Raw genomic sequence first — 288,358 nt, forward strand, 5'->3', positions numbered from 1 at the left:
TAATGTGGGCAAATATGAGAATGGGGAACTGGACAATGAGACTTATTTGTGCCTATGGTCCCACAGAAGGGTCTACTAAGTTAGAAGTTTGAGGAATTTTTTGAGGCTTTAGAGAAAGCAACTGACACAATGAAAAAGGAAAAGTTGGTCCTTGTTGGGGATCTAAATAGCATAGTAGGAAATGATTGTGGGACATACAAAAATATTTTGGGAAAATTTGGAGAAAAGAGCAAAGCTAATAATAATGGCAAATATCTGTTGGATTTCTGCTCAGGACATGGACTGGTTATTACTAACACCATGTTCCAACATAAAAATGTGCACAAATTCACATGGAGAGAAGAGGCTAGGAATAAGAAAAGTCTCATTGACTATGTTATTGTTGATAGTGATTTTTCTCCCTGGTGCAGGACACAAGAGTATATAGAGGATTTGAAATTGGAAGCGATCACTATTTAGTCTTGAGCAGGATAAAATTGAATTTCATATTGAAAAGAATAACATGTAAGAAAGTTTTAAAGCGAATAAAACTTGAGCAGCTCTCAGATGTGAACTGTAGACTAAAATACAGAAATATTATTGAAAAGAAAATGAAAGAGTTTGAGAACAGGAATCAAACCTTGGAGATTCAGTGGCAAACTCTGAAGAAAACATTGATTGATTCTGCCAGAGAGACATGTGGTGAGGTTGTGTGCAAGGATAAAAAAAAATCAGAACTTCCTGTAACGACAGGAAGTTAAAGAGACAGTGAAGGAAAAGAAGAAAGCATATCAAACGTTCCTGGCAAATAAGTCAGCTTTTACTCTTACAGAATACAGAGACATATGTAAGAAAGCTAAACAGTGTGTAAAACTAGCTAAACAAAAGTCATGGGAGGACTTTGGCAAGAATATAGAAAATAAATATCAAGAAGGAGGCAAAATATTCTGGAGGTTCTTGAAGAAGCTTAGAAATGGAGGGAAGAGTGATGTAAAAGGAGTTAGAGATGATAAAGGTGATATGAAAACGGTAGAGAAAGATATCCTTGAAGTATGGAGTAATTACTTTGAAAAACTGCTAAATGAAACAAGCAGTGATGACAGGACAGTGGTAACAAACACTGGCCAGGCATGCAGTCAGGAATACATATCCATACTTGAAGTAGAAAAAGCCATCAAAGGCGTGAAATGTGGAAAGGCAGCAGGAGTAGATGGTATTCGACCAGAAACGCTGAAGTATGGTGGTATAAACGTTTTACAGTGGCTGCACTGCATAGTTCAGAAAGCCTGGACAGAGGGACGAATTCCCAATGATTGGAGTAGAGCTCTCATAGTACCCATATATAAAAAGGGAAATAAAACTGAATGTGAGAATTACAGAGGTATTTCCCTACTGAGTGTTCCTGGCAAGATCTATGCAAGTATACTTGAGAAACGGTTAAGAAGAATTGTGGAAGAAAAGCTTGGTGAAGAACAAGCTGGATTCAGGCCAAATAGAGGCTGTCAGGATCAGATCTTCACTTTACGACAAATAGTCGAGAAAGCATGGGAATATAACAAAGATCTCTATTTAAGTTTTGTCGATTTGGAAAAGGCATATGACAAGGTGCCAAGACAGAAGCTATTCAGTACGCTGCAGTTATATGGTGTCAATGGGGCATTATATCAAGAAATACTTAGTCTTTATTTGAGTTGTAAGTCAGCAGTTAGAATTGAAGGAAGTACAGGAAGATGGTTTAATGTTAAATCTGGTGTGAGACAAGGATGTACATTATCCCCTCTGTTATTCATTATCTATATGGATCACATTATGAAGGAAAGTGGTATTAAAAATGATATCAAAACTGGAGATGTTTATGTCAGCTCTTTGCTTTATGCAGATGATGTTATACTTCTAAATAAATCCGCTACAAGTCTGCAAGATTCTCTGATTAAATTGAATAGCTGTTGTAATAGGTATGGTATGAAGGTTAGCAATAAGAAGACAAAGACAATGAAAATAGGCAGAATCATTGAAAATGTCAACTGTGTTGTGAATGGAGAACCTGTGGAACAAGTAAAACATTTCAGCTACTTAGGCACGATTTTTACTGAAGATGGTAAACTAAATATAGAAATAGACAACAGAATCAGCAAAGCTGGTATGGTGGGAAGTCAATTGAATAAATTCATATGGAATAAGAGAGAAATTAGTCGGAACACTAAATTAGCTATATACAACACAGTGTACAAACCAGTTTTAACTTATGGATCTGAGAGCTGGGTCAGAAGTAAAACACTTGACCAAAGACTAGAGACTGCAGATATGAGAGTCCTGAGAAAGATTAGAGGCGTGAACAGATGGCATCAATGGCAATATCATATTAAAAATGAGGATATTAGGAAAGAACTTGATATTGTGTCAGCTTCCAGGAATGTGTTAGCAGAGCTAATCTAAGGTGGTATGGTCACTTAAATAGAATGGGAGAGGAAAGATTAGCAAAAACAAGTGTTTTCTGCCAGGTTGGCAGGAAAATGACCCAGAGGAAGACCAAGATCTAGGTGAATTGATACGGTACAAAGTGCCTTTGACGATAGAAATATAAGAGCTGATAATGTTGGAGTCTTGACAAGTAACAGACGGATTTGGAGGAAAATTGTAGATAGGAAGTTAGTAATGATGTAATTTTTTCATGTAGTACTGTCATATCCTGTACACCCTTTGAGGGTACATGGCAGGAATTTGATGATGATGACGATGATGAGGTACCAAGCCATTTTAAACCTGGTTTTAATCCATTTCCCAAATAAGTTAACAGACATGTTTGCTTACTTGGGAAAAGTGCAAGTCATAGCAACTCGTAGAAAAGGTGGAATAAGCTCTGATCACTATTCATAGTACTTACCCTTAATGCAAGCTACATCTCCTTGAGGAGATGTGCCTTGCATTAAAGGTAAGTTACGGGGCCTTAAGAGATGTGCCTTGCATTAAGGGGCCTTTAATGCATAGCATTAAAGGCAAGGGGCCACTACCCAGACCGGTTTCGACCTTTATTGAGGTCTCATATGTGGGATCCATGCTTAGAAATACCAAGGTTTAAGTAATACAGAGCTTATAAGTATTTTACCAAAACAAGTTACCATAAGGTGCTTTGACCTTATGAAATAATAATCTCAGGATGAGAGATAGATGTAGAAAGTTTTTACCTTGGGTATAATATATGTTAAAGATACCCAGCTATATTAAACCTGGTTTTACTACATTTTCCAAGTAAGCAAACAGACAAATAAGTCAAGTTTGCGCCTGTACATATTGCAAGTCAAGGCAACTCGTGGTAAAAGTGGAATAAGCTCTGCTCACTATTCTTAATATTCACCCTCAATGCAAAGCCCATCCCCTTCAGGAGATGTATGATGCTATGCATGAAAGGCAAGGGGCCACTACCCAGACCAGTTTCGGTGTTTATTAAATCTTAGTATTCTAAGTCTGGCTCTTACTGATGAGACCTAAAGAAAGGTCGAAACCGGTCTGGGTAGTGGCCCCTTGCCTTTAATGCATAGCATCATACACATCTCAAGGAGATGTGCTTTGCATTAAGGGTAAATATTAAGAATAGTGATCAGAGCTTATTCCACATTTACCACTAGTTGCCTTGACTTGCACTACTTTGCAGGTCACCTAGACTTGCAATACATGCAGGAGCAAACTTGACTTATTTGTCTGTTTGCTTACTTGGGAAATGGAGTAAAACTAGGTTTAAAATAGCTTTGCATCTTTAACATATATTATTCCCAAGGTAAAAAACTTTCTACATCTGTGTCTCATTTTGAGATTTCTATTTAATAAGGTCAAAGCACTTTATGGTAACTTGTTTTGGAAATGGTTATAAGCTCTGTATTACTTAAATCTTAGTATTTCTAAGCCTGGCTCCCACTGATGAGACCTCAATGAAGGTCGAAACCGGTCTGGGTAGTGGCCCCATGCCTTTAATGCATAGCATCATACATCTCTCAAGGAGATGTGCTTTGCATTAAGGGTAAATATTGAGAATAGTGATCAGAGCTTATTCCACTTTTACCACGAGTTGCCTTGACTTGCACAACTTTGCGGGTTACCTAGACTTGCGATACGTGCAGGCGCAAACTTGACTTATTTGTTTGTTTGCTTACTTGGAAAATGGAGTAAAACAGGTTTAAAAGTAGCTTGGCAACTTTAACATATATTATACCCAAGGTAAAAAAACTTTCTACGAAAACCTTCCACATACATACACATATATATATAAATGAAAGGCCTGTGTAGCTCAGTGGAAGTGGCGCTTGCATCCTCTGCGCTTGTCCACTCGAATTTGGACCTAGATTCTAGTCACTGATTGGAGGAACTTTTTCTAAGCCTATCTTCGACCGGTTTCCGAGTTAGTCGATCTCTGGCACGGTAAAGTGGGTTTTTCCTCCCGCAATCTCGTGAGGAAAAACCCACGTCACATAAACTCAAGAAAATCGACCGTAGTATCCACATTATTTCAGACAGTAACATTTCTTGTTAGGGTTAGGTACCAAGAGATGGCAGCACTTGTTTGCCAGCCTCTTCATTGGTGGCTGCTATAATTAGTGACAGACATGGGCCAGCTCTCTCTGATTGGCTACCAATGGAGATTGAACTGCCCACTCAGTCTCCAAAAGGCTAGATAGGGTATAAAAGCCTTGCCTACTCCCTATTAGGGAATAAAAGACGTGAACTGATTTATATATATATATATATATATATATATATATATATATATGACACTGCTATTCTAGCTGGATCGCTCAGCCCTCGCCTGCCAATCACTAGACTCCAAGGAAGTATCAATGAGCTAGCAAACTGGTTCACCAAATGGAGGATTCAAGTGAACCCCCTCAAAATCTCAGCATGTTGTTTTCAAGAAGAAAGGTCTGCAACAAAGAAGACATCTTGCTCTCTGGTCATAAGATCCCTTGGCAATCAGAGACCAAATATCTTGGGGTATTAATGGATAAGAAACTCCTTTATAACAAGCACATCAATCTCACTGGCTCCAAATCTCCCAAAGTAATAGCACAGCTCTAACCATTGATCAACCGCAAGAGCAAATTGAACCTACATAATAAATTGCTTCTTTACCGGACGGAAATACGTCCAGTCATTACGCCTCACCAGCATGCAATCACACTTCAAGATCTAACATTTCGAAATTACAGAGAATCCAAAACAAATGCCTTAGGATGATCCTGGATTCACCGTGGTTCATCAGAAATTCACAGATTCACCGAGAAACTGGCATTTCCTCCTTTCTTCGTAATCTTGCAGAAAAATTTTTCGTGAAGTCAAGTTCACATTCAAACCCACTAATCGTACAAGCTGTCAACTACAATGAGACTGATTACTACAAACACAAAAGACCGAAGGCTATTCTTCTCTCAACTGATCACAGCTAACACAACTGCCCTCAGAGGGCGAACTTAACTGCTCACAAACCTCCCATTCCCAAACAACTCTCATTACAGATAAAGGGGAATATGAAAAGCACTAGTGCTTCGCCTATCCGATCAGTAATGGTAATGGTAAAAGTTATATATATAACTTTTTTTTTCAAATAAATGTCATTGTGTTATAATTCTCGGGTTTAAGTCAGTTAATTTAAAAAATGAACATATCCCAACCCCGAGTTAATAGTACGTTTCATATATATATATATATATATATATATGTGGCGATTAGTTTTTACTCGGTTGTTATACATTTCAAAAAATAGATTTAATGACTCCAAGACCGAGATAACATATAAAGATTTTAATGATAAATACTACTAGTTTCGGCATATAGCAGCCTTCTTCAGGTATTTATAAAGGAAAGGAATACTAATAAACATTGAATTATTTAAATAAACATTTAAATTTGTACATAAACATTTGTACCTGTAATTTCCAGTTTGTTTATTTAAATAATTCAATGTTTATTAGTATTCCTTTCCTTTATAAATACCTGAAGAAGGCTGCTATATGCCGAAACTAGTAGTATTTATCATTAAAATCTTTATATGTTATCTCGGTCTTGGAGTCATTAAATCTATTTTTTGAAATATATATATATATATATATATATATATATATATATATATATATATATATATATTTATATATATACAGGGTGTTCGGGATAAATTTGACATATTTATAATTAATTATATTTTTCCGTAAGTTACATGTATTAACATACACTTCTCTTCATTTAAAAGTTTGGACCCTTCTTCATTCATATGCAAGATGTCAGAAAGGATGGATAGCTGGAACCCACCTGAATCATGGAAGAGAATAACTTGTATCATGATGATTCGTGCCCGCCATCAAAATAAGGATATTACGACTGCTGCCCAATGCTCCCTGAATACAGTAAAAACAATCAGGCATGAACTAGAGACTTGCAATGGTGACTACGAGGATGTAGCAAGAAGAAAGATCCCTAGCAGACGATCTGATTGCGTTCGTACAGCAGAATTCCTCGCAAATCTGCAGGAACAGGTGTTGAAGAACCCTGGCATTGGAATTCGGGCTTTGTTCGTGGAGTTGCTAACTGTAGTCAAGCCCTGGATAACAAGGGTAGCCAATGGTAGGCCGTATGTATGGCAGCAGGATTCGGCCCCTTGCCACACCTCTGGGAAAAGTCAAAAATGGTTGTCTGAAAATTTCTACGACTTCACCAGTCCAAATGTTTGGCCTCCAAACTCCCCAGACCTTAACCCCATGGATTATTTTGTATGGGGCGCAGTTGAAAAAGACACCAATCGCACTTCCAGTAATACAAAAGCCCAGTTAATGGATAAAATTAAAACAGTTTTTGCGGCCCTTCCCAGGGAGACTGTAGCATCAGCTTGTTCGAGGTTCCGAAGCAGAATTGAAGCTGTGATCGATGCTAATGGTGGTTATTTTGAGTAAATCTTGTTGATAGTATTGTAATTAACTCTGCCTGTAATGTTTTTTTGTCAATTCATTAAATTTAATAGATACAAAGAAGATTTTCTTTTTCCTTACGAAACTGTCAAATTTATCCCGAACACCCTGTATATATATATATATATATATATATATATTTATATATATATATATATATATATATATATATATATATTTATATATATATATATATATATTTTTTTTTTTTTTTTTTTTTTTGAAAATATACAAATAGTTGAAAGGAAGCTATCAGATAAGTAACAAGAACTCGCAAGAAAAATTATCAAGCAAATGAACAGCAACCAGGAACGAGTTAGGCTTCTAATATTGAGACAAGTACCTCAACAAAAACTGAAGGAACTCCTACAAGATGCCAATAAAGCTGCAAGGGATATTCCTACTGGAACTACTGGCCAAACGAATCAACTTATGTACTCAATAGCCTATGTTGTAACATCTGAATTAGGGTATAAGATTAATGAACCAAAAAGCAGTAAGGCTCAGGAACCAAAATGGAAGCACCAACTGGAGAATAAAATTCTTAAACTCAGAGCAGACGTGAGGAATTTGAAAAACCTTAAGGAAAAGAAGCTGAAAACCACAAAAATCCGAAATAACCTCGTAAAGAGATATAATACTGGAACACGACCTATTGATGAAGTATTAGAGGAAGTGAAGCAAAAAACAGTTGCAGCTGCAGCCAAAATAAGAAGTTACAGTGCACGCATTGAACAGTACAAGCAAAATTCGATGTTTCACGCAAATCAGCACCAGTTTTACAAGAAAATTGATTGCTGCAGGAATGATAATCTTAAAGAAAATATAAATATAAATACCAGAGATAAAGAAAATACACTAAAGTTTTGGAAAAATCTATGTGACAACCCTAAGAGGCACAATAACAAGGAGGCAAAATGGATTGAACAAATTACGAACGAATCTCAAGAAAGAAAAATGAACCAACTGAAAATAACAACTGAAATGGTTCAAAAGCAAGCTAAAAAAATAAAAAATTGGTCAACACCCGGGAAGGATGAATTACATGGCTACTGGTTGTAATATCTAACAGGCTTACATGAAATACTTGCTATCTAATTTTATGATGTTTTAGAAGCAAATTGCAAAGAAGAGTGGCTCACAGCAGGGAAAACGTTTTTGATCATAAAGGATATAGAAAAAGGTCCAAACCCAGAAAACTTCCGACCAATAACCTGCCTGCCAACAACTTTTAAGCAGGCATACTAACTGATAAAATATACAGCTATCTTAAAGCAAATTCTCTTCTCCCAATTGAACAAAAAGGTAACAGCAAAAATTCAAGAGGCACAAAAGACCAATTGCTGATTGATAAAATGATTCTTAAAAATTGCAAACGTAGAAAAACCAAACTTCATGTGGCTTGAATAGATTATAAAAAAGCGTTTGATTCGGTGCCTCATAGTTGGATTTTAAAATGCACAGAGTTATTCGGTATTAGCGAAAACGTGCAAAAATGTTTGCAATCCAGCACGAAAAACTGGAAAACAACGTTGGTTATAAATAGAGAAGAAATTGGAGAGGTAAACATAAAAAGGGGCATCTTTCAAGGAGTCTCATTATCTCCTCTATTGTTTATATTGTCATTGATCCCCTTAACTAGAATTTTAAATCAAACTTCTCATGGTTATCAAACTGCGCAAAAGAGTGCAAAGATATGTCACCTTTTATACATGGACGATCTGAAGTTGTATGCAAAATGCAATCTGAAGTTGTATGCAAAATCGGTGCACAGTGATTAGTAACTCTCGGATCGTTACTAAACACTCTGCACATATTCAGTCAAGATATATCAATGGATTTTGGCTTAGACAAATGTGCAATTGCTGGAATAACAAGAGGAAAGTTTGAAGATATGAACGAAATCGAGCTGATGAATGGTGAAATAATCAAGGCAATAAAATTCGAAAACAGCTACGGGGAATTTTAGAAGCATCACAAATTCTGCACAATAAGATCAAAGAAAGAACTAGAGCAGAATACATAAGACGATTAAGAAAACTCCTTAAGTCAATGCTTAATGCTGGGAATTTGATAAAAGCAATTAATACCTGAGCCATACCTGTTCTGAGATATTCAGCAGGCATTGTTGAATGGACCCAGCTAGAGATGGAAGATTTAGATCGAAAAATTCGAAAATTAATGCCAATGCACCGTGACCTCAATCCTCGCAGTGAGAACTGAAAGATGGAAAAATAAGGCATTGCATGGAAATTACCTTCACATAGAGGACAGCGCTGATAGCAACTTGACCTAGCAATGGTTGAGAAATGGAGCACTAAAGACAGAAACAGAATCGTTAATTTTTGCAGCACAAGAACAGGTCATTAAAACCAACATTATGAAGGCAAAAACACAAAAAATTCAAGAAGAATTTTTTGCATACCCAGAAAATGTGTAGGGCCGAATTTAAATCCTTGAAGTGTGGGATCGGTCACCCAGCGAACACATGCTCTAAGCCAAAATCTACCCCGGCCAAATGTGCCAATTGTGGCGGTCCTCAAAAACAGCAGTCTAGGACATATGCGGATGTAACCCGCCCTAAACAGACATCCCTAGAACAGTCAGCATCACGTCCAAATTTGACAGCTATCATTACCGCGTCCCTGGCAAATATACTATTAGATTTCAGCAGGTCTAATCCTTCACAAAGTTCTACTAACAGATTTCTAAAAGACACCGAAGTCATCATTTCAGCGCTCAATAATGAACGGTAAAAAATTAAAACCAGAATCCCTAGAGATAATAGCCTGGAATGCAAACAGCTTGAGAAATAAGATCCTAGAACTTCAAAATTTTGTCCACAGACATCAGCCAGATGTCATTTTACTAAGTGAAACGCATCTAAGACCCACAGACAATCCCAAAATTTATGGATATCAATCGCAGAACTGACAAATCAACCCACAGAGATGGAGGCAAGGCAATTTTCATCAAGAATTTTATCTCTCATCACTCCATAAACATCCATCCTACTTCCAATCTTGAGGTCACTGGCATTGAGATTCTCACGAGTTCAGTAGGCAAATTAAAAATTTTTGCAGCATACCATCCGCCACAAAAATCATTATTATGTTCAGATTTGAACGTTATTTTTGATACTGGAGAGCCTACCATTGTGGCAGGTGATTTAAATGCCAAGCATTCTACCTGGAATAGCCATTCCACCAACAAAAATGGACAGCTACTACAGAACTATGCTGATTTCAACAACCTTCATGTAATAGGCCCTGCTGATCCCACCCATCACAACACTTATGGTAGGGCTGATGTATTGGACATAGCCATACTGCAGCACATCAGACTCCAATACAATTTAATGACAATCAATGATTTATCATCAGATCATAACCCAATACAGTTAAAATTAGGAAATCTTGAAAAATTATCCCCACCACTTCATGCACTTATTCCTTGGGAAAGGCTCTCCAAGGTGCTTCCAAAATATATTGGTCCTGTTCCAATAATTAAATCAAAAGAGGAAATTGAAACAGCTGTCAGAAATTTAACAGAACAGATTACAGCAGCCTGTGCAGCAGTTACTACCCCTGCAACTACCCACAAATCCAACCACTTGCCTGAAGATATTATGAATCTGATTAGGGAAAAAAATAAGGCTAGAAAAAGATACCACAACACCAGGGTGCCGCAAGACAAGCGGATCTTAAACAGTTTCAATTCTGCAGTGAGAGATGCACTCGCAGCTCATGGAACTCAACTCTGGGAAGAAAACTGACCTCCATCTCCACTGACAATCACTCTGTATGGAATCTTATCCGAAAGATTAAAAACAAAAATAAACCTCTTCCCCCTCTGCAAACAGATTCAGGTCTCATCCACACTGATGCTGATAAAGCTGAGGCAATAGTGAATCATCTTGAAAAACAATGCAAACCCGCATACGGCCACCTTGATATTAGTCATATCTACAAGATCCACCGTAATGTCAGATATTCTCTCAATTCAGCCTCTCACACATTCTACTCAAATTGTACCCACCTCACCTGCTGAAATATATGCTATTATTCAGAAATTCAAAAATAGAAAGGCTCCTGGACCCGACGGTATCTCCAACAAAGTTATAAAACTGCTACCTCGTAAAGCTATTGTTCATTTAGCAAATATAATCAACTCCATCCTTCACTACAAGTATTTCCCTTCCTACTGGAAATTGGCGTACATAATACCAATTCATAAATCTGGAAAGGATCCCGCTTTGCCACAAAATTACAGACCAATCAGTCTCATCTCTAATCTCGGAAAAATTGCCGAGAAGGTAATTCTTACTAGGCTTCAAGATTCAGTACTCCGATTAAATATCCTGCCTGAGGAGCAGTTTGGCTTCAGACAGTTGCATAGCACCACACAACAAATACACAGATTGGTGGAGCATATCATCACAGGTTTTAACTAGCGTCAATGCACTGGGGCTGTTTTCCTAGACTTAGCCAGTGCATTTGACAAGGTTTGGCATTATGGTTTGTATACAAACTTATATCATCCGGTGTACCAATCGGAATCATTCAACTCATTAAGGCATACCTCTACAATAGGCGCATGCAAGTGAGATTAAGTGGAGTAGTCTCTTCACAGAAACACATCTTGGCTGGAGTTCCACAAGGTCCTTACTAGCACAAATCCTATTCTCCTTATACTTGCATGATATACCACACAACCCATTATCTTCAATTAAAGCTCTTTACGCTGATGACACAGCGATATTGGCCAGATCATTAAAGCCTCACTTAGCCATCAAGAAACTGCAAGATAACCTACTGCAAATAGAACAATATTTTGCCAAATGCGACTCCTGGTGAATCCTCTAATGAGCATAGCCGTCTTATTCTCTAGAAGATCAGTGCTTCCTAAAGAAGATATTTTCCTATTTAACACAAAAATTCAGTGGAAAACAGAGATCAAATATCTTGGTGTAGTACTGGACAGAAAACTGACTTTCAACTCACATATCAAGACGCTCTGTGCAAATACATCAAAAAAAGCCCAGCTCTATCCGCTAATTAACAGAAACAGTAAACTGAGCACGAGAATCAAACTTCTCATATACAAACTGATGGTTCGTCCAATACTCACCTATGCCTCACCGGCCTGGAGCCATACTTCAAACTCGAATATCATTAAATTACAACGCATTTAGAACAAGTGTCTTAGAATGATCCTGGGCGCTCCATGGTTCATCCGAACTGTCCAACTTCACCGGGACACCGAGGTCCCCTATATCTATACTTTCATGCAGACTATAGAAACCAAATTCTTCTCAAAAGCAACTGTGCATCCTAACAGACTGATCCAACTGGCTGCTGACTATGATGCAATGGACTATTCCAAGCACAAAAGACCTAAAGCCATCTTCAACCCCTACACTGAGGATTAATCTCCTAGCCCACTCAGGACGAGCAATTAGCTCATAAACTCTCTCAATTCATAGTCTCTATTAAGGTAGCCGGGAATATGAAAAGCTTTTGCTTCACCCGTTAAGCCAGTAATGTTACTAGTAAGAATGAGTTATCAGTAGTAAGCCGACTTTTATGGCCAATCCGATTAAAATTAGGTTACTGTCCTTACACGGAACTCAACAATTAATAATAAGTTGATTTATGATACATCAAAAAATTAAGAAGAACTATTTTAGGTATATTTTCGTAAATTTTAATCAAAAATTACAGTGATATAATGGGGTTTCAGGATATAATTTCAGAATTTATTTGTTCGTTTCTGGGAAGATCTGAAGGGGCCTGAACGGAGGACGACGTACATTCATAATTATATGTACCATACGTTGTTCATTTAAACTCTTATCTCATATTTTTTGCCATCATTTAGGCGCCTTTTCTTCTGCGGCGCCTGTGTATATTGCACACGCCACCAGCCGGGCCTGTATATATAGATGTTCTTATTAAAGGATTGTGTAGTTTAGTGGTAGTGACGTTTGTATCGTCAGCGCTAGATCTACCAAGGAACGATTAAGTTTGAACCTAGTCACCTATTAGAGGAACTTTTCTTCTACCGATTCTCAGGTTGTTTTGTCGCTGAAAGGTACACGCTGGTTTTTCTTCTTGGAAACTCGGGATTTTCCTTCCATTTTCTAAAGAAAATCAACTGTAAAACCGCACCATTTCACATAATAACATAATGTGATATTGTGCTATGGATGAAGAGATTGCGAAAGTGGTCACTTGTCTCTTCATCGGATGCCGCTTATAAGTTTTCTTGATCGCTTGTCCAAGACTATATGATAGTCTTGGACCAGCGATCTCCTATTGTTTACTTGTAGAGATGAATTACCCTACTGTTTTCAAAAATAAATTGGGCTAAAACGACCTTCCTTGCTCCCTATAAGGGAAGATATGACTTTTGTTGATTATTTATTTATTTTAATTTAAAATGTCTTACAGTTAAGTTTAATTATAATTGATCTGTGTAATTGATCTGTATAATTAAAATTTAATTATAATCACTGATCAATTTTTCACAAAGAACTGTGTATCCCTGTAAATAAATAAATTCCGTGTGATGATACAGCGTTCCCCCTTTATACCGGAGTTCACGGTACCATCTAGTCCCCCCAAATTTTATCCGGGCTCAGGAACCGGCATAGGCTGACGAATCAGAACTCTGGGTCAGTATTCCTGACCGTAATCCGTGTGTGTCCTCGGACCGGTTTGCCTGCTTGCAGGATGAAAAACACCAGATCAACTGGCAGAAAAAACTCTGCTGTCTACGCCCAAGACCGACTAACTTGGCTGTGGCTGAGGAAGATCATTGAGTTCCTCACGTCTTTGACGGGAATAGAATCTAGGACACTCCTTCCCCAGGCATATGGTTGCGAAGCGCAAAGCCACTAGGCTAACCGCGCGGACTGTAACCCTGAGGAAATGACATTTGCATTCACAGAATAGCTGATCCAAGCTATTGGTAATTGGCTAACTGAGGATACTAGTTTTCCTTTAGTCCTCAAATGTTAGATAGGGCTAAATGCTCTCGCTTACTCCCTTTGGAGAGTATAAAGGCATTAGCGGATAATTCGGAATTAAAAGATCTGGAATACAATATACAAATAATCAACATATTGATGTAACAAATGCATTCAAATGACAAAATATATAAGATGTATAAAAAAGGATGTAAAGAAAACCTTTAGAAAGTAGCTCTCATATCGATGATCGAGATTTAGATCTGATCATTCCAATAGAAAATATAATTGAAATAGCAGCATGGATATGTTAAAGCGAGATCATGTTTTACTAATTTGATTATCTACTAAGATGATGACAAATGTCTTGGAAAGGGAGATGCATGTAGTGGTATATTTAGATTTTCAAAAGCTTTTGATATACTGCCACACGACAAGCTGTTATGTAATTGAAACAGATGGGATTGGATAATGAACACTGAGTTGAATTGGTGACTGACTGTCAGATGGATATCAGAAAATTGCATATGGGGGTGCAGTATCCCAAAAGAGGAAAGTCACTAGTAGAGTGCTGAAGAGGTGAGCTTTGGGACCACTGTTGTTCAGTTTGTATATTAATATATTGGGATTGGTTTAACTGGTGATATGTAGAGGATGCAAAATTGGAGGGAGTAATGCAGAGTCAAGCAGATGTAATGGCCTTACAGGAGGACTTGAATAGATTGCAAGAATGGACAGGTATGTGGAACTGTCAGTTGAATGTTGCAAGGTGTAAGATTCTTGAAGTTAAGTAAGCAAAGATGGAATGCAAAGTATACACTTGGTGGGGAACTTTTTAAAGGAGATAGAGAAGATGAGAGATCTGGGAGTAGTGGTGGACAAGGACCTGAAATTCAGCGGCCGCATTGCACAAGTTGTGAAGGTCACATCAGATAATGGCAATGATGCAGAGACCCTGACATACAGAAATAAAGAGGTTATGACGCCATTGTATAAGGCCTTGATCAAGCCTTATATGAACTATTGTAAACAGATTTGGCCAAAGAGGTTTCATGGTGATCAGAATAAAAGGGCCCTGACAAGTTTCACAAAGATGGTCAGTGGTCTTTGGATTTGGGAATATGAAGACAGATTGGGAGAATGTACATTGAAAAGCCTCATGAATAGGGGAAGGGGGTATGATTGAGACATATAAGTTAGTCAGGGGTTGTTATCAGATTGACATGGAAGAGATTCTTCATGGAATGGGAGAGGGGATAGAACAAGAGGCTATTCCTGGATACTTTATTAGAAGGGTGTGATCAGAAGAGTGAGAAGCAGGTTCTTTGGATGGAAAGTTGTTGGTGAGTGGTATGCATTGCCTGAGTATGTTGTGAATGTAGACACACATTGAATCAATATAAGACACGGTTGGATGAGCTTTATGTGTGATAGTTTGTATCTCCGACAACGGGTCTCTGACTCCATGGAGGTGATAAGAATAATATATGGTTGAAAGTGATTCATCAAGAGCTTCTACATATAGTGATTCGACGATCGCTTGACTGTGGTAAGATTTTACAATAATTTCGGACATATCAGTGAATAAGAGGAAGAATATTTATTGACGAAAATAATAATTACTCATAATTTTACATATTTACAAGGCAATGAAGTCAATATTATATCTGCTATTATAACTGCCTGTATTCTCTGAACTAGTCTGTCTCGTTCTGAGGATCAAAATACTGATTTCATTTCCATATACTGACTAAGTCATCTGCAGTTGAAAAGCTGTTATAGAGGTTTTTCGCATCTGGGAGTTATAATGAGGTCAAAATATTAATGAAAACTTTTTATTTATTTTTTTTTAAAGAAATTTTTTTAATTTATAACGTATTAATAAATCTTATACTAGTTAGGGGAAAAAAACTTCCACATATTAGTCAGTCTAATGAGAAAATATTTCATTACTGAAATATTTTATTTCATAAACTGAAGTTGAGAGCACAAATTTTTGCATATGTTTAGGCAATTACAAAAATATAACAATTACACTGAATATAGCAATTAATTGAAAAGACAAATTTTTTTTATATAGTTTTACATTTTGTTTATGAAATAAAGTACGGTTGGTAACGCTAGTTGGCTAAACACATGTTATTGGAAGTTAATACCGGTGTGTTGCATTGCGGACAGTTGTAGTTGAGATTTCGTGATTCTGGTGTAGTACTTTTGTGGATAAGAATTTTTTTTACATATGTGTACATTGCTATGAGTACAGTTTTGGGCCATCATGTGAATTAAATGCAATTAACATCTTGAAAAATTTGAAGTTTTGGATTTGTGCAATTAAAAGTGTATTTTAAGTTTGAATCTCTCTCTTACCCAAAAACTGAATTAGTTGGAGCACATCTTAAATAAGCATTTAATCAAGAAATGGTAGGTATCTGCTGTAATGATTTGTTTTGTTACACTATCTTCTGATAATTTTAATTAGTAGCTCCAGGTTGCGAAGTATGGATTCATGCAATGGAGAAAAGTGTGAAAGCTATAGCGTTATGAAACATACCTGCTTTTTATTGCAAGAAACAAAAACACTTTAATCAGGGCTCTTGTATTTCGTATGTGCCGGCAGCATAACTTTAGCACAGCAAATCTCCTGTATTAAATAGTGCAGGCTATAAATCTATAAAACCTTAAGACTTTATGGCAGCTATGTATTGGAACATATGATTCCATAAATTTATTCTCTGAAGGTGCATGTGTGTATTATATACACCGAGGGGCCACTTTATTAGGAACAGCATTTAATAACGTGTAGGACCTCCTTTTGCTTTTAAAACAGCCAGTATTCTCTGTGGTATTGATTTAACTGTCTAAAACTTCCTCTTTGATGTTTGTCCATACTTTCACAGTGTCATTGCCCAATTGTTGCAGATTGGATAGTGGTACATTGCTGCTGCCAACTACTCATTCCACCTCATCCCAGTGATCTTGCTCTGTTTTCTTGAATTGAGCTAGCCACTGAAGTAAAGAAAACTCACTGTCATGTTACTCGAATCACTTCAACATGCTATGTGCTTTGTAGCATGGTACATTGTTTTGCTAGATGTACCCATTTGACAATGGGTAAGCTGCACTGATGAAAAGGAGAACATGATGAGCAATGTTGATATAGGCTGTGATAGTCAGGCAATGTTCAACTAGCATTAAAAGAACCTAACATGGTAGGTCAAGTAAACACCCCCTGCATCATTACACCCCCTGCCACCAGCCTGAGCTGTTGCTACTTGGCAGGAAGGGTTCATGGTGTCATGTTGTTGCATTATATTCTTGTTCTGCCATCAGCATAATGCAATACAATCTGAGACTCATGTGACCAGGCAACATTTTTCCAGTTGTCAGTTGGCCAGTGTTGGTGATCACATGTCCACTGAAGCTGCATCTTCCTGTTAGCTGACAGCATTAGGACCCCAGGATGGTTGCCCTGCTTCTGTAATCATCTGTGACAGTGTGCTGTGATTTTGACTGGTTATGGCCCTTCTATCATGTTTCAAAATCTTTGCCATTCTTCTCTGACTCTATGCATCAGTGAGCTGTTTCAGTCCACAGTGTCATTGGGTGGAATTTGTCTGGTTATTACACCTAGTACACCCTAAACACTTTTGTATGAAAAGCCCAGAATCACAGATGTTTGTGAGATACTGGCACCAATAATCATACTACTCAAGTTATGCCTTTTACCCATTCTGATGCATCAAACACAGACTGTTCTTGATGATGCAGCCATGTGACTCTGCATCATCAAGAACAGTCTATTTTCCTAAATGGAGAGTGGTCCTAACAGTGGCCACTCACTGTGTGTGTGTAGTAGTAGTAGTAGTAGATATCAGCAAGCATTATTCAGTTTGAACTAAAATGACTTGCACAATAGAGTTTAATACTGAATATGATAATAAGGATAATTAACTCTGGATGACTAGAATTCTGTGTTTTGGAGCACTGAATTTGCAGTATGCTTTAATCAGATGAGAGAAACTTGATTTGGCAGGAGCCCAAAGAACACTATTAATAAGAACTGCATTATTCCAACTGTACAGCATGATGGTCAAAGTGTGATAATGTTAGGATGTTTTATTTGGTATGAGCTACCTGGCTTGACCATTTATGCAAAATCTTACCCACCCACAACAAATTTACACCCAAAACCTCAATTTTTTTAATGATCCTGTCTCAATAGGAAACATTATCATTACTACTAACATTTAATGATAATGTCAGTAGGAGTTCTATAAACTGATGAATGGTGTTGTATCTGTGTTTCTTCAAGTTATCACTTCATTTAAAATTATTTTGTATTAAATAAAAAAAAAAAAAATATATATATATATATATATATATATATTTTGTTCAGTCTGCAGGTAGAGAGCAGATTTGCTAGCTGGCAAATCTGCTCTTTAGGTAATTAGGCAAGCATGTTTGTTGAGCGTCATTTAAATCCAAAACCTTGAACAATGTGTCTGAATAATTCCTGTAACAAGTATTTTGATTGTTTAGAAAGTACAGTATACTAGAACAAGAAGTTTATGTAAAGTATACTTGAACTTTTAGATGGTTATGACTAGACTACTTGTATGCAACACAGATATCTATCTTCTCATCAAATTGCCCTGGTTTCTCATGCACAGCATATTATCATGCATTATGGGATGGGTTACTTTTCAAGATCATTATTGCTCTTTCTTCTTCTTCTTCTTCTTTTGCATCTCTCATGACTGGTAGCTCAGCAGCATTTCCTTCGATTCTTCTCTTCTGTTTGCTTTCCTCTTTATTTTGTAGTATGTTTTTAGTCCAGTGCTTTGTTTTATTTGATCAAAGTATCTTTTCCTTGGTCTTTCTCTTTTTCTTTTGATTTTGCCTTCCATTATTCTTCTTGACAGACTTTCATGTTGTAAGATATGTCCAATTCATCTGTCTCTTCTTGTTATTAATGTCTTTATCAGTGTTCTGGGTTCATTTACTTCCTTAAGCAAGAGTGAAACTTAATCTTGGCTGCAAACTATTAGAATTCAATAGAACTCTCTCTCTCTCTGTAAACTCTAAAAGCTCAACATAACCTTTTACTCTGCAGGAATTCAAAAGAGATCTCCCCCCCCCCCCCAGTTCTAGTGCAGGCTTCATGCAAACCTGAGCTGTAATTAAGTGATATGTAGAACCTCACTACCATTGAAGACCTCTAGTGTACTAATGGCAGGCAAAAATCCACCATAATTAGACCTAAGCAGCAGAGAACCTCCCACTGTTCAAAACCGTATCAGCACTTAGCAGTAGGCACAAACTCCCCAATTCATAACCCACTGCTGTTCCACATCTCAGATATACTAAGTATCACATAAGGACCCACTGCTGTTCTAAACCTTGGCTTTACTTCATGGTGAGTTAGAGCCCATCACCATTCAATATCTCAACTGAACCAAGTGACAGGCAAGTCTACCACAGTTTGAAACTTAAATCGTACCTAGGCAGTAGATATGAACTCGCCACAACCATTCAAAACATCAGCTGTGTTAAGTTGCAAACAGGAACCTAGCATTCTTCAAAACTTTAGCTATATTGAACAACAACAAGCAGAAGTGCACCTCAATGTAACACTTCAGCTGTACTAAGTAGCAGACACAAACTACTGGTTGAAACTCTGACTCCATACAGTGATATAGACAGGGAACTGCTAAAGTGTTACCTCAAAATGAGCTGGACCTCTGGATATATAAAGTAGAAATACTTTATATATCCAGATTTTATATACTTTGTATATTCATCTGCCTCCATTCATATATGCATTAAGAAATATGTGAAGTCATCTGCCTCCACATAAAAGTAGCCTAGTTTTGAAATCATTTGTATGCATCTATTTGGGTAAAGAGTAAAATCATCATCAAATTCCTGATGTGTACATCATTACTAATTTCCTAATCAACAATTTCCTTCCAAATTAATCTGTTATCTGTCAAGCCGCCAATATTATTATTATTATTATTATTATGTGACACCTCCAAGGTGTCCAAAGACTCCTTGAGGGAGGGCACCTGCTCTACAGTTCTTCATCTCCACCACTCAATCCACCAACTACAGCAAACTACATCATTTACACCAATGCCATCTACTGCCCACCACCACTAGAATTTTCACAGACAATCACAAGCATCCATGCCCACAGCAGGATTTGAACCCACAGCTTTTTTGGCTGGAGAGCAGATACACTAACCACTCAGCCAACCAGGCCTTTATTTCTATCTTCTAAAGGCACATTTTAATATATCAATCTACCTAGATCTTTTTCCTGCAATCCTGGCAAAGAACACTTTAGCTAACCTTTCCTCTCCCATTCTGTTTAAATGGCCTACCTGAGATTAGCTCTGCTAACCTTTCACACAAATCCCTGAGATTACTTCACAAACTTTGCAATATGTCCTTGCAACTTCAAATCTCTATCCACAATTACCTTCCTAAATTATGTGTTGCTTCCTCCACTCTTTCCAGTACAACTCCACCAAGTGAGTATGAAGCATCACATCTGTGGATCGATCCCAAAATTTAAAACCTTGCATTTATTTGCATTAAACTGATATCCTCATTCGTTTATCCATAAGCTTATTCAAATTCCTTTTGAAGAGCCAAAACATCAGCACTTTTGCTAATAACCTTTCCAAACTTCACATCATCTGCAAACAACTGAACATATCCATGTAGTCCTGTGACAATATTATTGGCATAAAGATTGAAAAGTAATTGTTCCAATATTGAACCCTGTGGACCTCCACTTGTACTTTTCTAATTCCCATCTACAACTCTCAATATCTAGCAGAGAGCCAATTTTCATACCAAATTTATTACAGTACCTTGTTCAATTTAACAAGGAAATCCTGTAGTCTTGTACTGGATTTATTTAGAAGTGTAACGTCATCTGCATGAAATAAACAACTGGTATCAATATCTCCAATTTTGATATCAGGTTTAATACCACTTTCCTTCATAATGTGATCCATATAGATAATGTGCATCCTTGTTATATACCTAATTTAACATCAAACCATCTTTTTGTACCTCCTTCAATTCTAACTGCTGACTTACAACACAATTGAGGGTAAGGAGTGGTTTCTTTGCGTGGAGGGTGGTTGAACCGTGGAATGCATTGTCTGATGGAGTGGTGAGAGCAAGAACGGTCAATGAGTTTAAGGAGTGGTATTGATAGACTTTGTGTTTCTTAAGGGGGGGACCTCCCCTCGATGAATCTTGACAGACTTGACAGACTATATTAGGAGGAAGGACCTCCCACGATGAGTCTTTTGACTCCATGGAGGCCTGAATAATAATAGATATAGACAGCATATTGCTTAATATAATGTCCCATTTACATGATATAACTGTAATATTTGGAACAGTGTTTCTCTTGGCACCTTGTCATATGCCCTTTTCTGAACTATAAAACTGAAATACAGATCTGTTATATTCCTATGATTTCTCAACTGTTTGTCTTCAAGTGAAAATCTTTGAAATTTTTTTTTCACATCATTAGTTATACTATAAATTAAAGATGCCAAGAAATTATATTCTTGGTTTAATCCTTTATCCAAGTGCAAGCAAAAAAAAAAAAAAAAAAAAATTGCTCATGAAGTAACATCACAACTGGGATACTTTGTATATAAAGCTAATGACTTCACATTAATTGCCTTAGTATCAGATAATTCAGTGACATTTGCTTACACTGGGATAAATGATTAAACCAAGAATATAATTTCTAATCATCTTTAATTGTTTATTGCCTGAATATAATATCTTGTATTTGTTGTGTAAAAACATCTCGCCTGTTTTTCTCTTCCTTGTTTTGGTAATACTTTTATGTTGATCTGGTACTTATGCATTTCTTCTGCCATTTCTTTTCCATTGATGTTTTTTATGTTCATGTTCCAATCTTGACTTCTGCTTTTGCTAAGTTGGGATTTGTTCCAATTGCTGACTTTTCACTGTTTGCCATAGTTTCCTGACAAAATAACAGGGGACCTTGAGTAATCAGGTGATGCTCCAGCTGACATAAAATTCTTTCTTGTACCATCATTTTTCATTATGGTTTAAGGCAGTAAGAATACAATTTGGTTGAGTAAATCCCAAGTTAGTTTATCCTCGTTCATTCAGTGTCCTTTCATATCACTATCCTAATAGGGGAGCCACTAGAGGATGAGGATTGGACAGGTGGTCAGAACCCCTGATCAGGTTTCACATGCCTTAAAAGGCAATGTGGTCTCCTGCTATAAATTAAAGATGCCAAGAAATTATATTCTTGATTTAATCCTTTATCCAAGTGTAAGCAAACAAACATTTTAGACAAATTATGAACTCTACAATCATGTTAGAAATAATTATTTTAATTTCTCAATGTTTTGACCTTCATATTCTGGTAATCATCTGGAATATATATATATATATATATACACACAGAGACAAGCTATATTACATTTCCCACAGCATGCTAAAGAGAATGATTTGATCAATGGTTATTCTACTGACCTGACCTCTAGTGAAAGTAAAATAAAATTAAAATAAATAAATGAAATAAAATAACTAAATCAAAGCTATATTCTGTGTAAAACAGCATCAGAGAAACATTCTTTCATATAAATAGTTTTATTACAATAAAAATGATATCCTAATTTAACATGACAATTGTTATATTAGATTCAAGATCCTGGATCACCTATGGTCCAATTTATAATTAACTCTTAGGGAGAAAGGTTAAGTGGGTAGAATATTTGCCTTCCATATTCTTGGGATTTTTAGACCATTGTTATTGTTAAGATTAGGGTGGTTAATAAGAATTTCACAGGCCTCCTTAAATTTACATTCATACCATGTTTTGGTGTGATGTAAACAACAGGTGCTTTTCCAGTCAATTCTATGTAAAGTGTTCATGGCATGATCAGAAAGGCCAGCTTTACCATAGTTATTATATTTAGCGTGTCCTTAATGTTCTTTTTTCTGATAGGAATTGTGCGTCCTGTTTCCCCTATGTAGGACAAATTATGGGTGGGCCAGCAGAGGGAATGGATTCTTGGATGAGTTGAGTAAGTTCTTTAATTTTGCAGAAGGTTTAAAGGTGGCTTTAAGGTTGTATTTCTGTGCTATTCTGTTTATTTTGTAGTATTCTGTACAACTAAAGCCACTTTTAAACCTCTTGCAAAATTAAAGAACTTTCTCAACTCATCCAAGAATCCATTCCCTCTGCTGGCCCCAGGGCCTGCAATCTCGGGGGTGCGATGGGGGCAATGCACCTGGGCCCCACGATCGAGTGGGCACAGTCGGTACACATTTGCGGAAACGTATTTTTTATTTATTTTTATTTTTCTTCTAATTTTGCTTATAACTAAAGGGATTTCATCGACAGGATTTTAGGTCCCCCGATAATAATAATATCTCTGTTTCTCTATTATATTAGGGTTTTTGCTTAGCCCTTTCGATGCGTTTATGCAGTGTATAAAAATTAACAAACATGATTGCTATTTTACACTAAAATGCCTGATCCATCATTAGTTTTTTCTAATCTGTTACACATTTATATCATTTGGCTCTTTATCGAAACCGTTAAAAAAATATTTATTATATTCTTTATATATGGTTAGTCTAGAGCAGGGGTGGACAACCCTTAACATGCCTGTCAAACGTGGCATGCCAATGACTTGTTTCCGGCACGCAACCCAGGACTCATCTTAAAATATAATTAAATAAAAAAATACATTTCAAACATCTTCGCTGACACATATTTTAACTTAATATAATACAATTTTATTAAGTACAGCTATACTAAATAAAAATACAATAATCAATTAAACTCTACCAACTGTTTCATAATAATAAGTAATAAGAAAATTAGAAACAAACATTCTATTTCCAAGCCATCGATATATCTCCGCGATATACTGATGTACAAGTTTTGTCCAGTTCAGCTGTTGCATTATTCGTCAGGCATCCAGACGTGGTGTGACTCCTTCACCATCATTTGATATATCGTTTCATGTTTCATAAAGAACGTATCCGTTTTCTAAAGTGTATTTGGATTTGGGTTTTATTAAATCTTAAGTCATTAAAATATGGATTGGAAGTATTTATTGTCAATTAATATGTTTAACTTATTAGATATAAAAGCAAATTTCTTTTACATTGATTTTCGGAAATTAAAGTTTTCAGTTTTTTTCGTAAAATCCCCCATATATTGCAATTGCTATTTCCTGCCTAGAGAGCAGTTTTCTTGTGTGCATCCTACCCAAATTGCACCATCTGCTTTCCCATTATTTCAAGCAAAAATTAGCAGTAATTTATAAGACTTGACATACTTAATGAACAATCCTTCACGAATGACTAATGAACAGACAGCCATGGTACTAGGCCAGTAAAGATATGTGCATATGATTGGTGTGGTATTAACAAAAGATTGTGCGAGTCAAAGATAAAAGTCAGCAGACAGTTTTTGAATCGAAATGCTAATTCTCTTCAACCAAATTCAATATCTGAAAGTGCCATAACAATATTCACTATATATTTCCTAGCTTTAACACGTTTACGAATTTTAACACTTTCTGTTGATTTTTATTGTTGCTCAGCATTTTAGTTGGGGAGACAGACTCCCACACATCTAGTTTTTAGTGTTTGCAGTGCAGCATATGGTTTTGCTTGCAGCTAAATAGCATAGTTTTTTGGGAGAAGGGACATGCAATTCATTAGTTAGTGCCATTTTTATCCTGTCTCTAATTGCACTATTTGTTGAGAAATATATTACACAGGCTGCAAATGTTTGTACCTTATTCAGTGACACAATAAACGACCTGCTTTTACTTGCGTCTGCAGACATGTTGGCTGGTATGGAGAGCGTGTGGTTTGCCACGGGAAGCGAGTCACTATTGCCATGAGGTGAACGTGATTAAACTTTTTTTTTTCTGTGCAAGGTTACGCGAAACTTTTCAATTTCAGGTATTAATTATAATGAAGAGCCAAAGGCTTCAATTCAGACATGAACTTATTTAAGTTAAGGGATATTATATCCCATATTATTTCTTAACCGAATAAGAAACTCAAAGAGTTTCATGCCGAATATAGAAACTATATAAAGTTCAGCAATTCCAAGCATAAGCAAATACCTGGATAGTGCAGCAACTGACCCTTGAAGGTAGTGCAAGCTGAGGCAACTCATGTAAAAGGTGGAGCAAGCTCCGATCACTCTTCTTGATATTTACCCATAATGTGAACTTAACTCCTAGGAACTGTATTATTGTTCAGCATTATGAGAGAAGGTTACTACCCAGACCGGTTTCAACCTTTTTTGAGGTCTCATCAGTGAGTAGGTAACCATGTTAATACCAAGTTTGTAGCGAACAGAACTTGCATCTCTTTAATGAGAATTGCCAAGAGGTGTCCTATTAAAGTATTAATTATACACCTCTTGGCAATTCTCATTAAAGGGATGTAGGTTCTGTTCGCTACAAACTTGGTATTAACATGGTTTACCTACTCACTGATGAGACCTCAAAAAAGGTTGAAACCAGTCTGGGTAGTGACCTTCTCTCATAATGTTGAACAATAATACAGCTCCTAGGAGTTAAGTTCACATTATGGGTAAATATCAAGAATAGTGATCAGAGCTTGCTCCACCTTTTACATGAGTTGCCTCAGCTCGCACTACCTTCAAGGGTCAGTTGCTGCACTATCCAGGTATTTGCTTACGCTTGGAATTGCTGAACTTTATATAGTTTCTATGTTCGGCATGAAACTCTTTGAGTTTCTTATTCGGTTAAGAAACAATATGGGATATAATATCCCTTAACTTAAATAAATCTTTTCAATTTCTTTTTTTTGCAAAGTAAAATCAGGGGTGTGAGTTATACGCGAGGACCAGTTATATTCCAGTAAATACGGCAAGTTATTTTTAAAGCTATGTGAAATGTATTATCAATATTCAGGATTATAAAGTGTTGTCTACACGTGGTTAGATTTCAGCTACGTTAATTTCAACTCAGTTAATAGTCATAGATAAGGGTGAGACTGATGTACTGAAGTAAACAAATGAAAAAAATAAACACATTCCTTGAGTGTTTCTAAAATTTTGTAATATTGTAAAAAGTATGTACATATTTAACTTTTTGTTAATTCATGGGATAAAAATATTTAATATTATTTACTTATTTGACAGGCAAAGCATAACTCATAATGTCCATGCCACGAAAGTATTCCTCTGGGTGTCAAAAAAAGGAAATGAGCAGAAAAGAAAAAAGAAGAAAAGCAAAATTTCAAAAAGTCACGAGTAGATTTGTTTTCATGGCTACAAAATAAATCTGACAATGAAATTGCTATGACTTCAGCAGTTGTAATTCAAACTTCAACTGAAGAAGAAAACTCCAAACAAGCTACACAGCTTTTCAACGAAAATGTAGAAACTGTGGGATTCGTCGAAAAAGACACGTCTGATTATACAAACGTTTTGGATACAGGAAATAATGAAAACAATAATAACGATGGTGATCAAGTGAATATAAAGGATCCAAGTTTGTGGCCGAATATTATAACTGATAAATTTTGATTATTTTGTGTTAAAACCGGACCTAAACAACATCATCAAGACACATTTGTTAAGAATGTTGAAGGTAGATCATTTTCTACATCGTACTATTTAAAAAAAATGCCAAATGGTGAAAACTCAGCTTGGCAGCTGGTTAGTTTACTCAAAAGCTCAAGACTCAGTATTTTGCTTTTGTTATGTATTATTTTCCAAAAGAAGAGGAAAAGATCAATCAACACGATTTATATATGGTTTTAATAAATGGAGAAAACTGTCATCTGTGATTTGAGATCATGAGCTTTCTGTTGGCCACTTTAATTCTTTTATTGCTTGGCAAGAATTATTAAAAAGGCTTAATTTATGTTCGACTGTTGACAGAACAAATCAAATTAATATAAATAAAGAAACAGAACATCTAAAATTACTATTCACCAAAGAATTGTAGATGTAATTCTATTTTTAGCAAGTAATAATCTGTCATTTCGAGGATCCCATGAAACAATACGTATGCCGAATAATGGAAATTTTTTAAGTTTAATAGAGTTATTAAATAAATATGATCTTGTGCTAATGGATCATGTAAACAGAATTAAAAATACGAAAAAAAAGAATTGTGCATCATTTGGTGCACAGATATCAAGAGGAAATTATTGCTGCATTAGATAATGAAGTCCTTAATAAAATTAAAGACGATATAAAAGCAGCCATGTATTACAGTATCCAAATGGAGTGTACTCCTGATGTTTCTCACAAGGAGCAAACTTCAATAATTATTAGATACGTAAATTTCGTAGACAAAAAAATTAATTGTAAATGAGTCATTTATAGGATTTATTGAAGTAACTGATGTGACTGGTGAAGGACTAGCAAATTCACTTTTAAAAAGAATAGATGAGCTTGATTTAGATATTGTGGATTGTAGAGGGAAGCAGCGATAACAGTAGCAATATGAAGGGAACATATAAATGCATACAATCTAGAATAATTAGTTTAAATCCTCTTGCAATTTATGTATACCTTGCTTATCACATTCTTTTAATTTGATAATTTGTGATGCTGCTTCCAGTAGTATATATTGTAAAAAAATTTTGGAATATTGCAATGTTTATACTGCGTATTTTCTGCATCTACAAAAAAGTGGGAAATTATACAAAAGCATTTAAATCTTATGCTTAAACCATTATGCGATTCTCGATGGGAATTCAAAGTAGACACAGTCAAAGCAGTGTATATATACACAGTTTGAATAAACTTATAATGCCTTAGAAGAATTTATTGGTGCAATTAACGATAACACAGCAGTATCCAAAGTTAAAAGTCTACTAGATTCATTACAAGAAATGCCATTTATTTTAAACTTATTGGTGTGGTTTACAATATTGTCAAAAATTAATAGTATCAACAAACTATTTCAAGCAAAAACAATTGTTCTTGACTCTGCTTTTAATTTAGTGAATAAAATTAAAAATGAAATCCAAAATTTAACACATTTTTAGACGATGCAAAAATGATAGCACGAAACTTGAATATTTCTGAAGACTTTCCTGGAAAAAGAATTCGAAAAAGAAATAGATTATTTTTCGAACTAGCAGAAGATGAAGTTTTACTAAACCCGGTAGAGGAATTTAGATGTCACTTTTTCAACATTGTGATTGATACTGTTATTGTACAAATAGATAGATTTAAAAATATACCCAATGTTATTTCTTATTTTAAATTAATTACTGATATAAAAACATTAGAAAAAAAATGAACAAGGAAACTGCTCAAGGGATTTTGTAAAATACTATAGTAAAGATGTAAATGCCTTGCCTATTTTAATCCAGAAAATTGATTTGTTACGAGAATTGATCTTGGACCAAAAAAATGTAAATAACGCGCAAAGACATATTGCAATATATATTAAATAATAGTTATAATGAACTATTTCCAAATCTGCTAACTGTATTGAAAATTTTATTTACGTTACCAGTTACTATAGCAAGTGCAGAGTATTCTTTTAGCAAATTAAAATTGATAAAGAATTATCTTCGGTCAAGTATGTGCAAAGAATGCTTAAATGCACTTGCTATATTAAGCATCGAAAAGGAAATTGCCAAAAATTGTAATTTTTCGGAAATGATTAATGACATAGCAAAATAAAAAAAAAAAAAAAATGCATATTTAAATAAATACATATTAAGCAGTATACGTGTTAGTAAAACTAGGCCCCTAAATAGTAAACCTATTTATTTTTTTATGTGCTTAAATTAATTTTTTTTTATTACTTCAAACAATAATTAATTGTAAATAGTTTTTGTGTGCTAGTTGGTGAGCCAGGTTACTTTTGTTGGCGTTAAATATTTATTTATTTTAATTATTTAATACTTTTGTTTTGTGTTCAGTAAATGTTATGTTAACCTGTTATATTTCGAATATGTTTTTTTTGTTTTCATGTGCCAAAATAAATCATTTGCAGGTAAGAGGTTTTACAATGTATGGTGTGTATGGTGGGATGGTCCGAATATACTGAATAAGGACTCGTGGACCGACAGGGCCATAAGGGGCAATCATCTTGATTGTAAGGGAAGCGGCACTCCCATGGAACCCCTAGCTGGATCTATCCTCTCCTTCTACTACTTTGAAGAAGACCCACTTATTTTAATCTTTCCTATAAGGCCTTATCAGCCTGCTCTTCTTATTTTATGACCCCTATGCTATTATAGTACTCGAGGGCCATGAGGTCTTTTCATTTCTGGCCTTACAACTATGCCTTCTCTATAAATCTTACTATAATTCCTGTATAATCTACTCTTCCCCCCCCCTTCAATATACCCTATTCCTCCTATGGGTTCAAATTCAGAAGAAGGCTAGTTCAGAAGCCTTAAGGTAGCAGCCCTACCACTGAACTATTCCATCATCAGGCTAGTCCCCTGACATGGAGAGCATAACCATACTTGTAAGCTGACAGAAAAAGATAATCGGATTGAATCTATAGGAAACAACTCTGGAATGGAAAAGGTAAAACAAAAATGGATACAACAAAATATATTATACATAGCAAACTGGAATGTAAGAGGAATAGCATATAAAGAAATAGAATTAGACCAATTATTAAATGAAAGAATTTTAAAATAGCAGATCACTGAAACAAAAAAGAAATTGAAAGGAACTATGAGAACTGAAAATTTTTATGTGATATACAATGGAGTCAACAGAGACCAAAGAGCACAAGCAGGAGTCATGATTTGGATTCATAACTCCCTTTCATAACAGTTAAAACATTATAAATTATGGAATGAAAGAATAATAGAACTAGAATAAAAACAGATAGAGGCTATTTAACAATAATTGGTTTATATGCCCCAGAAGAAGGAAGAGAACAGGATAATAATGGTTTTTATAATCAGCTACAAAACATATGTAATAACATAAATAAAAATGATTACATAATTTCAGCAGGAGACTTAAATGCAAGAATTGGAAACACAAAAATTAATAATAATATAGGAATACATGGAGATCATACGCTAAACAGGAATGGTAAAAAATTGATTGACTTTGTAGTTTATAATAACCTAAAAATAATGAATTCCTTCTATAAACATAAAGACATACATAAATATACTTGGGCAGCAAGAGGATGGAAATCAATATTAGATTACTTTATACTAAATGAAAAGACATCAAAATTTTCACTAGATGTTAGAGTTCACAGAGGATATGAAATAACCAGTGACCACTTGTTAAAATAAAATTAAGATTACCACCTAAATGGCTACAAGTAACAAGAACAGAAAGAAAAATTGAAACATTTGTTTATAAAACTAGACTATTGAATGACACATATAAAAATAATACTAAATGCAGCAGCAAATGAAAGCTTAGGAAAGACCAAAAAATTCAATAGAAGGGAAAAACTGAAGATCTGTGATGATACAATCAAAGAAATAATCAAAAAGAAAAAAGCAGCCTATCACAAATGGTTAAGCAGATGTTAGAAGATGAAATAGAATATAAAAGAATAAGAGCCATAGCTAAAAGAGAAGTCAGAAAATGACATAGAGAATCATGGAACAAATTTGTTTCTAATTTAGAACATGATTTATATAAAATGAGACCCAATGTATATAAAATTTTGAAACACTTAAATGCAGATACCAAAGAAAATATAAAATTAAACACTGAATTGAAATTAGAAGAATTTCTAAATTACTACACAGAATTGTGGACAGACAAATATTTTAAAAAAGACAGTTGGCAAACAATTAAGGAAAATGAAAAGGAAATAACTAAAGAAGAATTAGAAATCAGCCTGAAAGAAACAAGAAATGGAAAATCACCTGGAGAAGATAAACTAGGTTCAGAACTATATAAATATGCAGGAACTAGATTCAAAGAAAGACTTATTATTTTTAAATAAAATTTATTCAACTGGTATCCCCCCAATAGAATGAAAAAAAGCAATTGTGATTCCTATCTTTAAAAAAGGTATTAGAGATGACCCTAAAAACTATAGAGGTATCAGTATACTAAATTCCTGTTACAAAATATATAGCAGAATCTTAAATAGCAAACTAATGAAATATTCTGAAAACTTTATTTTAGAAATACAGAATGGATTTAGAAAAGGACGATCATGTATTGACCTGGCATTTTGCCTAAAATTAATAATAGAGAAAAGAAGAGAATACAATTTAGAAACAAATATTGCATTTATTGACTTTGAAAAAGCATTTGACAAAGTTAAAAGAAACATATTATTTAACATATTAAAAGAAAGACAAATACCAAATAATATCCTAAAAGCTATCACAAGTATATATGAAAATAATCAAATACAAATCAGATTAAATCACGAGCTATCATATACGAATGAGATAAACTAAGGGGTCTGACAGGGATGTCCCCTCACAGCAACTCTTTTTAATATCTACTTAAATGAAATAACAATAAAATGGAATAAAAATTTACATCAAGGAATTAAACTTTCTTCTGCAGTAAACTTAAACACACTCCTCTTTGCCGACGACCAAATAATAATTACAAGTTTTGAAGATAAACTACAGAAAGCTATTTTAGATCTAAATGAGATAACCAAAGATTATAGTATGATAATATCAACAAAAAAATCAAAAACTATGGCCTTTAAAGGATAAGATCCAGCAAGAACAAAAATAGTAATAGATAACAAGATCTTAGAACAGGTGAATTCATTTAATTACCTAGGATGTATGATCACATATGAAAATGAAAAAATATAAACGTAAAAATTGCAAAATATTTAAAAATAACAGGTGTAATTAACTCTATATTTAAACCAAACCTAGTTCAAAAACAAACCAGACTAAAAGTATACAATACATTAGCCCTACCAGTCTTAATGTATGGAAGCGAAATCTGGACAATAAAACAAAAAAGACAAAGATTAACAACAGCAGAAATGAAGTTTATGAGAAAAACTGCAAAGTATACCCTATTTGATCACAAAAGAAACGAAGAAATTATGAAAGAATTAAACCAAGAACCAGTAATATAAAAAATTAAAAAATATAAACATAAATGGATACAACACTTTCAAAGAATGAAAACAGAAAGATTACTAAAACAAGCCTTAAAGTACAAGCCATTAGGAAAAAGAAAACCAGGACGTCCTCTTAAACGATTCAATGATGACTTCTAAAGCCGGAACAGGCCATGCTAGGCCTAAATCCTTGATATGCATGATGATGATGACCATAGGTAATCCAGAATCTTGAATCAGCTAACGCCTTTTTATTCCCATATACGGGGAATAGGCAAGGCCATTTAGCTTTATCTAACTTTAGGAGACTGAGTGGGCAGTTCAATCTCCACTGGTACCAATCAGAGATAGATGGCCCGAGGCTATCACTAATTAAGCAGTAGACAGTGAAGAGAGACGGCTCAAATGTGCCACCATCTCGTGGTCCCTAACCCTAACACAATATATTTAATGTCTGAAATAATGTGGGTTCTACGGTTGATTTTCTTGAATTTACGGGACGAAAAACCCAAGTTTCCAGGAGGAAAAACCCGCTTGCCTATGCCAGAGATCGACTAACTCGGGAACCAGTTGAAAAAAGGCTTAGAAAAATTTCCTCTAGTCGGCGACTAGACTCGAAACCAAGTCTTCCTTCATGCGGCCAAGCGCTGTGGTGTGCAAACGCCACATCTAATATAACAATTGTCATGTTAAATTAGGATATCATCTTTACTGTAATAAAACTGTCTATATGAAAGAATGGTTCTCTGATGTTTTCTTAAATAGAATATAGCTTTGATGTGGCTATTTTATTTTATTTTCACTGGATGTCAGGCTGACCGTTGATCAAATCATTATCTCCAGCATACTGTGTGAAATGTAATATAGCTTGTCTCTCTCTCTATATATATATATGTGTGCACACTCCAGATGATGATCTTAATATGAAGGACGTCAGGAAATTAAAATAATTATTTCTAACACAGTTGTAGAAACCATAATTTGTCTAAAATGAATGCTGATCACTATGTAACACTAAAGGAAAGGTAAGCGAACAAAGTTTGCGGCTGAAGTAACTCCAGGACTAGGCAACTCATATATAGAAGCTAATGACTTCACTTGCCTTAGTATCCCATAATGCAAAGCACACATCCTTACAGATATGTATAATGCTATGCATTATGGGAAGGGTCGCCTTTTGGCTACTTGTATATGGAAATATGACTTCTGCAGTGACTCTTCATGGAAAGAGTCACTGCAGAGGCAAGTGATGTGAAAGTCATTAGTTTCTATATATAAGTTGCCTAGTCTTGAAGTTACTTCAGGCACAAACTTTGTTTGCTTACATGTGGATAAAGGATTAAACCAAGAATATAATCTCTTAGCATCTTTAATTTATAGTATAAACAAGTGGAAAAACTTCCAACATGTGATCTCCTGCTAGCTATCCAGCTTAAGCACCTGAACTTAACATGAAGAATATAACTCATCAATTAAAATTTTACATACCTAATGGGCTAATGTCACTGGCAAAACTCCAGACAGTATTTCATGAAGAATTGAGGTTACTTGTTCATGAAACGTTTCAGAAGTATGTGGAAATTTATTATATTGACTGAATGCTCTGATATATAAGCAAAAAGTGGTGCATACAATGTTCAATCATTTTCTGTATTTCTTAGATGCTCTAGTGGAAAGTTTTCTTTGCTTTGTTACAAAGCAGATTATACTGAACAAAAATTATATTTTTGTTTTAATCTCCTACGGAAGCATGAGCAAACAAACTTTGCTGTCGAAGCATCTTTACAACTAGGCTAACTATATATGTGGAAACATATGTCATCAAATTTCTTTGCCTGAAATACTAAGACAAATAGATGTGAAGTCATCTACTTACATATACAAGTAGGTTACTTTTTAAGTGGCTTCCACCCACAAAAGGTTTTCTAAACTGATAGTACAACTGTACCATGATTTGGCTAAGAATATTTTTCTGGATTTCTTAATTTTATATATTTATAAAATATCTATTTTCTATAAAATTTATAAAATATTCTGTTTTGCTTAATTTTATATATTTATAAAACATGAAGTATCATCACAACTATATGTAGATATATATAGTTGTGATGATACTTCATGTGCAAACTTAGGTAAAAGATTGGATATCCTAGTAATTTGGCTATTTAGGGTATATCCATGTAATTACTGCTAAAAATTTTTATTAATAAAACTTAATTTTTAACAATTAACAGTTTTTAATTGATTTATTATTTTCATTTCAAGTACATATTAATAGCAGAGATGGTTATTAAATTTTTTTCCTCCCCCAGCTCATATTTTTGCCAGGTATTTTTCACATGTATCATAGCTGCACACGACATAAGACCTCTCCTTTGTTGTGCCCTATTCTTGAGATAATGGCAATCTGTCTAGGCGGCTGCTGCTTTTCTATACACTAACCTACTACCATACTTCTTCCCACTTTCCCCTTCCAAATTTTCTTTAAATATTGGTGCATTACCTTTTTTTTGGCTCCCCCCCCCCCATACACATACCTTCAGTCCCATTTATCTCCTTTCTTTAATCAAAGAACTATACTCAACATTCCTTCACAGGAATGTTGAGTATAGTTCTTTGGTATTTCATTAGGAAAAATTATGGTATTTATAAAATATTATAAAATATTCCATTTTATGAAATACATTATGGTATTTCATTAGGAAAAATAAAACTTACATGTGTGAATATCTGCATGCCACTTGGATAATTTACTAGTGAACAGACAGAAAACTTATAAGAGCAATTTTAAGTCTCATAACTATCATTAAATTATTTTGATATGATATAAAGAAAGCACTTACCAAACAGATATTGATTATATTATAGCAAAATAATTTAACGATAGTTATGAGCCTTAAAATTGCTCTTATCATAAGTTTTCTGTCTGTTCACTAGTAAACTATCCAAGTAGCATGCAGATATTCACACATATAAGTTTTATTTTTTCTAATGAAATACCATAATTTAGCTTCAGAATTTTTGCTGTTATGTCTCTGACCTCATAAAGTTTCCTAATTCCAGCCAAGAAGAAAGGTTGTCAGTCACCTGTATTGCTTCTGAAATATGCTGTGTTTTGTAGATTGGCCAGTACTTGGCTAGTCATTCTTCTAATAGTCCATGAGCTCTTAACCTCATGACTCAAAGTATGAACTACCAACGAGCGACTTAAAAGCACAATTGAGTCCCAATGCATAATCTCATTATTTTTGTATACCTCTGTGAGGCTCTAGACAGCTGTATGAACATAATTCATGATAAGAAAATATTTTGCTTAATAGAAGTTTATAATGTGTCATGGACAGTTCTGATAATTGAAGAGTCGATTAAATAAAGTACAATTACATTGTGTCCTACCATGAGGACACATGGTAGGACATTGACTTCAAAACGTGGATTGTTGTTTTGAAGGTCATATAAATGATATATTACTGTAATTTTAATAATCTAAATCTAAATATTCATTAAAAAAAATAACTTACTGTTCTCATTTCAGACAATGGATATTTCCAAAGAAGTACCACCACTAGCCATTGATGCTGTTCTTGTAAAAACTAGAGACCTTCCTAATGTACAAATTCCAGTTCAAGGCTATGATTTTAACAAGGGTGTTCACTACCATGCATTGTTAGAGTCTTTTAGAACATCAGGATTCCAGGCCACAAACTTTGGTCTTGCCATTGAAGAAATCAACAGAATGGTAATTAAATAGTAATTATACATACAATAAAATCTGCTTAAGACATTTTTCAAGAAATCACATCTTTTATCATTTACACATCTGTTATGTGATTAACTTCTTAGTTAAGTTCTCTTGAAAGATATTCCACTCCATTTTAACAAAAATAGTAGAGTGGCTGAAGTATCACAGTGATTTATTACATTAATGTAATTAATTTAATTACATTAAGAATGTGATGATACAATAATTAAGTAAATTTAATTATTGCATCATCACATTTCATGATTAATAGTGGCATCTAGAATGAACTTTTAATAAATGTTGGTGTAATTACTGTTCTCCTTAGTTTCTCTTGATGTATATCAAGAGAGATTACTTGAAATCATCAGGGGTCATGCAAATTTAAATGTCGCACTTTCATTGTTTATATTTCACTCTGGTGATAAATTTTCACAAACAATGAAAGTGTGACATCAGGACCTTAAACAAGTGTTGGTGTAATTACTGTTCTATCCTTAGTTTCTCTTGATGTGTATCAAGAGAAACCTTTTGAAATCATCAGGGTCATTCAAGTTTAGTGTTTATGTTTATATTTTATTCTGGTGATAAATTTTCACAAACAATGAAAGTGTGACATCAGGCCCAGATTTACATGCATAACCTAGAGAAGCTATAATAACATAGGGTGCCTCGCATTACAAGGGGGCTTCTACCTCACTGTAGATACTTACTTAATCCTCTTCACTCCACCTGGGAGCATAGGTCTTCCACCACTATTTTCCACTGGACTCTGTTTTTTGCTTCTGCTTTTATTTGGTTCCAGTTTTTATTAATATTTGTTATTTCTTTTAGTATTGTTCTTTTCCATGTTTCTCTTGGCCTTCCTCGTCTTCTTTTACCCTGTGGGTTTCAATCTAGAGCCTGTTTTACTATTATTTTATCTTCTTCCTCAACACATGCCCCAACCATCGCCATTTCCTTTCACGTATCCATTGCAACATGGGTTTCTGGTTTGTTCTCTGCCATAGTTCTTCATTTGATATTTGTTTTGGCCAATATATTCCCAGTATCATTCTTAAACACTTCTTTAGGAAGACCTGAGCACTGTTAACTATCTTTTTATTTAACATCCAAGTTTCTGATCCTTACATTAGTATTGCCTTTACATTTGAGTTAAATATTCTCATTTTAGTTTTTATAGACAAATTCTTGTTTTTCCAAATATTTCTAAGTTGGTTGAAAGTTGAATAAGTCAGCTGTTTCCTGTTTCCTTCTATTTATATCTTCAGTAGTTCCTCCTTTTATTGATTCTGTTGAACCAAGGTATATGAGATGTTCTACTTCTTTAAGCGGTATTTCTTCTATTGTTATTTGTTTATTTTGTTTTGCATTTATTTTCATCAACATTGTTTTATTTTTATTTATCCTAAGACCAACTCTTTTGGCTGTTTCTACAAGTGTTGTTGTTTTTTGTTTTATGCTTGTGTGAAAGTAAGCAGATATCATCTGCAAAATCTAGATCGTGGAGTTATTTTTGAAGTAACCATTGTAATCCTGTATTTCCATGAGATACTTTTCTCATCACCCAGTCTACGACAATTAAAAACATAGTAGGGGAGAGTATACAACCTTGCCTTACTTCTGTCTTTGTTTTAAATGGTTCTGAGAGGGTATTTCCATGTATTACTTTAATTTCAAAATCTTCATACATTTGTTTAATTATTCTTATTATTTTTTCTGGGAGTCCATAATTTCTAAGCAATTTCCATAGGGAAGATTTGTTTATACTGTTGAAAGCTTGTTCAAAATAAGTTTGCCTTCCATTCCAATGATTGTTCGACCAAGAATACCAACATTGCCTGCTGGGGGGCACCATCAGGACTTTTAGGAAAAAGAATAGCTTCCTGCTTCATCCTCATTTACTGTGTGTTGTGCTTGCGTGCACGTGTCTTGTTTTTTTAAGTTCCTGTGAAAATGGCAATGTGACGTTGCCGAAATATTGGAAGAGTATTAAAATTTATTTTAACGTATATTCTATTGTACGTTGTAATTTCCTTAAGCTATTTAGTAAGAATGTATAACCAACTTCTAAGCCTTTCCACAAGAATCATCATGCTTAGTCTCATCATCACCCACCCAACAAGCTTGGTCATTTCTACTTTGGGAATCCATGTGCATACTGTCATCAGCAATGAAGAAGAGATCACTAAAGAATTAAAGTTGCTTTTATCAAGTTTTTAGAATAGGCTATTGTAAATAAACTATTTCTGACTTCCTGTTTAATCCACCTGCATGCCATATTGAAGGTAATCATGATGCGAAAGGTTTTATTTCTCTTTCTTATATCAGCTTCATTTCAACCAAGTTGGCAAAAGTTCTCAAGAAATATAAGATCCATACTTCAATCATTCCCATAATTAAACTTTGATCTTGGTAAGACCAAAACACCACAACTTAAAGTATCCAAATGTATACTATGTTGGGGTGGCTGGAATTCCTCATATTACAGGCAAATAGAAATCAGTTGAGTTTCATATAGAAGTGCATGTTAGAGATATCATATGTGATAGAACCAGAACCCTTGCTTTATCCTGTCAAGTACTTAATTCTGCTGATATCAGTGACAACCAATTCACTACACACCTAGTGAACTGGGATAAATCAGAAATCATATATAGATGCAATGATGAGCTTGAAAGAAAAATTTTGGCTTCAACTGAAATTGTTCTCAACTCTGTCTGTGTCAAAGCTGCAAACTGTCTGATTGTTACCCCTCTACTATTCAGCTATGGCATATGTGAAACACATCGTTCGCATGCTTAACACTGCAATTAGATCAAAAATTCATATGCTAGGCAATCTGGTTTTAAGTTAATATTATGGCGAGTAATGTTTTTATGTATCATTGATTTTTTTCACTTCTATGTTGTGCATCACATGAAGTCTTCTAGAAAGATGAAACTATTGGTGCCTTTTTGGTAGTAAATAGTTTTTTCTATTTTTATTATCTTTTAGCTTTATAGTCATACGTTTTAAAAAAATTTATATATATACACACATATATATAAGGTGGTCTGAAAGAAATACCCTTTTATATTTTTGTTTAGTTTACAAATTCTTGATAATTTTTCTTATAAATTTTTAAGTTCCTTTATTAAAGAAACCAAAATATGTCGTTATCTAATGTTTAATATAACATTTGCTAATCTTTATTTATGTTGCTACCACCACAAAAGGTTATTTGCAAACTTATAGTAGATTTTTACTGTGGATGGGATAAGGATATATATGTGTGACACCTCCAGGGAATTCAATGACTCATCGAGGGAGGACACTCTACAACTCTCTGCCTTCACCACTCAATTTACCAACCAACCACAATCATCATCTACCTAATGCCATCTACTGCCCAGCACCACCACCACTAGTATTTTCACAGACAATTACAAACATCCATGCCCATGGCTGGATTCGAATCCACAGCCTTTTGACTGGAGAGCGGATACGCTAACCACTCGGCCAACCAGGCCGGCAAAAATATTATTATTACATGACACCTCCAGGGAATCCAAAGACTCATCGAGGGAGGGCACCTACTCTACAACTCTTTGTCTCCACTACTCAATCTACCAACTACAATGACCTCAACTGCATCGAAGCCACAGGTATTTTCACAGACAATCACAAACATCCATGCCCACGGCAGGATTTGAACTCGCAGTCTTTTGGCTGGAGAGCAGATATGCTAACCACTCGGCCAACCAGGCCAGCCTTTAAAATGTTTCAAGTATAAAAAGAAAAAAAAAAAAACATTATTTTTCCAACCACCCTGTATATATATTTTTTTTATTGAGTGCCTCCAACTCTGGATGGGCTAAGAATTTTATTCTATTTTTGCTAATTTTCTATTTTTTCTATATTTTATGTTATTTTTACATTTTATATTTAGTTCTTTTTGTTGCTTAGCAGCAGAGTTTTTGGATTATTTTTACATAATACAAAAACCCTGCTGTAAGTGCCAAACATGGAACTTTTTCAAGCTACTTCAGGATCTACCACTACAGAGTCATCCAAGCCACTTGACTTGGATGATGCTGTCACCTGTCACTACAATGCCTACAGAGTAACTTTCACCACCTCCACGAGAAACCAGCCATTAGATCAGCATTGAATTCTAGAATGAATATGACCCTGCCAGAAACCATCAGAAACAGTATATTTGTCCCACTTGCGATATGGCCCAGTACTACTCCAGCAGGCCTGGGTATGCATTGGTGAGCAAAACGTTTCATCACCCCTTTGAATGCTTCTGCAACTTTGAATCCTTCTATCACATCCACTTGTTCAGGTTAATCTGAACAAATATGGTTGCATTAATTTTCCAAAAATTTGGGAGACTTATCTTAAGATTGAGTCCCACATAGCTGTAATACTTCTTTTTTACAATGTTAGAGGGGGCTAAATTAGGACTTTAGATCTTTTGTCTGTTACAATTTGAACTATTTCACTTATTGTCGCATATACGTGCTGTGTTGTGCTCTGAAGATGCTGATTTGAAGTTCAGCAAAATATAAACAAGTTAATAAGCATCTTTTTTTATAAAATAGTTCATTTAGTGTTGTTAATACTGTTAAAAATAAGTTATGAGTATGTAGTACTGTTTCAGTGCGAAGTTAGAAAATAAATAACTCTCCAATAAGTGGGGCAATTGTTTCATGCTGGGTGATAAAATTCATTTTTCACCTGAAGACAATTACAGACATCCATGGCCATAGCTGAAATTGGACCTGCAGCATGTTCGTTCGAGACGAGATATGCTAACTTCTCTGTCAGCCAGAATAACGTGTGTTATCCTTGAAAGATTAGTTCACTTGTAATTGGTGGTTCACTATATACTACTGAAAATTTATATTACTAAAAATATGAAAATTATAAGGAAAATAGTATTTAATGCTTTGATTAGTATCAAACTAATTTTGGTTGATAACATAATAATTTTAATTCCCATATATTTAACATACATGAGATTAAAAATTTTGGGTTTTAAATTTTGATTAATCAGGCATCTTTCACTGCATTATTTATTTATTTGGCAGATCGAATGTCGAAGTCAAGAGATGCCTCTAGACAAAGAGGATGTAATTGAAACAGATCCATTCATTAAAAGAAAAACAAATTGTACTATTTTTCTTGGATACACATCTAATATGGCTTCATGTGGAGTTAGAGATAGCATCAGATTTCTTGTTGAGCATAAAATGGTAACATAATTCTCTAATTAAGAAAAAAAAAAAAAAAAATATATATATATATATATGTATATACACATGTAACTCTCATTGTACGTTTCATTAATTGCATTTTTGCATATACGTAGTTTCATTTAAGTACATTAGAACTACTGCTGTTTCTTATCCAAGCTCGTGGAAGTTTCTGCACATGCTACCCAGTTTCCTACTGTGCCCAACAGCTGATGTTTCTATTTCTTTGGTATTGGTCTGTATAGTATTGTCTTTATCTGTAAATAAGTTCTGTGCCTTGAGCAATGAACATCTTCTTACTATGGAAAAGCCCATCCATAAGGAATCTGAGTCAAGCTCTATGGCAGTTGAGCCTGTAAAAGCTCTTGCAGCAAAAGTCATATCTCAAGCTCGAATGTTGTTAAGGCAGTGCCATGGCTCTCTTCGAAGAACATGATCTGATACTTGAGGATTCTAAAGTGAAAACAGAGATTCAAAACATCTTTAAATGGTTCTAGGATGTCTGACATCATATGATGAAACTCTCAGTCAGGTTACCATTAAGAGATTCTTGAAAAAGCAGCCTTCAACTTCACCATGCCAGCTAAGGATGTGATTAAAATGTGGTTACAATATATTAATCTTGAAAATAAATAACTACTTTAATAGTTGCTTGTTTTATATGTATTGAATATTTTATTTACTACTCTTATGCCTTAATGTGTATGAAAAATTGGTTCATTTTCAATTAAATTAATTTTGAAAGATCAGAATCCTGGTCATTTGCAAACTCAAGTTCTATTATCCTATATTATAAGCCTCCCAATTTATGCATTTTCAATATATGTGGCAATTCTTGAGATGTGGTATGGTCAGTGATACCCCCCCCCCACTCGTATAACAATAATTACCTGCATGCTTGCATGCGCACACACACTATTTGGAAAGAAGTCAATGGACACCTCCATGGGCAAGGTGCATCATGCCTTGTAACAAGTTACGTGTTTGTAGTCAGTATAAATTGAAGGAATATAATGCTCCCAAGTCAGTACAATTGTGTCTGGATGAAATGGCTGTGAGAAAGGAACTGACAGAGTTTGAAAGAGGCATTTTGATAGGATTCCATGTTGTAGGCCTATCTGTTTGACATTATTATTGATATATTATTGATATATTGATATATTGAGCCATCCCAGGTGAACAGGAATGGAATGGAATGGAAATGCAGAAAGTCAACTGCAAGTGCTTCCCATAGCGGATGATCCAACACACTCACCAAACCTGACCATAGGGTGCTATGAAGGATAATATGTAAAAACTGCCATTCGTCAGTTGACATGATGTTGAATGTGGAGTTTTGGGCATTGACTAGAACATGAATTTGCACAGAAATATGTAGAACTGAGACTGCAATATGCAAGTCCCACATTACCTGAACAAACATGTAGCATCTTCGGTGGTACAGTGAGCATGTACAGTGGAATGTGGAAGCTCAGAAAGCTGTGTTATGTAGTGACGAATCACGCTATGCCCTCCACCGTGCAAATGAGATAGATGTGTATGGCAGATGTCTGGTGAACATTTCTTACCAGAGTACATAACCCCAACTATGAAATTCAGAGGTAGTGGTATGATGGTGTGATCCTGTTTTTTCTGGTTTAGCCTCAGACCTGAGTTTGTGGTGCCATGCACATTGAACTCCGAGAGGTATCTACTGGACATTGCACTGCTTCCTATTTTGTGGCATTTCTATGAACTGACCATTGTCTCTTTCAGCAAGACAATGCGCTATGTCATAAGGCTGCTGCTGTAATTATTTGAATTGTGAACAAGAACTTTCCACTCTTGATTGGCCTCCACGGAGCCCTGATCTTAACCCTATTGGACATCTTTGGATGAACTGGAGCATTAGGTGAGGTCAAGAGATGTCCATCCCACAGTAGTCCAGGACCTCATTACATACCTACAGGAAGAATGGTCCAAAATTCCCATTGATAGCTATTCTATGCTTGTGGAAAGTATGCCCAACAGGATTGCTGCAGTCATCACAGCAAGAGGGGTCCCATATCTTATTAAGATGGGTACCATGGCTGTTTTTTCCTCACACAGTGGTGTCTGTTGACTTCTTTCCAAGCAGTGTATATTAACCAAAGTTACTATTTTGTATCCAATAATATATCTTTATTTTGCTCATATATCATGTAACAATAACAATAACGTTTCAGTAAACTGAATACTTACACCTATTATAGATGCAACATATTCATTTTAAGGAGTCACATACCATTTGAAATAAAAACTTCAATAATAAAATTCAGGTATGTATACATCTGTATAAACACTACTACCTTATACCAACTACCCATAGTAAGTTACATCAGATAAAAAAAATGCATATAATTAAATTAAAATAAATAATAGCTATATGCTCTATAACTGAGAGGAGACCTCTACACCTTTAAAGGAATGCGGAGAACCAACCAGGGCTTCTGACCTAATGTCCAATCCTCACCTTCTCGTGGTGCACCCTGTTTGATATCTACCTGGATACTAAACGAACAAGGATGGGCTGGCAATTTGGGATTTAGCCAACCAAATTATATTCTTATTGGCTAAAACCAAAATACAAAATGATGGTACAACATGACAAAATTTCATGCCGCCTGGAGTGTCACCCGGTTAAACAAGACCCCGTTGTTTTCACTAGGGAACCAGGGTGAACAGCGAAAAGTTAGCTACTGGAACAAATCTGAAAACATACCCCCCAACTCAACATCACTAGAGTTAAAGATCGGTACTATCAACATAAGAAGCCTGAATGGCAAAGAAATGAAGCTAGCTGAGGAATTAGATAAGTACCAGATCGACATAATAGGGGTACTGAAACAAAACAGACAAAAACTGGTGAGATCTTTCTGAACAATAAATACAAAATGTTATATTCAGGCAATGACAAGCAAGGAAAAGGAGTAGCTATAGTATTCAACACAAAATACGAGGCTAATCTTCTTGAATGACAGGCAGTGTCAAGTAGACTGATGTGGGCAAATATTAGAATGGGGAATTGGACAATGAGACTTATTTGTGCCTATGGTCCCGCAGAAGGTTCTACTAAGGTAACAGTGGAGGAATTTTTTGAGGCTTTAGAAAAAGCAACTGACACAATGAAAAAGTTGGTCCTTGTCATCATCATCATCATCAAATTCCTGCCATATACCCTCAAGGGGTGTACAGGATATGACAGTACTACATGAAAAAATTACATCATTACTAACTTCCTATCTACAATTTTCCTCCAAATCAGTCTGTTACTTGTCAAGACTCCAACATTATCAGATCTTATATTTCTATCGTCTAAGGCACTTTGTACCTTATCAATCCACCTATATCTTGGTCTTCCTCTCAGTCGTTTTCCAGCCAACCTGGCAGAGAACACTTGTTTTGCTAATCTTTCCTCTCCCATTCTATTTAAGTGACCATACCACCTGAGATTAGCTCTGCTAATGCATTCCTGGATGCTGACAATGTCAAGTTCTTTCCTAATATCCTCATTTTTAATATGATATTGCCATTGATGCCATCTGTTCACGCCTCAAATCTTTCTCAGGACTCTCATATCTGCGGTCTCTAGTCTTTGGTCAAGTGTTTTACTTCTGACCCAGCTCTCAGATCCATAAGTTAAAACTGGTTTGAACACTGTCTTGTATACAGCTAATTTAATGTTCCGACTAATTTCTTTCTTATTCCATATGAATTTATTCAATTGACTTCCCACCATACCAGCTTTGCTGATTCTGTTGTCTATTTCTATATTTAGTTTACCATCTTCAGTAAAAATCGTGCCTAAGTAGCTGAAATGTTTTACTTGTTCCACAGGTTCTCCATTCACAACACAGTTGACATTTTCAATGATTCTGCCTATTTTCATTGTCTTTGTCTTTTTATTGCTGACCTTCGTACCATATCTATTACAACAGCTATTCAATTTAGTCAGAGAATCTCGCAGACTTGTAGCGGATTTATTTAGAAGTATAACATCATCCGCATAAAGCATAGAGCTGACATTAACATCTCCAATTCTGATATCATGTTTAATACCACTTTCCTTCATAATGTGATCCATATAGATAATGAATAACAGAATATAGATAATGAATAATCATTTCCTACTCTGCTATTTAGATCCCCAACAAGGACCAACTTTTCCTTTTTCATTGTGTCAGTTGCTTTTTCTAAAGCCTCAAAAAATTCCTCCACTTCTACCTTAGTAGACCCTTCTGTGGGACCATAGGCACAAATAAGTCTCATTGTCCAGTTCCCCATTCTCATATTTACCCACATTACTCTACTTGAGACTGACTACCATTCAAGAAGATTAGCCTCGTATTTTGTGTTGAATATTATGGCTACTCCTTCTTTTCCTTGATTGTCATTGCCTGGTTGGTCCTTGTGGGGGATCTAAATAGCAGAGTAGGAAATGATTGTGAGACATACAAAAATAATTTGGGAAAATTTGGAGAAAAGAGCAAAGCTAATAATAATGGCAAATATCTATTGAATTTCTGCCAGGACATGGATTGGTTATTACTAACACCATGTTCCAACATAAATTGTGCACAAATTCACATGGAGAGAAGAGACAAGGAATAAGAAAAGTCAATGAGACTATGTTATTGTTGATAGTGATGTTTTCTCCATGGTGGAGGACACCAGAGTGAACAGAGGATTGGAAATTGGAAGTGATCACTATTTAGTCTTGAACAGGATAAAATTGAATTTCATATTGAAAATAATAACATGTAAGAAAGTTTTAAAGTGAATAAAAGTTGAGCAGCTCTCAGATGTGAACTGTAGACTAAAATACACAAAGATTATTGAAGAAAAAATGAAAGAGTTTGAGAACAGGAATCAAACCTTGGAGATTCAGTGGCAAACTCTAAAGAAAACATTGATTGATTCTGCCAGAGAGGCATGTGGTGAGGTTGTCTGCAAGGATAAAAAAATCAGAACTCCTTGGTGGACACAGGAAGTTAAAGAGCAGGAAAAGAAGAAAGCATAACAAAAGTTCCTGTTAAATAAGTCAGCTTGTGCGCTTAGAGATTACAGAGACAAATGCAAGAATGCTAAACACTGTGTAAAACTAGCTAAACAAAAGTCATGGGAGGACTTTGGCATGAATATAGAAAATAAATATCAAGAAGGTGGCAAAATATTCTGGAGGTTGTTGAAGAAGCTTAGGAATGGAAGAAAGAGTGCTATAAAAGGAGTTAGAGATGATAAAGGTGACATGAAAACTGGAGAAAAAGATATCCTTGAAGTATGGAGTAATTACTTTGAAAAACTGCTAAATGAAACAAGCAGCGATGACAGCACAGTGGTAAAAAACACTGACCAGGCATGCAGTCAGGAATACATATCCATACTTGAAGTAGAAAAAGCCATCAAAGGCTTGAAATGGGGAAAGGCAGCAGGGGTAGATGGTATTCGACCAGTATGGTGGTATAAGAGTCTTAAGTATGGTGGTATAAGAGTCTTACAGTGGCTGCACTGCATAGTTCAGAAAGCCTGGACAGAGGGACGAATTGCCGATGATTGGAATAGAGCTCTCATAGTACCCATATACAGGAATACCTTGTATAGCGCGGTTAATTGGTTTCAAGAAGAGTCCGCGCTATGCAAAACCACTTTGTTCGAGGTCTATTTATAAAGATTTTCAATTTAATTTGTTTATTACAAAAATTTAGGATAATAAAAATGTTTAAAAATGAAAAAAAGTGTTATTTTTATTAACCAGTAAAATAACTAATAATAACTAAATAACACATAAAATCCTTTCAAACTGATATAAAAGTTGTAGAAAACAAAACAAATATTGCTTCAATTTTAGCATACAGTAATTTTACTTTTTACTGAAGTAGTCTTTTAGTGTTTGTTGAACCATCTTTGTCTCTTCAAGTACTAGATCTCTGTAGCATTTGATGGCATTATTGAGACTTTGTCTCACTTTGATGCTTCTTTCCAAATTCAGGTTGGCATTTATGAGAAAGTCGGAAGCTTCGTCGATTTTTCTCACAAAAGTTGAAAGGTCAGAAAAGGAAAATTCTTCAACCATGACATCAGTGGGGTCTTCTTCGTCTTCATCTGCTTCATAGGCTCATTGTTGTTTCAAATCCAAAAGGGTTTCATCATCCAGATCATTTGAATGAGAATCAATACATTCATTCACATTGTTACAATCTAAACTTGTAAAACCAAGATCTTTGCCCATCTGCACAACTTCTGTTGAGATTTCCTCTTTCTGTGTCACAAAGGCAACAAATTCATTTGAACAATGCGGAAAGATATTATGCCATACGGCTCTCATGTTGCTTTGAGTCACCTCTTGCCAAGATTCATAAATATTTTGAATGGCATCTTTTATGTTAAATTTCTTCCAAAATTCACTCAAAGTCCAAGAATCTTCTTCTGCTGCAGCTTTAATAGCTTGAGCAAAAGTTCATCTTAAATAGTAAGCCTTGAAAGTGGAGATAACGCCTTGATCCATCGGCTGCAGAATTGATGTGTTTGGAGGGAAAAAATGAATCTTGACATTTTCATCTAAGTCAATCAATAGAGTTGTATGGCCTGGCACATTGTCTAATAAAAGCAAAATTTTGAAAGGAATATTGTTTTTTTTAGAATTGCTTTTAACTTAAGGGCAAAAACAGGTTTTAAACGAGTCTTCGAAAATTGAATGAGTCACCCACGCTTTTTTATTCGAACGCCAATGAACAGGTAAATTGTTCTTTGTAAAGTCCTTAATAGCTCTTGGGTTTTCCGCTCTGTACACTAACAGTGGCTTCAATTTTAAATCACCTGATGCATTACCTTCTAGTAAAAGTGTCAATCGGTCTTTTGACACTTTATACCCAGCTTGTGTTTTTTCCTTCTCTGCTAGAAATGTGCACGATGGCATTCTTTTTCAGAACAAGCCAGTCTCATCAGCGTTAAAAATTTGATCATCTATGTAGCCTTCCTTCTCAATAGGCTCCTTCAATTCATTGGGAAATAATTCTGCAGTTTTAGTGTCAGCACTTTCGCTTTCACTTTGGATTCTTACGTTATGGAGTCCCATACGCTTTTTGAAATTATAGAACCACCCACGACTTGCTATAAAAGTTTCAGTGGTTGTACCTCCTTAATTTTCGCTTTCATTTTCTTTTATTTTGTCATATAGACTTGTTGCTTTTGCCTGGATTATCATTTGACTCAAAGGAATATTTTTCTGATTACAATCTTCAATCCAGATCATTAGAAGGCGTTCCATATTTTTCATTGTAGAAGATCGATTTCTCATGATCACTTTTGGCATATAAGAAGCTTTGTCATTCCATGTTGTTTACTCTTTTCTTTGCTCTGAATAATTGTTCGTACAGATGAATCATTCATTGAATTCTCACGTGCTATTTTAGCAAACGAAGTGCCATTCTCGTGACATTTTATAATTTCGAGTTTCTTCTCGAATGTGAACCACTTGCGTTTTTTTGTTACCTGAAAAAACAGTGTCTTGTTTGTTTTGTCTCTTTTCACTCATACTTAAATAATAAAAAATATTAAATACTAATTTAACGTAAATAATAAAATGCCGCGGGGAAAGAACGTGTCTACGTGAGAGCCAATCGAATAACTACTGCATAAACGTGGCTCTCGACTGTCACTTGCGGTGCCTGGGAGTCGCCGGTCAGTGTTGACAATGTTAGTGTAATAATGATAAGTGTAATAATAAAAACTGTGTTAAACCAAAACCTGTGTTGTTCAAAACCGCGCTGTACAAGGTATTCCTTTATAAAAAGGGAAATAAAACTGAATGTTAGAATTACAGAGGTATTTCCGTACTGAGTGTTCCTGGCAAGATCTATGCAAGTATACTTGAGAAACGGTTGAGAAGAATTGTGGAAGAAAAGCTTGGTGAAGAACAAGCTGGATTCAGGCCAAACAGAGGCTGTCAGGATCAGATCTTCACTTTACGACAAATAGTCGAGAAAGCATGGGAATATAACAAAGATCTGTATTTAAGCTTTGTCGATTTGGAAAAGGCATATGATAAGGTGCCAAGAGAGAAACTATTCAATACACTGCAGTTATATGGTGTCAATGGGGCATTATATCAAGCAATACTTAGTCTTTATTTGAGTTGTAAGTCAGCAGTTAGAATTGAAGGAAGTACAGGAAGATGGTTTAATGTTAAATCTGGTGTGAGACAAGGATGTACATTATCCCCTCTGTTATTCATTATCTATATGGATCACATTATGAAGGAAAGTGGTATTAAACATGATATCAGAATTGGAGATGTTAATGTCAGTTCTTTGCTTTATGTGGACGATGTTATACTTCTAAATAAATCAGATACAAATTTGCAAGATTTCCTGACTATTCATTATCTATATGGATCACATTATGAAGGAAAGTGGTATTAAACATGATATCAGAATTGGAGATGTTAATGTCAGCTCTATGCTTTATGCGGATGATGTTATACTTCTAAATAAAACCGCTTCAAGTTTGCAAGATTTCCTGACTAAATTGAATGACTGTTGTAATAGATATGGTATGAAGGTCAGCATTAAAAAGACAAAGACAATGAAAATAGATAGAATTGTTGAAAATGTCAACTATGTTGTGAATGGAGAACCTGTGGAACAAGTAAAACATTTCAGCTACTTAGGCATGATTTTTGGTGAAGATGGTAAATTCAATATATAGACAACAGAATCAGCAAAGCTGGTATGGTGGGAAGTCAATTGAATAAATTCATATGGAATAAGAGAGAAATTAGTCGGAACACTAAATTAGCTGTATACAAGACAGTGTTCAAACCGGTTTTAACTTATGGATCTGAAAGCTGGGTCAGAAGTAAAAAAAAAACACTTGACCAAAGACTAGAGACTGCAGATATGAGAGTCCTGAGAAAGTTTATAGGCGTGAACAGATGGCATCAATGGCAATATCATATTAAAAACGAGGATATTAGGAAAGAAGTTGACATTGTCAGTATCCAGGAATGCATTAGCAGAGCTAATTTCAGGTGGTATGGTCACTTAAACAGAACTGGCGAAGAAAGATTAGCAAAACAAGTGTTCTCTGCCAGGTAGCAGGAAAACAACCCAGAGGAAGACCAAAATATAGGTGGATTGATACGGTACAAAGTGCCTTAGACGATAGAAATATAAGATCTGATAATGTTGGAGTCTTGACAAGTAACAGACTGATTTGGAGGAAATTTGTAGATAGGAAGTTAATGATATAATTTTTTCATGTAGTACTATCATATCCTGTACACCCCTTGTGGGTACATGGCAGGAATTTGATGATTATTTAGATCTCTAACAAGGACCAACTTTTCCTTTTTCATTGTGTCAATTGCTTTCTCTAAAGCCTCAAAAAATTCCTCCACTTCTACCTTAGTAGAACCTTCTGTGGGACCATAGGGACAAAGTAAGTCTCATTGTCCAGTTTTCCATTCTGATATTTGCCGACATAACTCTACTTGAGACTGCCTGGCATTCAAGAAGATTAGCCTTGTATTTAGTGTTGAATACTATGACTACTCCTTCTTTTCCTTGATTGTCATTGCCTGAATATAACATTTTGTTTTTACTGATCAGAAAGATCTCACCAGTTTTTGTCTTTTTTGTTTCAGTCACCCCTATTTTATCAATCTGGTACTTTTCCAATTCCTCAGCTAGTTCCATTTCTTTGCCATTCAGGCTTCTTATGTTGATAGTACCGATCTTTAACTCTGGTGATGTTGAGTTGGGGCTGTATTTTCATATTTGTTTCAGTAGCTGACTTTTCGCTGTTCACCCTGGTTCTCTGGCAAAAACAACGGGGGCCTTGTTTAACCGGGCGACGCCCCAGCCTGCATGAAATTTTGTCATGTGCCATCATTTTGTATTTTGGTTTAAGCCAATAATAATACCATTTGGTCAGCTAAATCCCAAATTGCCAGCCCATCCTCATTCGTTCAGTATCCAGGTTGATACCTAACAGTGGGTACCAAGATAAGGTGAGGATTTTATATTAGGTCAGAAGTCCTGGTCGGTTCTCTGCATTCCTTTAAAGGATTTTATATTAGGTCAGAAGCCCTGGTCAGTTCTCTGCATTCCTTTAAAGACTATGTGGAGGTCTCTTAGTTATACAGCTTTGACCCTTAAGCACCCCCAGATAGAAACATAAGATCTGATAATGTTGGAGACTTGACAGGCAACAGACTGATTTGGAGGAAAATTGTACATAGGAAGATAGTACCAATGTAAATTTTTCATGTAGTATTATCATGTCCTGTACACTCCTTGAGGGTATATATCAGGAATTTGATGTTGATAATGATGAAAGAAATAATAGCTAACATAAAATTTTTACAAAAAAATATCCAAATAGGATGAATGGTTCAGCCATAAGAAATTTTCTTCTGTATGACTTCTGGTTTTTGCAACTTACTTATTTTTAGTCTTTGAAAACTTGTACAACTGCAGTGATTCTCAACAAATGGGGTGTAGGGTGCAAAATACTTAAAGACAGGTGCAAAGAAAGTGGAAATCAAAGGAAAAACTGAAAATTTACTTTATTGAAACAAAAGCATTGAATGAAACCATTTATTGACACAAAAATACACTCTGAAAATAAAATAATAAATTGCATAAAATCGACTGTATTGAATAAACCACTTATACTTCAGGGAACATATCAGTATTGCAAAATATACCGAGCAACTAATTAAAACTAAACAATAACAATGAATCTAAAAATTAATGACTTGCTTGGGCCTGTGTTGTGGAACAAAGCTTTTCATATTATGGTGATACATTGGAAATTGACACTCTTAGTTCTCTTTCTATATTTAACTGATCTGTATTTTGTTTTTAAGGGAGTCACTGCAGAAAACCTGATTTCATAAGGATAACAGTTGTAAATGGCAAAAGTACAAGAAAAGCTCTTGACTTTAGTGCAGAAAATTCATCATCAACATTGGCCCAAAATTCAAACAGCAATTTAGATAAATTGTCTTTTGATTTTGCTGCTTGACGTGAAGTCTATAAATTATTCCTATTTTTCAAATGAGAAATCTTCAGGGCTAATTTGAAATGGATTTCTAACCCCCTCATATATTGCCATTATGTTGTCGTCTATATGAAATAGTTTCTAAAATTCTTTGTCAACATTTTTAAATGATTTTCAATAGTTGAAAAGAAAACTTTGATCTGTTGCTCTTCTGCCTTGTAGGTTTTGATAAATTCATTCACATTTGCAAACATGCTATAACTGTAATACAGGTATTACTTTATTTCAGTTATTACTATAATAAAACTATCTATATGAAAGAATGTTTCTCTGATCCTGTCTTAAATAGAATATAGCTTTGATGTGGTTATTTTATTTTATTTCCTTTCTTCTTCATGTAGCTTCCTCAGTGAGAGTGTGCAGCACCATGTCCTTCCAGTTCTTTCTGTTGGTGGGCTTTCCTTTTTGTTTCTGCATAGCAATATGATCCTGTCCATGATCTTATATCTTCAAGCCATGTCCTTCGTTTTTTGCCTCTTGATCCTTTTCTCATAATTTTTCCTTCTAAAACTGTTAATATCCTCTGTCCTGCTGAACCTCTCGGTACATGTCCTGCCAATCTCATCTTTCTCTGGATCATTTCCTGTAATAAAGATCTCTGTATTCTCATTCTCTGTAGGACATCTGTATTTGTCACATGTTCTGTCCATGGGATTTTCAGAGCTCTCCTATAGTACCACATTTCAAAGGGCATTATCTGTTGCCTTACTCTCTTCTTGAATATCCAGGTCTCATTTCCATATGTGAAAATTGGCCACGCTAATGTTCTTATCATTCTTTTCTTTGTCTCGATACTCACAGAACTTCTGAGCAGATCTTTATTTTTCCAGAATGCATCTTTAGCTATGGCTGTTCTTATTTTTATTTCTTTATCTTGCTTTCCATCTACAGTAAAGTAAGTGCCTAAATATTTGTATTCTGTTATATGTTCAATTTTCATATTGTTTATGAATATTTCTGGATCGGATCTGCTTTCTTTTGAGATTTTCATAAATTTGTTTTTTTTTTGCATTAATATTTAATCCAAATTCTTTACCTTCTTCAATTAGTAGCTGCAGTAATTGATTAATTTGTTTCTGTTTTCTGCTATTAGAATGGTATCATCAGCATATCTAAGATTGTTGTATTTTATACCATTGATACTAATTCCTGTTTTTTGTTTTTCAATCTTTTTCATCACTGTCTCACTATAGATATTAAATAAATTTGGTGAAAGGATACAACCTTGTCTAACTCCTCTTTTTATTTTCACTTCAGAAGTCTCAGAGTTAAACAGTTGCATTTTCTGGTTGGTGTAAATTTTTTATAATCTTAAGAACATGATCTTCTATGTCTAATTTATCTAATATATTGAACATGTTATTATGTTTTACCCGGTCAAAAGCCTTCCGAAAGTCTATGAAGCATATGTAAATGTTCCTATTTCTTTCAAGTGATCTTTCTATTAGTATTTTTAGTTCCAGGAGAGCATTAATGGTTCCCATTCCTCTTCTGAAGCCTTTCTGTTGTTCACTCAATTCACTGCTTATGACTCTTTCAATTTGTTTGTTAACAAAGGTTAAAATAATTTTAGATGCATGGGATATTAGGCTCACAGTTCTGTAATCCTCACAATTTTGTGCATTATGTTTTTTTGGAATTGGTATACAGATAGATGTTGTAAAAACTTCAGGTAATTGTATTGTTTTATAGATGTCCTGAATGGATTCCACTAAATAGTTGTTATTATTGCCAGTCAAAGCTTTCAGCAGTTCAGCCGGAATATTATCACACCCAGGGGATTTATTATTAGGAAGATTCTTAATTATATGTTCTACCTCCTTTCTTGTGGGTAGAGTGGTATCTGTTGTTACATTTAATTTAAGGTGTCGTGAATTATCCAACATGTTACCATTATCATCATCATAGAGATCTGATAAGTAATCCATCCATCTTCTATTTTCCATTTAACTTAAATTTATTTTAATTTAATTTTATTTTCACTAGAGGTCAGGCCAGTAGAATAACCGTTGATCAAATCATTGTCTCTTTAACATACTGTGTGAAATGTAATATAGCTTGTCTCTGTATGTATATATATATATATATATGTGTATACTCCAGATGATGACCTTCATATGTCAGGAAATTAAAATAACTATTTCTAACACAGTTGTAGAGTCCATAATTTGTCTAAAATGAATGCTGATCACCCTGTAACACTAAAGGAAAAAAAGAGTAAAATTAGTTTAAAATAAAACAAACCTATATATTTTATCATTCAGGCATATCCTCATGGTTCATTTGCTGATTTCCAACTTACAATCTTTTTCAACTTATGACAGGATCATTGGAACTGAAAGGAACCCCATCGTAAGCTGAGGATTGACTTTTTTTTTTTTTTTTTGATGAGCAGCTGATTAGATCATTCATCTTCAAGCATTATCTGACAAGTTATATTTCTACTGGATATTTGCATATACTGAACCTGGTCCTCTTAGAGTATATTTCTCAGTAAGACACAATTACACATGTACTATCAACATAATGGGATATCCCTACATTTCACTTTTAATGTCGAGCAATTTCTGACTGGATAGATAAGACATTACTTTTTTTGTTCATTCATCATAATTTTCCACACATGGGAGCAGACTAAGATTACATGAAAACAAAATATACGAACACCTACCTCAGCAAATTTTCACTGCTTTGTGACTGTTATGTTCTATTTTTTGTAAGGATTCACTTTCTGTTGTTGAATCAGTAACACTGCACGCCATGAAAGATTACAGTGGCTAATATTTATTAAATTGCAAATTCAAGTAGTTAGGCTTTATTTCAAATACTCTAACCATTGAAAATTCAATTCATGCTCATATGATATGACATTTCCAACTGGGAATAGTCTCAGCAATATTTTGAAGTATTGACATAAATTCCCTAGGCAATCAGAGGCATAACCGTACATGAAGATAAGCAGCACACCATGTACTTCAATCTTCAGAGGGACTGCAAATATCACAAGACAATCCAAGCCATACTTTTCCAAAACGTGTGCCGATGCAGTCCAACAGATTATCATAAGTGGCTTGAGACAAAAACTCCAACTTCATTCTCAGCCTACACTGCAATCTGCAACACTTAACAAAACCCTCATTAACAGCTGAGTCTGACTTTGAAAAGGCTAGATGTAGAAAACTTGCCACCTGTGCTAATGGCAGTTGTGCTTTCTGGTCCCTTGCAAAATCAGTTGGGAACAACTTTTGTCCATCTGTGCTTCCACTTATTTTTTAATCAAATAGTAATTATTACAATATCACATCAAGATAGAGCTGGCTTTCTGGCATTATTCTTCTCATCCAACTCTTGTATAGATGACTGAGACAAATCACTTCCTCCTTTACTTAGAGCATTGCATGTCTCCTCTGGTCTTCTGCTAGAAAGACATAAGAAGAATCTTGAACAACATTATCAAAAGAATTCCATCTGTCCAGAAAAAATTCCGCCAATTTTGCTCAAGAGATCTATTTCTGATCTAACAATATATTGTATACACGATAAAGAAACCTGTTCTTTAGCTTGTGGTAAAGGTACCACAAGTTGAATCAGTCCTGAAGATACCTCAGGCGCATACTTTGCTTACACTTGGATAAAGGATTAAACTAAATTTATTGTAGTCTAACCAAGTGGGAAAAAACTTCCAACATCTTTCTCTAAATCCAGAGTAATTTAATAATAAGGTGAGACACCTTTTGGCAACTCGTATAGGTAAAGATGACTTCTCCATTGCTTCCACCTTGGTATCACCACCTCTAGGCCTGGCTCCCACTGACGAGACCTCAATAAAAGTTGAAACTGGTTTGGGTAGTGGCCCTTCCCTTAATGCATTATACACGTCTGCAAGGAGATGCGCTTTGTATTATAGGAGATACTAAGACAAGGAGTGATAAGAGCTTGGTCAACCTTTACCATAAGTTGCATTAGTCCTAAAGATACTTCAGGCGCAAACTTTGCTTATACTTGGATAAAGGATTAAACTAAATTTATTATAGTCTAACCAAGACTAAGATGTTGGAAGTTTTTTTCAAAACTTCCAACATCTTTTTGTACCTCCTTCAATTCTAATTGCAACTTACTGAAACCCATTGGAAGCTCAAGGTCTAGGCAGACTAATTTGGTCACAAGTGCCTTCGAAACACAAAATGTTAGATATGACAATATTTAAGTGTCCACAAATGATAGACTGATATGGAGGAAAATTGTTGATAGGAGATTAATAATAATGTGAACTTATCATATAGTGTTGTCATAGTAACCTTAACACCCCTTGGGGATACATATCAGCACATTGATAACGACGACTTACAGCTTAAATAGAGACTATGTATTGCTTGATACGAGGGTGTTCTGAAAAGTTTTCAGTCTCGACCATAGATGGCAACACTATCGGCCAGATTTTTTTTTTTTTCTAAGTTGGTACATCTGTCATAAGCATCCATGTGAAATTGCAAGTCATTCTATGAAGTATTTTGTTTTATACAGCTGTCTGAAGCAAAATTGTTGCCTGTATTCTTGAAACGGATAAAATTGAGTATCGTGCTGTTATAAAATTCTTTGTAAAAGAAGGTTTACCGCCAAAAGAAATTCATTCGAAGTTCATAAAAGCTTATGGGCACTGTTCTCCTTCGTTTTCGGCAATTCAGAAATGGGCTGCCGAGTTTATACTTGGCTGTACCATCCTTGAAGATGATTCACGTGAAGGATGTCCAAAATAAGTGTAAAGAACATCAGAAATCATTGATCAAGTGCACGATATAGTATTGGATGACCGGTGAGTCAAAGTGTTTGAAATTACTGAGACTATAGGCATTTCAAAAGAATGTGTAGGATATATTTTGCATGAAGAATTGAAAAAGCTTTGCGCAAGATGAGTGCCATGCTTGCTCACAACAGATCAAAAATACACTCGCATGAAAATCTCTGAACAGTGCTTGGAGCATTTTAACAAGAATAAAACTGATTTTGTGCATTGATTTATTACTATGGGTGAGACTTGGATTCACCATAACACAGAATCCAAACAGCAATCAAAACAGTGGACAGAAGCCGGTTGTTCTGCACCAAAGAAGACAAAGTCGGTTCCATCAGCAGGAAAGGTCATGGCATCGGTGTTTTGGGATGCTAAAGGCATTTTGTTTATTAATTATCTTGAAAAGGGTAAAATAACTGGGAATATTATTCTGATCTTTTAACCAGACTAGACGAAAAAATTTGTGAGAAAAGACCTAGTAATTAAAAGAAGAAAAAAGTCATCTTTCATCAGGACAATGCACCTTCCCACAAAGGTGTTTTGGCAATGGAAAAATTAATGATTTGCACTATGAATTGTTGGAACATCCACCCTTTTCCCCAGGTTTGGCTCCGTCTGACTTCTCTCTCCAAAACTAAAAATCTCGCTGGTCAGCATTTTTCTTCGAATCAAGAGGTGATTGCAGCTGTAGAGAGGTATTTTGCAGATCTTACTGAGAACCACTGCAGGAATGGGATAATGGCACCGGAGCATCACTGGAATAAATGTATTAGTCTTAAGGGAGATTATGTTGATAAATAAAATAATTTTGAAATTATAAATTCGTTTTTTCATTGTTATGCCGAGAACTTTTCAGACCACCCTCGTATGATCCCTCATTTACACCATATAGCTGTAGCATTTTGAAGAGCTTTCCTCTTGACACTTTGTCATATGCCTTTTCAAGATCACTAAAACTTAAGTACAAATCCTTATTATATTCTCAAGATTTAAAACTGTTTATTTTAAAGTAAAAATGCAATCCTGACAACCTCTTTTTGGCCTGAATCCAGCTTGTTCTTCACCAAGCTTCCCTTCCACAATTTTTCTAGCCCTTTCTCAGGTATACTTGCCTAAATTTTACCAGGAACACTCAGTAGTTAAATACCTCTGTAATTCTCACATTCAGTTTTATTTCCCATTTTATAGATGGGTACTATGAGAGCTCTGCTCCAATCCTCTGGAATTCAATCCTTTGACCAGGCCTTCTGAATTATGCAATGCAGCAACTGCAAAACTTTTATACCTCCATATTTGAGCATTTCTGTATATCATCTACTACAGCTGCCTTTGCACATTTCAGGATTTTGATTACTTTTTCTACTTCATGCATGGATATATACTACTGACTTTATTCCTGTGGGGAGTTTTCTACTATGATGCTGACACTGCTTGTTTCATTTAGCAGTCTCACGATAATTACTCCAGACATCTAGCATATTGTTATTTTCAATTTTCATGTCACCTTTATCATCTCTGATTCCTTTTATAGTACTTTTTTTCTTCATTTCTAAGCTTTTTCAATAGTCTCCAGAATATTTCAATAGCCTCCACCTCCCTGATATTTACTTTCTATGTTGTTATCAAAAGTCTTCCCATGATTTTTGTTTTTACAGTGCTTCGCTTTCTTACGGTCTTCTCTGTATTCTCTAAGAGCACACACTGACTTACTTGCCAGGAACTTTTGATATGCTTTCTTCTTTTCCTTGACTGTCTCTTTAACTTCCTGATTTCACTGGAGTTCCGATTTTTCTATCCTTATAAACAACCTCACCACATGTCTCTCTGGCTGAATCAACCAATGTTTTCTTCAGGGCGTGCCAATGAGTCTCCAACATTTCGTTCTTGTTTCAAACTCTTTTTTAACCTTCAATGATGTTTGTGTCTTTGAGTCTACAGTTCACCTCTGAAAGCTGTTCAACTTTTATTTGTTTTAAAACCTTACACATTCTTCTTTTCAATATGAAATTCAATTTAATCTTGCTCAAAACTAAATAGTTATCACATCCTATTTCAAATCATCTGCATACTCTGGTGTCTTGAGCAAGTGAAAAAGCATCGCTATCGAGTATAGTATAGTCAGTGAGATTTCTTGCATCTTCTCTCCATGTGAATTTGTGCACATTTTTATGTTGGAACATGGTGTTAGTAATAACTAATCCATGTCCTGAACAGAAATCCAGCATTTACATTATTATAAGCTTTGTGCTTTTTCCCAAATTTTCCCAAAACATTTCTGTATGTCTGGTAATAATCATTTGCTGTTTAGATATCCAACAAGGGCCAAATTTTCATTGAGCCAGCTGCCCTCTCTAATGCCTCAAAAAAATTTCTACGTTTCATCTTTGGTAGAACCTTCTGTTGGACCATAAGCACAAATACCCATTGTCCAGTTCCCCATTCTGATATTTGTCCATCTTTACCTAGTACTTTTTTTTTTTTTTATGAGGCAGAGGACATTGTTTTTGATTAAGAATACCAAAATTGCGGTTTAGCCACTGCAAAGCCTTCTTTGTTTCATGTGTATGCATGAAACAATCAAGGTTGTGTGATTTGTAATCAGTAATTAAAATTATTACTAAATCTTAATTTAATTTCCATTGTAGAGACCACATGTTTCTAAAGAATTTATGAAGTACTAAAAATCCACAAACCAGATGTTTCGTTATGTCCTATTGTAGATGGGAGAGACCATTTGGCAACTCCTATAGGTGGAGATGACTTGCTAATGCTTCTGCCTGGTATTTCCACTAGGGCCTGGCTCCCACTGAAGAGACCTCAATAAAGGTCGAAACTAGTCTGGGTAGTGGCCCTTCCTTTAATGCTTAACATTAGACATATCCGCAAGGAGATGTGTTTTGCATTATAGGAGATACTGAGTTAGGAGTGTTGGTAGCTTTCTCCACCTTTGCAATGAGTTGCCCTGATGTTGTATCACTTTACCCTAGTCCTGAAGATACTTCAGGCGCAAACTTTGTTTGCTCACACTTGGATAAAGGATTAAACTAATTTTATTATGAGACTTATTTGAATTTGACTTATTTGACAAGTGAAATTTATGTTTGGAAGCATGCTGTTCAGATAATCTTTAAAATAACTTTTGTTGTCTTTTTTCATCAGGAAACAACAAAAAATCATTTTTGTTGTTTCCTGATGAAACAACAAAAATGTTGTCAGTAAAATGCAACCTCAAACTTAGAGTATCTGTCAATCCTGATAGCTCCACATTAGGAACGACAGAATTGTATGTGAAGAATAACTTCCATTTTATTGAAAGGCTAAAGGATTTCTTGAGACATCCTTGCTAGTTTAGGTGTTGTCAGTCTGTTCACCAATGTTCCTAGGAATGACACAGTAGATTTCCTTTTAAACACTTTTTTTCACCAGACACAGCTAGGTTAGTCAGACATTATATAGAAAGCATGTTCTTTACATTTCTGGTTGAATAAACAGAAGGACTTGCCACAGTTCACCCTTATCACCAGCTCTAACAAATCTCTTTATGAAAAATTTCAAAAAGAACAATATTGAAAATTATCATAATAAACTGATAACTCAGTTGCATTTTATTGACAACATTTTTGTTGTTTCCTGATGAAAAAAGACAACAAAAGTTATTTTAAAGATTATCTGAACAGCATGCTTCCAAACATAAATTTCACTCTTGAATTTGGAAGGATCACAGAAAATTGCCATTTCTTGACATCCTTCTTGAAATATCTGAGGAAGAAAGAAACTTTCAGAGATGAACTGCAGATTCAAATACACAAACATTATTCAAGAAAACATGAACCAAACCTTGCAGATATCATGGCAAACCCTAAAGAAAACACTGACTGGTTCAGCCAGAAAGGCATGTAGTGAAGTTGTCTGCAAGGATAGAAAAATCAGGATCCATGGTGGACCCAGGAAGTAAAAGGCAGTGAAGGAAAAGAAGTGTATTGAAAGTTAATGGCTAGTAAGTGTGTGATCTTGGAGAATACAGAGAAAAATGTAACAAAGCGAAGCCATATGTAAAACTAGCTAAATAAAAGGCATTGAAGACTTTGGTTAGAACACAGTAAATAAATTCTGTGTATGCAAATCAGCCATGAGAACGCACACAATTTACAGAAAAAACATACTGTTGTTAATGGTCATGGGCAGTAGATGGCACTGATGATAGTAGTGTCATTTTGTAGTTGGAGAATTAAGCAATAGGGAAGAAGGTGAAATGTCTTTAGCAGAGTAGAGTGGCTCCTGCAATGAATCTTTAGACTCCTTGGAGGTATCATAATAAGAACAATAAATATCAGGAAGGTGACAAAATATTCTGGAGGTTTAAATTGTACGTGTTTTTGGTCATAAAATGTTACAAAATATAAGACTTATTGTTAAATTGGCCATATATTTAAAACGTACTTCTGTTAGTACAAATTGCCTACCGGTTTCACAACTTACTAGCTTTCTCAAGGCTTGCACAGTACAAAAAATGGTAAATGCAAAAAGGTTTAAGAATACAAAGAACCGTTAGTACCTGTTAGGTAGCTAAGGTAACATGTTTGCGTGACATATCTACTCAGCATCATGAACACGCATTACATGCAAATGCATAATATGATTATTCGCGTACTGTAGCTCTGTTGAACTGAGGGAATTAATTAGATTTTTCCAAGTATCGTTCAGCATGGCCCCCTGATTTCTGTTTAGGTTACTGCCTGTACGTAGTACAACTGCTGCTTCTTTAAATATTCTATGCCTGTAATCCTTGTCTACGTAGGGCATGGAGCTGTTATTCCAGTCTACGTTGGACAGACTTCGAGAAGCCTGGAAATAAGACCGAAAGAACATGTCGGCGATGTTAATCACAACAGAACGATCACCTCCGGATTGGCACATCACTTTTCAACTTCGAACCACACTATAGACTGGAATAACAGCTCCATGCCCTACATAGACGAGGATTACAGACATCGAGTATTTAAAGAAGCAGCAGCAGCGGTACTACGTACGGGCAGTAACCTAAACAGAAATCAGAGGGCCATACTGAACGATATTTGGAAAAATCTAATTAATTCCCTCAGTTCAACAGAGCTACAGTATGCGAATAATCATATTACGCATTTGCATGTGACGCGTGTTCATGATACTGAGTAGATATGTCACGCGAGCATGTTACCTTAGCTACCTAACAGGTACTAACAGTTCTTTGTATTCTTAAACCTTTTTGCATTTACTATTTTTTGTACTGTGCAAGCCTTGAAAGCTAGTCAGTTACTAGCAAAGTGTGTGATCAATTTGTACAAACAGAAGTATTTTAAATATATGGTCAATTTAACAATAAGTCTTATATTTTGTGTTCTGAGGTTATTGAAAAAGTTTAAAATTAGAAGAAAGTACTGTAAAAGTAATCAGAGATTATAAAAGTGACATGAAAACTGAAGATAAATGTATGGAATAATTACGTTGAAAGAATGTGAAATGACACAAGCAGTAATGGGAAAACAGTAGAAAATATTCGAGAAAAATGCAAACAACCCTGTTTGCATTTTTCTCAAATATTTTGCATAAAAGCTATAAAAAGCCTGAAATGTGGAAAGGCAGAGAGAACAGATGATATCCACACAGAAATGCTCAAATATGGAGGTATAAAACTTAGATTCATAGTGAACCTTAAAGGGACGGAATAAAACTTAGAGGTTACAAGAGGTTTATTCACATAACACATGCTGGTCAGAATGTCAAATCTCAGATGATTGCACTAAAGTTCTCATGGTACCTATATATAAAAAGGGATATAAAACTGAATGTGAGAATTACAGAAGAATTTCTCTATTAAGTGTTTCAGGTAGGATTAATGCAAGCATGAGAAGAGGCTAAGAAAAATTGTAGAAGAGAAAGTCAAAAAAAATCCAGTGGAAATCTCCAGGATTCTCTAAGTAAAATGAATAACAACTGCAACAAATTATTATTAATTATTATTATTAAGAGAGACCTCCAAGGAGTCAGGGATCCATCGAGGGAGGCCACATAACTACACACACACCAGCTATCATACTTATTCTTGAATTTATTCACATTGCTTGCAAACACAACATTCAATGGCAATCCATTCCAATCATGCACCACTCTATGAGAGAAAAATCTAGCCCTGATCCCCCTGTCTTAGTAGCATTTATTCTCAGCTTCTAAGGATTTCCTCTTGTCCTTTCCCCACTCTCCATTAAATGAAAAATTCCATCAACTGAAATCCTGTATGACCCTTTTGTAGTTTGTAAGTCTCAATCATATCACCCCTCTTTCTCCTGTTTGCTGTGTCTGCAGTCTACAAATTCTCACTCTGTTTTCATAATCAGTATTCCACAATCCTGATATCATTTTTAACACTCCTTTGCACTCTGTCCAATATATATCAGAATCACAGTGGAAACCAGGAGACAAGACCTATGCACAATAGTACAAATGAGGTTTTATCAAGGCCTTGTAAAGAGGCAAAATGACATCCTTATCTTTACATGTGAAATTCGTTTCAGCATTGCAATTATCTTTTGAGTTGTATTTGCAATCTTTGCTACATGGCCCTGTGAACTTCAACTTCCTATCTACTAACACTCCGAGATCTCTAGCCTGATCAGTTTTCTCTAGCATAATCCCACCAGCGTAATATGACATTGAATATCCAATTACACAAGAGTGCATGACTTTATATTAACTGACATTCATTTTCCCATGCCCACAAAATTCCAGCCTATTCAAATCATTCTACAAGTACTGCAATATCAGCAACATCTATCCTTGCAGATCACTCACTACATGCCTCTCTGACTGAATCAGTCAGTGTTTTCTTTAGGGTTTGCCATGGAATCTGCAAGGTTTGGTTCATTCTTTCTTGAGTAATGTTTGTGTATCTGAGTCTGCAGTTCATCTCTGAAAGCTGCTCAGCTTTTGGTTTAAAAATTTCTTGCTTTCCTTTTTAATGAGAAATTCAGTTTTATCCTACTAAAAACTAAATGGTGATCACTTCCAATTTCAGATCCTCTAGTGTACTGACCCAGTGGATAAACACCACTATCAACAATAACAGTCTTTGAGACCTCTTATTTCTTCTCATCTCTCCATGCGAATTTGTGCAGAATTTTTGTTGGATCATGTGTCAGTAATAATTAGTCCATATCTTGAACAGAAATCCAGCAGATACTTACCATTATTATTTGCTTTGCTTTTTTCTCCAAATCTTCCCGAAGTATTTCTTTATGTCTGGGTAATCATATTGGAATCACTTAAAGGTCAAATAACTGGCTCAAATAAGGGTCAAAGCCAAATAACTTCACATTGCCTTTAACGAATGTGGAGAACCAACTGTTACTTATGACCTAATATCCGTTCTTCACCTTCAAATGATGCACCCAATTAGTAGGTCTCCATTGGGAACTGAATAAATGAGATTGGACTGATAATTTGGGACTTAGCCAACCAAATTGCGCTCTATTGGCTTAAACTACAAATAACATGATGGCAACATGATTAGATTTCATTCTGGCTGAGGCATTGCTAGTTAAACAAGGCCCCCAATATTTTCGTCAGATAATGAGGGTGAGCATTCAAAAGTCAGCTACTGGAACAGACTCAAACTAAACTTCTAGAAGAAGAACAACAAACCCAACAGCAGAAGAACTGAGATAGCAACCATCAAAATAAGGAGTATTAATAGAAAAAAATTCAAGCTTGCAGAATCACTATGTGGCATCACTGAAGAAAGACAAAAATGAGATCCTACTACATAATAAATATAGAATGTTATATTTGGGCAATAATGATCAAAAAAAAGAAGGTAGTAGTGATAGCATTCAACAACAAATAAATGAAAATAAACTTCTTAATTGGAATGCAATTTCAAGTACAGGTAACCCTCGTATAACGCAGATGTTAGGTTCCATAGAAATGCCACATTATATAAATCGTGTTATGCGAGACTCAGATTACATAGAAAAAGTAGGGTTAGGTTCCAAAATCTTTTTTTTTTTTAAATTATATAAACAACGACATACCCAACAAAAATATATTTTATTTAATTCTTGTAATTCATGTAAATTAAGAAAACATATAAACTATGAAACAAATATATAGTATAAACTTATAAAATTACAAATTTTACGTAAACTTCATTGCATATAATAAAGTGCATATTTTAATCATCATCATTGTCTTCAAAACGAACGTTTCGTAGATGGTCTTTATTTACGAGTGGCCGGAAGTCGTCATCACTTGAAATCTCTGGGACATCGTTTGTATAATTTTCATTGCATACTTCGGCTGGTTTAATTATCAAGAAGTCAGTAATAAGACCTTGCTTACCATTATGCTGCAATTTTTTTATTAAGCTCATAATATGGAGCTGAACAAATATCCAATTGTCTTGTGAATTTTCCGGAGCCCCCCTCGTTAAGGGATCATTATCCGTAAAAATGCTTCCTAACTTTCTTGCCAAGTCCAATCCTGCTAATTTCTCTGAACTGAATTTTTTAATGGATTCATCATAATCAGAATCTTCGACAGAACTTTCCCTATCATTTGGTTCGACGTCATCTATTAATTGTACTAGTTCCTCCTAATTTAAATTCATTTCCTCATCAATTAATTCACTAATTTCGTTTTCCACCATATCGCAAAAGCACTCTAAGCGATCATTACTATAGAAATAATTTTTTTACAAAAAAAAAAGCATTACATATTGTATGTAACTCACCAGGAAATAAAGTGCTCAGCTTGAGATGAACACACTTATGATTTTTAATGCACTTTCCTGGCAGAAAACTAAGACAACTTTCAACAATAATTAACACTTTACATGGTAAACAATTGATGTAGATGCATGCTAAAGGTATTTCCCCTAAAACTCGTTACTTATAACTACATGCGCGATACGGGCAGACAGAAATTTAACGAAGATAAAATTTGATTTTTAAGTCAGATAAAATATTAAAAAGAACAGTTTGTTAAAAAAAATTTTTTTAAATAATTAAAGTCAAGGAATTAAAAGAAGGGGGAGGATTGGGCATTAGGTCAGAAGCCCTGGTCAGTTTTCTGTATTCCTTAAAAGGCTACATGGAGGTCTCCTTCCATTTATCTAGCTTTGACCCTTAAGCACCCCACAAAATACTGTTTACAACATAAAAATGAAACAAAATCAGCAAATTAAAACTAAACACCTTTTCTGATTTTTTTTATTTTTTATTTATTTATTTTTTTAAATACAGTGCTATATCGCTAATCTGAACTAATAAAAACCGTGTGCGTTCGGATTAGCGAAAAGTTCAGATTATTGAATTTTCTCCCAAGAGACAACAATAACTAGCGTTAGTTCTTCTAATGAAGTAACTGATAGAAAAAAAGCTACTGTAATGTAAAACAAAAAAAATAATACAGTTCACCAGTTTATTTTAGTAAAGAATTTAATTTGCATGTACCTGTACTGTATTGAGGATTCTAATTTAATAAAATTGCATAATTCGGTACATAACTTAATTTGTGTAAAAAATATTGCTTTCTTGTACACAACACAAAAAAGTTTCACAAAATAACACAAAAAAAGTTTTTTATATCTTTGTACAAAAAGTCACTAATTTTCTTTTGCTTCTTGGAAGTTAAACTTTTTTTCAAATGCTTCTTCTCGGAGCTGCATCAGCAATAAAAATTTTCTAGAATGGCGTATCATTCTTCTTAACACATTCTATACACATTAAAACTGTCAACTGCCTCTTCATGTTTTACTTTTTTTTCTTCGAGTTCTTCATCATCATCATCGTCTTCTAATTCATTCTGTAGCATCATATTTATAATTTCAGCATCTGATTTGATTTAGAATTCATTTTCTGTTCTACCTGTAATTCATTCTGCAACATCTGTTTGTGAAATTTCAACATCTGGATTTATGTTTTTAACCAAATTATGCACATGAACACACAATACATCAAAATAAGCCTCCAGTATAACCGTATAATCGACAGTATGAAACAAAAATTACTGTACTGTAGTAATAATATGTAATAAATAAAACTTTTTTCTTTCGCACCGCAGTTCGGATTACTGGAGGGTTCAGACTAAAGAGGTTCGGATTAACGAGATGCCACTGTACTGGTCAACAAAAAATTTTTCTTGCATCAGGGATGAACATGTTGAAGCCCTGGACATTGGATATCTAACTACACCAAAGTACATAACATTACATTTACTGACATTGAACTGATAATCATTTTCACATGCACAGAGTTCCAGCATATTTGAATCATTCTGCATGTCGGTTGAATTCTTGATTACCATCTCTATCTTTGCATCATCATCATCAGTATAAATAGCTGTAGATACTTGTTAAATCTTTTCCACTATTATTAATACAAAGAATGAAAGTAAACCAAGAACTAGTCATCTTTAATCTTGTAGATTCATACCCCCCCAACACACACACACATGTGGCTTTGCACATCTTCCTATGACTTTTGTTTAGCTACTTTTATGTGTAGCTTAGCTCTCTTGCATTTTTCTCTGTATTCTTTTAGAGCATCTGCTGACTTATTTGCTAGAAACTTTTGGTATGCTTTCTTGTTTTCCCAGACTGCTTCTTTAACTTCTTGTCTCTGCCATGGTGTTCTTATTTTTTTTTTTTTTTTATCTTTGCAGATAACCTCACTGCATACCTCCTTAGGTGAATCAGTCAATGTTTTCTTCAGTGTTTGCCACTAAGATTTCAAATGTTTGGTTTTTGTTTTCAAACTGTCTCGTTATTTCTTGAATAATGTTTATATATTTGAGTTTATAAAAATAATTAATGCTTAGCAGCTTTAAAAGCTGCTGAACTTTAATTCTTTTTAAAACTTTCTTACATACTGTTATTTTCGATGTGTTATTTGTTTTTGTCTTACTTAAAACTATGATGATCACTTTGAATTTTCAGATTCTCTTTATACTTTTTTTTATTGCGAAATAGCATGCAGGTATTGATATCAACAACAACATAGTCAGTGAAGCTTTTCTTATTTCTTGTGTCTTCATGTCAGCTTGTGAGCCTCCATAGCTTAGTCAGTATAGACGAAGCCCTTTGGTTGGAAAGACCTGGGTTCGATTCCTGTCCTTGACGTGAGGAACCTTTATCTGGTCTCTTTCGAGGAGAGATGAGTTAGCCAGTCTCACTTATGGAGGTAGGGAGATTTTTCTCACCCGGAAACTCAAGTTTTTTGTTCCCCAGAACAGGCAAACCAGCCTCGTGAACACACACAGATCATAATCAGGAATACTTAAGACCCAGCCATAAGCCTGACTTGTCAGCTATGCCGGTGCCATACTTCCCTGTAAAAAGGACTCATGGCCGTTATCATATGCTAAAAAAAAAAAAGTCACTTGTATACATCTCTATGTTGGAATCTGGTGATAGTAATGACTCCATATGCTAAGCAGAATTCCAGCAGATACTTACCATTATTATTAGTGTTGCCCTTTTCTCCAAATTTTCCCCAAATATTTCACTTCCTTTTCTGCTGTTGAGATCTCTAACAAGTAGCACTTTTTCCATTTCCTTTTGTCAGTTGCTTGTTCTAGTGACTGGTTCTCCTAAGGTTCTTCCTTAGGAGAACCTTCTGGTGTGGCCATAAGCACAAATGTTTCATTGTCCACTTTGAAGTTTGCCAACATAATCCTATTTGAAATTGTCTTCCAATCAAGAAGATTATCTTCATGCTTGGTGTTGGATGCTATTGCTACTCCTTTCTTTCCTTGATCATTATTCCCAAATGTAACTTTCTATATTTATTATTTAGTAGGATCTCTTATATTATTTAGTTACTCTTCTTTGTCTCAGTAACATTGATTGTGTCCATGTGGTACTTTTCCAGTTCTGCAAGTTGATTTCCTTACCATTGATATCCCCCTACTAACAAACACAATATTCCATGGAATATTGTGTTTGTTAGTAACTGACTTTTCATTGTTTGGCCTTGTCTCTGATGAAAATAGTGGATGTCTTGTTTAACTTGACAATGCCCCAGCTACATGAAATCTAACATTTTGGCATGATGTTTATTTCTGTTTTTAAAACTATAATTACTTACTTTGCATCTTGATGACTTTCAGCAGCTTTTAGCAAATGATTGTTTGGGATCTTAAACTTTATGTGAAAATGTATCCTTGGTGAAGGATGAAAACTTTCACCAAGGATATCATTACCTTGGTGAAGGATGAAATCTCAATAGAAAGCACACATCACAAACAATCATTTGCAGCTGCTTAAAACTCGATCTTAAACTCATTAGTGTTACCACTATGTGCATAGCATGTGTTCAATCAGTTATACATTAGATAATTTTTAAAATTGGATTACATTGTTATTTTATTTAAGAATCTCTAATTTATATTTTTTACATAAATTTTCCTGTTCTAAGGTAGATTGTTTGGTCACTTCTGCTGGTGGTGTGGAAGAGGACCTGATAAAATGCATGGCACCAACTCTTCTTGGGGACTTTACTCTTAAGGGCAGTGAATTGAGGTTAAGTAGGTTTAATACATTCATTTCTTTGATGTTTTGTGATATATTAAAAAAAATCAAATATTTTTATGTTCTTTTGATAGAAATTATTGATAAATTTTAATATTTATATAAATTCTAAATTCTTGTTATTCTAATTTAATTGAGTAAATCATCATTAAGAGTTGAACAAAACTTTTATTATTATTTTATCCTTCTACCAGGAGCCATTAATCCATCTTGTTTGGTAGCAAATGACTCCCATTGGAAAGGTCCCAACCACTGTCCTATAGGTATAATGGTATGCTAAACAGATTTAGAATTTATATAAATAATTTCCAAGTAGATATTTTCCAACTATTCTTGTATACTAATAGACACATTCTAACTTCCATGGAGTTAGTAGTTAGTACCATTAGACTAGCAACATATCTATCATATTGAACCTTGAAATAATTGACACTCCCCACATTCACAGCACATTCAGGCGATGCGACTCAACCATTTCCATGGAAAATATCTACTTTTCATGCCCCACGGCATCACAATGGCCTCTTGGTCTTTCCATCTCACCCTCCACTCTTTTTATAATCCCCTCTGTATGAATCTGGTAAAATCCCTTAACTAACTTGAAGATCTTTATCACTTCTTTTTCTCCTATTTGCTAAACTCTGTAATCCATGTTCTCTCAACTGCTCTGCAGAATCAGCATTCCAGACGCCCAGTATTGCTTTGGTCACTCATCTCTGGATCCTCTCTAGTGTTTCCACATTACAATGAAAACGAGATGAACCAATTTGAGCATAGTCCATGTGTGGTCTGATCAATGCTTTATACAGCGACACCACTATCTCCTTATCCCTGCACATCAGTGTACTTCTTATCATAGCAGCATGATGTGCAATCTTTGCAACATCTTCAGTGTGCCCTGGGAAATGTAGTCTACTATCAACCATCGTCCCATCGATCTTGAATTCATCCACTTCCTGAAGCATCTTCAAGAATTTCAAGAATTCACCCAGAGAAATTTAGTTCAGTGCAATATCTGTGAGATATACACATTACCAAGGGTGAGTGGACTTTGGTTTGAAAGTAATAGTGTGTGTCAGAGAACATGCATGAAAATGTGTGACAGTGTAAAGAAAGATAGCATTGAAAGAGAGAGTAAAAGTGATGAACAAAAAAATGAAGAATTTGCCGTAATGGGGGTGGAGTGATACACAAGACAAAGCATGAGCTGGAGCATTTGCAAAAATGTCTAGCAAGTGAATCAGCTGATAATAGAAGTGGGAGAAACCATGTTGGGAGTTTAACAGAGTATTAACAGCACTAGGAAAGGATTAAAAACTAATTTTAATGCTTCCAGTATTTCATCTCAGTCACTAAGACATCTTCAGAGAGTACAAATAACACTTGTAACACACATACACAAAGACAACACAATACTAAATGAAACACGTTGGTGACTCTAAGGTCCTCTCTAGGTAGTGCATCCTCTATGGGCATTTGTAGGTGGCCTAGGATATAAACTGGGACCTCTGACAATTATTGTTTCCCAAATTTTGGGAAGTTTTATGCATCTGTATTTGTTTAAATTGGGTTGATTTCTGAGTACCACTGCAGATTTCAAACACAGTCCTTCCTTTTTAAATTTACTTTGGTGTAGCATGGTTTTCTTCTAGAAGATCCTGTGAGTTGTATCCGATATATGCTCTGCAAGGCCGCATTGACTATAGTCGTGATTGCAGATGTATGTTCATCTAAATGAATAGTGGCTGATCTACCAGTCTGTCTGAAGTAAGTCAGCTTGCAGGAACAAAATACTTTATATACTTCAGGCACTGAGAGAGGAGGGAGCTGATCTTTGGTGGAATGGATAAGGGTTGCAAGTTTAGCCCCACTGGATATCAGCAGGTTTAAAATTGAGGATCTTGCATAATGTTTTACATTTTTTTTTTTTTTAATTTTACTTATGGTAATTTCTAAAAGAAATTACCAGTGTTCCCTTTAGTCTTTTGAGAATATATACACATAATCTACAGTTGCTACTACTACACTACTGGAAACCTAGTCAGCTGTCTTCCTTAAATATTGTGTTTAGCATTGCCTGCAGTTTTATCCTGGAAGGATGTTCAAGTGCATTTTCATATTAATATATCCTCCAAAATAAAATTTCCCACATCTTCAACATGTTCTGACATGTTAATCTCCAGATCATCTGTTTGTCTGCATAACATATGATGTATGAATAGTGAATTTTTTAACTCCTGATTTTTACAGCGATGGGTGAAGTAATTCAGGAAGTTGTAAAAATTATGAGATCTTGCATAGTGGAATGAAAGCTGCTTTTATGTCATATTGTGGAAATGTTTCAGAAATTTTGTGTATTACATATTGTATATGAGGATGAGTTATCACACCTTTTTATTCTTGCTTATTTGTCATTGCCTATGGAGGGTGTTGCAAGATCTTGTTGATCACCCTGTACCTCTGTCCATTTTGAGATAGGGTGGCTGAGGTATTTATATATCCACCATGTAGCAGAAAAATTTCTGAAATACTTCAGCAGTATCAGCTTTCATCTTGCTATTCAAGATCACAAGATTTCTCCACTCCTTAAAAAACAACCTCAATAAATATGGTTGTGGGAAACTTCCCAAGCTATGGTGAATAATAATTTCATAGACCACCCAGCCAAGGTGCCTGCCCATTTCCCTCCAAGGGCATCTGTTTTTAGGCTTTTATTCTCATCTCTTCCACTTATTCTTTGTGTGGATTGTGTGGATTCGTATGTGTTACAATTCTGTTATATCTCCATTGATGTCTATCTGATAGAGATCAAATATTAAAATCATTAAACCTCTATTTAATTATTCCTTGTGCTGTCTTCATTCTAAACCATAATATGAGCTGCAACAGGTACTTTAAACCTAAGTGCATCAATTAAGGTCTGTGTAGGTTTTAGCATATTGGTCCATTCATATTCCTAAAGTTTCTAACCATCATAATTTGCTTTCATCATCAGGAAAATCTATTAGTGACTCAGTCACTTTGAGAGGATATATTGGGATTGCTTGTTTCTTATGAGGATAATGCAGTCACAGTACTACTATTCGTTTAAATCTAAATTTTGAGAATGAATTCTGGACCAATGCAGAATTTCTCAACCTTCTTTCATGTGTGCCCCATTTTTTAATATTAATTTTTGTGGTGATCCCCCCACCCTCCCCCTTGCAATTCTTGTGTTGAGACACTGACAAAACTCATAAAAGTTGGCAAAACAAAAAAAACTAGGAATTAATTAAAATTTTTAAATATTCATACAAATTTAAATATGTCATCAAATCTTTCAAAAATTGTTTAGATCTGACATCACTGCAAAGAGCGTTGAATTGTATTGGCCTTTCAGAAACATTCGTAATTTCATCACGGGAAGTCTCGAATGTTCTGGAAATGTTTCTGCAAGTATAAATAAGGCTTGAAACGACAAGATGGCAGTAATGCTGCAACAGTGACTAACAGTGAGAAGTCGATGGTCAGCATTATTTTACTCCTGTTCTCCATGACTGTGATACACAGTATAAAAACAATCATTTCTAGTGTAGAAAAATGGATAAATTTTTATCCATTTTTGGATAAATGGATAAAATTGGATGTGAGCAGGCATCTGACAATTGTGGAGTGTCGATGTCAACAAATTCAAGTTCACAGAAAATCACTGAAAGTAAAATCAAGAAAGTATGCAGCAGAATATTTAGATTTCGGTTTTACAAAGACTGGAGTAAATGATGAAGAAAGACCACTGTGTGTTATTTGTTTGTGTTATTTGTTTGAAAATTTTGGTGGCTGATAGCATGAAACTGAATAAACTTAAAAGACATTTGGAAGCATTTCATAAGGAGTATGTTAAACAAACCTCAAGAGGTCTTTGCTGCCAAACTGAAATGTTTTGAAAAGCAAAAATGTAGCATTAAAAAAAGCTTTGTTTGTAAATGAAAAAACTTGACTAGCTTCTTACAAAGTTGCATATAAAATAGCTATTGGTGATATACGTGAAGATATACAGCAACAACTTTTGTTGAAGCTTTGTGACCAGTTATTCTCAATTCAGCTTGATGAGGCAACAAGGATTGTCATTTAATTGCTTATGATTGATTTTGTGATGGAGTTTCAGAAGTCAAAGAGTTATTATTTGCTAAACCAATAGAAAGAAGAGCTACAGCACCTGAATTGTTCAAAATATTGGAAAATTTTATATGCAAACATACAGTGGAAAAATTGTGTTGGAATTTGCACTGATGGTGCTCGAGTTATGTCAAAAGTTTACAAGCCCTTGTGAGGGAAAAATCCCCACAATGTATTTGGACACATTGCATGATTTATATAGAAGTCATGCTGCAAAGGAAATGAGTCCTGGTCTAAACAGTTATAACCATGGTGAATTATATAAAAATTGGACCCTTAAAATCAAGACTGTTTTCTGAACTTTTGCAAAGACATTGCTGGAGCGGAACATTCAGCATTACTATTTTACTGCAAGACAAGATGGTTATCACAGGGAAAATGTTTACAACGTGTTTATGAATTAAGAGACGAAATAGCAATCTTCTTGGAAGAGGAAAATCATGAAGAGGCAGAGAAGTTAGAGACCACTTATTTGTGATGAAATTGAGCTACTTAGTGGATTTATTCGAGAAACTAAATATATTAAACCTGCAACTCCAAGGAAAAAATACACATATTTTAGAGATAAGTGACACAGTTAATGCTTTTTGTAAAAAAAAACTAGAGTTATGGAATAAAAAGGTAAAGCAACGAAAATTAGAAATGTTTGAAAATGTGGATGAATTTATCAAACTACATGAAGAGCAACATATCGAAGTTTTATTTGCAACTATTGAAAATCATTTAACAGTGTTGACAAAGAATTTTAGAAACTATTTTATAACTGACAAACAATATAATGGCACTGTATGAGTGGGTTAAAAATCCATTTCAAATTACCCCTGAAGATTTCTCAATCGAAGAAGAGGGACAATTTATAGACTTGTCAAGCAGCAAAATCAAAAGACAATTTACATCTAAATTGCTGTTTGAATTTTGGGCCAATGTTGATGATGAATTTTCTGCACTAAAGTCTGAGCTTTTCGTGCACTTTTGCCATTTCCAACATGTTATCCTTGTGAAATCAGGTTTTCTGCAGTGACTCCCTTAAAAACAAATTATAGATCTCAGTTAAATATAGAAAGAGAACTAAGAGTGTCATTAATTTCCAATGTATCATCATCATATGAAAAATTTTGCTCCTCAACACAGGCCCAAGCAAGATTAATTTTTAGATTCTTGTTATTGTTTAGTTTTAAGATTCATTGTTATTAGTTGCTCGGTATATTTTGCAATATTGATATGTTCCCATAAGCATAACTAGTTTATTCAATACAGTGGATTTTATACATTTTATTATTTTATCGTCAGAGTAGTAGTTTTTCAACTTTTCCTTTGATTTCCACTTTCTTTGCATGCCCCCCTTAGATATTTTGCACCCCCCAAAAGGACCGCATCCCTTAAGTTGAGAATCACTGCATTATGGCATTATTGTTCCTTTTATTTTAAAAGGTCTTTGTAACTTATAACTGGTGTTGAAGATGAATTTGAATGTTTGAATAAGTAAACTTTTAAATAGTAGATTTAGTCTTTACAAGTTGCTAGTACAGTTAACTCTTTTTCATAGACTTTGCTTATCTATTTAGTGTCTGTTTTTTCTATTTATTATCAAAAAAGAAAATAATACTGAGTTACTAAGGTACTTAATAAACCCAAAAATAAAGAAATAAATAGTCATAATAAAATAGCCACCCTAACAGCATGTTTTAATTTTTCTTTCAGGGACAGAGGACTTAACAGAATTGGAAATTTGATAGTTCCAAATGATAATTATTGCCTCTTTGAAGACTGGATTCTTCCAGTACTTGATGAAATGCTAGAGATTCAAAGATCAAAAGTATGCATTATTCATATTATTCAATCCAAAATTCCATTCATTGGAATGGAATTTTGGATTGAGTGTATGCATTAATTTAGGTAATTGATGATGTTCATTGTTTAGGACAGTGGTCGCCAAAGGGGTCGATATGACATTGTTAGGGGTCGATTCAGGCTCAGGGGTTGATTGGGGGTCGACAGAAAAATATAAGACATAATTGTATGGGTAATATTTAATTCGATTAACTTGGATTACATCCATGACAAAAGACATGGAGGTAATGACAACGTAATTAAGAGTGAATCGTGGGATCAGTACCTCCATCTTACAGGTCCATGAATAGGACCTGTAAGATGGAGTAAGGTCATGAAAATAGTTACTGAGGCCAATCAAGTAGGCCAAAATTATGTATTTACCAATAAACGGATGTTGGTGGTTCCTGCTGGCTGGTGCAGTGGGAGCGAGATTGCAACACGTGCGTGGTTCTTATTTACTGATACTTACAAGCATTCGATCCAAGTCTCATTTTTGCGCATCGACATACAAGTGAGTGTTAATGTTCTAAAATTCATCAACATACACATTATAATTCAATCGTTATTCATTCACGAACTAAACTTCTCTATGTTGAAGAGTTGAGCAGTGCTGGTAGTAATACCAGTAGTTCATTAATATCACTAGTAATACCAGTGATAGTAGTAGTAATAGTAATATAATAATATATACTATATTATACATACAATAAACACTGTAACTATAAAATAAACAATCTAATAAACTCGCATAAGCGTCTTTTTTTGCTTGTCCTATTATAATTACATAATAGTAAAATATAGGGGGTCGATAATAAGTCATGAAACTCTTGAAGGGATCGACGGGCAAATAACTTTGGCAACCCCTGGTTTAGGATGAGGCAACCATCCTATCCTGCATGGATTTTTTTCAGGTTTTCTGATTATTTAACCCTCAGCCCACCCATGGTACTAATGTACTGCAGGTTGACAATATTTTATAAGATTCACATAAGTAAAAAAAAAAAAGGGGGGGGACATGTGTATGCATGCATTCATGTGCCAATAACTATATGACCTTTTTTTTTAGTTAATTGTATGAATACTTTAAATGATTTCAATTTATGCCTGTTTCATGGTGTAAATTATGGTAATGTTTGTGATAAACATCTTCAGGCCTATCTTGACGGGAGGTATACTTTAACATTATTCAGTACATCCCACACTGTTACACCTAACAGCTGTAATTTTTGACATCATTTAAGAGAAAATTCAATTCGATGTTGTGAAGATTTTGTGCATTACTGTTTACAATAGTGAGCTTAAATTGCATTGGTTCTAGGATTTGGTCTGGAACTTTTCTATAGTTTGTTATAGTGCATCATTCCATTATAGTGCTGTTCACTATAGTGCATATCTACTGACTTTGCTGGTATTGTTTTAATTATCAAGACTGTATATTTCTCTTTGAAATTCAACTAATCCAAAACAGTGCAATCAATATGATACTACTAGTTATTAAAAATAATATCAGTACAGTAGCCACTTAAATTTCAATCAACCTTCTACTCTTCTATAGGGGCTCACTTTTTTTACGAGACTAGTGTTTTGAATAGCTTTTGGCACCTTATCACATCCTTTTTTTCAGATCTACAAGACCCGGAATCAACATCGCAAAAGCATTTGATCAGGTTTGGCACATGGCCTACTTAACAAATTGCTATTCTGTGGTCTGCCTTCTGCAACTGGATTGTCAACTTTCTCACTGGTCTCTCACTACAAATCATGGTGGATGATTTCCTCTCCTCAGATTTCCCTAATGCTTGGAGTGCTTCAGGGTACTTTCATCCACTCTCTTACTCCTGTATATAAATGATCTGCTCTCATAGACTTCAAATCTTATCCATAGCTTCACAGATGACAGTATACTCCATTCCTGCTTTTCATTTAACAAACCTTATAGTGCTCCATTGTTAGAATCCTTAAGATCCACCAAATCCTCCTAACCATAGAATACTGCTCCCATATTGGGGTGTTGGTGCACCAAAATCCTCTCTAAGATTGCTCGATGCTGTCCAAAAGAGGCAGTCCAATTAATTAATGATCCTTCTCTTCTATAGGTATTACTTCAATTTCTCTCCCATAAATGTTCAGTTTCTGCTTTATGTCTGTTCTACAGATACTTCCACAGACAGTGAGTACTCTATTGAATTGGCCACTGTGTTTCTTGCATAATGTAAGAACAAGAGTTGCTGCTAACCAACACCCATTTACAGTCCCACTTGAAACTTTCCAAATCAATATCTCTGCCTATTCTTTTATTCCATCTACTTGTTTTGATGGGGCCTCCTCCATTCTGCTCTCTGCAAAGAATATGTGAACTGATTCCTCTTTATTACCCTCTTGCAGCACTAATATGCTATAGTTCTTGCAACCTATAGCAAGAATATTTCTTTTTTTTCAATAAATTTCTTTTCACAGGAAAAGAAAATATTTCTTTTCCTGTGAATTCCCATGGATTGCAGCTTACCCCCCCCCCCCTCTCCTCTATTTGGTTTGAACCTAGCATGTTCTTTCCAAATTTTTCTTCAAGAGTCTTTCTTAGCCCTTTCTCAAGCATATTTAAGAAGAGTCTAAGAAAATCCCATGCTTTAATAAGTGTTATGTATAGAACATACAATAGGAAAATTTCTCTATAATTCTCGCATTCCATTCTGTTGCCCTTTTTATAAATTGGCTACTCTGCTCCAGTCATTTTGAAATTATGACCTTTTACTCAGGCATTCCAAATTAATTGGTGCAGTGTAGCCTCTTGTGAAACATTTATATTTCAGCATTTCTGGTTGGACATCATTTACTCCAGCCTTTTCACACTTAGGTTTCTGATAGCTTTATCTACCCCCAGTACTGCATTGTACTCATAATTTCACTCCTGCTGAATATTATCTCTCATGTTCTATTGCTGCTTATTTCATTTAATAATTATGTTTAGAATATATAGATTATAATTATTAAACTGAAGATAAAGATATTCTAGATATCTAGAATATCTTTATTTTCAAGTTTTATCACATTTACATCTTTGATTTCTTTGTGGTACTTTTTCCTCCGTTTCTAAACTTGTTCAATAACTTCCAGAATATTTTGCCACCATCATTATATTTATCTTCTATATTCTTTCCAAAATCTTCCTATGACTTTTGTTTAATTTTTTTTTTCTCAGTATATTCTCTTATTAGTCAGGAACTTTCAATACAATCTCTTTAATTTCTTGTATTGTCCAACTTGGAGTTCTTATATTTCTATCATCTTTGTAGGCAGTGTCCTCATCATGTGTATATGGTTTATTTTCAAATTCTTACACTTTTCCCCAGTTATACTTGCATATTTGAGTCTACTGTTTACATCTGAAAGCTTACCAACTTTGACTTCTGCTCAAAATGAAATGTTACTTTTTATTTGAACATGCTCATGTATCTTGAACTAATCTGATGATGTCATCGACTATAATATTGTTATTACACAAGAACTGCCATGGCGTATGAAACTCATCACAGAAGACCTTCCTGCTCATTATGCACACAATACTTATTATCATCAACCTTTCTCAGTCCACTGCTGGATGAAGGTCATTCCAAGATTTCTCCATTCAGTTTTGTCCTGGGCTGCTTGTCATGAGCACTCCATGTTTCCTGATTTTATTCCTCCATTCGCTGAATGTTATTCTCTAGGTCTGTTACAGTTTCTTGAGGTCTCCAGTTCTCTCCATAGTCCAATGTTGTCATTTCTTCTAGCAGTGCGGCCTGCCCATTGCCATTTTAGGATTTTCACATGGATGATGTCTTCCACTCTTGGCATTATTCTAATCCATGAATTTTTTTCATACAAGGATGGTCTAAAAGGTCCTCAGCCTCGACCATAGATGGCAACACTATCAGCAAGATGTTTTTTTTTTTTTTCTAAGTTGGTACATCTGTCATAAGCATCCATGTGAAATTGCAAGTCATTCTATGAAGTATTTTGTTTTATACAGCTGTCTGAAGCAAAATTGTTGCCTGTATTCTTGAAACGGATAAAATTGAGTATCGTGCTGTTATAAAATTCTTTGTAAAAGAAGGTTTACCGCCAAAAGAAATTCATTCGAAGTTCATAAAAGCTTATGGGCACTGTTCTCCTTCGTTTTCGGCAATTCAGAAATGGGCTGCTGAGTTTATACTTGGCTGTACCATCCTTGAAGATGATTCATGTGAAGGATGTCCAAAATAAGTGTAAGAACATCAGAAATCATTGATCAAGTGCACGATATAGTATTGGATGACTGGTGAGTCAAAGTGTTTGAAATTACTGAGGCTATAGGCATTTCAAAAGAATGTGTAGGATATATTTTGCATTAAGAATTGAAAAAGCTTTACACAAGATGAGTGCCATGCTTGCTCACAACAGATCAAAAACACACTCGCATGAAAATCTCTGAACAGTGCTTGGAGCATTTTAACAAGAATAAAACTGATTTTGTGCATTGATTTATTACTATGGGTGAGACTTGGATTCACCATAACACACCAGAATCCAAACAGCAATCAAAACAGTGGACAGAAGCCGGTTGTTCAGTGCCAAAGAAGACAAAGTCGGTTCCATCAGCAGGAAAGGTTATGGCATCGGTGTTTTGGGATGCTAAAGGCATTTTGTTTATTAATTATCTTGAAAAGGGTAAAATAACTGGGAATATTATTCTGATCTTTTAACCAGACTAGACGAAAAAATTTGTGAGAAAAGACCTGGTAATTAAAAGAAGAAAAAGGTCATCTTTCATCAGGACAATGCACCTTCCCACAAAGGTGTTTTGGCAATGGAAAAATTAATGGATTTGCACTATGAATTGTTGGAACATCCACCCTGTTCCCCAGATTTGGCTCCCTCTGACTTCTCTCTCCAAAACTAAAAATCTTGCTGGTCAGCAATTTTCTTCGAATCAAGAGGTGATTGCAGCTGTAGAGAGGTATTTTGCAGATCTTACTGAGAACCACTACATGGATGGGATAATGGCACCAGAGCATCGCTGGAATAAATGTATTAGTCTTAAGGGAGATTATGTTGATAAATAAAATAATTTTGAAATTATAAATTCGTTTTTTCATTGTTATGCCAAGAACTTTTCAAACCACCTCGTAGGTAGGAACATAGAAAACTTCAGCTGCATTCTGAATGGAGATCCTATAGAAGAACAAGTAAAATGTTTCAGCTTCTTAGGCATAGTTTTTAGTGAAGATGGCAGGTTAAATCTGAAAATAGATAACAGAATCAGCCAAGCTGGTATGTTGGGTAGCCAGCTGAATAAATTTATATGGAATAACAGAGAAAATATCCAATACCCCAAACTAGCAGTATACAAGACTGTGTTCAAACCAGTTTTAAGTAATGGATCTGAGAGTTAGGTTCGGTTAGAAATAAAGTACTTGATCAAAGACTACAGATCACAGATATTGAGGGTTCTGAGAAAAATCTTGGGAGTGAATTGATGGCATCAAGGGCAGAATCCTATTAAAAATGAAGATGTTAGAAAGGAACTTGACATTATTAGTATTCAGGAATGTGTCCTCAGAGCTAATCTAAGGTGGTATGGCCACTTAAATAGGATGGGTGATGAAATGTTAGCAAAACAGTTGTTTGATGCCAAGATAGCAAGAAAGAGATCTTGAGGAAATCCAAGTTTTAGGTGGATTGATTCAGTCAGAAGTGTCTTAGAAGAATGAAATGTTAGATATGACAATAGTGGAGTGCTGACAAGATCAGTAAATAATGTACGAACATTAAGAAGTTTTGATTTTGACACTGAACACGAAATATTAACTGCCAAAGTGAAGATAAAATTCAACAGGAAAAGCAATATCAGAAAAGAAGAAAACATCAACCTATCAAAACTAAAAGATAGCTCAAGCAGAAGTCGATTTTTAGAACAGATGTGCTCGAAATTAAAACCCTCCATCTTCCAGAACAGTGGAAAATACTGGGAAGAAAAAAAAGAAACAGTGTTATCAATAGCAAAAGTCACTCTAGGTTCCTAACCCAAAATAAACAAACAATGGATAACCCAAGAAATCATAGCTACCATAGAAGAGAAAAGAGAGGCCAAGATACTTGTAAACCAACAAAAAAATGAAGAGAATAGAGAAAAATGCAGAGCATTAAAAAATAAAGTTGATAACCTATGCAAAAAAAGCCAAAGAAAAATGGTTAGAAGAAAAAGCTAAGAAATGCCAAGAAGCATACCAACAAAACAACCTAAAAGTCTTCCATGATACTGTAAGAGAAATTACAAAGGAATTCTCAGCAAAAGCAGTAACAACGATAAACAACAAGATGACTGAAACCGGGAATATTGAATATATAAGAAAAATCTGGTCAAACCATTTTAAGACTATCTTTCACCAAGGAAAAACAAAACTACAATGCCAACAATAGAAGAAAATAATGACCACCCAAAAATTTTACAAGAAGAAGTTAGATACGCAATAAAACAGATGAAAAATAATAAAGCACCGGGCATTGATACTATCCCTACTGAACTGTGGTCATATGGAGGCAGCATATCAATAGAATATTTAACAACCCTATTCAATAAAATACTACAAACAGGAGAGATCCCAGATGACTGGAGAACTGGAAAGATCATCCCAATATACAAGAAAGGAGACAAAAGAGACTGCAGAAATTACAGACCAATCAATTTACTCCCTCACACCTATAAAATATTCATAAGAATTATACACAATAGATTAAAAAACACCTATGAAGAAATGATATGCATAGAACAAGCTGGTTTCTGAGGAAACTATTCAACAATAGACCAAATTTTCACGTTGCACCAACTAGCGGAGCTCAGCTGGGAAGACCATAAAGAACTGTATTGTAGTTTTGTGGACTTTAAACAAGCTTTCGATAACATCAACAGAGAAATCCTTCTTAAAATTCTACTAGAAAAAGCAATAGACAAATATATAATAGAGTTTCTGATAAAATATTACTCTAAGACAAATGCAATAATTAAATAGGACACACTCATAACAGAACCCATAGAGATCCAAAAAGGAGTAATGCAAGGATGCCCATTATCCACATACCTATTCAACATATATCTAGAAGAAGTTGTAAAGAAGGCAATAGACAATGAGCCTGGAATCAGTGTCAATGGGTTAAACATAAATAATATCAAATATGCAGATGATCTCGTCCTTCTTGCAAGAACCCCAAATGAACTACAAAAGTTGATCTACAAGCTAAACGAAACCTGTAAAACACATGACATGACAATAAATATACAAAAGACAAAAGTGATGAAAATAGGGAGGAATGGAACTACCATCTCAGCCACCCTAAACAGAGAACAAGTAGACAACTTCATATACCTTGGATCAAAACTAACAGAAACAATAGTTGAACTCAAAACAATCAAACACAGAATAGTGATAGGATGGACCACCATAGGAAAATTACAGAAAATCTGGAAAACAAACAAGATATCTAAGCAAGCCAAAATCAAATTATATGAAGCAATAATTATACCAGCTGTCATCTATGGAGCAGAAGCATGGACAGTTAAAAAAAAGAGAGGAGAATAAACTGCTGGCATTTGAAATGAAATGCTTAAGAAAAATAAATAGAACAAGTTGGATAGAAAAGAAAACAAACATCACAGTCAGACAAGAACTATTGTATAAAAAAGACAATAATAGAAAAAATTAGAAAACAACAACTGAGATGGTTTGGACACGCTGTACGCATGGATGCAGACAGACTTCCTAACGTCCTAATCAATACTTTTCCAACTGAAAAAAGAAGACCCGGAAGACCAAGAATTACCTGGCTGAAATTAATAAAGAACATCTCGGGATGCAGAACATATAAGGAACTTTTTCGAACAGCAAGGAATATAGAAGACTGGAAGATCCTGCTCAAGAGAAAACTCAACCCGTCTTAGACGGAAGAGAAGAAGAAGACAAGTAATAGACTAATTTGGAGGAAAATTGTGGATAGGAGATTAATAATAATGTAAACTCAGTCATGTCGTGCTGTCATAGTAGCCTGAACACCCTTTGGAAGTATATATTAGGAAATTGATAAAGATTATTATTGCAAATATTTCGGCCAGAAGTTAACAGGCCATCATCAATGCATCAGCATAATCACAAGGTGAAGCTAGATTGTTAATCTTATTTGCAGAGGCTGAGCCATGTGTCAAAATGCCACTATATGGGTGGTCAGTTTAGTGTTAGTAATTGTAAAATTATTGCCTTTGGCATGATGAGATTTCCAGCAGCATATTATAGTAGCATAACCATGCTACTATAATATGCCACTGGAAATCTCTAACCAATGAGGCTGGGGATCTTGGTGTAATGGTGGATAGGAATTTGAAGTTAAGGTCATATAACAAAAGTTGCAAATACAATTCAGAGGGTAATTGCAATGTTGAAGTAAACCTTGATATAAGGATAAGAAAATCATTTTGCCTCTTTATAAGGCCTTGATTAAGACCACACCTGGATTATTGTGCAGATTTGGTCTCATGGGGTCTGAGTGGATAAAGAAGCTGTGAAAAGGGTGCAAAGAAAGTTATAAAGATCTGGATTATGGGATTTTAATTACAAGGACAGATTGTATGTGGATTACAGACTTTAGTTAACAGGAGAAAGAGGGGTGATGTGATAGAAGTCTATAAACTTCTGAATGGGTGTTATAAGACATCATCTGATGAAATTTTTTGTTATTTGGAAGGTGGTGAGAGAACATGGGGTCATCCATGGCAGTGCAGTTTGTTTGCAGCCAAGAAACAGGTAGGAGCTAGGTTTTTCTCTTGCAGAACAGTGAGTGTGTGGAATAGTTTGCCTTTAGGGTTAGTAAGTTCTAGTGTGAATGACTTTAAAAGAAGGTATGACATCTTTTTTTGGGTGATTTATAGCTTCCCTTGATGAGTCCCTGACTCCTTAGAGGTCATAATAATAATAGTAATTATTATTATCTTCTGTATTCTTTACAAAATCTATCCCGATATACAAGAAATCTTTATAAGGACTTCTCAAGTGATAGTGAGTTATTCACGTTCATTCAGAGCTTGCATCCCCCCGCCCCCTTTCAAAACATGCATTTAACAAACATAATACAGTAGTGGCCTCTAGCCTTAACTGCTCTGGCCCTAATCTCAACCAAAATCTTTCCATCACTTTTTTCCATGCTTTTACACACAAAAACTAAGCTGTCCTATATTTTTCTTTAGATTTTCAAAGAGTACATACAGACTTACTAACTAGGAAGGAGCATTTTTATATGGTTTTTACAAGAATTTCATTACATGCATCTCTGGCCAAGATTCTTTTTTTTTTTTTTTCAGGTTTTACCAGTCTTACTAGTCTTTCATATTTTCTCCAGTAATATACAGGGTGTTCGGGATAAATTTGACAGTTTCGTAAGGAAAAAGAAAATCTTCTTTGTATCTATTAAATTTAATGAATTGACAAAAAAACATTACAGGCAGAGTTAATTACAATACTATCAACAAGATTTACTCAAAATAACCACCATTAGCATCGATCACAGCTTCAATTCTGCTTCGGAACCTCGAACAAGCTGATGCTACAGTCTCCCTGGGAAGGGCCGCAAAAACTGTTTTAATTTTATCCATTAACTGGGCTTTTGTATTACTGGAAGTGCGATTGGTGTCTTTTTCAACTGCGCCCCATACAAAATAATCCATGGGGTTAAGGTCTGGGGAGTTTGGAGGCCAAACATTTGGACTGGTGAAGTCGTAGAAATTTTCAGACAACCATTTTTGACTTTTCCCAGAGGTGTGGCAAGGGGCCGAATCCTGCTGCCATACATACGGCCTACCATTGGCTACCCTTGTTATCCAGGGCTTGACTACAGTTAGCAACTCCACGAACAAAGCCCGAATTCCAATGCCAGGGTTCTTCAACACCTGTTCCTGCAGATTTGCGAGGAATTCTGCTGTACGAACGCAATCAGATCGTCTGCTAGGGATCTTTCTTCTTGCTACATCCTCGTAGTCACCATTGCAAGTCTCTAGTTCATGCCTGATTGTTTTTACTGTATTCAGGGAGCATTGGGCAGCAGTCGTAATATCCTTATTTTGATGGCGGGCACGAATCATCATGATACAAGTTATTCTCTTCCATGATTCAGGTGGGTTCCAGCTATCCATCCTTTCTGACATCTTGTATATGAATGAAGAAGGGTCCAAACTTTTAAATGAAGAGAAGTGTGTGTTAATACATGTAACTTACGGAAAAATATAATTAATTATAAATATGTCAAATTTATCCCGAACACCCTGTGTATATATATATATATATTTGAGTTTGGAGTTCATATTTTAAGATTTGTTTGAATTAATTATTTTCAGAACCTTAGTTTGTGTTTTTCTTTTCTGAAATACTCATTTTTATCATGCTCAACACTTAGATGATGATGGTCACATTCTATTTCAAACTTTTTGTACATCTTGGTTCATAATGAAATTGCTAATAAACAATAGCATAATAAGACTTTCCTTTTATGCTCATTTTTGTTTTACAACATAGTTCATCATCATCATCAAATTCCTGCCATGTACCCTCAAGGGGTGTACAGGATATGACAGTACTACATGAAAAAATTACATCATTACTAACTTCCTATCTACAATTTTCCTCCAAATCAGTCTGTTACTTGTCAAGACTCCAACATTATCAGATCTTATATTTCTATCGTCTAAGGCACTTTGTACCGTATCAATCCACCTATATCTTGGTCTTCCTCTGGGTCGTTTTCCTGCCAACCTGGCAGAGAACTTGGGATTTAGCCGACCAAATTGTATTCTTATTGGTTAAACCAAAATACAACATAGTTGGCAGTAGTAATTAGTCCATGTTTCAGTCAGAAAGCTGTCGTGTACTTACCAGTATTAGCTTTATATTTTTCTCCAAATTTTCTCAAAATATTTCTGTATGTCTTTTAAAGAAGTTGAGTTTGCTCTAGTACTTTATTTTTCTCAGTTTGTCTTAGTTCCATTATGAAACATCTGGCAATCAAGTAAGCAGGCAATATCCTAGCTGCCATAATATCTGATTATGTTGTATCATTGAAATACACTGATATCCAAAAGCTAACGATGAACTACATTTTTACTTGTATATGAAAAAAATTTCATCACCACAGCCAAATGTGGACATAAATTTATTGCCAGCATACTAATAAATTACATTGCACAAAAAATGTGTTATAAATTCTGTGCATATTAAATTGTAATATGGTCTCCATGTATTCCTATATTATTATTAATGTTCGTGTTTCTAATTCTTGCATTTAAGTCTCCTGCTAAAATTACATAATCATTTTTATTTATTTTATTATATATGTTTTATAGCTGATTATAAAAATCAATATTATCTTGTTCTCTTCCTTCTTCTGGGGCATATTAACCAATTATTGTTAAATAGCCTCTATCTATTTTTATTCTAGATTCTATTATTCTTTCATTCCATAATTTATAATGTTTTAACTGTTTTGAAAGGGAGTTATGAATCCAAATCATGACTCCTGCCTGTGCTCTTTGGTCTCTGTCAACTCCGCTGTATATCACATTAAATTTTTCGGTTCTCATAGTTCCTTTTAATTTTTTTTTGTTTCAGTGATTATTGCTATTTTAAAATTTCTTTCATTTAATAATTTGTCTAATTCTATTTCTTTATATGCTATTCCTCTTACATTCCGGTTTGCTATGTGTATTATATTTTGTCGTTTCCATTTTTATTTTACCTTTTCCATTCCAGGGTCATTTCCCATAGATTCAATCCAATTATCTTTTTCTGTCAGCTTACAAGTAGGATTATGTTCTCCATGTCAGGGGAACTAGCCTGACGATGGAATAGTTCAGTGGCAGGGCTGCTACCTTAAGGCTTCTGAACTAGCCTTCTTCCGAATTTAAACCCATAGGAGGAATAGGGTATATTGAAGGGGAAAGAGTAGATTATAGAAGAATTATAGTAAGGTTATAGAGAGGGCATAGTTGTAAGGCCAGAAATGAAAAGACCCCAAGGCCCTCGAGTACTCTATAATAGCATAAGGGTCATAAAATAGGCCTTATTAAAGTAAGTGGATCATCCTCAAAGTAGAAGAAGGAGAGGACAGATCCAGCTAGGGGTCCATGGGAGTGCAGCCTCCCTTACAATCAAGATGATTGCCCCTTATGGCCCTATTGGTCCACGAGTCCTTATTCAGTATATTCGGACCACACCACCATACACACACACACACACATGGTGGACTCCCCCGTTCGCCACCCAGGGGACGCACTCTCTAGGGGTTGCAGGGTCCCCCAAGAGACAAATACCAAATAATATCCTAAAAGCTATAACAAGTATATAGGAATATAATCATATACAAATAAGATTAAATCACGAGCTATCATATACGACAGAGATAAAACAAGGGGTCTGACAGGGATGTCCCCTCTCAGCAACTTTTTTAATATCTACTTAAATGAAATAATAATAAAATGGAATAAAAATTTACATCAAGGAATTAAACTTTCTCTTACAGTAAACTTAAACACTCTCCTCTTTTTAGATCTAAATGAGATAACTATTTTAGGTCTAAATGAGATATCCAAAGATTATGGTATGATAATATCAACAGAAAAATCAAAAACTATGGCCTTTAAAGGACAAGATCCAGCAAGAACAAAAATAGTAATAGATAACAAGATCTTAGAACAGGTGAATTCATTTAATTACCTAGGATGTATGATCACATATGAAAAAGGTAAACTTTACTGATTGTTATCTCATCTCATCTTCCTTTTACCCTCTTTTACCTTGCGGTGTCGAGGGTTTATTAATCAACGGACCTCAAACCGTTCACAGGATAAGGTGGTCAACCCTATGCCCCGGTGTATCCCATGTCCGTAGTGTTGAATTCTCAAGGTTGGTTTGCCTGCTTTGTGGGATGAAAAACTCCAGCTAAACTGGTGGGAAAACTGTACTGCCCACGCCCAAGACTGACTAACTTGGCAATGGCTGAGGAAAATCCTTCAGCTCCTCACGTCTCCGACGGGAATCGAACCTAGGACACTCCTTCCCCAGGCATATGGTTGTGAAGCACACAGCCACTAGGCTAACCGTGCGGACTGACATGAAAAAGATATAAACATCAAAATTGCAAAATATTTAAAAATAACAGGTGTAATTAACTCTATATTTAAATGAAACCTAGTTCAAAAACAAACCCGACTTAAAAGTATTCAATACATTAGCCCTACCAGTCTTAATGTATGGAAGCGAAATCTGGACAATAAAACAAAGACAAACAAAGATTAACAACAGCAGAAATGAAGTTTATGAGAAAAACTGCAGTATACCCTATTTGATCACAAAAGAAACGAAGAAATCATGAAAGAATTAAACCAAGAACCAGTAATAGAAAAAATTAAAAAATATAAACATAAATAGATGGAACACATTCAAAGAATGAAAACAGAAAGATTACCAAAACAAGCCTTAAAGTACAAGCCATTAGGAAAAAGAAAACCAGGACGTCCTCTTAAACAATTCAACGATGACTTCTAAGGCTGGAAGAGGCCATGCTAGCCCTAAATCCTTGATACACATGATGATGGTGAATATTTCATATAACAGAGACTTAATTCATATAAACAATAAATTCTCATCAAACAAAACTTGTAAAAACAGACATAATGAACAAGTCATATATGTGAGATTTTACACTGCATCAGAATTGACGTAGAACAAAACAGTCGCTAATCTTATTGCTATCATCATGAACAAAATGTGCAAAATCAATAATAAATCTCTGGACAAAGTGATTGCCTTCCTGAATAGTAAGATAACTGTATAACAGCTTTTGGAGTATATACTGTAGTTTGAACATTTGATTCCTCAACTTATCTGTATCATTTTCAGATTATACTTAATTATGATTAAAGATATATATCTTTGCTATAGTCTAGTAAGAAACTTTTGTTATTCCCTTATGTAATTTTTTTTCTCTCTCTCTATTAAAGAATGTCATCTGGTCTCCATCCCAAATGATTACCTTGTTGGGAAAGAAGATTAATAATCCTGAGAGTATATGTTATTGGGCAGCAAAAGTGAGTGTTATTTGATTGTTTAGAATGTACAGTGATCCTTGAAGAACACCAGTTTCAACTGCATGGTTCCACTTATATGCAGTTTTTTTATAAATAATTGGAAATTTTTTTGGAGATTTGCAACAATTTAAAAAACTTTCAGATGAACTGCATAGCCTAGAAATATCGAAAAAATTAAGAAAAAGTTAAGTATGTCATGAATGCATAAAATATATGTAGACACTAGTCTATTTTATCATTCACTACCATAAAGTATAAATCAAATCAGATTATAAAAAAGCTAAAATTTATCAAAACTTACACACACAAACACTTATAGACTGTACATGGCCAATTTGCACTCGAGAGAAATGTAAACAAACATAAAGATGTAGTATTAAATAATCACTGTATAAAATTAACTATTATTAATTAATTATTAAATTTATTTAATTAGAATAAAATAAAAATTTTATAACAATTCATTCATACTGTATAGGTTAGGCTACCGTGAAGCAATCGTATCGATTGCACTGATTGATAGTATTTAGCCTTACGGCTGTCTGGGGGTAGCTATATAGCTATATATGCCATCATTTAGGGTAATGATTATGAGCAAGGTGGTTTCCCATTGCCTTCCTTGCCGTACTATATCGTATTAGGACACTCCTTCCCCAGTCATATGGTTGCGAAGCGCAAAGTCACTAAGCTAACCGCACAGACTCGATTGCACTAGGCTACCATAAATTAATCATACTGCTGCTGCTTCATTATCAGTGCATGAACTGACCAGTAAATAAATGTAAATTTCTTTTTCATGTTATCTTTTCATTTTTGATGTCTAGTGTTAGTAATACGTATAACATCTACAGTGTTTTGTATCATGTAAGACAGTATTGATGTAGGTACTGACAGACACAGGATTCATTTGTAAACAGACAACATAAACGTGGTATCGATACAGAAGATGCTCCATTGCGATTATTAAATGGCTTCTATTTCAGATGATCTGCATGTTTAAAGAAGCAGTAGCAACTTTTCTTTGTTCTTTCTATTCTTTGCTCATATTTAATATAGTCCAAACTGTAGACTCGCTTTATCCCAGGTCTCATACAATCATTGTATTACTTGCACCATTTCCAGCTTTTCTGCGTGCTTCAGATTGGGGACAAAATTTCGTGTAAAGTAAAATTTCGCCTAACGTAAAAAAATTGCGTTACCCGATTAATCATTCACTTAAAGCAGGAAACAGTATCATTTCACTCAATTGTGCTGATTATCGCACATATCTAATTCGTGTTAAGTGAGATTTTCCTGTAGTTAAGTTTTTGGGAAGTCAAAAGTTATATGCGGATTTTCGAATAATATGGGGGCGGGTCAGCACCCTAACTGCCCCATTGTTCAAGGGTCAACTTTATAAATATAACATTATATAAATATTAATATGAAATACAATTTTTATAGAGATTCCTGTTTTTTTGATACTAACATTTCAAAATTTTCTGAATTAGTTTGCTTTTTCTTTCAGTGTTAATGCTTAGTTATGGTTTGTGCTTGTCACTTAAAAGTGTTTTTTGAATCCTGTCAGTGACCAGAAGAAATTTTTCTTAAATTTTCATTTTGCAGAATGCAGTTGACTCTCGCTATTGCAAACTCCTGAAAAATTCCAACCTTCTAACAAAACCTGATGGCTAAAGCACTGTGTTGAAGGAAATAAGTTGTAATGATATGCTGTAGTGAAAGTTGACTGTATAATGTACAAGCCACATTTAGACATTAACATCTCCAATTCTGATATCATGTTTAATACCACTTTCCTTCATAATGTGATCCATATAGATAATAAATTTTAAATTTATTTTAATAATAAAGTCATTTTGTACTAACAAAAACTGCATGAATTTTAAATAGTGAAAACCTAACATAAATCATAATATTTTGGAAAATTAACAAGTCTTTTAATTTTATTAATATTATGCTTCTCATTTTATTGTAAGAGCATGCTGTTTCATCTATCTATCATAGGATGTATGATCAAAATGCATCATTCAAAAATCACCAGAGTGTCACATAAAGGTTTTAATTCAAAACTGAAAAAAAATGAGGAAAACAGTCACAAAGAAACGAATGAAAGAGTATTTGGTACTGTACAGTATTGTAGTTCAGTGAACCATGATGCTCATTCCATCTCATCTCATTTTGTCTCCCTTTCACTCAGTGGCTTGTCACAGCAAAATAACTTAGCTTCTTGGAAACTTGCTTACTGTTTATGGTGGAACATTTAATCCTCTCTATATCATCATCATCATCAAATTCCTGACATGTACCCTCAAGGGGTATACAGAATATGATAGTACTACATGAAAAATTTACATCATTACCAACTTCCTATCTACAATTTTTCTTCAAATCAGTCTGTTACTTATCAAGACATTACCAGATCTTATATTTCTATCGTCTAAGGCACTTTGTACCGCATCAATCCACCTATATCTTGGTTTTCCTCTGGGACATTTTCCTGCCAACTTGGCAGAGAACACTTGTTTTGCTATTCTTTCCTCGCCCATTCTGTTTAAGTGATCATACCACCTGAGATTAGCTCTGCTAACGCATTCCTGGATGCTGACAATGTCAAGTTCTTTCCTAATATCCTTGTTTTTAATATGATATTGCCACTGATGCCATCTGTTCAAGCCTCTAATCTTTCTCAGGATTCTCATATCTGCAGTCTCTAGTCTTTGGTCAAGTGTTTTACTTCTGACCCAGCTCTCAGATCCATAAGTTAAAATTGTTTAAACACTGTCTTGTATACAGCTAATTTAGTGTTCCGACTAATTTCTCTCTTATTCCATATGAATTTATTCAATTGACTTCCTACCATACCAGATTTGTTGATTCTGTTGTCTATTTCCATATTTAATTTACCGTCTTCACTAAAAATTGTACCTAAGTAGGTGAAATGTTTTACTTGTTCCACAGGTTTTCCGTTCACAACGCAGTTGACATTATCAGCAATTCTACCTATTTTCATTGTCTTTGTATTTATATTGCTGACCTTCATACCATATCTATTACAACAGTTATTCAATTTAGTCAGGGAAAAAAAAAAATCTTGCAAACTTGAAGCGGTTTTATTTAGAAGTATAACATCATCCGCATAAAGCATGGAGCTGACATTAACATCTCCAATTCTGATATCATGTTTAATACCACTTTCCTTCATAATGTGATCCATATAGATAATAAATAACAGAGGGGATAATGTACATCCTTGTCTCACACCAGATTTAACATTAAACCATCTTCCTGTACTTCCTTCAATTCTAACTGCTGACTTACGACTCAAATAAAGACTAAGTATTGCTTGATATAATGCTCCATTGACACCATATAACTGTAGCGTATTGAATAGCTTCTCTCTTGGCACCTTCTCATATGCCTTTTCCAGATCGTCAAAACTTAAATACAGATCTTTTGTTATATTTCCATGATTTTTCAACTATTTGTCGTAAAGTGAAGATCTGATACCGACAGCCTCTATTTGGCCTGAATCCAACTTGTTCTTCACCAAGCTTCTCTTCCACAATTCTTCTCAACTGTTTCTCAAGTAAACTTGCATAAATTTTGCCAGGAACACTCAGTAGTGAAATATCTCTGTAATTCTAACATTCAGTTTTATTTCTCTTTTTATATATGGGTACTATGAGTCCTCTACTCCAGTCATCAGGAATTTGTCCCTCTTTCCAGGCCCACTGTAAGACTTTTATACCAGCATACTTCAGCATTTCTGGTCGAATATCATCTACTTCTGCTACCTTTCCATATTTCAAGCCTTTGATGGCTTTTTGTACTTCAAGTAAGAATATGTATTCCTGACTGTATGCCTATTGAGTGTTTTTTACCAAAATACAAAATGATGGTACATCATCACAAATGTTAATTATTAATAATTCGTTTACAATTAATGAATGTATTTCTACTCACACTAATTCTTTCTTTTAATTTCCTATTCTAACATGTCTTATAAATGATGGTTCACATATTTTCATCTTTGAGTATTTCAAATATACCAACTATAGCATTCTCCTTCATTGTTGTTTTGTAATAATTGTTAAATATTATTAAATAGAAGTATTGAAAGTTATCCTGCAGTTAATTGCATTGGACCAATTAAGATGAGTGGTGATGCACCATGCACTCTGAAAACTTTCATACATCGACAAAAATGCAATCACACGGTCATGGGCTTCTACAAAGGGGGGGACAGGAACCCCCCCCCCAGGGATCATGTAAAAAATTCCACAAATCATAATCGTAAAAGTGATTGAGATATGTAACCTTAAACCCTCGACCATGGAAAGTTTTGTCTGTCTTAAAATTTTATTATGAGTTGACCTCTTTCTGCCCAGAAGGGGTAGCCATAGAACACTTGATTTTATAGCAGCAGTAAAACATGTGTTCCTGTTTTTGGTTCATCTTTTTCTGATTTGTGAACAGCGACACCAGTTCGTTCTCTCTCTGTGTCTAGTGAGTAACTGAGTGAAATGCAATTTTATAGTGAAACAAATTTAAACAGAAAAATACATTTTTAGAAGGTAAGTGTATGTAATTTAATATTATTTTACTTGTTAGTTTTATGATTTTTTTTGCTTTTAAACTGAAATAATTTAATTTAGGATTTTGGGATTGATTTGTTGATTAGTTGATTTTTTTAAATTTAAAATGAAAATAATGTACTGTATTTATAGTTTATATCGATAAATAATTACATTACAAAATGCTAAAAGACGTTTATTGATGTAATTATATAATTAAATCAATAATTATAAAAATTTATTGATGTAAATATTTGTCTCCAAGCTTTGTCCCCCCCCCCCCACGCAGAATTTTCTGCTCACGCATGCCAATGCATACGGTAAAATTGACGTGAAATTTGTAGCCGATGTTGAGTTTATTCAAATAATCCATATGACAGCACACCCAACCGAAATGTGCAACCGACGGCACTGCACTTTACATAGAATTGATTGGAAAAGCACCAGTCATTTACATCACACCAAAACATGGTATGAAAGTAAATTTAAGGAAGCCTGTGAGATTCTTATCAACCACCCTAATCTTAACAATAATGATGGCCTAAAAATCCCAAGCATATAGAAGGCACATATTCTACCCACTTAACCTTTCTGCCTAAGAGTTGACTATAAATAGAACCATAAGTAATCCAAGTTTCCAGGAGAGAAACCCTGCTACTGCTGTATGACATCAGCTAACTCACCTTCTATTGGGAAAAAAAAGTCCATATAAAGATTCCTCTTGTCACAACAAAAATCGAACTTAGGCCTTTTCCAATCAACGAGCACAACATACCTTCGTTCTTCCAGTTGCATTAACGGAGGCAAATAGCAATTCAAAGTTAATACTCCAGGTAGACATCTTGGTTTTATGTTGTTTTTATCATCTGATTCCTTTTATAGTTCTTCCCTTTTTTAGCCTTTTTTTAAAATAACCTGTAGAACATTTTGCTCCCTCATCAACCTTGTATGTTCTTACCTCAGTCTTCCTATGTGTTTTGTTACTTTTGAAAATAGCTTAGTTTTATCATATTTTTATTTTCTATTTCTTGAGTCTACCTTCTATTCTTACTTTGTTGCCTAGTTTAATATAAGTTTTAGATACAAATATATAAACTGTTAGCAGATCCTTGTTATTGAAATGTTGTATGTACTTGGATGCCTTATGGAGATCATGAAATATTCTCGAAACCAATTTGTGTGTGTGTGTGTGTGTGTGTGTGTGTGTGTGTGTGTGTGTGTGTGTGTGTGTGTGTGTGTGTGTGTGTGTTAGATTCCATTTTGGAGTAGTATCAATGGCAGTGATAAAGGACTTGAGTAATGCAAATAAAATTGAATAATTTCAGCAAAACGAATGTAAAAGAATGCTAAATGTAGACTATAATGTAATTAAAAATACTATTTTAATCATGTTGAATAAATTGCAGAATTATTTGAATATCTTTGCATATATTAACTAAAATAAGTAATTTATTTATTTTAGAATGAGATACCTATATTTAGTCCTGCCCTTACTGATGGTTCTCTTGGTGATATGATATATTTTCATTCATACAAGAATCCAGGTCTGATTATTGATATTGCCCAAGGTAAGGTCATTTTTTATCGTATTTATAGATATATATTTTTAATGTGAATCCCATCTAAAAATGATAAATCCATTGTATTTTAGTACTGTGGGTGAGCTGAGGGTTAGCTGAAAACCCTGCTTAAAGACTAACCATGGTCTCTAAGCAGAATTTCTCAAGGCTAGTTCAGGTCTTTAATAAGCAGAATAGTGGCTAGGCAATGAAATTTGCCTAGCCACTATTCTGAAACATGTAAATTACAGTAATTTAAAAAAATTAATTACAGATATTTTGTTTTACATCTCGTAAAACAACTCCAATGTGAAGAAGAACAATGGAAATCTCATTTATATGCAGTCCTGAGTGTTAAAACTATAACACTTCAGAACTATAAAAGTATTATTTAATACAGTTACAGATCACAATTTCCCAAATTTTGGAGAATGATTGAACTTTCACTTGTGAGGGCCTTGGCACGTCTTTGAATAAATATTGATATTTATAAATACTTTCATATAATTTCATATTGTTCAGATGGATCCCATGACTAATTTCAATCCCATTTTGAGCTAATCTGGATCTATGAGGTTTAATTTATGGAATATAATTTTTATATATTTCAAGTGATCTTGGCTACCTTTTACCTACAACTTCTGTTTCAGGAGTCTAACAATATTTATTAATAACAGTGCCTCCCAGTTATAATTAGAATGAAACTTTTGTTTGAATTTTAAGCAGTTGGAAATGTGTGTTGAGGCTTAACACACAGGCTCAGTTGGAAATGGTATTAATGTCCTGTCACATTTTAAAGAAGGCATACTGTTTGAATTGTCATTCCAATTTTAGTTTCCACTAAATTGATAAGCTTTACATGTGCCATCTCTATGCAAAATATATTGTGATAGGCTTAGATGGTGTTGATTGTTCATAACACTGTTTCACAATACAAACAATGCCAGAAAAATAAATAAATAATTTATTGAGCTTACTAATATATCACTGAATTTCTAATCAGCATCTTCAGAGTTTTTATCTGGCTTTAGAATGTAGTTTTAGAATGACTTTTGTCTCCCAAATCATTGGTAAATTGATGCAGCCAATACTTATTGAGGTTAGGGGAGTATTTCATGGCTGATGCTGATTTCAAAAATAGTGTCTCGGATATATAGCAACTTCTGTGCAGCATATTTGTCTTCTTCCATTTAACACAGAGCATTGTACAGTCCTTACTTGTCATGTTCTTTGCGATGGGTGTTACCAATTCATTGGTCTGTCCAAAGTAGACTAAGCTGCAAGCACAAGGAATTTTATACCCTCTAGGATGTGCAAGAGGATGAAGCTGATTCTTTGGAGAGTGGGTGAATTTTGCTTACTAGCGTATGGTGTAAAATTCAATTCAGTAAGATTTTTTTTTCTTAACTTTGCACTGACTTTTACAGAGGTCACAAACATTGTATATAGGAGAACATTGTAATTTTAATGCTGATTGTGGAATTTTGTAATTAATTTTGAATTTTGTATATAAGGTTTATATTAACTGTAGTATAATTTTTTTGTGATTTGAAAAATCATACAAGTATGTATTGAAATGGTAGGAATGTTAAGGCGGTATATTTCAAGGCAAATGCCTTAGAAAGCGGCCTGTCAATTTAATGGTTCCAATTTGAAAGAAAAAGCTTAGAAGCCTTATTTGGAAATTGTAAAGTGCCATCAATTATTCAAAGCTTAGCCTAATGCATGTCCCAAGGACACTGCAACAACAGGTGGCGAACAACTAAAGGATCTCCCACACATAGTGAATAAGATTGTTTTTGTGTGTTCTGGGGGAAACAAAAGTAAACAACAACTCAAAAGTCACATCCCCCTTTTTTGTGCAGGAATGCTCATGGATTCTCAACCCTTATTCCAGGGACCGTAAGAAGGAGTATAAGAAAGGACCCAGAAGTATCCGAAGGGGCTCTTTATCCAGGTATCCAGACGCAGGATCAAAAATGTAGCAGGTGGAGGCAGTATGCAGCAGTGCGACGGCTGTATACTGGTACACATTGGTAGAAACGGGAAAAGAAGCAAGTATGCAGAAACACAGAAGGAAAAGCAGTCTCCTCTCATAGTATCTCTGAATCCAGCACCGCAGATCCGTTGAACGTCCAGAGAGAAGAAGGGAAATGTTGAAGGAGAAGTCGAACCTTAAAATTATTGTCAAGCTCTGGGAATTTTTTGAGATGCAACGGCGCTAAAGGAAAGATGCCTGCATGAAAGTTAAAAGCCCAGGACGGAAAAGCAGTATCTATAAGACATGATCCAATCCCCCAAAAATCTTCTACGACGTGACAGAGTCTAAGAACAGGAAACCCTCACGAATGATGAGGCCCAGGCCGGAAAAGAAGCCAGTAGAACCAGATAAGAGGTGAAAGAGCCAGTTCAGATAATTGTGTCATGAGAAGAACTGTGACTACAACCTTGAAGTATATGTATATTCGGCTGGACGTTTATAAAGTTAAATAATGTTTGTATGTTCTGGACTATGAAGTTATAGAAATATTGGTAGTGACTTAGATATAGTATACTTGTTGTTTGAAGTATATATATTTGGCAGGGCATATATACAAAAGTTAAATTGTGATAATTTGTCCCAGACTAAGAGGCTAAAGAGTGGTTGATATCAATTAGATATGAGAAACTTGTTGAGTGAAATATGTGCATATTGGCTTGAACAGATTAGTTCTAGGATGCGAACATAGATTCTCATATGATAGTATTGCTGCATGTTTCTTATGTATGTGCAGTGTATAAGATTATAATTCATAGCAGCAGAGTGAATGAAATTATAAATTGGAATATGATAGTATTGCTGCATTTTTATTATGTATGCACAATGTATGAGATTATAATTCTTAGCAGCAGAATGAACAAAGTTATAGATTGGTATATGATAGCATTGCTGTGCTTTTTAATGTGTGTATATAAAAATGAGATTATAATTCATAGCAGCAGAATGAATGGATTTATAGATTGGAATGTGATAGTATTGCTGTGTATTTTAATGTGTGTATATTGCATGAGATTATAATTCTTAACTTTTAATTTTCTGAAAAGCCAATTCATTTAAGAAACTGTATTAATGTGTCCTAGTTTAATAAATATGTTTGTTATGATACAAAAAAAAATGTGTATTCACTGATCCTTAATCCAATGCACTGCTCCTAAATAAAATGTGAACCTGTGTGCAAAGTTAAATAAGTGGCCACGACTGACAATAAGGCCTGAGATAGATTTAGAGAGATACTGCAGGTGATCTTAATTATATTTAATACCCATAAAAGAGAATCTTGGTGGCTCAGTTGTAACATTAAATAAATTTTCCAAGATTCTCAAGGTATTAGATAACCTGTGGTCTCTTAAGTAAAAGTATAATGTGTAAGAAATAGAATAAAGGTATATAGAGTAAGAAAAGCAAGTAAAGTAAATAAAATATAAAGAGAAAGCAAAGATAAATTAGAGAAGGATAACAATAATTAATGGAGACAGCAAAATAAAGAAGAATAGATAAAAGTAAAGTAAAAGTGCAAGATATACAAATGGCACAACCCCCCCACCCCCACCCCACACACAGTTTACAATGGTATTGAAGGTGGCAGAAAGATTATATTTATGAAGAACTTTAGCTGCCCTTTCAGATTTACTCTGGCTATAGGGGATGGGAAGAGTTTTTTTGTGATCTTGTTGGAGGATGATGGAGGAAGTATGCACTAATTTTGTTGGGGTTGTAGCCATTGGCTAAAAAACTGTTGTGATGGTACAAACACCTCTGACTTTATGTGCAAGTGTTTTGTGGATGTTTCCTATTAAATAAATTGATAAATAAATTTTTGTTTAATAGGAAAAAGATTTGTTTAATATAAAAAAAAAAAAAGTCTCATTGACTATGTTATTGTTGATAGTGATGTTTTCTCACTGGTCCAGGACATTACAGTGTACAGAGGATTTGAAATTGGAAATGATCACAATTTAGTCTTAAGCAGGATAAAATTGAATTTCGTATAAAAGAAAAAATGAAAGAGTTTATGAACAGGAACAAAACCTTGGAAATTCAGTGGCAAATCCTGAAGAAAACATTGATTGATTCAGCCAGAGAGGCATGTAGTGAGATTGTCTGCAAGGATAGAAAAATCAGAACACCATGATGGACACAGGAAGTTCAAGAAGCACTGATGGAAAAGAGGGAAGCATATCCAAAGTTCCTTGCAAATAAGTCAGCTTGTTCTCTTAGAGAATACAGAGACAAATGTAAGAAAGCTAAATACTGTGCAAAACTAGCTAAACAAAAGTCATGGGAAGACTTTAGTAAGAACATAGAAAAATAAATATCAAGAAGGTGGCAAAATATTCTGGAGGCTGTTCAAAAAGATCAGAAATAGAGGAAAGAATGCTCTAAAAGGAATTAGAGTTGATTGAGGTGACATGAAAACGGGTGAAAAAAGATATTTTGATGTATGGAGTATTTCCTGTGAAAAATTCTAAACGAAACAATCACTGACAGCACAGTAGTGAAAAACACTCAACAGGCATGCAATCAGGAATACATATCCACACTTGAATTAGAAAATGCTATCAAAAGCGTGAAATGAGGAAAGGCAGCGGGAGTAGATGATATTCAACCAGAAATGTTCAAGTATGGGGGAGGGGGGTATAAAAGTCTTAACTGGCTGCACTGCATGGTTGAGAAAGCCTAGAGAGAGAGAGAGGAACGAATTCTAGATGTTTGGAGTAGAGCTCTCATAGTACCTATATATATAAAAAGGAAAATAAAACTAAATGTGAGAATTACAGAAGTATTTCCCTACTGAGTGTTCCTGGTAAGATTTATGCAAGTATTTTTATTTATTATTATTATTATTACGGGCAACTCCTCAATGAATCCTTAGACTCATTGAGGGAGGCCATAAACGTCACGTCCACACAACTATACGACATTCTCACAGTATCTATCATACCTTACCTTGAACTCACTCACCGTCATAGCATCCACAACAGACTGGCAGCATATTCCACTCATTTACCACTCTAAAAGTAAAGAACCCAGCTCTAACACCAATGCTAACCACACTCTTGCCCGGCTTCCATAGGTGTCCCCTAGTTCTCCTACCACCAGTCCTGATCTCAAAAATATCCTCTGAATTTATCTTATAGAAACCGTTGAGCAATTTGAATGTCTCAATCATATCTCCCCTTTTCCGCCTATCAACTAATTTCTGCAACCCACAAATCTTCAACCTGTTCTCATATGGTTCATTCCATAGACCTGGTATCATCTTAGTCACTCGCCTCTGGATCCTTTCCGCCTCCTCCCCATCAAGAAGGAACCTAGGTGACCAAATCTGGGCACAGTAGTCGAGATGAGGTCTTATCAAGGCTCGGTACAGAGGTACAACAACTTGCTTGTCTCTGCTCTTCAAGGTATTTTTCAACAACCAAGTGAGTTGATGAGCTGATTTAGCTACTTTTGCAATGTGCCCCCTAAACTTCATCTCCCTATCGACCAACACTCCCAAGTCCCTGGCCTCAGCAATATCCTGGAGTACAGTTTCACCAATGTGATATACTGCTGCTAATCTTTTCACCCCAAAATGCATAACCTTACATTTTGTCACATTAAATTGACATCCATTCTCCTTAGCCCAGAACTCCAATCTATCCAAGTCATCCTGCAAGATTTTGACATCTTCTGCATTCACTATCGTCCTACCCAACTTGGCATCATGAGCGAAGAAATGAACTGTTCCTCTTAGTTCCTTCCCTATATCGTTAATGAACAGATTAAACAGCAGTGGTCCAAGAACAGAACCCTGCGGCACACCACTAGTCACAGGCCGTCTTTTGGACTCTACTCCCGAATAAACTACTCTTTGATATCTCTCCATCAACCACCCACCTATCCTAAAATAAAATGCTGACCAGTGAAGTCAGCATTTTTTTTTTGGGAAGAGATAGAAGCCAGAGGGAGCCAAATCTAGGGAATAAGGTGGATGTTCCAACAATTCATAGTGCAGATCCCTTAATTTTCCCATTGCCAAAACACCTTTGTGGACAGGTACATTTTCCTGATGAAAAATGATCGTTTTCTTCTGCAAAATGGGTCTTTTGTCATGAATTTTTTTTGTCTAGTCTGGTTAAAAGATTGGAATAATATTCCCCAGTTATTGTTTTACCCTTTTCAAGATAATTAATAAACAAAATGCCTTTTAGCATCTCAAAACGCCAATTCTGTGACCTTTCCTGTATTCTTTGGTGTTGAACAACTGGCTTCTGTCCACTGTTTTGACTGCTGTTTGAATTCTGTTGTGTAATGGTGAATCCAAGTCTCGTCCATAGTAATAAATCAACTCACAAAATCAGTTTTATTCTTGTTAAAACACCCCAAGCGCTGTTCAGAGATTTTCATGCGAGTGCATTTTTGATCTGTTGTGAGCAAGCACATTATGGGTGAACAAGCACATTATGGGTGCTGCCCATCTTCTGCAAAGCTTTTTTGTTTTGCAATTCTTCATGCAAAATATATCCTACACGTTCTTTTGAAATCCCTATAGTCTCAGGCACTTTGACTCGCTAGTCATCCCATACCATATCTTACACTTGATCAATGATTTATTTTATTAATTAGCGGATATGCTCTCCATTCAAAAGGCTGCTGGTTCACATCCTGCTGTGGGCATGGATGTTTGTGATTGTCTGTGGAAATACTAGTGGTGGTTGTCGGCGGTAGATGGTGTTGGTGTAGTTCCAGTCATTTGATGAATTGAGTGGTGGAGACAGAGCAGTTGAGCAGAGGTGCTCTCCCTCAATGAATCTTTGGAGGTGTCAAATAATGATGATGATAATTTCTGGTGTTGTTACACTTTTTGGAAGTCCTTCACATGGATCATCTTCAAGGCTGGTACGGCTACATTTAAACTCAGCAGTCCATTTCTTAATTGTTGAAAATGAAGTAGAAGAGTGTCCATAAAGTTTTATGAACTTTGAATGAATTTCTTTTGGCATTAAACCTTCTTTTACAAAGAATTTTATAATTGCACGATCTCAATTTTATCAATTTCAAGGGATACAAGAAACATTTTTGCTTCAAACAGCTGTATAAACCAAAATACTTTGTAGAATCACTTGCAATTTCACATGACTGCTTATGACAGATGTACTGACTTAGAAAAAAAAAAATTGTCAATAGTGTTGCCATCTATGGTTGAGGCTGAGAACTTTTCAGACCACCCTCGTATGTTAAATCTGGTGTCAGACAAGGATGCACATTATCCCCTCTGTTATTTATTATCTATATGGATCACATTATGAAGGAAAGTGGTATTAAATCTGATATCAAAATTGGAGATGTTAATCTCAACTCTTTACTTCTGCAGATGATGTTTTACTTCTAAATAAATCCAGTACAAGTCTTCAAGTTTTCCTTATTAAATCAAATAACATTGTTGTGATAGATTTGGCATGAAGGCCAGCTATATCAAGACAAAGATAACGAAAATAAGCAGGAGCATTGAAAATATCAACTGCATTGTGAATGGAGAACTTTGACACTGCAAATTAAAAGAGGGTAAAAGGAAAATGAGATGATATTGCAGATATTTATGCATTATTTAATTGTTGGTATTTATATGTGAAAGTTTATTTTACTTCACTTCACTTCATCAAATTCCTGATAGGAATCCTTGGAGTGTCGAGGATAATTATGATAGTACTACATGAAAAAATAGCACTAATACTAACTGACAAGTACTTTCCTGATATTCTCATGTTTAATTTGATACTGCCATTTATGCCATTTATTCACTCCACTAATCTTTTTAAGAACTCTCATATCTGATGTCTCCAGTCTTTGATCATGTGTTTTATTTCAAACCCAGCTTTCAGATCCATAAATTAAAATTGGTTTGAAAACTTTCTTGTATACAACTAATTTAGTGTTTTGACTAATTTCTTTTATTCTATATACAGTTATTTAGCTGACTTCTTACCACACAAGCTTTACTCATTCTGTTGTCTATTTCCATATTTAATCATCTTCACAAAATATTTGTGCTTAAATAGTTAAAATGTTTTACTTGCTATGTAGGTTAACCATTCAGGATACAGTGATGTTTTCAATGTTTCTGCCTGTTTTCATTGTTTTTTTATTGCTGATTTCCATACCATATTTATCACAACAATTATTCACTTTACTGAGGGAATCTTTATACAGCTGTATAAACCAAAATACTTCGTAGAATGGCTTGTAATTTCACATGGCTGCTTTTGACAGATGTACTGACTGGTTTTGAAGCAATGGAACATTATATCATCTGAATAAAGTAAAGAGCTATGATTAACATCTCCAATTTGATATCAGTTTTAATACCATGTTATAATGTGATGCATATAGATAATGAATAAGAATAGAGATGATGATCTCCCTTGTCTCACACCTGATTTAATATCAAAGCATCTTCCTGTACCTCCTTCAGTTCTAACTGCTGATTTATAGCTTAAATACAGACTATGTATTGTTTGATATAATGTCCCATTGCTTCAAAACGCTACAGTTATATAGCGTTTTGAAGACCTTTCATCCTGGCACATTGTCATGTTCCTTTTCTAGATATACAAAACTTAAATACAAATCCTTATTATATTCCCAGGATTTCTCAATAATTTGTCTTAAAGTGAAAATTTGATCCTAACAAACTCTATTTGGTCTGATTCCAACTTATTCTTCACCAAGCTTCCCTTCCACAATCCTCAATCATTTCTCAAGTATACTTGCATAAATCTTACCAGGAACACTCAGTAGGGAAATACCTCTGTAATTCTCACATTCAGCTTTATTTCCCTTTTTATAGATGGGTACTATGAGTGCGCTGCTCCAATCATCTGAAATTTGACCCGCTGACCAGGCATTTTGAATTATGCAATACAGCTACTTTATACCTCCATATTTGAGCATTTCAGGTTTTTGGAATGCCAGGAGTTTTTACCACCTGTTTACACTTATAGTTTCATTTAGTAGTCTTTCATCTTCAGTTTTCATGTCACGTTTATCATCCCTGATTCCCTTTACAGTACTATTTCCTCCATTTCTAAGCTTTTTCAATAACCTCCAGAATATTTTGCTACCTTCCTGATGCAGATCATCCCATTTGGCACTATCATAGTGCCTAAAAGGACAAGAGGTTATTTAGCTTGCTTTACACAGTGCTTCACTTTCTTATATTTTCTTATTCTTTCACTTTCTTATTCTTTTCCCTGAATGCCTCTTTAACTTCTGGAGCCCACCATGGAGTTCTGAATTTTTCTTCTTTTGAGACAACTTTCTGGCTGGATGAGTCAACCTGAATCTTCAAGGTTCAGTTCTTATTTTCAAACTCTTTTCATTCTTTCTTAAATGATGTTTGTGTATTTGAGTGTACAGTTTACCTCTGAAAGCTGCTCCACTTTTTAATTTTAAAACTTTCTTACACATGCTTCTTTTCAGTATGAAATCCTGCTCAAAACTAAATAGCAATCACTTCCTATATCAAATCCTCTGTATACACTTGTGTTCTGAACCAGTGGGAAAACATCCCTATCATCTATAACATAGTAATTGAGACTTCCTTATTTCCTGTATCTTTTCTCCTCATGTGAATGTGTGCTCATTTTTATGTTGGAAAATGATTTAAACGAAGGGGATATTAAAATTATTTCAAAGCCGAATAAGAAACGCAAAGATCGGAATCAAAGAGGTTCATGCTGAATATAGTAAACTATAAAAGTATCGGCGGATACTAGCGTAAGCTAAAGCACATAGTACAAACTAGGGCAACTCATGGCAAAGGTGGATAAAGCACTGATCACTATTCTTAGTATTTCCCATAATGTAAAACACATCTCCTAGGAGATGTATGATGTTATACATTATGGTGGAAGGTCACTACCCAGACTGGTTTCAACCCTCATTGAGGTCTCATCAGTGAGTAGGCAGACCAGATTAATACTGAGGGTATAGCGAAAAGAACTTATATACTTTGCTATAAGAGTTGTCAAAAAAAAAAAAAAAAAAGGTGCACCTATAAATTACTTAAATAAAAGAACCAATAGGCTTCACTTCGGCAATGTAACATTATTTAAATGAAGGAATATTAAATCCACATTATTTCAAAGCCGAATAAGAAACTCAAAGATCGGAATCAAAGAGTTTCATGCCAAATATAGTAAACTATAAAAGTATCGGCTTATACTAGCATAAGCTAAAGCACTTAGTACAAACTAGGGTAACTCGTGGCAAAGGTTCTTATTCGGCTTTGAAATAATGTGAGATTTAATATCCCCTTCATTTAAATAATGTTACATCGCCAAAGTAAAGCCTATTGGCTCTTCTCTTTAAGTAATTTATGGGTGCATCTTTTTTGACAACTCGTATAGCAAAGTATATAAGTTATTTTCGCTATACCCTCAGTATTAATCTGGTCTGCCTACTCACTGATGAGACCCCAATGAGGGTTGAAACCGGTCTGGGTAGTGACCTTCCACCATAATGTATAACATCATACATCTCCTAGGAGATGTGTTTTACATTATGGGAAATACTAAGAATAGTGATCAGAGCTTTATCCACCTTTGCCATGAGTTGCCCTAGTTTGTACTACGTGCTTTAGCTTACGCTAGTATCTGCCGATACTTTTATAGTTTACTCTATTCGACATGAAACTCTTTGATTCCGATCTTTGAGTTTCTTATTTGGCTTTGAAATAATGGTATTTAATATCCCCTTCATTTAAATAATGTTACATCGCTGAAGTGAAGCCTGTTAGCTCTTTTATTTAAGTAATTTATTGGAACATGATGTTAGTAATAACTAATCCATGTCCTGAACAGAAATCCAGCAAGTATTTACCATTATTATTGGCTTTGCTCTTTTCTCCAAAATTTCGCAAAACATTTCTTACACTACTGTTTAAAAGGACCCGCTTTTCCTTTGCAATTGTGCCAGCTGCCTTCTCTGATGCCTGAAAAAATTCCTCGATTTCTTCTCTAGTGGAACCTTTTGTGAAGCCATAAGCCAAAATAAATATCAAATTTTAATTGTCCAGTTCTCCATTCTGATAATTATCCAAATCACTGTACTTGATATTGCCTGCCATTCAAGAAGATTATCTTCATATTAATTGTTGACTACTGTAGCTACTCCTTCTTTTCCATGATTGCTATTGCCTGAATATAACATTTTGTATTTGTTGCGTAGAAAGATCTCACCTGTTTTTGTCTTCCTTGTTTCAGTCATGCCTATTATGTTCATTGAGACTTCTTACATTGATAGTACCAATCTTCAACTCTGCCAATGTTGATTTAGGATGTGTTCTGGGATTTGTTCCATTAGCTGACCTTGGCACTGTTCTCACTGGTTCCCGAACAAAAACAACGCAGGCCTTGTTTAACAAGGTGACACACCCAACAGCATGAAATTCTATCAAGTTGTGCCATCATTTTACATTGTGGTGTAAGCCAATATGAATACAATTTGTTTAACTAAATCCCAAATTGCTATCCCAACCTCGTTGTTCAGTATCTGGGTTAGATACCTAACATGGTGCACCATGAGAATGTGAGGATTGGACATTAGCTCAGAAACCCCATTCAGTTCTCTGCATTCCTTAAAAGGTTATGTGGAAGTGTCCTCCCAGTTATACAGCTTTGACCCTTAAGTGCTTCTTACTTCATATTTCCTTAATGTATTGGAAGAAAGAAACTTGGCTTCATAGAAACCTGATTAATGTGCTGGTAATGTATGGTCTGTTAGCTGCATGTATTCTCAAGCTGCTTGTTTGTAGTACCTTATTTACTCGAACATAATTGCACTTTTTCCTCAAAAAAATTAAAGTTAAAAAATCGTGGTGTGAGATATATACAGGGATTTTCAGAAACTAGTTTTTCAGGACTAGAAAAACAACAGAGTGGAGACCAGTGGATGGAGCAAGACAAAGAGGAAAACCGAGAGGAAGGTGGAGGGATGAACTGGAACAAATTGCAGGAATGAGATGGATGGGAGAGGCAGAAAACCGAGTAGTCTGGAAAATCACTGGGGAGACCTTCATCCAGCAGTGGACAGAACCAAAAGGTCGAAGAAGAAGAAGAAAGTTTTTCAGGAAAAAAACTACATTGACGTTTATAATTAAATCCTCAGTATTCATTATAATTTATAATTGCTCATATTATTTATAAAATGAATGCATTTAAATTTTATGAATACAATTATCATATGAGTTATCAACATTATTTACACAATTGGCAGCTCACCTTCATTACACAATATAGTTGAATTTTTAGCAACAGTGCTTCTTTAATTAAATTAAAACAAACAGTTTCATTATTGCTTATCCTTTTATCATTTAAGAATCATATGATCTTTAGGTTTATCATAACTTTCAGTTTAAAACCTTCACTGTAACTTGAACGTTTCTCCATATTTATAGCAAAAATAACCAGTAATTTACAAAAACTTGAGATAAGTTATGAACAATCCTTCACATATAAGGAGTGAAAGCAGAGTGTGAAACAGACAGCAATGGTAGGCCGGTAAATATACCGCAACTATGAAGATGTGCATATAATTGGTGCAGTATTAATAAAAATTGCATGACCCAATGACAACAACAAGCCGACGATTGTTGAGTTGAAATGTTGATTCTCTTCAGCTGAATTCCAAAATATATGAAACTGCAATAACAACATTCACTATCTATTTCTTAAAGATTTAAACTGTTTTTGTGCATGAGGTATATGCAAAATGTTTTGATTTTTTTTTTTTTAAGTAAAATCGGGGGAAGGAAGTGCAAGATATACATGAGGACGAGTTATATTTGAGTAAATATGGTATGAAAAATCTTAATTTCCAGGAGGTAAGTTTTGTAACATCTGTATGAGACTGGCTAATGCTTTTTCAGTTGAAAAGGACTTAAAGGTTCTTTTCATGCTAGATGAAATTTGAACCCATCAAGTTTTATTGAACTTAAAAAAATCAATAACTTTACATTAATATGTATATCTTTAACCTTCCTTGATACAAGGCATATTTAACTTCTTAAAATGAAACTAATCATAAAGCATATGATTTCTCTGTAAATGTGTATTAATTAATTACAAATTGCAAACTGTTTTCCATTTGAAACAGTAAGGTGCATGTTTATAGTTATTAGCTGTGTTTGCTGCAATGATTAAGACAAATGATATGTTTTGGTAGTGGAGCCACCTGTGACTAGCCATTGACAAGTTACACTTAAGTGTCAGTTGTGCATGCAAATATTTTATGGTTTATGGGTGGAAGAGAAGAGCAGAGGCTAACAGTCATTTTTGTATTAGCCACATGAACTATTCATAAATACTATTTTCAAAGATTCTTCAGTCAGCTCAGCAAGAATCAGTTTGGGAGGGGAAATCAAATTCATTTAATTGAAAAGTGATACTTTTTTGATCACTTGAGTCTCAGACACCAGACCAGAAATTAGTCAAATTTGAATCAAAATATCAATAAAATTTTAGTTTTATCTGAAATTAGTTTGTGAGCTTCATTGGGAAATCTGTGACTACTCACTACCAGATGTGCATAAATAAATAGCATATTCAAGTATTAAACCAGTTTTCTTTCTTATAACATTTTTTTTTTTTTTTTTTTTTGTAGATATAAGAAGAATCAACACTATTGCTGTCAAAGCTGTTAATTCTGGTATGATAATTATTGGAGGAGGGCTAATAAAACATCATGTTTGTAACAGTAATCTCATGGTAAATAAAATTTTTCAATAAATACTTACATGCAATATTAAATAATGTATTTTTCTGTACTATAATTATTATATTTCCATGCCTTCTTCTGATACTGTTGGCAACTGCTTATAGCGATACATTGGTGCCTTGCAATTCAATACTAATCCATCGCCAAACTAATGTCGAATTGTGGGACAATATTTCCCATATAAGTCTATGAAAAATAGATTAATTCGTTGAGAGAAACATGCCATATTATTTACTTTATGTATTTTACTATTGTATAACACACTAAATTACAAAATACACTATTGTATACACAATTACATACAATCTATTGAGCCTTAGATGTTGGAAGGGAGTCTTCTTTATCCTGTTCTACCTCTTCTCGTCTCCTCTTTGTTTGAACAGGGATGAGGAACTGATCAAGATCTCTCTCTCTTTTTTTCAAGATGGTTTTGAAGTGATGCATGATGGTATTGTTGAACAAGTCTGTTATTCTACTCACATCAGCAGTGTTGGGGTGCCATTCCAAACAAACAGCCTGCACCTTCTCCCAATGGAATAAAACTTCTTTAATGGCAACTGTTGGCATTGGCCCTTTTTTTCCCCACCATCCTCTTCTTCAGGTGAAATTCCTCTTTCTCTCTCTCTCTCCTTTTGCTGTTTGCTCAGTGCTCTGAGTTCTTCCATGATCAGTTCGTCATCGTGATCCTCCACAAGCTCTTCTACATTAGCCTCATCAATCTCTTCTATGTCGAGATTCTCTGCCATCGAAATGATCTCTCGCATGGCAGCAGCTGCTTCTAATTCTCCAGCTGCTTGGTCTGCACTGTTGTCATCAGTGATTTCAAGAATGTCCTCTAAGTCTTGGTGGGTGGGCACTAGCATTGTGCCCACCCTCAGCAGTGCTTTCAAAGGCAAATTGTTGTCAGTGAGGAACTTCTTCATGCTCTGAGCAAACACCTCAAAAATCCAATCTTTGAAAACTTGCTGGTCTACCCAGGCTTTTGCATTGGATTTCCACATCACTGGCAGTTTGGACTTAATGATTTTATTCCTAAAGCATCGAGAATTTTCTGAGTGGTAGACCAGAAGTGGCTTTAGTTTAAAGTCTCCACTTGCATTTGCTGCCAATAATAAGGTAAGCCTATATTTCATAGGCTTATGTCCTTTGAGCTTCACTTCTTCTTGCGTGATGTAAGTTCAATTAGGCAAGTGCTTCCAAAATATCCCAGTTTCATCCTCGTTAAAAATTTGCTGTAGCAGGTAGCCTTCCTGATTAAATCTTCAAATTTTTTCACAAACTTTTCTGCAGTCTCTTTTTCTCCACTAGCAGCTTCCCCCTGTCTGAGAACACTATGGATGCCTGTTCTACCTTGGAATCTGTGAAGCCAGCCTCGACTTGCTTTGAATTCCTCAGTTTGATCTGAGGTACATCTTGGAGTTTTCTTCTGCAATTCTTCAAAAATTAACCTAGCCTTCTCACAGATCATTGCCTGAGTTACTGGATCTCCCTTCATCTGTCTTTCTCTAATCCAGGTGATAAGCAGCTTTTCCATCCCTTCATTGATTGAAGATCTATTCTTGTCAGAAATCTTCATTGCACCAGCAGACACCTTAGCACTCATAATCTTCTCTCTCTGTTGCCACAGTTGACCTAGGAATGCCATACTCTTGAGCTACATCTGTAATTGTTCTACCTTTCTGCACTTCATTGGACCCATTCTTAAATTTCACTCAAAAAAATAATAACTGCGGATGCACAAAATTTTTACTTTCTGAAAAATGCAGAATTGAAAATTAGCACAAACAACACGAGCAAACACCAACGCAACCCAACAAGAAATGTCAAATAACAAATGACATCACATAATTCCATGCATGTCACAGTCTGTGAAATTCAACTGTCAAATTGCGAGGCACCACTGTATTGCATTACCATAAGTTTTCTTTTGGAATGCACAAAAAAAAAAAAAATAGTTGAGTTAAATCTGATTGACCATGATTTTCTAATACATGTTAATTCCCTCTATGTACCCTCAAGGGATTTACAGAATACAGTATTTTTATATGTACAGGGTGTTCGGGATAAATTTGACAGTTTCGTAAGGAAAAAGAAAATCTTCTTTGTATCTATTAAATTTAATGAATTGACAAAAAAACATTACAGGCAGAGTTAATTACAATACTATCAACAAGATTTACTCAAAATAACCACCATTAGCATCGATCACAGCTTCAATTCTGCTTCGGAACCTCGAACAAGCTGATGCTACAGTCTCCCTGGGAAGGGCCGCAAAAACTGTTTTAATTTTATCCATTAACTGGGCTTTTGTATTACTATAAGTGCGATTGGTGTCTTTTTCAACTGCGCCCCATACAAAATAATCCATGGGGTTAAGGTCTGGGGAGTTTGGAGGCCAAACATTTGGACTGGTGAAGTCGTAGAAATTTTCAGACAACCATTTTTGACTTTTCCCAGAGGTGTGGCAAGGGGCCGAATCCTGCTGCCATACATACGGCCTACCATTGGCTACCCTTGTTATCCAGGGCTTGACTACAGTTAGCAACTCCACGAACAAAGCCCGAATTCCAATGCCAGGGTTCTTCAACACCTGTTCCTGCAGATTTGCGAGGAATTCTGCTGTACGAACGCAATCAGATCGTCTGCTAGGGATCTTTCTTCTTGCTACATCCTCGTAGTCACCATTGCAAGTCTCTAGTTCATGCCTGATTGTTTTTACTGTATTCAGGGAGCATTGGGCAGCAGTCGTAATATCCTTATTTTGATGGCGGGCACGAATCATCATGATACAAGTTATTCTCTTCCATGATTCAGGTGGGTTCCAGCTATCCATCCTTTCTGACATCTTGTATATGAATGAAGAAGGGTCCAAACTTTTAAATGAAGAGAAGTGTGTGTTAATACATGTAACTTACGGAAAAATATAATTAATTATAAATATGTCAAATTTATCCCGAACACCCTGTATATATCTGTCCCACACACGAGAGGTCCCTAGGCCTATGATATAGCAGTTCATGGGTGGGGGAGCCGTTATTCAGATTGAAAAATCTGAAAGAAAAAACCATCTACTATGACCTACAGTGAATGACTGGAGGAAGCGGGCAATCTATTCACAATAAGGAGGAATACCTAAAATAGTAGCTTGGTGAAAAGGTCACGATGCCAGACTTGATCAGACGGAATAGTGTTCCCCCTTGTAAGCTGCTATATTCATCTCCCTCCAGGATAACATGTCGAAGTAAGCAGCAGGATTATTTGCCAATTAATCAAGAAGCCTCCTGAAGAGTGAATAATAGGTTAGTTCTAATATCAGGTTTTATTCAACTTTGAAGTTTAATTTTTAATGAAAACAGTTTATTATAATATTAGAAATGATATGATCATTTGTAATAAATGTTTTATCTGCGTACTCAAGATATACTTAAAAAAAGGCAAAAAGGAGCAAGACAGAATTACATTGGCAGAAAACTGTCCAGTTCTGAAAGTAAATGTGGTATTTTGAAAATATTGATCATGAAATCATCATCTATTTATGGAATAAAACTGAGTGAATATCATATCACCTAAGTGAAAAGCAAAAATCGTGCTCATTGTGTATTTGTTTTTGGGGTCACTGTGAAAATATATTTTCTCAGATATTGATTTTTTCCATCATTTGGTAAACAGATAGAAATTATTAAGTCAAACTTTGAAGTAATGAGCAAAAAAGACAATGATTTTAATTTATGCATACTCCCATACAATTGCCCACTTTTATAATGAGTGTACTGCACTTAAAAGCATACATATTCTGGAAACTATGCAAACATGCTTAATTGTTCAGGTAGTTCTTGGAATACCTAATTCTTGAATAGACAAAAATAAAAGGAATGACTTAGCTTTTATGACCAACTGCATCAGATTGAGAGTCAGTTTATAACCTAATATTGTCCTTGGGAGCCATCCTCACTTACCTACCTCTCCATTGTCTAGCCTCCGACTCCTCCCTCACTTGACCCGAACACTGCCACAACTGTAAAGTTAGTTGAAATTTTTTTTTTTTTTTTTTTTTTTCTTTTTTCACTTGGTTATACTATAAATTAAAGATGCCAAGAAATTATATTCTGGTTTCATCCTTTATTCAAGTGTAAGCAAACAAAGTTTGTGTGTGAAGTAACTTCACATTTGGGCTACTTGTATATAGAGGCTAATAACTTCACATCAGTTGCCTTAGTATCCCATAATGCAAGGCACATATCCTTATGAACATGTACAGAATATTTCACTTGTAGGAGTCCTGAGTTATTGAGGCCTCCTACAAGCAAAATCCTGGACATAACATTTTGCTCAGACAAAGCATGGTTCCACCGGTCTGGGTGCATCAATTCATATAATATGTGCTTGTAGGCAAATCCACATGCATTTCACGATTGACCTCAAGATTTGAGTATGGTGCATCATAGGTTCCATTTTCTTTGAAACGACAATGAACACAGATGTGTACTGTGAAATTATCAACACATTTGTTCATCAGTTAGATGGCATCGAGTTACAACATGGTTACTTCCAGCAAGATGGTGGCAACCTGTTGCACATCCAAAAAGTCAATGTCAGTTGTAACCAGCTTCTTCGAAGATCACATAATCTTTGTCTCCCAAACTACTCCTTGTGGAACACATTGGAGGGAAAGGTCTATGCCAATAAACCATGCACACTCGAGCAATTGAAAGTGCACATCGCCGCTGCAATTGATGACATCAGCCATGCTCAGCTAATTGACACATTCGCAAACATAGAGCGCCAGGTTCCTGCAGGAATGAGGCAGCCACTTCCAGCACTTGTTGTGATGCGATATGTTGGACATATCTCAATGTATGTACTATTACAATTACATTTGTCTATGTTGTATATTATATCTGTAATAAATGATAACTTGGGGCCTCCTACGAGTGAAACACCTTGTATAATGCTATGCATTATGGGAAGGGCCACTACCCAAAAGAAATACCATAGTTGAAGTAATGCAGAAATTCATATATTTCCCAACAAGTAGTCAAAAGGTGTCACACTTATTACTAAAATACTCTGGATGATTTAGAGATAGATGTTGAACATTTTTTCACTTAGTTATACTATAAATTCAAGATGCCAAGAAATTATATTCTTGGTTTCATTCTTTATCCAAGTGTAAGCAAGCAAACAAACAAGTAATAGTTAGTTACTTAATGTGTAAACTTTGTTTGCCTAAACTTTGATGAAACCAAGGATATAATTTCATAACATCTTTAATTTAGTTTATAACAAAGTGGAAAAAACTTTCAACAGCTATCTCTAATCCAGAGTATTTTAGTAATAAGAGTTACACCTTTTAACTACTTGTATGGGAAATATACGACTTCTGCATTACTTCAACCTTGGTATCTCCTCAAGGATCTCTTCTGGCACCTCTCCTGTTCTCAATGTATGTAGCAGACATCCCTGTGAACCCAAGAACAACACATTCACTGCATTATATGCAGATGATACCACTGATGGCAAGATCACTGAGCCCAAAACTGGCAACTAAAAGACTCCAAACCAGCATACACAATTTAGAAAAGTGGATGGCAGACTGGAGGATCCAAGTTAACCCCCAGAATAGCTCAGCTATATTGTTTACTAGAAAGAAAATTCATACCATGGAGGATATTTATTTATTGGGAGTAAAGATTCCATGGCAGACTGAAGTTAAATATCTTGGAGTGATTCTTGATAGTAAACTCCTATTCAGCAAACATATTAGTTACATTACCTCAAAGACATCCAAAGTCTTAGCACAGCTCTAACCTATGATCAACAGACAAAGTAAACTGGACATGCAAAAAAAAATTAACAATTTACAAGATGGTAATTTGACTGCTCATCACTTACGCATCCCCAGTGTGGAGCCACACCGCGAATTCAAACATTCTAAAACTTCAGAGATTACAGAATAAGTGCCTGAGGATGATTCTGAATGCCCCTTGGTTTATAAGAAACACCCAGATTCATAGAGAAGTTAATATCCCTTATATCTCTTCCCTTCTAAATCTAGCTGAGAAGTTCTTTACCAAGACAAGTAACCATCCAAACCCGTTAATCAAGGAAGCCTCGGAATATAATGAAGCAGAAAGATGCAAATATAAAAGACCAAAGTCTATCTTAAGTTCAGCTGAGCACAGCTAATTTCACTGCCCTCAATGGGCGAGCATATAGCTCACAAACACTCCATTTCAAAGTTCTTTCATTACAAGACAAAGGGGATTATGAAAAGCAATTTTGCTTCACCCATCTAGCCAGAAATGTTAATGTTTAATGTAACCTTGGTATCTCTACTGGTTCTAGCTCCCATTGAGACCTCAGTTAAGGGGAGAAAATTTAGAATTTTATGATTAATGAATTAAAATACCATTTATGGAAGGTCATAATATTGTATTATGAAATTTTATTGTTCAGTCATATGATTTTTGTATTTAAAAGCATTCTAGGAGCTATCGAAGTTTTGGCTAGAATGTATACCCACATTATGCAATATTCCTCAGAGGGAGATAAATTCTGTCAATTTTTACTATGAGAGGTTTTTTAAATGTTCCTCCTCATAGTTCAATGTGGTCTTATGGTCAGTTGCTGTGATGACTGGAGAGCAATCCCAGACTGAGAAGGTCAACCACCCGAGTATCAGTCATCCTTGCACTTTAGTTTCAATTAGTTTTTTGGTTGTTCATCTGCATGAGACTGTGAAAAAGGAAAACTGAAAAACATATAGCCTTTGACTCTATGATGACATAAAGAACTGAGGTCTTTTTTTTTCTATCTCTATCTTTCCTTTCTTCTAATACTATCAGGCTCTATTGCACTCTTATACTAACTACTCTAGGCCTATGATGAACACTCCTTTACTTTTTCACTCTAATAAAGGTTGAAACCGGTCTGGGTAGTGACCTTTCCCATAATGTGTAGCATTATACATCGTTAAACTTTAATAAATTGAGATTCCTAAGAATTCTAATTTTATCATTGTTTAACAGGAAAAACCTTGTAGAGAACATGCTTGCTTCGAGGTATGTGCTGTATGCAACTGGTAAAATATAGATTACATTATTATTATAAAGAAAAAAGATTGTGAATATCTCAAGGAAGGAATACTTACTTGATTGTATAATGCCAGTGATACGTTATAAATTAGTAATATTTTGTTAGAATTTATAATAATACAATGTTTTGTAGTATGACTTGCATTAAGCTACTGTGGACAAAAGTTCAAAGTGCATGGGCACACCGACGGAAGGAAAGGTTGCCCCTGGGCAGTCATGCATCCACGGCACATGTAGAAGCAAGTGGTTAGAAAAAACAAATGATACGAAATGAGACTCACATGGGAGAAATTATACACATTGGGTGAGCTACGGTGATTGCCGATAGGGGAGATGATATAAAAGGGTTGGGAACGTCCCCCCCCACGCGGCATTTTTTTTTTTCTCTACTCTCTTGTCTGGGAGTCTCGTGTATTCTGGTGGGTAGACGGTTGCACAGAGGAGCATCTCTGTCCAGGAGTGCTTGGATGAAGGATCAGCGAAGAGTTCTGACAGGAATCCTGAGGGCGGTAATAGGTTATGTCACTTACGAGCTGGAAGGATCACACGCTCCTAATTGTATGATGAAAGAACACATCTCTGTTCGACTGACGGGCAATCCATGGAAAGTGCTCAGCATGTATGCAAGGCCTCATGGAAGCAGAATCATCTTCGCTGTCGTTATATCTGGAGTGGGCTAGTTATACTGGGTTCGTGTGGACCTAACTTTGACCGGAGAAATCCATGCCATAGCACTGACTAAATGAATCGGAAGGGAGAACAGTAGTCAGAAGTCGAAGGAACGAGTATGAAGAACCAGTGTGTGTGGTAACGTTGAAAATTCTTTGTCTGTATAATGTGTATAAGAAAATTAAGATGTTATGAATCAGATTAAGGGAGATTGAGGACTTTCATATAATTAAGTCAGGACTGTAGCACCTTAATATTAGAACGCATAGTGAGGTAACTCCTATACAGTTAGACTAATGTGTATGTTTTTGAAAGTATTAAGAAGGTTTAGTCTGAGTAATGTGAATATTGCAGTCAAGTTTTGTCAGTTTGTGAAATAACATATTGATGTTGCTTCTTGATGTCCTTACTTAATAAGGATACCTATATTTTTCTCTGATTAACATCGAAGTTTTGGATTGAGTTTCTTTGTATTGTAAATTGTATTAATGTGTTAAATAAACCTTTGCTATCTTTAATCCGAGAGTCTGAGTATTAGAATCCGATGCACCACTTGCAAAAAGATACGAATCTAAACGGGAGAAAATAGATTATGTTATAGGTCACGATTGCAAATCAGTAGTCATTATAGTACACCTTTGAGATCACTTCTTGATTAAGACATGTTTAACTTAATCTAATAGCTTAGGTGGTGCAGCAAAAAAATATAAATATTCCTAATGCTTTAAGAGAAGTGAGATCTCAAAGACTTTGCCATGCTGGTTATGGCTCGATCCTGAGGCAATTCCTTTGTGTTTTAGAGGTACCACGTGACTCCTTAGGAAGGATCCAGTGTATAATACATATATTAATAGAATTTAAGAAAGGGAGACACAACATATACATAAGGATGTGTGCCTTACATTATGGGATATTAGGGCAATTGCTTTGAAGTCATTAAGTCTCATACAAGTAGCCCAGTCATGAAGTTACTTCACATGCAAACTTTGTTTGCTTACACTTGAATAAAGGATGAAATCAAGAATACAATTTCTTGGCATCTTTAATTTATGTAAAGTCGGTTAAAAAATAAATCCTTCCATCAGAAACACATTAGCATGTATAAAAAGTTTTCTTTGTCCTCTTCAACAGTATCAACATTGTGGAGAATAAATATGTTTACTTATTGTCACTAGAAAACTCAACATAACTGATAAAATGATCTTACAATCGATTAAGCATTGTTTCAAAAGTTCATTACACAAAGAAGTGCTGCATTCTGAATAGACAATTCGAATTTCAGGACTCAAGCAGAACAATTTAGATGCGTGAATTTGTATGTAACAACATTTGATTAGATAATTGAAATCGTTTATGATTAAATGTATGGTTTTAAAATTATAGACAAATAATATCTAGGTATATAATTATTTTTTCTCTCTCTAATACCTTTATTTTTTTATTGTCAAGTTATTGAGAATTAAAAAAAAATAGGAGGTAAATTTTACTCATTACTGATGCAGTGAGTAATAGTTATATAAACAAGGAACTTTTTATCAGTCCTCTGGTGTTTTACAACAAAGTTCAACTGTACCTTAAACCAGTTTTAAAAAACAACCTTTAATTTTTTTATAATTAAAATTTTAATTTTTTTTCCATGTATTCTCCTTTTCATTCCTATAGCTTTTAATTCATTTATTCTGTTAAGCATATTAAACTTGTTTTTCAATGGTGAAAAATTTTTTTTTCAGAGAAATGGAGCTGATTATGCTGTGTATATTAATACTGCAAATGAATTTGATGGAAGTGATTCAGGAGCTAGGCCAGATGAAGCAGTTTCTTGGGGGAAAATAAAAAAAACTGCTAATCCAGTCAAGGTATGTCAAGTTATATATTACATTTAAATAGGAATCAGATACACTCAATGGATAAAACATCAGAGATACTATGCCTGTTGCAGCACTGTCCATGGCTGTGCCTTAGACAGCAATTGCAGGTACATGGATCTGATGTTTCACTCTGCTGCAACCACCTCGAGTGATGCCTGGGTGGTTGCGATCTGGTGGAGCAGAGCATTGTCCTGCTGAAACAGATCATCAGCTGCAGGATGTGTGACGGTCATGAAAGTGTGTGGGTGATCAACCAGCACATTCTGGTAGGTCGCAACAATTAAGGACCTCTCCAGACACTCCAAGGGACTTGATGTGTCACATGAGTAGGCTCCCAAACCATCACAGAGCTGACCTGGCATGATAGGGTCATGGCCATGCTGTCGACGCCACCTCCCCCTTACTGTCAACTTAGTACAACTGATAATGGAGTCATCAGACCACACGACTCTCATCCACTCTCAGAGGTCCAGTTTTGATGGTCCCAACACCAAGTGAGGCACAATGTCAAATGACGAGCTGTCAACAGTGGTACACAATTAGAGCACATTGGCTCCCATACCGCATGGTATGCCAGTGTCAGCTTCCCATCACTCCTCTTTAATGTTTTGTCCATTAAGTATGCCTCATGCAGTTACATTTTCAACTCTAACAATGTATGCTAAAATGTGATCATGAGAGAAACTGATTCTTTATAATAACAGTAGCTTTTTTTTTTTTTTTTTTTTGATAGACTAGAACATATATTACAAGGCATTTTGTTTTCATCCAGAGTAAGCAAAAAAAAAAAAAAAAAATGATAAAGGAATATAATTTATAGTGCACTGCTTCGCATTATGGTGAGAGTTGCCTCTGGTACCAGTTCCTTGATATAACACTATCCTCAAGGAGACATTCTCATTATACTTACCATAAATTTAGATGTTTTTCTTCTAATTCTAACATGGCCTGTTCAATGCTACCGAAGTGTGAGTTGAATTGTTGAGTCACATTATACTGTTTTCAGATTTAGTAGTTTAGCATAATAATTATTCTAAATTACCTTTCTTCCAAAAAGAAACTGGTTTTGGTTCCCACCAGTAGGAAGATATACTCCTGGAGATGCTGAGTTAATTTCACAGTACTGCTAAAACTGGAAAGGTGGGTGGTATTCCTGCTTTCCTTTCTATTTTCCATAATATTGTAGGTAAAATACAGTATGTTTGGAAGTTTGAGTTGCTTTATAAGTGTGGAATCTTCAAACACCTTTTCTTCCATCCTCAAGGTGGGTTGTGAGTCCCTCATGGATAAGATTGTTTCACCTTTCTCTTTCATATCCCAAACTTTGAAAGTCCAGTGCAGTTCTGAGGACTTTATGCCATGTCAATTTCAAGCTTTCCCCAAGGCCTCATATCCTGCCTCGTGACTTCAAACACCAGATGAGGAAATCATAACCAATTAGTGTTTGCAAATTCCCGACATTTTGGAACCTTCGGGAATCGAGAACAGCAAATTGTATTTTTCAAGAACTCCTGAAATAGTATTTTTTTTATTTAATTTTTGTTGATCATCTGTAATGATGGCTATAACAGTAAATGTTAATGAACAGAAAAGCCGTAGAGAAGGTGAGGCAACCGGGGTTTGTGGCCCCGGCGCAGTCTTTCAGAGGTTTCGAGATGCTCCTATATGTAAAAGGTCGAAGCAAAAAATGAGTAAATGAAATTTCCTAAATGGAGGTCAACCCGGAATTTCATGACTAGTGCATCTCTTGCCCTGAGTACTAACCAGGGGTCACTACGGTATCATTTCGGCTAGGTTTCTGTTATATTTCAGGTTTTCTCAAAATATAAACAATGTAATTAATGCAAACTTTATTTAACCAAACCTTATAGTATACAGCGAGTTTTACATATATCACACAATGTATTAACATTCCCAATGTCATTTAAATATTTTATTTATTAAATTAAACATTAATAGAAAACAAATGCAAATATTATTCGTTTGAAAATTAAAAAATACTTCAAATAGTTTTTGTCATTTTTAAAATAAAACTTTAACATAGAGCATTAATTGCCTGATCAGACAATCATGATCTTCACTTTGTAACAAATATACTTGATGTGGAAAAATTTCTTTCATTTTCTGTAGATGTTGGTCGAATTGTTAAGAATGAGTCTAAAAGCATCTTCAAGTTGGGAGTGAGAGAATACATTGCTTCATATAAACTCATTTCCTTCCTTAGAGAAGCAAATATTTTGTTTGCATGCATAGGGCTAGGCCTTTGATGTTGAAATTGATATTGCTTTAGTCAGTTCACTCTTCAGATCAGATTCTGATTTAATGTCAGAACTCTCTGTAAGGACATCCTTTATTTCTTTTATTGGAGCCTCTTCTGCTGTAAATGTTCCTTTAAAAAGTCTTTCCATTAATGGCTTCGCCAATCATGCAATTTCATTCTTACTTGACAAGGCAAAAAATTCATCCTCTTCCATCTCACATAAACAACCAACGTTGCTCCAGTACTTTGTGAGAGACACAAGATCTCTATTTCTACGTTTAACCAATTCAAATTTTATTTCCTTTAAAAGTATTTCGCTCCTTGAAGAATTCTGTTTTTCTAAATTACTGAACAGGAACTTGTGCTTAAGGCTTCACTTGCTAATCTTACAGGTTGTAAGCAATTCAACATACCTCTCAATATTTCCATAATACTCTTCTTTCCATAAGTGATCGAGCTTCAGCTCTCATAAAACAGTCTTAATCGGATTTACGATCTTTAAAAATCTCTCCATCATTCTCTCCAGTGTGTTCCAGCATGTTTTACAGTCCAAAATGACTTCTAGTTATTTCTTGCTGCAAAAGAGAATTTTTTACTGGAGAATATTTTCATAATTCTTCATACGCTGCTAATTGCCGAAGATAGATCATCTCGCAAATCATACTGATCAGCTTGGGCCACACCATCTAACTCTTAATCATTGTTATCTTCTTTATCGTATTCAGAATCTGTATTGAATTCACTATCACTGCTACAAGTCACTGATGCTTCACCTTTCAACTTTTTAACATAAAATACTTTTGTTACAGCTAGATGTAGTGCATGGTTGTAGCAGTACTGTTGAATAGTCGGTGATAATTTTCCGAATTTTTCCATAACAGTTGCACCGTCAATTGTAATTGCAACCACATCACTTTCAAGTTTTAACTGAAAGTTTTCTAATCTTTCCTTTAGCAAGGATAACACTTTTTTCGCAGGACAATTCCCATGTATTCTTATTAAACCAAGGTTCATAGAGGTCTCATTGCAGTATACGTGAACATTCATGTATCTGCGATTCTTGCAGCTGGTCCACTCGTCTATTGAAATACTCAGTTATTTATTATCACATTTGAATACTTCCAATTTCTGGATGTACAGTTGTTTCACTTTACGATAATGAATATGTATTAGTGTCATAACTGAAGATGGACTTCTTGGCAACTGCATTCCTTTGCTTGTGAAACTTTCCTAATAAACTCACTTTTTTGTGATGGTGTTGACTGATATCCCATCCAAGGCTGCTAATTTGCTTACGGTTTCTTCTAAATCCAGTCCCTTGACATAATGTAAAATTGTTTGTCTCTTAGAAGATGAAGGCTCATCATTATTCAATTCAGACTGTTTTTTCCTTTTCATTCCATGAATATATCCTTGGTGCCTATGTAGACCGCTGGTTGAGGATGCTTTGCATTGCAAAGTTTTGGAGCATATCTGGCAACGAGCTGATTCTTTATACTCTTTACTCATTGTGATGGCAATCTATAAAAAAATATTAAAATATGATTTGATTTAGTAAAAATTTTCCCAACCAAATTTTCTCGTGATTTGGGAACGGGTGGGAATTCCTTCCCACCCGGAAATCCTATAACCAATGGAGTTGATGATTTTTAACTGTGTTAAGATTGTTGAATTAGGGATATTCAAATCTTGTGGAACTTGTACATTAGTTTTATGTTCTGTCCAATGAATTGTTTAATTTCCTGAAGCATTTCATTTCAAAAGCCAACAGTTTCTTTTATAGTACAAGTTTCTGCCATATAGAGAGCTGATGGTAGGTATTATACTTTCATAATTTTATTTTTGGAGTTATAGAAATTTTGTTTTTCCAACTTTTATTATGTTTATTTATTGGAGAGTGTGTTTTATTGCTGCTATGTCATTTAAAGTCTAGGTCATTATTATTCATGACACCTCAAAGGAGTCCCAAGACTCATCGTGGGAGGACACCCACTGTACAATTCCCTGTCTCCACTACTATACCAAACTTCTACTACCAATTATACTATCTACATCACCATCTGCCACCCACAACCACCACCAGAGCTAGAATTTTTTTGTCTGTATGCGTGATGAAAAACCCTGCTACCTCCGTATGAGATTGGCTAACTCACCTTCAATTGAAAAAGTCCATATAAAAATTCCTCCCATCACGATGGAATCAAACTTAGGCCTTTTCTAATCGAAGGGTGCAACGTACCCGTCGTTCTTCCAATTGCACTACGGAGGTGCTATAAAAATCATTAGCTACTTCTATGATTTCCTGATTAAGTGTTATTGATATATCTTCCAGGGTGATTTATGATTTAATAAAAAATAATTTAGTAAAAATTTTCCCGATTTCGGGAACGGGAAAACGAAAATAAAGAGAAAAATGTCTTCCATTTTTCTCTTTATTTGAATTTATAGTAAAATTTATGCAGTTTTTTTTTTTTTTTTTTTTTGTAATTTTGCAAGCTGGTATTAGAGATAGCACTTAGGCATGATTTTTAGTGAAAATGGTAAATTAAATATAGAAATAGACAGCAGAATCAACAAAGCTGGTATGGTACAAAGTCAATTGAATAAATGTATATGGAATAAGATAAATTAGCAAAACACTAAATTAGCTGTATACAAGACAGTGTTCAAACCAATTTTAACTTATAGATTTGAGAGCTAGATCAGAAGTGTAAAACACTTGACTAGAGACTGCAGATATGAGTGTCTTGAGAAAGATTAGGGGCATGAACAGATGACATATCAAAAACGACAATATTACGAAAGAACTTGACATTGTCAGCATCCAGGAATGCATCAGCAGAGCTAATCTCAGGTGGTATGGTCACTTAAACAGAATGGGAGAGGAAAGATTAGCAAAACAAGTGTTCTCTGCCAGGTTGGCAGGAAAACGACCCAGAGGAAGACCAAGATATAGGTGGATTGATCAGTAGAAAGTGCCATTTAAAATAGAAAAATAAGATCTGATAATGTTGACAGGTAACAGACTGATTTGGAGGAAAATTGTAAATAGGAAGTTAGTAGTGATGTAAATTTATCCTGTATACATGGCAGGAATTTGATGATGTATTAGTGATTTGATTTATGTTAATAATTATTACTACATTGTCTGCATATTATGATGTGTGACTATTCTACCATTGACTTTTTTTTTTTTTTTTGGAGACTAGGCTTTAGTTCTTCAATGAAAATGTTAAGATGGAATATAGAGAGCTGGCATTCTTGCATAACCTCATTTTATTTAGTTTTTAGTTGATATTTTTGAATTTTGAAACCTTATATGTCAGCTGAGAGTAGAAAAAGCCATCTGAAATGTGAAAAGGCAACCAACTGGAGTATATGAATAACTCTCATAATACTCATCTTTATGGGACCCAGAGTTGAGAATTCGATTAAACAATGTGGCCAAAGGTACTGACAATTCACTAGCATCTTCTCACAAAACTGGAGCTTATATACCATCTAATCCCATAGTTGTATTCACATTAAGGTTCTGTAATATGCTATGCACCTCCAGTTCATTTACCTCAATCATCTGCCTCTCTTGTTTCTACAATATCTCCACCTGGATGATATATTCTTGCAAAGTGTCCCCTTAGTAATTCTACTATTTTATCTCCCTACCATCAGCATGCATTAAAATCATTCTGCTATATAAACATTCTTCCTTTTACTTGCAATATACCAAAAGAACTGTGAGGTTTTCTTTGGACTGTGCTCCTGTCTTTCCTACCACACTGGTTACCCTTCTGTCCATGCTTGGTACTACTCAGAGAAAGGTGCCTGCTGGTCACCTTTCTCTTTGAATTCCCTCTACAATTTTTTTTTTCTTTTTCGTAGCTCCAGCTTAATGATTGATTCATCCATCTAACTCCCACTTGATTTATTCTCCCAACTCCAGGTATGCGATCTACTATTAATTCCCTCAACCACTTCCTGTGCAGTTTCACATATGCATTGATCCAAGCATTCTTCTGTATTACCAGAGAAGGCATAGAGTGAGTTGTTCTTGGTAAAGGGGGGAGGAAAAGAATTGTAGTGCCAGTAAATCAGTCTTGTTTTTGAATAAAGTAACTGTAGTATCATCTGGATGTGAGAGGTGGAAACATAGATGGGCAAAGGACAAGAAAGAAAGCTATTTTTGCATTTGGCTGTTCAAAGTCTGAGTAAGATTTGCTGCTGTTATATTTCTAGTGCAGATGAGTGTGTGCTGGAGTTAGTTTTGACTTACTTGTGATGTCCCCCCCCCCTCACAGTGACCTAGAAAACTTGTTTGGAGAGTGGTCTGGAATTTTTCACTTATTTTTTTGTGCAGATATTATTTTTTGTTATTCATAGTGATTACTATAGTTATTACTTTATTGCAGTTTTTATATATATACATATAGCAACTGTAGCTAGGAATAGTTTGCCATAGTAAATATCCTTTAGATAACATTATGCCAATGGTGTTTGTAATTGTTATCACAGTGTACTTATAATATGGAATCCATCTCTCCTGAAAACTAGAAGATAAGTTGCTTTCAATTTGCTCTATAAAAAGAAAAATTTTGAAAATGAACTAGTTTCCCATTCTGCCACTCAGATACAGATTATTTTCCTGACAATGAGGTCGAAAAACACTTCATTGTTATGAATTCATAAAACAGGAATAAAACTGAATGAGAGCAATTTCCTTGTTAGTTGGTCCAGAAGTGATTTATTTAAATAGGCTTGAGAAGCTAATAAAATTAGTGAAGAAGTGTAGCAATGGTATAAAAGTACCTAAAAGGATTTGGACATTTAGTAAAATTTAAAAGAATACAATAACTTTCTTTAGTACTTTATAAAATTATAATTAGCAGATTTAGTCATTTCAATTTATTATTTTATAGGTCTATGCTGATGCTACATTGGTGTTTCCTCTCTTAGTGGCAGAAACCTTTGCAAAATTGCATCATGGACTTCAGAATTCCTTATGACATTTTAATATATTGTAAATTTATCACCTGCTACTGTACATAAATATGCAACCATTAAAAAAAATAAATTAATAGTGAATTACATTTTGAATTTTACTATGCTGCATATAGTTTTTTCAGTCCAGTTATATATACAGGTAGTTCCCATGGACAATGTTAAAAAGGGGCTGTTATGTTCACAGTAATGTTAAATAAAATTACTATGGGCAAATGACAGCTCTTGAAAAGACCAAGAAAAAGATCAATATATATGCCATTAGTCAAGACATATCCAGACAAGGTTAGAGGCAAGTTGATTTGTGTAGGAAGAAAAATATAGTATGACTACCTGTGTGGTTTGAAATGCCATATTTATGAATGTTGGGCATTTGCTTAGGTTTTTTTTTTTTTTTGTTAACACTTGGGAAAAAGAAAAAAAACTCGTAAAGCCAGAACTGCCTAGATGCAAATATTTGGGTATATTACTCCAAGTAGAATTGAAGTCTAGTTGATCCAGATCTTTTGAAGCAGCTCAAAGCAATATTTTATTTTAACTGTAAATAACCCTTACTTGTGACTGCTAAGATGTGACTTACTTGTGACTCTAATTTTGCTTCAAGTATCATTCATAATATTAATAACCATCAATTGCTTGAAGATAAAAACTAGATAGCTAAGATGTTAGAAGTTTTTTCCCACTTGGTTAGACTATAATAAATTTAGTTTAATCCTTTATCCAAGTGCCTGAAGTATCTTCAGGATTGAGGCAACTCGTGGTACCATGAGTTGCCTGTCCTGAAGATGCTTCAGGCACTTGGATAAAGGATTAAACTAAATTTATTATAGCCTAAACAAGTGGAAAAAAACTTCCAACATTTTTCTCTAAATCCAGAGTAATTTAATAATAAGGTGAGACACCTTTTGGCAACTCGTATAGGTAAATATGACTTCTCCATTGCTTCCACATTTGGATCTGACTCCCACTGAGAAGACCTCAAAGGTCGAAACCAGTCTGGGTGGCCCTTCCTTTAATGCATAGCATTATACATGTCTGCAAGGGGATGTGCTTTGCATTATGGGAGATACTAAGACAAGTAGTGATGAGAGCTCGTTCCACCTTTACCACGAGTTGCCTCAGTCCTGAAGGTACTTTAGGTGCAAACTTTGTTTGCTTACACTTGGATAAAGAATTAAACTAAATTTATTATAGATAGCTAAGAAAGACAGTCTTAAGGAGTACAGAGAACCAATCTTCACCTTCCCATGATGCTCTCCATTATCATGCATTTATCAGAATGCTGAATTAATGAAGATGACTGGCAGTAAGGGATCTAGTCAAACTGTATGAAACAGGGTGATGCCCAGTAGGGACATCAACTAGTTATATACAGTTTGACTACATCCCATACTCAGCATACAAAACATTAATCGGAAAGAGAAGCAGCTGGCAGAGGAATTACAAAAATACCATATCAACATGAATGGCATTAGCAAGACAGAAATTTAATACTGGCAATGTTCCTCTGGATAAGTAAAAAACATTTGAAAGGACAGCTGATATATAGGAAGAGCTAGAAATGAGGAAAATTGACCAATCTAATCTATAGGACAGTTGTCGAAAATTCTGTAGAAAAGGATAGTGAAAACAATAATACTAAGAGAGACCTTCAAGGGATGCATCAACAGAGGCCATATCTTTTCTTGAATTCATTCCCACTACTTACACTCTCAACCTCCAATCACACACCACTATGCGAGAAAAATCTAGCCCCCCCCCCTTCCATGTCTATAAAATGAAAAATTCCATTTACTGATATCCTATAGTAGCAAATGCTCTCATTTTAAAGCAAAAATTTTAATTTTACCAAATAATTTATATATGCTCCTCTGTTCCTAATAAGTTCATTAATTTGCTCAGGCATGTTTTTCTAATTTTTGCATCTCAAAACCATATTTTTATAATGGATTATATTAAGTTATCCTTTGTATCACAATTTAATTTTCCAAGTCTCTTTTTCACTATGGCCCACAAATTTTCTATTGGGTTAATGTCATGAGAGTTACCTATTTGAATGTTATTTTTGAGGCACTCTCACTTTTTTGAAGTGTGGCATGGAGCAAGATGACTTCCTTGTCTTTCTGGATCTGTAGGACCACTCTTTTCTCCAATATTTTTATGTATTGTCACTTTTCATACCATCAACAGGTACAAATGATCCTGGACAGTCATGTGTAAAACAACCCCAGTACATCTGTTTAGGAGCTTGTTGAAGATGGGTGGGTGAAGTTTTTTCAGCTGCTGATTGGACAAAGAAATGGCTCTCATCTAAGAATATGACCTTCTTCCACTTCTCAACAGTCCAATCTTTGTACAATTTTGCCTACTGGAGTCTCTTTTTCTGCACAGCCTTTGTCAACCGTTTTCTTTTTTGGTCTGTGGGCAGTCCTCCCTGCTTCCAACAATCTTCAATGGACTGTCATGTCAGAAACATTAATCCGACTAGCTGCCAAATCTCTAGCAGACAATCTTGGATTCATTTTGTTTTTCCTAACCAGTAAATGATCTTGAGTATGTAAGTGTAGTTTTCCTTTTTTGCCAGGAGAAAAGGTACCCGTCTCCCTAAACTTCTTGAAACATCGTATTAACAGTACCCAAACTAACACTCATTGGCAATTTGTCAAGTCATGGATGTGTGCTGAGAAAGAGTACATGTTTTTGAAAGTTTTCTTGGAGATGTATCCATTTTATAGCTACACAAAATGAATCTCAACTTGTTTACACGACTAAAAACATAACATTATTAATTAACATCATAGAGACAGTTAAAACACACAACATTCAATCAAAATAGTGAACTGAAACAAAAACTCGGCTTGTTTGTATTAATTTGTTTGCTACTGTATATTTCAGAGGTTTATAAGTCAATTATATCACCCCCTCTTTCTCCTATTTACAGTGTCTGCAGTCCACAAATTCTCAATCAGTCTTCATTATCTATATATCACTACTACAGAGACCAGCCAGCACACAATAATCTAAGTTAGGCTGTATTGTAGCCTTATGAAGAGGCAAGATGACTTAAGGTTCATTTCAGCATTGTAATCTGTTATATGGCCCTTGAAATTCAATTTCCTATCTACTAAAATGCTAAGATCCCTAGACTGATCGGTTTCTTCTTGCATAATCCCACCACTCTCAAAACTTCTGCATATCAGCTGCATTCCTGATTACCCTGCCTATCTTTGCATCAACAACAAACAGCTGTATCACCTGTCAAATCCTTCCCAATGTCATTAATATACAGATTAAATAACAATGGACCAAGGATTGATCCCTGTGGTACACCACTGGTCACCTAAATATTGCAAACTCATGTACCACGTTTTGATGTCAATCACCCATCTTCTTATAATCTAATCCCATATTCTCCAGTTTATGCAACAGTCTTCGATGCTATATTCTGTCAAAAGTCTTAGAAAAACCCAAAAGTATCATGGCATAGCCATTCCCTTTGTCTGACTCAATGGTAACATTATAAGATTACTCAAACATGACTCTTTTAGTAAACCCAAGCTATTCATTGCAAAGTATACAGATTCTCTGCAAATTCATTTCTGTAATACAAGCTTTTACTAACTTTTCCGAAATCCTCACCACCACCCCATAGTTACTGATAAATCAATGGTTGGACATATCAATTATCTGCTGTATTTCTCATGACAGGGAGTGGTCACTACTAACACCACAATAATTTTAACATAAATATGTGTACAAATTCACATGGAGAGAACATCCAACTGTGCAATTATTTTTTTTATCAAGTATATCCATTTAATGGTGTAAAAACAAACTAAAGCACTGGTATGTTGCTAAAAAAATAGTATCTGAAAAGAAATGCCACATCACAGTATTGTGAATTTAAATAGAAATTTTATTTCTTAATGCTTAAACTTTTGAAATTATACCTTCAAAAACAAATTTTATCATTAAATTACATAAACTCTAGTAAGTTTCATCTTTTAATTGATCTAATATGTTATGTTTTTTCCTTTCCAAAACTGCATGTTGTAAATGAGATGATTCTGGCAAAATCTGATGTGGTTTCAGTAACTCTCTACAGTGGAGAATGTTGCTTAAAATATGTTGCAATGTCCAATGTTTACGTAGCAAAGTATCAACAACACTGAAATAACCATATTTTGTCCGAGTTATCTGTGTACATACAGCACAGGATTTAAGCTTCAAGGCAATATTATTCAGCAGTGAAGTCAAGTACTCTTCTTCCTCATTAATGCAATATACCTCTGTTCAATAAAGGAAAAAGAAATAAGAATAAATATACCTGAAGAAAAACATCCACATTTTACAATTTTATCATTCTTACAAATGCATATTGAGAATGATTAATATTTGATCATTTAAAAATACTACTACGTATAAGATGATACAGCTAAAACAAATATCATTTATGGATGTCTGTAGGTTTCACAATTCCATATACATGATTTATGATATGGGTCTAAAATTCCTGTTTACTGTATTAGGAATGAAATAAATAATTTAATTATTTAAACTAGTTCTTTGCACATCAACATTTCAGCAAGCATTATCTAGACATTTAAAAGACACACTCAAAGAATCAAACTGAAATAGCCTAAAGAACACAGAAAAATGTGCGCATTGTATGTCCACGGTATTGATGATAAAATAATATTTATTAACTTATTTGTCCAGAATAAGTCCAGTCGGACAGGAAGAACTGTTGACATCCACCTTGGTGAACATAAAAAATACATCCAGCACTATCATTATGACAAGTTGAGTCTAGCAGGCCAAGCCTTGGATGCCACTTCACATAGGATCAATTGGAAGAAACAAAAGCATTACACAAGTCAGAGAGATTGTTTTTGGAATTAACAGAAGCTTTAAAACATACTCCAAACCTCAACTGTTTTTATAGCTGTATAAATTTACCAAAAATCTGGGAGGCAGTCATTTTAAGATCTAATTAATATTTTTCTTTTTCAAAAATAGATGTCATCTAATTAGGACTTTAGTTCCTTGTGTTGTCTGTTACAATTTTTCTAAACTAGTCCCACTGTTATACCAAATTGTTGTTTTGTACTTTGACACACTGTTTTTGTTTTTATGTTCTGATGATGCTAGATATAATACCAGCAAAATATCACCAAATAAGTTAATAAATCCATGTGTAGAGGCTTAAGTGCTATGAGGACATCGTGTTGGAGGCTTAATGGATTGTATACAGCACTCAGAAAGGATTAAAACAGAATTTAATTCTTCCTATATTTCATCTCAGTCAATGAGACATCTTCAGGAATTACAAAAAAAACTAATGTAACATATATACAAATAACAACCACATGGGTGACACTAAAGCCTGAAGATGTCTCAATTACAGATGAAATATAGAAAGAATTAAATTCTGTTTTAATCCTTTCTGAGTGCCGTGTACAATCCATTAAGCCTCCAACATAAGTTAATAAATATTTTCTTATTATCATGTGTAATCATCAATACCGTGAAAATAAATAACATTTACAGTGAACACAAGCCTTTCCAAGTGTTTTTGAAAGACAATATAGCTTGCCAAAATTAAGTTAAAAGTATATGTAGATAGTTTTTCACTTGATTACAAGGTAAATTGTACAAATTATATTCCTATTTAACATTCTAACAAGTGTAAGCAAACAAAGTTTGTGCATGAAGCATCTCCATGACTAGGCTACTTGTATATAGCAGCTGTTGACTTCACATCAATTACCTTAGTGAACCATAATGCATAGGACACTTCCTTTCAGACACATATATTGCCAAACATTATGGACAGGGTCACTAATCAAATCAGTGTAAGCCAGACTCGGGAAAATACTCAGTGCAGAAGTGATACACCTTTTTACCACTTGTAAAACATAAAAATATACAAGAAACAAAACAAAGAAAATGTATTGATATAGAAAAAAAAAAAAGGAAATAGCTGGCAGAACTTGTACACTTACTACAGAACACAGAGGATTGGGAGGGACCATACTCTTTTTTTTTATGTTGCTCCTACCTACAAAAGGTTATTTGCAAACCTATAGTGTATTTTGGAACATGGAGAGTTTTATTTACAAAAAGTACAAATTCTGCCACCAGCTGATAATTGGTGCTAGAATTGCACGTGTGCATAAACTCACTGTTTCTACTGACGAGCTGGTGGATATACAGAAGACTGAAGTGCTATGATCTCACCTTACTAGTCAAGCTTTACTATCAACAACACAGTAATGCTAATGCTGTGTTTCTTGAATTTGGGCGTTTGAAGGATAGGAGAAAAGGTCCAGTGACAATAAATCTTAGAAAAATAATTTTGCAATTTGAAAATAGCATATTTTTAGCATTGAGACCAGGATGAGGGTGCAAATGGATTATTCCTCAAGTTGACAAAGTTGCAAATACTGTCGTGGAACATGGAATGAATAATGCACAAGAGTCAAGTGGTGGGCAGGCAATATCAAGGCAACTGGACATGGCATACTCAACTGTGTGCAAAATCATGCGTTACATGCAGAGATTTTTCTCCTACAAGATCACCCATACTCAAGCTTTGCTTCATGGTGAGGCAGAAACTCGACTGCAGTTTGCTCTGATGTTCTTAGCTCGAATGGAGGTGGATGATGCATCGCCATGGAAGATCTTGTGGGGTGATGAGGCACATTTTTATCTGAATGGTAGTATTAACTTACACAATTGCTACATTTGGGCTGCAAATAACTCTCGTGTTCCACAGATCCCTTTACATTCACCAAAAGTCACAATGTGGTGTGGTTTCACTGTATCGTTTATTATCAGTCCTTACTTTTTTGAAGGTACAAGTCACTGGCCCTGTCAACTTTGTCTGACAGGGCTGGTGACTTGTACCATTTCTGCTGTTAGGCATCAAGAGATGCCACAACTTTGTTGTTATGCAACTGCAGCAATGAAAATGCCTTGATTACCATATTCATGCAGGACGGAGCACCACCTCAAATTGGATTACCAGTACAGCAAACATTACAAAAACACTTCACAGAACACAGTTTGTGCATTTGTTGTACACACTCATTCACATGATCTCAATCCGTGTGACTTTGGTTGTGGGACCATCTGAAATGCATAGCATATAAATATGCTATGCATTTATATGTTCCTGATTTAGCAACCTTGAAAGACAGCATGTGAGGCAAATCAATGCAGATATGTTGCATTCTGCTGTAGAAAATGTCATTCACTGAATGTAAAGCACACACCCTTTTAGACATGTAAAATGCTATGCATAATGGGAAGGGTCACTAAAATGCATAGCAATTTACATCGGAAAGGTGCTTTGCATTATGGGATACATACTAAGGTGAGTGATGTGAAGTCATCAGCCTCTATATACAAATAGCTGAGACGTGAATATATTTCAAGTGCAAAACATTGTTTTGCTTTCTTGGGTAAAGGATTAAAACCAAGTATATAATTTTCTTGGTATCTTTAATGTATAATAGAACTAAGGCAAAAAAACTTTCAACGTTAATATTTAGCTTTCACCAACATTAGATCCAAGAGTATTATTGCCAATTGCCCTGCCTAGCATGTTGGGCTTTCTGCTTGCCAAAGATAGCAATCGTATTGCTTTGGATTAATGATAATAATGCAATCTCCAACTGAGGCACTAGCATGTATTTTCTTATAACAATTTGATCAGTACTGTTAGCAGGCTGAGAACATGGCCTTCAAACATGGTACTCTTTCATGCCACTTCAGGTCTACAATAAGCAGGATAGCAGTTCACACCAGATGCTGAAAAATCATCTACCACTTTAAATAAGTACTTTTGCAAACATTCATAGCACAGGGATTTCAAATCTGCAGCCTGGAAGGCTGAGATGATATCCACTTGGCAAACCAGAGTAACATTTTGAAGTAATAAAGTGAAACAGCAAAGGGGTTCATTTTGCTTTCTCACTTTTTTGTATCTATATCCCTGTACTTGTTGCATCGTCATGGATTGAGTCCAATCATATAACTCATTAATAAAAAAACATGTAGTGTTTGTTATTAAACCATTAGCAGTAGTTGTATTGACCTTAGATCCCATAAGATAGTGCTAATGCTCAGAGTCAGTCATCTGGTAAGAAGAGATGTTATCCACTCAGCTAACCAAACTATCCTTATGTCTGCAAATTACTTAATCACTGCAACAGAAATTTCATTATTTAATACAAATGACTAAAAATATTTCATAAAAATAGGACAAATAGAATAGGAATTTGACCAAAAGACTATATCTAACCAATCAGTCACAACAATACATAAGATGAAAAATAATCATAAAATCACAGACAATAAATTTGTATATACATAGAGATAACAAAGTTAAGGAAAAGTGAAGAGAGCTCTTGATACCAAGCAAATAAAAGCCAAGGCCTAGTACAGATAATAAAATTATCATACTGTAGCATCATTAATTTCCTGATATGTACCCTCAAGGAGTACGTTACTATGATAGTATACAACATGATTAAGTCTGCATTATTATTTATTAATTACTATTATTAATCTCCTATCAACAAATAAAACAACAGGGGAAAAAAAAAAGAAACAGTTTTTTTTAATAGAAATAATGCAGAATACATACAACACATGCATACTACCAGAAGACTTCATAAATTCTATTTGCATTCTGACACCAAAAAAAAAAGAATAATGCAGCAGAATATAAAGATTTTAAAACTAGTATAATATTTATCAACCTATCTGGTACAACATGATCAGATTTCATGCTGGCTGGGGTGCCATCCAGTTAAACAAGGCCCCCGCTGTTTTCGTCAGAAAACCAGGGTGAATAACGAAAAGTCAGCTACTGGAACATGCTCCAACTCAACATCTAGAAGAATGATAAACCCAACAAGTATATAAAACCATCCATATAAAGAGTATTAATGGAAAGGAAATCAAACTTGCAGAAGAATTAGGAAAGTACCATGTGGAGATAATTGGTATTACTGGGACAATAAAGACAAAATAAGTATAGGATGTTATTTTCAGGCAATAATGATGAAGGAAAGGAAGGACAAGTTGATAGGAGATTAGTAATAGCATTCAACGCCAAACATGAAGATAAATTCTTGATTGAAAGGCAGTTTCAAGTAGAGTTATGTAGGCAAACTTCAAAATGGGGAAATGGACAATGAAACTTGTACCCATGATCCCACAGAAAGTTCTTCTAAGGAAGATGTGGAGGAATTTTTTTTGAGTCATTAGAACAGCCAGCTGACATAAAATGGAAAAAGTGGTCCTTGGGGATTTGAACAGCAGAATAGGAAATGAATCCCAAAAAGCACATAGGAACATTTTGGGAAAAGGGCAAAGTTACTAATAATGGTAAGTATTTACTGGACTTCTGCTCAGGATACAGACTAGTCATTACTAACACCATGCTTCAACATAAAGATGTGCACAAGTTAACATGGAGAGAAGCTGCAAGAAATAAGAAAAGCTTTGTTGAGTATGTCATTGTTGATAGTGATATCATAATGCTGGTTCAGGATACAAGAATGCACAGAGGATTCAAAATTGGAAGTGACCATTACTTAGTACTAAACAGCATAAAAATGGATATCACATTGAAAAGAACAGTATGTAAGAAAAAATTTGAAAACAAAAACCAAACCTAGGAGTCTCAGTGGCAAACTCTGAAGAAGACACCGACTGATTCAGCTAGGGGGGAGTATGCGGTGAAGTTGTATGCAAGAATAGAAAAATAAGAATCCCATGGTAGACAAAAGAAGTTAAAGAAGCAGTTGTGGAAAAGAAGAAGGCATACCAAACAGCTAGCAAATAAGTTGCAGATGCTCTAACAAATACAGAGAAAAATGTAAGAGAGCTAAGCTATGTTAAAAGTAGCTAAACAAGTCATGGGAAGACTGATAAGAGTGTGGAAAATAAATATCAGAAAGGTGGCAAAATGTTCTGGAGGGTATTGAAAAAGCTTAGAAATGGAAGCAAGTATACTGTTAAAGGAATCAAAAATAATAAAGGTAACATGAAAAACTGAAGATAAGAATATCATATATGTCTAAGTAATTACTTTGAAAGACTTAAGCGAAAGAAGTAGTGACAGAACTGTACTAGAAAATTTTCAAGAGAAATGCAAAGAGGGGTACACATCAATAGTTGAAGTAGAAAAAAAAATCATCAAAAACTTAAAATGTGGAAAGGCAGCTGGAGTAGATGATATTTGACCAGAAATATAGAAGTTTTGCAGTAGCTATACTGCATCATTCAGAGGGACCTGGTCAGAAGGTTGAATTCCCAATGATTGGAGTAAAGATCTCATAGTACTCATCTATAAAAAAGAATACAGCTGAATGTGAGAATTACAGATCAATTTCTCTACCAAGTGTTCCAGGTGAGATCCAAAAAATCATACTTGAAAAAGAGGTTGAGAAAGATCATGCTGCATTCGGGCCAAATAGAGGTCAAGATCAGATTTTCACTTTAAGACAAAAGAGTTGAAAAATGGGAATATGACAATGATCTGTTTTGTTAGATCTGAAAAAGGCATACAGCCTTTTTCTCTGGGCAAGTGCCCAGAGAAAGCTTTTCAAAACACTATAGTTATATGGAGTAAGTGGAACATCATATGCAGCAAAACATAGCCTACATTTAAATTGTCAGTAAGCAGTTAAAATTGAAAGAAATACAGGAAGATTTATGTAAAATCAGGATGCAAATAACAAATCTCCTTTTATTCATCATCTATATGGATCATATTATGAAAGAAAGTGGCATCAGGCTTGATATTAGAATTTGAGATGTCGAACTCCTAAACATATCTAGTGCAAGTGTCCAAGATTATTGAACTATACTGAATAACAGATGTAACAAATTCACACAGTGTTGAATGCTATTGCTATTCCTTCCTTTCCTTGATTGTTATTAAGTATAGAATGTTATATCAAATATAACATTCTATAATTATTTAGTATGACCTCATGCAAAATTGGTTTCTTTTCCATTAATACTCCTTATGTTCATAGTTTCTATTTTCAATTCTTTGAATATTGGGTTTGTTCTTCTAGATGTTGAAGAAAAAGAACTGACTGACTTTTTACTGTTTGTCCTTGTTTCCTGATGAAAATAGAGGGGTCTTGATTAACCAGGCAACACCCCAGTGGAACAAAATATCATGATGTATTCTGGTTTAAGCAACAGAGAGTACAATTGGCAGCTAAATGCCAAAATGTCAGCTCATCCTTATCATTCAGTACCCAGTGGTTACCTACTACAGGGGCATACCATGTAAAGGTGAGGATTGGACATTATGTCAGAAGCCACAGTTCTCTGCATTCCTGAAAGGTGAGGTGGAGGTCTCCTCTCAGTTATTTAGCTTTCACCTTATACAGAGCAATCCTCATACTGTAGCAAATAAGAAATCTTTTTTACAGATAAGTAACCCAAAGAAAAGAGAATACAGTCCTTCATACAAATAACAAAAATGAATAGCTTCTACACATACTTTGGAAAAAAAAACTATATTTTTCTACAGTTACATTAGGCTACTTATAGCATAACAGCCAATGCTTTTCAAAAGGCTATTTGTATCATTTATCAATAAAATTTTTAGAAAATATCATCATAGTTTATTCACAATATGATATAATGTGAAAAGGGATTTATATCAAAAATTAAAGATTCCAAATTATGGTCTTTTTTTTTATAATAAGTAGCCAGAAATGCAATAGCACATCTAACAGCACAGACAAGTTAACTAAAATGAAAGAATACTTTGCTCTCCTTCTCTGTTATTCTATGGCACACTGAATAATGGATTAACGATGTAGTAGATGAATTTATATATGGATGCAACACACATTACAATGGATGCGAAGTGCATTAAAATTGTAATACCATTGCTATTACATTGAAATATATGATGGATACGAAGTGTATGCAGAGTGATGTATTTTATCCATGTGGCTGGTTGCATGGTTAATCATTCAGTTATATTCCACATAAAATAAAGCCATTGCAAAAGAGTACTGAAACACTAAGTTTGTGCAAAGGCCAGCACAGTTTTAAGGATGATATGGATGTACTCAGATAAATGCATGAGGCATTACATTACAGATAAAAGGGAATCTGAAATGTTTTTATTATAAAATACTGCTGATTTAGCATAATTCAGTGAAAAATGTTAGTTTTTTTTTTTTTTTGTTTTGTTTTTATGTATAAATCCAAAACATGAGATTAACACCATTAACATTTCAGAATTGGTTTCTATTAAGAACTTTTTTCCACATCAGTGTATTAATTGTCTTATAAAAAAAAGGTGGGCTTTCCAAGGTTTTCCTGTATTCTCAAAGAACTTAATTAGGAACTTTTTGTATGATTCTTCTTTTTATGGACTACTTCTTTAGCTTCCTGTATTAAAGAGTTCTTATTTTTCTATGTATGCACACAATTTCAACACATTCTTGCCTGGCTGAGTCAATCAACTTCATATTCTTCCACTCTATCTCTAAGGTTTTGTTCTTGTTTTCAAATTCTTTTACTTGTTACCCAATGATAGTTGTATATTTGAGCTTATAGTTCACATTTCTTATGACTCCCACCCACAAAAGGTTGTAAACTTATATCATGGAGAGGCTGAGGAATTTTTTTTCCCTATTTCTACTGACTTTTATAATTTTTTATATTATAATTTATATTTATTTTATAACTAATTTTTTATCCAGTCTGAAAACCCTGTTCTAGAGACCAAACATGGAACTTTTTCAAGCCATTTCAGGCCTCCAATAAGAGGGAAAGTGGTCTCACACCAGGCAATGAGACTACCACTTAAAGACAGTGGCGTTGCTAGAGCTTTTGCTGCCCAGGGCGATCCCTGAATTTGCTGCCCCTCTCAATACACACCAAAAATGCTACGAAAAGTCAAAGCGACATATAGGATAAGGTTCAAAGTGCTGCCAGGGGCAGACCCCCCGCCAGCTACACCACTGCTTAAAGACAATCACAAACATCCATGCAACATGACAGGATTCAAATCTGCAAGCTGTTAGGTGGAGAGCAGATACACTAACCACTCAGCTCATGAATGAGAGTTGTTTAGCTTTAATTATTTTCAAAATCATATAATTTTTCTTTTCAATGAGATACACATTTTTATCTTGCTCAATACTCCTTATTTCAGTCTGAAAAAAAAAAAAAAATCACTAGCAACAATAGTATAAGATTTATTTTATTGTTTTATGTGCATGCTTTCCACATGAGTTTATTTGTGTCAACACAAAATTTTTATGTTGGGACATGGCATTAGTTTATGTCCTGAGCAGAAACTGAACGAGTACATGCTATTATTTTTAGCCCAACTCTTTCATCCAAATTTTCCCAAACATTTCTTAATGACTGGGATTGATTTCTTACTGTTTAGGTCTCCAACAAGAACTAGATTTTCCTTTTATGTCAATTTCCTTCTAATAACTCCAATTCCCAAGTTTCTTCTCTACTATGACCTTCCATGGGACCAAACATAAATAAGTCCCATTATTAATTTCTTCACATCACTCTACTTGAAATTGACTTTCATTCAAGAAGTTTACTTTCATGTACAATGTTAAATATACCATAGCTACTCTCCCTGAGTAAATCATCTTATATTATTTAGATGGTCAAAGCATGGATTTAGATGGATGTCACCTGCTTTGGCCTTCTCAGTCCCAGTAACACTGATTCTATCAACATGGTATTTCTCTAATTCTGCTAGCCCCACTTTTAAACTGATAGTGAATATCATCAATTCTGCTAAAATTGTTTAAGTATCTGACTTTTTCATTGTTCATCCTGGTTTTCACTAACAAAAATAGCAGAGACCTTGTACAACTGGGGAACATCCCGATTGGCATGCTATTGGGTAATCTTTTACTATCACATGTATAAGTTTCATCCAATATAGAATACAATTTCAGCTGTGTCCTAAATTGCCAGTCCATCCTGGTTTGTTTAGCATTAAAGTGATACACCCTTCATAATAATGGAGACACACAGAGACAGAAATATGATAAGTAAAAAAAAAGGGGCCATAACATACTCTTCTGCAAGTTCATTTGTTCTTCCACCCTTGTTTTATTTTTGATAATTTCTAATATTATTTAAAGAAAGGCTCAGATGTTGTTCATTATCTATGATAAAGTTTAACAGTATAACTAATACCAAGAGCAAAAATACATCTATTAAACTCATTAATATTTTGCTGGTTTTCTACCCAGCATCTTCGGAGCACAATGATAACTGTGATAGACACATAGCACTAAACCAAGTAATTGTAGAAACAATTGTTTCAACAGTTACCAGCAAAATATTAGCGAGTTTAATAAATGTATTTTTTTCCCTCTTGGTGTTAGTAAGTTTTATTATGTATTTCTAATTTAGTTTTCGATTCCTTTTCAGTTTTAAGAGCCATTATAAGTGGTCTTCACAACCTGTTGACTGGAGTGGAGCCAGGTTAGCTCTCTCTCTCTCTCTAATCAACAGGTCATAGATTCAAATTTCACTTAGCATGGATGTTTGTAAAACTAATTTTTGTTGCCTAGTGCGAGACCATCATACTGATTGAGGACCTGACCTGAAGTGGCTTGAAAAAGTTGCATGTCTGGTCTCTAGAACAGGGTTTCTATATTATCTAATCCACAGCCCACCCATGGTACTAAATGAAATAGGTTAACAGTTTTTGCAGGCAGGAGCAGTTAGATTAAAAAAACAAAATTAACTTTTTCCCCCTAAGTCTGACAAAGACCAGTGAACATCATCAAAATGCAGAAAACAATAAAAATAGAGTCCAAAGGTTCATTAATGGTTGCCGAATGGATGAGTCTCAATGGCATGCACATGTGTTTCCTAAAGTTTGATTTTCCTAAGAAGGTAGGATGTCTCTCTCTCTTTTTTTTATTTTATTTATTTATTTTTTTAACTATTATCTAATCCATATGCAATCAGTAACAAAAATACAATACACACAGGTTAGGAGATCCATCCAGGGTACCTTATCCATCATTTTGGAATTAGTAAAGAATATACTCCCCTCCTAGTTGGGATATGACCCCAGCCCTTTTGCTGCAGATATTATTGGCAAGTATAAATAATACTATATCCATACATTTCTCATCTATCCACATATCTACAGACTATATGTCTGCAGATATGTGGTGGGGAGCTCTAGGATGGGGAATCCTGTTACCTTCATATGAGACCAGACAACTCACCTTCAGTTGAAAAGCCCTGATAAAGGTTTTCTGCATCCTGGATAGAATTTAAACCCATCTCGGTCTTTGCAACCAAAGGGCTTCATCTATACCAAATGAGTTAGAGGGGCTCCAGTAATATATGATTTATATTTTAGTACAGTTTCAATCTGTTATACATGCATAGATGTTATGAGTCTTTAAACAATCTCAAAGAATAATGACACCCAGATGTAAAAGGAAATACTTTACCAAGTGTAAAATATGGTAACTTGAACTCAGTACATTTGATGCTGTAAATAAGTGTAGGAGATTTATCAGCAGGACGAACAATTCCTTTACTGGCTAGTTCATAAGCAGCTTGATCAGCTAGGTTTACACCTGCATATCTGAAAGAAAAGTAAATATAACAAACTGATGCCACCAAATCAAAATATTTATGGCAGTCACTATGAGAAGTGAAAACAGCACATTCATATTAAAATGTGGAATAATATTTGAATCAGAACAGAATGATATGAATATTTGTATGCCATATAATGTTTCAACTTAATGAAATGAAACAAATTGGAACTGTCCAATATGTTTCATATTACTCCATTTCTAATATGGAGTAAAAAAATAAATTTACAAAAAAATTACTAGTACTTTGATCAAATTCAGTTGTATAGCAAGCTAAATAATTTTTGAGAGTCCAAGACATAACTGAAGTCTTTATTATTTTCTATCAGAAAATCTAGACTAATTATGAAAGGCAAAAACTGGAAATTGAACTTTTTTTTTTTTTTAAGATATGAAAATATGCAATAATCTCATATCAGAAGCTTCAAACATGCAGTCCATAGGATGAGTATACCTAACCCATAACAATGCAACAAACTTAAGCAGCATTTCAAGACGCATCAAAAACAGGAAAAATGAAAATTAATAATTAATTTCAACAGCATATATAAAGAATTTGTTTTCCAATCTAAAATTTTTTGTATCAAAATTTTCTGACATCTGATATACATTTATGGCAACTGTTTTCTGTTATAATAATTATCTATATTACAGTACTATACTTAATATACTATACTTGACAAGAAATTATATTCTTGTTTTTATTATTATTTTGGTAACTTCCATGGAGTCAGACTCATCTAGGAGGTGCACTCAACCAGCAACATGTCTATCATAATGAACTTTGAAGTTATTTACACTACCTGCATTCACAATGCATTCCATTCTCCAACAATTCTCCATGCATAAACTTCACCACATCTTTAGCCAACTTCAGGAATGGCCTCTCATTCTTCCATTTTAACATCTACTCTTTTTATAATTCCTTCTGTATTAATGTGATAAAATCCCTTAACCAACTTGAAGGTGTCTATCATATCTCCTCTTTCCCTCCTATCCACCAACTTCTGTAATTCACATTCCCGCAAACGCTCTTCATAACCAACACTCCAGAATCCTATTACTTTAGTCATCCATCTTTGGATCCTCTTTAGTGTTTCCACATCACAATAAAAACCAGGTGCCCAAATCTGAGCACAATAGCATATTGGTCTGACGAATGCCTTATATAGAGGCACCACTACTTCCTTATCCCTACATGTCAATGTACTTTTTTATTACAGCAGCAATACAATGTGCAGTCTTTACAACACTTGCGATGTACCCTTGGAACTTCAGTCTGTTGTCTACCATTACTCCAAGATCCCGAATCTCATCCACTTCCTGAAGTACAGCTCCACCAATGCAGTATGTAGCCTTATATCTCTATATTCCAACTTGCATTTATTAATATTAAAATTACAATTCCACTCATTTGTCCAAGCTAAAAGTCTATTCGAATCTTCCTATAGAGCAGGAATTCTCAACCTTTTCCAGTGGCATACCACTATATTTAATTCAAGATATTAGATGTACCAGTAAGACAGTGGCTCACATACCATAAGTTGAGAATCCCTGCTATAGAAAATTAACAACCAGCACTACTGATAATTCTACCTAACTTTGCATCATCGGCAAACATTTGAAGATCCCCAGTCAATCCACATGAAATATTATTAACAAATAAGTTAAAATGTAGGGCCCAAGAACAGAACCCTGAGGCATGCTACTGCTCACCCTTCTTTTCTGAGACACTGCTCCATGACATGCAATTGCTGGTATTGTTAGGAGAACCAATCTATCTAATCAATATACTATCTATTCCATTCCTCTGCAGCTTGAACTTATGTGGTAATATATCAAATGCTTCTGCAAAGTCCAAGAATATCACTGTATATCCAACACATTCATCACCTTATCATAAAACATAAGTAGATTGCTAAAACAAGACCTGGTGGTCAGCATGTATTCACAAATACATGCTGACCACCATAGAGAATCTTATGCCCATCAACCCAATCTTGTATTTTATTTGTAACCAATTTTTCCAATATTTTTATCATGACTGCAGATATACAGACTAGTGTGTAATTGGAAACTTCCGTTCTCAAACCATGCTTGTGGAGATGTATTATTTTGCCTTCTTTCCACTCTTTAGGAACCTTCCCTGCTGCAACTTTCATTCAATAACTAGCTGAAGGGCATGGCTAATTCTTTTGCATATTTTTTAAAAATACGTGGTGGTAAGTCATCCACTGACACAGTCTTATTAATATCTAACCCAAGCAACACTTGATACACATCTGATTCTGTCACCTTTAATTCTCCTAAACCTTGCCTCCCTCCTACATATTGCACAGTCATTAATGCACTATAAATGGGCACACCTATCCTCTGTATGTAATCAGTAAACATTTGCCAGTAATGGGGAAATATGGCAATATAAGTGAATATGATTGTGGGCAGATAGTTGGGGCTCAGAGGGGGGGCAGGTGCTGGTATTACGGAAACAGCCACACTTGTTGGTTGCTTTCATATTACTGTATCAAGGGTGTACCAGGACTGGATTAACAGACATCCAGCAGAAGAACTCTTGTTGGTCGGTCACAAGCAGTTGATCCTAGAGGTAAGCATCGGGTGTCACAACTGGTATCAGCAACGATATGCAACAGTGGGGCAGTTTGACCCTTTCAACATGCACCATATGCAGTACCTTGCTTCACCTGGATTCCACAGTCAGAGACCAACAAGGGTACCCATGATGATGGCAAGGCATTGCAAACAATGATTCACATAGGCCAAGGGATGTCGGCAATGGACCTTCGACAGATGGAAGACGATCGTCTGGAGTGATGAGTCCAATTTCCTGCTGCACCATGCTAATAGCTGGGTTCATATTTGGCATAAACAGCATGAAGCCCATCCCCTGGTTGCATAGCTAGGGTTCAACAGGCTGGTGGAGATGGTGTTATGGTCTGGGTGGGCTTTTTCCTGGCAAGCCCTAAATCCATTGGTTATCATCCCCCAAACTGGATGGTGAACGCTACATGTACCTGTTAGCCCTCCATCCATATTTGCAGTAGGTCTATCCCAACCAACACTGGCATCTTTCAACAGGACAATGCACCTTGTCATTGGGCTCATACAACTACTGAGTGGTTGAAGGAACATGACAACGAATTCACCACATTGTCTTGGCCCCAAAACTCTCCTGACTGTAACCCAATTGAAAATGTGTGGTATATGCTAGAATAGAATGCAAGAACTGCTGATCCTTCTCCGCAGAATGAGCATGAATTGACATAGTTGCTGCAGAGAACAAGTAATGCATGAAGGATCTGTTCCTAGACATGCATTATTAGGTAAGTGTTCCTAATGCAAAGCTACTTCCATGTACCTCTGTTTATCATAAATTCACATTCTCTGGATTTATGATATCTAAACATTATCCTTCTTGAATTATGAAGTAATTAAGACATTACTATTAAAAGAGTAATGTCATCAAGAGTAAGCTCATCTGAAGCAACAGGAAATCTTTTAAACTATTAATCTTAACTATAAGAAGACAGTCATTCTTAAGCACAAGTTATGCTTAACAATGAATTTTCCCATTATGTTCTTAATGCTTTCAACAACGTGAGTCTGGTGGTAGGGCTTATGCACTGACTATTCATAGCGATATTTTTTTAAGGATATTACAACATAGACTACTGTATTAAAAATAAATTGAATTAATATTTCCAATATTTCAGCAAAGTCAAATTGCCAGGGAATAAAAAACATGAGCATATGTACACAGGCACTATGCTAAGTAATGAAAATGAAACATGTCAATTGAAAGTAGGTCTAAAGTCCTAAATAGTGCCCTCATCTGGACTACATTGGGTATCCTCGGCTGAAGTGAGGAGGATGAGAGCCTTCCAAATTTGGGATAGTTTCATGCAACCAAATTTGTTGAGGTTAGGATAGTTTCATAAGGCAGAAGCAGATTCAAGGAAATGTCTTTCATATTTATATTTGTTGCAATGGAGTAAAGTGGCTTTTTTCCCCAGCATATTATTATTATTATTTATTACTTGATACCTCCAGAGAGTCCAAAGACTCATCAAGGGAGGGCATCTACTCTACAACTCTATCTCCACCACCCACAATTACAATGAACCACAACTATGCCAACGCCATCTACTGCCCACCACTACCACTAGTATTTTCACAGACAATCACAAACATCCAAGCCCATGGCGGGATTCGAACCTGCAGCCTTTTGACTGGAGAACAGATACACTAACCATTCAGCATATTCTATGCCAGGTGTTTAAAACATGGTCAGCAAGCCATGGGCTCTCTACTTCCCCCTCCTCTGGCTAATTTCTTCATGGAAACATTTGAAGAGAAAGCTCTAAACTCTGCCCTACTGTTTGGCTACACATTGTTGATGTTTTTCTCCATTTGGCTGCATGCTCTCAACATATTCTTAACACACCTAAACAATCAACATGATGAGTCGGCTGCATTAATTCATTGTAACCCCCCCCCTTCATTAGGATGGGATTCAACCCATCCTAAAGGACGGATGAGAAGGATAGAAAGGAAACAATCAATACCCAGGATCAGTTCACATTAGAAAAAGGAAACAACAACATTGCTGGTGTCAATCAGTGCCTAGTCTCTCCTTCCTAGACACTAATTGCACACTAGCCTGATGAATTCCTGACATTTTCTGTTTATGAAAAATATATTCACAAACAGTCACCTCCCCAACAGTATGGAATTATTAAAACTTTATATAACAGGGATAAATTAATTAGTTCAGATACTCTACTGTTCTCTCTAATAAACTTGTACAAACATCTCTCAGCACAGATGTTCTCTCTCTCTCTACCAAACTTGACCATCTCCACAAAACCCTCTTAGCCAATGGCTACAATTCCTGTCATATCCAAAAAATATTAAACCTACAAACCCACACTCGGTTCCCTCTCCAGAACAGAAACTACACCAAAGCTATCACTATTCCATATATCCAAGGCACACCCAAAAATTTAACGGAAATCTTAAAATATAACATTTCAACTACCTAAGACCATGTAAAATATTAGAATCCAAAGACCAGCTAGGTCCCTTGTAGTTGTAACTACTAAGGGGAAACAGGCAGAACAGCCAACATCAGAATTGCTGAACATAAGGAATAGAACAGTTTCAATCACTACAGCCACTCAGGACTTGCTGACCATACTTTAGTCACCTACCACAGAATATGCTAGGAAAAAACCACTACTCAATCGCAGCAAATATAAATATAAAAGACCATTCCCTGAATCTGCTTCTGCATTATAAAACTATCCTAACCTCAACAAATTTGGTTACATGAAACTGCCCCAAATATGAGAATCTCTCATTCTCTGCACTTCAACCCAACAGCCAAGGATACCCAATTTAGCCCAGCTCTCAGATGACATACTTCATCTTCATTACTTAGTGTAATGCCTGCATACATGTATGTTTTTCATTCCCTGATGATAGATTTGACTTTGTCAAAATACTGGATGATTGGTTTATTGACACAAGAACAGCAAAGTCATACTACACCATAGCAAAGGTTACAGAAATACATAAATAGTCAAAGACACATTATTTACTAATTTATGTACAAAAATTAAGTTAAGCAATGCAGTATATATATATATATAAAATTACAGCAAGGGTTGCAGCAATACACAAGGTCAAAAGCTACAGCAGTATATAAATAGTCAAAGATAAAGTAGTAAATAATATGCACAAAAGTTAAGCAAAGCAGTATCTTCATATAAACAAAATTACAGTCAAATATGTTTGCATGAATTAATTCTTTGTAGAAGGTTAAAAACATTATGCAGTCTATCTGAGTCTGATAACATCTGCCTGAGTGTATATGGCTTGTAAATAGGTAAAAACTTCATTCCTCTATTGTGTAAAGTGCTCGCACTCCACCAGAATATCACAAATAATAAGATACATATTGCATTTTTCACACACAGGATGGTCATCAGCCCTCAGTAAATAAGAATGTGTAAGAAGACTTACCTGTGCAGAGCCTAGGATGGGATTCAATTTGTCAATACTTCCTGCCATGATGATGCCATTGAACAATTAGCTCTGATCTTATAAACTGTCCTGTAGTCTGTATATGGTACTGTCAAACTGTATGCAGAAAAAGTGAGAGCTGATCTAGCAGCTGCATGTACAGTCTCATTTATCTTAATTCTAATTCCAATGTAGCTGGGAATTCAGCATCAAAATGGGAATTTTGATGCTGAACATCAAAATTAAGGGTTTTCACATTTTGTACAATAGGTGTAACACCTCATACAGCACTGGATGTGGATTATATATTGGAGATGAGATAGCCTGTAAAGAGCTCAACGAGTCTCTATAAACTACACTTTTGGTAGAGGTTTTCTTTTTTGGTAGATGTTTTTTTTATATGTACAAGTGAAAGATGAATGGCATGCAACTCTGCTATATGATTACTGCAATCGGGTGGGATCTGGTCGGAGATAGTAATGTCAGGAAACACAGTCAACAAAGATCTCTAATCTTGAAACTATCAGTATAGATGGGCAAGAAATCAGAGTGGGCTGATCTGGGTGCATTAAATAATTGCAGGTAGACAGATGGAGTATAAGGCTTCTGTATTCGACAAAGTGAGAAGCTGCAGGATGGAGTGCAAACCTGCCATGCAGACATGCTGTTATGTTTGGTGTAGGCAATGTTGTCAACATTCATGCCAATACCTTCCATAATCTCTTTAACATTTCTTTATAAATACATACTAAAAGGATATCTGACACGTGTGATATTGAGTCTAACAATGTAGAGAAAAGAGATTAGTCCATGCAGCATGCTCTGGAAGAGACTATTTTTAGGAAATAATTAAGAGACAATTGTATCTGTCTAAGTGATAGAGCAGGTTCATTTGCTTCAACACAAAGACTTTGCTTGAGTGAGTGATGTGCGAAAGGCACCAGTAGCTATCTCTATACTGATGATGGATGGAATCCAAGCATCACAGACCTTGCAGAACCATACACTTGAGACCCATAATCCAGCTTTGAACAAAGACAAAGCAATGAAAATCGATCTGTACTCCATTCAGTAGAGGATACATTGCGAAGAAGATTCAGTGTTCTCTTGCACTTTTCTCTTAATTGACAAATGTGTACAAGAAATGTAAGTTTTCCGTCAAAGATGAGTCCTGAGAACTTAGCTTCTGTTGCTACTGGAATAACAGTTCGTCCCATTCTTAATTCTGGGTGAACAGTGCATCTTTGACTGAAGTGTACACAGATGGTTTTTTCTGTTGAAAACCTGAGCCCATAGAGAAACGATCATGTGCTTGCTGAAGTTGTTTTTCAATTATCCCCATGTTACAAGAGTGACAGTAAATTGTGAAGTCAACATACAGTGCATTGTCTATAATGGGAGAAAGCTGTTCAGTGATTGAGTTAACGTTGATATCAAAAGGTGTCACATTTAAGACAGTCTTGGAGAACACCCTGTTCTTGATGATATGGCAGAGATAATGTATACTTCCCACTCTGACTTGAAAAGTTTGCCCAGCCAAAGTTTTTCATAAATACAGAAAGGTGTCCTCTGAGACCTAGGTTATAGATGTCTTTTAATATGTCATAAGCTTTTTCCATGTCAAAGAAAACTGAAACCAGATGTTCGTGCTTCAGGAATGCATCTCTTATAAACGTTTTTAAACAGACCAAATGTTCTAAAGTTGAATGATGTCTGTGAAAGGCACATTGTGTATTGGAGAGAAGATCACTGCTTTCTAAGTACCAGAGAAGTCTAGCATTAACCATTTTCTCTAATATCTTACAAAGACAAATGGTAAGAGCAATAGGTCAATAATTATTTACTTGTGTTAGATCTTTTCCTGGTTTAGGGATAACAATGCCAACTGACTTATGTCAAGAATCCAGAAATTCTCCTCTGCAAGTATTCTGTTTTATATTACGAGAAGGAGATCCACAGAAGATGTTTTATCATTTTGTAATATACGAAATGATCAGAGCCTACTGCACTAGAGCGAGACAGTAAAAAAGCTCTTTTTAGCTCATTATTAACAAATAGCCTGATTGTATGGCTCAAGCCCATTGATAAAAAACTTCAGTCATTGTTTCTCTTACTGTTCCAATATTAAAAACTCAGGAGGATACGAAGCTGTTGCTGAGATTCTGGCAAAATTTTCTCCCAAAGTGTCTGCAATATCTTTGGGATCAGCAATAACATTAACGATTCGACCTTCTATATCTACCTTTCATTTTCCGAATTTTATCCCATACAATTTTTGCACAGGCCATTTGATTAATTGATGAGGTAAATTGGACAAAAGATTGTTTTTGACTCTGGCATCTCACATAACATGCTTTGGCCTGAGCATGCATAAAAGCTATTTAGTTCAATGTGGTGGGGGTATCTACAAAATACACCGCATGCTCCATGTTTTGGTTACTTGCCATTTTGAGTTCCACCAAGACTTTTGATAGAGTGGAAATGGAGATGATGCTTTTGGAATGGAGACTGTTACTACCTGGACACTGCAGTCTGTTACATACTTTACTGCTTCATTGATAGGTGTTTGACTGACTATAGTAGTTTTAAATTATGCAAGATGGAGAAAAGAGTTCCAGTCAGCCTGGTCCATTTCCCATATGGCAGTGGCATTCAACCTTTTTTACTACACGCGCTACTTTCCTATAAAAAGTCTACTCTCTTATATATAAGTTATTCAGCAATCTACTCTCTTATATAGATCACGTTCCCCCAACCTGATATCTGATTACGCACAAATAAACAACTAAAAACTTTATTTGTGTATTTAAAAATTTATTTATCACATTTAATTATTTTAATACAACAAAAAAATATATATATATATTGGAATAAAATATTTATTTCTCTATTTTGGAAAACCAAAGTTAGAAAAAACAACAGATTGATTACAAACTCGCAAGTTACAGGAAATGCTGGTTGATTAAAAAAAAAAAGTTAATGTGAAATTTGGCATTGTTTGGACCTCGCAATATTTTCATAGTCAAGTTGATATGAAGAAGGGGCCAATCACAGAATCATCCAAATGATCATTTGTAATTTGGTTTCTTAATTGATTTTTTATGACGTTCATATTTGAAAAAGCGGATGATAAGTATGTCGATCCGAAACAGGACAGAATTTTTCGTGCAATACCAGTTAATATTGGGAATTTTTCATGTGCATACTTCCAAATGACTTCATTGTTTATTGATTTTAAATATAAACTATTCTGAATGTTTATTATCTCTAGTTCTACTTCAGCTTGGTTTATATCAAACAGCCCACTAATTTTATTTGAAATTTCTGTGATGTTCAAGTTTTCTTGAAATGGATTATTGATAAAAGATACAATCATTTCAGTTTTATTAAAATCTTTAATTCTTGAATTTATTTCTTCCTCAACTAATTCTATTTCACGAATAAATTCTTTTAAATCACAGTAAAACATTTCTTTATTTTGTTCAAAAAATTTTAATAAATATGGGAGATGTCTAAATTCGCGGTCATTTATATTTATCTTTAATAAAAGTAAGTATTGTTGGAAAGTTTTTATTGAACTTAACATGTCAATTAAATTTTTATCTCTACCTTGTAACTCTAAATTTAAATTGCTTAATTTCATACAGAAATCTACTAAAAATGCTAAGTGTAACAACAATCTTTTATCACTCAATTGTGGATAAATATCGCCTTTTTCATCAAGAAAAATTTTTATATCGTTAATTAATACAAGAAATCTTTCTAAAAATTGACTTCTGCTGAGCCAGAGAACATTATTGTACAACAGAAGTTCCCTATCATCATCTGCCTGTAATTTAAATAACCGCTGTTGCAGGGCTTTTCCTCGAACAGAATTTACAATTTTAAATGTAATATCCAAAACATCTTTTGTGTTTAATCTTTTACTACACAGTATTGTTGATGAATAATACAGTAGTACGTTAAAAAATCTGGATATTTGTCATCATTTTTATATAATGAAATGAAGCCTGATTTATTACCTATCATTGCAGGAGCACCATCAGTAGTAATAGACACAAGTTTAAAAAGCAGAAGTTTGTGTTGTTTCACAAATTCATCAAATGCCGAAAAAATGTCTTCTCCCCTAGTCCTTCCCAATGATGGTATAATTTTCAAAAGTTCTTCTTTACTTGAATAATCTTGAAATACCATGCGAATAAATACCATGAACTGAGCAATATCAGTGAAGTCGTTTGATTCATCAAATTGTAATGAAAACGCAATTTTCTGCTTTTTTGCTTTTGCTAATAAATGACACTTTCAAAGATGCAATAGTGACTGATATTGGCTTATTTATTACTTTCTAAATTATATTTTGTTGTCCAGAAAGTCCTGCCTTTAAATTTATAATTTTTGATTTATGTATTTCGGAATAAGGGTCAAAGCTGAATAACTGAGAGGAGACCTCCACATAGCCTTTAAAGGAATGTGGAGAACCGACCAGGGCTTCTAACCTAATGTCCAATCCTCACCTTCTCGTGGTGCACCCTGTTGGGTATCTACTTTGATACTGAACGAACGAGGATGGGCTGGCAAATTGGGATTTAGCCGACCAAATTGTATTCTTAATGGTTAAACCAAAATAAAAAATGATGGTACAACATGACAAAATTTCATGCCGGCTGGGGCGTCGCCCGGTTAAACAAGGCCCCCGTTGCTTTCGCCAGGGAACCAGGTCAAACAGTGAAAAGTCAGCTACTGGAACAAATCTGAAAACAAATCCCAACTCAACATCACCAGAGTTAAAGATCGGTACTATCAACATAAGAAGCCTGAATGGCAAAGAAATGGAGCTATCTGAGGAATTAGATAAGTACCAGATCGACATAATAGGGGTGACTGAAACAAAACAGATAAAAACTGGCGAGATCTTTCTGAGCAATAAATACAAAATGTTATATTCAGGCAATGACAAACAAGGAAAAGAAGGAGTAGCCATAGTATTCAACACAAAATATGAGGCTAATCTTCTTGAATGGCAGTCAGTCTGAAGTAGAGTAATGTGGGCAAATATGAGAATGGGGAACTGGACAATGAGACTTATTTGTGCCTATGGTCCCACAGAAGGTTCTACTAAGGTAGAAGTGGAGGAATTTTTTGATGCTTTAGAGAAAGCAACTGACACAATGAAAAAGGAAAAGTTGGTCATTGTTGGGGATTTAAATAGCAGAGTAGGAAATGATTGTGAGACACACAAAAATATTTTGGGAAAATTTGGAGAAAAGAGCAAAGCTAATAATAATGGCAAATATCAGTTGGATTTCTGCTCAGGACATGGACTGGTTATTACTAACACCATGTTCCAACATAAAAATGTGCACAAATTCACATGGAGAGAAGAGGCAAGGAATAAGAAAGGTCTCATTGACTATGTTATTGTTGATAGTGATATTTTCTCCCTGGTGCAGGACACCAGAGTGTGCAAAGGATTTCAAAATTGGAAGCGATCACTATTTAGTCTTGAGCAGGATAAAATTGAATTTCATATTGAAAAGAATAACATGTAAGAAAGTTTTAAAGCGAATAAAAGTTGAGCAGCTCTCAGATGTGAACTGTAGACTAAAATATACAAAGATTATTGAAGAAAAAATGAAAGAGTTTGAGAACAGGAATCAAACCTTGGAGATTCAGTGGGAAGCCTTGAAAAAAGCCCTGATTGATTCAGCTAGAGAGGCATGTGGTAAAGTTGTCTGCAAGGATAGAAAAATTAGAACTCCCAGGTGGACACAGGAAGTTAAAAGAGGCAGTGAGAGAAAAGAAGAAAGCATATCAAAAGTTCCTTTCAAATAAGTCAGCTTTTACTCTTACAGAATACAGAGATAAATGTAAGAAAGCTAAACAGTGTGTAAAACTAGCTAAACAAAAGTCATGGGAGGACTTTGGCAAGAATATAGAAAATAAATATCAAGAAGGTGGCAAAATATTCTGGAGGTTGTTGAAGAAGCTTAAGAATGGAGGAAAGAGTGCTGTAAAAGGAGTTAGAGATGATAAAGGTGACATAAAAACAGGAGAAAAAGATATCCTTGAAGTATGGAGTAATTACTTTGAAAAACTGCTAAATGAAACAAGCAGTGATGACAGCACAGTAGTAAAAAACACTGACCGGGCATGCAGTCAGGAATACATATCCATACTTGAAGTAGAAAAAGCCATCAAAGGCTTGAAATGTGGAAAGGCAGCAGGTGTAGATGATATTCGACCAGAAATGCTGAAGTATGGTGGTTTAAAAGTCTTACAGTGGCTGCACTGCATAGTTCAGAAAGCCTGGACAGAGGGACGAATTCTCGATGATTGGAGTAGAGCTCTCATAGTACCCATATATAAAAAGAGAAATAAAACTGAATGTGAGAATTACAGAGGTATTTCCCTACTCAGTGTTCCTGGCAAGATCTATGCATGTATACTTGAGAAACGGTTGAGAAGAATTGTGGAAGAAAAGCTGGGTGAAGAACAAGCTGGATTCAGGCCAAATAGAGGCTGTCAGAATCAGATCTTCAATTTATGACAAATTGTTGAGAAATCATGGGAATATAACAAAGATCTCTATTTAAGTTTTGTAGATCTGGAAAAGTCATATGACAAGGTGCCAAGAGAGAAGTTATTCAGTATGCTACAGTTATGTGGTGTCAATGGGGTATTATATCAAGCAATACTTAGTCTTTATTTGAGTTGTAAGTCAGCAGTTAGGATTGAAGGAAGTACAATGAGATGGTTTAATGATAAATTTGGTGTCAGAAAAGGATGTACATTATCCTCTCTGTTATTTATTATCTATATGGATCACATTATGAAGGAAAGCGGTATTAAACCTGATATCAAAATTGGATATGTTAATGTCAGCTCTTTGCTTTATGCAGATGATGTTATACTTCTAAATAAATCTGCTACAAGTCTGCAAGATTCTCTGACTAAATTGAATTGCTGTTGTAATAGATATGGTATGAAGGTCAGCAATAAAAAGACAAAGACAATGAAAATAGGCAGAATCACTGAAAATGTCAACTGTGTTGTGAATGGAGAACCTGTGGAACAAGTAAAACATTTCAGCTACTTAGGCACAATTTTTACTGAAGATGGTAAATTAAATATAGAAATAGACAACATATTCAGCAAAGCTGGTATGGTGTAAAGTCAATTGAATAAATTCATATGGAATAAGAGAGAAATTAGTCGGAACACTAAATTAGCTGTATACAAGACAGTGTTCAAACCAGTTTTAACTTATGGATCTGAGAGCTGGGTCAGAAGTAAAACACTTGACCAAAGACTAGAGTCAGCAGATATGAGAGTCCTGAGAAAGATTAGAGGCATGAACAGATGGCATCAATGGCAATATCATATTAAAAATGAGGATATTAGGAAAGAACTTGACATTGTCAGCATCCAGGAATGCGTTAGCAGAGCTAATCTCCGGTGGTATGGTCACTTAAATAGAATGGGAGAGAAAAGATTAGCAAAACAAGTGTTCTCTGCCAGGTTGGCAGGAAAACGATCCAGAGGAAGACCAAGATATAGGTGGATTGATACGGTACAAAGTGCCTTAGACGATAGAAATATAAGATCTGATAATGTTTGAGTCTTGACAAGTAACAGACTGATTTGGAGGAAAATTATAGATTGGAAGTTAGTAATGATGTAATTTTTTTCATGTAGTACTATCATATCCTGTACACCCCTTGAGGGTACATGGCAGGAATTTGATGATGATGATGATGATGTATTTCGGAATTTTTGGGAAAATCTTCATAATTTATGTGTAGTGATCGAAAATGTCTCTCAATATTACCTTTTTTTTGGAATTGCAACAGATGAATTACAAATCAAACAACAACACTTTCTATCTACAATTGTAAAGAAAAAATCCGTTTCCCATATCTTGTGAAAATGATACATCTTCGATTTCTTTGATACACTCAAATTTTACACTCAGATACACTTTGATTATCCTCAAATAAATGAAATGCATACAATGTGCTTTTGTTATATGTCTACTTTTTCTATCCAGTCGTTACTGCGACATTGTAAACTTTTATTATTATTTAACTTTGTATACTTGTAATTTCTATTAATTACTTTTCATGTCTTTTACTCTATACTTTATTCTCCATTATTCTAATTTGCTGTGTGCATTTTCTCTCTCTCAGAATCTCTCGTTTATATTATTACGTGCTATGTTTATCTACCTTTCGCATTACGAGTCTTATGCCTAAGATATTAGAAAATTTATTTAAAATGATACTGTGCCAATAATATCTTTGATTAGCAAAAAGAACTCAAATATACGGCTGGTAGATTTTTCTCTCTCTCTCTTTCTCTAACACAAATTCCTACATTAAAACTTTCACAAACATTCGTGGTCTATTCTTTTTCTTAATTTCACACTTTGGCCCACTCACTTAGATTCCCGCTCAACAAGTCCGATTTATTTTAGAAACAGTGCAGTTGTAAATAAACAAACAGGCAGCACTCTTTTAACAAGAAAGTCAAATGACAATTATTTACATTACTATGAAATATACACAATTTTAACTTTAGGGAGATTGCTTTCTCTATCCATCTATAAAAACTCTTTAGCAAAAATTAGAACCTTCTTTCTTCTACATTAAATACTTTCTTTAACACATAAGGTTACTTACTCTCAGTTTACAAATTTTTACTTATTAATCTCTGAGCTTACTCGTAAAGAAGTTACCTAAATCTATGTTAAGTTATCTTTACACATTTGATATCAACCTCTAACATGCCAATTGATTCTATTATGGATATTTCTTAACACTAATAAACATATATCTTAAAAGTCTTTCTTGTATCAACTATAACAGGAATTATATAAAAGTTTTGAATTTACAAAGGCTCTGTATCTCACGTTCATTCAAAAATCTTTCACTAAAAGTTCTATGGCAATTCTTTAGTCTCAGATCTTCTTCAGGAAATTTTGGCTCGGCTGCATCTCATTAGGAACGTAGCGGGCTGTGGGCTCATTCAGCTCCGGCAAAACGTTACTCTTCCTTGGCGAAAAGAAAAACTTATGGGCGAAGGTGCTTCTGGAAATTTGCCTTGCCTTTTCTCCTCTGCTTGGGCTCGCCGAAAATGCTTGGATGACTGCCTTCTTTTTCTGCTGTTTCAACAGCTAGATCTGCCGCCAACTGATAACTGGATCCCTCTCTGGCCTGGAAACTTTTCTCCGGCAATTGGAACTCTTCCTTTCAGCAATTTGAAACTTTGTCTGCGGCCTAGAAGTAGTCTCTCTCTAGCAACATCTCAAACCGAGAAGCTCCTTTCTGGAAGTGGGAAACTCCTCTCTCAAGCAACGTGGATCAGGGCAGCGACTCTGGATCAGGCAGCCCTCCTCTCTGACAGCAATTCCCAAACCAGGACTCCTGCTTGCTTCAGTCCCTTTTTATTAGGCCTCCTCTAAGACTTCGCATGAAGTTTGTCAACCCCCAAAGAATCGGTATGAGTCTTTCATCTTAAGTTTCAAGTTCAGCATGCCTTTTGTTCTCCTCCGCTTTCTTTTGATTGTAAGTTACTGGCCATCGGAAAGTTGTTTGAACTCTTTCTGACTGACTTCGGAGATGTTTACACTTAGAGCCTGCAAGCCTTTCTCATATATACAAGTTTCAATAACAATCTTTCTAATGCCACCATGTACAGCTTCAGTGACAAAAACATTGCCTTTGTTTTTAACACGCTAACATATTCTTATTAAAGCAGTATATACAGTTAGCTTCAAAGTTATTTACAAAAACATCTAATACAAACTATACCGAGACAAAGTTTATTTTTTTACAATATTCACATGGGACTTAACCTAAGTAAAAAATCAATGTAATGTGCTTTGGGATATTTAATATTTAAGCTACAATCGAGTTTTTACACTGCTTATAATCGTATTCACTCGGCTTGCTGTTTGACTTCCACTGATCCAAATCAATTCATTTACCTGGACTTATAAGAAAATTACTGATTTGACAATTTTAACGAAAAATAAATAAACAATAGCAATACACTTAAAGCAAATTAAAAATAATACAAAATAGTGATAAATAAAATATGTTTTCAGTTTTAATTAAATTTGCAAGTAAGGAGGAATACACAAGAGATCGACCAAAAATCGCTCCGCGATCGACGGGTTGAACACCCGTCATATGGCATCCATGTCGAGGAACATGGTTCCTGTGAAGGCATTGTGCAAAGAATAGGAAAGTGATCGCTTCCAGACGTGCATTGACATCCCATGTGAGCAGTGAAAGAATGGAATAGGAGCAGATTGTAAGATCTATTGCGAATATGAGCGGGTAGGCAAATGGGAGAAAGTAGTGAGTCTATTATTAAAAAGAGAGAGGTCGTTATTGTCAAGGATTTTTTCAACAATTTGACCTTGTCTGTTTGTGTTGGCACTACTCTACAGAGTACTGTGACCATTAAAGCCACTCATAAGAAGTATGGGTTCAGGCAGTTGAACGATAAGGTTATCAAGATCGATTTCATTTAAACTCAGTACTCGGCAGTAAATAAATTATTTCCGTGGGAAGTGTTCATCTGAAATATCATCCATAATTCCCTTACTTCATACTAAGCACATTGGAACATGTGCAGCTGCTGCTCAACATCCCTTCACAGTGCACCTTGAAACCAACAGAACAAGTTTCTTTTCCTTCTTGTATCATGGAACAGTCTTTTCCCTGATGTGTTTCTCAAGGAATACAATATAGTCTTTTAAATCAAATGTAAACAAGTTCCTCCTTCCCCAATCCATTACTCATATATGATACAAATGTACTATAGGTTGATCAACAACCTCTCATGTATGGGCCCAACATTTAAAAAAAATACTATACATGGGCAAATCACTACTGCTTCCAGAGCAGTATTAAGTTGGACATGATAGAATGGATTATGACTGCCTACTAGGATAGCTACTCCACCACCACCAGTTCTCTCCTTGCAAAAAACAGTGAAATTCCTTAAGATAGGTTCCTCACTGGATCTTAAGTATGTTTCCTATAGACAGAAACAGAAAGGTTTGTGTTTCTGTAGCAAATTCTTGATATCATCAACATTCTGGCAAAACCCATGACAGTCCCACTGGAAAAACTTTCCTATTGTTTTGGCTTTACAGACTTGTCTGGCTTTCGGGAGGTTGAGGGCTTACCTTTGTCAGGTTTATATTTATCGATTAATCAATTGTTTTGTGGAAACATGGACAGCCAGTGTCCATTTCTCCCTCTGGTAAAATGCTTGATAAATCTGATGTGTCAGGATCAGTTGGCAAGTTTAATTTACTTTCAGTGGATACCAAAGTATCCATTTTTTTCTGTGAGGGTGTCTGGTGGTTTATCTTTAATAATATCTGTCATAATTTCTTTTGACAAGTGGATTTGCATCGAATGGAACCATTTTTGAAGTTGTCAGTGGAGTAAGACCATAGTTCATGCGACTGATGTGCTTAACAGAGAAGCACCTGCGACCATAAAGTTCAGGTATGGTGAAATTATATGCATTCTGATATGATATATTTTGTTCTGTTTTAATTTTTGTATTTATTTTCATCTTTCCACTTCTGACATGCATGAGAGGAAGCTGGATGATCTCTCTGACAGTTGAGACATTTAGCTTTTTTTTTTTTTTTTGCAGAGTAAGATTTCTTATCATGTTCTTTACTACCACATCAGGCACAGGTGGTAAAGCCCGCCAAGACAGAGACAGGAAGTTTGAGCATGCCCATCTTTCAGGCATTTAAAGCATCTTTCTGGATTAGGGATGCATGCTCTAACAGGACAATTGATATACCCTACTTTTACATATGTTGAAGGATTAGGTGTATCAAAAAGAAGGATGATATTCCTGGTTAGAACCAGGTGACCATCCCTATGTATCAGGATGCATATCAAACTTGTCATGCCTGATCTTTAAAACTGACAAGTTTGATATGCATCCTGATATCAAGAAGTTTCTGATGAGGAGATATGTTTCTGAACATATCTCATCAGAAACATCAAGGAGATCCCATTCTGACATAACTCCTCTACAAGAGTTGAGTGTTTTATGAGGTGTTAACTGTGATTGGAAAGTGATACCAATCTGATGTTGCTCACATGTTTCCACAAGGACATAACCAGAACATAATTTCTTAACAGTTTTGGGAGATCCCACTAGTCCTTCTAAACCCTTTCGAAAAAGAAGGGTGACATTTTCTCTATTGGTTTTTCACCTGTTGCATGGATGATAAAAAAAAAATGGTACATTTAAACTACTATGATATATTTCTGTTTCTTCTGTTACCAAATGCTGTGTCTACAGTATTAGTACTTCATTGGGACTTTGTTAGTGCCCCTGGAGCATTTGAGGATGAAAAACTCATACTCAAGGGAGTTTTTGGTTTGGCACCAGAGCTTCCCCCACCATGGGGCCACACATAGACACGCGCTAACTGTGCTTAGGAGTGGAATGCCAGAGCTCACCCAGATGCTATACCAGCACCACAGCAAGCCTTGGATCCTGACCCAGACCATTTGGTGAGATCATTACTGCAACATCGTTGATCCTGGCTGGGCCATCCAGGACTGCCTCTCTTGCTGAAACAGAGACTAAAGTAGTGCAAAACTACCATGACCCCCCCCCCCTTCTAGACGTTTAAGGATCGCACCACACATAAGAATGGCATTGGATCCCAGTGATGGTGGTCTGGAAGAAAGGATGGTAAAAAAAGACTCATAACTGGGAGGTTCTCCCACCAACACTACAAACAGGTGACCACAGGGAGGGGCCAAAATATTGGAAATATTAAATTTTTTTAGTTAATATATCAGTGTAAATTGTAATTTCCTTAAAAAATAGAGATTTCAACAATGTGTTGAAATCTGTATTTTTTCACTATAGTACATTTTTTTTATCTCCCAAGTTATGAAGTTTCATTGAAAAACATAAGGAATATTCGATCAAGAAGGGATATTTGTGGAACTAAAAGGCAGGTGATTATGACATGCTTAGGAAGAAACTTAAATCTGTGTGCAGGATAAGGATGCTGGTGGTGCATGGGATATAGTTAAGGGTCATCTAGAGGAAGCAGTATTTTGTTGTATACCTAGGGTAAGGAGGGTTAATCAGGTAGGAGCTAGATGGATGAGTAATATCATTAAGCATGAGCTGCAGAAGAAGAAAATGCTGTAGAAGGTATATAACGAGAAAGGCGACCAGCAAACTCATCAATACTACAAAGATTAGTCAAGAAAGGTAACCAGCATGGCAAAACAGACTAAAGGAAACCCCAAAGAATTCTTTCGTTATGTGGCAAGTAAGAGGAAAAATGACTAGGAAAGATTAATCTTAATGAATGATGATGGTCACGAGGAGAGAGAAGAGGATAAAATAGTCGAGTTACTGAGTGACCACTTTGCAAGGATATATCACCTTGTGAGGTTACTGCTTTAACCTATGTGACAGACACTAATGTGGGAACAGAGGTGGATGAATTGGAGGTTCTAAGGATATTGCAGAATCTCAATGTAAATACAGTTGTGGAATTAGATGGGATTTCAGCTTGCATTTTGCAAGAATTTGCAAGGGAACTGGTAATGCCTTTGACTAGGTGCTTTAAATCTCAGCTCTGGTAGAGTTCCTAAAGAGTAGAATGAGGGCAAAATAATTCCCTTGCATAAGTGAGGTTCAAAGACTGCAGTAGCAGATGATAGACCAATCAGTATCTCAAGTGTGGTGGTAAAAGTACTAGAAAAATTGGTTAATAAAAATTTTAAAAAATTCAAGAATGAGTAGATAAAAATATGATACAGTACTATATGAATGTCAACATGGCTTTGTGAAGGGCCAGTCATGCCTTAGTAATTTACTAACTTTTTATAATAAAGTAACAGCTGAGTTGAATAAAGGAAATGGCTATATGATGACTTTGCAAAGGAATTTGACAGAATTCTACATGGAACTCTGTTACAAATTAGAACATATGGGAATAGATGTGACATTGGTTAAGTGGATAAGAGGGTGGTTGCTGGACAGATATCAAAAAGTGGTATATAGAAGGGGAAGAATAAAAAGATACTTAATCTAAATAAAGCAACAAATTTACATGAAAACCAAAGTAATAAACTTCACAAATATTTTATACTGAAAAAAGTACATCATTGATGTGTGGAACCACACGCAAATCGAAGAATAGGAATACAAGGCATATACAACCATAAAGAAAACTGACAATAGAGAAACATGTCAAAACTAATTAACATATCTGACTCTTGTATTTAAATATCCTTGATTTTTCAAGAAAATGTGTGAAATTTTTAATATGGGCTGTTAATAAGCATGAAAGAAACTTAGCAATTCTATATGTGGGAGAGTCAATACAATTCACAGCGGATCTTACTGGACGAACAAAAGTTTGGGAGATTCTCATCTTATGTACATATTAAAAATAGTTATAGTATTATTTGTTTTTAATATTAATTTCTAGCACACAGCATCCATTTTTAATTAGTAAACTAATTGTTCTATGCACTTTGCATTTCAAGTTTTTCCATTTGGTTATACTACAAATTAAAGATAGCAAGAAATTATATATTTGGTTTAATCCTTTATCCAAGTGTAAGCAAACAAGTTTGCACCTGAACTATTTTCAGGACTGGGACAACTCGTATATAGAAGCTTATGACTTCACATCACTTGCCTTAATAGCCCATAATGCAAAGCACATATCCTTACGGGTGATTGCTATGCATAATGGGAAGGGTCACTACCCAGACCGGTTTCGATCTTTATAGAGGTCTCATCAGTGGGAGCCAGACCCAGAGGTGATACCACGGTTGAAGTAATGCAAAAGTCATATTTTCATATTTCATATTTTAAATCTAAATGAGATATCCAAAGATTATGGTATGATAATATCAACGGAAAAATCAAAAACTATGGCCTTTAAAGGACAAGATCCAGCAAGAACTAAAATAGTAATAGATAACAAGATCTTAGAACAGGTGAATTCATTTAACTACCTAGGAGGTATGATCACTTATGAAAATGAAAAAGATATAAACATAAAAATTGCAAAATATTTAAAAATAACAGGAGTAATTAACTCTATATTTAAACCAAACCTAGTTCAAAAACAAACCAGGCTAAAAGTATACAATACATTAGCCCTACCGGTCTTAATGTACGGAAGAGAAATCTGGACAATAAAACAAAAAGACAAACAAAGATTAACAACAGCAGAAATGAAGTTTATGAGAAAGAAAAACTGCAAAGTATACCCTATTTGATCACAAAAGAAACGAAGATATCATGAAAGAATTAAACCAAGAACCAGTAATAGAAAAAATTAAAAAATATAAACATAAATGGATGGAACATGTTCAAAGAATGAAACCAGAAAGATTACCAAAACAAGCCTTAAAGTACAAGCCATTAGGAAAAAGAAAACCAGGACGTCCTCTTAAACGATTCAACGATGACTTCTAAAGCCGGAACAGGCCATACTAGGCCTAAATCCTTGATACGTATGATGATGATATTTTCATATACGAGTTGCCAAAAGCTGTCACACTTTATTATTGAAATACTCTGGATTAGAGATAGTTGTTGCAACTATGTGGGGGCATTCTTTTCTCCAAGGCTATTTGGGCCACGTGAAACCTGTCCTCCTGTTTTTGAGGCTAATCCCACCCACAAAAGGTTATTTGCAACTTATAGCACATTTTGTAACATGAGTAGGCTATGGATTTTATATATATTTGTATTTTTTTAAATTTATTTTTTACAAGTCTTTTACAAACATAGAACTTTTTCGAGCCACTTCAGGCCTCCAATAAGCTGGGAGGTGATCTCACACCAGACAATTAAATTCATTAAATTCATCTCCCATCTAAAAAAATCACAAACATCCTGTTGTCCATATCTCACTTCCATAGGCAAATACTTGAATAATGCATATTTAATAATGTATATACGTAAATCTCCTAACAGGTAATCTTTATCAACCAAGGTGCTTTGTTTTCTTATGTTATTCTTCTATGTATTTCTTTATCTTGTTTGTTCTTAAAACTAACTGACTGACCAAGGTAAATATAGTTTTCCATAATTTCAATACAATTATTTGTTAATTTTAGTTCATTTGATCTGAATTGTCATCAGTTTGGTTATAATAACCAAATAACCTTTTTTTTTCCTGCTTTCTCTATCAAAATTCATTTAGCATTTCCTAAACTTCTTCCTTATTTTTTGCTAAAAGAGCAATGTCATCTGCAGAACATAAGTAATTGAGATTTTTTTTCCATTGATGCCAATTCCATAGTTTTCCCATAAGACAATATTAAAGACTTCTAATGTAGCAGAAAACAATTTGGGTGATAGAGGATTTCCTTGTCTTACTCCTCTCCCAATACCAAATTTCTTTCTCTGATGTTCTAACTTTATACTGGCTGCTGAATTTTGATATACAGTTTTAATAATCAGATATATATATTTTGTTGGAAAGGCTTGTTGTTTTATGCTATTTATTATTTCTGACTGATATAGAGAATCAAAGGATTTTTCAAAATCTATGAACACTAAATACGCAGGAAGATTATATTTATTTGCTCTTTCTATTACTTAAGTGTGGATATGAGCTATTGTAGAGAATCTTGATATCATTTATATGATCAAAATCAGTTACACTGTGTACCCAACATTCAATGCATAAGTAATGTTTTTTCCTAGTGACCAGTATGGCAATCACCCTTGGTTACACAAATATTTTGTTTCTTCTTCAAAATTTTACGCCATAAAAATTGTCTTATCATGCATAATAAAATCTGTATTATTTTAATCATCCTGTATTGTAAATTTTGTCTATTTTAATCATCCTTTATTATATTCTAAAACTATCCATATGTATTGCCCAATATTGCAATTTTGCAACTTAATCAAAACTTGCCATGCACCTTTCAGATCCTACCACATGCAAATATTCAGGGAGTGTCTGTGTATGTCTGGTAGTAAAAAGTGAGATGTGCCCCATGTTTTGCACTGTACTCTATGTCAAGATGCCATGTTCAGCTGAACTGACAGACTTCCAGTGTGAGATAGCAGTTGAGCGCCACATTAGTGGTCTTCTGTCTGTGACACTGCTACCTATCTCAGTATGCCAAAATTCACCATAGCTTATGTCATTCATAGATGGAAAAGATGGTGTTACAGCAGGAAAACACCCTGAGAGGCTATCAACACTCATTAACCAAGATTGACAAGCTCTGTCTCGGAATGTTCGAGTATCCTGCACGTCATCAGCAGCAGACCTCAGTGAACCTGGAAAATGCTGCAGGTACATCTGTCAGCACTAGAACTGTCTTCAGAGAATGGCATGCCTTATCACAGCAGAGCTGCTGCAAACAAAATAAGAATCCCCCCCCCCCATCAATGCCAAATGATGTTTGGACTGGTCTTTCACACCATTCCTGGACTGTAGATGACTGGTCAAGGATTCTGTGGAGCAACAAATCACATTTCAAAATGTTTCACTCTGATGGTGTCATGTTTGGATTTGGAGATTACCTGGAGAACAGTTTTGGCAAGATTGCATCATTCCAACTGTCAAGAATGGTTGAGGCTCAGTAATGGTATGGGTGTGTTTCAGTTGGATGGGAGCTTGGTCCATTAGTGGATGTGCCCAAAACAATGTATGATGGCTACCTGGACAACTTCATGCTTCGACACTGTGGAAGTACTTCAACAGTGACCCTTGCATGTTTCAGCATAACAATGCTCCATGCCATACTGTACTGTGTGCCCAAAACTGGACAAAAAATCATTGAAATGTTTGACTGGCTGGTGCAAAGTCCAGCCCATCGAACATCTTTGGGGAAAATTAGAACATCGAATTTGCTGCAGACAATAGCAGCTGTATTAGCAATAGGGGAGTAGTTTTGTGTGAGGAATAGAAGAATATTCCTGTTGTGACATATCAGAAATTGGTTGAAAGCATGTCCTAAAGGGTAGCTGCTGTCATTCAGACCAAAGGTGATCCCACTTGGTACTAGAAAGGTAATTAAAATGCATTATTTTGACCACAACTAGATGTCTAATACTTTTGTCAACATAGTGAATCTTGTATTGTACTGTATCATTCCATCTGTATGGCATGTTAAATAATTCAATTCAAATGTATTTACTTAAATTATTAAATTTAAACTTCACCATGGCATCTTCATAAACACATGAAATATGTATGCCATATAAGCACAAACAACCAGAGGGCAAACACAGACAGACTGCAAAATGTCTTTGTTGTTGGCATATGAGGTTTAAGTTGTGCATGATGGAGCAGTGTCTCTGAAATGGAAGGTGACAGTGATATGCCTCAGGATTCTGTTCTTGGACCCTTGCTGTTTAACTTATTTGTTAATGATATTTCATGTGAATGGACTGGGGATCTTCAAATGTTTGCCAATGAATGCAAGCTATGCAGTATTATCAAGATGTTAATTCTCTACAGGAAGATTTGAATAGATTTTGAGATTGAACAAATGAGTGGGTTTGTAGTTTTAATATTAACAAATGCAAGGTGCTACACTCGGAAGTGTAGTTGAAGTGTTGATGGATCTGTGCTTCAGGAAGTGGGTGACATTCGGAATCATGGGATCATGGCAGAGAGCAAACTAAAGTTACAAGTGGCACATTGCAAGGGTTGTGAAGACTGCACATCATATTGCTACTAATGCAGTACTACCTCATCCTCATCCCTACACTGACATGTAGATGGTGACTGTACAACCCATTGGTCAGACCACACAGAGTATTATGCTCAAATTTTGTCACCTAGTTGTCGATTTGGAAACACCAGAGAGGATCCAAATAAAAATGACCAAAGTGATATTGGGACTCCAGACTGTTGGTTATGCAGAGCAGTTGAGAGATGGAGATTGTAGAATTTGGTTGATAGAAAGAGGTGATATAATAGAGATCCTCAAGTTAGTTAAAGGATTTTAGCAGATTAATAGAGAAGGAATTATAACGAGTGGACAGTAAGATGGGAAGAACAAGAGGTGATTCCTGGAAGCTGTGTAAAAGATGTGGTGAAGAAGGGTGTGAGGAGTAGATTTTTAACTTGAAGCTTGGTTGGTGAGTGGAACACACTGCTAGAGTGCGTTGTGAATGCAAGGGAATGTAAATGATTTTAGGTTCAATAGGTTAGACATATTGCTGGTTAAGTGGGCCTCCCACAATTAGTCTGACTCCAGAGAGGTTACTGTAGTAATAATACCAATAATTCCTTTTTCTTTCTCTTACTGCATAGAATTTAACAAAATCTAGTATTTAGGATCTCGATTAAAATTTGTCATTTCAATTGAGGCAAAAAAATTGAATAAATAAATAATAATAACAACCAAACTGTTGAGATAATATATGAGATTGCTATATAAAAATATAATTATGAAATGCAGCATTTTATAATTTTCTACCATAATTTCTTCAGTTGTTATCTAAAAAGATTAGGATTCACCATATCCATCAGTTTTGAGAATGTTCCATGTTTCTGCTACCTCTAACTTAGCTGACAAGAAAGCCTAGAAAATGTTCTTCCTTGCATCCTTGAGGATTTGAATAATCCATATTTTATCAACCAAAGAGAATATATTAATGTTGTGAATATCTTACAAAAGTATCTCTTAGTAAAGTTTTCACTTTATACAAAATGCAGTTGACCTTTGAACAACACAGGGGTTAGAGGCACTGACCTTTGTGTTGTTCAAAAATCTGCATATAACTTTTGACTCCTCCAAAAACTTAACTACTAATAGCCTACTGTTGACTGGAAGCCTTACTGATTACAAAAACAGTCAATTAACACATATTTTGTATGTCATATGTATTATATATATTCTTACAATAAAGTAAGCTAGAGAAAAGAAAATCTTATTAAGAATATCATAAGAGAAAATATATTTACAGTACTGCACGAAGTTTACATCGTCTGTTTATAAAATGAATCATCTGTCTGTCAGTACTTGCATCAGTATTGTCTTATATGATGCAAAACATTTTTGCATCATATGTTTTACGTATTACTAACACCAGACATCAAAAATTAAAAGATATGAAAAAGAAATTCATATTTATTTACAGGTATAACGATTTATGCACTGATAACAAAGAAGCCACAATATGATTGCTTTATAGTAGCCTAGCCTATTTTATTCTGATTAATTAAATTTAACTAATTAATAACAACTAATTTCATACGGTGATGATTTAATACTGCATCTTTACATTTGCTTACATTTTTCTCGACTGTGAATGGTGGCATGTACGATTCTATAAGTGTTTTTGTGTATTAAGTTTTGATAAATCTTAACTTTTATAATAGATCTGTGTATATTTTATGGTAGTAAATGATAAAATAGACTAGTATCTACATATATTTTATGAATTCATGAGATACTTGACTCTTTCTTAATTGTTATTTCAAGGCTACAAGGTTCACTGCGAGTTTTTCAAACTGTCGCAATCTCCAAAACAATCATCAAATACCTGACATGTACCCTCAAGGGGTGTACAGGATATGATAGTACTATTATGAAAAATTTACATCATTACTAACTTCCTAACTACAATTTTCCTCCAAATCAGTCTATTACTTGTCAAGACTCCAATATTATCATTATCAGATCTTATATTTCTATCGTCTAAGGCACATTGTACCGTATCAATCCACCTATATCTTGGTCTTCCTCTGGGTCGTTTTCCTGCCAACCTGGCAGAGAACACTTGTTTTGCTAATCTTTCCTCACCCATCCTGTTTAAGCGACCATACCACCCGAGATTAGCTCTGCTAACACATTCCTGGATGCTAACAATGTCAAGTTCTTTCCTAATGTCCTCATTTTTAATATGATATTGTCATTGATGTCATCTGTTCACGCCTCTAATCTTTCTCAGGACTCTCATATCTGTGGTCTCTAGTCTTTGGTCAAGTGTTTTACTTCTCCAAAACAATTCAGTATATTTATCGAAAAAAATTCATGTATAAGTGGACCTGTGCAGTTCAAGGGACAATTCTAGTTTAATTCATATATATATATATATATATAGTAATCTGTACTATTATCTATTACCAGAAAGACAAATCTCTTAATGGTAACAGGATAAGACTGAATTCTGGAATTTTATATTTAGAAAGAAAAATTCAATAATTAAAAGAAAGAAATGGGAGTTTGTTATACCATTCACTGATGGCATAATTAGTGACACTCTACTGCAATTAGAAAACATTAATTTATGATTTTATTACATTATATATTTTACATAAAGTATGACTAACCTATATGCCTGGGCTTGATGAGCACTTTGAACACTTGCCAACATCCGATCAAGATTTTCCCGCTTAATATGATCTGTACATGTGTAATTAGAAAATGGTATAATTTTTCCATTCATATATGTATAATTTCTCATGAAAAGTACAGGCAACCCCCATATAACACAGTACTTCTGCAAGACAGTTCACTCTAACAAGGAGAATTGTGGCAATCCTTGCACAACATGGTACTCAGGTAACATGGTTCCTCTAACCTGCAAACACCTATCACGTGTTTGCAGGTTAGAGGACTTGGGAGTATTTTTGAGCTTTTATGTGGGGAAACTCCTGCTATTATGATGATGAGAGAACAGAGCACTTGGGAGTATTTTTGAGCTGGGGAAACTCCTGCTATTATGATGATGAGAGAACAGAGTACTTGGGAGTATTTTTGAGCTTTTATGTGGGGAAACTCTTGCTATTATGATGAATATAATTTTTCAACATTTCCATTCTTTTTTGTGAATCCCTGCTGCTGACTTGTTAGCTGTTATGAAAAAAAAATATATATTGAGATATTCCAGTGTCAGGTTTTGTGCTACTGAACTTGTGCTTGTTTAAAATCATTAAAAATTGTGACTTCAAAGCTAGCAGTTCAAATATGAGTTAAGGTTTTTGTAAGGTTATTTTGGTTTTATTTGATTGTTTATAATTTTTCCAGGTGTGTATTACTAAACTTTGTTCTTAAGTACCACACTGGAATAATGTCTTTGTTGTGAATTCCTATGTTAAGAAATCTCCACAATGTGAAAGGAGGCATTTGGTTCAAAGTTTTGCTTTGCTTTAATATGCATAATGAAAGTAAAAAGCATCAGTCGAAAGAAACTATGTTTCTCTAAATATTTTGGATCATCTTAAAAAAGTATTACATGTTGCAAAAAAGCTTAAATAAAGTAATCCAACCACAAAGAAATATGAATACATAAGTAGAACTGCTGTTGTTACATTACAGGATCTTCCATTTTTGCGAATATGATAACTTGTCCATGAGTGCCAATAACTGAGAAAATGGAAAGGGCACTCATGATTTGGATTGACAACAAAAGTCAAAATAGATCCCATTAGATGGCAATGTAAATAAACAAAATCATGCTATTGGCTTTTCGAATATAACCTCTCCCTGCTTTTTTTGTACCATGAGATTTTATAAGAACCTAACTACTATGTTATATGAGAGTTACCTGCATTTTAGAAAATCACAGTATATTTTTAATAGATGAATAACAGAGTAATTTACTAAGAAAAGTTTTGGGGCAGATTCTTCAAAGCAAGCTTGGTTGCCAGCTAAGTGGATAGCATACCACTTTCTACCCAACAGACAGTGGGCTTGAATCCCACCATGGGTAGGAATGTCTGTAAATGGCTTTAGGTGGTAGATCAGTTCCAATGTAAGACCACTATTCTGTTTAATTAGAGGCTCGAAATAGATTTCCAAGTGGCAATGTGTGGCCTGAAAAACAAAATTTCTGGATTATTTAACCTTTAGCTTACCCAAAGTACTAAGTGCTAATAATGTGCTGAAGATTTACAAATTTCATGGGTGGGATTTTCATAATATTATTATAATTTGACACCTCCAGGGAGTCCAAAGACTCATTGGAAAGCAGTCAATGGACATCTCCATGGGCAAGGTACATCATGCCATGTAACAAGACACATGTTTGTAGCCAGTATAAATTGGAGTAATATGATGTTCCTAAGTCAGTGCAACTGTCCGGGTGAAATGGCTGTGAGAAGGGAACTGATAGAGTTTGAAAGAGGCATTGTGGTAGGATGTCATATTGCAGTAAATTGCTGACAAATTGGGCCATCCCAAGTCAACAATTAGTGATACCATACTGAGACGGCAGCACAGGTAATCAAACAGCTGCTTTACTGCAAACACTTGTTTCCAACAACATAACAGAAGATTGTACACATGGACTTCACTTAATAGAGAATACAAAATCAAATAGATTATATTGTTGCCAGCAGAAGGTGGAGAAGTGCTATCCAAGCAGCAAAAACACTACCTGGTGCAGGCTGTGGGACAGATCATGAATTATTGATAAGTTGAAAAGAAATTAAAAAGTTCAGGAAGAGAATTAGGAGAACTGTGAGAAGAAATAAAATGTACAGTCACAGAAGCAGCAAAGAACACTCTTAATAAAGCAACAAGAAAGAAAAATTGGTTGTAAATGGTTGTCAGAAGAAGCTATTCAAATAGCAGAGGAAAGAAGAAAAATGAAACTTCAGAGAAACAAAGAAAGGGTTAATTAAGTTAAGGGGATAATAAATACCTCATTATTTCATGAGGGATTTATGATCCCCTTAACTTAATTTACGCTGCCAGAAAAATAGCCTCTTGGCTCTTTATCGTAAAGAAAGGGTTAGTCAACTGAGTGCAGACTTCCAAAGACAGGCTAGGAAAGATAAGGAAAAACATCTAAACAAAAGGCGCAAAGAAATTGAAGAAAGCAATATTATAGGAAGAACAAGAGATCTGTTTAGAAAAATAATGTTACAGGAAAGTTTATCCCTAGATTAGGAATTGTAAAAAGTAATTCAGGCAAATGTTGATGGAAGAAGAAGCAGTAAAAAAAAGATGGAAAGAGTAGTTAGAGAATTTGTACAAGAAAGATAATAGAAACATCTGTCAAAAGGAAAAGCTCCTGGAGCTGACGGTGTGTCAATGGAATTATTGAGAGCAGCTGAGGATGAAGTAGCGAATATATTGACTGAAATTTGTCAACAGGTTGGGAAGGAAATATAATGGCCTAGAGATTAAAAAACATCAGCATTCATCCCAATCCCAAAAAAATCAAATGCCAAATACATGTTTTATCATGTTAGTAATTAATAGCTTTAATGGAACATGCACTAGACATATTATAGTAAGTTTCATAGCTTACACATGTAACAAAAATTAGATAGAATTTATTCAAAAACTCCAATTTTTTTTTTTTTTTTTTGCTACATGTGTAAGCCGTGGAACTTACTTTAATAATCATGTTAGCATTTACTGTAATGTATTTAATAATTTTAAAAAATTATTCACATGTTTGTAATTTATTTTATCCCAAATGTTAAAAAATAAATACCTTTATTCACATTTGAATTAAATATTTTAACTTCTTACAAAAGCCTTTGTCCAAGAGTAGGAGGATGCCAGTGGTACTAAAATTTTAAAAGGGGTATGCAGATATTGATATTTAGAAAACATTGCTCTAAATGTCTGAAGTAATTACTTTGAGGGATTGCTAAATGAAATGAGCAGTAACAACACAGTGGTAGAAAACACTCAACAGGAGTGCAATCAGGAATATTGCACTCCTGTTGAGCGTTTTTTATTTGAAATTGAAAATTGATATTTGAAATTTGAAAGTTGAAATTTAAATATATATAAATCCTTGTAGTAGAAAGAGCCATCAAAAACCTAAAATACTTTAAAGGTAGCTGAAGCAGATATTTCAATAGAAATGTCCAAATATGAAGGTATAAAAGTTTTACAGTGGCTACAATGCATAATTCAGAAGGCCTGCAGAGGACTGAATTCCAGATGATTGGAGCAGAGTTCTCATAGACCCATCTATAAAAAGGGAAAGAAAACAGTGCAAGAATTAGAGAAATTTAAGTAAATATTCCTGATAAGATTTATGCAAATATAATTGAGAAAAGTGTAAGAAAAATTGTAGAAGAGAAGCTTGGAGAAGAATAAGTCAGGTTCAGATCAAACAGAAGCTGTCAGGATTAGAATTTCACTTTAATGTGATTACATTGGCAGCATTCTGCACATTGCTATGGTTGTGGGAACTCCCTTTCTGTATGTATGTATGTATGCCACTTCTGTGTTGAATGAGCATATATGCACAATGATTGTACCACATGTTAGTTATATCTTTCTCAGTAACTTTATTTGTAAAATTAGCATTTGTGAACTATCTTAATGATGTCAAAAGTCTTAAATGCAATTTAAACTGATTTCAAGTAGCGCGTGCGCACGCACGCACACACACATATATAATGTACAATTTATCCAACCTCCAAAACAATCCTTAACTTAACAACCAACTCTTGCACATCAACTGACTTCTGGTAGAACAACATGTAATTGTACTTCAATTATTTGATCCTTAAATTATCAGAACTCACTGTTCCAATATTTCAAGGGGCATATGCATCTTTATTTGATATAGAAAATTTGCTTAACATAAATTGCTTGCATTCTGCACTCAGTTGTATTATAAACAGTCATTACCATGCATGCATTTTCAGCAACTGAATATTTGAAAGAGGATGGAAGGACAAATGTATTTAGTTAGATGCAACGCTTGGTGCTGCAATAAAACCTTTTGTCTGTATGTAGCATAGTGTGTGGGGGAGGCAGGGAAGGCAATGCATTTTTCATTATGTAGAGTAATTTTGATGTAGTTATCTCTAATTTACAATGGTTTTTATTGAAGAAAAAAAAAAAAGATATGTAAAATGTTCAATGAAATATTATTCCTTGTAAGTTATTGTGTTCAGCAAAAAGGAACTTCCTTTGTTACTATAATGTAATCTGCACAAGTCAGCAAATTTATGGTAAGATTAGTAAAGAACAAAGATTACCATAAGAGAAAGGTCACAGAAACTTGCAAAGGTTGATGTCATCACTTCAAAAAGTCAGCATGTGCCAAGAACAAAGAATTTGAAAAAGCATGCAAAGATGACATCAACACATGACAAGTTTGAAAAGCGTGTGAATGTGAAAACAAATGAAGCCAAAGCATATATAAGGCACCTAGTCAGTAAACAAAATTCTCCCAGGTTCTCAATGCTTACTCTTATCTGTGATCACTGCCATCCATGGTTGGGAAAAGAAAGAGAAACTTCATTGGTTTGTTTATCCCAGGTTCTCAATGCTTCCTCTTGCCTGTGATCACCGCCATCCTTGGTTGGGGGAAGAAAGATGAGAAGCTTCGTTGGTCTGTCCTCAGAATCCTCAAGGCATTCTCATATCTGAAGATCTCAGCCGTTTGTGGTCGGGAAAGGAAGAAGCAGCTTTGGCTATTGTCTATGTGGATTGTCGATACGAGGGAGATATTGTGCCAAGACATTAGGAAGGAAAGGAGCAACACAGCAAGTGAAAGAAAAAAAGATAGGAAGATTCCCATGAAACATTTGATTAATGGAAGGACTGCTTTGAAAAGGAAACTCGTGATTGTATTCCAGAAAATATGCATAGTGAATGCATGAATCTACTGTATGTAATGTGCCTATGAGATATTGTATAGAAATTAGTAAGTTAGGTTTAACCAGCGTGTATCTCACGATCACATAATGCTATGTTTAAGTCCTATGATAACTCAGAGCTAAGGTTTAGAAGAATAAGGAATTTGTATCTATCTAATGTGTATATTGTAAATATTCTTTGGGTTTTAATAAATGGTTTGTAAACAATATACTGAACTGTGAAGTGTCAATGCACTATCTCTAAAAAATTTGAACCTGTGTGTGAATAACATGTATGATTTTTATTTAATTGCCATGACTGACTAAAGGAAATAAGTTAAAGCAGGGAATGCGAATTCAGATGTCTGTATTGTCTTTGAATAACATCTTATACTCTTACTTAAATATAAAGAGCCAATAGGCTTCATTTCGGCAATATAAACATTATTTAAATTAAGGGGATATTAAATCCCACATTGTTTTAAAACCGAATAAGAAACTCAAAGATTGGAATCGGAGAGTTTCATGCTGAATATAGTATAATAAACTATAAAAGTATCGGCGACTACTAGCGTGAGCTAATCCAAGCACATAGTACAAACTCGGGCAACTCGCAGCAAAGGTGGTAAAGTTCTGATCGCTATTCTTGGTATTTTCCATTATGTTAAACACATTTCCTAGGAAATGTATGCTGTTATTACGTTATGGTGGAAGGTCACTACCCAGACCGGTTTCAGCCTTTATTGAGGCTTCATCAGTGAGTAGCTAGACCAAATTAATATTAAAGGTTATAGCGAAAAGAAATTATATACGCTGCTATATGAGGTGTCAAAAAGGTGCACCCATTAAGTTACTTAAATATAGAGTAGCTTTATATTTAAGTAACTTCATGGGTGCACCTTTTTGACAACTCGTATAGCAGAGTATATAAGTTCTTTTCGCTATACCCTTTGGTATTAATTTGGTCTAGCTACTCACTGATGAAGCCTCAATAATGGCTGAAACCGGTCTGGGTAGTGACCTCCCACCATAACGTAACAACAGCATACATTTCCTAGGAAATGTGTTTAACATAATGGAAAATACCAAGAAGAGCGATCAGAACTTTACCACCTTTGCTGCGAGTTGCCCGAGTTTGTACTATGTACTTGGATTAGCTCACGCTAGTAGTCGCCGATACTTTTATAGTTTATTATACTATATTCGGCATGAAACTCTCTGATTCCAATCTTTGAGTTTCTTATTCGGTTTTAAAAAAACGTGGGATTTAATATCCCCTTAATTTAAATAATCTTATACTCTCATTCACAATATATAGTCTAGCTGGCATAGTCGATAAACAAATCTGCTAGACTATAGAGCATGAGAGATAAGGCATAGCATAAACATATATATATATATGGCAGCAGTCAGAAAGCACGATGGCCAATCATAATAAGGAGATTAAAGACAAAACAGGATAGATAGACAAAATAGATAAGGGACAATATTAACATTATCAGTAGAAAACCCCAAAGTTACATACATATTGTTTCCTAGTATAATTTCCTATTTATGTCTTTATCTAGTTTTTTTTTTTCTGAAGGTAAATAGTATTTATTATTATAAGAGACCTCTAGGGAGTAAGAGACTAATCGATAAAGGGTGCATACCATTTACATCACATCATGTAATACATTTTCTTGAATTCGTTACACTATCTTCACTCTTTTGGGCTATCTGAGTTACTAATATGCAGGAATTTGCAATATAGAGCCTCTCCTTGTTGGAAGTTTTTCCACTTGGTTATAGTATAAATTAAAGATGCCAAGAAGTTATATACTTGGTTTAATCCTTTATCCAAGTGTAAGCAAAGTCTCATTTGGATTAGATGAGACCTCATAATAATAAGGTGTGACACCTTTTGGCAGCTCTTATATGAAAATATGACTTCTGCATTACTTCCACCTTGGTACCACCTCTGGGTCTGGCTCCCACTGATGAGACCTCAATAAAGGTCAAAACCAGTCTGGGTGGTGACCCTTCCTATAATGCATAGATTATACATACCCGTAAGGATATGTACTTTGCATTATGGGATGCTAAGGCAAGTGATGTGAAGTCATAAGCTTCTATATACGAGTTGCCCCAGTTCTGAAAATAGTTCAGGTACAAACTTGTTTGCTTACACTTGGATAAAGGATTAAACCAAGTATATAATTTCTTGGTATCTTTAATTTACAGCCTCTCTTGTCAAGCTAAGTCCATGGTGTGGCCTGTTTCCACAAAAGGGACTCTGGTGTTTGCAATGAGCATTCCTGCTGCAAAATGATACTTGGAGGAAATGCCACCAAATGCCCGGAGGTCCAAATTGGCAAATACCATGTTTGGTCTCTAGACTAGGGATTATGGTTTGTTTTCCCCCCCCTTCTCCATGCAGTATGAGTGATACTGTTCAAGGCCATGACAAACATACTTAGAGATCCATAACCTTCTCCATTTCATCGGTACATCAGTTAAAATGATGGTGCTGCAGGCCAGCCACGAATTAGATCATGGGTTCAAACCTGTCAGTAACGAGTCTAGTGGTATGTGGAGGGGGGACTGCTGGGGCCATGTCATGGTATGGAGACTGATTCCTCTTTCTATGGAAGTTATATTCCAGAATGTCTCTCTCATTGCATGTCCCCACTATATTTCCATATAATCTGGATTAAACTTATGAAGGTTCCTACAAACAATGAGACGAAAATGAATCTCCCTCATAAACCAATCCCATCAAAAAAGTCACATCACAAACTAAGCCAGAATCTCTTCACTAAAAACCCACTTTCACATTCACCTTACTAACATCCATGCCATTAAAAGAAACATAAATGACTTTCACCATCACTTCCAGTCTTCCAGACCAGACATCCTATTACTGACAGAAACCCAGATTACAACTACATCTATACACTTCACAATTCTTTTACTCACAAGGGTGGCAACTGTGCCAGAAAATTTAGAATCCCCTGCTATTTGACACTCTGGATTTCTCTGCCCCATTTAGTAATATTCATTTGTTACATTTACCAGTCTTCTAACACTGATAACCATTCTGACCTCTTCACATTCCTTTCCATGAAACTTGACCATCTACAATCCAAATAGTGAGGTCATCTTCCTAGGTGACCTCAATGTTCACAATTCCAACTGGCTCCTCTATTGCAACAGTACTGACCAAGCTGGATGAGAAGCAGAAGTCTTTGCCATAAGTAACGACATAAAACAAATCATACACCTGCCACTTGAATTCTTGATAACCTGCTTCACTCTCCAAATACTCTGGATCTTTTTTTTTGACCAGTTCTCCTTCCAGATACACCACAGAGGTCACCTCTCCTCTTTGCAACTTGACAAGTCTCCTCTCTCATAGAATGCCTCACCCTCTCCCCACTCCCAATCTTGCATCCTTTGGCACTACAAAGGGGCCAAATGGGATGACCTTTGGAATTTCTACCCCTCCTTTCCTTGGTCTGACTATTTTTTCCACTCATCTGACCTTAATACCTGCTGTGAACGAGTTATATAAATTATTCTCACCAGCATGAAGACCTTCATCCCTAATTCAAGGAACAATTCTCATCTGTTTTCTAAGTCCTGGTTCAATTGAAAGTGTACCAAAGCAATTGAAAAAAAAAATAATATATATATATAGTTTACTACAAATGGCTCACTTCAAGAATGTCAGCTTCATACTCTGCCCATATCAAAGCACACAACATATGCAAATCAGTCATCAGCAGATCGAAATCGGATTTCATAAAGGTCAATAAAGTGTCTTCTGGTCCCTTGCTAAGGCCATTGGAAGCAATATCTGCTCTCATGCATTTCAGCCCTTCTCAAATCCTGATGGTAACACTGACTTCATGCAAAGATAAAGCTGACCTCCTGACATTACTCTTTTGCTCAAACTCCTAAATTGATAACCAAGGGAAATCGCCTCCTATCATACTGGAATCCAAGTACCGTATGCCTCCTGCAGTTTTTCAACAAAAGAGAAATCAGGAAAATACAAAAAACTTGGATACTAAAAAGTCTTCTGGTCTTGATGGCATCTCTCCTATTGTTCTTAAACATTGTACTCCAGAATTAACATCCATCCTGCATTGTCACTACAATCAACTATACATAACTGGCTTATCCCAAAGCATGGAAGCAATCTCATATCTATCCTATTCCAAAAAAAAAAAAGGGCGACATAAGTGAACCATCACACTACCAACCAACTGCCATTACCTCAGTCCTCTCTAAAATAATGAAGAGGACTGAGGTCATCAATAGCCAACTCCTCCACTACTTAGAGGCCCATTAATTAATCAACGACCACCAGTACAGATTCTGCCATTCAAGACCCACAGCTGATCTTGTAGCTTACATTACCCACCACTGGACATGTACCATGGAAAGGTTCGAAGAAACTTGTGCTGTCACTCTTGACATTTCCAAAACTTTCGACCATGTAGCATTGTGGCCTGCTCAACAGTAAATCTATAATTGGGTAATCAGCTTTCTCCCTGGTTATTCTTTGCGAGTCATGGTAGATGGCTTCCTCTCTTTGAGCTTCACCATCAATGCTGGAGTGCCTCAAGGCTCTGTCCTATCATCTACTCTTTCTCTTGTTTATAAATGACCTACTCACAATCACCATTAACCCTATCCATAGCTTTGCTGATGACAGTACTCTGACATCTCAGGCTACAAAATCATCTACAACCAGTGCCCTAAACACTGATCTTCATACTATCTTTCAATGGGGGCGGGAACAACCTTGTCAGATCAGATCAATCTGCTGGGACTAACATTTACCTCCAGTCTCTCCTCATGAATACATCACATCAATAGTTTCCTCAACATCCAAGAAACTAAACATTCGCTTTCATTCGAAAGGATATTTTACACGCAACCAACTCCTAGCTAGATACAAATCCCAAATCTGCCCATGCTTAGAATAATACCCACATGTTTGGGGGTAACGCACCTAGAACTTCCCTTAAAAGCCTTAATGCTATTTAGAGGTGAATAATTAGGCTCATTGATGATCCCTCTCTTACATATTCACTTCAACCTCTATCTCACAGATGCAGTGATTCAGCACTGTGTCTATTCTACAGGTACTTCCATGGTCACTGCTCTAGTGAATTGGCAACTATCATTCCTTCACTTTCAGTTTGCACCTTTTAATACAAGAGCAGCAACTGCAAACACACCAAATCTGCTTCTCTTCTTCTTTTATTCCATCTACCTCTGGAACAGCTTCTCTCATGAAGTATTTCCAAATAATTATAACTTGCAGCTTCTCAAAAAAAAAAAAAAAAAAAAAAACATCAATAAACTACTCAGTCCACATATGCACCCCACACATGGCATTGATGTGTATAGGATAAATATAAAAACTTACAGCCTCCAAAGGCAAGCCATTATAGTCACGCACTGCTCTATGAGAGAAAAACATAGCTCTCACATGTTTCTTGATTGTAATCATTCTTGACTTCCATGGATGCTTCATCTTTTCTCTGCCCTCCATAAAATGAGGATACCAGTAGATGAAGCATCCATGGAACTTGGATTATGAAGAGAGATATCTATGTTCCACAGTCCTGATATCATCTCTAACACTCTCTTTTGCACCCTCTCTACCATATCTATATCACATCGCAAACCAGATCTGTGCACAGTAGTTCAGATAAAAGTGGTGTCAAAGACTTGCTAAAGAGGCAAAATGGCTTCCTTATCCTTAGATGTCAATATTTGCTTCAGCATTGCAATTATCCTGAGTTTTATTCACAGTCTTTGCTATATGGCCCTGAATTTCAACTTTCTGTCTATTAATATTACAAGTCTCTAACCTGCTCAGTTTCTTCTAGCATAATCATGCCAACACATAATATACCACTGAATATTTCATTACACATAGTGCATCACTTTACATTTACTAGCATTGAACTGATTTTTCACATTTCCACTTTTTCTCATCCCACAATTCCAGCCCATTCAAATCATTCTGCAAATGTTGCATGTCTTTATTGACCTGCCTATTTTTGCACGCAACCAACTCAACAAACAACAGCATCACCTGTTAAATCTTCCCAATATCATTAACGTAAAGATTGAATAACAATGGACCAAAGACTGATTCGTGGGGTTCACCACTCCTCATCTTAAATCTTGTAGACTCATCCTCCATACATCACTTTGTGATGTCTGTCACTCAGCCATTCTCTTATCCAAACTAGTAATTTCTAATCCAATCCCATATCCTTCAACTTATAGAACAGCCTTCCATGATGAATCCATTTTCACATTTGCTCAAAGTAAATATAGTTATCCACAATTTCAGTAGTATTATCTTCTCATTTTAGTTCAGTATAATCTGAATTTGTCATAAATTTTGTTTTAATTATGTTAATCTGTAAACTCCCTCCCCCTTGCTTTCTCTATCAAGGTCATTTCAGATTTTCTTCTGAGCTTCTTCATTTTTGGCTAATAGAACAATGTCATCTATTGATGACATTGTTCTATTTCTTCCATTAATGTTAATTCCAGTTTTCCCATGATATACTCCTAAAGACAACATTTAATATGAGAGAAGACAATTTTGGTAATGGGGAGGGATATCTTGCTTCACTCCTCTCTCTTTCCTGATGTTCTAACTTTATTCTGTTGGATTCCAATACCTAAGTGAGAAAGAATATGCTCTTACCAGGCACATTCCTCACAGGTGGTGGATGAAGGAATGTCTAAAAGGGTTGCTTTGAATAAAGAAAAAGAAGCTATGGACTAACGGGTATTCGTATTTTGCCCATTCTGAAACTGTAAGTGCCTCTGTCCCTATCACTTCTTGAGGTGACTGCTCCAAATCTAATATGATTGTGCCTTATAACAAATCTTATGCTGCATCAGCTATCATGCAGAATAATCAGAGTTGCTTTAGGGCTTAGGCAGAGGAGTCTATTCAAGAAGTATATTATAGTCTCTAGTACAGGTCAGTATTACTATGAATGAAGGACATAAAAGACATGGGATCAACCTCAGAGGTGAACTTGACAGATGCACAAGAAATGTTTGGTGACTTCAGATTGGTTTGTATGACATTATCTGTATAGAGATGAAAAGGAATAGAATTGATATCCTGGGAATTACAAGATACTTTTTTTTATTAGCCTTAAGGCTCACTAATAAATGTGTTAATTATAGTGGTAAAATAATGATAAAAGGCAAGCCATTATAGTCATGCACTGCTCTATGAGAGAAAAAGCCACATTGATAAAACCTACAGACTGTTCTCTTCATTCTAGGAGACTTCAATGCAGAGTGAGAAAGAAATGACAGTTGAGTCTGAGTGTAGATGGTTTGGTACAGGAGAATTAAACACCCATGGTGAAAGACTGTTGGAATTTGTCTATGATACGTTATTACTAATACCTGCTTCTAGAAGCACCTAGAACATACCTATACTTATACATCAAACAGAAGTCAAGAAATACCAGATTGATTACATCGTGGTAGCAGTGGTATAAGAAAAGCATCACTGATGTGCACACTTGTCCAGGAGCAGACTGCAGCACTGCCCATCACCCTAGTAACAGCCAACAAAACTTTCTGTGTCAGTCCCATCCCACTAGGGATGGGACTGATACAGTAAGAGTAATTCCCAGAAAGTTCACAGCAGAAACTTCAAGGACGTATTCTGGGAGGGAGTTAAAGTTGTAATATAGGAAACAGCTAGGAAACATCTGGGTCCAATTAGAAGACATAGAGACTAATGGATATTAGAATCAACATGGGATATAACCAAGGGTAGGGGTTCAGAGATTACATAGAGGTTAGAAAACACATCATGCAAGATAAGGAAAATACTAGGAATTATGAAGAGATAGAGCTCAAAACAATGAGGCACAATTACAGAAAGCTGTCTGGGTTAGTTCGTGACCTTGAACACAAGTTTAAGTGTTGAATGTTACCAAGGACTGGAATGGAACAACTAACAGAAGAACAGGATATCAAAAACAGATGGAAAGAATACTGTGAGAAACTGTTTAGGAAGTGAGGATGAGGAATATTTGTAGAGACTGCTCCCAGGAGAATCTTGAGCTAGAACCATTTCCAATTAGGTATAAAGTTGAAAGAGCAGCTAAGGAGCTTAATAACAATGAAGCCCCAGATGTAAATGGAATCCAGGCAGAGTTGATTAAGGCTGCAGGAGATGGATGAATGGATAAGTATGATTCTAAAATTAATTATGAGGATATGGGAGACAGGAGTATGGCCTAGAGACCGTAACAAGTATTTATATCCCTGTATAACAAGGGAGATATGAAGGGCTGTAAGAACTTTAAGTCTAATCTCTCATGCAAGCGAGATTCTACTGAAGATTATTCCAAATAAGACTGGGCCAAAGTCGAGGCTGAGATGCCTGAGGAAAGATAGGCAGGTTTCAGGAAAGGCAAGGGTAGCAAAGATCACACTTTTGCCTTAGTCAGATCAGTGAGAAGTATAGAGTTTAGACCTCCTTTGGTAATGGACTTCATGGGCTACTTAAAAGTTTTTGCTTGAGTTCACAGCTTGTGAAATTGCAGGATGTAACAAAAGTAATGGATTTTCTCAACATCAGGTTGATGGCTACCTTGTACAGTGAGCAAGAACAGGTGGTGGATTAAATTATTAGTTTCAGATAGACAAGGATGCTTGCTTCTCTCCCTCATCTGTTACAATATCATGCATATAGTACTAGATGAGCTGAAGACAGAAATAAGGATAGGTGAATCAGCAATATAAGATATTGCTGATGATGCAGTACTGTAATGATGGAAGTACTATACATGGCAGTTAACTCTCATGTAGTAAACTCACAGGGACACAGGAATAAGTTGCTATATTGGACAGCTTGTTATATGAATTTCCTTTAGAATAGTATTGACTTTGAGTGGGACTTTTCAACTCTGAGTTTGTTATAATGGTGTTCACTATCGTGAGAGTTGACTGCATTTTTGCTGTACTTTCAGTCGGATAAATAAGTTTAAGAAAAGACATCATTTGAATTATGACGTTATTGATAATTTTAAAAAGAAATTAAAGTTTATGTTTGAAAAATGAATTATCACTTACCATATGTTGTCTTCATTACAACTTTTCCATCAGACATAAAAGTGTCTGTTGCAATTCCAAACTGACCTTTTATTGTGAATGTACGAGTATGATTGGCTAAACTTATCTTCTTGAGAATTCTACAGCCATCATTAATACCAAGAACTAAACAAAATATATTTCACTTTCCTGGTTAGTGTCAGTAAACAATATAAAAGCAACATGCAATACATTGTTGTGATACTTAAAACTACAAGAATAAAATTATATATAAACTAAAACTGCAAATTAATCCTTAACTGGATATGCTGTGATACAGAATATGTCAGCACATGAAAAACTGTAGGATATAGTTCATCAAAAAAACAATTCACTGAAAGACTTTCTCAAAATCTGTCAAAACAAGAATTCATCAAAAAGCAAGTTATGGATCTCCATCTGTCTTAAGCAGCCCTAGTATTCTCTGTATAGTTTTATAGTTCAGGACCATCCTCTGCACTTTTAAACTGTATTGCTGTCTCCTTTCTTTCAGTTGCTTTAAATTCTTCCCTCTAATAAATCTTTTTGAAGACTTTCATGACACTATAAATATGAACCCATATATGATATTTTTATTTTTTGTATGCTATTAGTTCCAATTTTGTACCTATCATTTCCAAACCTTTGTTTCTCTTCTTCTGGATTAAAGAGATCTACAATGCTCGTCTGTATGTCCACATCCCGAAAATAACAATCCTTCTAATGTCTTCCCTGTTTACTGTCCATAGAGAAAAGTATACCAAATAAAGCATTTAATCATTCTTAATCTAATGTTAGTTTACAGGAAATTACAATTTATACTCAATATTAATTATAACAACTTTAATTAATACTTCCTATATTTTGGCAACGTCACATTGCCTTCATCAGTGATCGCAGAAAGGAAATATGCTAGTATTTTATCCTCATTGACCTAGCTAATACTAGGTTAATGATAAAGAAAGACAACCCTTGAGTGGGCTAAACTGAGTAGTCTTGGTTGTTGAGCTGAAAATCTGAGGATGAGTACTTATCAAATGTGGGGCAGTTTCATGCACCCAAATTTCTTGAGATTTGGAAAGTTTCTCAAAGCTGAGGCAGATTCAAGGAATAGCCTCTCATATCTGTATTTGCTGCAACGAAATAGAGTGGCATTCTTCTAGCGTTTCCTGTCATGAGTGTCCAAAGCATGGTTCAGAGTGGCTGTAATGGTGGAAATGGATGTAGTCTACATGTTCAGAAATGCTGATATTGGCTGTCCTGCCTGTTTGTCATGTTAGGGTTTTTTGCAACTGCAAGGTACCTGGTAAGTCTAGGAAATACCGCTGGTTTTTGGTGGAGCCAAGAAGGGATACTAATTTTTTTATGTGGTCTGTAAGTGGTTGTAAGTTGTATTTCTTTAAAATTTTTGTTAATTTTTTGGATGTGCCCTGGATATATAGAATGGTTATAGATTTTGTGTAATGTATGCTCTGAAGGGAGAAGGGAGGATTGTGATTACAGGATTTAATATTCTATGGGGGCAGTGCCATTGGCTAAGAAAGTGTTGAGAATGTACTCAAGTTCAGTAATTAGAGAACTGCTGTCAGAAATGATTAATTTTGCCCTCTTATATAGAGTTTTTATAATCCCATATTGTTGGGAGGGGGTGTGTGTGTGTGGGTATTCTGTAAATGGAGAATGCCAGTTAGGCATTCTCCTTCATGCTGGCATGTAATCAGTGTCTAGAAAGGGGACACTGTTTTTTTTTCTTTTCTAAGGTAAACTGGATCATCCAGGCTATATGGCTAAACTGAGAACACATCATTTATGTAGCGAAGTCAAACAGGGAGTTTATGTAGGGCAGAGTTTAAGGCTTTTTCTTCAAAGATCTCCATGAAGAAGAAGTTGGAGAGAGTGGAGAACATGGCTGTTCCCTCTATCTCCTTGTAGAATTTTCCTTGCCAGATGAAACAGCAGTTCATGGCAAACTGAAACAGGGCTGAAATATGGGGAGGAAATATAGCTTGGATAAGATCTAAGGTGTTTTTGAGTGGGGCATTAGTAAATATGAGAAGAAACATCAAAACTGACTTATGTCAGTGTGTTGGAGTGGGGGTTAGTGAGGATTTCTATACTGGCTTTAAGGTGGACTGAGTTTTTTTTTATGTGTGAAGGAGTGTTGCTAGTATACTGTGAGAACACTTTGGCTAATCTGTATGTAGGAGAATCAATGCCATCTACAATGTGACATAATGGCTCATTTTGTTATGGATTTTTGATAGCCCATATATCACAGCCAGAGGTCTAGAGTTGAATGGTTTTAGTTCACTGGTGAATTCCGCACCCAAGAGGTAACCATTTTACAGAGTCTGTGAAGTGATCTGATCTGTGTGTTGGTGGGATCATATTTAAAAGAAAAGTAGGCAGAGCAATTTCGAAGTAAGGAAGCTGTCATCCTATGGTCAAACATGCAAGACAGCCAATATAAGAATTTCTGAACATATAGACTACACCTGTTTCTACTATTACAGCCATTCTGGACTTGTTGACTATGTTTGAACACTAACCACAGGATATGCTGGAAGGAGGCCACTCTTCTGCACCACAGCAAATATAAATATTAGTCCTGAGAAACTTTCCAAACTGCAACAAATCTGTGCATGAAACTGCCTCAACGCCTTTTATTCCCTTATAGGGAATAGGCAAGGCCTTTTTAACCCATTCTAGCTTTTGGAGACTGAGTAGCCAGTCCAATCTACACCAGAAGCCAATCAGAGATAGCTGGCCCATGACGATCACTAATTATAAACGGCAGCCGATGAAGAGACAGGCAAACAACTGCTGCCATCTCTTGATACCTATATGTTACTGTCTGAAATAATGTGGGCTCTACACTAGATTTTGTTGAGTTCATGGGATGAAAAATTAACGATGAGATCTTGTTATGTTCTCATGATTTCTCACCTATTTGTCGTAAAGTAAAGTAAAAATATTACACGCGTTTGTTCTTCAAGTTCCTTTCCCACAATTTTCCTTAGCCTCTTCTCATTTTACATTTTACACAAATTATGGACTCTACAACCATGTTATAATTATTGTAATTTCCTGACGTTTCGACCTTCATATTAAGATCATCATCTGGAGTATACGTGTATATATATATATATAGAGACATGCAAAATTACATTTCATACAGTATGCTGAAGAGACAATGATTTGTCTCTTCAGCATAATGTATGAAAATAAAATTACAATAAATAAATGAAATAAAATAAAATAACTACATCAGAGCTATATTCTTGTTGTTTATTTTTTAACGGTGAGCACAAAAACAGTTTGTCATAATGCGCGAGACTATAACAACATGGTGTAATTAAACAAAATTGTAACAGCAACACAAAGACTAGAGTCCTGATTTTTGGCGCCCTCTATCTGGGGAAAAAAAAAAAGCTATCACATATTACTAGAGTCCTAAAAAAAAAAAAAAAAAGTACTAGTTTTTTCTTAATATGACTGTCTCCCAGATCTTCGGCAAGTTAATACAGCCATATTTGTTGAGATTTGGAGTGTGTTTCAGGGCTTCTGTCACCTCTAAGAACAATCTCTCTGAATTATAAGGGTTTCTGTGTAGTACTTTTGTGTTTTTCCAGTTGATCCTATGTGTAGGGGTATCCAGAGCATGGTCTGCTAGGCCCGACTTGCCATAATGATAATTCTGGACGTATCTTTTGTGTTCGCTGATGCAGATGTTCAGTTCTTCTTGTTTGACCGTAGTAGGCTTGATTACATGAGCAGGGTACTTGGTAGACTCCTGGATGTGATAAAGGGGGAATGCTGTCCTTGGGTGAACGGATGAGGGTAGCTAATTTGCTACATGGTCTGAATGTGGTGCGTAGTTTATGTTTATTGAGAATTCTTGAGATCTTTTCGGATGTGCCTTTAATGTATGTGATGGTGACTGTTTTGTTGTAGTTCTCTGTGGTGGATGTTTTTTTTTTTTTTTTTTTTAGGACTCTAGTAATATGTGATAGCTTTTTTTTTTCCCCCAGATAGAGGGCACCAAAAATAAGGACTCTAGTCTTTGTGTTGCTGCTACAATTTTGTTTAATTACACCATGTTGTTATAGTCTCGCATATTGTGACAAACTGTGTTTTTGTGCTCTGAAGATGCTGGTTATAACACCAGCGAAATATCAGCAATAAGTTAATAAATTAATTATTTACTTAGTTTCTGTGTTCTAATATATACCGTTAAAAAATAAACAACATATTCGACGAACACATAAGTCTGTCCACACGTTTAGAGCTATATTCTATTTAAAACATCAGAGAAATATTCTTTCATATAGTTTTGTTACAGTAAAAATGATATCCTAAATTAACAGGACAATTGTTATATTAGATTTAAGATCCTGGATTACCTATGGCCCTATTTATAATCAACTCTTGAGAAAAGTTAAGTGGGTAGAATATGTGCCTTCCATATTCTTGGGATTTATAAACCATCATTATTGCTAAGATTAGGGTGGTTGATAAGAATCTCACAGGCCTCCTAAAATTTACATTCATAGCATGTTTTGGTGTGATGTAAACAACAGGTGCTTTTCCAGTCAATCCTATGTAAAGTATTCAGGGCATGATTAGAAAGACTAGCTTCACCATAGCTATTATATTTAATGTGTCATTTATGTTCCTTTTTTCTGATAGGAATTGTGCGTCCTGTTTTTCCTATATAGGAGAAATTACAGGTGCAATGAATACTCCAGGATGGGCCTGCAGAGGGAGTGAATCCTTGGATGAGTTGAGTAAATTCTTTAATTTTGCAGGAGGTTTAAAGTTGGTTTTAAGGTTATATTTCTGTAGTATTCTGTTTATTTTGTGTGATATCCCTTTAATACATGGATGGTTACAGTTTTATTGTAGTCTAGTTTATTTTTAAGTGTGGTCTTGTACAGAATTTTGTTGTAGTATTTTGGCTGTAAACATTTTTTAGGAAGGTATTGCTGATAACTTTTAATTCACCTTTAAGTGCTTGTTCATTGGAGCAAATCTTCAATGCCTTGTTTGTTGGTGTATTAATGACCCTAGTTTTTGTGTTGGGTGGTGGTAGGCATTTATGTGTACATATTGGCTAGTATATGTTGGTTTCCGGTAATGATTTTCTGGAAAGACTGCCACAAGGAAGACATGTAACAAGTGTATCTAGATGGAAGCATGTTCTGCTTTTCAATCTCAATTGTGAATTGTATGTGTTTGTGTTGTTTGTTGAAATGGCTAAGGAAAGTGTCTAATGTCTGGCAGTCATGGGGCCAGATAGCAAAAACATCGTCAATGCATCTAAGCCAGACTTTCAGTTTTAAAGGAGAGGAACCTAGAGCACGTTGTACAAAATGTTCCATGTAAAAATTAGCAATGGAGGAGGGGGGGGGGGCATAATGGTAAGCCCATGACTGTGCCTTCTTTTTGTAGGTAGAAAGTGTTTTGCCACACAAAATAGCCAGAATGTGGTACAAGTGCAAAGAGCGCTGTGATATTGGGAGGGAATCTGTTCTGTATTAGAATGATTGTGTCATTGATTGGAAGAGGACAGAGACGTCAAAACTGACTAATAAATCATCTTTTTCTAAATGTCTTTGATTTTGTTTACAAAGTGTCATGTATTTTTAATATAGGAGGGGGAATGACCTACCAAACTCTGAGTGTTGACGCTAGTTTCTTGGATAGGTGATAATTGGGACTGTCTATACCTTTGACTATCAGTCGGAGTGGTGTGTGAATCTTTGGTAGACATAAATTCTTGGGGAATGAGTGTAGTGCAGAAGGTAATTTTTTAACTGTATCTTCAGGCCATGTAGTGACTGATTTAAGTAGCTTCTCTGTTTTCTTTTTTATTCGATTGGTTGGGTAATAGTTACCAAGCTGATAGGTGCTGTTGTCCGAGACTATTGGATTCATTTTTTCCATGTAGTTCAATTTAGAATAACTGTGGCACTGCCTTTATCGGCTCTAGTAATTACAATTTCCAGATTTAATTTTAGTTATTTCACCGCTGTCAATTCAGATTTTGTTAGATTGCTGGTTATTGTTTTCTTGTAATTTAAATTTAAAATTATAGTGGTTTCCATGCATATTTTATCTGCTATGGTGGTTGGAATAAATCTTAAGCTTCTTTCTATATGGTAAATAAAAAAGAGTATGATAATCGTTCTGGGTGCCACGGCAAAGTTTAAACCTTTGCTAAGTCCTGACAGTTCATCACTGTTCAGAGCGTAGTTAGATTAGTTGACTATGTGACCATTCGCTGAAGCCAGTTGGTGGCTCCTGTTGACCCATGCTTCTATCTCTATAATTCTCATGTTCATTTTTATTTCTTTTTCTTAAATGGGTAGTGTGATAACTCTACTTAAGTCATCTGGAATTAGACCTCCTAACAAGGACTTCTGAATTATACAACGTAGCCAGTACTATTATGCCTTTATCAATCTAACAGATAAGCTTAGGTGTTGATGGTTATTCATGACTTATTTTTAACAGTATTAACAAAACCAAACAATTTTGTTTTCTTAATATAGGCAGTTAATTAAACATCAAAAGATGTTTAATTAACTGCCTATATTTTGCTGAATTTCAAACCAGTATCATCAGAGCACAACACAACTAGTACACACGACAGTGAGTAAGCAAAACAATACAATTTTAATGGACAAAAGATCTACCGTTCTATTTTGGCACCCTCATTACACAAAAAAACATTACAGCTATGTGGAAGTTGCTCTTACGATAACATCATCATCATCAAATTCCTGCCATGTACCCTCAAGGGATGTACAGGATATGAGAGTACTATATGAAAAATTTACATCATTACTAACTTCCTATCTACAATTTTCCTCCAAATCAGTCTGTTACTTGTCAAGACTCCAACATTATCAGATCTTATATTTCTATTGTGTAAGGCACTTTTTACCATATCAATCCGTCTATATCTTGGTCTTCCTCTGGGTCGTTTTCCCCAACATGGCAGAGAACACTTGTTTTGCTAATCTTTCCTTTAAGTGACCACGCTACCTGAGATTAGCTCTGCTAACGCATTCCTGGATGCTGATAATGTCAAGTTCTTTCCTAATATCCTCATTTTTAATATTATATCGCCATTGATGCCATCTGTTCATGCCACTAATCTTTCTCAGGACTTTCATATCTGCAGTTTCTAGTCTTTGGTCAAGTGTTTTACCCAGCTCTCTGATCCATAAGTTACAATTGGCTTGAATACTGTCTTGTATACAGCTAATTTAGTGCTCTGACTACTTTCTCTCTTATTCCATATGAATTTATTCAATTGACTTCCTACCATACCAGCTTTGCTGATTCTGTTGTCTATTTCTATATTTAATTTACTATCTTCACTAAAAATCGTGCCTACGTAGCGAAAAATGTTTTACTTGTTCCAAAACTATGGTTTGGATTTTCAATTCCGTGTTGAGAGAGGCCAGATTTCTGCGGTTTAAGAAGACGAATGTGGTCTTGATGTTTTGAGATGCGTTTCTGAACAGACCTACCTGTCTGTCCAAAGTAAGATAGTTTGGATCCATAGGATCCATTGCGAAAAGGCTAAACTTTTACATAGATCTTTATTTAAACATGAACGTTTATACAAAGAAAGTTCTGAAGCCCTACTACACAGACCAAACCTAAACCGCAACGACGTTCTTACTATTCCTAAAGTATGGAAAATTATCATACAAAACTGTGTTAAATAATTAACGTTTTTTTTTTTTTTTGTTGTTGTTGTACTACTTTAGCACGTTATGCACGTTTTCATGAGATTCTATTGTAATCATGCGCCCTAACTGTATGTTATTCCTAATTTTTGTTTAAATACTGTACTGATGATGTCCTAAGATACTTAGGATGAAATATTTACAATTAAATAATTTTCACTGTGGTTTATACGTGTGTTTCTTTTAATGATGATTGCCCCACAGGTTTCGTTATTTAAAAAAGTTTTATTCCTTCACGGGGAAATGACAGCGCAGAAGACAAACTTACTAGGAAAACTGCAACTAAAACAGGGTAAGCTACGAGCTAGAATATCTTTTTTAAAAAAGTGCAGACGTGATAATCTTATTCCAACCTTTGCTAAGCTGAAAGAAACCATCTAATCTCCAGGCGCCCATAAAATCTATCAAAAAGCAAGTCATTCCTTACAACTCAATCAGTTACGAGTGTCTAAGCATGAACTAGCAACAAACATTTTAAATATTACACAACTAGAAACAGATTTGTCAAATACGTTAAATCAAGAATTGCTACAATTAATTATAACTGTCTCAGTTCCGGAAAAAAAAGCTTTTGATAAAAGCAATAGTACTCTACATATTAAATACCTTAATCTATTAAATCGATCAAAAAAGATCACTAACAAATTACCAACGGAAAAATGGGTAGTCAATTTATCTAACCGTCAACTAACAAAAGATGAATTAAATGTTCTAGCAAGAGGCCATAAATTTGTGATTTCACCAAAGTGTTTCCCATATTTAGACTTTATACATAATATAGAAAGAAACATCAAGCATCTCTCCAGTACTGAAGCCAACAAACGTCGTTTCGAAGTAGCTAACGTGATCTACAATGCCAAACCTTCAGAATTAAATATCCCACCGTCCGAATTGAAAGCTATTATTTCCTTAAAACGTAACAAAAATTTAATCATTACTAGAGCTGATAAAGGAAATACCACTGTGGTTCTTGATACCAATTCATATGACCGAAAAATTAATTTACTTCTTCAAGATCGTAATACTTACTCCAGATTGGATTTTGATCCTACGAATCGTCAACTCAGAAAATTAAATAAGCTACTTAATGAAACTTCCTCCTTAGATGAAGAAACTATCAAAAAACTTAAGACATACCATGCAAGACCTCCTAGAATTTATGGCTTACCTAAGCTACACAAAACTAATGTTCCACTTAGACCTGTCGTAGACTGTATCGGCTGTCCAACGTACAAGTTATCAAGATTCTTATCTAACCTTCTCCACCCTCACATAGGCCACTCAGTCTCTTCAATCAAAAATTCTACTGAGTTTCACACAAAAATTAAAGACATTCAACTATCAAAAACTGACTTGTTAATCAGCTTCGACATTGTCTCCCTCTTCACTAACATTCCCCATAAAGAAACAATAGAATTACTTACTCAAAAATTTCCACCTGATATAGTTGAATTGTTCAAGTTTGTTATTGCATCAGGTTACTTCACCTGGAAAGGTCAAATTTACAAGCAAGGGGAAGGAACAGCAATGGGATCTCCTTTATCACCAAACTTAGCAAATTTGTTTCTAGAACACCTTAAGCAAAAAATATTCACTTTTGAACCCAAACCAAAAATTTGGCTAAGATATGTCAATGACGTATTTGCAGTATGGAATCATCCCGAACCCGAATTACAACTGTTTCTAGATAAAATTAACCTTCTTCATCATCGCATCAACTTTACGTTAGAAAAAGAATCTCCACAGGGTATCTCTTTTTTGGATTTACACATCAAAAGAAAAGAAGACGGTTCCATCGCCACTTCCGTCTTTCGCAAGCCCACATTCTCAGGTCGCTACATTCACAGTTCTTCTGCTCATCATCCATCTCAGAAATCTGGCATTATTAAATCACTAGTTTCCAGAGCACACAAATTCTGCTCCTCTGAAGAATCTTTATACCAGGAATTAGAAGTTATCAAAAATACAGCCATCCTAAATGGATATAATCCCAAAACAACTCAAAAAATCATCAGTCACTTCTGCATACATCAAACCAGACAGGAAGAAGTGCATAGAATTCCCATACCTTACGTTAAAGGCATCTCAGAATGTCTTTCTAAAATTATGAAGAAATACAATTTTGCCACTACTTACAAACCTATCAACCAAATTATAAACTTGTTACCTTCTCCTAAGGACAAACTCTCACCCTTGATGTTACCTGGTGTTTATGAGATTCCATGCTCATGCAAACTATCTTACTTTGGACAGACAGGTAGGTCTGTTCAGAAACGCATCTCGGAACATCAAGACCACATTCGTCTTCTTAAACTGCAGAAATCTGGCCTCTCTCAAAAACTCCACCAAGTTCTGTGAAATAAATCTAAAATCATTAAAAATCTTAAATCACTTGAGTGCACTGGTGATAAGGAGTCTCAAGATTGGGTATTTGGCATAGCCATTTTGCAAAAATAAAAAAAAAAATTTAAATAATAATAAATTGGCTAGCTCTTTCTAGATAATGAGAAAATAGGTTCTTGCTCCAATGTTGAAATGATACCCAGTTTTTGTGATCTGCAGTGGTGAAAACAATCATGTAGATATCTCTCAGTATAAGTTGATTTTCCTAAAGATAGATATTTTTAATTATTTCTTTAAAATCAGCTAAAATCCTTAGAGAATATAAAATTAGAACAGCATTTAGTCCTTTCCTCACTATAAGATCACTACTTCCATTTGTTAAACAGAGATACAGCCTTCTAAAATATCCAGGAATTTACCATGGTGTGACTATAAGACATAATAACAGACTGAGAAATCTATTGAATAATGCAAAAGGAGCACATTCGAGATATAGGTTACCAGACAAGTGAGGCCACAGCTATACTGTTATGTAATGTCTTCAGTTGATTTGCACGATGCCTCAATGGACAGACACCAAGATGTATGGAATTAATTCAAAATCTTATGCTGGTGTTATGCCAAAACAGAAAAGGCTAACATTAATTTACCTGCCTGGTTGACCAAGTGGTTAGCATATCTACTCTCCAAGCAACATACTATATATGTCTGAATCCTGCCATAGGAATGAATGGATGTTTGTGATTGTCTTTAGGTAGTAGACTGCCATCACCACACTTACTTAAGGTCTGAAGTGGCTTGAAAAAGTCATGCATTTGATCTCCTAATCAGAGTTTCTGGATTATTATTATTAAGAGAGACCTCCAGGGAGTCAGAGACTCATCAAGGGAGGCCACATACTACACACGCCAGCTATCATATTTATTCTTGAATTCATTCACACTGCCTGCACTCACAACATCCAATGGCAATCCATTCCAATCATGCACCACCCTCTGAGAGAAAAATCTGGCTCTTACACCATTCTTGGCAGCCCTCATTCTCAGCTTCCAAGGATGCCCTCTCGTCCTTTCCCCACCCTCCATAAATTAAAAAATCCCATCAATTGAAATCTTGTATGACCCTTTCAGCAGTTTGTAAGTCTCAATCATATCACCCTTCTTTCTCCTATTTGGTAGTGTCTGCAATCTACAAATTCTCAACCTATCTTCATAATCAGTATTCCACAATCCTGATATCATTTTTAACACTCGCCTTTGTCCTCTCTCCAATATATCAGAATCACATCGGAAACTAGGAGACCAGACCTACGCACAATAGTCCAAGTGAGGTCTTATCAAGGCCTTGTAAAGAGGCAAAACAACATCCTTATCTTTGTTCGTTTGAGCATTGCAATTATCTTTTGAGTTGTATTTGCAATCTTTGCCACATGGCCCCGGAACTTCAACTTCCTATCTATTAACACTCCAAGATCCCTAGCCTCATCAGTTTCTTCTAGCCTAATCCCACCAATATAATACGACATTGGATAGGTAATCATGCCGAAGTGAATGACTTTACATTTACTGACATTAAACTGACACCCATTTTCCCATGCCCACAATTCCAGCTTATTCAAATCATTCTGCAAGGACTGCATATCAGCAGTATTCATGATTGCCCTGCCTATCTCTGCATCATCAGCAAATAACTGTATGTCGCTTGTCAAATTCTTCCTAATATTATTATTGTACAGATTGAATAACAGTAGACCAAGCACTGATCCTTGTGGCACACCACTTGTTACCTTAAACCTTGCAGACTCAGATCCCCTATATACCACTTTTTGATATCTGTCAGTCAGCCATCCTCTTATCCATGCTAATGTTGTATAACCCAAACCCCATTTTCTCCAATTTATCCAGCAGTCTGTCATGTTGTATTCTGTCAAAAGCCTTAGCAAAATCCAAAAGTATCATGGTGTATCCATTCCCCTTGTCTAGTTCAATGGTAACATTGTCATAGAATATGAGCAAGTTGCTAAAATATGACCTTCCCTTAGTAAACCCATATTGTTCATTGCAAAGTAGAGATTCACTGTCAACCCATTTCTTAATGCGGGCCCTAACTAATTTTTCTAAAATCTTCACCACCACTCCTGAGATACTAATTGGTCTATAGTTTGATACATCGGCATTTGCACCACCCTTATGCAATGGAATTACCATACATGCCTTTCATTCCTGCAGAATCTTCCCTGTTCTGAGACTCATATTAAACATCCTGGTCAAAGGAATGATCAATTCAGCTGAACACTCTTTTAGCACACATGCTGATATTCCATCAGTCCCTACTGCTGAATTCTTATTCAGTTTGTGCAACAGCTCTAATACCTCGGCCTCACACACCTGCGTGAAGAGGTAACAGTGAGCTCAATGTTGCGTTCACCAGGTTGATAACTTTTAACAAAATGGGCATTCATTAACTGAACAACCTCTTATGCATCAGTAACCTTCACTCCATCTGGATTTAGAAGAGTTATTCTTTCATATTCATTCTTTCTTTTACTTGCAGCATATCGATAGAATTCTTGTAGGTTGTCTTTCGCATGCAAAGCTAGTTTCTTTTCATAATCAGACTTTGCTTTCCTACAACAGTTGTGACTATTCTAGCCTGCTTTTTATAACGTTCATAACGGACGTCATCCTTATGCAAACGGTATTCCTTCCACATCATCCTTTTCTTACAAATCTCTTGCTTAATAAGATTACACATCCATTTGACTCCTACTCTATTTATTCTTCGAACTCTTGGGACACATTCTGATATCGCTTCATTTAAATATTGTTTAAATGCTTCCCATACACCGTCGATATCCTTTCCATCCAGCAACTGATCCCATTCCACTGAACTCAGTATACTCCTCAGTTGGTCATAATTTCCTGCTTTGTAGTTCAACATGTAACCTTTTCTGAATGGAACACTCATAAACTTAGTTACTTCCCAAGTGAGTACCACATGATCACTGTCACCAACTGGAGGCAGAATAGTTACATCTTTAACTGAAATGCCCTCTGACACTATAATCAAATCTAGCACTCTTTGACCTCAAGTTCCTTCTGTCACATCTGCGTGAGGTGTCCCGGCAACAGTTCAATAAATGCATTTTCATTTTTCTCATGAGATTCTACTGCTACCCAATCAATATTTGTATAATTAAAGTCTAAATATTAAAATGTCTTAATAAAAATATATGATAAAATACTAAATACACTATAAAATACCAAACTCTACCCTAGTATACTACAAAACACTAATTTTCTAAGGAAAAACACAATAAAAACAGACAAAAATCACCAACTTTACAGAAGCACTAAATTCGCTGACCAACCACTATGTATCCTCGAACCCAAAATTTTTTATGTAATTATATAAAATTATGTAAAAAATAAATTTTTAAAAATATGTAAAATTAATAAAAATAGAAAAAATTGCTTAGCTCATCCATGGTATTAGTGTAATACATGTTTACAACCTCTTGTGTATGGAAGTCACAAAAATTATCTGAATGTTTCCTCAAAGTATACAAAACAAATAAGAGCATGTAACATATACAACAATGAACTTATGTTCATACACGATTTAAATGATCAAAATCTTATGTGGTGTTGTCATCATGCTAATCTTTTACTGTTCATCTATTAATTCCTTCTTTACACCTGAATAAGTTATGAAATTAAGATGAAACTAATGTCAATATTTTTCTTTGAAAAAATACCTAACATTGAAAAATACATTCAATTAACCGAATGCAGAAAATAAATAGAAAGAATTAAATATAAACAAAAAGAATGTATAATAAATACATAAGCAAAAAGCCACTACAAAGGGAACACCAGATATGATACAGTAACTTCCTATGTTTACCATCACAGTAGAGAGAGGAAATGAGATAGAAGTTATACAAAGAATCCAACTTGTTTGGTAGTTTAGCCCTTGTTTAGTTACTTGTTTGGTAGTTTAGCCCTTGTTTAGTTACTTGTTTGCTTAGTTTAGCCCATAAAACACTTTAAGGGGACATCCCCAATTTATCTCAACAGAAAAATACTTGATGGTTGTATATTTCTAATCATGACATATAAATAAAACATGGACTGTGACTAAAAAATTGATTGGGTACCAAGCTGAGAACTACCCAAAAGAAAATGGAAAGATCACTACTTGGTATTATCATTCCGGATAGAAAGCACAATACTTTGGGTCAGAGTAGAGAACGGGATGAGAGACATTGTAAGAGCCATTAAAAGATCCAATGGTACTGTACTATACAAGTCATGTTGGAAGAAGTTATAACACTCGAACATGAATAAAGATGATATCTGAATGGTACCCTAGACATGGCTGCTCACTAGCATAGAAAGCCTTTGGAAAATATGGAATGGAAGACTTTGGGGGAGATCTTCGTCGAGCAGTGGTGGACAGAAAATGGCTGAAGATATATATATAGATAGATAGCAGATAGATATAGTTAGCCTGCCATTATTTTTCCAGTACCAAGTCAGTCTAGTCCTGTGGCTGTAGTCTCCCTCCTCTGTTCACAAACATAAAACCACCTTCAAACATATTTTGCAGAAGTGTGCCAGTTTGGCACACTTAAAACTATACACCTAAAAAGTGTTTAGGTGTATAGTTGACCCTCACTACAATACTTGAGAGTCCTAACCAAAACCATATAGACTCAATACCATGCTAAAGGAAAGTCACTATAACAAACTATGGTGCATCATGAAAACTATAATAAAAACGCTTATAAAACTATGGTGTATGTAAAATCTACACACTAAATATAAATGGTGAAAATATTTCATTGTCCTAATTAATTACAAGGAAAAAGAAATGCAATAATGTGATGTGAAGTACTGGTATCAACTTACCTACTACGCCAGATGTCATAGTCCCAATGTTTGATGCCCATGCAAGCCGAAAATCTTGTGGTTGGTATCTAGGACCAACAACTAGAAAAAAAAAAATGCAAAGGGAAAAATCATATAAATAATATTTGAAGAAAGAGTCTAGAAGGCTTCAATCTAGCATAAAAATAGAGAGGATATTTCTATTTCATAGCCTGCCATGAAATAGAAAATTTCATAGCCTGCCATGAAATAGAAACTATTTCATAAACTGCCATGAAATTTTTTACATATCATAGAATATGTAAAAAATTTATTTTTTACATATTTTATGTATCAATTTCATAGCCAAATAATCAAATTTGAACCTCAAAAAAATTTAAAAATTGACCATATTATGAGAGTATGACCTTTGTCAACAAAGTTATCTTAGTATCACACTTAAAAGACAAAATTTATACAGAAGCTCATATGTGTGTCTTAAAGTGTCTGATCTCTGACAACAGCTGTTAGGACACGCTGAAACCTTAATAGAAGCACTCATAAAAGCTGAACACACGGGCTCCTCGGCAGAGCTCTTAAGTCTTAGTACTATTATAGAATGCCAAAGAAACTGCGATGTCAAAGGCAGTATTCTCATAAATTCTCTGGTCAATTTTGAAACTGCTTAAGTTTTAAATTTGGCTATGAAGTAATGACAGATTTATAATATCCTTTATTTCTATGGGAGAAATAATTTATTATTTCACAACCAGATAAAGTCCCAATTAATGCAAATATTAAAATACCTATTTTTTCCTTATATAGCATATCAATGTTAAGTACCTTACCCTGAGCCAGCAACCCAACTGACCCCCAGTAAAGAACATTTCAGTCTACTTCACTTTCATTGAGAAATATGAAGAAAATTAAACTGTATATTTCATTCATACAGATGGAATATATCAATTTTATGCTTCACAGTCATATTACATCACTGGTTTCAGAACATTATTTCTATTTTAATGCAACATTTATGTTTTGACTGACACGTGAACACACCATAGCCAAAAAGGTGATTAGACCATTTAATAACTTACCGGTTGTTTTTTTTAAATCATATTTTAGGGCTCTAATTTGATTAGCAAATTACTTTTCTATCTTCTACAGCAGTCCTAACTGCATCAAGTCAATTTATACTCAATCTTTTAAAATTATCTATAAATCAACTACTATAAACTAAAAATGATATTTAGCTTACCTAAGGATCCACTTCTAGATAAATCAGACACATACTAAAGTAAATGCACCTGTAATATCTCACATATAGAAAAAAACAGGTACTTGAATCAAAAAACAGAAGAACCCAACCACCACATAAGGTGCTTACATCACAGCAACGTGAATTCTATGCTCGTGAAACATATAACAAGAAAGAGGCCAGCATTTTAAAGGGAAACTAGAGCTTTTAGGGAAGAAGCTGTTGAATGAATATGCAGATATCAGTGAAGCATAGGAATGTGCATAACATGCCTAAGTTAGTACCACTGGTAACAAACCAGAATGGGATAGTTAGCATAAAACGTCATGATAGCAGTGGGCCTAAAAGGGCTTTTGCACTTTATGTACATTAATGCCAGGAGCATTCAGAACAAGGGGCAGGAGTTTTTGGCATTTGTAAGTTCATCCTGATGAAAGGCTATTGGCATTAGTGAGACATGGCTGTCAGAAGATTATGTAGTTAGTGGAACAGAATGTGAAGGGTATAGTGGGGTATATTCAGGTAGGATGATGATAGCTAATGAACTCAACCAAAGAGAGAAGTTCAACTGCAGAGCAGGAAAAGTAGCAGACATCTGAGATATCCTTAACTTTAGTTTTGAAGTCATCTTTGATTACTTTATTGGTTCCTCAATTTCTAAACTTTTTCAACAGACTCCACAACATTTTGCCATCTGATATTTATTTTCTATGTTCTTACCGAAGTCTTCCCATGACTTTTGTTTAGCTACCTTTACATATAGCTTAGCTCTCTTACATTTTATTCTGTACTTTTTGGGCATCTGAGAAATTATCTGCTAGTGCCGTTATTATTATTATAATATGGGCATCTCCATGAAGTCCGAAGACTCATTGCAGGAGACCCAATCTATCCGCACAATCTATCAATACATCTCCTTGAACCCATTAACAGAAAAAGCACTCACAACTGATTCTGGCAATCCATTCCACTCATTCAACACACTTCAAGCAAAGAATCTAGTCCTCATACCTCTACTGACTACATCTTTATTCAACTTCCAGGGATAATCCCTTGTTCTGGTCCCTCCAGCCAAATGCTGAAACATTTCTCCTGCAACTATCCTATAAAATCCTTTAAGCAACTTAAATGTTTCTATCATATCCCCTCTTTTTCTCCTATGAACCAACTTCTGCAATCCACACACCTTCAATCTATATGGGGTACACTCCACAGGCCACTCACCATCTTGGTCACTTGCCTCTGAATCCTCTCCACCAACTCCACATACCCAAGAAATCCAGGAGACCAGACCTGAGCACAGCAATCCGCATACGAGTGTATCAAGGGATTATAAAGAGGAATTATAACTTCCTTATCTCTACTTGTTAATGTGTTCCTCACTAGCCAAGTAATCTTATGTGCTACTTTAGCAACCTCAAAACTTTAACTTTAACTCTGTCTACCACCATCCCTAAATCTCTAGCTTCATCTATTTCCTGGAGTACAGTGCTATCAATGTGATAAACGGCTTGTAATCTATTTATCCCAAAGTGCATAACTTTACATTTCTCGACATTAAACTGACACCCTTAAATTTTTGGCCATACTGACAGCCTATTTAAATCATCCTGCAAGTTCTTCACATCACCTTGATTAAATATTACTCTTCCTAATTTTGCATCATCAGCAAACAACTGAATATTCCCTTTCAAGTTATTTCCTATATCATTTATATATAAATTAAACAGCAATGATCCCAGCACTAAACCTTCTGGCACACGACCGGTCACCTGCTTTCACCTCGATTCTGCTCCTCCCTATACCACTTTTTGATATCTGTCCAGCAGCCACACTCTTATCTATTTAACTAGTGTCATATACATCCCCATTTGCATAACAGTGTTCCATGTGGTACTGTCAAATGCCTTTGCAAAATCATCATGTACCCATTTCCTTTCTTTAACTCAGCTGTTACCCTATTATAAAAAGTCAGTAAATTACTAAGGCATGATTGACATTTCACAAAGCCATATTTTTTATCTACCCATTCTTGAATTCTCTTTTTTACCAATTTTTCCAATACTTTTACCACCACGCCAGAGATACTGATTGGTCTATAATTTGCTACTGTGGTCTTAGAACCTCCCTCATGCAAAGGAATAATTCTGACCTCTTTCCACTCCCTTGGAACTCTACCAGAGCTGAGACTTAAATTAAACAGTTTAGTCAATGGCATTGCCAATTCCCTTTCACATTCTCGCAAAACCCTAGCTGATATCCCATCTAATCCCACAGCTGTATTTATAATGAGATTCTGCAATATCCTAAGACCTCCAATTTCATCAACCTCTGTTCCCACATTAGTGTCTATCACATCTCCAACTCTGTCTCCACAACTCAGTCCACCCACTACGACGAATCGCAGTTACCTCCATCTACCGCTTACCACTACCACCACTAGTATTTTCACAGACAATCACAAACATCCATGCCCACAGTGGGATTCGAACCCGCAACCTTTTGGCTGGAAATCATCAGTGTCCACAAATATGGTGATTATCTGCAAAGAGCAATGTCTAAGATAGTATGGAATTAATGTTAATTCATACCTTCTAATGGAATACTAAAGGATTACATGAAGATTCAAGAATAAAACTTTGAATATATCAAAGAAGGAATATATCAAATGTAAAATGAATACTAAATGATAAAAAAATACTTTACTGGCCAAAGATTTACATATTTAAAAAAAAAAGCATTAGAAAAATTTTTAATTTAAAAAGATTCTTCGAAAAAAAATTAGCTCATTTCTATATCACCGAGTGAATCAGCAGCCACTGAGGTAATAGGAGATATATTAAGAAGCTTCGCGTATTTTTTTTTCCAAAGAAGGCCTCAAGTGTCATCTGCTTCATTGACAATCACTTCTTTTCGTTTAAAACAGCTCGATAGCAAGTAGAAGCATTATTTATTTTGTGGGAAAATTTACTAAATCATTCAAAGTCTGAATCTTGTGATTCAAAGATTGCTCGAGCTTTTTCAAGAAGTTTAAATGCTTCTTCTAGGCCTTTTAAAGTGAAAAACCGAGTTGGAGCATCATATTCGTTATCTTCTTTGTCTTTTTCTTCTTCATTTCTTGTTCCTCTAATTCAAGATCACTGGGTGAGAATTCCATAGTGTACGACTGAAGCAGCTCATTAACATCACCTTCTGAAACTTCCATTTGCAACTGGTTAGCCATACCTAAGATCGCTTGAGTTTCAGAATTCACAATCTTTGTTGGGTCTTCAAAGCCTTCGAAATTATCATTAAATTGAGAACAAAGTTCATGCCATACTCCTTTCATAGTTTTTTCGAAAACTTTATGCCAGGCACTCTGCTTTAACCAAACTGCGTCTAAAATGTTGAATCTCTTCCAAAACCTTTTGATAAAAAAAGTTTCCATCTTTATCAGTTGCTTCTATTAACATTTCAAAAGTCTCTTTGAGATAATGTGCTTTAAATGTTGCAATCACTCCCTGATCCATTGGTTGTTGTAAAAGAGAAATTGTATTTGGTGGTAAAAAGACTATTTTTACATTAGGGCAAATGCAAGCTACTGATGATGGATGGTCAGGTGCATTGTCAATTATAAGAGGCACTTTAAATGGAATTTGTTTTTTCTCACAATAAAGTTTCACTTCAGGAACAAAGTGATGCATAAGCCAATTTTCAAATAGGGAACCTGTGAGCCAAGCCTTCTTATTTGCCTTCCATATTACTGGGAGAGTATCTTTATTAATTCCTTTTAAGCTTAAATGTTAAAAATGCCAAGCAATTTTAAACCTGGTTTTACTCCATTTCCCAAGTAAGCAAACAGACAAACAAGTCAAGTTTGCGCCTGCAAGTCTAGCTGATCCTACAGGTGGTGCAAGACCAAGGCAACTTGTGGTAAAGGTGGTATAAGCTCTGATCACTAATCTTAATATTTACCCTTAATGCCAAAACACATCTCCTAGAGGAGATGTATGATGTTTTGTATTAAAGGCAAGGGAGCCCACTACCCAGACCGGTTTCGACCTTTATTGAGGTCTCATCAGTGGGTGCCAAGCTAGAAATACCAAGATTTTAGTAATACAGAGCTTATAAGTATTTTACCAGAACAACTTACCATAAGGTGTTTTAACTTTATTAAATAAAAATCTCAGGAGGAGATATAATTGTAGAAAGTATTTTACCTTAGGTATAATAAATGTTAAAGATACCAAGCAATTTTAAACCTGGTTTTACTCCATTTCCCAAGTAAGCAAACAGACAAACAAGTCAAGTTTGCACCTGCAAGTCTAGCTGATCCTACAACACCTTATGGTTAAAACACCTTATGGTAACTTGTTCTGGTAAAATACTTATAAGCTCTGTATTACTAAAATCTTGGTATTTCTAGCCTGACTCCCACTGATGAGACCTCAATAAAGGTCGAAACTGGTCTGGGTAGTGGCCCCCTTGCCTTTAATACAAAACATCATACATCTCCTCTAGGAGATGTGTTTTGGCATTAAGGGTAAATATTAAGAGTAGTGATCAGAGCTTATACCACCTTTACCACAAATTGCCTTGGTCTTGCACTACCTGTAGGATCAGCTAGACTTGCAGGTGCAAACTTGACTTGTTTGTCTGTTTGCTTACTTGGGAAATGGAGTAAAACCAGGTTTAAAATTGCTTAGTATCTTGAACATTTATTATACCCAAGGTAAAATATTTCCTCCTTTTAAGCTTCTTGGATTTTCTGATTGATGCACAAATAAAGGTTTCAACTTGCAATCGCCAGCAACATTTCCTCCTAATAGTAGAATGATATGATCTTTTGATGCTTTAAAACCTGGCATTGAGGATTCTTCTTTTGCAAAGTAAGTTCTTGCAGGCATCCATTTCCAAAAAAGGCCTGCCTCATCAATGTTAAAAATCTGTGATGGCAAGTAATTTCCTTCTTTAATTATTTTTTCTAATTTTTCTGGATAAGATTTTGCAGCCTCACTATCGGACTGCAGCTTCACCTTGTATTTTAATGTTATGTCAATCAGTCTGCTTTTTATAGCAGTCAAACCACCCACTACTTGCAGCAAAAGTCTCTTTGCAGTCATCCCCTTTTTGGTCTTACAGCATTTTAAAAATGACTAATGCTTTTGTACAAATCATTGTGTAGGTAATAGGCATGTTTAATTGTTTTGTTTGGTCGCTTATCCAAGCAGTTAACAGTTTTTCCATACGAGGAATTATACTGTCTGTTTCTTTATTATGCAACCATGTAGACTGCATAGATTGCGACTTTTTTTTTTACTTCTTTCAAATATTTTTCTTTATCCTTTAAAATAGTGCAAACTGTAGAAGCAGCAAAAGAAAATTTCTCAGAAAAGGGCTTTAACAGTGCTACCTGCTTGATAGCTGGTAATAATTTTGTATTTATTCTCTAACATAATTGCTTTTCATTGTTTCTTTTGCTCATTTTTCTAGTTTTGCAGTGTTGCTTCTTTTTGACATTTCTGTAAAAGTGAAAGGATTATATTTAAAAAGAAAAACGAGAAAAAATCAGGTATAACTGAAGAAAACTACGAATAATACACTCACGTAGCCAAGACTTGTGAGTGAAGGAGGCTTGTACTAACTGATCATTATGTCATTAGATACTGCGTAATTCCTGGACATGCCCCTAATTCACCTTTGCCTCACACAATTTAAAATAAAAATTGCAATCCAAAAAATTCCTAAACTGGGAACTACCTGTACATCAGAATTTTGCATACCTAAAGAAATAATTTAATGGTATACACTTACTCAGAGGATGATCTGAATAACTAGGATGTTGAGATACTGTCAGATGACATCCTGAAGCAAGTGTTCCCTCAATTTTCACAAACATATTTGGTGGGCGAACTTTCATAGAATTGAGATCTATAAATAAACAGTAACAATGCTTTAGAATATTCTTAAAATAAATACAATAAATGACACAACAATATCAAAATAGTTTACCACATATATGAAGGAAGTCAAATTCTCAGACTATCTACAAAAAAAAAATGAGCACATCACATTTAATATGATAACTAATAATTAAGGAATTGACAGCGTACACTAGAAATATAAATTAAAAAAACTTTAATAAATACTTTCTGATATTTTGGCAACGTCATGTTGCCATCTTCTTGGGAACTTAAAATAAAGAACAGGTGCACGCAAGTGCTACATAACAGCAAATGAGATATAATTGATACATAACAATAAATTTGGGTGCATAAGACTGCCCCAAATTTGGGGCAGTCTTATGCACCCAAATTTGTTGAGGTTTGGCATGTTCCTAAGGGCTGAGGCTGATTCCATGAATAGTCTTTCATATTTCAACTTGCTGCAGTGTATTACTGTGATGGATATCCAGAGCATGGTGTGCAAGCCCAGAGTGGCTGTACTGGTGAAATCGGATGTAGTTCTTGTGTTCTGAGATTCTGATATTTGTTGTCCTGCCTGTTTGGCCACAGTAGGACAATTTACAGCTGCAAGGGAACTGGTATACACCATGTAGGTCTAAGGGAAGTGGTTGGTCTTTAGTGGAGCGGATAAGGGATTCCAATTTTCTATATGGTCTGTAACAGGTGGTTAAGTCATGTTTTTTTAGGATTTTGTTGATTTTTTCCGAGGTGCCTCGGATGTAGGGGATGGTGATGGATTTAGTGTAATCGTTTTTGTGAAGGGCAGGAGGTGGGTTGTGGATAACTGGTTTAAATATTTTTTGGATTTTTGGAGGGGGGGAGAGGCGTAGCCATTGGCTGAGAAATTGTTAAGGATGTGATTTAGTTCAGTGGTTAGGGCTTGATAATTTGAACAGATGAGTTTTGCCCTGTTGAATAGTGTCTTATCTCCATATTGTTGTGAGGGGGGGAGGAATTGTTGGTGAATGTATCTGCCTGTATGGGTGGGTTTACTATAAACTGAGAAAACAAAGGTTCCATCAGGTTGGTGGGTGACTAGTGTGTCTAGGAAGGGGAGGCTATTGTTTTTCTCTTTTTCTAGGGTGAACTTGATTCTAGGGTGTTGGTTGTTTAAGTCTGTTAAGAAGGAGAGGAGTGTATCCAGGCCATGTGGCCAAATAGTGAACACATCATGAACATAGCAAAGCCATATGGTAGTTTTTTGTGGGGCTGAGTTTAAGGCTTTCTCTTCAAAAGTCTCCATAAAGAAGTTGGCCAAGGGTGGGGAAAGTGGTGTGATTCAATAGTTTCTGAAAATTGAACTAACATATATCAATAACTATACAGTTATAAATATATATACGGGGTGCTTAAGGGTCAAAGCTATATAACTGAGAGTGGACCTCCACATAGCTTTTAAAGGAAAGCGGAGAACCGACCAGGGCTTTCGACCTAAAGTCCAATCCTCAACTTCTCGTGGTGCACCCTGTTGGGGATCTACCTAGATACTGAATGGACAAGGATGGGTAGGCAATTTGGGATTTAGCCGACCAAATTGTATTCTTATTGGCTTAAACCAAAATACAAGATGATGGTACAACATTACAAAAATTCATGGCAGTTGGGGTGTCGGGCGATTAAACAAGCCCCTGTTGTTTTTGCCAGGGAACCAGGGCAAACAGCGAAAAGTCAGCTACTGGAACAAATCTGAAAACACACCCCAACTCAACATCACCAGAGTTAAATATTGGTACTATCAACATAAGAAGCCTGAATGACAAAGAAATGGAGCTAGCTGAGGAATTAGGTAAGTACCAGATCAACATAATAGGGGTGACTGAAACAAAAAAGACAAAAACTAGTGAGATCTTTCTGAGCAATAAATACAAAATGTTATATTCAGGCATTGACAATCAAGGAAAAGGAGTAGCCATAGTATTCAACACTAAATATGAAGCTAATGTTCTTGAATGGCAGATAGTCTCAAGTAGAGTGATGTGGGCAAATATCAGAATGGGGAACTGGACAACACTGAGACTTATTTGTGCCTATGGTCCCACAGAAGGTTCTACTAAGGTAGAAGTGGAGGAATTTTTTGATATTTCAGAGAAAGCAACTGACACAATGAAAAAGGAAAAGTTGGTCCTTGTTGGGGATCTAAATAGCAGAGTAGGAAATGATTGTCAGACATACAAAAATATTTTGGGAAAATTTGGAGAAAAGAGCAAAGCTAATACAAATGGCAAATACTTGTTGGATTTCTGTTCAGCATATGGACTGGTTATTACTAATACCATGTTCCAACATAAAAATGTGCACAAATTCACATGGAGAGAAGAAGCAAGGAATAAGAAAAGTCTCATTGACTAAGTTATTGTTGATAGTGATGTTTTCTCCTTGGTGCAGGACACCAGAGTGTACAGAGGATTTGAAATTGGAAGTGATCACTATTTAGTCTTGAGCAGAATAAAATTGAATTTCATATTGAAAAAAATAACATGTAAGAATGTTTTAAAGCGAATAAAAGTTGAGCAGCTCTCAGTATTTCTTCAAGAAAGATTATTGAAGAAAAAATGAAAGAGTTTGAGAACAGGAACCAAACCTTGGAGTTTCAGTGGCAAACTTTGAATAAAACTCTGATTGATTCAGCCAGAATCAATCAGGAATGTAGTGAGGTGGTCTGCAAGGTTAGAAAAATCAGAACTCCATGGTGGACACAGGAAGTTAAAGAGACAGTGAAGGAAAAGAAGAAAGCATATCAAAAGTTCCTGGCAAATAAGTCCGCTTATGCGCTTAGAGAATACAGAGACAAATGTAAGAAAGCTAAACACTGTGTAAAACTGGCTAAACAAAAGTCATGGGAGGACTTTGGCAAGAACATAGAAAATAAATATCAAGGTGGCAGCAAAATATTCTGAAGGTTATTGAAGAAGTTTAGAAATGGAGGAAAGAGTGTGCTAAAAGGACTTAGAGATGATAAAGGTGAAAATGGGAAAAAAAGATATCCTTGAAGTAATTACTCCAAAAAATTGCTAAATGAAACAAGCAGTGAGAGTACAGCAGTAAAAAACACTGACCAGGCATGCAGTCAGGATACATATCTAAGGATATGTATCCAGTATGGACATTTTGATAGAAAAAGCTATCAAAGGTTTAAAATGTGGAACGGCAGCAGTAGTAGATGATATTCGACCAGAAATGCTGAAGTATGGTGGTATAAAAGTCTTACAGTGGCTGCAGTGCATATGTCAGAAGTCCTGGACAGAGGGACGAATTCCCAATGATTGGAGTAGAGCTCTCATAGTACCCATATATAAAAAAGGGAAATAAAACTGAATGTGAGCCTTACAGAGGTATTTCCCTACTAAGTGTTCCTGGCAAGATTTATGCAAGTATACTTGAGAAACAGTTGAGAAGAATTGTGGAAGAAAAGCTTGGTGAAGAACAAGTTGGATTCAGGCCAAATAGAGGCTGTCGGTATCAGATCTTCACTTTACGACAAATAGTTGAAAAATCATGGAAATATAACAAAAGATCTGTATTTAAGTTTTGTAGATCTGGAAAAGGCATATGACAAAGTGCCAAGAGAGAAGCTATTCAATATGCTACAGTTATATAGTGTCGATGGGGCATTATATCAAGCAATACTTGGTCTTTATTTGAGTTGTAAGTCAGCAGTTAGAACTGAAGGAAGTACAGGAAGATAATTTAATGTTAAATCTGGTGTGAGACAAGGATGTACATTATCCCCTCTGTTATTCATAAATTGAATAACTGTTGTAATAGATATGGTATGAACGTCAGCAATAAAAAGATAAAGACAATGAAAATAGGCAGAATCAATGAAAATGTCAACTGCATTGTGAATGGAGAACCTGTGGAACAAGTAAAACATTTCAGCTACTTAGGCACGATTTTTAGTGAAGATGGTAAATTAAATATGGAAATAGACAACAGAATCAACAAAGCTGGTATGGTAGGAAGTCAATTGAATTAATTCACTAAAATTCATTAAAACACTAAATTAGTTGTATACAATAGGGATCCCATATGTCCCGGTGTCCGGATATGTTTAGTTCGGGATGCTAAATGTCCCGGATTTTTTAGAATATAAAAATATTAACTTTTCTAATAAGAATAAGTACAAATCGTAATCTTTTTGGGTGCTTTTAAAAATGTATGTTTACAAAACAAAAAGCATATACATGTTTATTTTGTAGTTCGGTGATTACCAGAATGTTAGAATTTTGGGAAAACGATTTAGTTCCATACATTTCATTCAGCTGGAGAAAAGAATGTCAGAATGAGAGAGACATCACCCAACTGTATGTTCAGCTAATCACAACCACGGCATCTATTTCATTCATCTGGTCGGCCGTAAATTTTTAGCAATCTTTTGTCTCAAGCTTAGTTTGCATAGCGTATGATATCCGACAGTCCAAAATGTTTCTCATTGGTCGACATGTTTTTGAATATTAACGTGCTACGACAGTTCATTTTCTTTCAACCAATGAGAAACATTTCGGACCGTCGGATATCGTACGCTATGCGAACTAAGCTTCATGCATTAAATTGTTTTCATGTCGCTACAGGGTATGTGATATAACCTAGTTTTGAACTGTTCATTTCGTATTAATTGTGAATATTGTATTTTTTAAATTAATAAAGTTAAACCGTTTGTTACAAAATGCCCAAAAGAAAGTGTGATTTCAATGAAAAATTGAAGGATCTTTTTCCTTTAATTTTCAACACAAAAACCAGTGTTTGTGATGATAGGTCTAGAGTGAAATGCAACGTGTGCCATACAGAATTTAACATTGGCCATGGAGGTAAGGCAGATATAACTGACCATGTCAATACAAAAAAGCACAAGTCTGCTGTGTCTGCAAAAAGTTCAAGTCAATCATTGACATCATTTTTTGGGTATCAAAAGTTAGGTAGCCAAGAAATGGAATTGGTTGCACAAGAGGCTACATTTCTTTTTCATGCAGTTAAACACAATCACAGTTTCCAATCCATGGATTATACGTCCTCTATTTTAAAAAAAATCTTGAATAAGAAATTTTCATGTGCACAAACGAAGTGCAAGGCTATTATTACCAATGTCTTATCGCTACATGTAAAAAGTGAAATATTGAAAGATCTGAGGAATGTAAAATATTGTTACATATCCATAGATGCATCTAATCATATTGATCTTAAGATTGTACCTATCAATGTGAGGTATTTCTCTGTTGATAAAGGGATTTCAACAGAAATATTAGAATTTTCTAGCCTTCCTGGAGAAACTTCTGAATCATTCAGAGACAACATCTCCAATTTCTACTTCGCTGTAATTCAATATATTCAAGAATGGACTCAAAATCAGTTTAGTGTATTTACTAAAATGGAATGGGCTTGCTTGAACACACCTGTATCTTGGGAAAATTTAATGGAATGTGTCAAAAAAATTAACACCATCTTACCAAATTTCAACTTAAATAAAGAGAACTTATTTGATGAGTACCATGTTAAGATGTATGCAACTGAATATAAAATTAATGAATGGAATAATGCCAGTTGTAATCTTTGGTCATTTTAAAAAGGAACAAATTACTTACAGTGAAATAGCTTCAATTATAAGTTTTTGTTTGACCTTACAAGGATTAAATGCTTCTATTGAACAAATTTTTTCATTGATGAATTCGTTATGGACAAATGAAAGGAATCGCTTGCAAGAACACAGTTAAATCTATCATGCTTGTTAAAACCCATTACGGAAACATGTCATGTTCAGAGTTTTTCGATATAGTATCTAAGAATCGACAACCTGTGCACAAAATTCATTCTTCAACCAAATATAATAATGATTCTGCAAGTAGCAGTAAAATGGGACAGGCAACAACCAGCTGCAATGTACAAGAGGAGGCAGAATAAGGAAGAGAGGAGGTATGTACTAAAATTAATTATAAATTTTTTATTTTTTTAATTTTTAAATTAAATTAAATTAATTTATTTTCATATAATTTCAGATATTATGCATCTACACAATACGCATAAGGCCCGTGTTGTTCATATTTTATTTTATTTACATTGTAGTTCCCATTTTATTGACATATTAACATTTTATATCTTTATTCTATGTCTTTATATTTCACATACTTATTAATGTTTGATTTAAGTGTTACATGTTTAAGTGTTTTATTAGAATTCTATTTATTTGACGTATGTATAAACATTTATGTTATCTACATTAATAATTCAAATTCAAATAAATATTTAATTTTTTTATTTTAAAATACATAATGTTAACGAATAAAATTGATTTCTCTTTTAACCCTTAATTCTACAAAATTTATTGTGTCCCAATTTTTTGTTTTCAAAAAATGGGATCCCTATATACAAGACAGTGTTCAAACTAGTTTTAACTTATGGATCTGAGAGCTAAAAACACTTGGCCAAAGACTAGAAACTGCAGATATGAGAGTCCTGAGAAAGATTAGAGGCGTGAATAGATGGCATCAATGGCAATATCATATTAAAAATGAGGATATATGTTAGGAAAGAACTTGACATTGTCAGCATCCAGGAATGCGTTAGCAGAGGTAATCTCAGGTGGTATGGTCACTTAAACAGAATGGACGAGATAAGATTAGCAAAACAAGTGTTCTCTGTCAGGTTGGCAGGAAAACGACCTAGAGGAGGAAGACCAAGATATGGTGTTGGAACTTCCTACCTAACTGACTGTTTTCCATTTTTGTTGGTTTGTTAATCTTAAATGTTAAAATCAGTTTTTCTTAGTTAGTTGTTGATTGATGCTCATCTGAATATAAAGAAATTTATATTATACTGCGCCATCCTATATTCAGATTAGTCAAAATAATATAGAGGAATGAATCATCAACTATACTTATATTCTCACTTTATCTTCAGGCGGGAGTTATTAATGGCTTTTAAAGCTTCCGCAAAGTCCGATTAATTTTATGAGCGGTGCAATGAAAGAAAATCAGGCAAACACCAAGTTTAACTCAACAAAAGAAAACATTTAATGTGGAAAAGTACAATATATACATTTAAGTTTAACTATCTGCAAAAAGTTATCCAATTAAAATATTATAAGAATTCACATTCAAACATTAATAACTTCTCAATTAGGTTTGAGGATCATGACTAATGTCATGATCCTCAATGATCATAAAGCATTAGTATTTCTCTGACATATTTTGCTCTCTATCCAATTGGATGAATCATATCATAAATATATTAGCTCAGTTTAAAGTATTCAGAATAATTTACAATCCATAAATTATCAAATATTCATTTATCAGTTCTTTATGTTCAGTCAATCAAGTTGGAAATAGTTCTTAAAAGATCAACCTTCCAGATGTTACAATAATTAATCTTATGACAGGCTACACTTTATTCTTTCTCAGTCAGCTAACATTTATTAGAACAACATGACACTTATTATTTAGAGGGGAAAGTACTTCAGTACATCTAACATTCGGCCATTAATCGACATAACACCAGCTAAGGTTAAAATATATCCGATGGAGTTAACAGTTATAGCTTCACAGGTTACAGAAAGGACAACTCTTACCGGGTTACTGCTTCTACACATCGAATTCGCAAAGGCACATTTGAAATTCTTGTAGACTTTTACTTTATGGCTACACAATTCTAAAGAAATCTTTCATTATAATAACTGAATTATAGACACAGAAATATACAAGTGTTGATGTACTACTAATTCAGTTATAATAAAAATAAGGAATCAGTTTCCTACTAATTCCTTATTTTCTTCTATGTATTAACTTCGGTTCTGCACTATACTTCCACAAACCACTTGGAAAATATTGTAGTATCAGAACTCACATAGAAGTAATTCACGATGCCTATTAATTCCCGGACCTGTTCCAGTTGATTTACGGTATATATCCCTTCCCCTTCTGTCACACACAACCAGTCGCTATGCTACCTCTTAACTTCTCTCTTACTTACTTTCATTTTCCAATCAACACACGTTCCTTCTTCCTGCCAAAATCCGGTTCTAACCAGTTCAGCTTATATCCACTGGCTTCTCTGTTTATACACAGTAGCTCATGTTCTCCACACGAGCTAACTAAAATAAACTCCATTTCTCCTTCAGCAGCCAATCAAATCCAATCAGAAGAATTACATAAAATCACTCTTACATACAGAAATAAAAAGATATATCACAATTCATATAATATACATTTAAACTTACATACATACAGTTTCTTATAATAAATTTTACAGAATAAACTAAATAAAATGAATGACATTTATATAGAGTCTTTTCATTATTATTACATATTCTAAGATTAAATAATTAATTAATAACAAACAAAAGACTAACAACAAATAATATTTACAAGTCTTGCTTATGACATGGTGGATTATGTTAAATGTCAATGAAGTATTAAAACATAAAATATCTTCATTCACAACTTAACAATAGGTGGATTGATACGGTACAAAGTGACTTAGACAATAGAAATATAAGACCTGATAATGTTGGAGTCTTGACAATTAACAGACTGATTTGGAGGAAAATTGTAGATAGGAAGTTGGTAATCATGTAAATTTTTCATGTAGTACTATCATATCTTGTACACCCCTTGATGGTACATGGCAAGAATTTGATGATGATGATATAAAGATATACACTTAGTGGGGCATCTTATATTCCATATCAAATTATGATATGACCTGTTACTAACTGCCTTTGTAGAAATATAATTACAGCAATCACAGATGATTAGTCTATAGTTTTTTTTGCCAGTAGAAGGTGGAAGGTATTATGCATGGTAATTTTCAGTGCTGAAAGATAAGTTCTTTTTAATAGTATTTAGCAATAATTAACTCATTCTTTTTTGAACTGTTATATTTATGAGTGTTTGTTCAATTAAGCATAAGGCCAGTATGCTTAATTTTGTGGTTTTGAAATTATTTTTGTTTAATTATATACTGTATTATTTGTCATGACACAATTCACAAAACAATGGCAGGTGGTTGCAATGCGCTTGATTTTGTTAACTGCAGCATATGCAAAATATAGGCACTTCACAGAATGAGTGATTTTTGGAAGGCGAATAAAACTGTAGAGCATGTTTGTCTTAAGTATTTTGTGACTAAATTCCAGAAGTTCAGGACACAAATGTATACAGAGGATTTGGAACAAAAAATGATCATTATTTAGTTTTGAGTAGGATAAAATTGAATTTCATATCGAAAAGAAGAGTGTGTAAGAAAGTTTTAAAATGAATCAAAATTCAGAAGCTTTCAGAGGTGAACTGTAGACTCAAATACACAAACGACGTTGAAGAAAAAAAAAATGGAAGAGTTTGAAAACAAGAACTAAACCTTGGAAATTGAGTGGCAAACCCTAAAGAAGCCATTAATTGATGCAGCTAGGGAAGGATGTGGTGAAGTAGTCTGTAAGGATAGAAAAATCGGGACTCCATGATGGACTTGGGAAGTTAAAGAGGCAGTCAAGTAAAAGAACAACGCACATCAAAAGTTGCTAGGATATAAGTCAGTTTGTCCTCTTAGAGAATAAAGAGAAAAAAAATCTAAGAAAGTGAAGCATTGTATAAAAGTAGCTAAACAAGTCAAGGGAAGACTTTAGCAGGTAAGAACATAGAAAATAAATATCAAGAACGTGGCAAAATATTCTGGAGGCTAATGAAAAAGTTTAGAAATGGAGGAAAAAAGTGTTTCAAAAAGAATCAGAGACGATAAGGCTGACATGAAAACTGAAGATAAAGATTTTCTAGATATGTGTAGTAATCACTTTGAAAGACTACTAAGTGAAACAGCCAGTGTCAGCACAGTGCTAGAAAACTTCAACAGGAATGCAATCAGGAATACATGGCCATACTTGAATTAGAACAAGCCACCAAAGACTGAAATGTGGAAAAGAAACTGAAGTAGCTTCCTTTCAACAGATTAAATTTGACCAGAAATGCTGAAATATGGAGGTATAAAAGTTTTACAATGGCTGCATTGCATAATTCACAAGGCCTCATCAGAGGGTCGAATTCCCAATAATTGGAGCAGAGCTCTCATAGTACCCAATATATAAAAAAGGAAATAAAATTGAACGTGAGAATTACAAAAGGCATTTCCCTACTGAGTGTTTCTGATAAAATTTATGCAGGTATATTTTAGAAATGGCTAAGAACAATTTTGGAAGAGAAGCCTGGTGAAGAACAAGCTGGATTCAGGCCAAATAGTTGTCAGGATCAGATATTCACTTTATGAAAAATAGTTGGGAAATCTTGGGAATATAACAAGGATTTGTATTTAAGTTTTGTTGATCTGAAAAAGGCAGCATATGACAAGGTGCCAAGAGGAAGCTCTTCAAAACAATACATAGTCTCTATTTAAGTTGTAAGTCAGAAGTTAGAATTAAACGAGGTACAGGAAGATGGTTTAATTTTAAATCTGGTGATTTAAAATTAAACTATACCCTCTGTTATTCATTATTTATATAGATCACATTATGAAGGAAAGTGGTATTAAACCTGATATCAAAATTGGATATGTTAATCTTAGCTCTTTACTTTATGCAGATGATGTTATACTTCTAAATAAATCCAGTAGAAGTCTTCAAGATTCCCTGACTAAATTGAATGACTGTTGTAACAGATTTGGTATGAAGATCAGCAATAACAAGACAAAGACAATGAAAATAGGCAGATGCATTAAAAATATCAACTGCATTATGAATGGAGAACCAATAGAACAAGTAAAACATTTCACCCTTAGGCATGATTTTTAGTGAAAATAGTAAATTAAATGCGGAAATAGATTCAATAAACCAGGTATACTAAGAAGTCAACTAAATAATTTTATATGGAATAAGAGAGAAATTTGTCAGGTTATAAAGTTAGCTTATATCTGAATGAAAATGAGGGGTCGCCCATGGGAATTGTGTAAGTGTGTGAATAGCAAGAGTGTTAGGACTAGATTTTTTGTTTGGAGGGTGGTGAATGGGTTTCTAGTGGTGGCTGTGAGTGTTTTAGCAGAATAAGTTTAAAGAGAAGTATGATAGGTATTGTGTGAATAATGGATCTCTCGTGTCGAGTCTTCTGACTTCATGGAGATACTGTACAATAAAAGTATTACATTACTACTCTGGTGGGATTATCTGATAATCTGGGATCATGGTTTCCAGATGAGATAATCTGGAAACCATGATCCCTGTTGGGATATCAACATCACCAGATGTTAAAGATTGGTACTATCAACATAAGAAGCCTAAATGGCAAAGAGCTAGCTGAAGAATTGGATAAGTACCAGATTGACATAATAGGGGTGACTGAAACAAAAATGGCAAAAACTGGTGAAATCTTTCTGAGCAATAAATACAGAATGTTATATTTAGGCAATGACAATCAAGGAAAAGAAGGAGTAGCCATAGTATTCAACATATACACACATAGTGAGATTCAAACCCACAGCCTGATATTTGGAGAGCAAATATAATAACCACTAAGGCAATATGAACAATTAGTGTTCAAATGTGACAAATGGCTTGATATCATCACCTGCTGAACCAGTGCAGGTAGAGTTGTGAATATCCATAAATTTTGACTAAGGTGAGTTTGTTATTAGAAAGCTGAAAATCAAAAGGCTCAGAATGGAACAAATCAATAAAGTGATTTTTACTGGGATACTATTGTGAACCAGCACAAAATAAAAATAATTAAGAATCTTATATACCTGGGAGTTAACATTGATACTGAAGGCAGAGGTGACAAGGATATAACAGGATTGACAAAAGTGAATGTGCTTCACAAAGATTTACAAAGCCAAATTAAAATTTTGGCTTTGTGCAAAATATTTTTTGCACTCTGTGTAAAATACTGAAAATATTTTGGCCATAACATATAACAAATGAATTATACAAACAGATAAAGTAAAGAAAAAAAAGTATTGCAAGTGAAATAAAAAGACTTAGATGGATGTTGAATGGGAACGGTGGGCAGAGGAAACATGCTAAGGGTGGCTTTGACATGAATAAAAAAAAAATAAAATAAAATAAAATAAAATAAAAAAATGGGGGGGGGGTTAGAACACGATTTTTTGCCTATTTTCATTGTCTTTGTCTTTTTATTGCTGACCTTCATACCATATCTATTACAACAGTTATTCGATTTAGTCAGAGAATCTTGCAGACTTGTAACAGATTTATTTAGAAGTATAACATCATCTGCATAAAGCAAAGAGCTGACATTAACATCTCCAATTTTGATATCATGTTTAATACCACTTTCCTTCATAATGTGATCCATATAGATAATGAATAAGAGAGGGAGTAATGTACATTCTTGCCTCACACCAGATTTAACATTAAACCATCTCCCTGTACTTCCTTCAATTCTAACTGCTGACTTACAACTCAAATAAAGACTAAGTATTGCTTAATATATAATGCCCCATTGACACCATACAACTGTAGTGTATTGAATAGCTTCTCTCTTGGCACCTTGTCATATGCCTTTTCCAAATCGACAAAACTTAAATACAGATCTTTGTTATATTTTTGATATGCTTTCTTCGATTTGATATGCTTTCTTCTTTTTCTTCACTGCCTCTTTAACTTCCTGTGTCCACCATGGAGTTCTGATTTTTCTATCCTTGCAGACCACCTCACTACATTCCTCTCTGGCTGAATCAATCAGGGTTTTATTCAAAGTTTGCCACTGAATCTCCAAGGTTTGGTTCCTGTTCTCAAACTCTTTCATTTTTTCTTCAATAATCTTTGTGTATTTTAGTCTACAGTTCACATCTGAGAGCTGCTCGACTTTTATTCACTTTAAAACTTTCTTACATGTTATTCTTTTCAATATGAAATTCACTTTTATCCTGCTCAAGAATAAATGGCGATCGCTTCCAATTTCAAATCCTCTGTACACTCTGGTGTTCTGCACCAGGGAGAAAACATCACTATCAACAATAACATAGTCAATGAGACTTTTTTTATTCCTTGCCTCTTCTCTCCATTTGAATTTGTGCACATTTTATGTTGGAACATAAATTGTTCCAACATAAAATGTGCAGAAATTCAACAGAATTTCTGCACATTTTATGTTGTAAAATCCTGAGCAGAAATTCAACAGATATTTGCCATTATTATTAGCTTTGCTCTTTTCTCCAAATTTTCCTGAAATATTTTTGTATGTCTCACAATCATTTCCTACTCTGCTATTTAGATCCCTAACAAGCACCAACTTTTCCTTTTTCATTGTGGCAGTTGCTTTTTCTAAAGCATCAAAAAATTCCTCCACCTCTACCTTAGTAGAACCTTCTGTGGGACCATAGGCACAAATAAATCTCATTGTCCAGTTCTCCATTCTCATATTTGTCCACATTACTCTACTTGAGACTGCCTGCCATTCAAGAAGATTAGCTTCATATTTTGTTTTGAATACAATGGCTACTCCTTCTTTTCCTCGATTGTCATTGCCTGAATATAACATTTTGTATTTATTGCTCAGAAAGATCATTATTAGTTTTTGTCTTTTTTGTTTCAGTAAACCCCTATTATATCAATCTACTTATCTAATTCCTCAGCTAGCTCCATTTCTTTGCAATTCAATCTTCTTATGTTGATAGTACCGATCTTTAACTCTGGTGATGTTGAGTTGGGGTGTGTTTTCAGATTTTTTCCAGTAGCTGACTTTTCACTGTTCACACTGGTTCCCTAGCGAAAACAACGGGGGCCTTGTTTAACCGGATGACGCCCAAGCCGGCATGAAATTTTGTCATGTTGTACCATCATTTTTTATTTTGGTTTAACCAATAAGAATACAATTTGGTCGGCTAAATCCCAAATTGCCAGCCCATCCTCGTTCGTTCAGTATCAAAGTAGATACCCAACAGGGTGCACCACGAGAAGGCGAGGATAGGTCAGAAGCCCTGGTCGGTTCTCTGCATTCCTTTAAAGGCTATGTGGAGGTCTCCTCTCAGTTATACAGCTTTGACCCTTAAGCACCTCCTAATAAAGTTATTATTAAATAGTTCTACAACATTATCTTCTTCATGGATCATCTGACTGCTCTCTTAAATTGAGTAATTAAATGTAACTAAGTTACCATATGCTTTATTTTATATTTTAGATGTCTAACTGATATTCAATTTTAGTCCAAACATGATTAAGCATCTCTGGAATTACTATTTTAGCAGCCACAGTAAACTACTGTTTTAACATTTCTACACTGTTTATATACATCTATGATAATACCCTAAAAGTGGAAAAGTTGAGGGATGAAACAAAAAAAAAAAGGTCATTAGAATGAACTTTCCAACTAGCCAAAGATCAACAGGATTGCCATATGTTATGACTGCCAAAGATCACTAAGGATTTCTATAGTATCCTTTGCTTACTGCACAAAATATATGAATTCAAACTTGGATGGCAAAAGGAAATACTACTATGCTGTCATCATCATACTAATGCTATTAGATGATATATATAAAATACTTGTTATACTGTGCATACTATGTTTGATCTGTTTACACAGTGCACAAAAACACAAAACATTAAACTCTAGGAGCTGCTATTTCTTTTAATGTTTTGATTATTTGTATTACTAAGATAGTTTGAACATGCATCTCTTAAAACCCTGAATGACTTTTGTGGATATCCACAAAAGTAAAATAAAATGCTGCATTTAAATTTTGTAAGGTGCAGATATAAATATTTATGACTGATAAAAATAAAATTAAATTAAATAAAAAATTAACTTACCATGGGCAAGATTTCCGATGATGGTATTACGAAGAAAGAAGATATTTAATCCAGCTGGTTTGTAAGCACAAAATATACCATTTAATAAGTTCCATGCATCTGGAGCATATGTAACTGTCTTCATACTGAAAATTCTAATATATACAAAAACCTATAAAAAAGGGTGAACATAAATCTTAATGAAAAGCTTTCTATTTCTGAAATTCTTACCAGTACTTTACTAAATAATCATATTCTATAATCACCTAATTAATATATATGTTCCTAAAGGGATGTACATGATGCTATATGATCAAGTTTACAATATTACTAACTTCTTATCAATGAGTTTCCTCCAGATTTATCTGTTATTTGCCTGAACTCCAAAATGATAGAGAGGAAGACAAAGATCTATGTGGATCTTTGTCCCTTCCATTCTTAGGCTAAATAAACACCTGTTTTGCTAAACTTTTTTTTCCTCTTACATTCTGTTTAAATGACCTTATCACATTAGATTACTTCTACTCACACATTATTGAATGCTGTCAAGTTACTTCATAATATCCTACTTATAAGTGGAGATTTCTGTGGTTTAGAAGTTCATAATGCATATTCCGGTAATTGGACCACATTTTTTTATTAAACTAAAATCACAATAAAGAAATAAAACCCAACAAGTTTCGTAAGTCGTTTGACTTGCATCTTCAGGGGTAAAAGGTAACTTAAAGTTTAAAACAACAAAAAAAAAAAATTATTCAAAAATAGTTCATACTATTCAGTTGTAGCTGTCTGACTGTTCATAAAATTGAAAAATCAAAATGCAGATTCAAAGCAGTGCTAAGTTTAAACAATGTTGGATGATGCCACGTTCACAATGTCCGAGGTCTGACTGAGGTATATTTTTTTTATCAAAGCTGACCAAACTTGGTGTAGAATTAAGCCTTGGTCTTTATTGCATTGTGTTGGAATTCTAAGCATGTTTGCAGCTTCTTTAAATTTCCTTATGTAACAGTTTTTTTCTATGTAAAACATGTTTGTTTTCTGCCAGAGCATTGTGGTCGGCGAAAGTGGTATGGAAAGCCAGACCTGATTTGTGTTCTGTTCTGTTTTGCACATCCTTTTGCTGTTCGTTCATGCATATTTATTGTGCTTTTAGCTTAATAAAAAAAAAAATGTGGTCCAATTACCAGAGCATGCCTTACGAATATCCTACTTTTCATATCATTCATCCTATGACAGATGACATGCTGCAAGAACAATAAATTTTATAAATGCCTGGTTTTTTTAAAGGATGATGGGGAGGTTTTGGGGGGATATAGAAATCTTGAAATTTTTCCGGTGACAGAAAGGCTACTTGGATGTTATGTTTGTTTAGTAATTTAGCCATCTTGTCTGTAACATTCTTGATATATGGAAGTGTGATAGCGTTTTTCAAATCTTGTTTCTGTGAGATGCTTGTAGGAGGAGTGTGGAGGATATTTTTGATGGTCTTGGGTTCATAACCATTTTTTTTTGAGGATCTGTGTTAAATATTCCAATTCTTCATTTCTCTGTTTTTCTGTACTGGAAATATTATAAGCTCTGTCCCTCAGGGTTTTTATTAAACCTATTTTTTTGCAAAAGGTGGTGGTGGTGTGGGGGCCGCATTAAGAAATCTTCCTGTGTTGGTTGGTTTTCTATATATTAAGAAAAAAAGCTGATTATTTTTTTTCATCGACTTCTAATAGGATGTCAAGAAAAGGAAGTTTTCTAAGTTCTTCTTGTTCTAAAGTAAATTTTATATTCTTATGTAAATTATTCAGGTAATCTTTGAAAGCATGAGTTCATCTGTTGTTCCTGGCCATATGATGAAAATATCGTCTACATAGTGTAGCCAAATTTTTGGTTTTTATGATAATTGATTAAAGCATTATTTTCAAAATTTTCCATAAACAGATTAGCTAAAGCCGGAGAGAGGGAAGAGCCCATAGCCAATCCTTTTTGTTCCCAAAATTTGTCTTGATACATGAAAACAAGTATTATTTATACAATATTTATAAAGATCTATGATGTCTGGAGGAAAGAGGTCTTCAAGGAGATTCACAGTTTTGTTTCTTGGAACATTTGCAAATAGGCTGATAACATCCAAACTTGCTAAGGTGTCTGAAGGTCCAATGTAAAGGTGCAAATGAAGGTGCATTTGAGGATATCTGGTGCAAGAGAAGCTGGGATGAAATATATAGTTGGTGGCTGCTAATTATGGAAGGCTTCAACTATGGGGACATAGATTGGGAGAAGAATTACAAGGAAAGGAATTTACACAATGGACAGAAATAGCAAAACCTATTTGGTAATTTGGAATTTCTGCAGCTGCTAAGACATAATTACTTGAAACACCATGAAATGGGAATTCCATTTCATGGTGTTCAAGAGTGCTAAATATGGTGATAACATCAGCAACATCAATAACCAAGGTAGCCACACCACCTCTGATTCATGTGGTCTTGCCTTGGATATTGCCAAACAAGTAGAATCTTCAGTTAAAAAGTAGTATATGTGGAATCACAAAAAAGGTGATTATAACAAACTGAGGAGCCAACTTGGTATAGTGCCATGGGATAAGAATTTGGAGGGAAAAAATGTCAGCAGAACATAGAAGATGATCAAGAGGGTGTTTGAAAAAAGAAGTATCAGACCATATACCCAGAGTAGTCGTTGTCATCATCAAATTCCTGACATGTACCCTCAAGGGATATACAGGATATGACAGTACATGAACACTTACATCATTAATAACTTCCAATCTATAATTTTTCTCCAAATCAATCTGTTAGACTCCAACATTATCAGCTCTTATATTTTGGTCTTCTGAGGCACTTCTTACTGTATCAATCCACCTGTATCTTGGTCTTCCTTTGGGTCTTTTTCCTGCCAACCTGGGAGAACACTTGTTTTGCTAATCTTTCCTCTCTCACTCTGTTTAAGTGACCATACCCACTGAGATTAGCTCTGCTAACACATTCCTGGATGCTAACAATGTCAAGCCTTTCCTCATATCCTCATTTTTAATATAATACTGCCAGTGATGCTATCTGTTCATGCTCCTAATCTTTCTCAGGATATTCATAACTGCGGTATCTACTCTTTGGTCAAGTGTTTTATTTCTAACCCAGCTCTCAGATCGATAAGTTAAAATTGGTTTGAACACTGTCTTGTAGACAGCTAATTTAGTGGTTTGACTAATTTCTCTCTTATTCCATATAAATTTATTCAATTGACTTTCTACTATACCAGCTTTCTTGATTCTCTTGTCTATTTCCATATTTAACTTACCATCTTCACTAAAAATTGTGCTTAAGTAACTAAAATGTTTTACTTCTTCTATAGGTTCTCAATTCACAATTCAGTTGATATATTTTCAATGCTTCTGACATTGTCTTTGAAGACAATGTGAGAAGCATTGTCCTTGTCATTATTATTGCTGACCTTCATATCAAATCTATTACAACAGTTATTCTATTTAGTCAGGGAATCTTGTTGATTTGGACCGGATTTATTTATAAGTATAACATCATCCGAATAAAGTAAAGAGCTAAGATTAACATTGCCAATTTTGATATATTATATATTATTATTTGACACCTCCAGGGAGTCCAAAGACTCATCAAAGGAGAGTGTGCCAACAGCATCGACAATTGGTCCCCTTCCAACTACTAACCGCTCAACCTTACTTAACTGAGCTATTAGTAGCAGAAGTTCTACCAATCGACCAACCTTTGCCGGCATCAGATTTAATACTACTTTCCTTCATAATGTGATCCATATAGATAATGAATAACAGAGGTGATAATGTACATCCTTGTCTGACACCAGATTTAATATTAAACCATCTCCCTGTACTTCCTTCAATTCTACCTGCTAACTTACAATTCAAATAAAGACTAAGTATTGCTTGATATAATGCCCCATTGACACCATACAGCTGTAGTGTTTTGAATAGTTTCTCTTGGCACTTATCATATGCCTTTTCCAGATCTACAAAACTTAAATACAAATCTTTGTTATATTCCCATGATTTCTTAGCTATTTGTTGTAGTATACTTGTATAAATCAAATCTTACCACGAACACTCAGCAGGGAAATACCTCTGTAATTCTCACATTGTTTTATTTCCCTTTTTATATAAGGGTACTAAAAGAGCTCTACTCCAATCATCTGGAATTTGTCCCTCTGTCCAGTATAGTAACTGCAAGACTTTTGTACCTCCATACTTGAGCATTTCTGGTTGAATATCTACTCCCACTACCTTTCCACATTTCAGGCTTTGATAGCTTTTTCTACTTCAAGTATGGATATATATTCTTGAATGCATGACTGTTGAGTGTTTTTTTACTACTGTGATGTCATTGATTGTTTTGCTTAGCAATTTTTCAAAGTAACTACTCCATACATCGAGGATATATTTTTCTTCAGTTTTCATGTCACCTTTATTTTCTCTATTCCTTTGACAGCACTCTTTCGTTCATTTCTGAGATTTTTCAAGTCTCCAGAATATCTTGCCACCTTCCTGATTTGTTTTCTATGTTCTTACCAAAGTCTTCCCAATGACTTTTGTTTAGCTTTCTTACATTTGTCTCTGTATTCTCTAAAAGCACAAGCTGACATTCACAAAGAACTTTTGATATGCTTTCTTTTCCTTCACCGCCTCTTAAACTTCCTGTGTTCACCATGGAGTTCTGATGTTTCTATCCTTGCCAGAGATGCCAAAGGAAGATCAAGGGCTCAATGGAGCGATTCAGTCAGAATTGCCTTAGAAGCACAAAATGTTGGATATCACGATATTGAAGTGCTTACAAGTAACAAACAGATCTGGGAGAAAACTGTTGAAAGGAATTAATAATAATGTAAACTTAATCATGTAATGCTGTCATAGTTACCTGAACACCCCCTTGCAGGTACATATTAGAAAATTGATGATGTGGTATGGACTTGATATTTATTAATAAATATACTTGTAATAAATTATTAAACAAGATAGCATTTATTTACTAAATACCAGTTCTACAACACATCTAAATCCTATATCAGTCTTGCAACCTCATCCATTCAATCAAGGAAAGTTTGCTCCTTTTTTCATATCCAAGTGTATGAAGTGAAACTGTCCGTGCTCTTAAGATCATCCATCCATCAGGACATCAACAGATGCCAAATGGACACTCAGATGCTCAGTGATGTGCCACACTAGTCCTGTTGTAATGCTTTTCTGGAGGATTTGCCTCTCTGAAGATCAGTCACTCCAGACACACCATCCATCCATTCATGTTACTGATGGTCTACCCCCTTCCTCTTTTTCCAGGAATTTTGCTATTACTGTTCTGAGAAGTCCTCCTTCCATCATTTCAATGTGTTTAAATATTTCAACTTTCTTCTGTCAATACCCTTAAGGAGCCTTCAAGTTTTATCAATCCTTCCTAACACCCATCCATTTGTGTGTCTTTCAGTATATAATATCCTCAACACCACATCTGAAAAGCAGCTATCCCTTTCCTATCAAATTTCTTTAGTTTTTTTTAGGTCTCACATGTATAAGTCGCTGTTGGAAAAACAGTTGCATCCAAAATCCTAAACTTTTTTCTCCATGAAGATAGATCCATCCTTCCAGATTTTAAAAAACTTTAAGACTAAGTGATAAACCTGTTGTTTTAGCACTTAATCTTCTCCTAACATGTTCTGAACAGCAATTCTTCACATTAATAACCGATCCTAGGTACTCAAACTTGCTGACTTCCTCAAATCTTCCCCATTAAAGTACACTTGCTTCTCAGGAGCTTTCCTGTCTGTATTTCCTTTGAGAATCATAATCTTTGTCTAGCTAGGATTGAGCTGAAGTTCTCTGTTAACTTTTTCAAGAATTTGTCAAAGTTCTTCCTTATCATTACTGTACCTCAGATTACTAATTAATCTACCACCTCTGCTAATTCCTGTTTTGAGCTCATTCAATGTATATAGGCATGATGTCCTCAGCATAGATATTAAACAAGTGAGGAGAAAGTACACATCCTTGCTAACTCCCTTTCCAACCTGAAACTTATCAGTTAATCCAACAGTGAAATATCAGCAACAAAGTCATACCCGTACACCCAAGTTTCGTCACCGGGTGTACGGGTATGACTCTGAGACGAAGCAACAGTCATCATGAACAACAAGTTATAACAAAGAGCAAACAAGAATTTCACGTTTGCTCTGTTATAACATGATGAAATCACAGATGTGGTAACGTAGGTGGTCAGAATAGCATCAGTTGCACAGCTCTCGATGTACACAGGGCAATGTCTTTTGGCACACTGAAATATCAGCAACAAAGTCATACCCGTACACCCAAGTTTCGTCACCGGGTGTACGGGTATGACTCTGAGACGAAGCAACAGTCATCATGAACAACAAGTTATAACAAAGAGCAAACAAGAATTTCACGTTTGCTCTGTTATAACATGATGAAATCACAGATGTGGTAACGTAGGTGGTCAGAATAGCATCAGTTGCACAGCTCTCGATGTACACAGGGCAATGTCTTTTGGCACACTGACTTATGAAGGTAGGTGCTCCCTGTGACTGTGTGTGTGCAGTCACAGTGCTGCCATCTGTTGGCATGTTACAAACCTAGTCTTGAAATGTTTTGATACCACCTCGTACATCTTGGCCAGATATTATTGATAACACTGAAACATGGTTAACAAAAGATGATATAGTTTCAGGAATAGAGTTATTCTATTTTTAGAAAAGACAAGGAGAACAAAATGGATGGAGGTACAATGATAGCAGATTAGTTGCTAACAACTAATCTTGAGGTCTGTTGGAAAGGCAGTGACATGACTGTCAGAAGCAATGCATTTGAATCTATTTGGTGTCAGTTAAGCGTCGACAAAATCATGTTTGTTGTGGGTTGCAGATATAGGCCTAGGGATGCAAGAATGGGCTTACATGACATACATAATCAGATTAGCTCTATGAGAGCAAGGTAATTATTATGGGTGATTTTAATTATGGGGATAGAGACTGGGCTAAGGAGATGCGATGCAGGGGAAAGAGAATAAGAATTTATAGTTACTGAGAGACAATTACTTGAGAAGTTCTTTTGAGGGAATTCATGAATCGAAAGTGTTGGATTTGGTGATAACTGAGAATTTTGCCTCCAATTGGAGACAGTTTTCATTCAGTTATCTTGGAAGGTATTTGGACCGGTTGTATCATCAGAAAAGAATAGGCATTTGTGGAATTACAAATCTTGTAATTTTGTTAAGCTTAGAGGACAACTTGGAGTAGTGCCATTCCATGAAATAATGCAAGAAAAGTGTCTGTGATACATAGGAAATCATTCAATGGTATTTGAAGGTAACAGTATCAGACTGCAATACTAAGGTGAGAAAAAAAAAAGTTAGGTGTTAAACGGATAAGTAGTACCATCAAGCATGAGCTGCAAAAGAAGTTGTTGTGGAGGCCATATAAGCTGATATGTGCCCAACAAGCTCATGAACAGTACAAGATTCGGGCAAGAAAGGTGACATGCATCATATGGCCAAACATTCCAAAGTGAATCCTACAAGAATTCTTCTGCTACACAGTGAGCAAAAAGAAAAATGATTATATAAAGTTAACTGCTGATATAAAGGAAACAGAACCAGAAGAAGTTGAATTACTGAGTGATTATTTTGTGATGGCTAATCATCAGGATGAAGGTACAGTAGTAACTGATGAGATAGTTGTGGATATGATCTTTGGAATAGATAAACTGGAGGTGCTTGAGATACTAAATTTCATTGTGAATTCTTCCACAGAATTAGTTGAGATTTTGGCCCATGTGTTTCATGAACATGCAAGGGAACAATCCTTGACTAGGCTTTTTAATTAAAGTCTCAGCTCATGAGAGTTCCAAGAGCATGGAAAGAAGGTACTCCAATTGGAAAGAAGTCAACTGACACACCATAATTTAAGAAACAAACAACCATAGTGAACAACACACCTTAATAAGATATAGGACTCCTTTCACTATGATGACTGCAACAATCCTATGGAGTATACTTTCCAGAAGCATATAATAGTGGTCAATGGGAATTTTGGATCATTGTTTCTGTAGGCATATAATGAAATTCTGGAATATCTCGTGACCTCACCTGACATTCCAGTTCGTTCAACAGGATTTAGATCAGGGATTTGTACAGACCAGTCAAGAGCAAGGACATTCTTGTCCATAAACAATGCAGTTAGAGCAGAAGCTTTATGACAAGGTGCATTGTCTTGTCAAAGAGAATGGACATTTTTCCATCGAAATGTCAAAGTAGGAAGCATTCTGGACAATACATTGCTTATGTATTGTCCAGATTGCTATCAGAATTCAGGCTGTTCAGATTGTTATCACAGTTCAAGATTCGTTCAAACAGAGGTCCAAGTCCAAACCAGAGAATGGACATTTTTCCATCGAAATGTCAAAGTAGGAAGCATTCTGGACAATACATAAGCAATGTATTGTCCAGATTGCTATCAGAATTCAGGTTGTTCAGATTGTTATCAGAGTTCAATATTCGTTCAAACAGAGGTCCAAGTCCAAACCAGAACCATACCATCACACTGCCACCTCCGAATTTCATATTTGACATTCACCAGGTATCTGTCACATCTATACCCTTCCATCTGTTCAGGTAGAGGGTGTAGCATGATTCGTTGATCCATAACACAGTTTTCCAAGCTTACCCATCCCACTGTACACATTGTTTGCACCAAGAAGACAAAGCTGAATGCTCATTCAGGTCATATTGAGCCTTAATTCTGAATGTTTTGTGCAGATTCACATTCCAGATGATGCCTGGAACTTCGCATTCAATGTGTCAGACAATGATTGATGGTTTTTACATATTATCCATAGTAGCTTGCTGTCGTCTTGTTCAGTTAGTGTGATGGATCATCCAATGTGGGTAGAACTTCCAGTTGACTCCTTGCATTTCTATCTCATTATGGTATTGTTGGAAACAATTTGCCAAACAGATAAACATGCAACTTAACATCCTATGACAAAACCTGTTTCAAATTCAAGCTCCACCAGTTCCCTTTTCACAGACTTAGGAGCATCATATTCCTCAAATTTATATCAGTTACAAACTCGTGACTTTTTACAGGGCACAATGCACCTTGCCAATGGGAGGAGGTATCTGTAGACTTCTTTAGAAGATAGTTTCACTGCATAAAGGTGAGGTCAAACCGAGGTTAAAATTTAGAGACGCGTTACAATCTCAGGAATGGTGGTTCAAGTTTTGGAAAGGTTGGTGAAAGCTAGAGTTCAAGATTCAGTGGATACTAATTTGATTTTTTTTTATAAATCAGTATGGCTCTGCTAAAGGAAGATCTTACTTTAGCAATTTACTTTTTTTCTATAATAAAGTAACACTAGAGTTGGATAACAGTGATATCTATACAGTGATACTGTTGGACTTTGCAAAAGCATTTAACAGAATACCACACTCAAATCTGTTAAGTTAAAGCTAATGGGAATATATACTAGATTGATGAGATGGATAATTGGGTGGTTGTCAGACAGGCATCAGAGAATAGTGTATGGTAGAACCGAGTCTAATATTAGGAAAGTGACCAGCTATGTATCTCATGGCCCTGTTCTTGGTTCATTGTTGTTTAATCTGTATATTAACAATTTTGGAGATAATTTGAAGAAAGTTATCTAGTTGTTTGCTAATGAAACTAAGCTGGGAAGAAGTAGAAAAAATAAAAGGAGCTATAGTGATCCTGCCAGATGATTTGAAAAAGATGTCATTGTGGTCAAAGGATAACAGTTTTTCTTTTAATGTGGCTAAATGTGAAGTTTTTCACTTAGGAATGAAAAGGTTTCAGCGTATTCTGTTGATGAGGTTTCATTGCTAGAAATTTATAAGACCAGGATCTGGGTCATTGTTGTTAGGGATCTGGATTTCAAGGGTCACATTGCAAAAATTAGCAAAAAATTTAAGAAACTAAGGGATGCTCAAAAAATACATTGACTACTAAGAATATTATTTCTTTTATAAAGTAATTTAAAAGTCTCTGACTTATAAGTCATCTCAGATTTTGTCACCGGGGTTTCTTAGCAATGTGTAGGTGGTCAAGAGAATTCAGAGGCAAGGAATCAAGATGGTTTCAGGCCTGTAGAATATTCCATAAGAAGATTGAAGATTTGTGAATTATAAAAATTGGCAGTTAGAAAGAAGAGAGGTGATATGACAGAAACATCCAAGTTACTCTAAGAGTTTTATATAATTGAAATGGAAGAAATGTTTCATTATATGGCAGGTTGGGATAGAACAAGAGGTCATCACCGGAATTTAAAGCTTCATTTAGCAAGGATGTGAAGTCTAGATTTTTTGCTGCCAGTGTAGTGATGTAAAATTATTCACTGTGGAGTAAGTTGCCTGCAGTGGGTATTGTTGTGTCCTGAATGGACTAGGAAATGTCTAATGTAAATTATTCAGGTCACAACTTTAATGCAACTTAGGCAGAGAATATGGAACGTTGGCAATTGGATAAGTGTAAGCTGTTTACAGGTGCAAAACAATTATAAATTAGGAATCACATAAATTTGTATAGTAAGTTTTATATATAATCTGTATTAAGTGTGAATCAGATATAGATCAATGTAAGCTGACAAATCCACTTAAAAAGGACCAGTCTCTAGTACTAAATTAGCAAGGCCAATGAGTCAGGGTTCAAGGGTCACTTTTGCCATCCTGCATTATGAAAAAGAAGGGAGAGAGAGAGAGAGGTACTGGAAAAGGAAACCTAAGCATTTTCCAGGAAAGGAAAGCGGGCACACGTGCGATTAAAATAGAGGGAGCTAAGGAGATTGACGTTAGCTCATGTGACCGCGTTGGCATGCATCGCGAAGATCGAGAATTGCCAAGAGGAGAAAATTAAACAAAAAGGCCTTGCAAGCACGACTTGAGATCTTTTTTTCCTGGATTCCTGATCTCTCAGACAGTGGTCGAGCTCGTCGTTGGGGAAGTTTACTGGCCAGTCGGGGAAGGCATTTGGTTCGTCTGTCGTAGCGTTCATATTGGGCCAAGCTATGTCCGTGCTCAAGGATAGCTGTGCATTGTCGTGCAACGGAAGAACCAAATTGATGCCGGCCGTACAAGGCAACGTTCTTGTGCTACCTCCCAGTTTTCCCGATGAGATTCTACTCACACAAATCGACAGAAGATATCCTCTAAAGGGACTATATTGAAGGCCTTGATGACCAGACAAGGCAAGGACAAAGTTTAAGAATTCAAGGACAGAGATGGTAATGTAGAACTTTAAAATCATATTTCCTGTTATAGAAGAGAGCAAATTCCCTGTGAGAACATTTGTAATGGACTAAGCTTTAAGGGACTGTAAGAATAGTCTACAACTAGGCATAGGCCCGAAATAGTGTCAAGAATTGTTTTTGCCCACGAGGCCGAGTAGATATCTGATCACGCTAACCTTAATGTGTAAATTATGTTATTGTGTTAACTCAAGGCCATGTGCATCAGAATGGCATGACGATTACCTATGAAATCATACAAAATTGACTGTATTAGTTGTTATTGCAATTTAATATGTGTAATTAGTATAAATTATTTAGAGCATTTGATCTAAATTGAGTGCATCCACATTAACCTGTTTGAATTGTATAATTGTATATCTTCTTAAGGCTCATTAAATTGTTTCATTTATGTACTTGCCTGATCTGCTTGTGTTATATGAATTCAAAACCACTGCTCATAAAAAGTCAACGAACAGATAAACCCAAAAGAATAAAAATATTAAGCGAGCCACGACTGTAAGAAAGAGATAAGTAAGCGGAGGGATAAGATTAACCCTGATTCTAGTTATCATACATCACTCTGAGGGGGGGTCACCCTGAGCAAGAATCATTTCTATTATACGTATTAGCTGGCGCAGTAAAAAATAAATGTGTTAATACTTATAGGGTGAACTTCATCAGATTGTTGTGTGATAGGATGATGTTTAAAAGGTAAAGAGGCCAATTAGACTGCAAAGATCCTAAGAAATAAATTAATTCAATAGGAGACAAGCAACTTACTTGCATATGTGAAAGAGCTAAGATAATAATAGCCATGTATTAAACAATTAAAAGAGGGATCTCAATAAAAAGAGAAGGGGGTACAATATGATATATAAATAATATAACAAATAATAGCGTGGCCAGTAGGATTTGATAGAAGAGAGAAGGGATATTTAAGTAAGATAAGGTATCGTGGTAAGCCAGCTATAAAATTCAGAACGAAGATAGGAAGTAACGAATAACAGTATTAGTTCTTCATCAGCAAATCAGTTTAAGGTGAAGAATGGTAGGTACTGTGTGAATAACGATTAGCTATTGTCTTGGTAGTGAAATCCTGGTTGGATTGTGAATGGATGATAGGTATATTGTGAACTATGCTGGGCTCTCTCTCGATGTGTCTTTGACCACCATGACGATACCCAATAACAATAATAAGTACATGACTGACCATAATTCCGAATTTACTACTCAGTTAACATTTTAATAATACTTTCATTAGTGGTACTGATTGTCACTGCCTGCTATTATTATGCAATTGAAATTTCAGAGTCAAATTTAAAGTCTTTGATAAGAACAACATCAGCCAAATCACATCTTTTAATTATATCATCCTCTTATTTTTCAATACATTAAACTTTTTTGTTACTTTTTATTGGTTTAGTTGCATTGATCAACCAATCAACCAGTTGATTGGTTGGGCAATGCAAACTTTAGTGATGCTTGCAAATGGAGGAGGAGGGGGGCCATACTGGTACAACCACTATTACACACTAAAAATGAAATATCCAAAGCACCTTAAATGTTAGAAACAAAGTTATTTTGTATATGGAAAAACGTTTTCAAAAAAAAAAAAAAAAAAAAAAACCTTGCTCTGCTATGAAATGAAATAAACTGCTCTGAATTATTTTGTCATCTAACACGTACAGTAAAAGATAGTCCTAATCATTTAGGGATAGCATTTATATGGCTTATTAATATTCTCTCCTATATATACATATTCAAGTGAACAGTATAATCTTTCAGTTACCACATAGATAAAGGCTGTATTCATGCCAGCATAAGTTTTGCAATCAAAATATTATTATTATACAGGCACCACCACAGTGTCAAAGACTCATTGCAGGAGACCCAATCTATCCAAAAATTCTAATTAATCATCAATGACATGCTTGCCATCACCATTTAGGTTGTGCCATTTTACTGATAGATATTACTTATTAAATACAGAAATTAGTTAAATATTATCTCCACATGTTTATTACTTTGTTTTAACTAAAAACATAGACCAATAAAAGCAATTTTGGCCAAAAAAGGGGAGAAAAAATTTATCAACAGGTCTTGAATTCATCTCATCTTACTTTTTCCCATACTGTCCACGCCTTGGGCGTGGACAGTATGGGGAAAAACCCTACTGTCCACGCCCAAGACTGGCTAACTTGGCTATGGCTGAGAAAGATCCTTCAGCTCCTCACATCACCAACAGGAATCGAACCTATGACACTGCTTCCCCAGGCATATGGTTGTGAAGCGCACAGCCACTAGGCAAACCGCACAACCTTAGGTCTTGAACTTAAGACTAAAGTCATTGCATTACAGAATATGCATATAATCAAATGAACATCATGCTAGCAGGCTGTCAATTGTTTACATAATTAGTTTGATATTGTTCAGAACTGGTGATCTGAATTGTTCAGATATTGTTCAACTTTCTGGTGTTCGGTAATTCCATCATTGTTGAATTTGATAAATTACAGTTTTTGATGTGGTTAATTTAAAAAAAAATAAAAAGTCTGAAATTATTCAGTAAATTTTAATAAACATCCTAAATACCTGATTTCATTGAATATATTATTATTATACAGGCACCTCCATATAGCCCAAAGGCCTATATGGAGGAGACCCAATAAGATCGGGTCTCCCTTATCACAGGAGACCCAATCTACTATACCTCTCCTTGAACCCATTACAGATAAATAACTTGCAAGTGACTGTGGCAACCCATTCCACTCATTCGCAACTCTTCAAGAAAAAAATCTAGTTCTCACATCTCTACTAATCACACCTTTATTCAACTTCCAGGGATGTTCCCTTGTTCTGGTCCCTCTAGACAAGTGCTGAAACATTTCCCCTGAATCTGTCCTCCTATAAAACATTTAATGCAACTTAAACATTTCTATCATGTCTCCTCCTTTTCTCCTATCAACCAACTTTTGCAATTCACATACCACTAATTTATCCTCAGGAGAACATTCCACAAGCCGCTTACCCACCTCTACATCCTCTCCACCACTTCCTCATCCCCAAAAAACCTAGAGGACGTATCAAAGCCTTATAAAGAGGAATATCAACTTCCTTATCTCTACTTGTTAATGTGCTCTGCAATACCTAGATAATCACATGGACTACCTTAGCAACATGTCCTCTAAACTTTAACTCTGTCTACCATCTTCCCTAAATCTCTAGCTTCATCTATTTCATGGAGAGAAGTGCCATCAATGTGATATACCCCTTGTAATCTATTTATCCCAAATTGCATAACTCTACATTTCTCGACATTAAGCTGACACCCATTAACTTTAGCCTATACTGACAGCCTATTTAAATCTTCTTGCAAGCTCTCCACATCACCTTGATTAACTATTACTCTACGTAATTTCGCATAATCAGCAGACAATTGAATATTTATTTCAGGTTATTTCCTGTATTTATGTACAAATTAAATAGCAATGATCACTGTGTTGAACCTTGCAGCACACCACTAGTCACCAGTTTTCGAATAGATTCTACCCTTCCCTATACCAATTTCTAAAGTTACACTTTTTCTAAACTATAGTGTTAATAAACGGATTACTATGAAAAGGCGAATTATATATCATTCTTCATGTTCAAAAAATATGCGAATTCCTATGCTGCATTGTTACTTTCAAAAATGAAAAGATATGCAACTAATCTTCAACACAATGATGAAACACGTCTTTATAAACAGGCACAAATTAGATTTCACTGGGAAACTAGAAAAAAAGCAAGTCTAGAGGAAATTCCCTCCACTCCAAATCCTAAGAATATTATTATTACGGACAACTCCAAGGAATTCTTAGACTCATCGAGGGAGGCCCTAAACATCATGTCAAGAACTATTCAGCATTTGCGCAGTATCTATAATACTTTGCTTTGAACTATTTTCAAAGAAAACTCTTTTGCTTTTCAGTCATGGCATGCACAACAGACTCGAGCAACCTATTCGACTCATTCACCACTCTTCGAGCAAAAAACTTAGGTCTAACATCCTTGTTAACCACTCTTACTCAGTTTCCATGGATGGCCTCTAGTTCTCGCCCATCACCACGCCTGTTCTGAAATAATTCCTCTGAATTAATCTTGCAAAAACCCCTCAGTAATTTGAATGTTTCAATCATATCACCCCTTTTCCGCGTAGCAAGTAGTTTTAATTACCCACAAATCTTCAACCTGTTCTTGTAAGGTTTATTCCATTTACTAGGATTTAGAAATCCACAGCGATTTCCGTGACTCACCTGTGATGTTTTAATGTTAATTTGTATCCAGAATTGTAACGAAGTCAATTGTTTTAAATATAACCAGGTGGCTTGTTAAATATCAACCTCCATGCTTGTTTTCTCATCTTTGCAGCTGCACCGACAACACGTTGTACGAAATACTTGTTAATCTCCACACCAAACTGTAACCTCCTTGGGATAAGTGCGATATGTGACGTCATAGGAACGTTGGTCACATGATACAGTGCTCAGCATTGACAGCGTACTACCTGAAGCAGCGCAAGGCATGACCGATGAGGTTTGTTGTGAGAATCAATCGACTGGGTATTTTTGCAGTTCAACTTTTAAGGAGTCACGTTATTGTTTCTACAAGCATTTCCGTATTTTTGGTTTGCTTGCCGTACTGTTTTCATATTATGTGACTTTTTTTTTTTCGATTAAACATACACTCGTAACCACAGTAATAAGATTTTAATAAGTAAATGTTTCATCCTCAGTGTGGACATCGTCAGTACATTTAATTCAAACAATACTAGGAATAACATACAGTTAGCCCACATCACTTGGAAGTGTCACGAATAATAATAATAACATATTTTTTTTTTTACTGGACAGAAAATGTAATAGTATACTTTATTATTTTTTATTATTAATATTACTTATATTAATATTACTTATATTAATATTATACTAATAGTATATTAGTAAAACTTATATTATTATTATTATTATCATGGGGTTTAGTTACCTGCTTTGTGGTTGTTACGAAGTTTTTTTGTTTTCCGCTATATGTTTGAAATGTGGTGGTGTTACTATAGCAGGTTGAATGCCCTGCCGTAAGTGAAATATGAAGTACTTTAATTTGCATCATTATCGTCGTTTTGGATGATGATAATCTGCTGCTCTTCATTTGTTTTCCGCTTTATTCATACAATGGCAATTTGCTTGACGTTCATATTACATGTGGATAGATGAGCTATGAACTTCTGTGGGTATTCATCCGAAGAGAAAGATATTAGTTAGATCTTGTTCGGGTTTACTGCTGCCAGTTAAAAATGGGTGGCAATTATTGCCAATCTTTTATTTTGACGCTTATTCCAGTGTTGTTTGTTGTTTATTGTGAGGTTTTTGGGTTTGAAGCACTAAACTCTTCGTTATCCAGACCAAATCGTTTTGAACTTGAAAATAATTATGATTCAAGTCCTAGTCATGATGACAGAACTCAAAATGTAAATATTAAAACATTTGACGAAAAACATGATAATCCCTAAGAAAAAAATATAACCTCAGCTCAACTTGAACATCAAAGTAGCAGCGATGAAAGTTTCAGTGACGTATATTTGGGAAATGAAGCCAAAATGATAGATACATACCTTCGGAAAGTTAGCAACGATGAACTTGGGGTGACAGCAATGCAGGCAATTTATGACACTTTACATTTTGTCACTGTGTCAGCTAAACCAGAAGAACAAATTAAAGATATTGCAGATAAACCACTCAAAAAGATGAAAAAATACTTGGCTGTTCTTGAAAGAAATAAACAAGCAGTGGAGAGTCTATGTAGTCACCATTTACTGTTCCCAGTGTCCAGATTGAATCTGTGTTGTCAAGTTCCTAGTTATGATGAACATTTTGGTACTGATGTAGCCAAAGATGTAGCTTGTGATATAGCTCCTTCCATTTTGCCAAATGGTTCATTTAGCCCTAGTAGCAATTTGTCAGAAATATTTCAACATAATCTTGAGGTTCATCCTTCGATTAAATGGCAGTATTTCATTTCATCCTCTGGTCTTCACTCAGAATATCCAGCATATAATATAGATTCTGTTGACAGCTGTCAGCAAATGGATGACTCTAGGCATAGAGATGTTTTTCTTGCTAGTGTTCAGCCATATACTAAATATGTTGTGATCATAATTGATCATGGGAATTCACTGAGTGCATTGCAAATGTCTATGGCTAAAGCTGTTGGGAAGCATATATTATCTCAGCTGTCTCATAATGACAAGGTTGGAGTAATTGGGCTTGCTGGTGAAGTGCAGTATCCATAGAGTGACCGTTGTCATAATCATAAAATGGTTTTTGCTTCGTATGAAACAAAATTTCATTTTGGCAGATTTATTGATGGTCTCCAAAAAACACAAGATTCTACAAACCATCTTCTTGGTTTCAAGAAAGGCTTTGAAATGGTATGGGGTACTCTCTGCAAACACCATAACTGCTCTGGTCAAGTGAAAGAAGCATTGATAATCTACATCAGCCGTGGTTTATTAACATCGTAAACTGAAACTAGACCAGTATTTGAAGCCATAGCAGAAGAAAATCAAAAGACTGGAAATACAGTTCTCATTAATACATATGCAGTGATAGATGGAGAAAAACCAGTAATGTATGAAAAAACATTTCTTCAGGATATAGCAGAACAGAATTTTCAAAAATATGATGTACGTCCACCTGACTATTCTAAGCCAAAGAAAGGTGTAATGATATCCATAAACTCTTCAGAAGCTATTTTTTATTAAGTTGGAAATTTTTATTCTACATTTCCTATTCCTCCTTCAAGTCATGTTACATTCTCACTTCCATATTGGAACACCCTAGGGAAGAGTCTTGTCATTAGTATCAGTTGTCCAGTATTTTATCATCATGATCTAATAGGTGCTGTAGGCTTAGATATATCTTTAGCTGAAATAGTAGAAGATGTCACATACTTTGGCCATTCACAAGATAACTATGCATTCATCATTGAAAAATCAGGTATTGCACTTATGCATCCATTTTTTACTCGTCCATCTTTTGCCAGTGAACAGCTTATGCATACTGATATATGGCATCTAGAAAACAAGCCTGAATTCCAGAGTGTATATCAGGCCATTACAAAGCAACAAAGTGGAGAAGAGATAGCCATTACAGTAGCACTAAGTAAAAGTATATCTTCGGGAAGAAAGGATAATTCTGAAAAGTTAGCTGTTTATAGATGGCAGAAGGTGGAGGGTACTCCATATACCATTTGTGTAGTATCAGTAGAGCCTGTTAAAGAACATAGAGTCCTAAAAGCTTCACCTCTTCCACTAGAGGCAAGTTTTGCATATCATAGACTTGACCTTCTTTCTCCTCATAACATGTGCCATCACATGAAGCAGCTGTCCACATTAGATGCAAGTGCACTTTTTTTGTCAGCTGGGAGTTTTTTATCACCATATGAATATCTTAGCCAGAAGGAGACAAAGCAAATGGTACAGAGTTATATGGCATATCTTAGTGACACCACTAAATTTATTGCCAATCCTGGACTAAAAAATGGTGTTCGCAATGATGTTCTTGCTGTTGGACGAATTACTCCAGAATGGAAAAGGGTAGTCCAGAATAGTGAATTTTCAAAATATATAGTGAGGAGATACATTGCCACGCCTAATGGAGTGTTTCAGACCTATCATGGTAGATAAAACTTACGATCCTACTAAACGAGACTGGTATATTCAGGCCTTGCAGCATCCTGGTAAAGTAGTATTAACTGCCCCATATTTGGATGTGGGAGGAGCAGGTTATGTTGTTATCCTCAGTCATACTATTTATGAAGGAAAATCTGCTGCAACATAGTGCATCTGACTCTGTTGTAGCAGTTATGGGCATGGATTTTACATTAGGCTATTTCTACAAGCTCTTAATTGATATTTCTCCTCTGTGTGAGCAAGAAAGAATTGCATGCTTCCTTCTGGATGACAGAGGATATTTAATTGCACATATCCTGATTTGATCAAACCAAATGGAAGAGGTCCTGTTGAGCAGCAACATATTACACATAAAGAATGTTTGGTTGCCAATGACATGCTTAACCACAAAGGATTCATTAGAAAGGAAATCTGCAACAGTTTCAGTGATAGAACAGTTCAGAGATATTATCAGTTTAATACAAGTTTAGAGGAGATTCTTACAAATTTAGTTCATGGAGAACACTGTGCAAAATATCAGATAACATCCGTTCCTGGAACCAGTGTGTTTCTTGGAATTGTAAATCAGACATGTGATACTGTTACAGCAATTTTGCCCATGCATCATGACTGATAGGTTATGCTTAAACTGCCATCGTATGGAGCAGACTGAATGTGAGTGTCCATTAGAAATGAATCTTTGTACAGGACATATTCTGGATGAAGATAGGAATCCTAGCTGTCCATATTTTCCTGAAGACTCTCACTTACCTGTTGTGGAAACTTCATTAATGGAATCACTGGACCCATGCTTCGAAAGTCGGTGTCATTCACGTGCTACAGAAAGTGAATGCTTTGGTGTATTTGCCTGTGAGTGGTGCCAGTTAGATTCTGACGGTTTGATACCATTGAAGAAAAAATTTTGTACTGATCAAAGAAAGTGTTTTGGAGGTGTTTTAGGTGCCAGAACTCCTTATGCAGATGAAATTATAGGTCTACCATCAGAAGAATTCCTTACTATTAAAAGTACCCTGTTGGTCCTGTAGCAGGAGGAATTATGGCATGTTTTGTAGTTCTGGCACTTGGAGTTTATTGTTATCGTAATCATATTTGCAGAGGAACATCTGCACACTTTGTGTCATCTGCACCTGACACAATGGTTAGAATGTCTCAGTTAGATAATGAACCTGATAACATGGAACGACATGAAGAACCAATAAATGCAGTGGGACATTCCAACATGATGCTACCCACCTTTGAAAACATTTCTGTTTCCCCATATCGAGTGAATACAGCATATCGTAGGCCACCAGGAGGAGACAGTGATTATGGATATAGTACTATGACTCCACATGATGACTCTGAGCACATGCCATATATTGAACCTTTGTTAATAGGCAAAGATTGCCACCATATCCCTACCTCTCAACAGTCAGTGAGTAGTTGTAGCAGAGCTTTATCACCTGTACCTCATCCACACAGTGTAACACCACCCATTACTTATCTTACCCAGGGTACAACACCATATCCAAGTGCAGCATTAATAAGTGGAATTCCACTATGGGGACTAACTTCACATAGAGATCTATCACAGACTGTTGTGCCTGAGCTTCCACGACACATTTTAGCTCCTGTTCAGGTCCATATGGTGGACACTCACTGATACCTGCATTTTCGTGTATATAGTCTGTACAGTATATAAAGTGTATTAATAGAGTTCATAAATGCACCTGTTAGGCTGCACTTAGTATGCACTGTTATTTATTTATTTACATATTGTAGAAACAAATTTGTCTTGATTTGTAAACTTGAAATCATTTTTTAGGATGGTAGACAGTAGATTTATATGTTTGGAAATGAACAGAGAACAATTTGAAACCAAATATTTTGTATTACTCTTCGACAATTGATGCCGTTAATCAGTAGCATGTAATATAGATCTGGGATAGTATGTGTTATATTACCTTGGTTTCTAATTCTCATGTTTTTTCTATCATGGGTTTTCACGATGAGTAAACAGAAGTGAAAGTGCAATTTTGCTGTTGTTACTGTCATTGAGCTTTATTTGTCCATAATAGGGGTATATATATAAAAAAAAAAAAAAAAACCCTTCAAAACACTAACATTGGGCATTTATTAAGTCTGTGGGCTTCAACTCAACATCACATCACTGTGTGTGTGTGGGTGGGTGGGTGGATGGATGGATGGGATGCTAATAAGTTGTTTAATTTTCTAGTGTTATTAATTGTTTTAATTTTAAATACCAAATACTTTTAAACTATCAAACCAGTCTAAGCACATCACACTAATTAAAATCTCTTAGATTGAGCCAGTAGCAATTCCTATTTACTTTAACATTAGCAAAATCTGACTGCATACTTCTATGTAATAAATTCTAGTAAAAGTTAAGAAAAAGATATTGGCAACTAACTTCTCTTTCTCTCCTGATATAAATAAAATTCGATGATGCCTACATGTACCAAGCAGTCTGTTTTTCTCCACATAGGTCAGGAAGGTGGGGATAAACTTGACTTCCAAATGAACTAATAAATAAATAAACCAAAATAATAATAGCAAATGGTACCTCAGAGTAAAAATGTTTCAGATTCCTAACCTGATAGAAGTAGTGCCATTAACTGTTATGAAAGCAAATGACTACTGCAGTTGTCCTGGATTCTGTCTGAACCATTTATTCATTTATTTGTTGAAATAACACTACTCTTTCTCAACATGCATTTCCTTAATAATTCTTCCATATACAATGATTTATTATTATTATTATTATTAAACAAGACCTCATGAAGTCAAAGACTCATCTAGGAGGTCCTTTTATCTCACACACATCTCATCATACCGGGTCTTAAACACATTCAAACTCCTTGCAGACACCACACTCTCAGGCAAGGCATTCCAATCATTCACAACTCTGCATGAAAAAAACCTGTCCCTCACTCCCCTACTCACACCCTCTTTATACAGTTTCCAGGGATGACCTCTGGTTCTCCCCTGATCTCCCACTATTCTCTGTAGAACTTCTCCACCATTGATCCTATAACAACCCCTTACCAACTTGTAGGTCTCTATCATATCTCCCCTCTTCCTTCTCTCCACTAGACTCTGCAAATTACATCTTTTCAATCTTTCCTCATACTCGACATTCCAGAGGTCAGAAACTACCTTAGTCAGTCGCCTTTGGACCCTTTCCAACATCTCTTCATCCTTCTGAAAACCAGGTGACCAAATCTGGGCACAATAGTCCATGTGTGGCCTAATCAAAGCCTTATACAATGGAACAAGAATCTCCCTACTTCTACACGTCAGTGTCCTCCTCATCATTCCCAGAAGTCTTTGTGTTGTCTTCACAATTTTGGCGATGTGTCCCCTAAATTTTAGATCCTTATCCACTATCACTCCCATATCTCTTATTTCCTCTACTTCCAACAATATATTCTCACCAAGCATAAATTCTGCATCCCATCTTTGTTTTCCAAATTTTAAAACCTTACATTTTGCAACATTCCCCATTTGCTTGCCCAATCACTCAATTTATTCAAGTCTTCTTGCAAGGCCACAACATCTTCACTACTCTTTATGGTTCGTCCCAACTTTGCATCATCTGCAAACAACTGAATATCTCCATCCAAATCTTTGCCAATATCATTAATATGTACAAGTTAAATAGTAATGGCCCTAAAACAGATCCCTGAGGCACTCCACTAGTGACTTTCCTTTTCCTGGATATTGCACCCCCATACACAACTTGTTGATACCTATCAGATAGCCAGTCTCCAATCCAATGCACTAATCTAATATCCAACCCCATCTGCTCTAGTTTGATTATCAACTTATCGTGAGGTACTCTATCAAAAGCTTTTGCGAAATCCAAGTATATTACTGTGTATCCTTCTCCTCTGTCCAAGGAAGCAGTCACTTTATTGTAATAAGTAAGTAGATTACTAAAACACGACCTCCCTTTAGCAAATCCATGCTGTCCATCAAAGATTATACCATTGTTGTCAACCCAACTCTGGATCCTAGTTCTCACAAGCTTCTCCAACAACTTAACCACAACACCTGACACACAGATAGGTCTATAGTTTGATGCTTGAGTTCGATCACCTCCTTTATGAAGTGGCACAATCTCGCCCTCCTTCCACTCTTTAGGGACTTGACCAAGTGCAAGACTCGTATTAAAAAAATATGTCAAGGCAGGTGTCAACTCTCTGGCACATTCCTTCAGAATACGCGGTTATATATTATCAAGTCCCACAATATCAACTCCCCTCTATCATATCTCCCCTCTTCCTTCTCTCCACCATTTATAAAAAATATTTTCTGTACAATGATTTAAAAGTATGTTCTTTTTCATCGGTGTGTGTGTGTACACAGGATAAGGGATTGTCATTTATTCTTCTTATAACTACTTAACACCACAAAGACAAATAAGATATTTATTAAGTTGCTGATATTTCCCTGGATTTCAAACCAGTATCTTCAGAGCACTAACAATTAAGTGGTATGGAAAATAATTCAAATTCGAATAGAGGTAGATTTGATGTTTTGCTAACCTCAAATATTGGTTAAAAAGTTTGACTGTTGGATTAAAATGACTGCCAAAAAAAAAAAAAAAAAAAAAAAAAATATATATATATATATATATATATATATATATAAAATTGCTGATAAGTTTTGACTGTTAAGTAGTCTTAAGTTGACCTCAACCTGAATTTAAACTGAAGGCTGCTTAGTGATCATCCTATTATTACTGATTACATGCAGATTTATTATGAATAACTGGTTTATAAACAATGTTTTTATTGCTACATTATTATTATCTCCTTCTACCAAAATATAATTCATGTGTAATTCATGGTCCACCCTTGGTGGGCCATGAATTACACAAATTCCTTTTTTTTTTTCTTTTTTTCCGGTACATGTACTACCAAAGTAATTCGAATTTGTTTTATGTTTCAAGAGGAAAACCAGAGTGACTAGAAGAAAGCTAGTTCCCATAGAACCTGAGACAAATTAGCTTGATGCTATAAGCAAAACAAACAGCAGGTGAATTATATGCCAAATAGTTACCATTATGGCTAAACGTAGACACTGCAAATACAGGTTGGCTTATGTATATATGTGCTTAGCTTACTTTCTCACATCTTTGTAAAATCTATCAACATAATATTATCAGCAAAGAGAGCAACTTTACTCGTAATATTTAAACCTGAATCATCTGTGAATACATTGTGAACAGTAGGCACCTTAGCACAAACCTTGAAGGTACTCCACTCCTAATCACTTAGCTCCTAGTTCTAAACATCCCTCTTAACCTCTATTCATGTCTTGTCAATTTCCTCTCCATATTAATAGGAGGAAACATGAATACCTATTTACATTATCAGTGGGTTCTTATGAGCAATACCATCAAAGATTGCCAGTTCAAGTAACTGCATCAAATTCATCATTGTGGTTGATTTCCCTTGTGACCTCTTCATAAAAAATATGCACATTTGTCTTAACTGATTTCACCTTAATCGTGCAGTGTCCTTTTAACAAGTAATTCTTATCAAGGATATCTGGATACAATTCTGAATTTATGATTTGATATCAATTATTTTTGCAGTGCTACCCAGATATGTGACTAGAAAAGGGGCATTCAAGTGATTTCAGTTATCAAGTACACTTTCTGTACTTCATTATGTAGGCTTCTGTGGAGAAAGCTTTGATTTTGAAGGCATATTAGAATCACTATTTTTGGTATTAAAGCACACACAAAGAAGTCAAAAAGAAACTGTTTTAATTCGACTAGTGTCATGAAAAAACTTTGTCGGGAAATATCATGAATAAATTAAAAACCTACAAGCAAAATAATAACAGTTAACATTTCTTGTGAAGACTATTTGCAAACATTTAAAATGGAAAGCATGCATTCGCTGTTACACAGTGATTATGTTTATCCTTTATGGTCATCTTAATTGCTTTTATCTTTATTTTTTTTTCTTTTTTTACATTACACTATTTGGACTTGTTTGAACTTTCTGTTATGAAAGCATGCACTTTGTTTTAGGGATTTCTTCCTAAGGATGCCTATGTTAGCAAAAATTTTATGATAAATTATTTTGTAGGCAAGTTATATGTATAGCAATTCCCTCAATTAATGCTTCTAATGCGTTCTTTAAAACAGGCACATTAATTGAAAACGCACTAATCTAATATAATTACCTATGGAAAAAAGTATAATTCATTCCTCAAATTAAAAAAAATAAAATAAAATAATAATAATAATAATGCCAGCCTGGCTGGCCGAGTGGTTAGCGTGTCCGCTCTCATTCAAGAGGCTGCGGGCTCGAATCCCGCCGTGGGCATGGATGTTTATGATTGTCTGTGGAAATACCAGTTGTGGTGGTCGGCGGTTTGCGGTCAGTTGGTGAAAGAAGAGTTGTAGAGTGGATACCCTCCCTCGATGAGTCTTTGGATTCCCTGGAGGTGACAAATAATAATAATATTTAGGGCGCATGCTCACAACGGAATCCCTCTATGTGTGTTATAGAATTAAATTAAAATATATCTGGGGGAAGGTTACATTAAAATGAGATGATGTATATAAAAATTATATACATCAGGGATAGTAAAAACGTCATTACGATTTAAATTTGGTCTGTGACGTACTGCTTCAGCACTTTGTTTATATAAAGATCTAGCCAGAAGTTTGGTCTTTTTCCAATGGATCCTATGGTTTGAGTTTTCAACTCTGTGTTGTGAGAGGCCAGATTTCTGTGATTTGATAAGACGGATATGGTCTTAATGTTCCGAAATGCGTTTGCTAATGGATCTACTCTGCCCAATTTACAGGAACATGGGACCTTGTAAACGCCAGGTAGCATCAGAGATGAGAGTTTGTCTTTAGAAGAAATTAACCAATTGTGGATCTGGTTGATTGGTTAGTAGGTAGCAGCCAATTTATATTTCTTCATGATTTTTGAAAGACGTTCGGAGATGCCTTTGACATAAGGTATGGGAATCCTATGGGGCTTCTTCTTGTCTAGGTTGATGTGTGGGGAAGTGACTGATGATTTTTTAGTTGTTTTTGGATTGTATCCATTTTGTATGACTGTATTTTTGATTATTTCCAATTATTGGTTTAAAGATTCTCTGGCTTAGAATCTGTGTGATCTGGTTACTAATGATTTAATATACCAAATTTTTCAGATGGATGATGAGCTGAAGAATTGTGAATCTAGCATAAGCTTGCGTGAAAATGTTGGCTTATGCTAGACAAAAGTGGAGATGGAACCATCTTCTTTTCTTTGGAGGTGTACATCTAGGAAGGAGATACCGTGTGGAGATTCTTTTTCTAGCGTGAACTTGATGCGAGGATGAAGAAAGTTGATTTTATCTACAAACATGCAGTTCATGTTCAGAATGACCCCAGACAGCAAACACGTCATCAACATATCATAGCCAAATTTTTAGTTTTTGTTTAAATGTGAAAATGTTTTCTTCAAAAGTGTTCTTGAAAAGGGCTGGTTAGGAATGGTGATAAGGGAGACCCCATTGCTCTTCTTTCCTCTTGCTTGTTAATTTTTTCTTTCCAAGTGAATAACAAATTTCATTAATTCAACAATATCGGATGGAAATTTTTGCGTTAGCAAGTCTGTCGTTTCCTTATGGGGTGTATTAGTGACGAGGGAGACAATGTCAAAGCTGATTAGCATGCCAGTTTCCAACAATTGAATCTCTTTTATTTTTGCATGAAACTTTGTGGGGTTTTAAACTGATGAGGCTATCTGTCCAATACTGAGACCAATAGATACAGTAGAAAAAATAATCTATGATGCCAAACCTTCGGACTTGAATATCGTACCATCAGAACTAAAACTCTTACCCCCTTTAAACATAATAGAAACATAATTATCACCGTATTGCTTTTCTTTCCACTTGCTTGTTAAATTTTCTTTCCAAGTGAATAACAAATTTCATTAATTCAACAATATCGAGCTACATGTTTGTACCCTGCATACATTGGATGAATATGATGTTCTGAATGCAATGCACTGGGAAGTGGGAGTTATGACTGATGCTACACTCTTTACGGTGCAGATGGACAGGTGTGGTTGTTGCCAGATGAAATTATCTTACCAGAGTGCATGATCCCAATTACGAAATTCAGAGGTAGGGTGTGATGGTATGGACCTACTTTTGTTGGTTTGGTCCCGGAATTCGATGTGCGTGGCACCACAAATCGATAATGATAATGTATGGTTTAATTGGCGCAAGGACAGCAAAGGTCATGCTGTGCCACATCGAAGGTTACAGCGGTATGCAAACATTTATGCCCGTTGCTTGATTCAAACCCGCGACCTGTTGGTCGGAGAGCGCATACGCTATCCATCCACACTGTCAATCAAGCCAACTCCACAAACAGACGTCCGAGACCAAACCAAGAAAAGTAGGACCATACCATCACACCCCACCTCTGAATTTCATAATTGGGATCATGCACTCTAGTAAGATAATTTCATCTGGCAACAACCACACCTGTCCATCTGCACCGTAAAGAGTGTAGCGTCAGTCGTAGCTCCCACAGCTTTCCCAGCTTCCAGTGCACTGCATTCAGAACATCATATTCATCCAATGTATGCAGGGTACAAACACGTGGCTCGTTACAAGGCACTATGCACCTTATCTTTGGGCGAATCTTTCGCCCAAAATACTATATTTTACTGGAAATTGTAGGTTATTGGGTATCGGCACAGACGACTTCGGTATTGGTATTTATAAACTTATTTATCATTAGGACTTCGGTATTGGTATTTATAAACTTATTTATCATTAGTACTTCGGTATTGGTATTTATAAACTTATTTATCATTAGGACTTCGGTATTGGTATTTATAAACTTATCTATCATTAGGACAATTGAATGAACAAAAAATTCCACAAACTTAAATCCTGAATTATCCCGGCTGAAGTTTGAAAGTCTCAATAATATCACTCATTCTCCTGTTTGCGAGTGTCTGTATCTACAAATTCTCAGTCTGTCTCAAGAAGAAAAATGACATCCCTTCTCTTTGGATGTAAGTTTTAGCGTTGCAAAAAAAAGGGTAAAACTTTTGTCAACTGTCTTAGAATTCAGATCTCAATCCCATAAATTACCAGTGGGGAAAAGCACAATGCTGTATTCACTCCCGATATGACTTCAATCATTTTTCCAGGAAGTAATAACTGCTTTCAATTTAGACTAGCGCTAAAGTAAAATACTCTTAATTTTCTAATTAAAATCTCAATGTAATTTTATCAATGTGATAGCTCAATATTTTTATTTTATTTTATTCAGAAGAAAGATCTTATCCCTGTACTTCAATGCAAACAGTTTTCAGTGTGTGTGTGTGTGTTCCAGGATACATTGTGTATTTTGCGATTGAAGCGAAAACTAAATTCTCATTCACAATCATTGTCGTGACGTTATTGGAATTATGTTCCATTCCACAATTATTCTCGAATCAAGTTCAATAACATCTTCAAAGCGAATTTTTATTGTGTTTTCGATTAACTGTTTATCGATTATTTTTTTGGTATATTGTCGTTCGATATGTTGTTTTTCAAGCATTTTCTGGATACGAAATCAATATTATCACATACAAGATAAAAACGATGACTTCCAGAAACAGAATATCTAATACCTACTTACATATTTCTGTATGATATTTGTTATATATAAAAAACGTTTTAAATATGAAAATGTTTTATTTTTATTAAGTTTTTAAAATAATTTTATGTTTGTGAAAATTTCTGATTTCATTCTTTAAAATTAACTTTATGATTTTTAAGACGTATTTAAAATATATTTCTATACCGCGTCAAATCATTCATCAATTGACACAGTACAAAATGACTTACAAGAAATTCTAATCTTCGTTAGCAACGGATTAATTTTAAGGAAAGTTGTTGCTCGGAAGTTTGTAACGGTGTAACGTTTTCATGTATTACTACCATAATATCCTGTATACTCCGTGAGAGTATACATCAGGAATAACATTATGATGACGATAACGGTATAAAGCTAAAAAAACTGACTTTAGGGGGAGAAGGACTCATCCGACTAGCAAAAAATATTCAAACATTATTTCCAGCAATTGGCACTGATGCTAAGAGCTGGCAACTGCACTTACAGCAGCCTCTCCACCCTCATCCCCTGTTATCACTTCCATTCTAGTTAGCAGAAAATAGATCACTCATCGAGTCCCACTCTTCAACACACGTCAACGATCGTTTCAATCATAGTAATTGATGTATTGTATCAATTGAAAAGATGATATTAATATTTCCCGTAATTTTCTCTGATGTCTATAGCGGACAAACTCGCTTTATGTGAGCGAACTGAAATCATTCTTATAATTATTAAGTTCATTCTATCGAAGTGAAACATTGAATATAATTAAGGAAGATTTATAAATTATCTTGTGTATTATCTTGAATTACAAGAAAACATATTTTTTAATCATAAAAATAAAAAAAAGTATTTTTGGCAGTTGCTGGCTTTGTTACAATTAGTGAACACTCATGAGTTTCATTAAGATTTCAATATCGAGTTTTATTATCATCACTAAATAACGCGAATAAAATTACTAAATTTCGAAGAGAATACCCACCACTTACCCGCGTTTAACACCGTCAACAATTTTTTCAATCACAGTAATAGATGTATTGTATCAAGTGAAAAGATGATATGATTAATATTTCCAGCATTTGTCTCTGATGCCAGTAGCTGGCAACACCACTAACAGAAGCCTCTCCGCCATCCCCTGTCATCACCTCCATTCTGGTTAGCAGAAAGACATTGCAGAAGATAGATCTCTCATCGCGTCCCACTCTTCAACACATGTCAACGATCATTTCAGTGACAGTAATTGTTATTGTATCTAGTGAAAAGTCGATGTGAATAATATGTGCTGTAATTTTCTCTATGCCTACAGCGGGAGAACCCGCTGCAGTGAAACCGCAACCAACAACCCCTGCACCTCTGCCTATCATCTTGGCAAAAAGACATCACAGTACATATTTCCAATCCACGTCAACGATCCCTTAAATCACAATAACTGATGTACAAGTGAAAAGGACTTGATAACGTGAATAATATTTTCCGCAATAGCTGGCAACTCCGCTAGCAGAAGCCTCTCCGAACCATCCCCTGTCATCACCTCCATTCTAGTTAGCAGAAACGCATTACAGAAAATAGATCACTAATCACGTCCCCTCCTTAACACACGTAACACTTTTTAATATAGACATCAGCGATCGTTCCAGTCACCATAATTGTTGAATTATGTCAGGTAAAAAGATTACATGATTAAGTGATTATTTCCCGCAATTTTCTCTGATGCCAAAAGTGGCAACTACGCTAAAAGAAGCCTCTCCGCCATCCCCTGTCATCACCTCCATTCTAGTTAGCAGAAAAACATTACGGTACATAAATCACTCATCATATACTCTTCGTAAACGCTCTCGTTCAAATTTTTGCGAGTTACTAGCCTTGTAAAAAATAATAAACACACACGAGTTTCATTAACATTTCAATATCGAGATTTAATATCATCACTAAATAACGCGAATAGAATTACTAATTTTCGGAGACAATACCCACCACACACCCGCGTTTGACACCAGTCAACAATTCTTTCAATCACAGTAATCAATGCATTTTATCAAGTGAAAAGATGGTATGATTAATATTTCCTGCAATTTTCTTTGATGCCAGTAGCTGGCAACTCCACTAACAGAAGCCTCTCCACCATCATCCCCTGTCATCACCTCCATTCTGGTTAGTAGAAAGACATTGCAGGAGATAGTTCACTCATCGAGTTCCACTCTTGAACACACGTTAACGATCGTTTCAATCACAGTAATTGTTATTGTATTCTAGTGAAAAGTCGATGTGAATAATATGTGCTGTAATTTTCTCTATGCCTACAGCGGGAAACCCGCTGCAATGAAACCGCAACCAACAACCCCTGCACCTCTGCCTATCATCTTGGCACAAAGACATCACAGTACATATTTCCAATCCACGTCAACGATCCCTTAAATCACAATAATTGATGTACAAGTGAAAAGATGACTTGATTAAGTGATTAATATTTCCAGCAATTGTCACTAATGCCAATGCTGGCAATTCCGCTAACAGAAGCCTCTCCACCATCATCCCCTGTCATCACCTCCATTCTGGTTAGCAGAAAGACATTGCAGAATATAATTCACTCATCAGGTCCCCTCTTTAACACACGTCGAATCGTTCCAATCACAGTAATTGCTATTGTATCTAGTGAAAAGCTGATGTGGATAATATGTTCGGTAACTTTCTCTGAGCCTACAGCGGGAAAACTCGCCGCAATGAAACCGCATCCAACAACCCCTGCACCTCTGCCTATCATCTTGGCACAAAGACATTACAGTACATATTTCCAATCCACGTCAACGATCCCTTAAATGACAATAATTGATATACAAGTAAAAAGATGACTTAAGTGATTAATATTTCCAGCAATTATATCTAATGCCAATACCTGGCAACTCCGCTAAAAGAAGCCTCTCCGCCATCCCCTGTTTACACCTCCATTCTAGTTAGCAGAAAGACATTGCAGAAAATAGATCGCTTATTAGGTCCCACTTTTTAATAGACATCAACGATCGTTCCAGTCACCATAATTGTTGAATTATGTCAGGTGAAAAGGTTACATGATTAAGTGATTATTTCCCGCAATTTTCTCTGATGCCAAGTGGCAACTACGCTAAAAGAAACCTCTCCACCATCATCCCCTGTCATCACCTCCCTTCTAGTTAGCAGAAAAACATTACGGTACATAGATCACTCATCATATACTCTTTGTAAACGCTCTCATCTAAGTACTTGTAATCAATGCATCTCTTTATATACAAGACAACAATGATTTTGCAAAAATGTCAATTCATGGTTGATTTGATTGTTTGAACTTTCAACAATCTCTTCAAGATAAGTGGTGTTCATGATGTCACAGTTTGAATGTGTTATTGGATTGTGGGGACAATAATTATCTCATTAGTTGTGTTTGCATCTGCAGTGCTAGAGCAAATGCAAAGGTATTTTGTGTTTGATTCAATTTCTAATTAGAGGAACATTAAGTCTTTATTCAATCTTATTCCTAATCGTATTCCTCAGTAATAGATCTCAATCTATTACTGAGGAATACGAGTATCATTATCTATGATATTCAAACCTTGCCTGCAGTAATCTTTATCCTAACGATATATTGAAGAGCTCACTCTCAACGAATACGTAATGAATACGTAAAAAAGACAGGCTGTTTTTTTAATCTGGAAAGTGGTACATAACATATGCATTTGGAAAAAAAAGTAAAATCACATTGATCCAGGAGGCTGCGTTGAAATGCTTCCAAATTTGGACGCAGCCTCCTACAGGTTGGGTCCAATTTTTCAGTGTAAAATTATAATTTTACACTGAAAAATTATTTTCTGTGTGAAATAATCCCGATAAAACATTAGTTACCTCATAATTGTGCATGTTGATGCGTTCTCTTGTGTATTTGCTGGACGTTTAATAGGAATCTTACAGATGGATTAATGCTAGCCTTTATACTCAAGTTATGCGGTCTAACAACCCTTTCATAGAGAGTTTCATAGTTTCTTTTCAAGTTTCGTGTAACAGTGGTATAAGATTTTGGATTCATTCCATTTGGAACTAAATGTCTTCCTGTCTACAGACATCATAAGGTGTAACTAAAGGTAACACTTGCGATAATTCTGCTGTCACCTCACTTTTCAATCGATTTATTATTATTATTATTATTATTATTATTATTATCAACACCCGACCTCAATGGAGTCAGAGACTCATCGTGGGAGGTATTCACTATTGAATACAATGCTTATCCAACCTCGTCTTAAACTTATTCAATGTATCCACATTCACAACACACTCAAGCAATGCATTCCACTCACCAACCACCCTCTATGCAAATACCCTGCTTCTCACTCCTTTGCTCACACTCTCCTTATACAGTTTCCAGCAATGGCCTCTTGTTTTACTTCCCTCTCCAATTCTATGAAAAATCTCTTCCATATTTACCCCATAACAACCCCCTGCCCCCTGATCAGTTTATATGTCTCAATCATATCCCCTCTCTCCCTCCTATCCGCGAGGCTCTGCAACTTACATTCTCTCAATCTGTCCTCGTACTCCACATTCCAAAGACCACTATCTCTGTGAATCTTCTCTGTACCCTTTCCAACATATCCTCGTCATCATGAAAACCCGGCGACCAAATCTGTGTGCAATAATCCATATGAGGCTTGATCAAGGCCTTATATAATGGAATCATAACCTTTCTATTTCTGCATCTCAGTGTTCTCCGCATCATTGCTATTGTTCGATGTGCAATGTGGCCCCTGAATTTCAGGTCCTTGACCAACATCACACATAGATCTCTCATCTCCTCTACTTCTGTTAAATTTTCCCCAACAAATGTATACTTGGCATCCTATCGTTGCTTACCAAATCTCAAAACCTTACACTTGGCAACATTGAACTGATAGTTCCACTTACCTGTCCATTCATGCCATCTATTCAAGTCCTCTTGTAAGGCATTAACATCCGCCTGATTATGCATTGCTCTCCCCAGTTTTGCATCATCTTCAAACAGATGGCTATCACTAGTTAAACCCAACCCAATATCATTAACATACAAATTGAACAAGAATGGCCCCAAAACTGACCCCAGCAGTACACTATTAGTGACCTTTCTCTTAAAGGATGCTGCCTCCCCCCCCCATATACACCTTTCTGAGACCCATCTGACAGCCAGTCACTGATCCAACACAGAAGTCTGTTATCCAATCCCATCTTTTTCAATTTAATTAAGAGCTTGTCATGTGGCAGTCTATCAAAAGCCTTTGCAAAATCCATGTACACCACTGTATATACATCTTCTCTGTCAAAGGAATTTGTCACCTTGTTATAGTACATAAGTAAGTTAGTGAAACATCATCTCCCCTTAACAAACCCATGCTAATAACCACAGAGAATACTGCTGTTATCAACCCATTCCTGTATCCTATTTCTCACCAATGTCTCCAGGACCTTCACCACAACTCCAGATATACAGATCGGTCTGTATTTTGAAGCTACAGTCTTATCACCACCTTTATGCCGTGGAACAATTTTACCCTCCTTCCACTCCCTTGGAACCTGTGCTGTTGCAAAACTCTTGTTAAACAGGTATGCCAATGCTACTGCCAGTTCCCTGGAACATTCTCTTAAGGTGAATGGTGATATTTCATCAAATCCTATCGCCTTATTAACATCAATGTTATTTATTTCCTCAAATACCTCCTGCTCACTCACAATTAAGCTATCCTCTCCTATGTCCTATACACTTAAGTTTCTCATGATTCCACCCTGAGCAGGATGAAACACACTTATAAATTGTCTTCTGCAGCAGTTACCATTCTACCACTTTCATTCCTTAACTTTATCTTACCATGATCATTCTTCCTTCTACTTGCCAGGTATCTAAAAAACTCTCTAGGTTTTTCTTAGCCTGATTTTCCAATTTCTGCTCATACTCTACTTTTGCTTTCCTTACCAGCTGAGTTAATCTCCTGGCTTCCTCTTTATAATATTCATGTGACTGATTACCATTATTCATCTTGTACTTCCTCCAAAGGACTTTCTTTTCCAGATTTCATGTTTAAGCTCCACATTCATCCATTTTACACGAACCTTATTCAGCCTTTTGGCCTTGGGGATACATTCGTACATTGAGGCTATTATGTATTTCTTTGTAAGTTCCCATGCAGCATTTATTTCCTTACCGCTCAACTCCTCATTCCATGCTATAGCTCGAAGTTGTCTCCTAAGCTTGTCATAATCACTAGCCTTATAATTCCACATATATCCTTTCCTCGCAAAAGCTTGCATATGACTAGCCACAACACAGGTGATCACTTCATGATCACTTACATCAACTGGAGGAAAATGTGAAACCTTTCTAAATATTACATCCTCTGATGAAATGATGAGTTCTACAACTCTTGATCCTCGCGTGCCTTTCTTTACATGCTGCCTGAGATAATTATCTCTCAAGAACTCGAGAAATTCACGTTCCATATTCCATATTCCCAAATGCTATTTCTTCATTCCAATCTATACCGCCATAGTTAAAATCACCCATAATAATTACCCTTCCTTTGTTCACTAATCCAAGTTGTTTATACATTTCTTCATCACCACCTTCCACATTCCCAGGTCTATAGCAGCATCCAATTAAATATGTCTTCCTCTCAACCTCCACACTGCCTCATAACCATTGCCACTATTTCCCTCTTTCATGTCTACCTTATGTGGACTTAATTCCCCAGTTATCATCAGCACTCCCCTCCCTTCCTGCCATTTCTATCCTCACGAAAAATACTGTACCCTTCTATTTCTATTCCCGTTACTTCATTCAACCATGTTTCATTTATTCCAATGATTTGTGGGATAATAAACTGAATCACTGAAACCATTTCATCCCCTTTATTTCTGATACTTCTGGCATTTGTAAACAAACACAACAGTTCATTTTTAGGTCTATAACCAATCCTATCCAAGCCATATGCTTGTTGTGATTTCCCTGTTAATGCCAAAAAATTCCTCCCTCTTATTTCGTATGCTTCTTGAATTAGTGTACAAAAAATGCAGATTCCCTTTACTTCTTATACCAGCTTTAGAACTGATATTCACACTACTAATTTTAGTATTCACATTAGTCCCATGGCGATTTTTATCCATTATTTATTAGCCCACTCTCTATACTATTAATTTTCTGCGAACAATTAATCCCAAATTCACAGCAATTAATGACCTTAGTACTATTCATCTGTTCAGCAGGTTTCTTTTTTCTTTCTTTCTATTCGGGGAAGGGTCTAGCAGTTATATTCCGGCACCAAATTACTGAATTTATTACAGGACCTCGTCTAGATTTACATTATCGAAGTAGTGATTGTGTGGTAATCAAAGCAGATAACATTATGTTGTACTCGTTATGCCTATCTGTAGAGCCAGTAGAGGATAAAGACTCGAAAACTTCCGCGTTCAAGAAAGTTTGTATATTGAGTTAGTTTATCAAGAAATCTAAGGATGATACGCTTATTATAGAGAAATATTCGACTTCTTCCTTAGTTCACCCTTGAGATCCTTAGTGGGTTTTCATCCCACGGAAGATACTTCCATGAATGTCGAAGCAATCTGGGTATTAATCCTTCCTTGAAGAATAATATTTTACACTTTTGAAAGGAAATGAGTTGTGCATTATAAGGTAATAAGCAAATATAAAAACAACCAGGTAGTAAAGAAACCTCATGAGCAAACTTTGTTGGCTTACAGATAGTTAAAGAATTAAACAGGAATGTTTAGGTAAAACAGGAATTTGTTTAGAAGAATAATTTAAGTGTCGTTGTATGAAACATTTATAGTTTCATTTAAATAGGTGATCATTCTGCCCTCTGTTGGAGATATTGCTCATGCCGTAAGGACCTCGGAAATAGCTGAGAAATATTTGGATGTTCCATTGTGAAAATTTTCACTCTAAACTCTAAAGCCTACATTTATGAGAAATTGAAGAGAATATTACCTTTGGTCCCAACGCATGTTCCTTGATAGAAAGGACTTCAACATGGAATTAGAAGCAGTAATATTGTCCTATTGGAAAATAAATTCTGAGAACAAATAGATCAAGACAGAAATGGATCTGAAATGTTTCTAGCTAAGAAAGTATTAAGTAATAAAATATGAAAAAAGGAAGAAAACAATGCTAATAGATCTATAGTAAGATCCATCATTCTTCTCTCGAACATTTTGTAATGGAATTATCATACTTTTCAACCACTTTGGAATCTTTCCGGTGTTAAGCCTCAAATTATACCGAGACTTAACTCAAAGTCACAAAGACGATAACTTGGAAATTGTAAGGCAAATCAGAAGAATAACAAGTATTGATCAGAATGAGAGATGAAACAAGTAAACGAATGAAATAAACTCAGCAAATAAGAACCCATTTTGTTTTGAGCAATCAATGTTATCTCTTCACTGGACGTAGAAAATTTCCAGAACATGTAACAACCTCATCGATATTTATTTTCCATATCTGCATTACTAATTACTGCTACGATCCTAAAGTAGTCATATTTCTCTCGAAAGAAAAGTGGACATCTCCTGAAACTTTTTTCTGTAAATAAAATAATACATGAAAAAAAAAAAAAGAAAACAATAACAATTAAGTTACACGGGAATTTTCAAAAATATCTTTTGCATAGTACTTCTAACCATTTTAATGATAAAAGTTTTTTTTTTTTTTTTATTTATTTATTTAAGAGCCTGTGTAGCTCAGTAGAAGTGGCGTTTGCACTCTACGGCGCTTGACCGCATGAAGAAAGGATTTGGTGGTTCAAATCTAGTCGCCGACTAGAGGAAATTTTACTAAGCCTTTTTTCGACCGGTTCCCGAGTTAGTCGATCTCTGGCACGGGCTAACGGGTTTTTTTTTCTGGAAACTCGGGTTTTTCGTCCCGTAAACTCAAGAAAATCCACACTATTTTCAGACATCAAAAATATTGTGTTAGGGTTAGGGACCACGAGATGGCGGCGCTAGCTTGCCGCCTTCTTCACTGCGTACCGATGAATCAGTGATAGCCTTGGGCCAGACATCTCTCTCTGATTGGCTATTAGTGGAGATTGAACTGCCCACTCAGTCTCCATAAGTTAGATAGGGTAAACGGCTCCGCCTACTCCCTATACGGGAACAAATAAGCATTAGCTGATTTTTTTAAAAGTATTTTTTAATTAAAAACATTATAATATTTGCCATTCTAAGCGAAGATAAGTCAGAAACAGATGGCTTGAAATAGTTCTTATCCTATCATCCTATCAATGTTATTTAAACTCTCCCTAAAGAAATCCAGTAAATACCTCTCCATAACTTAATGGTCTGTCATATTACTCCTCCGTTTTCTATCTTCCAAATTTGTAAATTGCGTTCCCTTAATCTATCCTCACCGTCACTGCTAAAGACCTCTTTTTGTTAACCATCTTTGTAATGTTCTAATTTTTCTCTTCCCTCCCTTCAAGTTATGCAAAGAGCTAAGCGTAAAGCAGTGGTGGAGCTAGAGCTTTTTGTCGCCCGGGGCAGTCATGAGGTTGCCGCTCCTCTCAATACACACCAAAAATACTACAAAAAGTCAAAACGACGTACAGGGAAATAAATTAAAACCCTATGTTTATTTTTGAAGTAAAAATTTAATCTCACATTCTAAAATGTTATTTTTCTTACTTTTCTATTAGCAAAATCGTCGATAACATTGGCAAAGTCTATTTCATAGTAATGTAGGTAATTCTTAATCAAATTTATTTAGAAAAACCCCTCTCACAACTAGCAACACTTACAGCGTTTGTGAGAAAATTCGCATTAGTATTACAATATTTGGAAATGAGTTCTCGAGACTGTATTTTAGAATTAACTGCGAAAGTTCAAAAAGGTTCAAAGTGCCCCCCCCCCCCCCCCAGCTACGTCTCTGGAGTAAAGCCTTGAAGATGTGGTCTGAACAGACTTCGTACAACCATTCTTTTATCTGCTGGTCAAAGTGGTCTGTGGGCATACTATACGAATGTATATTTTTTTATATTTTATATGTTTATTATGAACTATTCAATAGCTTTGAGGTTTAGAATGCACCTGGTTTAAAGAAAAGTTTGTAATCTAACTGTACAGACCAATTGAGGGATGCTTAAGTAATATTTATATGGCACTGGTTAGAATGCTTTTGCGACAGGTAGTAAACCAAAATTCTCACGCTTCCTTTGCATAATCACCAGAATATCGTGACATTTGTGTTTTGGTTGGAAGGTTACTCAAAAAGAATACCCATTCGAATTCTGTGTAAGATATGAGGAACATATATTTTTCAGCTGTAGGAGAGTGAGCATGATGCTCGTGAAAAAGCCTTTCTTCCATAATGTTGTTTTTTTCATCTCGTAAGCAAATCAGCAAAAGTAATATATTTTAAACATTTTCACCACGATAACAAAAAGAAATACAATTTACATCGCGACCACACACACACACACACACAAACGAAAAAAGAAAAAAAAAACTTAATAAAAAAAATCTACAAAGCGATACGTGCCGTTACTATATAAAAACAACAAAAAAAAATTACTTAATATCAAATGTTCAGATCGGTTAGCCCACATTGTTCCAATATTGGGTTCGAAACAATCATCCTGTTTCCAGCAGACGTTCTAGTATGGTTGGATGGAAACAGGTTAAATGGTCAAGTTTTGCTCGCGGTACTATATTCCCAAGGTGGCAGTTCCGAAGGTTACTCAAAAAAGATAAATGAATAAAAGCTACTATAAAAGGAATCAGAGGTGAAAAATATGGCACGAAAACGGATAAAAATATTCTACATTAAAATGATAAATCAGCCAAAGAACCTCAAAATCCTGTAATTCATGAAATGCAGCTAGAGAAGTTCATTGAATCAAAAATGCTCAAATAAAGAACTACAAAAAATTTAGAGTGGCGCTCTACATAAGTCTGAAGGTAAAATTCCAGATGATCCGAATAGATTCTCCTATTACTCATCTGTAAAAAGTGAAAATAAGCATTATTTAAAATATTTTTAAATAATGCTTATTTTATATTTTAATCATTATTAAAATATATTACTCTTGCGAGAAATACAGAGGACTTCCACTCCTAGGTGTTTCAGGTAAGACTTGAAGAGGGAAAGAAAAACTGTGGAAGAGAAAGAGAAGAACGAGTTGATTTTTGACCAACTATCAAGGTCTGTAAATCTAGAGAAAGTATACGACAAGGTGCTGTTCACATCTCCACATTTATATGGTGTAAACGGATCCAGTAACATATTGCAACATATTACTCAATATTGGTATATCAGTTATAACTCAGCAATTAGAATTGAACGAGGTAGGGGAAGATTGTCTGATGTTAAATCAGATAGCGAATTGAAGATATTAATGTGAGGGCCTTATTTTATGCAGCCTGAAATTAATTCAGTAGAAGTCTGTAGGATTATTTAACTAAGGTGAATAACTACAGCAATAAAATGCGGAATAAAGTCATCAACAAAAAGGCAGAAACTTTGAAAACATGAACTGCATCCTGAATGGAAAACCTACAAAACAAGAAAATGTTTCCGCTATTTAGGCAATATATTAAATACTTGCTTAGTCCCAAAGGTCCTCGACTTCGACTATAGATGACAACACTATCGTCAAGAATTTTTTTTTCTAAGTTGGTACATTTGTCATAAGCATCCATGTGAAATTGCAAATCATTCTATCAAGTAGTTTGTTTTACACAGCTGTCTGAAGCAAAAGTGTTGACTGTTTCCCTTGAAATGGATAAAATTGAGTATCGTGCGGTTATAAAATTCTTTGTAAAAGAAAGTTTAACGCCAAAAGAAATTTCATGCACTCGCATGAAAATCTCTGAATGGTGCTTGGAGCATTTCAACAAGAAAAAACTGATTTTGTGCGTCGATGTATTACTATGGATGAGATTTGGATTCGCCATTATACACCAAAATCCAAACAGCAGTAAAAACAGTGGTTAGAAGCCGGTTGTTCAGCGCCAAGGAGGACAAAGTTCATCAGCAGGAAAGATCATGGCATTGGTGTTTTGGGATACTAAAGGCATTTTTTCATTAAGTATCTTGAAAAAGATAAAACAATAACCGGGGAATATTATTCTGATCTTTTAACCAGACCAGAAGAAACAATTCGTGAGAAAAGACCCAGTTTGCAAAAGATAAAACCATCCTTCATTAGGACAATGCGCCTGCCCACGAAAGTATTTTGGCAATGGGAAAATTAAGGGATCTGCACTATGAATTGTTGGAACATCCATCCTATTGCCCAAATTTGGCAATAGGATGGATGTATACCTCTGATCTAGCTCCCTCTGACGTCTATCTCTTCCCCAAACCAAAACTCTTCCTCGCTGGTCAGTGTTTTCCTTCAAATCAAGAGGTGATTGCAGCTGTAGAGGGGTGTTTTGCAGATCTTACTGAGAACAACTACAAGGATGGGATAATGGCTCTGGAGCATTGCTGGAATAAATGTATTATTCTTAAGGGAGATTATGTTGAAAAATTAAAAATAATTTGGAATTATAAATTCATTTTTTTATTGTTAGGCAGAAAACGTTTCAGATCACTCTCGTATTTTATTTTGTTTTATTTTCTCAGAACGACTTCAAATTCTTTTTACACATGTTTCATTGTAATTTTCTATTAAAAAATTATTAATACTCATAATCACCAACATTAATAAAAAGTAAACGGTTAATTAATATACGAGGGTGGTCAGAAATTTCTCGGCCTCGACCATAGGTGGCAATGAAATTCTTTTGAAATGACTACATGCATTTCAAAAGAACGTGTAGGATATATTGCATTCTTCTTACAATTCCTCACGCAAAATATTGCGTTTTTGGACTGCTGTGAGCAAGCCTTGAGCAAGATGGGTGCCTCGCTTGCTCACAGTAGATCAAAAACGCACTCGAATGAAAATCTCTAAACAGTGCTTGAAACGTTTTAACAAGAATAAAACTGATTTTGTGCGCCGATGTATTGCTATGGATGAGACTTGAATTCACCATAATACACCAGAATCCAAACAATAGTCAAAACAGTGGACAGAAGTCGGTTGTTCAGCACAAAGAAAATAAATTCGGTTCCATCGGCAGGAAAGATCATGGCATCGGTCTTTTAGGATGCGAAAGGCATTTTGTTTATTAATTATCTTAAAACAATAACCGAGGAATATTATTCCGATCTTTTAACCAGACTAGAGGAAAAAAAATTCTTTGGCGCTTAACAATCGGCTTTTGTCTACTGTTTTGACTGCTGTTTGGATTCTGGTGTGTTATGGTGAATCCAAGTCTCATTCAGTAATAAATCGACGCAGAAAATCAGTTTTATTCTTGTTAAAACGCTTCAAGCACTGTTTAGAGATTTTCATGAGAGTGCGTTTTTGATCTGCTGTGAGCATCCGTGGCACACATCTTGCGCAAAGCTTGCTCACAGCAGATCAAAAACCCAAATTTTACACGAAGAATACAATATATCCTACATATTGTATCCTACATATTTGAAATGTCTATAGTTATTTCAAAAGAATTTCATGGCCATCTTTGATCAAGGCCGAGAACTTTTCAGTCCATCGTCGTACATTGCATATTTTGAAATAAATTTTAGTAAGATCACTACCAACAGATTCCGTGGCTCAGTCGGTATTAACAATTCCTTTTGTTTGGAAAGAGCAGAGTTCGAATCTCATCAAAGACGTGAAGAAACTTTATCAGCGCTTTTCAAATGAAGGTCAGTTAGCCGGGCTCATGCTGATGTTCAAAAAAGCTCGAAGGTTTTACTCCCAAAACAGGCCAGATGAACACACGCCGTTTACAGATAGAATTAACAGTCGTATCAAAAGCACTAATCATATTTCTAAAGCGCTTTCTTGGTCAGCGACATGCCATTGAGATGCGTACAAAAAAGAAGTTGGATAACTACTGATACTACAGTTTCCATTTTCAGAGAGAGAGAGAGAGAGAGAGAGCAGCAGATCCAGAGGAAGACGGAGGGTGTGGTGACATGAGATCATAGGAATAGCAAAAAATATTATCTAGGTGAGGATGGCCGGTGAGAGAAGTGGAAACTTTTGGAATTGGCCTTTGCCCGGCAGTGGGCAAAAGCCAGTTCCAAAAGAATATCGGTAACAGGCCAATCAAACACTGAACCATAATTTTTGTTTAAAGCTATGGGCATTCTTCCAAAATGAAGCATTCGAAGCAACTTTGAGATCCTAGAAACGAAGAATCAGTTTTTGTGTAATTTAGTACGCAACAGCGCTATTTAGCAATACATTTTACAGAAAAATTCTAGTTCACTAATTTAATGTATAATTTCATAATAAATGAAAATTTTAATTCGAAATTAAATAAATTATACTTGACCAGAAAGTGCATTGTTGTTTATTTCAAGCATCAACAAATAAAGGTCAGTATGTGAAGGTATTTCACTGCTAGACTACTTCTTCTATGGTGGCGTATGATTTCACATCCAATTGCCCATAATGCACAGCATTCATCCTTTCGGATGCGTATATATTGTATGCATTATGGGAAATATTTCCATAATGCATACCTCTGATCTAGCTGCCTCTGATAATAGATCTCTGTAACAATCAATGCTGGTTTGGACAGTGACCTATCACATAAGGAACAGTTCATTATCCCTTATGATATATGCTTTGCATTATGGGAGAGTAAGACACTTGATGCGAAGTCATCTACCTTCATTTGCAAATGGCTTAATCATGAAATTTCTTCATCTAACCTTTGTTTGCTCATGCTCAGGTAGAAGATAAAGACAAGAATATAATTTTCGTTAAGTATAATTCTCTTTCTCTCCAAGCGAGGATACTGAGCTTCATTCCTCATATGAGATGCATCAATATCATTCAAAGCTAAAACAACACATTCTTTTAATGTTATAAATCTTTCACTCATGACTTCTAAAGTAATCTCGTTTGGCAGTCAAGAATCAGACTTATTTCCTTTCCTTTTTCTTGTTTTACATAATTCTGAAGGATGCTATCTCTTACGAGAGATTTTCTAAAAAAATTGCAAATTTTTCTAATTTGGGAAATTGATTGTTTGTAACTGTGACAACATAATGTAGAGAATCCACAATCGTTATCTAGATCAAGAGAATTTTAAAAATCCTCGCCATAGTCATCTTCACACACTAGGTCACCTTCCGATTCCTCACTTCTAACATATAAAATGGTCTCAGCAATTTCTTTATATTTATATAACACATCAGTAACTGCTAAAGTGTTATGGCGTGTGAATAGCACAGTTGATTAATTATAGGTGATAAATGGCCAAATGTTTTCATAACAGCGGCACCATCATTTGTCGCTAGATCAGTTACTAGATCCAAGTTTCAAGTCAAAATGTTAACGATTTTAATTAAATAATTAATTAATTTTTACATATCAATTCTAGTATCTAAAACCGGTTTAATAATTTTACAAATTCATCCAAAAAACCGATTTTTAAACCCGCTTTTAAAAACCGACAAACCCTATTAGCTACTAAGGTGGTGTGTTACTGTTTATTATCCGTTCTATAATCCTGTACTGAAAATGCCTTTGACACTTAGACGAACATTTTATATTAAGTAATATTTTTATGTCAATTTTCATTCGTTTTTAGATTTATTTTGATTACAGTAAAAGAATAAGTGAAAATGACACACACTGGTGCCTATCATTCAGCACTTTATTTCCCTAAATATTTCGCATTCTTATTTCTTAATCTACGGTGAGCTTCCGAAGTATCTTCAGCAAGTCTTGATTAATCTTCACTCTAAATATCTCTTTACTTAGTTTATTTTTAATGGTTTCTTCAGCTTTTATTTTTATTTATGTTTCTTACCTTAATGGCTTCTCTAAAGTAGCGTCATCTTTCTCTTCTATTTTTTCACTTTAGATGCTTTTGATGAATATATTTTATTTATTTTGTATTTCTTAATTTCACATTTGTATTCTCCATTTTTACAACACTATCCTATTTTAAGAATTTATTAAATGTAGCACTTGTTATAGCACTTCGATATTAAATATATAATTCGGGAAACACTCAGGGGAAGTATGTTCTGCTTATTATTATTATTATTATTATTATAAAAACCTCCATGGAGTCGAAGACTCATGGGAGGTCCACTGTTATACACACAGTTTATCATACTGTGCCTTAAATATATTCACTGTCTCTGCACACACTCTCGGGCAAAGCATTCCAATCGCTCACCACTCTCCATGCAAAAAACCTGCTCCTCACTCCCTTGCTCACACCCTCCTTAAACAGCTTCCAGGAATGACCTCTTGTTCTCCTGCTATCCTCACCCATTCTGTACAAAACCTCCCTGACATTAATCTGGTAATAACCTCTTAACAGCTTATATGTCTCAATCATATCCCCCCCCCCTCCTTCTATCCACCAATTTCTGCAAATTGCATTTTGTCAATCTATCTTCATACTCTACATTCCAGAGACCAGAAACCACCTTAGTCAATCGCCTCTGAACTTTTTCCAACGCAATTTCATCTTTTTGAAAAACAGGTGACCAGATCTGTACACAGTAATCCATATGTGACCTGATCAAAGCCTTATACAAAGGAATCATCACATCCTTACTTCTAAAAGTCAACGTCCTCCGCATCATTCCCATTATCCGCTGTGCTGTCTTCACTATTTTAGTAAGATGTCCTCGAAATTTTAGGTCATTGTCTACAATCACTCCCAGATCTCTCATTTCCTCTACCTCTTCCAAGATATTTGCACCGATTGTGTACTTTACAGCCCATCTCTGCTTCCCAAATTTCAAAACCTTACACTTTGAAACATTGAATTGACATTCCCACTTATTTACCCATTCAGACAGTGCATTCAAGTCCTCTTGCAAAGCTACAGCATCCGCACTACTCCTGATAGCTCTCCCCAACTTTGCATCATCTGCAAACAACTGCATATGACCATTCAGACCTCTCCAAATATCATTTACATACAAATTAAACAGCAATGGACCCAAAACAGACCCTTGAGGTACACCACTAGTAACTTTCCTCTTTTGGGATATCGCTCCTCCATAGACAACTCGCTGATACCTATCAGACAACCAATCTCCAATCCAGCGAACCAATCTACTGTTCAGCTCCATCCGTTCCAATTTAATTACCAGCTTGTCATGTGGCAATTTATCAAACGCCTTTGCAAAATCTAAATATACTACTGTATATGCAACACCCTTATCCAACGCATTTGTCACTTTATTATAAAAAGTAAGCAGGTTGCTAAAGCATGATCTTCCTTTAGTAAATCCATGCTGGCTGCCAAAGAGTATTTTTCTGTTGTCAACCCAATTCTGAATCTTATTCCTAACTAACTTCTCTAATACCTTGACCACAACTCCAGACACACAGACTGGTCTATAATTTAAAGCCTTACTCTTATCATCTCCCTTATGAATTGGAAGAACAATTTTACCCTCTTTCCACTCTTTTGGAACTTTACCCAGTGAGAGACTCATTTTGAAAAGATATACAAAAGCTGTTGTTAACTCACATACTCTCAAGACACTTGGTGAAATAGCATCAAGTTCCACAGCCTTATTTACATTAAGTCTATTCAATTCCTCATATACCTCCTGTTCACTTACTAACAGTTCCTCCTCCTCCTCCTTTCCCACTGCTTTCAAGTTCTGCATGATGCCACATTCACAAGAATGAAATACATTTAGAAATTGCTCACTAAATATCTCAACTATATCCTCTGCAGCGGTTATCATTCCTCCGTTTTCACCAATCAATCCCATCCTACCATAATCATTCTTTCTTCTACTGGCGACATATCGAAAAAACTCCTTACGATTTTTTTTTTTTTTTTTGGCCGCTTTAGCTAACTGCTGCTCATACTGCATTTTTTCTACCCTTATCAAGCTAGTCACCTTCCTCGCCTGCTCTTTATACTGCTCATGCAACTGGTTGTTATAAATATTCATCTTGTGTTTCTTCCATAATATCTTCTTCTTCCAGATTGCATACCTTATCTCTTGATTCATCCATTTTACACCCACTCTATTTACCCTCTTGACCCTTGGAACACACTAGACAAATTTCCACGAATATTGCAAACAGGACGAGATGTCTTCCTGAAACAGGTCATACTATACAAAGGTGATCTAGAAAGTTCTGATAAACACCTAGAACAAAACAACTGATATTGAAGCAAGTGATATAACAGCAAAAAGAATATACTAGTAGCAGAGTTATGAAAGTAACTTATGTTCTTTTATACTCGTATGTTCTTTCTTGTGGTTATATCATTTGTTTTACTATCATTTCTGTTCTAGGTGTTTATCAGAACTTCTCCGACCGCCCCTTATATATGCAGGGTGTCCCATAATTCTTTGTGCAGTTTTGATTTTTAACTGCTTCAAAAGTATCACAGTTACAGAGTTGCAATAAATATCATTTAATATTTATAAAAATAGTGCTTAATTGCAATAAGAATATCTGATGATATAATAATAATAATGAATATTATTATTTCATTACATTTTTCTTATTTTTTTAAGACTAGTACGATTGAAGATGGCAAATGTTGAAGAAAAAGTCACTTGCATCCTGTGGCTTGCTGAACTCAAGTCCGTAACAGTGATCTAGAAAGAAGAAAGTTCTCTGCAAAATCTGTTTATTGTATGGCGCATTTCTTATGACTTTATTACTCCCCACAAAAATTTAATTAATAACTGGATGAAAAAATTCAAAGATACTGGATTAATTCATCACAAACCCATATCAGGGAGGCGTTCATCAAGGGAAGTGAATGTGGTCGAAATAAATAAAAAAAAAAAAAAAAAGACGTTTGATAAGAGTCCCGTGAAATCAGTTCGACGTGCTGCTGCTCAGTTAAATGTACCAAAAACCACAGTGCACAGAATTACGACTGTTCAAATGCTACAAGAAGAGAATTATCATGCTAGATTAGATTTCTGTCAACTGATGAAGACAAAAATGAAAAATGACACAGATGTTATTGACATGTTGACTTTTTTTCACATAATGAAGCAAAATTCCACATAAGTGGGAAAGTTAATCATCATGATTGCGACATTTGGGGTACAGAGAAGCCTCAGGATATGTGGCAACATGAAAAAGACTCTCAAAGTTAATATGTGGTGCGTGGTTAGGAGGTGTTGCATTATTTGGCCATTCTTTTTCGATGAACCCACTGTCAGGGGTGAATCTTATTTAGCAATGCTTCAGATTTTTTATATCCAAATTAAAGAGACTAAATCTTATAAATAAGACCATTTTCCAACAGGATGGGGCACCCTTTACCATGCGACACAGTTACGAACGTTTCTGGATGACACTATAGACAGATGGATCAGTAGAGGAGGTCTTCTTGTGTGGCCACCTCGGTCACCTGACCTGACTTCGTTAGACTTTTTCTTATGGCGCCACATGAAAACAGTCGTGTATGCTTCAAAACCTGCTTCTCTCGATTACTTTAAAACTAAAATTACAAACGCAATCAGTGCAGTCACTGATCAGCAACTACTAAACATCCCCATGAAATGACTTCTATGAACATTAAGTTATAAAACTGCCCATTGTTGGTTGCTTTAGTAACGAGACTAAATACATTTTTACTGAGGATAACCTCCCAGCACGAAACGTTTCCTAATTCATATTATAGCTGGGCAGCCCTAGCATGTATCTGCTTTTCATATCCCTTGACTATTCATAATTGGCCAGAATTACGGTTCACTCAATCTTGACTGAAAAATATCTTTTCTTTAAAAAATAAGAGACAGAAAATCCTCAAATTACCGACTCGAACCGAACTTAAGTCCTTTCTTAAGCGGGTTCGAATCCCCGCTGTGGGCATGGATGTTTGTGATTGTCTGTGAAAATACTAGTGGTGGTGGGCGGTAGGTGGCGTTGGTCTAGTTACAGTTCGTTGTAGTTATTATTATTATTATGTGACACCTCCAGGGAGTCCAAAGACTCATCGAGGGAGGCTGTACCAACAGCATAACCAACTGATTCCCTTCCAACCAAAAATAATTAATGCCAGCAGCTCACCCTCCCTAGTACTAACTAGGCTCAGGTTTGTTTAACTTCAGTGATCAGACGAGAACTGGTGCTTCCAAACCGATTTGGCCGCTGACGGTTGTCGTTGATAGTTTGTGATGGAGACGACAGAGAGGTGTAGAGTAGGTGCCCTCCCTCGACTAGTCGTTGGACTCTCTGGAAGTGTCACGTAATGATAATAATAATAATAAAAGAAATGAAATGTCAAAGTTTGACAATATTTCATATGAGATCTATGCATATTTAAATTAGTTTTATGAAGAAATGAATTGTATTCTATAAAAATCATTAGCCAGATACGGAGATACTTCGCAAAATCTCAAAATATTTGAGAAGCCTACTTAACTTCCTGTTACAATTTTCATAATAAATCCTATCAAGAATATGCAGTAGCTAAATAACTGCTGCATAAATAATGTTGGTGCATAGTCAAAGTGCGCATGCCTAGCATTCAGTGTCCCAGGGTGATATGCGAGAAGATCATAATGTAGTTTACATGAAATATTTATATCGCATGCAGCAGAAAGAAAGTGCACATTTACAAATTTGTTTTCCCCATTTATCAGTATGAAAATACAAAGAAGAGATTTGCTGATATTCAGTATCGGATTAGCAATAGTGAAGTAAAATATTTACAGTGTAGTTGGTTAAAATGACTTAAATATGAGTTATTTTTAAGAAAATTATTTAATAATGCAACACATTTAAAAGTTTTTCTTTTAAGTTCAGTTTCTTTGGTAGTTTGTAGATAATATAATCGAAGGAATTCTGAATGACAATACTTTTGTGGCTTTAGTCTGATTTTTAGAAGATCGCAAAAGAATATGCATATTACAGAACTCTTCTAGAAATAAAAGTTATCTACCTTACATCTAAAATAAATAGAAATAAACTAAATTTATATATATATATATATATATATATATTGAAACGACGAAAGGAATTATTAGTACTCTTTATGTGTTTAAAAGCTTCATTCTGAGTTGAAATACGAAAATAAAGATTCTCCAGTTTCTAAAATACAGGATCCATAAAATAACTTTCCCTCTTTGGAGGCATCTGTAGCTAAAACCAATAAACGGAATGAGACCAAATTTTATATTGAGACTTTTGAAGGCATGGGGAGATGATTTCCGCGAAAAAATATTTAGTACCCAAAACTGCCGATAGGGGAAATTTTGGCGCTGACTGGGCCAAAAACAAGCGGATAATTACATTAAAGGCAGATAAAATGGAATAATAACATTTCGACGGTGTAAGCGACAGCCACGTCATTCATTCCAGCTGGATATATGGCGCGTTACAATGATAATAATAATAATAATAATAATAATAATAATTAAACTAAAACAACAACTTGCGAGAGACATAGAAATTAATGTAGTGATTGAACTCACAGGAAATAATGTTTTATTCATCAGAATCAGGGTCCTCTGGGCCACATACACGATTTTCAATGTGCTGACCTTTCTTGTGTACAACAAACTGCATCCGGTGTGCGACATGCTCTACAGCTGATCGTAAGGAGTCCGATTGAAAGTTCATAATAGCCGGTTTTATGTTCTCTTTCAAGACATGCAAGTTGGGGCGCCATCAACATACACAACGGATTTCAAATCCCCCCACAGCCAAAAGTCACATGGAGTGATGTCCGAGGATCGAGGCGGCTATGCCGTCGGAGAGAACTGACTGATAACCCTCTCATTACTGAAATGTTGGCATAAAAGGCGCTGTACTGAACATTCAATGTGTGGCCGTGCTCCATCCTGCATAAAAATTATGGAGTCCAAACATTGTCTTTGCTGCAATGCAGGAATGACAACATTTTCCAGCATTCTCCGATAAATCTCTCCAGTAATGAAGCAGGCTACAGGACCTGTAGGGGTATTACGCTTAAAACAGTATGGTCTTATTGTGAAATCGGCTGTGAAGCTACACGGTTACTTTTGGAGAATACAGATACCTCTAAACAGGGAACATCGCTTGGGGAATGTTCAGATGCCCAAATTCTGCAGTTGTGAGTGCTGACCGACCCATTCAGATAAAAATGAGCCTCATAATCCCACAATATCATTCTCGACCTCCATTCGGACAAGAAACATTAGCGTGAAGGTCATATGGTACAAGCACTGGTACAAGCACTCGTTCATAGATCGAAAACTTGATATGGCTTATGTACCATAAGCCATATCAAGTTTTCGAGCTATGGAACGAGTGCTTGTACCAGTACTGGCCCCTGTGTCGTCGAACACCGAGGTAGCAACGTCTGTTACTGTCTCTTCTTGCACTGCTTTCCGCCCTCTGCCAGGTCTAACGCCTAGTGATCCAGTTTCTTCAAACTTCTTAATCATAGCTCTCAGTGCTACAGCTGACATAGAACCTGTACGCAGGTTATGAAGCTTTCTAAATTCCCGAAGGGCCGCTACAGCATTGCACTGTTTAAGTGCAACGTTGTAGCGGTTTAAAACAACCTAACGAGTAAAGCATGCTGAGGCAAGGTAGGATGCATATTGAGCACAATTCGTAAGTCATTCGAATAACTGCCTGAACGTTCCCAATCCCTTTAAGTGGAACTGGTGGCGCTGCTGTCACGTACGCACAGTAAAATTTGCATAATCCTTTTTACCTGCGTTCTGCAAATATTCGACTGCTTTCGGCTCCCCCAGCGCCAAAATTTCCCCTATCGGCGACTTTTGGTACTAAACCTTTTTTTTTTTTTTTGCGGAATTCATCTCCCCATGCCTTTGAAAGTCTCAATATAAAATTTGGTCTCATTCCGTTTATTGGTTTTTAGCTACAGATACCTCTAAACAGGGAAAGTTAATTTATGGCCACCCTGTACTAAGGTAAGTAAAAAAAATTTTTTTTTCTCCATTTGTTTCGTTAATTCTAAGCATTATTAACTAGACAAAACAGCGTTTAATCATTCATTAACATCATGGACTTATATAACTTTTCAGAATCGTAAATCAACACTTAAAAGCTGGTCTATTTTAACAAAGTTAATTAAAATATTCCTCAGAATTAACATTCTAAGTTAGTTCTGTATACGAAAGAGTAGTACAAAAAAATTATTTTACTTTTAAGGAGCTATTATAGTATGCAAATTACTGCTTCCCTCTACATTTTAAGATTAGATAAAAATAATAATAATTAATAAACGCATCTAGATGGCAACCTTAAATTGTGCAGATGGAGATTAATGAACTGAAATCAGATTTTTTTTTTTTTCCTGGTTAGCTTGATATCCTTTTAATTACTAGAAGAACTTTGCGTAGAACTTTTCTAATTTTCCATTTTCACCATCATATGACCTCAACGGCTCACTGTAGTGAGTGGCAAACTCGGGATACCTGACTGAATCATACCTTACTTTATATGATATGCATATATAATGTTGTTTGTAGACTGTCCCCCTCCCGCCAACATTCTTTTTTTTTATCGTTTCTACTTGTTCCTTTCCCAAAGCAATTAAAGTGTTCGAGGGGCTAAGAGTGAATCTTTCCTATTTTGCTATTTCATTTCGTCTTATACAGTGAGAGTCTGCCTCACCTTGTAGGCGGAAGTGCTAACTCACATGGCCAACCTGAGATTCTTCTGGAGCAAAACTTCCCGGATATGATGAAAGGGCTTGTGCAACCCTACCACTTTTTTTTCTTGTAGTGACTTCGCTCGAAAATGCTAAGAAGGTTGTGCCTTATAATGCATCTCATACTGCATCGGTTGTAGCGATGAATAATCAGAGCCGCTTTCAGGACTCAGGAATAGGGTCCTGTTCGGGAAGTATATTACAGTCTCCAACAAAAGTCAGTGATATTGTGAATGAAGAATACAGAAGATATCTTAAAAGGGAATTTTACTTAAGCATATGAAATGTGCGGGGTTCACAGATAGGAACCCTTGATATAGACTGCAAAGATATGGAGAGGTATAAAATTGTATGGAATGGAGAGGGGGGAGGCACTTCAAAAGAGAAGATTGTAAACTAGTTATTCATTCAAGAGATGACAAATCATCATGGGGTAGTTGTGGTACTGAAGACAGTTTAGATAACTCTTATTGTATATAATCCTGTTAATGACAGGATACTTTGTATCAGACTTAAGGCTTATCCTGCCAATGTGTCAATTGTGGTAGTTTATGCACCCCACAAGAATAAACCTGATGAAAAGTGATGAATTCAATGAAACCTAGAGATTATTTTGGACTGCCTATCAAGTGAGATGTACTTTACATCTTAGGGGACTTTAATGCAACAGTGGGAAAGAGTATAGGAATTACACCTGAGTGTGTCGTGTTTAGTGTTACGTGGGTGAACTTAACAACAGTGGTGAAAGATTGTTGGAATACGCCCATGCTAACAGATTAGTTATTACCAATATCTCCTTCCTGAAAACACATGACCGACCTATACGTGGGTATCTAAAACTGATAGGTCAAGGCAACAGATTGATTACATCCTGGCTCTCCATCAGATGTTTGACTTCCATCTTGACAGTGGAAGTCAAGCATCTCCGATGTGCATACTCGTCCTTGAGCATACTGCGTTACGGCCATCAGCTATCAAGAGCCAAATTAAGACTGATTCGAAAACCTTCTAAGTCAGGAACGTCCACTTGACTGGCTGTCAGAGTAATTCCAGATGGGTTCACAGAAGAAATATTAACTGAGTTGGATTATTTTCTGAGATAAGTGAGGAAAACTCACCGTAAATACTTTGGTTATTTTGGTGAGGAGTAAAGGTTATAATACAGGATATATCTAAGACGTATATCGACATAAGAAGACCAAGAGATCCATGAAGAATATAAGATATTACATAGAGAAGTCAGAAGAGCCATGAAGCAAGGCAAGGCAAAGTTTATACCACTAAATCTGAAGAGTAGAGTCCAGATGATGAGGCACAATTATGAAAGGATGTTTCATTTAGTCCGTGACCTAAAGCCCAAACTGTATGTCATCAAAGACAAGAATAGAGCATTACTAACAGAGGAAATGGAAATCAGTAGCAGATGGAAAGAACACTGTGAGGCACTATACAACAAAGAGGATATAGAAAATTTGGAGGAACCTATCCACCAGGAAATTTTCGTTTGAGAGCTCTTCTCCTTAGGCATGAGGTTGAAAGAGCATTTAAGCAGCTTAACAGCAATGAGGTCGGCCTCACGTGTAACTCGAATCTCAGCAAAGTTAAGGCCATAGGGGATGGAGGGATAAGATTGTTTCATAGATTGATTGCAAGGATATGGGATCTAGAGACTGGAAGAAATCAGTTGTACTACTATATAAGAATTGAGAAACGTAGTTGTAAGAAATAAAGTTTGCTCTCTCATGCAAGCAAGATTTTATTAAATATCATGCTAAATAGGATTGAGGCAAAGTTCAGGCAGAGATGCCTGAGTAACATACTGATTTTAGGAAAGGAGAGGGTACCAGAGATCAGAACCTTTGAGATAGACAGATCATAGAAAAATATAAAGAATTTAGATTCCCTCTGGTAATGTGTTTCATAGACAACTCAAAAGCTTTTGACTGTGTTTAGTATGTGAAACTGTGGGGAGTAATGAAAAGAATGGGTTTTCCTCAACACACAATGAGGTTGATAGCCGTCCTCTAACTGTACAGGAAACAAGAGGCCACCGTAAGAACAGGTGCCAAATTAAATCATTGGCTTCAGGTTGGAAAGGGATGTTTACTTTCTTCTCACTTGTTTAGGATATATGCGGAGGATATTATACATGTAGCATTGAATGAGTTCAAGAGATGAATTAGGATAGATGGTTGGTGATCAGTAATCTGACGTATGCTGATGATACAGTACTCCTTTGTAATGACAAAGAAGAACTAGGACAAATTCTTGACATATTTAACGAGATCAGTAATAACAGAGGACTTCGGCTCAATCCTATCGAGACAACGATTATGGTTCTGAAAGGAAATACAGGCATGCAAGCTCCTGAAAGAGCATCTTAATGGAGAAAGAACTGAAGAAGCCAGCAAGTTCAAATGCCGGGGCTCTATTATTAATATGAAGAATTGCTGTTGAAAAGACATCAGACGAAGATTAAGCATTTTACTTGGTGGTGCATGGGGAACTCTTTGCGAAAGCACCATCTCAGATGTGCAAATTTGCATCGGAGGTGTAATGATCTAGAGTTATTTCTCCTGATACGGACTCAGACCTTTGAATGTAGTTTATGGAAAGATAAATTCGATAATATGTAGTATTTCAGCATAATACAATGGTTTTTACAGTGTAGCAGTGTCACAGAACAGAGTCAACTCTTTCAACATGACAGTGCGCCGTGTTATACTGCGTATGCAGTTGCTTCAGGTGTAGTAATACATGATTAGAGAAACATGATGCGATCTACATCACGAGCATTTAAAAAGTCCGGATATGAACACAGCAGAAATCGTTTGAACTAATTTATACGTCTGATTGTCTTTCAAACTAGCAGGTCCAACACAGATACTTCGGACTGGTGATTCAAAATATGTGGTTTAATATTATTAAAAAATGGTGACAGCGTATATTGTCGCCATTTTTTAATAATATTAAAATATTATTAAATGTGTGTGTGTGTGTGTGTGTGTGTGTGTGTGTGTGTGTGTGAGAGAGAGAGAGAGAGAGAGAGAGAGAGAGAGAGCTTACGAGCGAGTGTACAATTTGGTTTCGGCTAATTATTGTGTTGTACCAGTACTATTTTTAACATTATAATTTCTCCAAAATTAAGGAATACTTTTATACATCATTATCCAGTAGTTGTGCATTGTGTTGTTGGCATAACCTGTGGTTTACTGAATAACTTGAGTTCAGTTTGATTCAAGTCGGAGTCAAATATACAGGCTATAGAATCAACCTATATCTTGGAAACTCTCTCCATTTTATTCTAAGTACAGTTTGTTCTTCATTTATTTTTTAAGAAGTATATCAGACATTTTGAATTTCAGTAGATGTGAACATCTGTAATATTCATGAATAATTTCTGGTTCATAAAACTCATTATTAAATTAAAATAATGATAGAAAATAATAGCTATTTAGAAGTCCATCCAATATACAGTAATGGAATCTTTGTTTAAGCTGCACATCTGGAGACTCACACAACTCCTTGAACAAATCGTGTTCTCGATCTGCTCCACATACTACTATGCAGTCTTCCTTTGGTTACATTTGGCATAATATTGACTTGCATAATATAAAATTGCAGTTTATGAACGGCTCTTGCTTTGTGGAGAAATTACCCAGCTTTGTGCAAGCATTTTGCACCGAAGGATAAATATAAGGGCTTTTTAAACCGACTTCTCAATTTGGAATTTTTAAAAGATCTAGCATTAATGATTGATATCTTACAGGAATTATCATATCTGTCAGAAGCTCTACAAAGTCGCAATATAAGTATTATAAGGGCTAAATTAGGCCTCTTTTTTTTTTTTTTTTTTTTTTTTTTTTTTTTTGCACGACGATGCGAGCCCTTTGTTAAAATTCCATAGCTCACCACTGGTTATAATCACAAATATAATAGAGTTAGCCTAATAATTTTTATTACTGTCCTTTAAACATGTTGTTACAATTTAAGAGTAGGGCAATTCTGAAACAAGAGAGAGAGAGAGAGAGAGAGAGAGACCGATAATCTATTCCTTTAGTTCTGAATGCACCATCATTATTATTAATAACTCACTTTTACACAAAATTTCCTAGATTCACCGATACCGAAATTAATCAGAGCCTAAAAGTATTAAACATATTTCGTAAATTCTAAAATTGTCGCTATTCTTTATCATTTAACAGATATCCTTTCTTTATGGCGTAAGCTATTCCATGTTTGCAAAATAGCTGGAAGCAAAAATTAAAAATACACGTTCGATTGCTCGCAGCATTCACGTCAATGCTTCCCATGGGAGTGCTATTGACACTATTCGGCGTGCTGTGAATAAAACATTCTCATCTCCAAGTGCGACATGTTCAGCATTTGTGATAAACATCGGTGTGATGTTTATCATTGAAGTGTGCGCAGATCTTTTTATCCAGGCAACCGACTTGCTTTGTTGCGCAATTTTCTCATTGAAAAAAAAAAAAAAAAGCAGGAATATTTGAATTACAACAGCACCAACCTTATTTAAACAACGTAATTTAACGTTCCTTTTTATTTTGTACCATCTGACGAATAACCTCAGAATGCAATTTGTTTTTATTTTATTTTATTTTCTCGTCTTTTTTGTACTTTTTAATTACTAAGTTAATTAACAAGGGCATATTGTCCTGGCTTCACAATAAAAATATGATTTGAAAGTAATATATCAAACAAAAAATGAGTACATTTTTTGGTAATGAAGGATATTATGGATCCATCCTTATTTTATAGCAAAAAAAAAATTATTTTCTTTATCAAATTTCATATTTGATATAGAAAAAGATCTACTGAAGCTCTCGGTAGTAGCTCTAACATTTTAAAGATTTCTCAATAACTCTTTTAATTATCATCATTTTAATATTAATATAATAATATTTTTCCGTTGCTTTACTAGTAATTAGATTTATATTAACTTAAAATTTATAATGAGTTATGAGAATTTTTACGTAATAATTAAGTATATATTCATAAAGATATTAATAAACCTTTTTATATTAATTTCAAACAAAATATATAAGAAAATAAGGCTAAACAGTCATGTCATTCAAGATTATTGGCTGAAGCCAATAATACACAAAAAATTCAAAACTTCCAATGAAATTCAAAAATCACTATCAAAGAAAATATCCATTTTACCATTGATAACCTGAAATATAAAAGTGATACTTCCTTCTTGGGACATTATGATTACTCTAGATAATAAACTTAGTACAGGAATGCAAGGTAGAATACATGCCACCGATAGAGAGCACCATTCACTACACCGTCTATTATCTTCTAAAATTCTGTCGAGATGATGCAAAAGTTTTGCCAACACTTGAAAATAAAATAGTCAGAAAAGTCTACAAACCTGTATGAGGTGAATGTCTTCTTCTCTATTCAGCAAATGGAGAAGAAGACATAATCACGAACAATACGAACTCTATAGATCCGCATTTCTAGCTGATGAAACTAAAGCTTGCAGAGTGAGACGGCTTAGACACGTGAAAAGAATGGGTGAGGAGAGAATGGCTAAACGGACATTCAAAATGAAGCCTGATGGAAAATGACTTTCAGAAAGACCACGGCAGCGCTGGGTGGATAACATCCAAAAGACTTAGCTGACATTGGAATCCTAGACTGGACTGGAAAAGCTCAAGACAAACAAGGAATGAATATGAATACCTGCGAATTAGTTGCAGTATCATTAGCAAAACTGTGAATAGGATTACTAGTTGAGTAGTCAGTTGTACATAGGAGAAAGAGGGTGAGCGATAGACGATAGCCCTGAGGCGCTTCTGAATTAGTGGAGAAGCTGGAAGAAAGAACTTGTCTACGATAATTCCCCGTGAGCGAAGTGATAGAAAGTTGTCTAAGTTGCAGAGGGAGGAAAGTAGACCAAATGATGGCTATTTACAGTTCAGGTCTAGATGACAAACACGATCAAATATTCTGGAAATGTCAAAAGTAATAGAACATTGCTTCCAAATCTTTCTATGGCATACGGTGGGCAATGTACGGTAAAAGATCTGCTGTGGATCCAGGTTAGCGGAAGCCATACTGGTGTTATCGACAAACTGGTGGGCTTCTTAGGTAGTGAAATTGTTGACTCTTGATGAACTTCACTATTCCGGAGAGGACTAAAGTGAAGGTTATTGGGTCTGTAGTTTAACGGTACACTTTCATCTCTTTCTGCTTTCGAATATGATGGACATATGCTCCATTAGGATAAAGGCCAGTATAAAAGATGATGGTGATATAGGAAAAAACATAAAAGAACTTCATAATATCGTTTTGACAGGTAAGTTCACAATGTAAAAAAAAAGTATATCTCAGATGGGTTACTTCCTCAGCATACAACCACATGACATGCAGATCCTGAATAAAGTGATAATAGAGAGAAAGAGAAAACAGTGAAGTATAACTGTCTTATCATAAGCCGTTATATGTCGTATTGAACTACGGAAGATGTTAGCGTCACTACGGCTATTTTAGTCACCTCTGTTATATATACTTTCTAGTTGATAGTTGTTATTATATCTTTATATTCCTTCCCTGCTGCCCGATAATTGTTTAAACGGCCAGTAATAACTCCGGAAGTTGAATTTTTAGATTTACACGTTTTGTTTGACTAAAATGGACCGAGAGGCATCCTTAACTAGGTTATTCCTTATAAACTTAGAAGAAGTGCTGAATTTCTTACTCCTGTTTAGTGAATAATTATATTACTAAGAAATTAATACCAGGATAAGTCGATTTTTTTTTAAAAATTCTTGGTGGTAAATGAATTTCAATGGTAATATCTTCAAGGATATCTTATTACATTAGTGTCCCTCAAACGACGAAAACAAAAAAAATCTTAAAAATCCTAAATATTTAAATTTAGATTATACTAACATTCACTTTAAATAATCAATCCCTAAAATTCTTTATAATGAATAGAAATATAATTATAGAGTACCCTATCAATATCCCTATATCGATAGGGTACTCTATACTCGATATTTACTCTAACATCGTGTAGATGTAGTGTACACATCACTTACTAGGACTTACGAATACTACTAAATCCAATATATATATATATATATATATATATATACATACACACACACACACACTAATTAACATTTCTAATTAACATTAGAAAGAAATCAGTCCGAACTATGGCATAGTTAATATTGATACAACTGAACTGACTCTCGACAAAGCGATTCTTGTAACTGCTTTCGCATTTTTACGAAATATTTATAAAAATGTGTGAAGAATTTGTAGATTTTTGTTGCCTGCCACCTACATTTTCTATCGACTTTCCGTTATTCCTGTAAGGTTTTTGACTCTGCATTTACCAACGTATGCAACACATTTTCTATAAAAAGAAAGATGAAAAGGGAACATCCCTGCATGTCTTTGAAACGAGATTTTTGTCTTAGGTAAACAACTCTCAAGGTATTCGCGATGTCATTACTGAAAAGCAGTTAAAATAAGGCGCAGCCTAAGGAAACTGGTGAACGTAACAAGCAAGTTGTGATTATCTGTTAAAGACAGCAATGCGGGTTTTTTTTTTTTTTTTCTTATTTCATCTACTTTGGAGGCGGAGAAATCCCCACAGGTAATAATTATCTGTTTACGCAGAAACATTTACAAATAATCGCAATTCGCAGTTTCGTATCGAATCTCATCGATTGAATCACATATGGTAAATGAACTTAAGAATTTTTTTTTTCTTTGTTTCATTTGTGTAGATGCTAGTGAATTATGATTACTAGCAGCTACACAATCTAAAATACATTTTTATTAATATTTAGTTAATGTTGAGCAATCTGGGATTAACCATACTATATAACATGGTTTATTTTAGCATTAAATAAATTGATAAAAGATTGAAGATAGCTTCGCGCAACGCAGCAAATTGAAGTTCTCGATACTGACTTCCATGTTTGGTCTCTATAGTAGCGTTTCTGGATTATCTAAACTTTATGATATCCCCTGTACTAAAGTACGATAGGTTTACAACCTTTAGTAGCTGACGGTAAGATAAAAAATAAATACAAATAAAATTTCGAAACTATTACAAATTGATTGATTGATTAAAATATTTTATTGCATTTTATTCATTTATTCATCAGAGTTTTATGAACTGTAGAAATTAAACTATAATGAATCTAAAAAAAATATTTTTAAGTTGACCCACTGAAGAAAATCTGAATACCTGGTGTTAGTTTTGATTTCCCTACTTCTAAGAATTAAAAGATGATGTCGTATGCAGGTTAGTTGAATCACATTGGGTAATAAAAATCATCTCCTACTTGGCATTGTTAATTATCCCATTATAATTTCATTTATGGCATTTATAATCAGCAAGACAATAGTAATACTTTTGTACTTTATCCATCCATCAGTGGCTTTAAGAGGCACTTAAGTGCCCATAGCCTTCCAAGTATCCTTGGACTTCACAACCGTAATACGAGGATAAGGCGATTACCCTCTATGTCTCTAAGTATTCTTGCATGTAAATTGCATGTGTTCTCTGGCCGATTTGTCTGTTTTGAGGGAGGAAAAAATCCTCTACCTCCGTATGAGACTGGCTAACTCACCTTTAGTCGAAAGAGACCAGATAAAAGTTCCTCACGTCATGGAGGGGATCGAGTCCAGGTCTTTCCGACCAAAGGACTTCGTCCTATACTGACTGAGCCACTGAGGACCTTTGTTGCATTTTTTTTTTTTTTTTGAACTCCAGTCTCATACACAGCTTTGTGTATCAATTATTATCTCTTCCGAAAACGACATTTTATCCCTGCTTCCAGCATTTCAATCTCCATGACTCTCCTGATCGTTTTCTTCTCCTGTTTCTTAAAACATATCCTTTCCATTAAACTCACCCTTACATCTCACTTGCTTTCTTATATCTGCATGGCATTTTCATTAGTAATGGCGAAGATTCATCTTTCAAAGTTTTTGCTGCTTTATCGATTTCTTTCAAAGTTCATTTACTATCATCAACTCGCAGCTAATTCCACTGTGTTTCCATCGTTCTCCCCCACCCCCACCCCCTCACCACCACCACGTACACGATGATAAATAAAATTCAACTTTGAAATGTACTAATAATTGTCAGATAAAGACTACCAGAGAAGGTTGATTTTAATCAATGGTTGTATTGGAAAGTATTAGACCGGATTTCGATCAAGTGTAACTGGATAACCAGTAGCCAAAATATCTCATCAAATGCTTGTTATCTATTAGTTTTCGTCTTTTCATTCTTATAGTTGATAGTGGTATAAAGGTTTGGCATTTTCCACTTTTTGTCAATCCAGAGAAGTGTTTATAGTTATTGTCATAGAAGTTTTCAAAATGTTGAGCAGAAGTTTATATGTAGAGAAATATAATCTCTTCTCACCTTAATTAGACAATAAGATCTAAGGAATCTCATATAGTAACGTGAGCTATTAAGAGTTAATTAAATGAAATGTTGGTCATCAATGGTCCTGCAACTTAATATTGCTGGCATAATTAGCAACAATTACTGCAACACAATAGTTATTAGACGGAGAGCATTAATCAGTGGCGAGAGAATCCTTTATATTCATTCGAATATTCTGATCTTTGTGTTTACGTTACACCTTGTACATGCGAGTTCACTGATTAAGATTTAATGAGAATACGAAAAGTAGATGTGTTAACCTCAGAAAATACTAATAAAACAATAGAGAAATTAAATAATACATAAATACAGTATAATATGTATAAATAAGTAAATATCGTATACAAGAAATTAGACAATGAATAGTGGTTTTAAAATAATCACTTCATTTAAACTTAGCGCCATGTACGATTTTCCACTAAAACTACTGTAAAACTAATAAATAATGAAATAATAATAATGAAAAATAATGAAATTAAACTTTACAGTAAAGTAGGAAATAAAATATAAATAAGAAAAATAAGTTTTTATAACTGTTTTTAAAATAATTTTTTTAACATCTACAATTTTTAAATATACACCTAAATATTTTTGGAAATTCTGTACCTATATATTACTCCAACCGTTACGTTCTTTCCCCGACCAAGTTTTGGTGGAAAATCGACCGTGAGATGCGGTGATTAAAACCCTTGGAGGGTAATGGATGGCAATGCTGTAGCCAATGAAGTTCTAACTGAAGCTCGGCTATTGCTGTTACCCTCCTGCCATGATCAGAGCTTTATACAACTCAATAACACCCTATCCCTACACTGTCCTCTACAGATAACGGGGAAGATGAAAAGTATTCTTGCTTCTCCCCTTTAAGCTAGTCCTTATAAGGATAAGGATGTTCTTTCCCCAGATCGATCCTGATTGAGTGGTGATACCGGCATGATGGTTGTTGCAAAGAATGTTTTTGATTTCAGTGGTGATTAGTGAGTTTTAGATTTTGTGAATCTTCTTTGATAGCCAAATACAAGGTAAACTTTGACTTTTGATGAAATTTTCCTTTCCGGCCCTTACCCGTTCTCTTCGCCATTATAAATATTTCTCAGGTAAGCATATTTGAATACTTTTAAACATGAACAGTTTAAGTCCCAATGACTTTGTCCAATCTCTGGATAAGAAGTTGGACCCTCGACCTCCTCAAAAAACTGTTGAAGAAATTTGAGGTAGAGTGGCCAGGGTTTCTAAACCTATATTCAGCGACAGATGACTCCACAGAAGGGGACAACTCGACACCAGGGGAAGAAGGGAAGATGAACCTAATAATCTCTGCTCCCAAAAGACCATTCAGACACAGAAACCCAAGCACGAAAAAAGCGAAAAACACCGGAGACTCAGGTAAACGAGGGGATGGAAGAAGATGCCCCCAACACTGACCTCCTCACACCCAACAATGAGAAAGTCCCGCCAATTGTACTACGGGAAAAAGAACGATGGACGGCCCTCAGGCCTATTATGCAAAACCACCAAATTGCCTATTCATGGGCAAAAAACGTAGACGATGGAGTTAAAATCCAGCCTGCCACAGTAGGCGATTACAGACACCTCACAAAAACCATGGATGAGTTAGATATTAATTATCATACTTACTCACTGAAGTCGGAGAAAAACCTAAAAGTTGTACTCAGGGGAGTAACAGAAAACATCTGCACGGATGAAATAACTGACGATCTCCCACCTGTCAAGGTCAGCAGAATGTTATGGGCCGACAAGAATCCAATGACCTTAGTACGAGTACTAGAGGCATTGAATACCTAACATAGATACCTAACACACAAGAATATATACAACATAATAACGATCTGTGGTCTGAAAATCAAAACTGAACCACTAAGGAAAAGGGCCTCGTTGGGCCAGAGCCACAGATGCCAGAAGTACGGACACACAGAAACTCTGCAGAGCAGACTACAAATGCCTCAAATGTGGGAAAAACCACCCCACAGCAACCTGCTCAAAACCCAGGACCTCACCAGCCAAATGTGCGAACTGCGGGGGCCCCCACCCGGCAAACTATAGAGGCTGCAGTCACTATCCTAAGAATAAAATAGACAACAAAAGGAAACAGGTCTCTCAACCCTGCCCACAGGAATCAGAGTCGACGACTCCCCAGTTGCCTGACACCCAACAAAAGACAACAAAATACCAGCTCTCACAAATGGAAAATACCAACAGTCTGGAAAGCCACTGTCGAAGCAGGACATATGCCGAAGTAGCCCACCCAGCCAAAGTTATCCAGCAGGACCAAATTCTTCCAAATATAATAACAGTCATCGTACCCTCATTGGCAAACATGCTTCAAGACTTCAGTAAGTTAAACCCTTCACCAAACTCCACAAAAAGATTTCTAAAAGAAACTCAAACCATCTTATCAATGCTTGTTAATGAACAAAACTAGATTACTCCCAGACTCACTACAGATTGCCACTTGGAATGCCAATAGCCTGAAAAACAAGACACTGGAGCTTCAAGAATTCTCTCACAGATGCAACCCTGCCATCATCCTAATTAATGAAACTCATCTAAGACCTGCAGACAATCCAAAACTGAGAGGCTACACACTGTATAGAAATGACCGACTGGACTACAAAGGCGGTGGTACAGCCATATTTATCAGGAATTGCATCAGGCACAATGGAATACTCACCCCCCCCAACCTCCAACCTAGAACTCACCGGTGTCGAAGCCCACACAAACTCAACTGGAAGACTTAAAATCTACGCCGCCTACAACTACCCCGCTAAGACACTGCTATTTTCTGACTTAGATGCTGTACTGGGCATAAATGAATCCATCATCGTCGCTGGGGACTTAAACTCCAAACATCCCTCCTGGACCAGCAGAACCAAAAATAAAAATGGCAGTATCCCCTTCAGCTATACAGGATTAAACAACGCTGTCGTAACAGGACCCACCACAACCAAACTGGCACAGCCGACATCCTAGACATCGCCATCCTACACATCAAATACCAGTACAGCATTCAAGCACTGAACGAATTATCGTCAGACCACAACCCAATCCTACTTCACTTAGGAAACAAAAACCAGTCCCCCCCCAAAAAAAACCTCCATTGTCTGGGAGAAACTTAGGAAAGTGCTACCTGAACACATTGGTCCAGTTCCCCATATAAAAGCCAAGGAAGAAATAGACACAGCAATAAAGAACCTCACCAATCAAATCAATAAAGCCATAACAGCAGCCATAGTATACATGATTACCCACAAACAAAACCGTCTACCGGAAGAAATCATGGATTTAATAAAGGAAAAAACAGACAAAGAAAAAGATACCACAACACACGTGCTCCCCAGGACAAAACAGCTCTCAACAGATTAAACAAATCTGTCCGAGAAGCTCTCCAGAACCACAGGAATCAACAATGGGACAACAAGCTCACCTCGATCTCCACAGTAGATCATTCCATATGGAAATTCCTAAACAGCCTCAGGAACAAGCGCAAATCCCTCCCCCGTCTCCAAGAAGAACAGCACCTTGCATACACAGCTGACAAAGCCGAAGCCATAGCAAGAAACCTAGAGAAACAATGCAGTCCTGCATATGATCATCAGCAATGTATACAAGATCCATCGTAAAGTTTGGTTCACAGTAAATCGTCCCGATGACAATCCAAGCCCTATAATGCCTACCTCATCTACCGAAATAATCGGCATCATCAACCATCTCAAGATCAAAAAAGCCCCAGGTCACGACGGCATCACTAACAAAGTCATCAAGGCACTACTACGCAAAGCCATAGTACATCTGGCAAACATCATAAACTCCATCCTCAAATGGCAGCACTTCCCCCAGTCATGGAAATAGCTGACATCATCCGAATTCACAAACCAGGCAAAGACCCACACCTACCTGAAAATTACAGTCCCATCAGCCTGCTATCTAACTTAGGGAAAATAGCAGAGAAAACCATCCTCATCAGACTCCAAGATCATGTCAACCAACTAAATATCATTCCACAAGAACAATTTGGCTTCCATCAAAATCACAGCACCACCCAACAGATCCATAGACTGGTAGAATACATCACCACAGGATTTAATTGGAATCAGCACACTGGAGCCGTATTCCTATACATCCCAAAGGCCTTTGATAAGATCTGAGCACCAAGGCCTCCTCTACAAACTTATCATCGCAAACCTTGCACTAAACATGATACACCTGATTAAATCATACCTCTCAAACAGGAGGATGCAAGTCAAAATCAATGAAATAGTTTCAACCCAACGAAAATCCTCGCTGGAGGTCCTCAAGGATCACTGCTAGCCCCGATCCTGTTCAACAGCTATATGGCAGACATCCCTCAAAATCCTCTCACATCCACCATCGCCCTTTATGCAGATGACACGGTTATACTAGCCAGATCCCGCCAACCACATCTCGTAACCAGAAAACTACAAGACACCATCCTGAATCTAGAAAAATGGTTTACAGACTGGCGACTACAATTAAACCCCCAGAAAAGCACAGTGATACTCTTCACAAGAAGACGAGCATCCCTCAAAGGACATCACCCTATTCAACTCTAAAATTCTCTGGAAAACTGAAGCAAAATACCTCGAATACTTCTCGATAAACGATTATGCTTCAACAGCCACATCAAGAGCACATGCACCAAAGCTTCAAACGTTATCGCTCAGCTATACCCCTTGATCAACAGACACAGCAAACTAAGCTCAGCTATACCCCTTGATCAACAGACACAGCAAACTAAGCTCAAGAAACAAAATTCTACTGTACAAGACAGTGATCCATCTCACAATTATATACGCCTCCCCAGCCTGGAGCCATACCTCCAAGACAAACATCCTCAAGCTACAAAGACTACAGAACAAGTGCCTGCGAATGATTCTGGACGCCCCGTGGTTCATCAGGACCCAGATCCACCAGGACATAAATATTCCCTACATCTCTCCACTACTACGCTCCCTAGCAGAAAAATTATTTATCAAGACATCTATGAATTCAAACCAACTAATACAACAAGCCAGAAACTATGACGGTAATGACCACTGGAAACACAAAAGACCAAAAGCCATCCTAACACTCAATGACATATAACCACTTCTGCCCACTGAAGGACAAGCTAAAATAGCTCACAAATCTCTTCCATCACTGCTCCCGAAACAGACAACAGGGAATATAAAAAGCGTCAAGCTTCACCCTCTGCACCATACATGTCCTGCATCCTGAGTTCTTTCCCCAATTGAATTCTGCTTTTGGCTTTTGATGAGAACGGATGTATTATTTTAGACTGAGCCTGATTACATTGCATACAAGGTTTCTCAGTGATCTCACATTGCACTGGTGCTGACACAGTTTGATTCCTACTGTCTCCCCTTTCCACGAAACGTGCAAGACGTCAAATGGCTGGCAGGCCCCCACCTGCAATGAGGACCAGTGGTGGATTTAAGATTTTATAGGGAGGTAGGTTTCCAAATTGTGGCCAACTGAGATACTGATACTCCTTTCGCCAATTAGTAGGTCGCAATAAGACTAAATTTTGCTAGTAGACCAACTCAGTCGATAGGACTTTTTGCTGGCAGGTCCCTAGCCCTGTGGGCTTACATATTGCTAGTAGTCCATCTAGGTCTACAGGATACTTTGCTGGCAGGCGCCTAGCCCTGAAGGATTATTTATACTGCTGTCAAACAACTTCTGCTGGAAGGAAATCACCACTTTGATATAAAAAACATCAAAGAGCACATCCAGATCCGAAATAAGGAGCAGTCCCTAGCGGTACTGAAACTCATAATAGGCAAGCTTGAATCTGACTGGCCGGGTTTTATAAAACAGTACATTCACTCTAATGATC

The 288,358-nt window shown here is 35.4% G+C and overlaps 2 protein-coding genes and 1 pseudogene across 4 annotated transcripts; 2 read left to right on the forward strand and 1 right to left on the reverse strand.

Annotated features, from left to right (window-relative positions):
- The first annotated feature begins 16,073 nt into the window (after positions 1-16,073).
- Positions 16,074-126,426, forward strand: Dhps (Deoxyhypusine synthase). Of its 2 annotated transcripts, XM_090396563.1 has the most exons (10): positions 16,074-16,317; positions 35,518-35,721; positions 40,800-40,964; positions 69,288-69,391; positions 75,257-75,371; positions 89,439-89,525; positions 95,562-95,667; positions 109,343-109,446; positions 118,950-119,075; positions 126,261-126,426. In XM_090396563.1, exons 1-10 carry the CDS (start codon positions 16,315-16,317, stop codon positions 126,345-126,347), a joined length of 1,101 nt encoding a protein of 366 aa, XP_090252689.1. In that variant the 5' UTR covers positions 16,074-16,314; the 3' UTR covers positions 126,348-126,426. The 2 variants fall into 2 exon arrangements, with proteins under 2 accessions (XP_090252689.1, XP_090252690.1); XM_090396564.1 differs by lacking the exon at positions 40,800-40,964.
- Positions 126,427-130,237: 3,811 nt separating this feature from the next.
- On the reverse strand, positions 130,238-236,396 carry LOC150103862 (pseudouridylate synthase TRUB2, mitochondrial). 2 transcript variants are annotated; one of them, XM_090396565.1, is made up of 8 exons: positions 236,247-236,396; positions 220,668-220,818; positions 205,776-205,892; positions 198,767-198,847; positions 183,751-183,894; positions 169,393-169,465; positions 141,852-141,988; positions 130,238-130,631 (listed from the first exon to the last, which is right to left on the reverse strand). In XM_090396565.1, the coding sequence occupies exons 2-8, from the start codon at positions 220,789-220,791 to the stop codon at positions 130,330-130,332; spliced, it is 978 nt and encodes a 325-aa protein (XP_090252691.1). In that variant the 5' UTR covers positions 220,792-220,818; positions 236,247-236,396; the 3' UTR covers positions 130,238-130,329. The 2 variants fall into 2 exon arrangements, with proteins under 2 accessions (XP_090252691.1, XP_090252692.1); XM_090396566.1 differs by having other exon boundaries at positions 220,668-220,801; positions 236,247-236,393.
- A 1,190-nt stretch (positions 236,397-237,586) lies between these two features.
- Positions 237,587-241,322, forward strand: LOC150103863 (VWFA and cache domain-containing protein 1 pseudogene; annotated as a pseudogene).
- Positions 241,323-288,358: the final 47,036 nt, after the last annotated feature.

The sequence above is a fragment of the Typopeltis vanoorti genome, chromosome 8, assembly GCF_054136105.1.
Source record: "Typopeltis vanoorti isolate ZY-2024b chromosome 8, IOZ_Tvanoo_1.0, whole genome shotgun sequence".
NCBI classification, from domain to species: domain Eukaryota; kingdom Metazoa; phylum Arthropoda; class Arachnida; order Uropygi; family Thelyphonidae; genus Typopeltis; species Typopeltis vanoorti.

Bases quoted from the DNA above. Each gene is read 5' to 3' on its own strand.
- Dhps (XM_090396563.1), top strand. The intron at 35,722-40,799 runs GTAATTAAATAG...TTTATTTGGCAG, and splicing joins TTGAAGAAATCAACAGAATG to ATCGAATGTCGAAGTCAAGA. The intron at 40,965-69,287 runs GTAACATAATTC...TCCTGTTCTAAG, and splicing joins TTCTTGTTGAGCATAAAATG to GTAGATTGTTTGGTCACTTC.
- LOC150103862 (XM_090396565.1), bottom strand. From the start codon at position 220,791: ATGAAGACAGTTACATATGCTCCAGATGCATGGAACTTATTAAATGGT. The intron at 198,848-205,775 runs GTAAGTGTATAC...TTTTTTTTCTAG, and splicing joins TTATTCAGATCATCCTCTGA to TTGTTGGTCCTAGATACCAA. The intron at 169,466-183,750 runs GTAAGTGATAAT...ACACATGTACAG, and splicing joins TGTAATGAAGACAACATATG to ATCATATTAAGCGGGAAAAT.